At 40.9% G+C, this 281,235-nt stretch overlaps 4 protein-coding genes across 8 annotated transcripts; 2 read left to right on the top strand and 2 right to left on the bottom strand.

Annotated features, from left to right (window-relative positions):
- Positions 1 to 8,239: 8,239 nt before the first annotated feature.
- On the bottom strand, positions 8,240 to 102,905 carry micu1 (mitochondrial calcium uptake 1). Of its 4 annotated transcripts, XM_052041310.1 has the most exons (16): positions 102,474 to 102,905; positions 100,920 to 100,992; positions 99,425 to 99,529; positions 84,220 to 84,298; positions 78,265 to 78,429; positions 57,025 to 57,178; positions 52,886 to 53,048; positions 50,464 to 50,507; positions 41,249 to 41,363; positions 35,146 to 35,228; positions 32,473 to 32,670; positions 25,564 to 25,701; positions 19,075 to 19,183; positions 15,132 to 15,221; positions 10,185 to 10,341; positions 8,240 to 8,594 (listed from the first exon to the last, which is right to left on the bottom strand). In XM_052041310.1, the coding sequence occupies exons 3-16, from the start codon at positions 99,438 to 99,440 to the stop codon at positions 8,579 to 8,581; spliced, it is 1,527 nt and encodes a 508-aa protein (XP_051897270.1). In that variant the 5' UTR covers positions 99,441 to 99,529; positions 100,920 to 100,992; positions 102,474 to 102,905; the 3' UTR covers positions 8,240 to 8,578. The 4 variants fall into 4 exon arrangements, with proteins under 4 accessions (XP_051897270.1, XP_051897269.1, XP_051897271.1 ...); XM_052041309.1 differs by lacking the exon at positions 99,425 to 99,529; XM_052041311.1 differs by lacking the exons at positions 99,425 to 99,529; positions 100,920 to 100,992; positions 102,474 to 102,905 and adding an exon at positions 89,375 to 89,479.
- mcu (mitochondrial calcium uniporter) lies at positions 101,778 to 237,054 on the top strand. The gene is made up of 8 exons (XM_052041313.1): positions 101,778 to 101,971; positions 208,551 to 208,623; positions 217,094 to 217,264; positions 220,990 to 221,094; positions 225,530 to 225,690; positions 228,656 to 228,859; positions 231,643 to 231,759; positions 234,277 to 237,054. Exons 1-8 carry the CDS (start codon positions 101,855 to 101,857, stop codon positions 234,352 to 234,354), a joined length of 1,026 nt encoding a protein of 341 aa, XP_051897273.1. The 5' UTR covers positions 101,778 to 101,854; the 3' UTR covers positions 234,355 to 237,054.
- Positions 237,055 to 241,001: 3,947 nt separating this feature from the next.
- Positions 241,002 to 256,840, top strand: oit3 (oncoprotein induced transcript 3). Its single transcript, XM_052041308.1, has 9 exons — positions 241,002 to 241,128; positions 243,490 to 243,867; positions 244,500 to 244,610; positions 247,971 to 248,093; positions 250,328 to 250,450; positions 252,256 to 252,416; positions 253,038 to 253,453; positions 254,811 to 254,910; positions 256,435 to 256,840. The coding sequence occupies exons 1-9, from the start codon at positions 241,065 to 241,067 to the stop codon at positions 256,600 to 256,602; spliced, it is 1,644 nt and encodes a 547-aa protein (XP_051897268.1). The 5' UTR covers positions 241,002 to 241,064; the 3' UTR covers positions 256,603 to 256,840.
- A 182-nt stretch (positions 256,841 to 257,022) lies between these two features.
- pla2g12b (phospholipase A2, group XIIB) lies at positions 257,023 to 265,990 on the bottom strand. 2 transcript variants are annotated; one of them, XM_052041316.1, is made up of 4 exons: positions 265,688 to 265,990; positions 261,897 to 261,973; positions 260,548 to 260,713; positions 257,023 to 259,506 (listed from the first exon to the last, which is right to left on the bottom strand). In XM_052041316.1, exons 1-4 carry the CDS (start codon positions 265,908 to 265,910, stop codon positions 259,388 to 259,390), a joined length of 585 nt encoding a protein of 194 aa, XP_051897276.1. In that variant the 5' UTR covers positions 265,911 to 265,990; the 3' UTR covers positions 257,023 to 259,387. The 2 variants fall into 2 exon arrangements, with proteins under 2 accessions (XP_051897276.1, XP_051897274.1); XM_052041314.1 differs by having other exon boundaries at positions 261,885 to 261,973.
- Positions 265,991 to 281,235: the final 15,245 nt, after the last annotated feature.

Here is a 281,235-nt window from a genome sequence, read left to right on the forward strand (position 1 = left end):
TATGTGGGAGGGAAGGGTTAGATAGATCTTAGAGCAGGATAACATGTTGGCACAACATTGTGGGCCGAAGGGCCTGTACTGTGCTGTAATGCTCTATGTTCTATCAGTCCACCTGATTGGTTGCACTGAGGAAATGTAAAATGTCACATTTCTTGTCATTTCAAAATTAAGAGTGCTGGTCTCTGAGATCACAGATTGTTAACGTTTAGTAGGGAACTAAATATGGTACATGGATTGGAAACGTTCAGAAGGTTATGGGCCAAACGCTGGCAAATGGGACTAGTTTGATGAGGTATCTTGGTCGGCATGGATGAGCTGGGCTGAAGGGCCTGCTTCCGTGCTGTATACTGTAACTCTATGACTCTATAACTACTGGAGTATCAAGTTCCGACTAAGATTCACTCCCTCCACCAATTCCTCCCCTGATCTTGCCCATTTCGTTTGCTCTTGCCTTTAGGGTCTGGTTCTCCCTCTTCATCACATATTCACCTGTTGACTGACAACCTCCCACTATGTAGAGGCTGTGTGAAAGTGTAGGGGCTGGAGACTATTTTCATTAGTTTACTCTTTCACAGTACAATGCTAATCCAGATAGCTGAACCAGGGTGCAATTTCTAAAATGTTACTTTCATTGGATTTCCTTTAAGGCAGGAAATAAACTGATTCAGAACTGAAAGTGGAAGGGTCCTTGGAATTCACTCAGTGAACCCACTCAAGAAAAGGGATAAGGACCCATTGAGTTGGGCTGTACATGGAATAATGTGTCTAATTAAGAACATATGCATCTCTATCATCCTTTTCAGGACATCCTAAAGCACTTTACAGCCAATGAAATTCTTCTGAAGTGTGAAATAGAACAGAAAATGTTGGAACACTCAGCAGGTTAGGCAGCATCTGGGGAAATAGAAACAGTTAATGTTTCAGGTCTGAGATCCTTCGTCAGAACTGGTTCTGCCTGGCCTGCTAGGTGTTTCCAGCATTTTCTGTTTTTATTTCAGATTTCCAGCACTGGGAGTTTTGATTTTGCTTTACTCTTGAAGTGTAGTCGCTTTGTAATTCAAGAAAGGAAGAGCCAATATGCATGTAGCAAGCTCCCAGAAACAGCAAATGTGATAATGACTATAATTTGTTTTAATGATAATGGTTGAACGATAAGTATTGGCCAGGTCACCAGAATAATTCCTGCCCCCTCTGTTTATTCAAAATAATGCCTTATATTCTCTTACATCTACTTCCAAGTATGGGATCTTAACAGCTCATCAGAAGGGTGGTAGGTCCAACTGTGTTGCGCTCCCTTTCTTACTGCACTGAAGAGATGGTCCAGTTTTGTGCTGAAGACTCTGGAGGGTGATTTGAACCCACAACCTTCCACAGAGTTGAGAGTGCTACTAACAAGTGTCAGAAATAGCTTCACATGACAGGGGTGGTGGAGAAACTTTACTGTTGAGACCCACTGTTAGTCTTACCATTTACTCACTGCGGGTATGAGGAGGGGAATTAACAACATTGAAAAGATTATTGGAAGCTACATGGACAGGAAAGGTTTAGAGGGATATGGGCCAAATGCAGGCAAATAGGACTAGTTTAGATGGGAATCTTGGTCGGCATGGATCAGTTGGGCTGAAGGGCCTGTTTCTATGCTGTATGATTTTAATTCACTGAGAAATTCATGTGCATGCAATTATTTAGTTCCTCAATAAAGTCAATGTTAGCAAACTTTATAAAGTGTATGAGGATATTAGTGTTCCAGAGCAGCTATGAATGTATTTTTAATGAGTATCTTTGTGCGTGTTTGCCTAGTTAGAAGGAGCCCATCAATATTAATTTCAGGGTGATCCAGGAGGGTGGGGAGGGACAAACACCATTCTTCCTGTCACCTGCCTCCACTTATGGCTGATGCTTTTGGCTTGGGTGACATTAAGCTTTAGAAAAGTGTGCTGAGGTAGGCCAGTAAATTATTTTGGCGAATCTTATTATCAAGCTAGGCTAAAAATAAGCAAAGAATCATCAGATCAGAGAAGTATAAATTTAAGGATGCCTTTGGAGTAATGAAGTGAGTCAGATGTGTTTCAATGGACAGCTTGCTTTAAATAAATAGGTTGAGTATTAGATACCGCTGTTTTACACAAGGCCAGATCTAGGTCATGGAGCATAGAAACAAGCTGTTCAGTCCATCAAGTCCGTGCCAACTATCAAGTACTCATTTGCACTAATCAACACTAAACCAGTTTTATTTCTCCACATTCCCATCAGCTCTCCCCAGATTCTACAACCCACCTACACTTCAGGGGTTATTTGCTGTAGCCAAATACCCTGCCAGTCAACATGTCTTTTGGGATGTGGGAGGAAACCCGGGCACCCAGAGGAAACCCACATGGTCGCAGGGAGAACGTGCAGACTCCACACAGACAGCACCAGAGGTCAGGATTGAACCCGGTTCGATGGAGCTGTGAGGCAGCGGCTCTTCTAGCCGCACCACTGTGCCATCCAGGATCCCTGGGTTCTGGAGAGGTCCTATTGCGTAACAAAACTGCAAATGTAATGCTACCATTCAAAAAAGGAGGGAGACAGAAAGGAACCCATAGACCAATTGGTCCAACATCTGCCATCGGGAAAAATGGTGGAATCCATTAGGGAGGTGAAAGCAAGGCATTTAGAAAATTGTAAGACAATCAAGTAGAGTTGGACCTATATTTGGCTAAGGCAAAGACCATCTTGGGTACAAGAGACACTGCAATGCATTAACAAAGGGCAGAATGATCTCACTCACCAGGTTCAATCACACAACAGGGTGAGAGAGGAACTTCCCAGAGTTCTTACCCTAAAATCCCAGCCACAAATTGACCAGGGTTGTTGTTTGCAACTCCCAGGACATCTCATGGGTTTGAATGGGTGGGATGGGAGGCTGAATATATTGCACACATTGCATTGTGTTGGACGAGCTGGATGTGTCATTGGACCTTTCTCCTGCCCATCAGTAAAACAACAGGGAACAGAATTCTCCACAACCTTGCAGCCAACGGTAAGGAAATACTAAATTCTTTGGGCTTCACAGTCAGCCACCAGGTGGCAGATTCCTACAGCTTTCAACACTCAGCATCACATTCACAGCAACACACACAGTACATGGACAAACAGCTTAACACTCACCATTGATTCGCTGTCAGCCAACTTTGCAAAGCATACACATTTCATGTCAGCACCCATTTATCTTCCTTCAAATTTTGTCACTTATTTTAATTTCTCCTCTTTGGATCAGGCCTCCAACATAGCCAAAAGATGCCACTCTCAGGAAAGGTGTCCTCCACACCAGACATATAATTTTTAGACCTCAGTTGAGGGTCTAGGGCGCATGTAAAGTTCCATTAATGCTTCCATTAATTTCCACGTTATGGCCACCTGATGCCAATAACATTGGTACTCTTATTTAGGATTCTGGAAAGATTCCAGAGGATTAGAAAACCACAAATGTAATAGCACCATTCAACAGAGGAGATACATGATAAGCAGGGAACTATAGGCCCATCTGTCACTTGGGAAATGATGGATCCACTACAGTAGGACAGTCAAAAACATCAAAAGACAATCAAGAAGGGTGAATGTGGTTTTATGAAAAGGAAATAGTGTTTGACAAATTTGATAGAGTTCTCTGAGATGTAACAGAGTAGATAAAGAACAACCAGTAGTGTATTTGGATCTCCAATGCCACGTTATAAAGTTACTGCACAATATATAAGGTTGCATAGGGTTGGGGTAATATATTGGTATGGATAGAGGATTAGCTAACAGAAAATAAGTCAGGAAAATGGGTCATTTTTGGATTGACAATGAGTAAATATAATGGGCGTTACAGGGATCAGTGCTGGGACCTCAACTATGTTTAATCTATTATTAATCACTTGGATGAAGGGACCATGTCATATACGCAGATAATAAAGGTGAGTTAAGTAATTGTTGAGAGGACACAAAGAGTCTGCAGAGGGATGGAAACAGATTAAATGAGTGGCAGGGATTTGGCAGATGCGGTGTAATGTGGAAGAATGTTAGGTTGTTAATTTTGAAATGAAGAAGGACAAAGCAAATTATTATTTAAATAGAGTTAGACTACAGAATGTTGAAGTACAAAGGGATCTGGTGGTCTTAGTACATGAAATACAAAAAGGTAGATTGTAGCTAAAGCAAATAATTGGGTAAGTTTATATATTATTCTTTATTGCACAGGGATGCTACAAGACACAACCTGCATCTCAAAAGACCTGGCTGTTTATTCACTTCTTGCTAAGGCAGACTGGGTTGATGTAACGTATCTGTTAACCAGAGAGACCTGAACTTGAGTGCAAGCCACACATCGGGACAGAAAATCCCCACCTGACAAGGATTTAGGAGCAGGTTAATTTGAGCACATCTCCTTTGACTCTAGGACACAAGTATGAATTCAACCTAGGCAAGATGAAGGAAATGTGTCCTCCACATAACATGGACTTAGTGGTGCATTTTGAGAGTGCAGCAAAGCACTGCACCATCAACAAATACCAACACATTCACATTAGCACCGTCACCTGCCAAGAAGACAGATCAGCACAGATAACTGGATACTAAAGCGAGGACTACTGTATTACTTCTAAAATATAACAGTAAGGTAGAAGCAATCAAATTGTACATTTAGCATTTATAAAAAAGGCGGCTGTAAATGTGTTTTTTTTGGCAAATTATTGTACTGTTTTATGGTCTCTCTTTTTATTTCAACTCTTATTAAATGAAGGAATAGTTACACAGATAAACTGGGTAAGCCAGCATTGTTCTCCTTAGAGATGTGACTGAGGTGTTTAAATTCATGAATGTTGAACTGGACAAGGAGCTGTTTTCAGAGGTTGTTTAATGACCCGAGGAACATATTTGAGGTGAGTGGAAAAGAACCAGGGAAAAATCTTTCCAAGGTGTATTCATAATTTAGATTGACTTGGCAGTGGGATAATCAGCTTTCAGAAAGGAACTGAATTAAAATAAAAATCGAGCGATATGGGGAAAAAGTAGAGGGAGGGGAAACAAATTAGGTGATGCAGACTTGATCTATGTTATAACATTTAATGACTGGAGATTTTGTAATACAGCAGCCAATGCTCATGAGCCATAGCCAAATATGTAAAATAATGGAAGGTATTATAGAACAACCTCCATACCTCATTGAAACTAATGATCTAAATGAAATTGATCCCAAATACATAGCTCACTACATCAGTATAGCCTAGTGGCAGTCAAAACCTGTAATCAGAAGAGTTAAAAGTTCATTGTGTACATCTACTGGTGATTTACCCAAAATGTTTGTTGTTTATGACATAGATTTTCACAAATACAGCAATGGTAAAAGTTCAGTGGGTGATACAGCAAGTTAACAGATTGGCCTTTCAGCTCTAAGACTCTGGATTTCAAGCCAGTTTCCAATGAGTCATTTTTACTGGGCACAGAAACACTACACATGCGATGTGCTAAGCAAGTATTCTGACCCAAAATTCTGGTGGCTTTGAGCTTACTGCACCAGATTGCCTTTATTGACCATCAAATGGTAATCTCAATCACTACAAGACAGCTGATGTGGATGAGGGAAAATGTAATGAAGGTTTACATCCAGAGTGTAACCAGAAGAGAGTTCCGTGGAACAGCTAAATATCCAAAAGGACAGAACTAATGATAAAATATACTTCTACAAAGCTTCCCTATTGGTTATTATCTCTCTAATGAGACCTTGGCACAACTCCTACTTGTGTAGCAGCAAATGAGGGTAAAGCTTGGAAGTGTTCACTGTTGTGTCTGAAGACCTTTCATAACACAAAAGAATATAGCATACTCTCTCTAGCACACAAAAGATAACTATTACTCTTAATGCTCAGGGCGATGAGATACAAACTGACTAATGCCCACGGTCTGGTGCCACTTTCCTCTGCTCTCCAGGTCAATCCAGAGATTAGAAACAGTGAAGAGGCAGTGAGGGAGTGGTTGGACCAGGAATGTTAAGTCATGAAGTGCAGTCAGCTGCTTAAGGAATTGGACCAAAGTTGTTCCAACTGGGTAAACAGCTGAACATTTTTCAGCAACTGACACAAACAAAATAGTTTACTCAGACTGGGAAATCCATAAGCGACTGGATCTCCATTTTCAGGGATGGAATGGAGCTTGGGTCATTTCTATTGAGAACTGCATTAGCAACAATTAGATCATCAGGAATGAACACCACAAACTTGCATTTGTGCATCTTTGATATTGCCAAAATCCCAAAGCACTTGGGACTTTAATATTGCAGTTCCAAAAGCGATGTATGTATATGGACATTAACAACCAAAATACTCTCACGAGTATTAGAATTGAGTTTCACTTTAGTAATTTAATAGTCTAGTGCAGTACTTTGTCAGAGGCTAATTTTCTTCAGATAGGATATTCAGATGTGACCCCCTTTTGCCCACTGTCTAATTCAGATGGATGTTAACAATTCCATGGCACTAGTCGATGAATAACATTACCACTTCTGGTGTCCAAGCCAACAATCCTGTCTGGTTGTAAAAGATACTGGTGAGGCTACACCTGGAGTAACGTGTACAGTTTTAGTCAGCCTGCTATAGGAAAGGCATCATTAAGCTGGAAAGAGTGCAAAGAAGAGATACGAGAATGATGCCAGGACTCAAGGACCCAAATTATAGGGAGAGGTTGGGTAGGAGAGGATTTTATTCCTTGAAGCATAGGAGACTGAGGGGTGACATTATAGAGGTGTATAAAATCATGAGGAAATAGATAGGGTGAATAGACAGTCTTTTTCCTAGGGAAAGGGAACCAGAAACTAGAAGGCATAGGTTTAACATGAAAGGGGACAGATTTAAAAGGGATCTGAGTGGCAACTTCTTCATGCAGAGGGTGAGTATAAGGAATAAAGTGCCGGTGGAAGTGGTTGAGACAAGTACACTAACAACTTTTAAGAGACATTTGAACAGGTACGTGGGTAGGAAAGGTTTAGAGGGATCTGGGCTAAGCAGGACTGGCTTAGATGAGCACCTTGGTCAGTATGGACGAGTTGGGCCAAAGGGCCTGTTTCTGTGCTGTAAGACTAATCCTCTCTCAACCAACACCACAAAAACTCATCTCACTGCTGGGTATGGAAATCTTGCTGTGGCAAAATGTCACATTTTCTTTAACAAAATCTTTTTCAGAATCTGGGCATCACCAGCAAGGCCAGTATTTATTGTCCAATTTAACTGCCCCAGTGCTGAAGGTTGACAGTTCCAGCTTTAGACCCAGCAATGATGAAGGGTCAGCAATATATTTCCAAGTCAGGACAGTGTGCACATTGGAGGGTGACCTGCCCCCTTCTTGGTGATAGGTCTTGGGTTTGGGAGGTGATATCCTAGAAGGTAGAACAGGCCCTTTGCCCCACGGCATCTGTGCCTAACATGGTGCCAAATTAAACTAATACCTTCTGCCTGCATATTCATATGTCTGTTTGAAACTCCCTTAAACACCACTCTCATATCTGCTTCCATTACCACCCCTTGCAGCACATTTCAGGCACCTTCCACTCTGTGTACAAAATACTTGCCCCACACATCTCCTGTAAACTTTACCCCTCTCATTTTAAAGCTATGCCCTCTAGTATTTGACATTTCTACCCTAGGAAAAAGATTCTGACTGTCTACCTTTATATATGCCTCTCATAATTTTATAAACTTCTGTCAGGTCTCTGACACTCCAGAGAAAACAATGTCACAGTAACCTTGTTGAGCCATTGCAATTCATTTTGTAAATGGTACACACTGTATGCCAGCACTGGAGTGAATGAAAGTTTAGAGTGGTTGATGGGGTGCTAATCATCCTGCTTTCTCCTGGATGGTGTTCTGCTCCTTAACATCACTGCAATTTGACATAATTCACTGTAAAACTAGCTGAAGTGTTTGCATTGAGCAACAGGGCTCTCAAATGATGCAAGCTCATGAGTTAGAAGTGTAATACCCGGCCTCCCTATTACAGTGCTTAAAATTTGCAGTCACTTGATTAAGGCATTTGTGTGGATTTGGGCAAGTGGTTGAACATTTTTTGAGCAACATTTTTATTTCATTTCAGCAAACAAATATATACGGAGGATAGTAAAATGCCCACATTTCAGTTAGCTGAGGGCTGGTAAAAGTCAAATCAGTAAATCATGGTGAATGAGACACAAAAGAATACATACCTTAAAATAAAGGGACAGTAACAGACTTTAATTTTTTGTTTTGACATTTTGTATTTATTGAAGAACTACCTGAAAAAAGACTCCCTTCTCAATTGATGAGTAAATATTGAAACGACACAGGCTACTCTGCCTATAAAATACATGTCAACACAGTGAGTAAAATGGCATACACTGGAGTTCATACAAATGCATTAAAGGTTTGCCAGCTGACTTTGCCAGTAATTTATAGACTTCTATATTGGTAGCAGCAGCAAGAACTGCTTGAGCAGTAACGGCAAACACAAATCCATAACATTAAAACTGGAATGAGAAATTCTAGCCTCTGGCTCCGAGGGACTGAGGGAAGAGATGTTGATGAAATGCTCGTCAGCAGAGGTCAGACCTACAATTAAATGAAACGAAAGTGTAGTTTCAAATAATTTCTGAAGATTTAAAACATTATACTTTATTTTATATCAATGCCTTAAAGGAGCAGCCTTATAAGTCAGGAATTCATTAGCCAATGTACTACTCTTGGGGGGTGGGGGGGGAGGATGCAGAAAATCATTGCACAGAAGCTCCTATCTACAATAATCACAACAAAATTCCTGATCACTCTTGCATTATCACATTTCAGAAAAATGATCTAATAGTTGACATGATCCAAGTCAGTGAAGAAAAGTGCATCAAGCAGAGATTCAGTGAGCACTAAAACCACACAACTCCTCAGTATCAAAAGCAAAGATCATTCAGTACTGGGTACAAAGAATCTGCCTAGTGACTGTTTGCCTTGCCAGTACCGGTCAACTCTGATTTCAAGCCCCACTTCGAGTACTGAGTCTACAATTCCAGACCAGGTGTTCTCGGCTGAGTACCTTTGGTTACAAAAGGTCTATCTAAAATACATTATTTCATTTAACACCTCTGGGCCACACCCTGGACAGATGGATTGTTTATCAACTGATCTGGACCTCCAAACCTGATCCCTAACCCCACTGCCTTTCTATTTTTCCTAAGTTTACAACGCTTGTGCAGTGACATTAGTAATCTGCTCTGCCCAACTCAATCTCTTCCTTTTGCTGCCAGCTTTCATTCTTATTCTATTCCCACAATCTCCTTTGGACCTTCCACCACTGATATGGATTTACAAACCCAAATCCTTACTGGATACAACGTTCAAGTGCATTTGTGTGCATAAACCAAGCATGCAAAATGTGAACTGACAGCATAAACTACATGTTTGTTTGGGCGAGGGGTTGTTGGGGATGCAAGGAGCAAAAATGTTGAGAATCTCTGATCTTAGCTTTCTAAACTTACAATGGAGGTGGTCAATTGGCACATTGCAACCAGCTTTTAAACTGGATGAAGATCTCAAAACCCTCTTTTTACACTTTTTGGTTCCCCATGTAATGTGGCCAGTAGATCTATATGGTGGGGATAAGGGCAAGATGGTGGTTCTACTCCCAGTATACACACCCTACATTGAGAAGACCAGTGGCATCATTTTGAGGAGTCTGATGGTACATGTTCTGTGAGAGTAAGATGCAGCACAGTCAGGAATGCCTTGAATCTAACAAGTCCTGCAGCACACTGCATGTGTTTGCATTAGAGACCCCACGTGACCAGAAGCTATGTAATGGGGTTACTTTCATTACTTTGATGGATTGTGAGCATCATAGTAATTGAGCCCATTTAAAGTAACTGCCAACATTGGCCCGAGCATGTTGACTGCAGACAGCTCAAAACAAATAGATTTCTTTAGTCTATCAACATTTTGGAGTAAATTACTCCTTTGTGTCTACTGGACAACATTTAGTACCTGACATGCAAACATCCCACATTTTAAAAGAAAAAGACATCTGAATTGGAAAATAAAATCTCAAACATTCCATCAGTTAAGACATCAGTACATCTCAGTTCAGTCCTCAGGAGATTAGATGCCAAAGATGCCCAGGGCTGATTTGTAACCGAGTCATTTCTATTTTCTCTTTACTTGGATAGATAAGGCAAGTCCCAGGCAGTCTCCTGAGTGCATTTCCACATTGCGCGCATAAGCCGTGTGAAGCCTGTGTCCTTGGGTTTCTCCAAACCACGCATTAGCCGTTGCTTCATAATGGAGATAAATTCTTTGTTGCTTAACTCACCATTACCTGAAAGACAGTTTCAAACCTCTATCAATAACCTGAACCATTAGCCACACATCCTTGCACTGACTGAATACATTCAACAAGGAAATCAGAATGTCCTTTATTTGCTGTGAAAATGTTCAGAAACATTGTGAGTGGAACTGGAAGATTATCTTTTGCACTTTTACAGGCTGGCAGGATGCAATATGCAATCTGATCCAAGGGACTGGATGAGTTTAGTGAAAAGTGGAGTTAGCAGAAATTTTCTGAACACTGATTGGAGTGCAAACACCGATAGAATCTACATTAATTCCTATTATCGAGCACACGGCTTCTCCCAAGTTTTAGTTTGCCTCACTGGCAGTGCTGTCGATTCTGAGATCAAGCCCAATCCAGGTAGTGAGTGTATAATCGAGAGCAACAATTCAGTTCAGTGCTTTGGGATTCCTGGATTAGCATATTGCAGCTTGAGTTAAAACGCTCTGGGAAAGCTATTTTCTCTTTAGATTTTGCTGCCCTGTGATGAGTCTACCTGATCTGTCAGATGTTTTTATATTACAGGATCGCAGCAACTGAGCAGTGACACAGGATGCATTTGCTCCTTGTTCTGGGGAACAGCGGCAACATACACTCTACAAATCTGATTACTGGAGAATCTTACGGTGCAATGAATAAGCAGTCAATGGTTCTTCTAATCTCTTGTAGCTCTCACCGTTATAGTTAATTGCTTTGGAATTTATTTACATCGACCGCTTCACTGGCATTTCCATGCAACTTCTTCCACAAATCCATTACACAAAATAGTTCTACGAATTCCCATCTTACTCTTAAATTCCTAATTCATAGCTCATGTCCTCTAGCATTTTACAGTGAATAGAGTTGCTATACATGTCTCTTCCATAGCCACCGAGTCATGTTTTGAACATCTATTTTAGATCAAGCGACAATAATTGAGTGTTGGTGCACCTGGCTTGGTTACTCAACCCCTGTTAGCAGCACTGGTTTAAGGCAACATCTAATAAACATACGGGGCTCACAGAACTAATTTACTCTCCTGTTACAGCTGCCTGTGTTACTAACCAAACATTCTTACTGATGTGAGCTCAGGGGTTTCTCACAGAACTTCCAGCTGGCTCATCAAGTCACCATTTAGCTTTCTACAGAGAATTTCTCCTTTATCATTATTCCTTTCAGGTACTCTATAATGCTCAGAAGCAGCCCTGCATAGAATAAACACTGGGACGACCTTCCCAGACTTTCTCATATTTCATGGACTGAGAAAGGAGAGACAGATTTAAGAACTAGTGGTCGTGACAGCATTTAATTTATTTAATCAAGACTTAATGGTCAATGCTTTTCATTATATTGCAAATTTTAAATGGTGTTTTAACCACTCTATCGTTTTGGTTCTAGTGATGAAGACATTTAAACACTGACTGTAAAAGTGAGCCAAACGAATTCATACTGGAATGGTCTGACATGATTCCACAACGGTCTGAAGCAATAAGAAAATAAAATGGGACTAAGAGCAAACTGGGAAAGCAGCCAGGTGAAAATCATGAACATTCTCTAAAAAGGGCAGACTTTATGCAAGCTCTATGAAACACTGACTCATAAAGTGAGTATGACATAATTGTGGATTGGTAACCAGTTAAGGGAAAAGAAGCAGAGAATTGTTCTGACAGCAGTTGCCAAATGGTCCAAGCTGGAATATCCCCGTTTCTAATACAGAGGGAAGTTACTACTGACAGAGAGAAGCCAAGGTCACAGGGAAGCAGCAGGATTTGCACTTGGGCTGATTATAGAGACGACACATGGCACTGGATGTTAGTGGAAGCCTAGATCAGGATCAGGCAGTACACCAATGTTCTAGATCTCTCATTTAGTTTAAGGTAGCGAGGAATCCTGGGGAGCAGACACTCCTGAGTTTGTACGAGTGAATGCTCTTGACTGATTTTTTTTTGAGAATTAATTAAAGAAATAGTTCTAGATGCTGAACAGAGTGGACCCAGGCTCTAAAAGTTAAACAGTGACAAGAAACCGATCTGATCCACATTTTAGACAGATCACAAACAAATTGACGAGCTGGCCTCTTCAATTTCTAAAAGAGAAGTACAGATACAAAACAAGACTGATAAAGGAACCATGAAACAATACACTGAGATACAACAGGGCAGCAGGATGAGAGGGCGCCAGTTCAAGGCTGTGAAAGGCAAGTTTAGAATAAAGGACTGCAATCAGTCAGGAAGGCTGGCTGAAGGCAATGGATGCAAATCAGACAGCTCCCAGGTTAAAAGGCCAATGTTGCAACCTACAACACCATCCAGACTCTAGAGTTTTTAAAATAACTACTAATAACATTACACACTTTAAAAACATCATACCGTACCACCAGAGCATCTATAATTCTGCAGAACTTCAGTCCAAATTATGCAGGTATAGGATATCTCAATGTGTTAAAATATTAAGATGTACTCTCTGCACAATTCATTATTTAAAATAGTGCATAAAAGATACATTTTAGAAATATCATGCAGAAAGCATTGAAGTTTCTTGTGCTAGGATTGGATTTTCACTGCTGGTTCTGCAAACCCTACCCTCCCAATTGACTACTAAGCTTCCGAAGTCACAAAGGCAGGTGCTGCCCGGTAGCTCAACAGATGTACAAAGTGCTGCAGTTTGGAACAATGTACTTCCTAATGTAAAACAGAAAATTCTGGTCAGGCAGCATCTGTAGAAAGGGAAAGAGAGCAGATGTTTCAGTTCAGATGCAAGGTCATCGGCCTGAAAAATGAACTCTTTTTTTGGGCTACCTTGTCACCAAGTGATTCCAGCATGTTCTATTTTTAATTTCATTTTTATAACGTCTACAGCAATAAAGCCACATAGAATTAGAGTTCAAAAGGATGATTTTATATTTCCTCATGTTTGATGTGACTGCAAACTCTGTCTGTTGCTGCTAGATATAGTAATCATCTGGTGTTAATTTCAATGTGCTCTGAGACTATGGGAGATTAAGATACCTACTGCTGGAACAGAAAGGAAGACAAGGCTATGGTAACCAAAGAGATGAAGTGTAATGATTGTTATAATTAGAACATTTAGATGGGTTTATCGTAGGATCAGGGCCCAAAGAGTTTCTATAAAACTCACTGAAGGAGCCAAGAACAATGGGGTTATATAAATATCACATGTCAGGGTCTTTATGTAGAAGGAGTCCATCAGATAAACAGTTTTCTAAAGATTATCAATTTATAATGGGTAAACTTGACTGGTTTAAACTGGTGATTCAGCAAAACTCTGGTAGCAGGACCAAGGTTTAAAGAGTTTAACAAATAGAGTACATGAAAGGTGTGAAACTCACAGGACCTAATGGGGATTATGGTCATGTTAACAGCTGGGCTCAGAACACCAGGTGTTTTTACTGATACACCAGGAACTGGCCCTAATACATTTAGAAGAGTGGAATATGATTTAGGCAAGAGGGAAGTGTATATCTTGATACACAAGAGCCCAGAATTTCCTGGCCACAGCTGGCTGGCAACACTTGCCACTTCCCTACCTGTGGAGTCTGTGCAACTTCAAGTGGCAACTTCCTGAAAGAAGCCAGCTCCAACCCTGTTGGTGAGGCCCTGGAAGTACAGGGCCTTCTGGATGTAGTGTTATAATGTGGCTGGGTCTAAACAAGCCAAACTCACGGAAATGCTTTTTCAATTGTTTCAGTTATACCTCAGTCATAACTGATTGTCAAAGTTTCCGTGTTTCCTTACAACATCTGGCTCTACATTGGCTTTAGGAACAGTGCCATCAATTCTACTTCCCCACTTATCTCCCTGCAACCTATTGTCTTATACATGTCCATTAACACCTCCTGATTCTCCCAACTAAACTACACCAACACTAGGGGCAATTTACAGTAGCTAATTAACCTATCAACTGCACATCTTTTGGACGTGGGAGGAAACCAGAGCATCCAGAGGAACTCAGGCTGTCAAAAGGGAGAACGTGCAAACTCCAAACGCAGCACTGGAGATCAGAATCGAAGCCGGACCACTGGAGCTGTGAGAGAGCTCTGCTACCTGCAGTATTACGGTGTTGTCCACAAACAACTTGAATGTTTGTGAATGTCTGACATGCAGAAATTTCAAAAATTAATCTTCCATTAAAATTATATTTTCTTTAAATTAAGTTTTCCTGGCTGATTTAAAAAAATCTAAATTATTTGAAACTTGTCAATCTTTCACTGAAATAAATGAAAATTCTGATTCTCTGCCAGATGCAGCTTGGGAAAGTTGGCATTCAGTTGCCGGATGCCAAGAAGCTTTCAATATTGAAAGAGAGTCAGAAAATCACCGGCAAACACCCCTGGGAAGTTTGGGCTTCGTACATTTGCACACAGTTGTACAGGAGTCCCAAGTTTCCTGAAATTTAATTAATGGAATGTAGGCAGCTCCATTGGGAACTGCTAGCCACTTAATACAGACTATTGACATATATTGAGCACACACAGTGCTGGATGAATATTCTCACAAGCTTGATGACAGGAGCATGCACACAGAGCAGGAAATAGGAGTGAGATTTGAAGCACTGAGGGAAGGAACAAGTAAAGAGTTAAAAATACATTTTAAAGAGGTTTTTAAAGTTTGGAAGAGGGCAGGGGCGGGGTTGGGGAAGCAAAGAGATAGAGAACCAGAGGGGTTTAGCAATAGAAATTTAGAATGCTATCTCTCCAAACTAGTATCAGAAGAGAGGCAACTGAAAGCTGGGAACTAGGGTATATTAAAGTATTTAGGACTTTTTTTGGATTCACTCACCATCAGAATCAAACAAAGCAAAGACGACATCACAAACGTGATCAGAAAGCTCCACCTTTGCCACTGTCCTGGCAACCTGCTTCATGGTCGCTGTTGAGCAAAAAGGTTAAAATTCTTGACATGTACTCAGACTGTATGACTATAACTTTAAGCTGCTAATGGCTCCTTTCAAAGCTCAGGCATTGAATCCTCAAAATAAAATCTGTTCAGAACCTGCTTAAACATAAAATACAACAACAGGAAAGTACCCTGTTTTCTCCCCATTTCCCATGATCTCTTTGGTCTTTAGAACTCTAACTCTTCATTGAAGACTTAATGAGTTGGCCTCAACTGCACTCTGTGGTAGAGCACTGCACAAGTTCACCACTTTTGGTGAAGAAATTTCTCCTCAGAGTCCTATGAGTCTTAGCCTATATCCCAAGCCTGTGATCCCTAGTTCTGGACCTGCCCACCATCAGGAATATCCTTTCTGCATCTAGTTTATCCTCTCCCATGAGATTTTTACAATATTCAAGCAGGTTCCCCCCTCTTCATCTAAACACTTGTGAATAGATGTCCAATTGTCCTAATTTCCCTTCATAGCCTGCCATTCCAGGTGAATCTTTACTGCACTCCCTGCAGAGTAAGATAGGAGACCAAAACTGCACAGAATACTTAAGGAGTGGCATTACCAAGGCCCTGTACAATTGCAGTAAGATATCCCTGCTCTTTCTCAAATCCTTGCAACATGAAGCCCAACATACTATTTGTCTTCTTAACCATTTACTGCACTAAAATAATTATTTCATTGAATGATGTAGAAGGATACCCAGGTGACATTGCAACTCTCCCTTCCCGAATCTGTTGCCATTCAGATTTTAGCAACCAGCATGGGTAACCTCACATTTATCCACATTATAGTGCATCTGCCTTTTATTTGCCCACTGATTCAACTTGACCAAATCACACTGGAGCCTCCCTGCATCCTCCTCCAAGCTCATACAGCCATCCAGCTTTGTGTTGTCTGCAACGTTTAATTCTCCCAACTTAATGGTTAATAGCTGTGGTCCAAGTACTGAACCCTGTGATGCCTCGCTAGTCACTGTCTGTCACTCAAAAGAACCTGTTTATTCTTACTCTACGTTTCCCATCTGCCAACCACTTTTCTATCCATGTCAGTACATTACTCCCAATCCCACGTGCTTTAACTTTACACATTAATCTCTTATGTGGGACCTTATCAAAAGCCTTCTGGTTCTCCCTCATCCATTCTACAAGTTAGCCTAAAAAAAAAATCATCAAGCACAATTTCCCTTTTGTAAATCCACGGCAATTTTGACTAATCCTCTGAGTGTTTTCCAAATACTCTGCTATTACATCTTTGATAAAGGACTCTAGAATTTTCCACACTACTGATATCAGGTTAACTGGTTCCGTTTTCCATCTCCCTCCTTTTTTTTTAAATAGTGGTGTTACATTAACTACCCTCCAATCCACTGGAACTGATTCAGAGTCTAAAGAATGTTGGAAAATCATCACTCTTACATCCACTATTTCTAGGGCTACAAGTATTCAAGGGATATAGACTAATGCACCTCTGGGATTTATCAGGCTTCAGCCCCATCAATTTCCCCAGTACGACTCCCCTACTAATATGGATCTCCTCCTTCTCTCTCTCAACCCCAGGTTTCCTAACATTTTTGGAAGGTTATTTGAAGATAGAACTAAAGTGTTTGCTCAGTAAGTTTACCATTTTGTTCCTCATTATAAATTTCTGACTGCTTCTTTTTCTCTTCACAATCTACAGAAGCTTTTAGTCACCTTTTATGTTCCCTGCAAGCTTACTCTCATACACCATTTTCCTTTTCTTAATTATTCTCTTGGTCCTCCTTTGCTAAGTTCGAAACTATTCTCAGTCCTTAGGTTTGTGGCGTTCTTGGACCAATTCATACATCTTCTCTTTGGATCTGATACTCTCTGATTTCCTGTTATCCACAGTTATGAACAACAGAAGTCAAAATTCTATTTGAGGCCGGTTACATTAATTTTTGAATCGCAGAGGGGCGAAGCTAATTGCAATCCAGGTCCTTAATTTCTAATAAAGACCCCTTTAAAGTTTCAGTACACCTCTGATAGCCATCAAATCACAATATGCATTTACTTGGCAATTTAAGATGTACATCCACAGCTTGGCCTCTAATGTTCTACCCAGACATCCAGTCATGTTTCTTGCTTCTTAATATGAATCATCAATTTGCCTTTTGTCTTTCTGAACTGTGTCCCCATATCCTACTCCTGCTATTCAAAATAACTTTCTGCGCAGTTCAGAATCTTGTACACATCCTGCTTCTTATTCAGGGTTTAACAATCCAAGCTTCTTCAGTCCTGCCTCATAAAACAAACCCCTGACATGAGGGATGATACACTTTGCCTATTGCATAAGAACTGTAACCAGAAGAGGATGCAGTACCCCGTTTTATCACAGTGCTCCACAACTTAATTGAGAGTTCAATATTCTATTGGCTTTGCCAATAGATGGTCTACATTTTTGGCCTTAATGATGGCCAGAGACTTTACATTGTAGTAATTAGTAAAGGCATGAACATGTTTAAAGAAATTGTAACTGTTGATATCGTGGTTTAAAAACACAGATAAACGCAAATTGCTTATACAGGATGGCAAATCAGAAATGGAGGTAGCTTTTAAGTTATGTTTCATAGAAATTGAAGTACAAAGAACTTTGTAGTAAAATTCAGAATCCTGGAAATACTTGGATGTTGCCCACCTTGTTGTGTATGACCAGCATTTACTGTTTTTGTTTTATATTTTCAGTATTTACTTTTGTGACAAAATTTCTTTATGCTTTTTTTTAAAAAATCAATCAGTATTTCTACTTATTGGAATAAACAAGATCACAAGAAAATGGGAGCAGCAGTAGATCACCAGGCCCCTCGAGCCTGCCCTGCCATTTCAGTATGATCATGGCTGATCTATGCTGGTCTCAACTCCTCATCTTTGCCAGCTCGCCATAACCCCAAATTCCGCAATCCTTCAAATGTTTATCCATCTCCTCTTAAATAGATCTCCACCACCCTCGGGGGCGGAGAGTTCCAGAGATTCACTGAGAGAAGAAATTTCTACATATTCTCAGTTTTAAATGACCAGTATCTTATTTTGCAGCTATGTCCCCTTGTTTACAACTCCCCCACTGGTGAAACATCTCAACATTTAGCCTATTAAGGCCCCTCAGGATCTTGTATGTCTGAACTATTACACTACAAAAACACATCGACCATCCACGTTTCCCTGAACCATTGAGCTGTTTAATTCATAGTAAATACAGGATCAATGTCTGTGCTGACCATGATGCCAAATTAAAGCGATGCCATCTGCCTGCACATTGTCTATACCCCTCCATCCCCTGCCTGTTCACGTGTCTGCCTAAATGCCACTTAAATGTTACTATCGTATCTGCTTCGACCACCTCCCCTGGCTGCATGTTCCAGGAACCCACCACTCTCTGTGTAAAAGAAAAACTTGCTTCACAAATCTTTAAACCAACCCCCCACTTTCATTAGACCTATGCCCTCTAGTACTTAACTTTTCACCCTGGAAAAAAATTTACTCTATTAATACCTCTCACAATTTTATATACTTCCTTCAGGTCACCCCTCAGCCTCCGACGCTCCAGAGGAAACAATCCAAGTTTGTCCAACCCCTCCTTATAGCTAATACTCTCTAATCCAGGCAACATCCTGGTGAACCTCTCCCACACCCTCTCCAAAGCCTCCATATCCTTCCTGTAGTGTGGCAAAGTACAGGGAGTCCAGGAGGAAAAGGACAGAGACTTATATTAGTAATTAGAAACAAACTCTAGCAACCAATGCAAGAATAAAGCAGTATTAAATCTCTATCAGCGTTACTATATTTTCACAAACTCAAATATCCAATTAGCATATTGTACCTTTATCAATGGAAGCCCCTGCCATGTGATAGAAACTTAATGCTGTGTCCACATCATTGATGTTCTTCAAGAAAGTGAAGAAATTTTCAACCTCTTCAAAGGTAATGCCCTGCAGAGAGAAAAAACTTGTATTGAAATGAGGGAATTCTATTGTCTTCAGTGGGTAAAAAGCCATTTGATCCATCAAACCCACTAAATTACTATTATGATAATTTTAATCATGAGCCTTCCATCTTTCTCTTCTGAACATCTGGTTTAAATATGGTTTTCTTTTCAAAAACACAAAATCTGTTGTCAGTGTCTATAATCCCCGATGCTATTCAACAGAAATCAATTTCTCTCCAGCTCCTTTGAAAATAAATCAATTAAGCCCCCATTCCCATCTTCATGTTCTGCATCCTTTCAGGCAACTTTTTGCCTCATCTCCAAATTGGAGTAAAGAGTGTCATGTTTTGTGCTGTGTAATCCTTGCACCATTGTGCACAGCAGACACTCCACATGTAGAGCTATTATCAGTTTTAATACCCACAATCAATAGTACAGTTTGTAACCTTGTGTATTCAGAAAGGCACAGCATTTGCAGGACCTTTCCATCTTTTGATTTCACGATCAACTCTGCACTCATGATATTGGCATTAGCAGCTACAAGCCTATGCTCTAAATTTCCCTCTTCTGTTCCAATCCCCTCATCTTCCGAATATCCTCCAAACAACCTAACTTTTGACTAAGCTTTTGGTTGTTTCTCCCCACATCTTTATTTCAGAATGGATTTTTCTTCTGTGCCTTTCTGAAGAATCTCTGTCAAAGCCAATAAATTCAATGCACTTAATTGTACATCTCTGTCCATTTAATGGTAGTGGCGTACAAGTTGTTTACTGAACCCCTGGGTTTGCAGTAGGAAAACAGTGAGATGGCCTGCTGGCAATTACCATCAAAACTTCAGTGCTAAGATCCTAGAGGCTAATGTTTTTCAAGAGGAGAAGAGAAAAAAAATGTGATAGGGAAGGTAGCTGTTTCTGAGAAGGTGACAGAGATGCCACTGAACATTTTATATTGGAAGCTCCCAAAGAGAATCTCTGTGCAATGAGGTAGTCAATCATGAAGGGTATTAGAGAAGAGATTCTCAGGAGATAATGCCACGTCAGTAGTTTTAGTGACAGAAATTCAGATAAAATTGAAACATTGTCTATTGAACTACAAATAAAAAATTTCATTCAGTGCCTGACTGACATTCCATATAAACTATCCATAACTAATATATTAAATTTGGTATCAGTTGTCATCAGTTGCTTTAGATGTAAACAATGGCTAGACTGTGCTCGGTCTGACTTGCTACCTGTGCTTGATGAGCACCCAACCCCACCCCTACTCACAGTGCTACCACTACGATGGTACTGAACAATTGCAGCCAAGCAGCAGCCAATGATCTTGATGCTCAGTTCCACAGTAAGTTCAGGTGTGGATGGACTGCGAATACTAACCAGGGCTCTAAATGATGCATCTCAGGGACCTGCCCCCAGAACTGCTCTTACAATCTACGAGAGTTTGTGCTGTCAAAGGCAGCAAGCATTCAGTGACTTGTTCAGTCTTTCAATATTTCCGATAATGAAAGACATTCAAAAACAGTTGAAAATTATTTAAATTAAGTAATGAATAAAATTTCAAAAGTCCCTTATGGAACCTTTGAGACATTTGGATCAGTACATAGATAGGAAAGGTTTACAGGAATATGGGCCAAACACAGGCAAATGGGACTAGCTCAGGTGACCGCCTTAGTTGGGCTGAAGGGCCTGTTTTCTTGCTGCATTACTCCACGACTCTGTAACTGCCAGTTCACTATTAGCTTGCTGTGCCCCAAGATCAGGATAAGGATGTGATTAAGCCAGAAAGGGTGCAGGGAAGGTTCACAAGATTGTTGCCAGGACTGGAGGGTTTGAGAGGAGACATGGGATAGGCTGGGACTGTTTTCCCTGGAGCAAAGGAGGCTAAGGGGTGACCTTATAGAAGTTTATAAGATTATAAAGGACATCGATAAGTGGATGGTCACTGCCTTTTTCTCAGGGTAGGGGAGTCTAAAACTAGAGGTAATAGGTTGAAGGTGAGAGGGGAAAGATTTAAAGAGGACCTCAGAGGCAACTTTTTTCACACAGGGTGGTGGATACATGGAATGAGCTGCCGGGGAAGTGGTAGAGGTGGGTACAATTACAATGTTTGAAAGGCAGGTATATAGAAAGGAAAAGTTTAGAGGAATATGGGCCAAGTGCAGGCAAGTGGAACCAGCTCAGGAAGGCAACTTGGTTGGCATGGATGAGTTGGGCCGAAGGGCCTGCTTCCATGTTGTGTAACTCTGACTCCATGACACCAAGCATTAGTGGAGTGCGGCCCGAAACTGTCATTGTCTCATTAAGCCTTGGGTCAGTTGAATATACTTGTTTGATAAGAGGACCCGACAGACTTGAACCAAAGCTCCATCACTGCAAAATAATATTTTCTTTTACATGATGTAACTTTATTATCCATAATTCAATGTACTACTTGACGCTTTACCACAGGAGGTTTACAGTAATGAAATGAAAGGAATTTGCCAGAAACGGAACACTGGTACTTAGTGATTTATGGCTCTGTCCAAATTTTACATTTTACCTTCCTGCCTCTGTGTTAATATTGCTAATTGTTTTTAAACAGGATGCTATGAATCTCTAATGAGGCAATGGAGAGCTAGGATCTGCGCATCTGTACATTCTGTGTGAAGAAATTTCTGAAGTAATTATGGAAAATGGGACATCAACCAAAACTTTTCAAGTCAAGAAAATTGCATTCTAGCTCCAAAGGGCTGCACTGAAAATGATAATCCCCTTTTATTATTGAACATTCCTCCACACATACAACCATCCATTCCCCAACAATTTATTTTACAAGGGAATGAATTCCTATCAGATGGGTGGCATAATCTGAAAATCCATGTAGCCCAAGTTTGTCGTCTTTCTCTTCACCCATCTTTATTGTGAAATGGAGAACCAAGTGTCAATACACAGCAAAGGCTAAAGTCAAAATGGCAGTTCATGCATTGTCAAGAAACTGGGTCAATAGATTGCTGTATGTATTGGGTCCTAAAATAGTTCCATTTTGCATTAAATAAATATTTAAAAAATGATAGTCACAAGCACGGAGAAAGGACATTTTAGAAGCACAGAATAGCAAGAAAAAGCAACAGAGTGTCTAGTATTGCTGCCACACTGCTCCAACATGGGTTTGTATCCTCGCATCAGATGCTGTCTGTGTGGAGTTTGCATGTTCTCCTTGTAATCACATGGGTTTCTCCAGAGTTCCTCCTACATTCCCAAGGATATGCTGGTTAGTAGGTTAATTTGTAGGCAAATGGCAGGGAAAAAAAAAATCAGCACAGAATTGATGGGAAAGAGGTTACAGGGAAACGCTGGTGAATGGGGGTGACGCAGAGACTCGGTGGAGCAAATGGCCTTCCATGTCATAGCAAAATCTGAGCTGAAATATAAAAAAAAACATGGAGAGCAAGTTTCAGTTAACCTACCTGGAATTTCAGATTCTGTGCTGTTTTCTCCCTGGATCTGAGTGTTTTTGTTTGGGGAAGGGGGAGTTTACTGAATAAATGTAGATTTTCACAAAATTCATGTCAATGAATCATTAATCTTCTTTCTTCAATGAAAGTAGGCAAGTTCAAACAAAAGCAGGAAGCAGTGATAGAGTGCTTCTCAGTTGCTTAAGTACAGCATAAATTGGGTAGTAAAATGCCTCATGTAATCACAGTGGTTCTCTTGCTACTTCAGACTATTATAATTCTAGGTACTGTACCAAGTTAATTCTCTTGGCAGGTCAAAATACACACACATAAACTCAAATTTAGCCTATAAAATTGAAATGGTGCAAGCTGCCAAAATTTACAAGGGCCCATATTTCATCAAGTGTTGGGAGAGATACTGGCCTGTAATGGATGCTAAATAGTGCTGTACAATTTGGTACAATGCACAAAATGCTGGAGGAACTCAGGAGGTCAGGCAGCATCCATGGAAGGAAATGGACAGTTGATGTTTCCAGTTGAGACCTTTTCAGATTATGCTACCCATCTGATAGGAAAGATGAAGGGTCTCGACCACAAACGTTGACTATTTCCCTCCAATAGATGCTGCCTGATTTGCTGAGTTCCTCCAGTTTTTTGTGTGTTGCTCCAGATTCCGGATCTGCAATCTCATTTGTCTCTCTGTACAATTTGGTCCCTATGCTTGGTGAAAAATGGGGAATAATACAGCTCCATCTACTTTTATAAGCAGAAATATGTAATTTTTCTGAAGATCACATTAACCTTTTCTTTGGAATAACTGCTGAATCACTACTCTGTTGCATACATAACTTATAAGCCTGTTAACTAACGGTTTGTCATGTTACTGGGAAACAATGTAGCGGTCTATATATGGTATGATAATACATATCCAAGCTCTTAGCTTGCCTCGTTCTCTGCTCAATCCAGAGTGTCCTGAAAGGGTATCCCACTTTGGAAAACTAAACAAACATTTTTGTTGGGCTAGCTCTGAAGATACTGGAATCCAGTTGGAATTGATGAATAACTAGCTGCGACAAAGCCTGCAGATTTCTTCATTTACCACATTTGGTGTACTTTGTTGCCCAAGTACAACAAAAAGTGCCAGTTGCAGAGAAAATGTCAATTCTGAGCGATAAATAGTTTTCCTATTTGTAAAGGAAAGATTCAGGGTTACGACCCAAAACACCTACAATTGCTCTCCCCCCACAGATGCTGCTTGACCTGCTGAGTTCCTCCAGCAGACTGTATGTTGTTCCCCATTTATAAACCCTGGAAAAAACCTGCTAAATGTTTCAGCAATGATAACTTAATAATCTGAAGTTTAGAGGTGTATGGCACTGTACTTCTGGAGGTAATCTGTTTTTAAGCCAGCCATAAAAGGGATACAAATGAGTTAAGTGAGTGGGCAAAGATCTGACAAATGGAGTATTAGTGGAAACACGTGAAGGTGCCCATTTTGAAAAGAAATATAGAAAAAGCATGAGCTAAATGGAGAGGGATTGTAGAGCTTCAAGATGCAGAGGTTTCAGGATGTCCTACTGCATAATTCACAAAAGGCTAGTGTGCACATCTAGCAGATGATTTGGAAAGAAAACAGAAAGTTATCATTTAATAACTGGAAAACAGAACAAGAAAATAGTAAAGGTATGCTTCAGTTATATCAGGCATTTCTGAGACCATATCGGATATTTTGCTTACAGTATTGGTCTCCTTATTTAAGGAAGGATATAAATGCATTGGAAGCAGTTCAGAGGAGATTTATTATGCTAAGATCAGGAATGAGTGGATTACCTCATGAGGTATGGTTGCTTGGGTTAGCTCTGTATCTGCCAGAGGTTAAGAGAGTTAGAGAGGACTTGATTAAAATATACAAGATCCTGAGGGATCTTCACATGGTGAATGTGGTAAGCATGTTTCCTCTTGTGACAGAATCTAGAACTAAGATCACTGTTCAAAAATAAGGTATTGCTCATTTTAGAGCAAGATGAGACAATATTTTCTTCTCTCAGAGGGTCACGGTCTTTGGAGCCATCCTCCTCAAACAGCAGTGGAAGCATGCAGATTTTTTAAGACAGAGCCAGATATTTTCTTGATAAACAAGAGGATGAAAGGTTACCAAGGGAAAGCAGGAACTCAGAGTTGAGGTTAAATTAGATCAGCCACTCTTGTAGAATGGTGCAGTGGGCTTGTATGGCCAAGTGATCTATTCCTGTTCCTAACTTGTATATTTGTATAATAGTCAGAATTCTTAACTTGAATTCTGCATTTTAATTCACAAATACTGTTGCAGAAAATTGAATGTTCTTTAAAACCTGGGCAGTTTAATGTAAGGTAAACTGAATGAAAGGTAAACTTAACCTCTTAGTAGGTCTGAATGGATCAGATTTAATTTAGACATAACTGCTCTCAGAATATCTGATACTGCACCATCTGAACCTCTATATTTCTTTAGAGCTACACATCAACAATCTCACTTCATTGATACTTTACTGGTAAACTATTTGGAGTTGAAAATTTAATCCTCTGACTTTGGCAGCACCAGCACCTTAGGCAGAATTCAATTGAAAAATAACTTACATTTCTATGCAATTTTTTTCAATGTGGTTGATGCACCTGTCCAAGACAGCATCTCTGTCAATAAATTGGAGCACCAACCATGCCTGAACACTCAATTTCTGAAACTGTACAAGATCCCACAACTTCTGACTCAGAGATGAAAGTGCTGCCAACTGTAGCATGCCAATATTTAACTACTGTAAAAGAAACCCACAGCACTTTCAGTTTTGTTTAAAACCCAAAGTGGGGATATACTGTAGGTGTAACCTTAGCACAAGAAAGTAAGCAATCAGTATCTTTGCTGGTGGTTCTGCTCTACTGCATCAGCACGCAGGTCAGTAATGCCAGGTCCTTACCTCTGCATCCTTGAATTGTTTTTTGATGCTCTTCAACATTGCTTTAAGTTTCTTGGACTGGACACCACTATATGCCAAAAGCATTCGTCCAAACTGACGCTCAGTGATCCTTCCATTTACAGGGTCCTGTCTCTCAAACTGGGGAAAGATGGGAAAAGTGAGGTTACAAGAAAGTTTTCTGATGTTTTCATTTATCTGTTAAGCTATTACAATGACACCAATAAATGCTAATGTCACCTTCCTGACTCTTATTCCTATCCCACCAAGCCAAACTAAACCTTGAGAGTGTATTGCTTTGCAATGGGATCTTGAACATATGATGTTCAGTAGCTACTTTACATCTAGGCTGTTCCTTAAAGACCCAATGAGGATATGTTCCAAGCAGGAAAATGCTGATGTCAGTTAGAAGGTAATTATGTTAAATGAATTTATGACAGTTCCTTCCAGATCCATGGCGCTTGATTTGGGTTGTGTGGACTTGGGGGAGACAGCTCATGGAAAAGAAGAGAAACCAAATGATTAATTTCCCAAGCAGCAGCAGAAAATTATGAGGCCATCTGACTTACCACTGTTGCTACATTCAGACAGCAAGGGGGAACTAAAAAGATAGGTAAAGAGAAATCATTACTGCTAATCAAACCATAGAGGACTGGGCGTCTTCATGAGGGATCAAATTAGAAAACACTGCTTCATAGAGAGAATGGTCGAAATTTGGAACTCTGCCACATGTGGCAGATGATGCTGGGTCAATCGTTAATTTTAAATCTGAGATTGATGTATTTTTGTTATCAAACAGATTAAAAAGGGGAAATGTGGATATTTGGAGTGAGGTCATGGATGTCCACAATCTCAATGAATAGCAGAATTGCTTAATAGACTAAATAGTCTATCAATTATCATTTATTAGTTTGAAGCCATCTGCCAGTTTAAAATTTCCTTTTCTATTTGTAGTATGCGGACAAGATTTCACAAGGTAATTAGGGAAATAAAAAAATTATAATGTACTTCCAGGAACCATCTTTAAGGTCCCACAAAGCAAAAGTATAAATAAAGGTTTAAAGTAGATTTCTAATCTCAATCTACAGTGTACAATCCAGTCACCAGGTCTTACAATAAACTGAAATTGAGACATGCGAATAACATACAGTTCAGGCATCTTATAAAAAAGGATTCAAATGGCAATATTAACCACATTTTCATAACTTGCGTTTAGGCCTTAATGAATGACTCTGACTCCCGAAATGATGAGGGAAGAATGCAAATATGAATGTCAGCCTTGATTAATTGGGACTGAAGAGAAATGGGCACTTGAAGATATGAATGAAAAATTCAAAGACTCATGAAAGATGATAGATTGAAAACTCCTCTCCAACATTGATGAATATGTGAGGTGTCCAAGCAAGAGCCAAAAGATCATTGGCCTGAAACATCAACTGCTTCTTGCTCAGTCCTGATGCAGGGTCTCGACCCGAAACATCGACCATCCCTTTGCCTCCACAGATGCTGCTCGACCGCTGAGTTCTACCAGCAAGACTATTTTTGATCTCTCTCTGCAGTTGTTCTCTGATCCATTGTGCATTTATAACATATTCTGTTTTTAATTCCAGAAAATGCTTTTTAATTATCTATTTATTTCAATGGCATGTTCTAAATACTAGTATAATTAAACACAAGCTGAAATAATAATTTAAACAAATTATTGGTAACAAATCATCAGGAACAGATTCAAAATGTACAAGGTCAAGAATCTTGACATGAGCCGCAATTTATTTCCCACATTCCAAAGTCTTGTCTGTATTTTATATTGAATTCCAAAAACATTAAGTGAAAGCTTGCAATTAAACTGATTGTGTTCTCAAAGCAAGTCATCATTATTTGTAACTCTGCCACATACTGCTTACTCAGTCTCCAGATTAGTTTCCATGTGAATCAGACACATACCCATAAATGGAATGGAATCATGCCAGGATGAAGCCGATCATCTTTTGATGCTTTGCCTATTCCTTCCCTCACTGAGCATTTCTCACGCAAAAACTTAATGGGTGCCGTTCTTTGAAAGAACTTTAGATGGGATCCAGCCTTTGGAGATCCTGGGCCCCAGCTTCTTTCCCTCCACCATCAGATTTCTGAATGATCCATGAACACTACCTCGTTATTCCTTTTTTATTGCACAATTTATTTTTGTACTTTATAGTAATTTTATATCTGTACTGATGCAGCAAAACAACAAATTTCACATCATACAAGTCAGTGATAATAAATCTGATTCTGATCCAAGGCATCCAGGTGGTAGGAGGAGGACTGGGGAAATTGAGGAAAGCTGGAATACAAAATCATTTCGTTTAAAACTACCACTGGATGTACTGTGTGATGGACTCAGAAATGCTCATTATTACCAAATGGTCACACAAGGGAATTTTTCAGCAGGAGGCGAGTGCTGTCGTTTGTCCAAAAGCACATTATTGTTCCAAGGATGATCAGCTTAACTGAGTAATCCTGAAACATAACTTGTTGATATTGGCACGGAGATTTCCTCAAACATTTCAGACAGAAACATATGATTTTGAAATAATTTTTCTCCTTAAAAACATCAAAAATCATAAAAGCAGAAGAAACACCAGGTTCTGCCTCTGTGCTGTCTCTGAGATCAGATATTAAACTGCACACGTGAACACTGTTTCCCTTCTCTGATTAAATAATACTCAGTTAAGTAGCTGCAGATTAAAGGCAACGTAACTAGCACAGTGAAAAGGCTGCCAAAACAACAAAAAGGGAAGTTCAAAAGACATTATTTTAAACTTTTAAGCCTTTTAGAAAAACTGCTTACACTTTCAAAGCAAAACATCAATACCAGCAACGTGAATGACATGAAAAGTGGGTATGCTGATACCAAAATAAAAACAAAGACTTGGCACATAGGCTTAAATAGAAATCCAATTTTCACACTTCACAGGCATACGAGGGTGTTTTTCTTCTCCTTTCCTCACCACCAAATCATATTCCTTAAAGTATTAAAAACTTCAATTTCCATCCTCTCCCAAGAGTGGACCTAACTCATGTAGTGGCTAATTCCTGCCAGCAGTAAATTGGAGCTAACATTTCATCACTGAGACTGCATGGTGTAATAAAATCCATGCTTTTTGGTGCAAAGCCAAAAGGATGCAAGTCTGAATTTGCCTTCCTATATATTATAAACTGCGGCAGGGACAGAAGAGTGGGGAGAGAGAGAAATGAATAATTAAATGGTTTTATAGTATGGCTACATACCGCGTAGCTCTAACTAACTCTAAAATTTATGTTTACGTATTTTCAAAGTTTCAAGAGACTTACAAGCTCTAGCACAAAAGCATAGCCAGCAGTTAATACAAACGCAAATTAAAAGGTAGTTTTTTAAAAAATTTATGCAGTGCCGCATCACTTGGAAGAAGTCCCATTTCACATACAATATATTACGTTAAATGCAGTAAACATTACAGAGACAATTTTCCACAGAAAAACGTTGATAATTAATCCACTTTCTGCAGAAATCCTGACTGCTCAGCATCTGGGTGCTGATGCCTGCAATCCCCTCAATGTACCAGGGCCCAGGTTCCCACACTTCCATTAAACTCAGGGCCCCCACTTCCTACACTGAAAAATCAACAGAGCACCCTTTTCATGCTTTATCGAAACTCATGGAGTTCTGTTTCCTGCGCTTCCTTTAAACTTAGTGCCAGAAGCGTGGCAACACTTGCGGGCTGCCCCCAGAACGCTACGCAAAAAGATGTATTTCACTGTGTTTTTCGGTGTACATGTGACTAAGATATCTTATAAAATTTATTAAACTACTGTATAACATGTAAAGAAAAAACAACAGTAGTAATGTTGGAGTATTAATTGGGATAACATTCAATAGTCCGGAAAATCTGCTTGTTTGGAATCACCAAAGTCCAGAGCTTGCCAGAGTACAGGGCCTTACCGTACATTCGCCCAGTCTAAACCATCTGATATTAGGATCTACAGTTCTGATCTCTGTTAAAACTAACTCAATTGCAGGAAGGAACAGGATCAGACACTGAGCAGGCAAGGTTACTCACTAAATATTCACTTCCCCCTGTGAAGCTGAGAACCAAGTAAAATAAAATGCAAGTTTGAAAATTTACCCTCAAGCAGAGGTCAGCCCTTAACCCTTGAAGTTACTTTTGTGTTTGGAGGTTTTAAAAAAATCCTTTCCACATCTATCCCTTTAGTTTTAACAAATAAACATCAATTTGTTGAAACAATCTTGATATTTGTACTGCTGATCCACAAATCAGGAAGGAATGTTTTATTTCTCTGGTACAGGCAGGGGGTTACAGGGATTTGCTTTCCTAGAAAACTGTCTGTATCACGATCTTTTATAACCCAAAGCCGCATCATCCGTGCATGCTTCCAAGAAATGGGAATTGAAAAAGAATATTGTAGTGACTCACCATCTGAGCAAGCAAACCGGCTTGGCGGTCAGGTCGTGCGTCGTTGGAGCGGCGAGGCCCAAGATGGTGTTGGGCCTTCGTCTTCCCCGAGTGACGGGGAGAACCCGCACGCGGGAAAAGTTTGATGACGTAGCGCATACGTCATTTCCATTTTCGGTGGGTGGGAACTGTTCCTCTTAAAAGGCCCATGCAAGGCGGGAAAATAAATCAGTTTTTGTTCTGCAGCCCACCAACTAGTGTCTTGCTTTCACATCGCGGTAGCGGCCGCCACAATATTTTCTTTTCCCCCCACATAAATACCATGAGGGCAAATTTACTCTCCCTCTCAAATTTTTGTGTAGTGATTTGTGAATTTCTGTTACTCAAATAGCCGTAATGCAGGGGTCACCTGTAACTTGTTATCAATTCTCTTCCTCGCTGAGTTTTTCAACCATCCTGTATTCAGTACCTTGCACCTTGGTGCTGCCGAAGTAACTTATTTTTCAATTTTAAGGGGGTGGGGTCTAAGCTAAAAACATGTGAGCATTGTACATTCACAGCTTGAGATTACTTTTGCACACTTGCGTCAGGCACTTCAACAAACTTATTCGACAAATTTTGACTTAAGCCACGGTCTAGAGCATCTTACCACTTTCCAAAGCTGCAGAAAATATCTATTGTACATGAACTATTTATCAAACCCTGGAGCATTCTTTTCCTATTGGGTGCCTGAACTCTACAGATTACCCAATAGTTAAACAATTAAAGTGCACCTTTGGTGTTAGAGAAAAGGGTTTTCCCATGAATGATGTCAAATATTTGAAACTGTGTAAAATTTTTGAAATCATAATACTAAGTTTTTATAGAGATGTATAAAATCACGAGGAGCATAGATAGGGTGAACACACACACAGTCTTCTTTCCCCAGGATTGGGGAATCAAGAACTACAGGGCATGGGTTTAAAGTGAGAGGGGACAGATTTAATAGGAACCTGAGGGGCAAATTTTTCCAGAGGGTGCTACGTATACGGAACGAGCTGCCAGAGGAAGTGGTTGAGGCAGATATAATAACAATTTTTAAAAGATATTTAGAGAGCTACATGGATAGGAAAGGATTAGAGGGATGTGTGTCAAATGTGGGCTAATAGCTTAGATGGGCATCTTGGTCAGCATGGACGAGTTGCGCTGAAGGGCCTGTTTAGTGCTGTATTACTCTATGAATCTATGCCTCTACGAAGGTAAGTGATTGTATTGGGACAACAGACGATATATATGCTAACATCCTTCCTCGATACCCATTCCAACTTCAAAATGGACTAGTGGCATGAGAGATAACAAATACTGCAAATGAAAAAAAGTAACTTGACATGGTAGGCCAGATCCTACTGGCCTAGTTTCCTGCCTGTGGTTCCCTTCACACTCACACTTACCAAGTCAGGACACAGAGAGCTTATCTTGCTGGACAAATGATGGTGAGGCCGTCAATAAGACAGCAAAGTGGACCCACCCTCAAAGCCCCCTATAAACTTTGGGAGCTGCAAAACTCCTGCTGCAACTTTGTTGGCTATTTCAGTTATGAATGATTTTAAGTGCCTGTTGAAACTTAGATAAATAATTAAAACTGTCAACTAAGAACATTAAATTGAAGCCAAATAATTATAAAACAATTCATCTCCTCTTTTGCCTAATTGACTGCCCTACAATTGGCACTAAAATCAATGGGCCTTGGATCCTGCAGCAGACCTGGTTCTGCTACTAGACTCTGTTTAACAGTTGTTTCAATGGCTAAATATTGACTGTTCTATTCAAAACTATCCCCATTAACCAACAAGATCTGATCCCATCACATGGATGTAATCCAAGAGCACCATATCTCTAGGATTTCTGCATTTCATTCGAGTAACACAGAAAGCAGCTGTAATGTCATATAAGGAGCAAAAGGAAACTACATAGATTGTTCACATGTTGCATACCGTTTGCTGACTAGAGCATGGATCAGAAATGGGCAGAGATGTATACAGTTCACTGTACTCCTGATTTTTTCAGGGAAAAGCAAAAGTGTCCATTTCAAATGCCAAATAACTGCTCTTCCTGATCCTTTAAATCTGTGTTCTTGTCAAGTGAGCTTCTATCTTAGAAGCAGTGCATCACATTTTCTAATAAATACCCACTTCTGGATTTCAGCAGATTGGCAGTTCAGAGGCAGAGGTTGAATGAAGATATGCCAGCATGGAATAAAGATCAATCTTAATTCTCAATCTTGGCACAGCCTTTATTTGACACAATCAAAAAAAATGGCCATTCCCACTTTCTCCAAAGTATATTGTGGTACGGTCCAATTTACTGTAATTGCAATCCACCCCCATCACAGCCACCTCCCTTGCCTCAACAACCAGATTCGTATATAATATTCAGTCTGTATAATAGCAAATTACACTTAAAGCCATATCCAATAGAAAAGACAGCGTGTAATTCTTACCTCCAATTTAAGAACATCCTGTTGCAACTTGCGCTGAAACTCCAGGAAGTGTTTGATAGTCAGTTTTCCCTTTAGGTCAGCACCAAAGAAGTAAGTGGTGAGCGCAGAGCTAACACCAGATTTCAGGGTGTTACCCGTTGTGGTGCGATCTCGGTGACGCATGCCCATACTGGTCTGTGATCGAATAATACTTTGAACCTGTGAAGTAAAAAGAGAAGTCAGGCTTAAAAATCCTTTTGGTAACTTGGGGAAGACCAAAGCTTTTTTTCTGGGGGGCGGGGGTTGGTGGGGGTGGTGGTGGTGGTGGACACTGTTTCTTGGTTACGCTGGCCATCAGCAGAATAGTAGTACTGAACTCTTCTATATCACATAAGAGAGCTTCAATATCTGATATCCTTCTGTTTGTATTGTTGGAGCCTTTGAAAATATTATCCAACAGATTGGACAAGAACCTGAGAATTCAAATGCTTCTCCGCAAGAGTCAAATTGGTGTATCATCATCATTTTGGCACATCCAATTGTGATCGTGTCAATACCACCAGGTTTCTCTTTGCTCTTGCATTGTAAAGTCTGAATTCCTGAGAGAAAAGGAATAGAATAGATCATGAACTGTCAGATCTGTTGCATGCTTTGCTGGTAGATCAATTGCAAGGTATATCGCAAGACTTCTTCAATGAACTCAGGACACTGACTGATACCAGAGGTATGGTAATTTGAAGGAAAGAGGACTCTGCTTAGTAGCACCTCCTGACGAGGTAGAGTTGCCCCGTATAACAACTTCTGTTATTTTAGCCAAAACATGTTGATGTAATTATAGAGGAAAATACAACAGTTATCACTTTCCCCGTTATAACACATGTTTCAATTGACTCCAGTGTTTTGGTTGCAATCACACTATATCTGCTCTTAGCAACCTTTAAATGACAGCACATCGAACTAACAGGGAAATCAATGTAACATGGATAGCTATCATCAGGAATTCTAGTTATGAGTTGAAGAGTAAGGATCGTTTATTCTGGAGAGGAATTAGGGGAGTTGCCTTTCAAAAAAATTAAATAATTAACAGAATAAGCTGAACCCTTGTATTAAAATACAGAAAAACTATGTCAGTGGTACCTTTCAGGATGCTACTGTTGAACATGGTCACTGTTGAAGGAAATGCTGCACAATTTGCATACAGTGTGCTCCCAAAGACAGTCATGCAACTTTAATAGTTAATAATTTTTGAGGTTTTAGTAAAAGACAAATATTAACCAAGATATCTTCCTCACTCTTCTTCAAAAATTGTGGATACTAATCCATAATTCCATTGGTATCCAAAAGGATACCAATGTTCTTGATAAAGTAAATAATTTTTGGGTTCAGTAATGCATCATGTAGGCACACTCATCATATACATCAAATTCCATGAACAAACCACCTCAGTTTGGCAACACTGGTTCAAAAATATTTTACATTCATCTGAGAGAACTGACAGAATCTTGCTTTAATGTTGCTCTCACAACTGCAAGGCTAGATTTTTTGTGCTTGCATCTATAGTGAGAGGTACAAAATCCAAATTCTTTTGAATCAGGAGGCAAGAGCTTGAGGGAAAGGATCCTTGTGACTGTTGAGAGGGAAAGGATCTTTGTGTCTGTCACAAACTCAAAAACTGGGTTGACACAGATGCACGGATGAAGGTTTTTTGGGGGGTGGGGGGGGGGGAGTGCACTGAAAACTTGGTTTTAACTATCTTACACAGACTGTGGTGAACATGTATAACAGAAAGCCATGAGAGCATAAAGCTGCATGGTGTGTAAAAATTCAAAGACGACGTGGAACACTGGGAGTTACATCAACCAGATGGACTATGCCAGCATTTTTCTGGTTCCGTGCCTTACTGTCCTAATTGTTTTTCCTAGAGTTACAATAACCTTATCTGTTATAAACACATTGGATTTGGAGGGCACACCCACAGTGGAATTAAATACTTACAGAATTTGGTTTTTTCCGTAGATGATATAAACACTAAAAACAACAGAAATCTGATCTGTTTGAAGACAAGGTCTTCCATGCATCATGCAAATCCTACTGTAAATTGGACAGAAATCCTGGCAAAGTAGCATAAACAGCTGTGCACATCCTTTCTCTGAGGTATCCAAAGCTCTTCCATCCAAGGTAGTGTCAGATCTGGTTATTTTCGAATCCACAGGTTCTTTCAGGAATCCAGGAGTGAGTTCAAAACAACTTGGTGCTTCACAAAGTTTTATTGGAAAAGTTTAAAACAAAGAAACAGTCACAGAACACATGGCACTAGCTTTGATGAGCCGAGACAAAGGAACAAAAGATGTTCAGGGGGCAGGAAGAGCAAGAGAGAGATTAACAAAAACCGACACCTTTTATACCTGAGATAAGAGATACTCTTTAGCTAACAATAGTCCCATCAGGAAACCTATTAGATACTTGTGGCCAAACCAACCAATGAAAAAACCATATTCACCTGATGGATGAACCAATAAGCTAGTAAGCGGCCATTCCTTGTGCAACCACTTGAAGTGTATTAAACACTACACATGTTAAAAAAACTAATTAAAACAGTCAAATCCAACAGTACGAAATTGTGAGAGAAGTTAAAAATCTAGGCCTTTTTTTAATACCACTGCTGTCAGAGTCATTCTACATGTTAATAATTACCTGTTCAAACTCCTCCAGATCAACTTCGCCATCACCATTCAAGTCAAACATTTTAAAGGCAATTTCAAAATTCCTATGTGGAGCTAATTAGAGAAAAAGATAATTAATTCTACAGTCACATCAGCTTTCAACATAGCAGTTTTGTATGAACTGCAGCCTTCATAATAGCGCAGATTGTCTCCGACTTCGGGAAGGTACGTGCAGCAGCAGTAATAAGACATAAATATCAGTAACACATTTGTGATTCTCTTGTTGCCATTGCAAAAAAATGTTTTCAAACACAAGATTGTTACAAAATTCTTAAATGTCTACCTTATGCCAAAGCCTGAATATCTTTCAATGTACTGAACATTTAAACTGTATTTATGTTTGCAGAAAGTTAGACAAATCTTGAATTTTTATTACACTTTAGTCAATCTTGGAAGGATACCAATGCTCTTGATAAAGTAAATAACTTTTGGGTTCAGTAATGCATCATGTAGTCACACACATCATATACATCAAATTCCATGAACAAACCTTCTCAGTTTGGCAACACTGGTTAAAAAGGGAATACTAGTCAACTCATGGCCCAGTCTGAAGGTGATAGACAAGACTGCAGATTTGCATCCTGTCTGAAGGATATTACTTTCAACAACGCAGCACATCCTCCGTAATGTGAAGGAACATCACAGTCTCGAGATTTGATTCCAGCAGTAGGATGCTAGGACATTGCATAATGAGCCTGAAGGGTTGTGCTTGTATCTTACAGCCAGTGCTCACTCATGCAAGTGTTGGATTCCTGCATGTCCTTTACTATAACCCAAGCCACACAACCAGACCTTCCATAAGATTCATAATACAAAAAGCTGCTCACATTTTTGTTTTAAAAAAAAACGATGATTTTTCCATTAGCAAGTTATATACACATATTCTCAGTTCACAGTAAAATACAGACCAAACCACAGGACTCAGTAGTTCATTATAAAAAGTGAAAGTCAAATATCCTATATTATCCTGCATTTCTTGGACAAGGTTATCTATCACAGGGAAGTAATTTTTTCCTCAGGGGACTCTGATCACAGGGACAACTGCTATATAGTGAGATTAAATAGAATTGTTGTGCTCCATTGTGATGCCCTCATTATTACATTCTCTCATACACAAGTGATTCTGATTCACTGATTTCCCTCATTAAACAACCCATGAATTGCACTGTTCAATTTTAATCTTCACAGCCTATAAAACAAAAATCAAATATCTGCAAGTCCATTCTGCAGAAATGAATACATTTTAATTGAACTATGCTTGATTCACATTGTTTCTATTCGTGAGCAATGAAAGGTTCCAACAACACATAATATCTAATATTACCTTTTATTTTAATAATATTAAAGACCTCTTTGTACCCTATCAACAACCAGAGATTGGAATGGTAATCTGCACTCTACTCTTTACAATCATAAATTTGAAATTAACCACAGAAGCTGCATGAAAATGGGCTGATCTGATTTCCCCCAGCTCTTTCCTCTCCTCTGGTGGTGGGGGGGAGAGCAGGGGAAAGATTTGGCCTATCCCTTCACAGGAGTAGGAGCTCACTGCAGGAGATCATGAGTATAGATCAGCATCCTCCTGACGAAGTCCTTCGTGCTGTAACCATTTTGTAATAAAAAGTTAATTTTGCAGGGTACTGCAATGTGGAATAGATTAGAGAAGTCTCTTGTATTATAAAATTATTATTATTATGTATTATTATCTCTTCTATTGTTAGCCACAGGTAGATGCTGGAAGAATGGAGTGTGGCTAATGCCTGTGCCTTTATTAAGAAGGGCTGCAAGGACAAACTGGGGACTACAGGCCAGTGAGCCCAACACAAGTGGTGGGAAAGTTACTGGGAGACAGGATCTACCTGCATTTGGAAAAGCAAGGACTGATTAGGGATGGCTTTGTGTGTGGGAAATCATGTCTCACAAATTTAATTGAGTTTTTTTTTGAAGAGGAGACCAAGAGGATTGATGAGGGCAGGGCAGTAGACATTGTCTACGTGGATGTTAGCAAGGCTTTTGACAAGGTCCTGCATGGTAGACTGATCCAGAAAGTTAGGTCAAATGGGATCCAGGGTGAGCTAGCCAATTGGATACAAAATTGGCTGGGTGGAAGGTGTCAGAGAGTGATAGTGGTGGGTATGTGGAACAAGCTCCCAGAGGAAGTGGTAGAGGCAAGTACAATTACAACGTTTAAGACATTTGGACATGTACACGGACAGGAAAGATTTAGAGGAATATGAGCCAAACGAGGGCAAATGGGACTGGCTCAGGTAACCAATGAGGTCAGCATGGCTGAGTTGGACCGAAGGGCCTGATTCCGTGCTGTATTATTCCATAAGTAAGCACCCAAACAATTGCTAGACAAAGGGCGTTTTCTGCACCAGCAAAACTATCGAGCCACATAGACTGTTCACACATTAGTCATTTACAGGCAGATATCTCTAACTTACTTTGTTACAAGTACCTGCTTCATTGTGGAAAGTAAGAGACTGGTACAATAATTTGGCATGGATAGCTAAACAGATGGAAATGACGAAGCTAAACTGGAAACAAACTTCTCTGGATAACAAGCCTTGGCTTACGTTGTGTACAATCCAAAATCTAATACAATCTGCATTATCTATATTGATGGAATTCAAATCCCACCACAAACAGCTGGCAGCTCTCTGGTTGCCAAAATGGAAATTGTATTTGATTGCTGAAAATTCAAGACTTCCTTAAAGAATGATTAACTTATAGGTTTTTAATTTGTAGCAATTTACTGTGATTGGGATATTTTGGACAGGGAAGAAAATGAACCACAGAAACCTTATAATGTTTAAGAGTTTATGAACCAGGGAAACCTGGGTCTATAGAACATCCAAAAATCTCCCTCTCCCACCTTCAGGGAGACACTGGACTTGCCCAATTCCCCAGAGTTTAGGCCTGTGGTAAAGCCAAAGTTATGGAGTCCCAAGTACATTATATGCTTGCTTCCAACTGTCTTACCTTTTAACACAGAACACAAGCAAGTTTCCTGGTATAATACTAGAAATGGCCAGTGTAACATTTTAATCATTTCTGATGCTGAATGTGAAGAATCCCAGCCCAGTGGAAGGTGTAACCCTACAAGTTCCAACAGTAAGCAATCTGGGTTGTCAAGCAAGAAGACTGGAACATCGCTGATCAGCCTTGCTGTCAGGTTATCACTTCTGCAATGATTACTGCAAACTTCAATTGCTGGGATATCATCTTGGAACTATTGTGATCCTAAAGAGTCTAACACTAATCTCTTGGAAGATTATTTCTGGCAGACTGTTGGACAACTGACAGAGGCAAGCTTCAGCTCATTGTAGATTACAGTGGATTCAAAGGATTCAAAAGGAAAATACTGTGGAATTGAACTTCTGAAATAAAAACAAAGTGCTGTACATACTCAGCAGTCATCTGCAAAAGAAACAGTTAACATTTTGGGTCAGTGACCTTTGATGAAAGCTCTATGTTCTAATGAAAGGTCATCAATATGAAACATTAACTTATTTTTATCATTCCATAGATTCTACCTGATCAGAGTACAGCATTTTGTATTTTCATTTTGGGTACCAGAAATTCATCATGAGCAACGATGAGCATCACAACTCACAAATGTGCATGCACAGCATAGACACATATCCTGCGGCTTTACATTAATCTTGGAGTTGGGATAAAATCCAAAACTTGCCCATATAATCCTATAACATTGGTTTTTCTATTAAGGTCACACAAGGTGCCAGTTGAAAGTACCTTATGAAAATTGAAGGCCATGTTGACTTCCCCTATTACTTCTGTTGACAGCTGTTTGACCTCAAAAATTACTTTGTGCATAAGTGCTGACTGTTTCCAGCATTTTTTGTTTTATTCCCCTACTTTACAGTGCTCTGCAATCTTCAATAACTTTAAATATAATTAATAAATTAATATTACATTTAACAAAATAGCTGAAACATCTATTGACGGCACAACATGGTGGGCCGAAGGGCCTGTTTTGTGCTGTATGGTTCTATGGTTTTAATGAAGATAGAAAGTCTATTCTTTTTTGATTCCTCCATGGGGCTCTGAACATACAATATGACAAAACAAACTTAAAGACCAGCAGCAGCAATACAATTCCTTGGCAGTTCCTGGGCTCCTGCAGATTTTGATTAGTCTGAAACCACACAGCAAATAGTAAATGCAGGAAAATCTGGCTATGAAAGATCCCAGGTCATCTAACCGATATCCCCAAACCCAAGAGGACTAACATAGGATTCTCAAAAGATTTAATATTTCCATTGATCTTTCAAATATCTGTTGGTTTACATAGTGTTATCTCTAACAGTATATAAATAAAAAGCAGCATTTAGTTAACATTGATGGTGACAAAGAATCTCCAGAGGATAAAAAAAAATCACAATAACTATTTCTACTAATTAACACAGCTAAAAAGAAGCCACACAACTCATTACACTGGCAACCTGCCCAATTCTGAAGCAGCAAAGAAAAATTTTCATGGAGAACCAATTTTAAAAAGGAGCAAAGATAAAGAATTATGAAAATGCCAATATGATTTATTCATTGTTTGTGAGCAGCGTCCACAATAGCAGATGCTGAATCTAGCCATGAATTAGCATCCTCAATAATTAAATTATCAATAATTGTAGCAAACAGTGGAGAATAAGATTTATTTCAGGAACTCTGCTGTATCTCTGTATTAATTTCCAACTAGTCCTGTGAAATGAGCTAGAAATGGTAATCATTATGATGAATACAAAATTTGCATGACTAATAATATTACATAAATCAAGAACAAACTTTTAAGTCCAAGCCTATGTAAATACAGAGAGTCTATTTGTCTATTTTTATCCTTGTACTTTGGTTAGATTTAAAACATTATTTCAGGATCTGTGATTTCTGTCCCCAGTTATATTTTGTGGTAGAGAATGGCCAAGTCCACCTGAAATATTTGCAGACCACAGCCTGGTAATGCATAGAAAATGGATACAAGAATGCATGCAATACTGGCAGGGATGGTGGAAGCAAGACTGTGACAACACCCCCTACCATCACAATAATCATTTAAGAATAAACCTTCAAATTTTGACGAAGGCTAATGAAATACTAGCTCTTAATCTCTCCACAGGTATTGCATGATAGACAGTATTTTCAGCATTTTGTGGTATCTATTTTAGATCGTCTACAGTGGCTTGTTTTGTATTCTTCTTGGAGAGTTAACTAGAAAGGTATTCCATCTACAAGAAATTCCCAAAGGTTGCAATTTTCTACCTTCCAGAACTAAACACAATTGAAACTTGGACTCTCATTTCATGAGCTGTTAGCTCTCAACCAACAGTGATACATTCAGGAGGTAACATTATTCAGGTGAAGTTACATCTATTTTCTCTTTACTTGGATAGATAAGACAAGTCCTAGGCAGTTTCCTGTGTGCATTTCCACATTGCAGATATGCTAACTCTATAATAAAGATACATGACAGATTGAAAACAAATATTTATGTTGTCATTAACACCAGATAATTTAAGCTTTAAAAATAAGTTACTTCTGTCCTAAAGGCTAGTGAACCTGCAGAGCACCTCCTGATCCTCTCTACACAACGTTATTAATCAAAGCATAAACAGAAATTTTAAGAGGAGGAGCATAGACAGGGATTGGGAGCTGGGAGGGAGGCACACTCAAATATTATTATCCTTAAACATGGATTCTTGAATAAATGAACTTGATCAGTTGGCTGGTTTTTTTGCTTGTCTTAGACTTTTATATTATTGAGATGTGCTGAGTTACAAGGGCAGTAATTAATCCTGGTCTCTTCCTACTTGTACCCCAATAAACCAAAGTACTAGTTAATCATTACACCAATAACTCCAGAACTAACAAAATTCCAATAAATAAAGGAGATCTTATAAAACTGCTGACCATTAATGCAATCATGCAATATTAATCAATAGGTTTTATGAACCATGTTTTGTATTGAAGGTTTGGAATGAAGTATGCTTTAGAGATTCATTTGCTCAACTTATAGATGATCACAGGAGAGTTGTGCATCATGTGGAGTCAATACTTACTGGACAGAACAGTGGTGAGAAAAATGTAATCTGAGAATGAAATCAGTCCACACTCTCCTAGTGTGTAAAATATGCTGTCTTCATCAACAAACTTCTCTCGCCCATGGGTAAGCTTCTGCCAAAAGAAAAAGAAATAGAATGACTATACCTACTGAGAGATTGCTGGGCCATTAAATATAGATATGGTGTCAAACTGAATGAGATGCAAAGCAGAAGCAAAGAAAATAAGAAATGGGAATTAAGTTGATTGCAAAATTGTATACATATCATTATAATTGTGCAGAAGCCAAGATTAGTGAGAATACCATGCAAGAGCCACAGTATCAGACACACAATAAACACAGCAATGTTTAAAATAGGAAAGACTGATGCAGACAGATTTACATACATATATGCTGCAAAAAAATGTCACAGCTAAGTCCCAATGATCATTCTGAAAAGCAGATGAGGTTTCCCCATCAGGAAATTATAACACTGAAGGAGAACAGAAACACTGCTACAAATTAGAATTCAAAGCATTGGGACTTGACTTCCTTGTCCCTGTTCAAGGAATCAGTCAGCTCATGACAAATCCATGCTTCAATATATCTACTTCACTTTCTCCACATTCCTTAATATCCTTATTAAAAAAAACACTGGACTTGAAAATGTCACCTGATTTACACATTCATAGACTTCTGGACACAGGAAGATTTCCACAACTCTTTGCAAGGTAAAGGCACTTCCTGATTTCACTCCTATATGGCCTAGTTCTTTTATCATGTGACTTTGTTCTGGATCATCCTACCAGAAGAAATAGTTTCTGTATCTACTGCACTGAATCAAGTTATCACACTCAACTAAAGAAACCCTTAACCACCAAAACTTGAGCAAATGCAGATTACCCACATAATTTAATCCTTTAGACCAGGAGGATACAACATTTTCTTTAGTTAGCCATTTCACTCCACAATTATCTGTCCCTTTGATTTCTGCCTAATTCCTTCTTCCACAAACACAATCCTTTCCCCAACTCACTTCTTCAGAGATGTTTACTCTCTTCAATAGCAGGAAGAGACAGAGGAAAAGCCTATTCTACCATGCAAGGTGCAACCTTCTTCAAAAAGTACTTCTCTTCATCAAGACCAATCAGAAATTCTTATGGACCATAGTTCGCACATTCCTAGTTTAGATCTTAGTATCATTCTGGTGTCTCTATATTGCATCCTTTCTCTGGTTCAATGCCCTAAAGTGCACACGAAATCCAACAAAGTCTCTGCACGACTGATTTGTAATATTTGCTCCTTCATATATCAACCTTTTTAAAAACCAAATAATCAATCATTTTGATAACTTTGAGTGCAAATGGCAGCAAATAATTCCTGTAAGCAAACTATGTAAAAACAAATTGTTGGGATTAAACATTTATCCCTTGAATGCATGAACAGGGACTTGTACAGGATTCAAATTACACAATTTAGACAATGCTGCAGACTTACTGGAGTTAATAGATAAAGAATAATTTTGTATTCAAACCCAAATTGAACAAAGCACAAAAATGCTAAGCTTATTGCATTTTAAAATATACAAACAATGGAATACCATTTACAATTTCTGTCTTATAGAGTTAAGCATTTACTAACGAAATAATATGGTGTAATAAAAATATAGGCAAGAAATTATGAAAACATCAAGTCAAATAAATCTGCCATCTGTACAGATACAGCAACAAAATTGAGGCAATACCAAAAGTCACTACTTAAATTTTCTTTTAAAAGGAATAAAATTTTCATGTAAACCCAGACATGGCCTGTTCGCAGGTAATTGTGTGCTGATTTGCAGATATCTCAAACACTTTTTTGTAACTTTTAGTATCTACCTTCCTTCTTGTTTTTCACAGCTGTCCTGGCCACCAGGTACTGCTTCCAAGCCTGCCTTTTTGGATTTTAAGTTCTGCGTTGCCCCATGTGCTTTTTTTTGGTAAGTAAAGCTGTAGGCCCTAAAATGTGGTTTTGCATCAGAATCCTTTGTGGACACCTCCCATTATTCCATGTTGTTTTACCATGAACAATGAGCACCACTTATTGTGGATCATCTCATGCACATTGTGTGAAAGTTGGCCTTGCTTAAAACTTAGAAAATGTTACTCATTTGTCTCTTTAAACATTATCACATTATGATCACTAAATCTGGCTCACTACTATAAAATCAGGCAACATCTATGGAAAGAGAAATAGTTAATGTTTCAGGTCAGAGACCTTTATCAGAACATTTGGACCTGAAATGTTAAATGTTTCTCTTTCCAATGAAGCTGCCTAACCTGTTGAGTGTGTTCAACATTTTCTGTTTATATTTCCGATTTCCAGCATCTGCAGTTTTTTGATGCTCATTTTCTGGCTCATTACTAAATCTAATATGTCCCAATCTACACATTTTCTATTTCACAGTAAACCATCAAAGTGAACTAATAAGGATACACGGTTTATTGTTCTTTCTAGTACAAAGTACATGCTTTCACCATTGTTAACTTTGTTAGTGGTTCGTAAATCTCAAAAGCAGTGTATTATTACAGATACAAATCTGAATGATTGAAGACGATAGCCACACAGGTTCATCTCCAATGTACTACAGGTTGGAATGGTTTTGATTCTTGCAAGTTAAATATCTGAGGATGAAGCACAATTCAACCACAAGCAACTCTATTACGGTTATATATCATTGCAGACATCACCCACACTGATGCTATAATATACACCAGCAGAACAATACATCTTCAGTGCACATCATTTACTGAAAGCACTGCAGTTAATCACCTAGGCTATTCAAACAACACCTCCCAACTTCCCAAAGCCACAACTTCTATCACCAAGGACAAAGGCAAAGGGCACTTTAAGAACACCACTACTTGTAGACTCTCCTCACAGACCGTTCTAACCTGGTAAATCAGTACTGGACCCAATCCTGGAACTCATACCCAAAAATCTTGTAGAGGTCCAATCACCTGAAAGACTGCAGTGATTGAAGGTGATAGCTCATCACTTTTTAAAAGGGTAATTAAGATTAGCCAACACATGCTAATCTTTGCCAGCAATGCCCACGTCCCACAAATTAATTGATTCCTGTGCCATTAATCTTTTCAAACTGTGAAATAAAATCTGGTTTGCTACTTCTGCCAACTCCTTCAATGAACCTTCAAATTTTAAACATTCTTCCTTGATTTTCACACATCTCTCTCCAAATTTCCAGGAGCATCTTTACATTGCTTTGTTTTTTATTTCAGACAATATTTCACTGTTTAATTGCACTGATTATACAGGCAGAGGGTTGCCTCCATTATCTAAGAGTACAGCTGCAATGTTTATGCCATTAATAATAATGGAGAAGGTCAGTAACTAAATCCTGATGTTTCAGAAAACATGCAAAGGACTTGAGTTTTACTACTGCAGTCTATGATTTAATACTGGCAGTTTACTAAATTGAAGATAGCATCGGCAGTACATTTACAATTTAGCCTCAAAATCAGACATCCACTGAATTTTGTATCTGAATTACTACCTGGAATTAAGAAAAAAAAGTAGAAGAGATGAGTACTGGATAGTCAGAATGAGCTGAATGGCCTGTTTCGGTAAGGTTCTATGACATTTCTGGATGTGAGCAGTGTGAGATCCCCAAGAGGACTGAACGCTTGCAATCTACAAAGCATGGACTCCAAGATCCTTTCTGTAATTCATGTTCAATCAGCTTTATCAGAGCTTTTTTTACACTTAATCTTCTGAGTGAAAGTTCTGCTTAAATATTCCCTAATACCCAAATCAAACTTAAAAATCAAATCATGCATTTCTACAACTGAACCTAGTCACTGCATCCCCTTTTCTACTCCCAAAAGCAAAAGTACAATAAAATAAAATCTCAGTATGCACATTCTTATCAGCCTTACTTAACCAGATATTTTTGAAGGATTGAACTATCACAGAGGTATACACAATCTTCCAGGGAGAAGCTATTTCAAACTCTGATCTTTCTTACTGCATAACTTACAACAATGAACTGCTCAAGGCTTTTCCAGTAGCTCCTACCAAGAGTTTACGAATTACTTAGAACAAGATCCATGAACAATTTAAAATAAAATCACTTCTGGATGAGACTCTAAATGCTTCTCTCCAAGTCTGGTATTTTGATATATACAAAACAATCAGTAATAAATGGTAAATCCTTCAAAAATATCTGGTTAAGTAAGGGTTGTAAGAATACACATACTGAGATTTCCAAATATTTTATTGTACTTTGTTTTTGGGACGAAGAAGGGGAATGCAGTAATTAGGTTCAGCAGGAGAGAGGAACAGTTTGATTTTCAAGTTTGCTTTGGGTATCGGGGAATACTCAAGCAGAACTTTCCCTCAGAAGAAAAAGTGTAATATTCAAAGGAGGAGACAAATAATATCTGAAATTACAAGGAGAGAGAAGAAGTTACTGCAAATGTGAGATACCAGGCTATTAGTTTCTACTTTTTCTCTCTCCCTCCTGATCATTTCAGATTTCTAGTTGCCTCCTATTTATACATACCCCAGACAAAACATGCGTCATTCACTTGCTGTCATCACCCTCTTTCAGCTGGCATCACCACCTACGTCATTCAACTTCCCCTGGACTCCACCCGATTGTCGTCATGGAATCAGAGTCATACCAGGCCCTTTGGCCCACTGTTGTCTCTGAATGCCCCCAAGAAACGTACACTTCTTTGCAAATTAAAAATACTTAATTATAATTTTTCACAGATCTGATGAATGGGGATCAACCTGAAACATGAACTCTGTTTCAATCTTCACAGATGTTACCAGATTTGCTAAGGTTTTCTCCCCACCATTTAAAAAAATTTCTCCTGCAGTATTTTGCTCTCAGCTTTTCACAGTAATTGGCCTTACTCAAAGAATACATGCAACAAAATCTCTCAGGTTTCTCTGCTTTTCAGAACACAAGTTGCTTGTTAACTGTGAGAAGCAATTCCAGAATTCTCTCAATTCATACTTATCTTCAACTTGAAACAGAAGCCACAGTTCCCCTCATTCACTCTATGCCCAGCAAAAACCAAGTTTGCTGTGAAATCCTTCAGTGAAACTAAGGGCAAATTGAATAAAAAGCTTGACAGATACTCTATAAAACCCAATTACAAAGAGCCTCTAATATCAACCAGAGCAAGAAAATGAAATTCTGGTTATTGCAACACCATTTTTTGCTTCAGGGAATAAAAGAGCTTTGTGGCCATTATACTTAACATGTCAGATACTCCTTCATCGATTTGGAGTTACAACTTACACCTGACCCAGATCAACAATGACTGCTCAATGGCTGAGCCAACAAATTTTGGCTAATCATACTCAGATTAACTGATGTCTTACTTCATTGCTGTTTTGTTGGAGGAGAGGCAAGATGGGGTTAAAATAAAGCGATATTCCCATGTTTAAAAATGACTTCCAGTGATGACCTGCACAAAATAATTCAACGTTTTGGCAGTTTACAAGCAACACGATAAATTTCTAGGTAAATGCAACTTACTTCCAGTCCTCATAATCAGTGTCTTCGATACAATCCTCCAACTGGGAGGAAAAAAAATGCACTAACATTCTCTATTGTGCACATTCATGTTGCTACAGATGGTGGTAATTACTATTCCCACTGAAAGAAAAATTAGGAGCAGCAAAAAAAAAGATTTCAATTTGCAAGATCAGTCTTTCCTGGTGTCTCAGGCACTTGCAACAAAGCATGCTGAGGGAGTCCAGTCAGAGAAACAAGAGATGTCCTGCAGAGGAGAGCACAGCAAAGACTCAGTGCATACTGGTTAATGCACATGCTCACACGCCTCATACCTGCCAGAAATCCTGATGAGGGAGTGTGATGAAGAGGGGGAAAAAATGGGTGCCCAGTTACATCACAATATAGAGTACACTACATCAAATGAATACAAGGAACTGTGCAGGCAGACAATAAGAACAATTAATGGATACATCAACAATAAGCCAATAGCTGCAGTTTGAATGGTTAGGCCTCCAGTCCTGTTAAGTTGACGTTAGCAATGTTAAACTTCAGCAGACCAAATATACAAGGACTTGTGAAATGTCAAAAGCATCACAATACAGCAAAACATCTTCATATTAGAATGCAGACAATAACATTTGCTAAAATAGTTGCAAATTAAAATGAGTTACCTGCAATATTCCTGCACAAAGCCATTTACAATAAAACACACCTGCAGAAATGACGCAGTGACATTGACAGTGTGCTTTATTTTAGATCTATATATTTTAAACAACTCCCTATTAAATGCTGTAGTGTCAAGTGCATTATATCCACAGAGAACTGTAATGTGCCTGCAGTATACCTGTAGATAAGCAACAGCCACATGGAAACTCAAACACCTCTGTACAAGGAAAAACATCCACAGTGAAACCATAAAATACCTGTAGGGAGTAAAATCAGCCATGGTAAAATTAGAGTACATCTGTAGAGAGCAACAATTGCCATAATGAAACTACAATATACCTGCAGTCAGCAAAAAAAGTGAAACTTCAGTATCTGAAGAAATAGAGCCAAGCTACATTAAGACTGGAGTATATAGAAGATAAGAACAAATAATAGTGACACTGCACACACCCAAAGATTAATGAGGTTCCAACACAAATACACAGACTGAATAGAGCCTTAAATGTAGATCACAATTGCCGGTGAGACAGCAAGAATCAATTATAACTGCAACTTTGTTCACAAAATTAATGTTGAATCAAAGTTTTTTTTCCCTCAAAAAAAGCAGGCATCAAGTCAAAATAGTTGAAAAGGAAACAGAAGGTACACCAGGAAGTAACATTCACGTGGCATCTAACTTTAAGAGTTTAAACCTTAAAGAGAACAACTTATGGAGGTATAGTTCCATCGTTTTATGACCCAAAAAAGAACGGATTAGAATTAAGAGTGAGAGCAATGACCTGTAATCTTACCAGCGAGGATGCTCAGTGCAGGAAGAGTATGTTGGATTGGCTATTTGGAGTGGAAAAAAAAGATATTTCCAAGGAGCACTGATAGGTGGGTGAGAAAAATAATTTATACTGGAAAGAAAAAGTGTAGTTGGTGGCGAAAGGGTCAGATTAGAAAGGTTTCTTTTAGCATCTCTGATATTGGGGGGGGGGGGGGAAGCAGGAGCAAGGACAGAGAGTGATACAAGGAGACCTTAGGTATGTTTTTTTCATGATCAGATCAATGTTCGAGTCTTGGACTGTTAAGCTTTATGAGAAGTTGCTGAGGTGAACAGAGTTATTTTGAATGAAGAGAAAACCGAGTTTTTGGACGGCAGTGTTATTAGAGTTAATCTGGAAGTGTTATTTGAAGTTGGTGAGATCAAGAGATGGGTTCTGGGTGCAATCAAATGTAAACATTTTTATTGCTGGGAGTTGTATATAAACTAGACTGGTACAAGTGGTATGCTCCTTGCACACTTCCAATATGCACACTATGCACATATGTGCATGGGAAAACTTTGATGTGTAGTTTCTAACTAATGATGTTCCTCAAAGAATCTTCAATTAACTTTAAACTAAAGTTATCAAAAATGTTTAAAGTTTGCAAAGGAAGTCTCAGAAAACATTAAGTGAACGATGCCAGTCAAAATTCACATGAGGATGTATGAAGTTGCATTTGTTTTTAAATGGAGGAAAAGAATTTCTTTTGCTCAAAATTACAGTAAACAACCAGCAGCTGCACACCAACATTGCAAGAACATTCTGCTTAAAAGAACATTACATATCAGGAAACAGAAGTTTCTCCATTTCTAATAACATGTCATTAGGGAGCAAACAGATATCTCAATGTTTATGCAATGAGCTGACCATATTAAAGGCCCTAAATACCATTCCAAGTCTCTTTTGAATTGACTGGTCTTACTTGGACGGTGTGGATGCTATTGGGGGGGGGGCGGTGAGGGGAAAACGGACTCAAGTCATGATTTATTGAGGATAATCTGTCCAAGGTTTCTGTTCCAGAATCAGTGGTCCCTGCAGGAATGATGGTCATCTTTCAAGAACAGTTCTGATTCTGCCATTGATGTCCCTTTGGTTGAACTGCCTACCCATGTATAAATAATCTGCAGTCAAGAGGGGCACAAATTCAATATTGGCAACAAGAGCTAGAAACCTGCAGCTCTGCAAGTTTCTGTACTACAATATTGACCATTTAGAGCAGGGGTTCACAATTCTTTTTCAGGTGATCCATTTTAACCAAATGATTCATCCACATAACCAGATAAAAACAAGTTTTCCAGTCTGTGGATTGGCATTTATTTAGAGCAGCAAATGTAGTATTCCATCCTTTAAACATCCCATGACCCATTAGAGGTACTTGGAATGCAAATTGCTGCTATTGCTCAGAAAACTACAGTTTTGGCAAAGAGTCCTCAGAAAGGGCAGCGGAATATTGCCGGGAATAGAAACTGGTTTCCTTGGCAGTTTTTTTTTAAATCCTGCCTTGGTGAGTAACAAATCAAGAAATTCATTACATGTAAGGAAAGTCCACAACCTTAGAGTAGAGTTGGATCATTTAATATTTGATTTTAGCACAAAATGATATCCCACCAATCCAGCTATTAACCTGTCATGTGGTCATTGGTTTGGAGACTTAGTCAAATCTCATCAAGTGAAATGATATGTTAGAACTTTTGAGAACTTCAATGTGATTATGGATAATGATGAGAAACAGATTTGAGACATGAGATTATATTGTCCTGCAAATTCATATGCTTTCAGCACTATCAATTGCCTTTTGGCAGTTTCAATTAGTCATGAAGTTGGGGTCCAAGACTTTCTTTTATGCATCTGCCTGAGCATAAAATTTGATATCATGAATGTAGCTGAATGGGGTCCGAGTTATATCAGGGCTACACAATCCAAGTGACATCTGTTACTGAATGGACCGGTTAATATGGAGGAATTTCAACTACTGGGGGAAAAAAAAGTTATTTAAAATGCACAGAAAATGCATTCATATCCTCACCAAGAACTGCAACTGATCACTGGGAGATTTCATCTGGTGTATATTGTACACAGATCTGGCACAACATATGGATTGAACATACAACATAAATTTTCCTTTGTGTTAGGTGGTTAGTATAGTGCCTTTGAAGCTGTTATTTGTTAAAAAATTTTCAGCCAATTACGTAGTAACAACTGCCTTATATACAACGTGACGTGACTTACCTTCCCATCACATCGTTTCACTATGAACTGGTCCAGACCCTGATCTGAAAAGGAGAGACACAATGTTACGATTAAATATCACAACGAAATCCTCTTAGTGCTTGCATTGACTTATTCATTCAAATGCTGGGCTAATCATATTACAGTTAACTTCCTTGGAGATATTTTCATTCTGATTGAAAATGTTTCAGTTTTTACAGAATACTGTCAAAAACAAAAAATTCTGTAACAAATTCCAACTCAGCAGATTTGCCAGGATACAATAAATGTCAGGATGTATAGTGCTAGATCTCATGGGCAGTGTTCATGTCATCTTTGATGATTCATTGCCACGTGCTGCACACTACCAAGGTTCTATTGCGTATTTTGAAACCAAAAAATCCAAATGTTAAAGCAAACTAAAATCCCAAGCTTTACTATTGCTTAAGGGAGCAAAGACAACGGCAGCCCTGTCTCAGAAGAATGGTGTGTGATGAGATGTAGATAGCACAAGTTTCCAAGACAGGATGGAGCAAATCAGAGGAAATTTCAATGTGCTGGTGAAAAGACAGCAAGGAACAGGGTGAGTTACAGACACAAAAGAACAAAAGATTTTCAAAAGTCGGAAATGTTTAATAAAAGCTTGAATACAACTCCACAACCAGAGATGATGTTTTGGTTAGTGCTTTTACAGCAGGCAAATTACACTCGTACAAATGCAATTCCTACATCATCCAGAGAATGAAACGGGTATCAGCTTACTGACATTCCCATTTTGTTTAACTCCTGGTGTAACCCCATTTAGGAAGCTACTGCATAAACCAAAACTAAACACACAATACCCCTTCTATGCCAAAGCATCACTTTCTGTAAAACTGATTTTACTACCAATAGTGCATCAAAAACAAGCACACAGTTCATATCTAACAGTCACAGAAAAATCAGCCTTATCCAATCAATCACAATCACATGTCCATAAAACACATGTTGAAATTGATGAATTGACAATGGTAAACAGTTGCAAAGTATGGCAGTGCAACTCTATATGGAAGCAAGATATAGTGACTGCTCAGTTAATGTCTGACTGCCTATAGGCAGAATTTAAATGAAAAAAGCAGAAATTAACCTATGACAGGAATCAAAGACATGGTAATGATCTGGACTGTTAATGAACAGAATCACCTTTGATCATTATCAGTACACTTGTAAACAAAGTTTACTTTATTTATTATTAGCTGCAAAAAAAAATGGCTACATGTATAATTTTCAATTGTTGGTCTTCTTCCACCGGAATTAAAAGTAGTCTAACAGAGCAATCATATGAACGTCACTTATCTGAAACCGCAGAGTTGTGGACACAGCTCAGCACATCACTGAAATCAGCCTCCCTTTCATGGACTCTGATGATACATCACGCTGCCTTGGTACAGTAACCAGCATAATCAAAGACCCCTCCCACCCCAGACATTCTCTCTTCTCCCCTTTCCATTCAGGCAGAAGATACAAAGTCCTGAAAGCACATACCACCAGACTCAAGGACAGCTTCTATCCCACTGTTATAAGACTATTGAATGGTTCCCTACTATGATAAGATGGACTCATGACCTCATAATCTACGTTGTTATGACCTTGCACCTTAATGTCTACCTGCACTGCACTTTCTCTGTAGATGTGACACTTTACTCTGCATTCTGTATTGTTTTATCTTGTACTACCTCAATGCACTGTGTAATGAATTGGTCCGTATGAACGGTATGCAAGACAAGTTTTTCCACTGTACCTCGGTAGAAGTGACAATGCTGAACCAATTCAATTATCTGCAAACTAACCCTCCAAGTTATTAACATGGAGTAACAGTACATCAGAAAGTCAGATTTTCGATGGCTGAGTGATAATATTTTCTATTTCATTATACCAAATAATTAGAATGTCACTTTCCAATGGCCAAGGGAAAATGTTTGAAAGGGGTCATTTCCAACAGCATGTTGTTGAAATTGGGCAAGTCATTACACTGCAGAAGAAAATATCTCCCCTCTTAAATAGGCCAAAGTAGCAAAAATACAGAGATCACAGACTTAATTCACATTTTTAAAAGTGAATGACAGGAAGAATATTACATTTAACTATTTAGGACGTGCTTAATCTTCTAGTGGGTACACTTGGTGGAGACAATAAGGAGCAAAACAGCCTATTTGGCCACAGATCCAATGCAGAGAGAGATATTTATACCTTTTTCATATCAACAGATAATAGCTCCTCTCTCCCTTCATTCCTATCTTACAGATGACCAAGTCAGCCATTGTTTCTTAAGTTAGCCCAATTATTAGTGTCAAGATTAGAATTTATTCTTGGACATCTTCAGACTGGACTAAAAAAGAAACATTTCCAATCATTTCATGAACTTATTGATCAATGTTAACTGAACTGCTATTTTCCTACTCACTCTCTGGCTGTTTTTCATTTGGTGTTATAGACCGAACAAAATCTTGGGGTGTCATGAACACTTCGGCGTCTCCATTCTCACTGATGATCTTCAGTGTTGCAAAGTATCGGAATATCTTATCTGGAGTAGAGTAAGCCCGAATTCGGTTCTCATATTCCATTACCTGAAAAAGAACAGAAGGTGAATTCTATCATAAATTTACAAAATCACTTATGGGAGGAAACTTTCTCATTTGCACCCAAAAGGTATAGAACTCCAACCAATGATTACAGAATAAATAAATAACTGGCGCTAATGCAGATTCATATAGAAGTTAATGGCCAATGTCTTGAATCTCAAATGACAAAAAAATACTTTGATATTAAATTGAGTAGCTTTTTCACAGCACTGCTGACACAAATATTTGTAACATATTACTTTGTTGGCATAATCAGATATTGATCCATTTATTTTAAAATATATAGATTACACATTGTTTCCCACACCAAAGCAACAGAAAAATCCAGCATTTATATGTGAATCTGATGGGTTAGTCACACTTCAAAATGTCGGAATAAGCAGTCATTTCATGCTGATCTTCTGCAAACATAAGCCTTACGTTTATAACCAGTCTTCCACATGCAAAACTTTTTCATCAGCTGTAATTACCCTATGGTTGAGCTCAAATAATTTAAAGTAAGAGTCTGTGACCACAAAGAACCTGACTGTGTTGAATGCCACCTGAACGACAGAACAATACATTGCACACTGCATTTATATTCTCTGATTTGCAAGCAACAGCATGAGAAATTCATTATAATGTGTCACGTTCCAAGGGAATTCTTTAAATATGCAGCAGATGACTTTGCAATTTGAATACAACTACCTTCTTTCGAAAAGGTAATTTTGAAAAGAAATGTAAAGGAATAATTAGCTACTGTCCCTTTTCCTCCCACAGTGCAACACATTCTGCCATTTGGAATTTGAAGAAACAAAACCATTACTTTTAAAAAGGAGAAATTATGAATGTTTTAACTTTTTTTTAAACCAAGGTTGACTCGGGCACTATTTCCACAAGATCAGAGAGGTCAGATTACCCTTCAGATTAGTTTATTGTCATAGACAGCAGGGTGCAATGAAATACGTTGCTCGCATGAAGTTCACAGAATAAACAGTATACATGTTAATAGTAAATACTGCAATAAATACAGCAACAAGTACAAACCAACAGAATGGTGTTAAGTACAAAAGAACAGTGCAAAGATAGTAGTGTAATCTGAAGTAGTGCAAAAAGAAATGCTAAAGTGACAATAACAGAATAACCAAGAGAGGTAGAATTAAGAGACTGAGAATGTGCCAGCATCACTGGGAAGGGGATGTGAAAGAGGTGATTGGTTCAGAAGCCTGATAGCAGTCTAAGAGAATGAATGGACGTTTATAAAATATTTTGATAGGATGAATAGAGGAAAGCTATCTCCTCTAATCAGCACATCAGTTACAGTAAACAACTTAAAATTGTCACTCAGTTTAAAAGGGAAATACTACTTTCCTTTGTACTGAATGCTTTGCAGTCAGTGGGGACAACTTAAAGAGATGCACTGAAGTTCGGTAATAATTCAGGTTATAAGTTGCTCAAAAATCACACCCAAATGACCCACATTTATTCTTTGATGTATGAGAGTTTTAGTCTTCACATCTGTTCTTCTTAGGCATCCCTTTAAGGTCAAGGATGATTTCCTTGCAGCTCAATTTGTGTTCCGAGGCCAACGTGGGACTGACAGACTCTGGAGAGGAGGTGCTTGTTGGAGCAGGCAGCTATGTAGCTTGGGAGATAGTACATTGATTCTGCATTTATGCTCTGGTTTTGCATGCTAATGAAGGGACGTTGTCCTGAACTTGCCATTCTGAAAGCTCTTTCCCAATTGTGGTCAGAGACCAGAGAGAACGAGTTGGTGGGAACCTTATAATCACTCCAAGGAGGCTTTGAGAAAATTCATGAATTGTTACTACTGTCTACCTAGTGCAACACACAAAAAGCTGGAGGAACTCAGCGGGTCGGGCAGCATCTATGGAGAAAAATGGACAGTCAACGTCTCAGGTCGAGACCCTTCATCAGGACTGGAAAGAAAGAGGGAAGATCGCTAATATAAAAAGGTGGGGGGAAAGGGGAAGAGCAAGATCTGGCAGGTGATGGGTGAATCCAGGTGAGGGGGGGGTGATAGGCAGATTGGGGAGGGGAGAGTGGGAAAGATGCAAGAAGCTGGGAGGTGATAGGTGGAAGTGACAAAGGGCTGTAGAAGATGATCTGACAGGAGAGGACAGTCGACCATGGAATAAAGGGAAGGAGGTGCGGAGGGGAACCAGAAGGAAGGAATGTGTGGGTGATGGGCAGATAGAGAGGCGGGGAGGGGAAAGAGAAGGGGTGATGGGGCTGGTGGGATAAAGGGGAAAAAAGGGGGAGTGGACAGAGGGGAGTGGTTACCAGAAGTTAGAGAAATCAAATGTTCATGCTGTCAGGTTGGAGGCTACCAAGGCAGAATATGAGGTGCTGTTCCTCTAATCTGTGTCTAGCCTCAACTTGGCGATAGACGAGGCCGTGGACAGACATGTCAGTGTGGGAATTGGAATGGAATTAAAATGGCCGGCCACCAGGAGATCCTGGCTGTTACGGTGAACGGAGCGAAGGTACTCGACAAAGCGATCCCCTGATCTGCATCGAGTCTCACTGATGTAGAGGAGACCGCACTGGGAGCACCGGATGCGATAAATGACACTGGTTGATTCACATGTGAAATGCTGCCTCACCTGGAAGGACTGTTTAGGGCCCTCAGTGGTGGTGAGGGAGGTGGTGTGGGGGCAAGTGTAGCACCTAGTGTGGTTGTAGGGATAAGTGCCTGGAGGGAGATTGGTGGGGAGTGATGAGCAGACAAGGGAGTCACGGAGTGAGTGATCCCTGCGGAAAGTGGAGAGGGGAAGTTGTGTCTGGTGGTGGGATCCCGTTGGAGATGGCGGAAGCTGTGGAGAATGGTACGTTGGGTGCATAGGTTTGTGGGGTGGTAGGTGAGGACAAGGGGAACTATCCATGTTATGTCTTGGGGGGGTGGGGGGAGGGTGAAGGCTGTATCGATAGAGTGGGGGGCGGGGTAAAACACATTTCCTGAAAATAAAGAGGACACCTTGGATGTCCTGGAGTGGAAAGCTTCATCGCAAGAACAGATACAGCAGAATGTAAAGCCTCATCATGAGAACAGATGAGGCGGCAGCCACCTAGACTGTCTACTTAGTAATCTCTTGTCATGATGGAGCTTGGAGAAGATTGGCGGTTTTCTGTCAGGAATATAATTGATAAGGACTGCCGATTGAAGCCAAATGGGTACAATGTGATAGTCACTTCATAACGTAATTTGGATCTTAAAAAACTAAGCAGTATTGTCATTAAAGAGGGAACTCAATAATAATTCATTTCTAAAATACAAGCAAAGATATACTAGATCTAATGAATGAATGAGAAGCCCAGTATTAATGACAACTTAAACCAATTTAGAGCATGGTTTTCTTGAAGAAAACAAATATAATATATACATCTTTTCTTCTGAACTATGCTTTCAGATATCAGTAATGATGGCATCAATTCAACACAAGATAGTCAATCCTGACATCTCTGGAGAGTTTGATAGTTTCCTGTTAATATGCAAATAGTGTTATCTTAGAAGTACAAAGCAAAACACCCAAAAGTGAAAACTCTACACTATGAGCCAAATTGTCATGGAAAAAAATTGCCAATGTTCATCACTCCCTGCCCATCATTATAACCAAAGCCACCAAGCATGCAAGCAAGCAAATGAAAGTATGACAGCCTGTGTCTGAGTGGGCAAACAGCCTCAATTCTGATGCTTTTGTATCAGTGACACACTAACCCTGACTGTCTAGACTTGTGTATAAAGAACAACTATCCGGGCCAAGCAAAAAATAACCTGATATCTGTACCAAAACCCAGAAAATAATAGCACCTTCCAAGCTGGAGGATGGAGGAGCATTTGGCCTACTGTGAATTTTCATGTCCCAAGTTTAGAGTGGTGACTACTTCTCATGGCATTTATACCCTGTGTATGTATGCCTATGACAATAAACTTGAATTTGACTGTACCAATTAGATATACCTTCCGATCTCTGAATCCTCTCCGCTTCTTTTTTTCATTTTGCCCATCCTCTTCCTGTGGCTTCACAGCCTCTCCGCCATCTTTTTGCTCTTCTGCCCCAGAGGAGCCAGTTCTGGGAACGTGCTTTACTGAAGCAGCACCTTCTGCGTGAACTCTGAGGAAAAGCAAAAAGAAAATGTTACACTATTGTTCAGCATCCAACTATACTAGTAACTTGTTTTTTTTGGATAGGCAACTATATAAGTACATTAAAAAGTTGTTTCATTTTCAAAGTTTCCTGCGAGCATTTACAATTTTGGGCTTTGTAGCAATTTTTAAAATCAGACAGCAAGGGTATCTTACCGAGGAAAATTCAAACAAAAATGTTAATACAATTTCTTGAACTTCCTTAAACTGACAGCAGTACGAGTTTTTTTTATAATTTGGTTCAGATAAATGCCAGTAAACGTAGAATCAGGTTCTTTGTAATGTTCCAACGTGTTTGTGGGTATACGCAAAACTAGTTCACTCTGCAAATGTAAATTACAGAAGTACACAGTGAACAGCAGACATTTTTTTACATCCTACTAGACCTGCAAATATTCTGAGATATTGCCACTGCTATACTGTAGGAAAAGGGAGAAGCTATTCTGGTGGAGCAATGAGATGAACAATTACTTCTTTTTCTTGCAGAACCGGATAAGAGAGGGGTTTTTTGGAATTGGTAGCATGATGTCTCTGAATTACAATTGTGAGCTTTTGGACTGCTAACACATTGAATTTTCTTTGGCATTTAATGTGAAAAATCCCATTTTATGAATGAAATCTTATCTTCGTTTTTTTTAATTTAAAAAAGACCTATCAACAAAATCTTTTAATTAAGCTAGGAGAAATCCAAAGTAAAATGCCTTCAAGTGAATATTTTTTAGATTTATTATCAAACACAAGAATACCAATGCTGTTTGGGAAATGCATCATCTACTAAAGGAAGATAGAACTATATACAAATGCATTCTACACGTCATGTTTCCTAATGAAAAGACTTCTATCACCTTTCAGTGGATTAGAATTTATAATCTTTCAGTGGACTGGAAGGAATAAATCACAGCAGTGTGGACAAAACAAACAGTAAATGACTCTAGAAAAATTTACTTCCATAACCGATGCCCTATTCCCACTTCCAACATCTATTAGATTAAGGACTTTGCAGTCACACAATAAATATTTGCAAGCCCTTTACCAACAAAATGTAAATTGTACTAGCAGCATCTCTAATTTGGAAAACATTTTTTAGAAAGAAAATGTAGCAACAGAAATAAATTGGATTTGCAACTTTTTTTTGCAGGAAGGTTTTGAGAACAAGCAAAAAGCAAAAGCAGATTGTTGGTGGGGATGAAGTAATTAAGTTGAATCATCCTGGATCTGACCAGCTGCCTAAATTCATCATCTGTGGTGCCAGGCTGCATTAACCAACTCTGGATATAGACTAAGCTGACATGCCATATCCATGGGTCATCCACATCCATGGGTCATCCACGAAGTGGAATGGGCAGCAAGTGAAACTTGGCTTCAGAAATCAAATCCTATTGCTCTACCACAGAATATCAGATTCCTCACCATCCGGGACATGCCCTCTTCTCATTACTACCACAGGAGCAAGACCCAGCCTCAACGATTCAGAAATTGCTTCTGCCATCAGATTCCTGAACGGTCCATGAACCCATAAACACTACCTCATTATTTCTTCTTTTTCTGCACTATTTATTTTGTAACTTGTAGTAGTTTTCTATCTTTTCATTGGACTGCTGCCGCAAAACAACACATTTCACATCTTAAGACAACAATAATAAATCTAATTCTGATCCTTTTGACAAGTCAGTGCTGTCAAAGGCCTTTGAGCTGTTTCAGCTGTCTCTGATGGTCAAATTGTTCAAGGAGAAAACATTTATTGTTAAACAAATTTAAATAAAACCTTGCTGTGTAGAAAATAACAACACTTTTAATATAGGAAAAACAAATCAAATCAAAGTCACCTATCAGCACTTACCTTTTGTTTTATTCACAGTGAGGAAACCCATTCAAATGCAAGGGGTGGGATAATGCTTCTTATTATAGCCATCCCTGGTGTAAAAAAAGGAGGGGTCAAATGCACTTTGCATGTAACGCCTCTCTTCAGTACATCTGTGTTCTGCCATTGGATTCAGTGGAAAACCCAGCAGTGGACCAGGAGGTCAGATGCATCAGCAAGTGACCTACAGCTTCTCTTGTTTCAAAAGCATAGATGTGGAAGTCTTCAGTGAGTGTCAGATGCCAATTCTCTATAAAACCGGTGGCTCAAGTACAAACCAATCCAATATTTACTGGTCTTCTTGTTTCATATTATGAAACAGTATGTTACACTGAAATTGATTCTCAAATAGAGACTAATGTTACAAGATCTGGCAATATAGCCTCAAGATTAATTCTGGGAACATCGTTTATAATGGTCCCCAAGATGCACAAAATCATTTGCAAAAGAAAGAGGATCTAATAATCAATTTTAAAATTAGAAAATTATTTGATGGGGCAGAAATAAGCAAACAGCTTCTACTTACAAGCCATTCAAAGCAAGAGGCTATGAATAAAAGAACACAAGAAAACAATAAAATAGGAGTAGGCCACCCGGCCCCTTAAGTCTGCCCCGCCATTCAATATGATCATGGCTGACCTACACTGGCCTCAACTCATCTTCTGCACCAGTTCCCCATAGTCTCTCAATTCCCCGATCTTTCAAATATGCATCAACCTCCCACAAGCAAGGTACCAGATGACTGGAGGGTGGCAAATGTGGTACCCATTTTCAAGAAGGGCAGCAGGGAAAAAGCCTGGCAATTCCTGACCCATAAGCCTAACATTAGCAGTAGGGAAGCTATCGGAAACAATTCTGAGGGACAGGATTAATGTGGAGAGGCAGGAACTGATCTCAGAGGTAGCCAGTACAGCTCTGTCAAGGGCAGATTTGATTGAATTTTTTGAGGAGGAAACAAAGTGTATGGATGAAGGCAGTGGAGTAAGTGTGGTTTACATGGACTTCATTAAGGCCTTTGACAAGGTCCATATTGGAGACTGGTACAAAAGGTTACAACCCATGGGATCCAGGCCAAGGTGGCAAATTGTATCCAAAATTGGCTTGGCAAATGGCGACAGGGGGTCACAGTAGAGGGCTAGTTTTGTGATTGGATGCCTGTGACTAGAGGCGTTCCATGGGGATCGATGCTGAGTTCCTTGCCGTTTGTAATATACATGAATGATTTGGATGTGGATGTCGGTGGATCAGTAAGTTCGCAGATGACACTAAGGTTGTGGAGTTGTTGACAGTGCGGAGGATGGTCTTAGGCTACAGGGCGAAATTGTTGTGTTGGTGAAATGGGCTGAGATATGGCAGATGGAGTTTAATCCAGATAAATGGGAGGTGATGCATTCTAGGAGAAATAATGAGGCTAGGACTTACATCATGCAAGGTCTCAAGGAGTATCGAGAAACAAAGGGTCCTTGGTATTCAACTCCAAGGTTCCTTGAAGATGGCAGCGCCAGTAGATAACATGGTCAAAGCGGCATATAGGATACTGGCCTTCATTAGTCGAGACACTGAATACAAGAGCAGGAAGGCTGTGCTTCAAATTTACAAAACTTTGCTCAGACCTTGGCTGGAGTAGTGCATGCAGTTCTGGTCACCACAATATAGGAGAGATGTGATAGTGCTGAAGAGGGTGCAGAGGAGATTCACGAGGACTTTGCATGGGATGGAGCATTTCAGTTATGAGGGGAAGCTAGAGTACGGGAGATTAAGACTGGATATGACTGAGGTATGTAAAATTATGAGGGTCATAGAAAGGGTAGACAGCAGGAAACTTTGCCCCATATAAAACATACAGGACAAAGATTTAGAGTAAGGGGTAAGAGATTTAGAGGAGATCTGAGGGAGACCTTTATTACCCAGAGAGTAGCCAGTACATGTAATGCACTGTCAGAGTTCTGGAAGCAGAGTCACTGACAATATTTAACACGAGTCTGGATGAGCACTTAAATTGCCTTGGCATAGAAGGCTAAGGGCCAAGTGCTAAAAGATGAGATTAATACAGATGGTTACCCACTGGTCAGCATTGATGCAGTGGCCCGAATGGCCAATTTCCATGCTGTATGATTCTAAATAGTTCTAATGATCTAATCTCCACAACTCTCCAGGGCAGAGAATACGAGAGACTCACTACCTTCTGCAAGGAATTTCTACAACCTTGGTTTTAAATGACTGGCCCCTTGTCTTTAACCTACGTCCCCTTGTTCAAGACTCTCCCACCAGTGAAAACACCTCAACATCTACACTGTGATGCCCTTTAGGATCTTATGTTTCAATAAGATCACCCCTCATTTTTCTAATCTCCAAATAATACAGACCCAACCTGTTTATCCTCTTGAGAGGACAATCCTCTAATCCCAGAAATAATCTTGGTCAATCTCCTTTGGATTGCATCTAATGTTACCATATTCTTGCTTATGTAAGGGGACCAAAGCTGTGTGCAGTACTCCAGCGGTGGCCTCACTAACACCCTGTACAATTGTAACAAAACTTCAGCATTTTCAAACTCCAACCCCTTTGCAATAATGACCACAATATCCTCATTGCAACTTGCCATTCGACCCATTTTTTTTTACATCAGCAAACTTGGATACCTTTCATTTCACTTCCTTTTCCAAGTTATTAAAATAAATAGTTAATAATCTAAGGCCAAGTACTGATTGCTGGAGTGGTCCACTAGTTACATCCTTCAACCTAAAAGAGACCCATTTATTCCAACTCTAATTTCACTCACTAATAAATCCAAGGGAATTCAAGAGTATTTTATTTTTTGGGTGTTGTGTCTGTGAAACTTGAAATGATTGAGGTAGCTACCACAATAATGAGAGGAGGAGCTAAGTAAATTTTGAAGAACAGAAGATATGTCTAGAAGGCAAAATGACGTGAAATAGAAAGCACCCCCATGTGAAGCATTAACATACACTTGAAATTAAAAAGCTGAATTAGGTAATAACGAATACCTATATACCCAAGAATGAGTCATTAAAAAAAACCATTGACCTTTCACCTTGTTATTGCTACATGTGGATGATCTTCCATCATAACAGGTCTGTTCTGAAAAACTGGAAAGGCTGGTTACTTGAAACTGTTGATTTCAATGTGAAATCCTGAAGGCTGTAATGTTCAAAGTCAAAGGTAAGATGCTGTTCCTCAAGCTTACAGTGTAAAGGCCAAAGATAGAGAGCGCGGAGTGGAAGTGGCGTGGAGAATTAAAGCGACAGGTGGATGGAAGCTCATGGTCATCCTCGCAGACTGAACAAAGCGTTACCCAAATCAGTCACTTAATTGGTGTTTGGTTTCTTAAATGTTTAGGAGAAAACTAACATTGGAGTCACAGAACACAAACTGCTGGACACAATAACATTAAATATCATTGTCAAGAGCATTCAGTTGTTGCATAGCCAAAATTACAATACAGCCAAACTCATTGAACAATAATACCAATTTTCTTGGTGCTATCCATACATATTTCAAAAACTGCACATCACTATTCCAGATATTAATCAATTTCGTGCAGCAAGAACCCCTGCAGTTTCCAAAGCACAAACACAAATTGAGGCCAGAGTGCAGTGGATAAAGTTACAGATCTTTCATCTCTGGTTTCATGACAAGGCTTGAGATATAGGTTGAATCTCCTCTGATGAGCACATGCTAAATTTGCATGTGAACAGCTTGATAAACTCAACTAGTTGAAGTTAGAAAATTACCAAATAAAATGCTTTGATTACACAAGACAATAGAAAAACTAGCCTGAGAAGTAATTTTGCTTTAGAACTTAAGAACATGCCCCAATATTTGAGTGGGTTTACTTCTGCTTTACATACGCAAATATAGTTCAGTAGAATTATAAACTTACAACTTAAGAAGTGGAGGTAATGAACTGGAGAGTGAACAACATCACAATTTAACTTCTTGTGAGAATTGAAGCATGAGTGTGCAATAAAGCCTTCCTGTTTACAGACTGGACAAAGGATTATGAGCTATTAGATATAATGCAAATTGATATATGCTATAAAATTATTGAATTTTACTTTCATTCATATTCTTGCTTCTATTATGTGCACCTAAACTGCATCAAGTTGACATGCTTGTCAGATATATGATACGTGCTTCGAGAGGGTAATGAATATTGTAACTGATATTTCTGTAAGACTGCAAACATCTCAGAACATCAATGTAGCAGCCTTCCAGAAAGATTGAACATGCCACTTGAACAATTATCAATGGTCAAATAAATCAGCTGGTATTTCATGCAGTAAAGCAAATTAAATAGGTGAAGAAATACTTGACTCACTTGTGGGTCTCCTGTGATTTGACATTTTCACAAGCATACAAGGCCATTATACTCTAGAATTCATTGAAAATATGTGCTTATAAAATTCTAAAACATACTTCCTAAACAAAAATTCAGTAGTTCCTGCGCTGGTAACTCTTGTTGACTTTTCGGCCAAGAAAGCACACCAATGCCTCTACTTCCTCAAAAGGCTAAGGAAATTCAGCATGTCCCTGATGACACTTACCAATTTGTACAGATGCACCATTGAAAACATCTTGTCTGGGTGCATCACAGCTTGATATGGCAACTGCTCTGCCCAAGACCACAAGAAATTGTAGAGTTGTGAATGTAGCCCAGTCCATCATGCAAACCAGCCTCCCCTCCACTGACTCCATCTACACTTACTGCTGCCTTGGGAAAACAGTCAACATAATCAAGGACCCCCACCCCAGTCATTTTCTCTTCTCCCTTCTCCAGTCAGGCAGAAGCTACAAAAGCATGAAAGCACGCATCACCTGACTCAAGGACAGCTTCTAACCTGCTGTTACAGACTCTTGAACAGATCTCTCAAACGTTAAATGATTTCTTGATCTCCCAATCTACCCCCATCACAGCAACTTGCACTTTTTGTTTACCTGCACTGCGCTTCCTCTGTAACTTCTACACTATATTCTGCATTTTGTTTTCTTTTTACTACCTCAATATACTTATGTATGGCAATGATTTGTCTGGATAGCAAGCAAAGTTTTTCATTGCATCTCAGCACACATGAAAATAATAATAAATCATACCAATCCAGAAATAATAGGAAAACAAGCCTACATGTAACAGATGTTGATGTCAATGACTTGAACCAAATTAAATACATCCCAATAATTAACTACATGACATTGCTTTATGATGACAGCAACTTTACGAAGCTTAAACCATCATTTACACTTCACACCAATATACCCATGTCACACTGCATCCCTTTTTAAAAACAATGTACAATGTTGTTTACCATCAGTGAATACATTTTCACGAGCTAATACAATTACAGAATTAACTCTGTCTCAGAATTTCTAATTCTGATTCTTGTGATGGTGGATTACCAAAGTCAAGTTTATTGTCATATGCAAAAGTACATGAATGCACAGGTGAAATGAAAAACTTACCTGCAACAGCATCACTGGCATATACCATCAGATACACAATATTCACAAGTAAAACATAAATTATACACAATTTTTACAAGAAACAAAAAAAAAGTCCACTGTAGTGGAAAGTGGTCATGGTGCTGCTATATTGAGGTAGTGATTAGAGTTGTACAGGTTGGTTCTAGGGCCAAATGGTTTAAGGGAAGTAGCTGCTCTTGAACCTGGTGGTGTGGGACTTCAGGCTTCTGTACCTCCTGCCCGACGGTAGCTGCGAGAAGATGGCATAGCCAGGGTAGTGGGGATCTTTGATGTTGCCTCCTTGAGGCAGCGCCTCATATAGATACTATCAATGGTGGGGACAGATGTGCCTGTGATGTGCTGGGCTGAGTCCACTACTCTCTGCAGCTTCTTGTGTTCCTGCACATTCGAATTGCCGTACCAGAACCTGATGCAGCCAGTCAGGATACTTCCAATTGTACATCTGTAGAAGTTTGTTAGAGAGTTCAGTGACATGCCAAACCTCCTTAATCTAAGAAAGTAAAGACGCTGGCATGCCTTCCTTGTAATTGCATCTATGTGCTGGGCCCAGGACAGGTCATCCGATATGTTAATGCCCAGGAATTTAAAGCTGCTGACCCTCTGCACCATCGATCCACTAATGTAGACTGGCACGTTTGCCTTTCTGAAAGTCAGCAGTCATTTTGTTTAGTTTTTCTGACCCTGAGGGCAGATCAAGTTGACTAGACATTTATAGGCCAAGTTGACCACAAGCCTCTGGAGCCCTAGTCACAGAATACATTTACGAAGGAGATGCATAGGCTTCTGGATACAAGAGCCATTAGGGGGTGTGGGGAAGGAGCAGGTAAATGATACTGGCAGAGGATCTGATAACAATCAAAAGGGTCTAATGTACTACTTCTGCTCCTATTCTTCTGAGTTCAGTTCTTCAATGGCACGTCTGCAGGATTGCCCAACATACCTCTGACGATTTTCAGTTCCATCCTCCTCCTCGTCTGGGCCAGACACCATGCAGTCCACAGGAATTTCCCCATATGTGTTGTTGATCCTTACCATAATTCCGACGCTGAACACTTCTCCAATAATTCCAAGACCTCATCTGACTGAATACCCTTACCTAGTCTTCTACCTGGAATCGTTTTCCTGGACCATCCCCTCCAGTTCCTCTTCTTCTCCCCTGCTCTCCACTTCACGTTGGGCTGCACAAGTTTTACCTTGTTCTAAGAGAGCAATGCATTAACAACAATGAGCTGCTCAATGGGAATATCCTGTCATAAAGTGAAGAATGGTGCAAACACGAGAAAGAACAAGGCAATCTGTGACTCAATGAGCGAGTAGATATATTGTTCAACTATAGTGTTTTCAGCATTTCCTTCACTGCACTGACTGAGCATTCAGCTTCATTGTTGGATGCCAGATGATAAAACACATCAAATTCTGCCAAGTGTCACTGAAGGCTGCAAGAAGTGCTGATAGGAACTGTGAGCCAATATCAGAGACCAACTATTCTGACACTAACAATTTTTACAGTGGTTTGCTCTGTGATGGTGAAGGGTCCATTGGTAATACCTTAAGACTTCTATTTTATTTAGCTATCAGAATCTGCGCATCACTAGCAAGGCCAGTTTCTGGTGAAGGAACTCTTAAAATGCTATTGTGAAGAAAGTTCCAGGATTTTGACCTAGAGAGAGAGGAGCAACATCGATATATTTCCAGGTTAGGATGATGTGCTATTTGGAAGGAATCATTCAGGTGATGGCGTTCCCATGCACCTGAAATACCTGTCCTTTGTGTAGCAGTTACGTGATTGGGAAGTGCTATTGAAGTAGCCTAGATGAGTAACTGCAGTGTATTTTGTAGAAAGTACAGGCACCCCATGATACAGCATTCAGGTTACAGAAGTTTGCCCTTACAGAATTCACAAATCACTACCCAAAAGTCCGAGTTACAGAATAAAATTCATTTTTATGGACTTTGTGGTGAAAAATGTATATAAACACAAAATTGAAAGAAACAAATTTTGTCTATTTTTTATTTTTTCAATTCACATTTCTTGATGCATGCACAGATTGTTTTTTTTTTAGCCCGGTAGGCTCATTTTGCTATCTAGCAGATTGCCCCACCAAAGAGCTTTTCATGTATTTACCCACAAGATGAAACAGGGCCTCCTCCCCATTCCAAAGACATATGAGCTAGGAAGTTGTGGGCATGCTATGTTGGCACCAAGAGTGTGGCGACGCTTGCAGGCTGCCCCAAGAACACTCTACGCAAAAGATGCATTTCACTGTGTGTTTCAATGTACGTGTGACTAATAAAGATACAAGTTTAAGTGCAAGTTGTGAACCTAAATGAGCACTGTTATTTGTTGTGCGTTATATCATTAAACTATCTTACCTATATTTGATATGCATTAATGTGTACATCTCCATTCAAACTCAAGGCCAGAAGGCAATAACCATCTGCAGTCACTTGCATCTCCAAACGGCTGCTGGCCACTTAAGAGGTGGCCTTGTCAGTTTCAAAAACAAATGTCTCAAGTGCCACCTCCCACCCCTGCTGTGAACCAGCAGCTACAATACTCGTCATTAAATGTTAAGAGAAGAACATCCTGTAGGAATGCATCTCCACTTATAACATGGGATTCAATGGGAAATAAGATTTCATATGACAGATAATCATAATATGAAACCTTTTCTAGGAACACAGCCCCTCCATAATGCAGGAGTCACTTGTACACTGTGTGGCGGAGATGGAGGGGAAGAATGTTTAGGGTGGTGGATAGGATACCAATCAAAAAAGCAGTTTTATCCTGGATGGTGCAAAGCTTCTTCAGAGTTGGAGGTGTACTCATCCAGGCAAGTAGGAAGTACTGCAACTTGTGCCTTGTAGATGGCAGAAAGGCTTTGGGACATGTTGGCAAATGATTCCTTGCAGGATACCCAGCCTCTGACCTGTTCTTACCTGAAATTCTACCACTCACCTACACAGCAGGGGCAATTTACAGTGGCTAATTGACAGATCAACCTGCACGCCTTTGGGATGTAGGAGGAAACCTATGCAGTTACAGGGAGAATCTGCAAACTCCACAGAGATAGGATTGAACTCAGGCCCCTGGCACCATGAGGCAGAAGTTCCACTAGCTTCGCCACTGTGCCATCCATTGTGTGAATATTATTTGTCTAGGTCTTGCTCCATGCAGGCAAGGACTACTTCGTTTGACGAGTTGCAAATGGACATTGGACAGTTGAATATTGTGCAATCATCAGTAAATCAAGGAGCAGAATTCCAGTGGAGGGAAGAGTGAATGCCAATGACATTAAGACAGCAATTCTGACCTCATAATGGAAGAAAGGCTATTAATGAAGTAGCTAAAGATGGCATGCCTTGGATACTGCCCGAAGGAACCACTGCAATGATGTCCTGTGGCTGGGATAATTGACCTTCAACAACCACAGTCATCTTCCTTTGCACAGGATAGGACTCCAAACATTATAGTTTCTTCCCTGGGCTCTTCCATAAAATGGGCAGACACTCTCAGCTCAACTGTGGAATTTAGCTCTTTAGTTCATATCTGGAACTACGATGAGGTTTCAAACCAAGCGATCTTGTGAATCCCAACTGTGGATTGGTGAGCAAGTTATTGGTGATCAAGGGCTGCATGTCAGCACTGCCAATGGCACTTTTCATCACTTGGCTGAGGATTGAGAATAGACCGAATGTGCTGTAATCAACCAAATTGGATTTATCCTGCTTTTTAGTGAACAAGATATACCTGGGCAATTTTCCACATAATGGAATCGATGCCAGCATTATAATTTTGAGTGGTTATCTCTAAGAATGAGGAAATAATTCAGTCCTAGTTGAAAATACAATCAATATGCAAAATCTAGAACAGCTAAGCCAGCAATCACCATGTCTATGCATTTTCTACACTGTCCTGCAGTCCTGACACATCATGCAGCAGTGATCCGATTAACTAAGTCTTGGTAAATAACAGCTGAAATAAGAAAACCTGAGCCACAATCCTGACAGGTTCCATCCCCATCAGTTGTCAGTGAACTTCGGCAAGAATACACCCCTGGAATGGCTTTCAGAATAACCAACTTTTGGCCCCACTTCAAGCAGCCTTGGACCATTGCTAGTTAACACATTCTCTATAAAGGTTGAATGCCCTCATTGATACCAACCTTTGATTTATTGTAGTCTATTCATAGATCAGACTACCTTGTTGGGTGGACCTGGCGTTGCATCAGCCATAAGCAGGAAATATTAATATTAATCTGCAGTATAAACACATGCCATTCCAGGCGTGAGGTTGCTTTCTTGTGCAGCAGCCACAAGGGGCCAGTAGATGTGGCATTCTATTTAGAGACACTTTAAGGAGTGGAGCCAGGAAGCTGCCAAATGGCTGATTTCTGGCCAAAGATGGGCAGTGGCAGTAACCAGGGTGAAAGATTGTCGGAAAAGCATATATAGAACTGGGTAACCCCAAAACCGATGGCTACGGCCTCCTTTTTATTCTACACTTGTGCTTGCTTGGCTCCACCAAGCACGAGTCATGCTTGATTGGCAGCTCCCATCCTCTGATGAATGCACCTACCACATAGCTGGATTCATTGATGATGATAAAGACAACACCATCGCATTTAGATGAAAAAAAATCAAACATGGTGATCAGCCTTACAATTTTTATATGCAGTCTGCTACAGCCCACTCCAGTTCCAAGGGTTACTGTTTCACAATTTATGCAAGGGGGTTAAAGTGGTGGCAAGACACTGTTTAAAAAAAGCACATTATTTAAACACCAGGAAAGATTACAGCTTATTAATATTATTTGCTTCCCTCATGTTCAATACCATGGCCACAGGTCTCAACCCATCCCTTTCAACCTAAATGCCCAAGCATGTAATTTTGCATTTCATCAAAGTGCATTCATTATTGTGATGACACAGCCTCGAGTAATACTTCCAGTACTTTCAAGTGCTTACGCTTGGTCCTCATTGGAATCAGGATACCAACCTTCTGTGTTCCAACTTGCAGACTGCCCTTTCTAACATGATGTTAATGCAGAACAGTAGTACTGTTACGGACTCAGTGAAAGTCCCTTTAAGATAGAGAGCGTGTGTGTATGTGTGTGTGGGGCGTGCTTACGTCAATAGAAGATAAAGGACGTAATGACGTTGTTGAAGAAGTTAGAAGAAGAAGAAGGAGAGAGAGAGAGAAGGGAGAGAGACACCAGCCTGCTTGTTTTCTCTATCGATGGATGAGAAACAATAACTGTGTTTGCCACTGAAATCCATGTATGGAAGTTGGAAGTAATCCGGTGGAGTTCACTTTGTTGCTGACCTGTAGAAGGAAACAGGTATTTGTGTGTGGACGACCACGATTCGGATGCTTTTCGGGGTGAGGAAGTCACTACTGAGTAAACACTGAAGTGTCGTTTGGGGTTCCATCGTGGAACATTTGGATTTCGTATCTACTCTCCCTATGTTCTCTACATCTACGTCTTATCTTCTGACAACGGTGGTTGTTGAAGAAGCCCTTGCTCATGTTTCACCTTATGGCTTGCGGAACTGAACTTTAAGAACCATTCCGGAACTGGGAGTTTTGGACTTTGTCACACACACACACACACGAAGAGTTTAGTTTTGGGGTTAACGTTCAAAGTTTAACATTTTTGAATTCTAACATACTAACATTTTTACTTTTATTTTACGTATTATCATAAGTAGTGATTAATAAAATAGTTTTTAACACTGAATCATGCTCAGTGTGTTTCTTTTGTTGCTGGTTCGTGACAAAATTGGGGGCTTGTCCGGGATCGTTCCCAAGGTTAACGAGATTCGTCTGGGATCGTACCCCAGATTGACGGGATTCGTTCGGGATTCAATCCAAAGATTTTTGAGGAAGGTCTGATAAATTCTTTTTAATTGGCTTGTGTGTGTGGAAACCAGCAGCAATGGATATTAAGGCATTTTTGGAGTCACCAACCCAAAAGGGATTGGAGGTGGTGAAAAAGGATGATCTGATAAAGATTGCTACAAGGTTAAACCTTACAGAAGTAAAGCAGTCTATAAGAAAGGCAGATATTCAGAGACTGATAGCTGGCCATTATGTGGAAAAGAAGGTGTTGGAGGAGGAAGAATTAAAACAGTTAGAAGAGTTTTCTGGGGGTGAGTCAGAGAGACCTGTTAGACAGGTGCAGATAGCAAAGATGGAGTTAGAACAAACACGACTGAAGGTGGAGTTGGGGCAAAAGAGATTAGAGGCTGAACGAGAGCAAACCCAGTTAAAGATAGAGGCCGAACGAGAGAAATTAGAGGCCGAACAAAAGATAACTCAGATGAAGTTAGAGGCTGAACGGGAACAAGAGCTAACTTGGATGAAGATAGAGGCTGATCTAGCAATGAAGCAGATGGAATTGAGGAGGATGGAGCTGGATAACGAGAAGAAAAAGAGGCAGCATGAGTTACAAATGACACCATGTCTGTCCCTTTACACAGGGTGATTTTAAAGTCAAAGTTCGTAGAAGGACCAGTCGAGATAGGGATAAGACCTAGGTTGCCAGTGGAAGGAGTTTCTTTGTTATTGGGAAATGACCTTGCAGATGGAGAAATTGTTCCTGTGGTACGGTTAACGACCAAACCAAGGATTGATGAGTCTGAGAATGATCCAGATGTTTACCCATCATGTGCGGTGACTCGAGCTAGAGCTAGAGAATTAGCCAAGACAGACAGTATGGTGCAGTCTGATGTGGTTCCTTGTGACAGTCCTAAACAGGAAGAAAGTTATGATGCCTTATCTGAGACTTTTCTGTCTTCACTGGAGGATCAACATCCTTATAGTGAGCCTGAATTTAAAGATTTGTTTTTGTCGAGGAAGGATTTTATGGTGGAACAGACAAAGGACCATGAGTTGACAGAATTGAAAGAAAAAGTACTCTCATGTGAGGAGATTGAGAAAGTGCCGTGGATATTATGTCAAAAATGGAGTGTTAATGAGGAAATGGAGACCTCCCCATGTCCAAAAAAAATTTAAAACTCGGTTGGAAAGAGTCTGCCAGCTAGCGAGAGAGAATTTGAAAACAAGCCAGATAAGAATGAAGACATATTTTGATAGACGTGCTCGGCCTAGGACATTTGCAGTGGGGCAAAAGGTGTTGGTATTTTTCCCTAGCCAAAATAATCCATTGCAATCTCGTTTTTCTGGACCCTATGTTATTGAATCTCGAGTGACTGATTTAACATATATAATCAAAACACCAGATAGATGCAAGAAAACACAACTCTGTCATGTAAACATGCTAAAACCTTATTATGAGAGGGATTCAGTTGCGGCCTTGGTGGATGATGTAAAGGTTGTTTCTAGAATGCCTGACGTTGATGTTGAGGAAGGCCAATTTAGACCAAATATTGTTCCATCGAGACTAAAAAACCAAAATATCCTGGAGAACCTTGAAACGAAGTTGGACTATTTACAAGTTTCACAAAAACAACAGATGAGAGAATTAATTTTAAAATTTAAAAATCTGTTCCCAGATGTTCCAAACAGAACATCGATAATTACCCATGATGTTGATGTTGGGGATGCAAAACCAATCAAACAACACCCATATCGAATGAATGTGGAAAAAAGTAAACTTGTTGATCAGGAAATAAAATACATGTTGGAAAATGATATTATTAGACATTCTACTTCAAATTGGAGTTCGCCCTGTGTTATTGTACCTAAACCTGATGGAACTGTTAGATTTTGCACAGATTACAGGAAAGTGAATGCTGTAACAAAGTCAGATGCTTACCCTATTCCTAGGGTGGATGATTGCATAGATAGAGTGGGAAAGGAAAAATTTCTTACAAAGATTGACCTATTAAAAGGGTACTGGTGTGTTCCATTAACAGATAGAGGAAGGGAGATTTCAGCCTTTGTAACCCCTTCTGGATTGTATGAATACAATGTTTTACCATTTGGAATGAAAAATGCTCCGGCAACATTTCAAAGAATGATTAATTCAGTGATTCATGGGTTAAAACATACAGATGCCTACATTGACGACTTAGTGACTGGGAATGATACTTGGGAAGATCACATCTCTGCGTTAGAAAGGTTGTTTGAAAGACTTTCCAAGGCTAACCTTACAGTTAACTTGGCTAAAAGTGAATTTGGCCGTGCCACTGTGATGTATCTTGGGTATGTTGTAGATCAAGGCAAGCAAGCTCCTGTTCAGGCAAAAGTTCAAGCAATATCTGAGTTCCCTATTCCCACAGGTACGAGGACTGTTAGAAGATTTTTGGGAATGGTTGGATATTATCGAAAATTTTGTAAAAATTTTGCTGATATTGCTCTTCCCCTAACTAATCTTCTGAAGAAGGGAGGAAAGTTTGTTTGGACAGATTCTTGTCAAGAAGCATTTGAGAAGCTGAAAGCCATTATATGCTACCATCCTGTGCTCAAAACACCTGACTTTGAAAAGCCATTTTCATTAGCAGTAGATGCCAGTGATGAAGCTGCAGGAGCTGTGTTGTTGCAGAAGGGTGACCTTGATGATATTGACCATCCTGTAGCTTACTTTTCAAAGAAATTTAATGAGCATCAAAAGAATTATTCCACCATAGAGAAAGAATTACTGTCGCTTGTTTTAGCCTTGCAACATTTCAGTGTATATGTTTGCACCGCTCAGAAACCATTGACTGTATATACAGATCATAACCCACTGGTGTTTCTGAGCCGAGTCAAAAACAAGAACAGAAGGCTGTTAAACTGGAGTTTAATTTTGCAAGAGTTTGATCTCAGGATAACTCACATTAAAGGCAAAGATAATGTGATTGCTGATTGTCTTTCCCGATGTTAAATGGGAAACATGTATCTGTACTAATCTGATAGTCTGTAGTTGTGTAGCATGATAATTATTAACATTACTAACTGTATGCGCGGTTGAATTTTTCTTGGGAAAAATTTTTTTTTTTAGGTGGGAGGTGTTACGGACTCAGTGAAAGTCCCTTTAAGATAGAGAGTGTGTGTGTGTGTATGTGTGTGTGGGGCGTGCTTACGTCAATAGAAGATAAAGGACGTAATGACGTTGTTGAAGAAGTTAGAAGAAGAAGAAGGAGAGAGAGAGAGAAGGGAGAGAGACACCAGCCTGCTTGTTTTCTCTATCGATGGATGAGAAACAATAACTGTGTTTGCCACTGAAATCCATGTATGGAAGTTGGAAGTAATCCGGTGGAGTTCACTTTGTTGCTGACCTGTAGAAGGAAACAGGTATTTGTGTGTGGATGACCACAATTCGGATGCTTTTCGGGGTGAGGAAGTCACTACCGAGTAAACACTGAAGTGTCGTTTGGGGTTCCATCGTGGAACATTTGGATTTCGTATCTACTCTCCCTATGTTCTCTACATCTACGTCTTATCTTCTGACAACGGTGGTTGTTGAAGAAGCCCTTGCTCATGTTTCACCTTATGGCTTGCGGAACTGAACTTTAAGAACCATTCCGGAACTGGGAGTTTTGGACTTTGTCACACACACACACACACGAAGAGTTTAGTTTTGGGGTTAACGTTCAAGGTTTAACATTTTTGAATTCTAACATACTAACATTTTTACTTTTATTTTACGTATTATCATAAGTAGTGATTAATAAAATAGTTTTTAACACTGAATCATGCTCAGTGTGTTTCTTTTGTTGCTGGTTCGTGACAGTACCTTGATGAAGTTCTGCAGAAACGAACCCCATTAATGAGCAATCTACAGCCATGCTCATGATCATTTTTAACTGTCACAAACCAGCAACAAAAGAAACACACTGAGCATGATTCAGTGTTAAAAACTATTTTATTAATTACTACTTATGATAATACGTAAAAGTAAAAATGTTAGTATGTTAGAATTCAAAAATGTTAAACCTCGAACGTTAACCCCAAAACTAAACTCTTCGTGTGTGTGTGTGGCAAAGTCCAAAACTCCCAGTTCCGGAATGGTTCTTAAAGTTCAGTTCCGCTCCGCAAGCCATAAGGTGAAACATGAGCAAGGGCTTCTTCAAACACCACCGTTGTCTGAAGATAAGACGTAGATGTAGAGAACATAGAGAGAGTAGATACGAAATCCAAATGTTCCATGATGGAACCCCAGTGACACTTCAGTGTTTACTCAGTAGTGACTTCCTAACCCCGAAAAGCATCCGAATTGTGGTCGTCCACACACAAATACCTGTTTCCTTTTACAGGTCAGCAACAAAGTGAACTCCACCGGATTACTTCCAACTTCCATACATGGATTTCAGTGGCAAACACAGTTATTGTTTCTCATCCATCGGTAGAGAAAACAAGCAGGCTGGTGTCTCTCTCCCTTCTCTCTGTCCTTCTTCTTCTTCTAACTTCTTCAACAACGTCATTATGTCCTTTATCTTCTATCGATGTAAGCACGCCCCACACACACACTCTCTACCTTAAAGGGACTTTCACTGAGTCCGTAACATAACTCAAAACTGTTTAGGGTGATAGTGGTTTTAAAGTCATTGCAGTATGACACTTGGTCACCTTTGATTGTATAGATGTCATTTTATTATTCACACCTCCTGGTCTAAGTGCCTGCTTGATCTGATAAGGAGGGCGGATTTCAACTTTGCACAAATCTTGGTTTCCCGCCTAAAAGACCACATTCACAAGACTAGGTCTCACTGAAGAAGATGACGTCAACACCATTTGTGACCCACAGTTGTGCACTGACTGAGATTCCATCACGTTCTTCAGTCAAAGTTTTATTCCCAAAACTTTCACTTGAATATACTGGTCAGTAATCCCACACATCAGACCATCAGTCAATATTCAGTCCAAAAGCATTGCAAAGTTACTCTCCCTCTAAAATTCTTGACATAATTGCTGATATGTTCTCTGCTGCTTGATTACATGTACCAAATTTGTAGCTTTGAGAATCAAAATAAGTCTTCACTATCTGGACTGCTCGATCAAACAGGACCTCAACTGCACCACAGGATCACCAAGTTAGTTACTAAGAACATGAGAAACAGAAACAGGAGTAAGCCCCCCCCCCCCATATCTGCTCCACTACTCCACAGGATAACAACTGAGGTTTTACTCAGTGGCACTTCCCTGCATTAACCCCACATCTGTTGATTCCATTAATATTCATTAATCTGGAATTTGTTATAGAGACAGAAACAGATTCTTCAGCCCAACTCGTCCATGCTGATCAAGTTGCCTACCTGACTTAGTCCTGTTTGCCTGAAATTGGCCCATATCACTCTAAACCTTTCCTATCCATGTACTTGTCTAAATGCCTTTGTACTTTATTAAAACCTCATAGCAATAAACAATAACACTGTTCACTTTCCTAATTACTTGCTGGAGTGCAGCAAGAGTTCACCATATTGATATTTTTTCCTGGGGTTGTCATATGTTCAGAGATTAAGCAGACTTACTTAAATATCCTCAGCAACTAAGTCTCCACAACACTGTTGGGTAAAGAATTCCAAAGTTTCTCTAACCTCTCGGTGCACAAATTTCTACTCATCTTAGTCCTGAATGGCCAATCTCCAGTTTTGAGACTGACCCCTGGTTCGAGGCATCTCAGCCAAGTGAAACGTCACGACCACATCCACCCTATCAAAGCCAATAAAAATTTTGTGCATTTCAATAATATCACTTTTCATTCTTTTAGCGAGTAAAAGCCTTGTCAACTTATCCTTTCCCCATTTGAGAAACCCACTATCCTCGGAATCAATCTGGTGAACCTTCACTAAATTTGATTCCTTCATTCAAATCATTGATTTAGATTATGAACAACTGTAACCTCAACATCAATCCTTGGGACACTCACTGGTCATAAGCTCCCAACCCAAAATTGAATCATTTATTCCTCCTTTGTTTTCTGCCTGTTAATCAATCCTCCATCTACAAAAGAGATTGGATTCATATCAGGAAAATCAAAGTAACCAAAAGAAAAGCAGAGCTGTCTCTTACTTTAAACTAACAGCATCATCTTGACAAAAGCAAAAATACTACAAGTACTGAAAACTTGTCAGGTCTGGCAACATGTATGGAGAATCCAAGTTAACATTTCAGTCAATGATCTTTCTTTGGCCTGAAATGTTTTTCTTTCTCCACAAATCCTCGATAGCTCCAGTATTTTCTCTTTCTTTTGCATTATATTTGGCTTAAGTTTCCAACATGAGTCATTTATTTGGAGGAATACTTACCACACCCAAGCAAATCATTGTTGAATGAGCCTTGCATTTTCAGAAGTGATATCTTTTTGGATTAAGCATTGATCCATAGTCCAATCTAGGTGTTTAGGTGAACTGATCAGATAGCATGTCATAACTGAAAGAGCAGGAAATCCTGCATCTTGGACAACTGTCATCGAAGAGTGACATATAAACCAATCATTAGTTCATTTACTGCTTGTGAGCTCTGCATTTTAAAAGGTAATCTATTGTCTACCAAGCACTCAGCAGTCTTTAGCACTCTATTAGTAAGTGGTTCTTGATCATCATTTGCTACCACAAATAACAAATTATTGCTTTGACACTTCAACCATTCAGCTAACATAAGCATAAGATAGCTAACATACACCTGTCCCTATTTGTTGAGCTTTTGCTTTTTGCAAGCTTTGTTAAATATTATGCAAAGTTCCTTTAATTGATTTACTTAAAATGAGGATAAAGTAGGGCTTTTAAAAATATTGGTGAAAACTCAATATATCAACTAACAAGCAACAGTGATGTGTAAAACAATCATAACTTCTGTTTCCGCCCCCCCCCACCAAACCTAGCTCAATTACCAAAAAACTCAACAGCACCAAATGAAACATTTTAAACAGACATATTTTGTTTGTACACTATTAATAGAGAACGATGGTTTCACAACAATGGCAGCCATATAGAATTGGAGCAGCAATTAAATGTAAAAAATATTTTTTTGTTGCAAAATAAACATTATTACATTGCAGTAGCTCAATATCATACCATGAAGACTCTTCAGAGTAATAGATTGCCTAGGGGTGCAAGTCCAGAGGTTAGGTTACAGGACCAGCAATCCTGAGGACTGGCTTGGTGATCCAGAATGTGAATCCAATTTCTATTATGGCAGCCAGGGTACTTAAATTCAGTTAATTAAACAAAAAGCTAGTTTCACCAATGACGATACCATTGAATTGCCATAAAAACCCATCTGGTTCACTAATGTCCTTTAATTAAAAACTTGTCATCCTGACATATTCTCATCTATTTATTACTCCAGACTGATAGCAATCTGCTTAACTGTACTTCAAAATGGCCTAGAAAGCCACTCGGGGACAATCTGGGGCAGGCTTTAAATACTAACATTGCCAAAGGCACTCAGAGATTTTGAATAAATAAAAATAACCAGGTGGTAAGCTGGAAGAAGATTTTCAGTGGTAAAGATTTCCAGTTCAGTTCCTTTAAATGACTATTGTGTGCTGTGGACAGAATGACTTACTATCAGACCTCTATCTGATACTGCAGTACCTACTTATCAGGAATTTTTACAAAATGATGCATGAATTTTTACAGAATGATGCATGATAACAGTGCAATTCCCCCTCTCCCCGCCACCTTCGAAAATTGTCTTCCTCCCAAAGCCAATGAGATTATGTATTGATCACATTTTTTCCAAAGAAATCACATTCCTTCAGTAGTGCTCTGACTACAATCTGCAATATAGATTTCTCTTGCCTTTTCCATAATAAGCCTGCTGTTGCCGAAACAGCTGTTACTCCAGCAAATGTTACCATCATCAATCTGTGCTGACGCTTATTTGTGGTCGATGCTGCTCTGTAGTATTGTCTGGAGAAGTTGCCAAGGACTGCCATCGCAGGCAGAATTCTGAAGTGAAACATTCTGTAAGTAGAACCAGAAAAAAAAATCAGGAACACCCAATATCACATTTACTGGCTGCCTGCCATTTTTTTTACTAGAGTTTATGTACAGTCCTTAGGCTGGGGTTGGGTACTACTTCATTGTAGGTGTCATGTTCCAAATGAAACATTATCCAAAGAATCTTGTATCGATTCATAAGTTAGAGGACGAGGAGTGATAAGAAGTCTGCCAAGTTATCTGTCTGACATTTCTACCTCAACAAATACCAGTAGAAATGAGTGAACTGATTATTTACCACATTTATTCTTCATAGAGCCTTGATATCAGACTAGGTTCTGTGCCCATCCACAGAAAAATAGTGAATGAAATTCAAAACAAATTTAATTGATTGCATAATGATTTGGACCCTTATTGATTGTTATATTTCTTACTATACACATAAATTACCTTTTTCTTTTTTTTATATATACAGAATATTGTAGGATTTACCCAGTAAATTTGTAAGAATATTTCTTTATGTTAGATCAGATATCACAACAATTTACAAGGAAAAAATTTAATCCATACATTGCACAACCTTATTAAGGTGGAGGTGTATCATCTAGATTTTCTATGGGCAAAAAAAGAGCTCAGGTCGGAATTTCATTGCTTCTGTTTGGAAATCATGGAATTTGGAAAATGTCTGCCTGCCTTGTTGGTGGCAGCTTGTTTCAAATCTCCATCACCACCAAATATGAATGAAAGTGAACATTAAGAAATACTAATAAAAATGTGTGAATGCCTGGATTCATAGACTTCAGGTTTTTTTTCCAGACATCACATGCAAAGCATTATTTTCTGAAGCTCAAATTAATGTCAATTCTTCAGCATGGAGAAGTGGAGCAAAACTATGCACCTGCATGAACTTTTGTTACAGCTAAATAATGGAGACATTCTCTTATCAGAAATTACATCCAAGAATCCATACCTTACTTTTCACACAGTGGTATTATCTGACTAGATCCAAAAAGAAATAATTTGAAAATTAATTTTAAGCTTTCACACTAATGATAATAGGTTTTTGATTCCTGTTTCAGTCTGACCAACCCCTCCCCAATTGTGAAGTACCATAGTTTACTAGGTTAAAAATGTTAGAAATATTTTAATTGGTGTGCAATATAATTAAGTATTCATAGCTTCAGTAAAATGATTTAATAACAGAGCTAGTTAAGTAAAAGACTTCTACAGCATGAGGAATTACTAAAAGAGCAATTGTTAATTGAAGTTTGACATCTTTGGAAGTACAATGTTATAATGGGAGAATGTACCACTCACTGAGAAAACAAATTGAATAAGAACACTGATGAGGACTTAATGATCCAACCAATGTAAGCGGCATAGCAGGTCTAAAATTCTGTTAATTAAGTACTTAATTTTGAGGTATTCTGACCTCCCTTTATACTGACTACATTTACAGAGATTAACCACAGAGTATTTTCCTGTGCAGATAGGGGATGAGCTCCAGAAGTCCCTGAAAAAGGTATTAAATATTTTCAGTACATGCAAGCATTTTAATAGACAATATCTAACATGCATTTTGAAAAGAGTAATGTGTTTATTCAAATTAATTCAGAAAACTCAATATTCTATTCTATATTCATATTCTATTCTTCTAAAACTGCAATCATTGACATCCCAAAAATGAAAACCACAGCATATTCTACAGTTTGGACAGAGTTGAATATTGTGGCAATTCGCTTGTGATGCTCAACAGCTTGGAGATCCCAAAACTCTGCAGTACTGTCACAGAGCACAGAATACAGCTCAGTAAACCTCTGTGGAGGATACAACCCAAAGGTGAGATCAATTGAATACACAGATCAAACAACAGTTATCATGTCATGTTCCTAAGGGGCATAGATGTGAAAAGGTACAGCTTCAAGTTCTCTTTTACTGGAGAAAGTAGCATTTGAAAGGCAAGAAGAAAGGCAAGTTCAGAGATAGGAAAAAATAAAAATAAACATTATGACTAAGGACTTCCTATAGTGAAAGACTCCTGGCCAAATTGAATACTAAGTACAGTGCAAGTCATTTCCTGAGATTAACATCTCCTAAACATTCCTACCCACGATAAATTTGCTTGAGTTCTACAATTACATTTTGTTTATCAGCAATCAACATCAATTTCTTGAAGATATATTCTGCTGTTTTGGAAAGAAACTATACAGGGATAATAGATCCAAAATTTCTCAGCACAGTAGGTAATTCCATGAGGATATGTATTTTTAATACCAGAAAGATACTGCCACAACTTATTATATCCACTAATTGTAGTGTTGCATTATGTCTAATAGAAGAGCATAGATAATATTCTTCAAAGTGAGAAAGAATTCAGGCTGTCATTACCATTGTTTATCAAATCTCAATTGCACTAATAGATTTTTACTGAGCAAAGAGAAGTTTTATTTTCCTCACTGTTGTTTAGACATGTGTAATTCCTGATGCAAGAATTGAATTATTAATCATATTTAACAGAGTCCACTTTAACTGAGACACTGTTTAAAACAGAGTGTTCTGCAAAGCTACCAATATATTAATACTCTGTTAAAACTAGGTTCAAGATTAAAATTGTGAATGGAAGTACTATAGCTCAACTTTAGGATAACGCACGCAGAAAATGCATTTTCAATTTAGCTGAACAACTGCTAGACCTAAACAGTATTGCAACACTACAAATTAATATTATAGAATTCATAGTTTAATATTCATCATGAAAATGGATATGCCTAAGATTACATTTGTGCCTTTTTTATTAAATATATTACCTTCTGATTATTATGAGTTTTCAATAACTAACCAACCTATCTATTGTTATGTGTTCCACATATCCAAAGGAACAGAGATTGGCCAATGGCATTCCAACATTGGGAAAACCAGTGCAAACCACAGCTTGCAAAAGAATGATTAAATAATTTTCTTTGATGATTCTACAGCATTTTATAAGTAAAAATAATAGCTGAGAGGACAATGATATCCACTTCAGTAAAGTGGTTTACCTCCTTGCTAATGTCACATAACATTCTTATTCCCTGGGGTGCATTATATTAGATAATCAAGTAACAAGCTAATAGCAGTGCGATCTACAGTTTCTCTAATGATCTTTTATTAAGATTTTGGTACACCCACGTTAGAGGGGTTGTGTTCCTAGGAAACCATCCATTTTGCGATTTCCTGTAATGCAAACCTTTGCAAAAAGATGAATAAAATGTGATTTCTTTCACATTTTGCATGTAGTTATTGTTTTCCTTACAAATTCTGTAAGAGTTAATTTTTATTCCTTATCTCAAATTTTTTGGTAGCAATTTGTGAATTCCATGAGGGTTGTTATGGACTCGGTGAATGTCCCTTTAAGACAGAGTTAGTTGTGTGTGTGTGTGTGTGTGTGTGTGTGTGTGTGTGTGTGTGTGTGTGTGTGTATGTGTGTGTGGCGTGCTTACGTCAACAGAAGATAATGACGTTGTTGAAGAAGTCAGTAAGAGAGAAAGAGACAGAAAGAAAAGGGAGAGAGACACCAGCCTGCTACTTTCTCTATCGATAGATGAGAGACAATAACTGTGTCTGTTACTGCAATCCACGTATGGAAATTGGAAGTAATCCGGTGGAGTTCACTTTGTTGTTGACCTGTAGAAGGAAACAGGTATTTGTGTGGACAGCCACGATTCGGATGCTTTTCGGGGTGAGGAAGTCACTACCGAGTAAACACTGAGGTGTCGTTTGGGTTCCATCGTGGAACATTTGGATTTCGTTATTACTCTCTATGTTCTCTCTACATCTACGTTTTATCTTCAGACAATGGTGGTTGTTGAAGAAGCCTTTGCTCATGTTTCACCTTATGGCTTGCTGAACTGAACTTTAAGAACCATTCCTGGACTTGGAGTTTGGGACTTTGCCACACACACACACACACACACACACACACGAAGAGCTTAGTTTTGGGGTTAATGTTCAAGATTTTGACTTCTAACATACTAACATTTTTACTTTTGTTTTTTTTATTATCATAAGTAGTTACTAATAAAGTAGTTTTTAACACTGAATCATGACTCAGTGTGTTTCTTTTGTTGCAGGTTCGTAACAGGGTGAATTTCCATTACCCAAACTGCCATAATGCAAAGGGTATATTGTGGTTTGAATTATCTCTGGATTCATAGGTACTTATTGTGAAACTAAATTGTAATATCATGCAGTGTACAGAAATAAAATGATACAGTATGAAATTACAGCAAATATATAGCACTTTATAGCTCACAGCAGGTTTCAGTAATGATCTTCTGCACATCGTTAGCACCAAATAACACTGTTCAACACCACTGCACATCTATCACCACAATTAGGAGAGTGCACAAAGTTGTAAGTAATTTCAACAAACCTAAGAAGAAATTCAGCTGTCAAAGAAATGATGAACTACCCAAAAGCTTTAGCAACATGATACAATATTTTAGTTGCAAATAAGCAGCAAGACTGGTATTACACTAGGGTATTCAGGTGACACTATGTGCCACAAAAGTAAATTAGCTTATGAAAGTCAACTTGATCCCAAGATTCCATGGCAATCTCAGTGGTCAAAAATCGAAATTTGAAAATGTATCCTCATTTTTTTTTGCAAAACATTGGGAAGGAAAGGAATAATAAAAGCCCCATAGTCCTATTGACAAAATTGTGATAAAGATCGGAAACTGGGAATATGTTGTTGTTGAAGTCAGTCTTAAAACTGCAGGAACAACAATGATGAAGGCCAGAACCATTTATGTTTTATATAATCAGTTTGTAGTTACACTGTTAGTTAAGAATAAATGAAGGACTTGATTTTTTTTTGCATGATTTCCAGGGATAAGAAAGTGAAATTGCTGCTCATTTCTCTCAAAAAGAAAGCAGTCCCTTTTTTACTATTTGAAGATTAAGATTAAATGAGGTTAAAATATAGATTTAAAATGCAAGTTTCTTGGGGACAGTGGAAGTATGGCAACTTTGGGATTGGCATTCCAATTGAGAGCAGAGGCGAGAATGAAATAAGAGTCTTCATGGTAAGAAAAAAGGCAGTGGAGATGACAAAAGAACAGGGAACATGTAAAGACTTAGATTAGATTTTCAAAAGCCAAATAGTAATTGTATCTTTTAAGAATTCAGAGACTCCATGTTTTTGATGCCTCACAAAAAAAATGTATTGAAGGAACATTGAGCTTTTAGAATAAGACTCAATGAACTGTACAAGTTCATTAACTTGTACAACTCTACAAGATCTAGCAAATATAATTTTGATATCAACATTATAGAATATCACACAATAGTCAGGGTGAAAAATAACATTGAATTATTTTGCACTGAAAAAATCTGCAAGTACATTTAGTTATCAATCACTAAGGTGAGATCCTGAACCAGACTTTTTAAGGTGTAAGTGCATAATGCAGAAGACTTGTGACACAGAAGGTATCACATCATTAATATTCAGCTCTAAATATAAGGTTTGCTTTTACTCCTGTCAGCTTTACATTAATAGTTATATACTAATCTTATAGATTACTTGAATCAGCTGACATGTCACCTTATGCTGACAAAAATAGTGGTTGGTTCACTCAAAAGGTGACAAAAGTAGTGGTTGGTCCACTGGCTAGCCCCAAAATCCAATACCAATGAATCATTCCTTTTTACCAAAATAAGCAAGGTTACTTCTGATTTCATCCACTGAGACCCCCCACCTTCACTACATGAATTTCATGCACACACTAGAACAGATTGACCGAATGCACAGTAAAAGGACAAGACACAACATACCTCCAGCGCCACTGTTTCCCAATAGATGGCAAATTTCTGGTTACTCTTGGAAAGAAGCTACCACCATTCAGATCATAATCTACAAGTAGAAATGAGATAATTTTAACAAAAACTGAAGAAAATTGTAAATGTACAAATAAGTGAAGCCACCATTTCAGGCAAGGCTCTTCTCAGTGTTAAGACTATAGAAATGATTCAAGGCCTCGGGCTGATCAGAAGTTTTGATAAGATTCATCAAATAAAACTGGGAATTGCTAGAAATGCTCCACATGTTGTGCACCATTTTGTGGAGGGTGGGGTGCTCAAAGACTCAGAACACCGGGAAAGGGGAAAGTAAAATATATACAGAGCGCTTCCCAGCTTGAGGTGGGGTGATATAAATAACAAAATTTGATTTGAGTAATAAAAAGCTGAAAAGGAAGAAAGGATTTTCAATATAAAGTACAAAATAATATTTCATTTGAAAAAATAAGTCCACATTCTGTCAGCTTTTGGTACATTTTCTACTAAATGCAATTTGTTGCAGTTTTACAAATGTAATTTAAATCCATTAGTATATTTGGTAACTACTTGATGTATGAAATGTGACTGGCATGGAACATTTGTAAATAGAGTAGCCTGAAAATTAATTAAGCCACAGATTTAGAACATAGAACAGTACAGCACAGGAACAGGTCCTTTGGCCCACAATGTCTGCGTCAAACACAATGTTGAATTAAAACTAATCTCTTCTGCCTGCACATGATTCATCTCCCTCCATTCCCTGCATATTCATGTATCTATCTGACAGCCTCTTAAACACCACTATCGTTTCTGCTTCCACCATCTGTTCCAGGCACCTACCACTCTGTGTAAAAAAAAACTTGCCCCCAACATCTCCTTTAAGTTTCCCCCCCTCACCTTATATTTAAAGTTATAATAATAAAACCTAATTGGCAAAACAATTCCAATGCATCCACTTATACTTTTAATCATTTCTATTCCATATTAAGGCACCGTAAAATGGTTATTTTTCCCCTTCAATTCCTCATAGCAGTATTAATTGTATCAAAGTGCCCTTCCATTACTAAATGACTGCTGTATGTTTGCAGGCATACTCGAAAATATAGTTCTGTTGCAATATTTCAGTAGAATAGAGAAACTTCCTTTCTCTCCCAGTCATACATATAATAATATGTACATATTCACTGATTTTAACAGAGCAAATAGCCCTAATGCACTTGACAGCATTGTTATTTAACCACACCAAGGCACATTAGGAAATATTAGGGTACATGAACAAAGATGGCTGGTGGCAGATTTTAAGGGGCATCTTAAAAGGAGAAGTTGAAAAGTGTGAAAGTGCATGAAAGTCCAAGAGAGTCCCTGTATCTCTTCCCAGACCTTTCTGGCAAAGGTACTTTTGCCGAGATAAACAACGGTCTCATCTCCATTGCAGAGTGGCTGATATGACAATTGCATGTGAAAGATATGATGGGGAGGGCCTTTATCACCAAAGTCTTGGTGCTTGTTTGAAAGCTTTGGTGTTGGCACATTCTGCCACCAGAGGAACCATCCCACTGGACCCACCACCTTTTCCTCTCCTACAGTGTTCTGATAACAGTTTGTGTAGACCACTGCCTAAATGACGTATGTTTAAAGGTGTTCTTCTGGATAAAGTATTCCACACAGGGCAGGTGGTGTGGGATAGTCCAAGACAACATGGCCAGACCCATCTTTGCAACACTGGGGACAGATAGAACCTCAATGCGAAGTGATATTTGATGCTTGCATACCCAGAGTCTGTCCACAGCTTGACGCAACTACACAAAGGTAGCCAACTGACTGAGGGCCATATTGGGTATGTTTTTTCACCCTATTTCTGGAGGCTTATACATCGAGATTCTGCAAATTTGCTCTACTTTTGAGCTCACGATGAAATGACAAGATCTTGTGTAACTGCTACAGTGCAGTAAGGACAGCAACACCAAGAGCATCTCACACAGGTTCTCTACCATGACTGAGAGCATTGGTTGCCCGTATACTCGCTTTCTCTTTACCTTATCTCTACACTCCACCCAGCTCTTGGTGCATGCCCCAGCCCCTCCAAACCATACCCAGCACCTTCAGGTAATTGGACCTGAAAGCAAAGAGAACAAACAAAATCATTAATATTCAGCTCTAAATATAATGTTTGCTGTGGGTTCAGCTGGCTGGGATCATGGCCTCATTTAACAGTGAAGTGGTTCGCCGAATTCTAATTTCCTTCCTCTCTCACATTTGCTTGCAGATGAAAGTGATGATGTCCTTCCTCATGCAATGTGACATTTTGCTAGTTATAGTTCTGTATAAGCATAGTTCTGTATACTGCCAGCAAGTCTGGGCTGATCCAGTTCAATGGATTCAAATATCACTCGACTGGCAAACTGTCACTTTCAGTTCTATTAGCCTCATTGAATGGGCCAATCTTGGTAGCTCACCCAAGGCCAACGATTGGTCCAGACTCTCCAACCTACTGTCATCAAAAACCTCCGAGATAGAGGATGGGAAGTTCTGGGAGGCTGTTTTGTCTTTAGATCACATTGCTCAGCATGGAAGGATTTGCAGACCCTTAATATGTTCCGGGGTATGAGGATATTACTGAGCATCCCTCTTCCTTAATGCTGCTGATCACAAAGTTCCCCGTGAACTTTGGAAGAAGCATGAGCATATCTCATCCTACTCCACAAAACTCTGGATTAGAAGATTGTCTTGGAGAATTCTGAGGCAAAGAGTGAAGCTTGCTCATTCTTTACCTCTTGGAGGTCCTCATCAGCATGCACCCCCATCAAATGCAATAATAGATTCTGAATTCTTTTCTGCAGTTCAGTGGTAATAGGGGATATGGTGATGTGATGGGTATATGGGAGTTATCCATATGAGCCATTATCTATGGCTCATAGAAACGCCATGAATTCTGTGAATGGTGTACCAGGTCAAAAGGGTAATCAGCCTATAGTCTCAAGTAGCAACAGTAAAACTAGCTAATTTTCCCAAGGCTGACCCAAGATTATGTGTATGTTTGATTGCCATAGTAGTGGTCTCCTTAACATTATTAACTTTCCCCGCAGAAAAATCATATCTCTCTCTGGAAGAAAAAAATCTATGAAGCTTAATAGGAAACATTCCAAGTTATTCGGAAAAAGCATTACTCTAAGGTACAGCAATTTGCAAATGACCAATCAACGAAAATAATTAGCCAGTACCTCTCCTTAGACCAAGCATATTCTTGAAAAAATGGTAAAAATAAACTTACTTAAAATTATTTCCACTTACACACCTGCAAGCATCAATATCTAATCAGGTGAATAACTTTGATTTTGGGCATAATTTTCACAGTCTTGAGGACCGGAATGTTATGAATATCAACACTTTATGCTTGCATTGCAGAAAAGGGCAGACTAAACCAAAATAATTTTACTTTTGATTTACTGCAACCATACTATTGGTTAAGTCTTCAAAACCCTATTCTGACATTTATGAACAATCACTTAATTTTGTTCTAAAGTAAATAACATTGACAATAATTCAGAAGCAGCTTAAAGAAGAAGAATGCCTTCACCAAGTGCTTTGTAGTCAATTAAATACATCTTGCAGTCATTGTTGCAATACTAGAAACATGGTAGCAAATGCGCACAGCCAGCTCCCTCAAACAACAAGGCCAATAGTCTGTTGTAAAATGTTGATTGATGATGAATTACTCCCAGGATAATTGAGAGGGGGAGAGATAACTCCTCTTCTCTTCAAAACAATGGTATGGGATCTATTACCTTGATCTTTGCTAGACAATACCATGCTTGAAAAGCAACACCTTTGGCTGCAACACTCAATCAGTAATGCACTGGAGTGTGAACTTTGATAGTGATGTGTACTTTCTCCCACGTTGACCAGGAATTTCATTATTTGAGAAATATTTTCATAGGAGAAAATATGAGAAAATATATCACTCTAATAATTTCATTGAGGTTTACAAATACTTACGTTGCAAACTGTTTGCATCTACAATGTTAATTCTCACAAATTCCAAGAAGAATTATGCAAGTAGAGCTCTTTATATATCACAGCATAAAGACAAACTGGTCTCTTCAAGTTACATTATTTTAAATCTAGAAATGGAAAGGAATATTTGCCCATTTCCAATCTTTTGCCTTAACAAATTATTTGGGAAAGTGAATGTGCAATGTTTCACAGACAGAATCTCAAGCACATCTCTCTTGAAAATACATTATCAACAATTTTTTTATATAATCAAGGAAAAGTTATTCTCACAGCCTTATCATCCCACAGGCAGCTAAACATTGACATTAACCATGTACCAAGAGTAATACTTTACCTCGTTCACATCCAATTTATCTGTGTCATTAATGAACAAAATTGTTTTTACTTAAATTTGAACACCAGTCATTATGTAGTCTCCAATGACAGACAAAGAATATTTTTCATTGTCTTAAGTTGACACTCTTCATAACTGACACAATTTCAGAAAATAGCCTTTGCTGATTATGTTTTCCCCTAGCTTTCTCTAATCCAAGTAGTCCCAGTACCAAATCCCTTATTGAGACAATTTACACTCTACACCCTCCAGATTTACGAAAATAAGTTGCAGCAACAGAAGTCAGTCCTTCCATCAGCAGATCAGAACAATCAGTACAGTTCTGAACACTCAAGTCCTCTAATTTTTTCAAAAACAAATTACCGTCGATGCTGGAAATCTGAAAACAGGAAATATTCAAGAGGCCAAGCAGCACCTTGGCCAGAGGAACAGTTTACCTTTCAGGTCAATGATCTGTTGATATACCCTCTATATTCTTTCTCTACCCCCGCTGGTTTATAATAAACCTTATTTATTTCATGCCTATAGCTCAGTACCCTTTAAAAGTCTTCTTCATTTCTGTGGCTATACTTTCAAGACCAGAATTCTTATTGCACGGTGAACCTCAGTGATACTGGGCAGGTCCGGGGTTACGGGGATAATGTGCACTCCATCCAACCCTTGACATGATTGACAGCTGCCCAGCTCCCCGGACTCCCTCACAACACACAGCAGGAGGCCATGGGATCGACAGCTCCGTCCGACCGCCAGGAGCGACAACCCGCCAGCACCACGAAGCACAGCACCCCCATACCGTTCCCTTACCGTCCACTCAGCGACTCATCCCCTCGCAGCCACCACGGTCACCCCGTCCCACTCTCCGGCTGCCCGACTCGCCGCGCAACGTCACCGACGCCCTGTCCACCTCCGTCATCACGTCGACGTCAGGCTGCGGGAGCGGCGCGCATGCTCCGCCTTTAGGACGCGGGAGAGGGAGAGGCGGGGAAAGGTGTGGTGCCTCAGCTTTGCGACGTGAGCGTTATCCAACACATCTTTAATTATTTATTTTGCATTATTGCGTCATGTTACATTAGTAAAAGTAAGTCATACATAGAGTCACACCTCATGGAAACAGGCTCTTCGGCCCAACTCGTCTCTGCTACCTGAGCAAGTTCCATTTGCCTGCATTTGGCCCATGTCCTTCTAATCCTTCCTATCCAAATGTCTTTGAAATGTTTGGATGTCAGTCACGTCGAGGGTGGGATGGAGTATAAAAGGGAAATAAAGGACTACAAATGCTGGATTCTAGATGAAAAACATGATGATGCTGGAGGAACTCAGCAGGCCACGCGGTCAACATTTCGGGGCAGAACCCTTCTTCAGGACTGAAGATAGGAAAAGGGGAAGCCCAATATATAGGAGGGAAATGCAGAGCGGTGATAGGTGGACAAAGGAGGGGAGATGGGGTGGAGTATACTCTATCCCCATTACGCTGTACCTGCCCAATATCACAGGGGTTCGTTGTGCAATAAGAATTCTTGAAAGTATACCCACAGAAATGGAGAAGACTTTTAAAGAGTTGAGTATAAAACTGCAGAGATGGAACAAATAAGAATTATTATAAAACAGCTGAGGTAGGGAAAGAATTTAGAGGGTATACTCAACAGATCATTGACCTGGTCAAATGTCTTAAACATTGTAACTGTACCCACCTCCACCACTTCTTCTGGCAGCTTGTTCCATATACCCACCACCCTCTGTGAAAAGGTTGTTCCTCGGATCCCCTTTAAATCCTTTCCCTCCATGTAAACTTTAGACTCCCCTACCCTGGGAAAAAGACTGTCACCATCCACCTTATGTATGCCCCTCATGATTTTATATACCTCTATAAGGTCACCCCTCAGCCTCCTTCGCTCCAGAGAAAAAAGCTGCAGCCTATCCTGTCTCTCCTTATAACCCTCCCGACCCAGTAATATCCTTGTGAATCTTTTCTGCAGCCATTTTGGCTTACCCATATAGAAGTACTGTGACCTTGTTTGGTATAGTTTATATCATAGAATTGTAGAGATTTATGGTACACAGGAGGTTATTCATTACATCAAGTCCATGCCTTTCAGTTTAGATGCTGCCTAATCCCACTTCCAACAGTAGCTGTTGAAACAGCTCCAAATAGTAGTCCTTTGCACCAAATCCAAGTATTCATCAAAGAACTATGGTTTCTGTCTACATCACCCCCACTGTCCATTGGATGAGGACCTCTATCTTAACACCCTTCCAATCCTGCCATTTACTTTAAATCCATACCTTAGTTACTTTAAGAAACAGCAAATGGTCATGTGAAATTATTCCATAACCTCTGAGGAGAGGTGGTATATGTTTCTCCCTAGGTGGTCCCTTGGGATTGAGGATTACTTCCAGTCTGGTTCTGAGGTGGCAAATGAGGCTAATGTGGAATTGCAGACTCATCTACACATCATGGCCAATTGGGTGGGTTAGTGTGCACACCATCCGCTACTTGTGCAGAGCCTCTGTGAGCTCCCTATGCATGGATTCAAGGATCTCAATATCATCCTAAATGCTCCTTCTCCACTTTGAGCAGTTATAGCCCAGAGATCCTCAGGAGTCAGTGGGAATGTTGCATTTCCATGAGGAGGCTTTGAGTACATCCTTGAATCTTTTCATCCTCCAGTGACAGAGCTTGGAATGAGTGTCTGCTTTGGGTCCCCAGTATCGGGAATGTGAGCAACAAGGCCAACTGAGTGTTACTGGAATCTCAATACTGAAGATGTTGGCTTGGGAGAGGACAGTGATGTTGGTTTGCTTGTTCTTCCAGTGAATTTGCAGGACTTTACGGAGGCAGCATTGATGGCATTTTTCCAGTGTCTTGAGATCCCCACTGTGAGCAAACTAGGACTCAGAGCATGTAAGAGGACAAGGATACTGATCAACTCATTCCCTGCATTCAAGGAGGTGGTGAATTTCATCTGCCTTAATCGAAATATGGGCAGAGGTCGACATTTCCAGGATCCCACCATGAACCTTTATTGCTAGTAGTGCACTACACTACACTACACAATTGCAGTGAAGAAGTGAGCTAAGAGAAGAGGAGACACAAGAGACCACAGATGCTGGAAATCCGGAGCAACACACAAAGGTGCTGGAGGAACTCAGTGGGTCAGGCAGCATCTGTGGAGGGAAATGGACAGTTGACATTTCGGGTCGAGACCCTTCATCCAGTCCAGCTGAAGGGTCAACTGGATGCAGTGCCTGAAACATCGACTGCCCATTTCCCTCCACAGATGCTGCCTGACCCGCTGAGTTCCTCCAGCACCTTTGTGTGTTGCTTACGTTAAGAGAAGATTATGTTTTTCAACCTTAGGACTTTTGACAAACATGTGGCAAACCCAACTAATTGCAGAAGTGGATAGAATTCCAATGAGTGAAAATACAAACTTTAGACATGAGGTAGCAAAGACAAAACTCCTAAAATTTAGGGACAGATATTCTGATGGGGAGTTGTAAAAAAATACAAAATAGAAGTAGGAGTAGGCTACTTAACATCTTGTGACTGCTCTGCCATTTAATAAGATCAAGGCTTATCTTTTACCTCAGTGCCACTTTCCTGCACTAATCCCATCTCCTTTGATTACCTTAATATCTAAAAATTTATCTATCTCCCTTTTCAGTACACTGAGCAAATGAGTCTCTGTAGTCCTCTTCTGTGGAGAATTTCAAAGATCCACTACCCTTGGTTCTAGACACTCCAGCAATGCATCTACCCTATCAAAGCTCTTAAGAATTCTGTACATTTCATCGGGATCACTTCTCATTCTTCCAAACTCGAGATTGTAGGGGAGGGGAGATTTCAATGTAAATTTCAGTTTTAGGTAACTAATTTTTTCCACAGATGTTACTGTACCATCTTGTTTCACTTTCTAATGTTTCAAATTGTTTTCTTATTACTTGGTTCCAAATGATGGTTTTTAAAGTAATTGATACCTTGACAAATTTGGTCTAAACACTATCACAGACTCTTTACTATTTACTCTGTTGTCAAAATTAAAAAGAACTGCAGATACTGGGAACCTGAAAATAAGAACAGAGAATTCTGGAAACACTCAGCAGGTCAGGCAACCTCTGTGGTAATCAAAGCAGTTCATGTTTCACGTTCGAAATCCTTTGTCAGAATTAGGAAAGGGAGAAAATAAGAGGTGGGTAGAAAAAAGGGAATATCTCTGATAGGGTGAGACCAAATGCCTTAAAGTCACAGTTAGAAGTGCATTATGCTTCTTTGTCTGTGTTGTGTGTTGCCAATAATAAGGCTCTGGGACGTGCCCAGCAGGTCAGACTATACTAATAGAAAGGGAAAAAATAAGCCAAAATGATGGCAGTCAGAAAAGGGCAGTTCTGATACAAACAGAAGGAAAGAGTGAGTTACTAAAGTTGGAGAATTGATTATTGAGTCTGGAAGGCTGCAACCTGCCCAGATAGAAGATGAGGTGTTGTTCCTCAAGCTTGCATTGAGCCTCATTGTAACAGTGCAGAAGGCCATATACAGAAAGGTCAGAATGGAAGTGGGATGGTGAATTAAAATAAGATAACATAAGATATCTTTATTAGTCGCATGTATATTGAAACACACAGTGAAATGCATCTTTTGCGTGGAGTGTTCTGGGGGCAGCCCGCAAGTGTCGCCGTGCTTCTGGCACCAACATAGCATGCCCACAACTTCCTAACCCATACGTCTTTGGAATGTGGGAGGAAACCAGAGCACCCAGAGGAAACCCACGAAGACACATGGGGAGAACATATGAACTCCTTACAGACAGCGGCTGGAATTGAACCCGGGTTGCTGGCAGTGTAATAGCGTTATGCTAACCGCTACACTACTAACTGAAGCTCAGGGCCACTCTAGCTTTACAAAGTGATCACCCAATCTGCATTTGGTTTCTCCGATATAAAGGAGACCACGTTATGAGTATAGTACATTAGACTGGAAGAAGTGCAAATTAATCGCTATCTCACCTGGAAATTTGAGTCCCAGGATGATGGGAAGGGAAGAGTTGAAAGAACAGGTGTTGCATCTCCTGCATTTGCATGGGAAAGTGTCATAAGATGGGGAGTGATTACTTGGGATGGAAGAGCAGACCAGTGAGTTGCAAAGGGAGTGATTCCCTCAAAATGCTTAGAGGGTAGTGGGGGGTAGTGTATTTCTGGTGGTGGGAAGGATGATCAGTTGAATGCAGAGGCTGGTGGGTGAAAAGTGAAGACCAGGGGAACTCTGCTTTTGCTTTGTCCAGGAGTTCAGGAGGAGAGACCAGATGTGCAGAAAATAGATAAGATTCTCTCTATTCTCTCCAGCTTCTCCTCTCTGCAACTTAAAACATTTGTCTTCTCACTTTTCCAGTGTTAATGAAGTGTCCTTGACCTGAAAAGTTGATTTAATTTCTCTCATTGATATTGATGGACCTGCTGAGCACTTACAACATTCACTTTAGATAAATAACTAATTGTAGTACTTTAAGAGCTCTATTTGAATGAGTTGTTCAGGACACATGTAAAGTTCCTTGAAGAGTGTTTTTTTTCTTTTCTCCCACCTGGACAGACAAGGATTTGGTTTAATAATGGTCCTTAAAAATGTAGAATTTGGTCAGTACCACATGGGGCTGTCAGCCTGTTTTCAAGAGCTGACTCACAAATGGTGTAAGCCTTAGCTTGGTGGTAACAAAGACACAGGTTCATTCCAGTGACTTAAATACATAATCTAGGTGGATACATAAACTCATTACTGAAGGGCTATAGGATGTTTGGGATGTAATCATTTGGAAAACATATTAACCTGTGGCCCCAGGTATCCTTGCACGTGGTTGTAATATGCCTCCAAGCGTCGGCTAGAGAAGAGCAATTGCTGTTTACTGGTGTCCTAGCCAACAGTTATTGCTCCATGAACACTAAAGAAAACACAACTAATCTGAGTATTATTTTGTTGCTGATCGTGGGACCTTTCTGTTCAAAAATTAGCCTATGTCACGTGTTGGTTCTAAGTATTAAGGACACCCTACTGAAGAGAAAGTCCTACAATCCAAACCAAATTGACATTTTTCAAGGCATTTCTGGATAAATAAAAAATTATTCCTTTACATCTGGACGTGATATTTGCAATTTGACCCTTACTCTTGTATAGATATTGAAGAAATACTTGCATTTATATAGTAGCTTTTTGATCTCAGTATATTCCAAAATGATCTTTAGCCAATGAACGATGGTCACTCCCAAATATGGGAAATGTAAAAGTCAATTTGTCCACAGCAAGATCCCACAAACAACACTGAGATAATGACCGATTTTAGTGATGTTGATTAAGGTATAAATATTGGTCAGAATATCGGGGATAATAATCTGTTCCATGGCAAAATAGTAGCATATAGTCTTTCACATTTATCTGAAAAAGGCCCTAATTTAATACCTTATTTGAAAAAATTGCACTTAATATTTGCACTTCCCTCTTAATATTGGCATAAATTTTGTATTCGGGCTTCTGAGATCATCGTGTCATTTCCAATCTTCTACCTTACCAACTTTACAATTAGGTGTTTCCACTCTTGGGTTAAATGCCAAAGACTGTTCCTGGAGACCCCCACCCTCAGGTAATAAAGAATATCTTTTGATACATTTAAATGGAAGATTAAATCCATTGGCAGCATTGTTGTCTGTTTGCTGGTGGTTCTGGAGTCAAGGACACTAGAATTTAAATAAAATTCAAAGTGATACACCAGCAAAGTGTAACAGCATTGAGGCATTGTTTGAGGTTCAGTAAGTTTAGCTGAAGTTTCAAAAATATGTATGACTTTTAAATTAATAACAGTATATACCAACAATATCAGCCTACAGTCTTCACCATTCTTAAAAATGTTGTTGCACCAATTCCACATTTCCACCCCTTCTCTTTCCACTCCCCTACCCCCACGAGAAAGCCAGATGCAGATTGGGGGACTGCTTCATCGAGCACCTTTGCTCCGTCCGCCACAACAGGCAGGATCTTCTAGTGGCCAGCCAATTTAATTCCACTTCTCATTCCTGCTCTGATATGTCTGTCCACGGCCTCCTCTGCTGCAACGTTGAGACCAGACGCAGGTTGGAGGAGCAATACCTCATATTCCGAGTTGGTAGTCTCCAACCTGACGGCATCAACATTGATTTCTCTAACTTCCGGTAACCCCTCCCCTTTGTTCCCCCCCTTTGTTTTCCCTCCCGTCTCCTCCCCTTTGTTTTCCCTCCCCCAATTTGTTTACCCTCCCCCCTTTTGTTTTCCCGCCTCCACCCCCTTTGTTTCCTCCCCCCTTTTGTTTTTGTTTTCCATCTCCCCTTTGTCCCCCCGTTTTCCCTCCCCATTTTGTTTTCCCTCCCCCTCTTTTGTTCACCCCTTTTGTTTTCCTGTGGCCCCATCACCCCTTCTCTTTCTCCTCCCCTGCCTTCATGACCTGTCCACCTCCTTCCCTTTATTCCATGGTCCACTGTGCTCTCCTTTCAGATTCCTTCTTCTTCAGCCCTTTGCCTCTTCCACCTATCACCTCCCAGCTTTTCACATCATTCCCTTTCACCCCCCACTCCCCCTCCCACCTACCTTCCCCCCTCAGCTGGACTCACCCATCACCTGCCAACTGGTGCTCCTCCCTCTTCCCCTACCCTTTTATTCTGGCTTCTGCCCTCTTCCTTTGAAAGGTCTGGCCTGAAACGTTGACTGTTCATTTCCCTCCACAGATGCTGCCTGACCTGCTGAGTTCCTCCAGCATTTTGTATTCATTGCTCAAGATTTCCAGCATCTGCAGTCTCTCTTGTGTCTCCACATTGCCAACACCTTGTTTTGTGATGCAAATTATTTCACTGTGCTATGAATAACTGCTTCTTGCTGTTGTGGCATGTCTGTCTTAGGTTGTGTTTGTGCACTGCCTGTGTAGAGGATAGGTGTGTTTTTTGGTTTGCTCACACCCACTCCTGATCACTTACTTCAGTTGGAAGTACCAACTTTCCCACATGGAAGTACATTTAAAAATAAACCATATCCAAGCAATTTGTTTCTTTGCAATTCAGATGCAAGTAGCCTTTTGGCCCTTTAATACATAGTTATGTACTCAGGAAAAATCATTATAATAACTAGATGCAAGACAAGAACTGATCCTTGGAAGTAGTGCAGAGAATGGCTGTACAGCTGACCTCTATCGACAGAAATATGTGGTCAGTTTAGAATAACTTTGCTTTTCAGACTGGATAGAAAACATGTGATAAGAGCTGATAGCAAGAAATTACTTTCATTGTTCAGTAACCAGAGTTCACAGATTTAAGGTAATCAGCCATATATTCTGGAGCGAAGCAACACATTAAAAGCACAGCCTGATAAGGTGCTGAAACTGATTCTATAGTAACTTTCAAGATGAATGAAGAGACACATAAAAAGAGGAACACAGAGAAATTAGGGGATTTGGATTACTTGCTTAGCTACTTCAATAACTAGCACAGACGTGATGGGTGAATGACCTCCTAAAAAACATAAGATTATATTTCTCTTTCCACAGATGTTGGATAACCTGCTGAATATTCCAACATTTTCTGTTTTTATTCCAGATTTCCAGGCTCTGCAGATTTTTATTTTTCAATTATAAAATGTTTCCAGCTTGGTTTGTCAATCAATAACTCAAAGTTAAGCTCAACTCCATCTTCTAATATGATTGGGGGTGGCACGGTAGTGTAGCGGTTAGCGTAATGCTATTACAGCGCCAGCTACCCGGGTTCAATTCCTGCTGCTGTCTATAAGGAGTTTGTACATTCTCTCCGTGTCTGCGTGGGTTTCCTCCGGGTGCTCCCGTTTCCTCCCACATTCCAAAGGCGTACAGGTTAGGAGTTGTGGGCATGCTATGTTGGTGCCAGAAGAGTGGCGACACTTGCGGGCTGCCCCCAGAACACTCTCAGTAACTCAAAAAGACGCATTTCACTGTGTGTTTTGATGTACGTGTGACTAATAAATAAATATCTTATCTTACGATTCCCATAGTCCTTGAAGCCTTTAGTATCCAAAAGTCTATGCTTAATGATAAGAGGAACTTTATATGTGAAATGTAAAAATAGAAAGAAATTAAGCTTGAATATTAATTCAGATTAAATCACAGCAGCACACCAAGAGGACATACTGCCAAAAGAACATACAGAACACAATAAAATGCTTTATTACTTTCAAGATTTGATATATACTAAGTAGTGGCTCCTTATACTGAGAGTAATCAGTACTTGAAATAGATTCAGGGTAGTATATTGAATATAATGATTTCAAGAGAGGTTAGATAATAAATTGGGAGGAAATAGTATTTTTTAGAAGCTTGAGGAAAATAATCAAAATGACCTTTTAAAATTGTCCTTTTTTCCCAATCTTTGTGGCCAAGAAAAAAGAATGAAACAATGGGTTTTGCTCATTCAAAAACTTAACTTCTGGGGGCCATTTCAAATTCATCAATTGTGGAAAAACTCATTAATCTCAAATAATGACTGCTGCCAAATGGGCACCAGCAATTGTTTTAAAGCAAATTAAACACAGAAATTTTTTCAACCAGAAATAGATTAAATGATGAGAAATTATTGTTAGAGCCTTCGCCTGAGTGATGAATTCAGCATAGATTTCACAGCACTGAAAAGCTTATTTAAAATTCATTGAAGTAAACAGAGGAACACCAAGAGAAAACAACATAAATTGACTAAATGTGAGAAATACTTGGTGAAAGACTAAAATTACAACAAAAAATTTTCTAATCCTATTTTTCATATAATTAGCTGTTAACTGATGACATTTGGGCATGAATTGGATGTAGGTTGATCCATGGAACTCAAACTAAAAACAGAAAATTCTGCAGAACGCTTGGCAGATCAGAAAGTGTCCATGGACACAAAAGCAGTGTTAACGTTTCAGACTGATGATCTTTTGACAATTGTAAAGAATTGTTATGTTTTACTCTGTCTTTCTCTCTGCTGATGCTGCCAAAATTTCCTAAGAATTTACAGAATTTTCTGGTTTATATATGCAATTAATACGGCAAGGTTATTCTGGAATGTTTGCCCATTGTGACTGAGAAATGCATGCAATTTTTAGGAGAGCATTAATTACACAATGCTGAGATGATAAAACACAGTTTTAATCCTTCCTCCACTGAAGGATCTGTGGTTTATCATGATTTTAGTGGTGCTAAATTGACGGAAGTACTTAGTAACAACCAATCAGACTTCCTGTTTTTTTTCCTCAATGGCCATTGCTTAAAGTAGACTTCCTGGCTTCATACAGACTTAGGTTTGGTAGTTGCTTTTATTTAATAATCATAATTGAATCCCATATATCATAGATCTAGATAGGCCACAAAAGGTGGGGTTGGCATCCACCATTTCTGTAAGGAATTAAATCTTCATCTGAGTTGGCCAGAGATAAAAAACAACAATGAAATTGTGATGAAGAGCGGAAACTTAAATTGTGAGAGCATCTATTTAGCCTATAGTATTGGTATAAGAATGTCTTGAACACGCTATATGAAGGAAAACTTTCGAAAGGAGATAAATAGAAATGAACAATTAAAGGAAAAGGCAGACGTGAGTGGAGTGGGAAGTGGGGTGAAAGAAAATCATTCCAAAATGAGTTAGGACAAAGAGTTGATGGATAAAGTTGGAAGAGTCGCCAGAAAAGAGGTATTTATAAGTTTCACAAACTCTAGATGCCCCAAATAGAGAATTTAAAAAAAAGTCGGTCTCAGCAAAGATAACCATTAAACTACTGGATTGAACTAGATGCAAACAACATCTCGTTCACTAATGTACTTCAGGGGAGGAAATCTACAGTCTTACCTGGTCTGCTGTACATGTGGCTTCAAACCCATTAGTGTGTCTCTTTGGATTAGGGATAATTAGAATTGAACAATAAATGTCACCATTACCAGTGATGTCCACATCCTAAGAAGGCATGAATATAAAATTAAGTACTTTTGCAGTGTAATTACAGTTATAAAGGAGGAAACAAAAACCTATAAACAGCAATGTAATAATGATCAGGTAATCTTTTCTGCAATGTGATTGGACAGAATAATCCCTAAAAATAGGGCCATGGTACTCTGTCTGATGGCCTTAGAGCAGATACAGGGCTCATGTAGGGAAGATATTTCCCTCGCAGAGGAGTCAAGAACCAGAATGAAGGGTGAGTCATTTAGGGCTGAACAAAGGATAAATTTCTTCTCTCAGATCGGTAAATCTTTGGAATTCTCTCCCCTGAAGGATACGGAGGCTCATTTATTGACTAGATTCAAAACAGAGATTGATAGGTTTCTGGAAATCAAGGGATTTGGGAAAGGGGGAGGAAAACAAAGGTAGAATATCAGCCATGATGTTGATGATCGGTAGAGCAGGTGTGAGGACCAGATTGCTTACTGCTGTTCTTAAATCTTTTGAAGAAAAACACACTGCCTTGGACTTCATTAGAAAAAGAGCCTCCAATGGGAATGGGAATTCCATGATCTGAAATGGAAATTTGGATTCAGTGTAGCCTTTCATATTCCAAAAGTACTTTTTTTCCTCAAAGTATACTTTATTGATGAAATATACCATTATACAATATGGGACATTGCATTGTCTTCATTTACTGTACTAAGCAGATCATTACTTTCACTTACAATATTTATATTATGTCAACTTAGCATTAATTTTCAGTCTCAAAAATTCCATCAGTGATAAGTTTGACAAGTCATTGCCCAGCGCCCAACCCCTCAGTGTCCAATGGCAGAAGAATCCTACACTGTGGTCTTTCTCATAGAACCTTTACAGCAGTGGTACCTAGCTTCAGTGCATACTTCAGTACCTAGTTCTGCATTCTGGAATGTGGCAGTGTGCAGCATTCAGTTGTAGACAACTCCTTCAACTGGAAGACCAGCAAGTTTCAGGCAGGCCAAACTGCATCTTTCACTGGGTTGATGATCTTCCAGCAACAGTTCATGTGAGTCTCTGTGTGTCTCTGGGAACAGCTGTTGAAAGCAGAGTCCTATATTGTGCAGCTACTTGGGATGAATCTTGATGAAGATGACTGCCAACCTTCGCACGCTATGTTGGCAAACACACACTCCAGAAGGAGACGGATGATGGTTTCATCTGCACTGTAGCCACCTCCAGGGCAGCATGCAGTGGGATTGAGACACTGGTTGTGCATGAAGGATCTTATCTGGACAGCCCTTCTCACCACCAGCCAAGCAAGGTCTTGGTGCTTGTTTGAAATTTCCAATGATGAGGCATTGTAGCAGATGACAGTGACACATACAAAAGTACTTGTGTGACAGTTTATTTTTTCTATACTTACGTCTTTGGACAGACATCAGAATCTTCTGATCCACGAGCAAGAATGCTTCCCATTGGACCACAGATGACACAATCTATTTTAAGGACAATAATAAATAACTTGAGCTTTTGACATTATTTTGAATGTTTATCGAATATTGTTGGAACGCATCTCGTGTTTAATAAAGAGGCTTCAGTTTTCCAAAAGTCTCTGCCAAGCCCTTCAGGAAATTTAAAAGCAGACTGGCAATATTGTTGCAGAATTGTTGGTTGCAAAGTTAAGTTTATTATTAAAACTAAATACCCAAGCTCATAGTCCCAACGTTGTTGGTTGGTTACAGTAATTTATGAAACGCATGACTATTTAAAAGTCAGGCAAATGCGTCTCCGATGGTGGATCAAGGTAAAATCTAACACTTGCTTGAAAGAAAGCAAGTCTTAAATTTATACAGCAATTTTCACAAACTTTAAGTCCAAACCCTGTCCAGATATTCAGGTAGAAGTTAACGTTGTTGAAGTGAAATTAATGTTACATTTGCTTTTGGTTTTGCAAGATGTACAAATTCTGGAGTAACAAAAAAAGGGAAAAAGTGAATCGACCTTCACAATTGCAGACAGTAGCCTGTCTTGTTAATACACGACCGTGATTGGTCATCGTATCGTAGGTTCCGCCCTCATGCTACACCAAGCCAATTGAAACTCTCCTTATCTAGATTGATGGGTTCAGACCACGCCGGTTCGAGCCCCTCCTTGCCTTGACTAATGGAGCTTTCGAATGGTGGAGCGTTTGAGCGACAGTTAGAAGCCCCGCCTTCGTGCCCAGAGTCTGATGCCTGATTGGTGCGGAGCTGTGAGTGATGGCGGTGTGGGACCCGCCCCTTCCCAATGCTCCCAACCCTGGCGTGGCCCCCACTGCCGCTGCGGAGCGACTTAGGGTAAATTGGCTGCACTTCAGCGATGGCGATTGCGGCAAGGGCGCTACTCTCGGCCGCTCTGGGGAGCACTAGGGCAGCGGGCGGAGGCGGCGGCTTCAGCGGGCTAGGTATTAGCAGGCAGCGGCAGCCTCAGCGGACGGTGAGTCAGGACAGGGTCCCCCCTCCCTCCCCGGATCCGGAAGACAGCAGCGAGTCCCCCGGGGGAGTGGCAGGGAGTGCGGCTGAGACGGGGAAGAATTCGGGAGTCGTGTGTTTGTGTTGTATGTATGTGTGTTGTAGGTGACAGAGAGAGCCCACAGGACAGGCTGCTCACCTACCCCAGCAGTTGTCCCACTCAATAAAAGCAGGACGTGATGTTCTCTCCAGACGCTCATCTGTAGGGATGGGGAGAAGTTAAGGTTTCAGGTCGGTGACCTTTCATCGCTCCTCTTCCTTGGGGTTGTCCCCACAAGGTGGCTTGACTCCAAGGAGTCACCTGGCCAACCTGCCCAGCACGTCGCCGATCCCGGGCAAGAGGCGGATTAAAAGTTGATGCTGTTTTTCTTCAGAAGGATGATAGGGAACGAAGAGTGTAGGTGAGGGGAGGAGAGCGAAGCTTTAGTAGGAAGCGAGAGGGAATAGATAGGAAAACTGTTACTTACCGCAGGGCCGCGTAACAAGTGACCTGCAAGACGTACGGTGCCAATACATGAGCAGGAATTTGACACGGACCGCGCCCCTTGACACCTCAACTCCTCCACTGATTGCAAAGTAAAATCCAGAACTAGCGCTTTCCTGGGAATGATTGTGAGTCGGGTGTCGAAAAAATTATCTGAATCATCAGAGTGTGTGGACTGAGCCCAACCTGCCGGTAGCAACAGGATTTTACATGCCGCAGTAGTCCGTCTAATGATGTGGAAACGTAATGGTACAGGGTGTGGGTTTAAATTCCCTCCCCGTGAAGCCCCATGCTGAATCCATGTGTGAGTTCACTCCTGTGAGAGTAAATCGTAAACGTGTTTGGTAGCAGTCAGACGCTCTCAGTAGCAATTGGGAAACAGCTTGAATGCTTTGCTGCTTGGTTGACGATGGTGGTAGGGAACAAGAGGGTAAACCTCGACAAACTAATCTCAGAACTGGGCTAAACCTCAACAGACTACTTGACTCTATTGCTTAGTGAATTTAACCTATCAGTGTGTCTGTGGACAGCCGAGAAAGGTGCGGCGATGGAACCTGGATTTGTTGATCAAGGGGGAGGGCTGGTTGGTGTCAGTCAAAGGATTTGTTCAGCTGAGACATCCTTGCTTGCCCCTACTTGTGACACTGTCCCTCAGCATGCAGGCAGTATCAAGGAGGATGGGTGTGAGGTGGAGTCATTTATATTTCCCTTCTCTTATATTGTCAGTGGTAGCTGAATGGGTATCAGTACTACACCCATGATATTGGGAGTGGATTTATGCTGAGTAGGTGAAGATAGTTGCATCCAAACTGAGGATTCTTAAACAAAATTCATGAATGAGTTATAGTTCAGTGTGTCACAGCTATTCAACATCCATCTGTTCATTTCACCCTGAAGTTAGTTTGCTCTCGCTCATCGATGCTGACTGGGTTCTGAGTTGCTCATACCTTTTGCATCCAGAGCTCTCTAAATTGAGGGTTTACATCCACTAAATCATTTCTATTCTTTCATAGGCAGTAATTTGCAAACAGCATTTTGGGGCCTTGCTTCATTTCCAGCACTTAAAGTGCATCACTGTAGATAATCTGCGTGTGTGTATTTTTGTTTTAGTTTACACATTTTCTTTTTTTAAGAATCAGCACAAAGCAATCTTGGGGGTATTCTCTGCTGGTGTCTCATTGCTACAAAACTATGCAAATGTAGCCATAGAGTTTGATAGCCCCACAGACGGGGGAGAATGGAAACCTCCCCTCAACAAAATTATTTGACACAATGTGAAATACAGATGTTTTCTATGAATTTTGCACTCTTCTGTACTTATAATAATTAACACATTCTGAGATGGAGGAGAAGAGGATGCAGGGATCACTGGAATTTTCATTGAACACTATTTGGATGTACTATATTCTGATTACCTTGATGCACCGTGTCTTTTCAAGGTATTGATGTGTAGGGAAAGATAAGACACTTAACTGACAGAGGTTCAACTAATATACTTAAATATTAATGAAGAATTTTAAAACTAATACATAGGGCTGACTATCATGAGACAGCATTTCAAACGTGGTAATAATGTGTTTCAAATATTTATAAAGATAATGAACAAGATTGTGTACTATCCAGAGAGGACAAAGCAAGCAGTTGTTTAAGATACTGGAGGCACTAGAGGTTAGAACGTAATATATATGTTAAATGATCTGTTCACTGAGAATGTGAGTATGACAAATGTGTTCTCAATGGTGTATTCCAACAATGTCAATTCAGCTAAATGGTTACATTTAGTTCATTGTGAAAGAAAGTAAGGCTTGCATTATATAATCCCATTTGTATCCTTGGGGTGTTTCCAAGTGCTTTATAGCCAGTGAAGTATAGTTAGTGTTGTATTATAGAAGCACAGAAGCTAGTTTGTGAACAGCAAGCTCCCCCAACCAGTATTCTGATTAAGACCAGATCATTAATTTATTAAGGTTGATTTGCAGGACAAGTCTTAGTTACTGACCACTTGGGTATAAAAGCCTTTCAAGCAGAGAAATTATCCTAAGAAAGTGGTCAAGGTCTTATTTTGCTATCTTTTGAAAGATGGGGCTTTTGTCAGTACAGCACTTCCTCAGTAATGTGCTGGACCACCAAACTAGATTTTTGTGTTCTGGTCTCAAGGATCACTGGCACAGAGGTGACTGCTAATGACTATGCTACAACAAACAAAATGATAATTTTGGCCTTGTTTACTTTCTGGTGCAGTTCCAGAGGCACAGATGTCCAATGGAGTCTGCAGGTTTAATTCATTCCAGACATTAATGTTTATATCATTGCTTTTCCAAATACTTCTGACTGGTAAGTGTTCTATAGAAATTCAATCTTCCATCAGCGCTCTTCACCTCAGAATGCAATTTATGAAAGGCAGTTTTTAACTGTTAAAGAAAAATATTGTTCCAGAAGATGCATCTATTTCTGTTGTTGAAGAGGGTGGAGAACATGTGTACAAGATAAGAGGCATAGATCGAGTGGACAGTCAGAGACTTTTTTTCCCCCCAGGGTGACAATGGCTAACACGAGGGGACATAATTTTAAGGTGATTGGAGGAAGGTGTAAGGGGGATGTCAGGGGTCAGTTTTTTTTTTACACAGAGAGTGGTGGGTGCGAAGAACACACTGCCAGCATAGGTTGTGGGGGCAGATACATTAGGGACTCTTGGATAGCCACATGAATGATAGAAAAATAGGGGGCTATGTGGGAGGGAAGGGTTAGATAGATCTTAGAGCAGGATAAAATGTCGGCACAACATCATGGGCTGAAGGGCCTGTACGGTGCTATGTTCTAGAATATGTTTATGTGAATTGCACCAGAGCTGAGGGTCTAGGATGCAGAAACTGAAGGCAATCTGTTCCAGTCTTCAACAGTGAAGATACTGGACCAGACCAGATCTACAGTCCACTAATATTAGATGGTCATCAATATATGCAATAATTAAGGTGAAACTTCCTTAACTAGAGGAAAGGTGAGAATGTGGAACTTGCTCCCACAACAAGTACTGTGAAATAAATAGCATGAATGCATTTGAGGGGAAACCAGACAAACCGAGGAAGGAGAAAGTGATAGAGGGAACTTCTCATATCCATCCATCAAATTTGTGTATCTTTCTATTGATGGGTACATTGGAAAAACTTGGCTCTACTTGGGAGGGTTCTTGTCTCTGAGGCAGAAGCACATAAACACAAGCCCAGCTTCAAGGATTGAGTTGATATCATGGTGCATGAAATTTTGTAAGAGTTTGGCCCTTCATATCTGTGTTGAGTCAATGCTGGTATTGAGCCAGTTGCTATCAGAGTACCTCAGCTGTTTTGCAGCTGACCGTTTTCATTTTAAGTTGTTCCCGATTAGCATAATTGTCGTTGACATGAAAGCAAAATACAGCAGATGCAAGAAGTCTGAAATAAAAATAGGAAATAGTGGAAGAACTGCTGGAAATAACAAACAGTTAATGTTTTGGGTCCGTGATAAATTTTCTTGACTCTTGGTAAAAGATCAAAAACCTGAAGTGTTAACATTGATTTTCTCTCTTTTCAGAGGTGCACTGTCCTGAGTATATCCAATGTTTGCTGTTTTAATTTGGTGGTTGTCACCAGTGCTTTGAGTAAAGTGAGGATTACAGTGTGAGCAAAAACTGAGAAATTGGCAACGAAGTAAGATATAGAATGCTGGAGAAGTTATCAATGTGACTGTTCCACTGGAAGCTTTCTCTTCTGAGTCAGATACAAGTTTAACCCTAACTCCGAGAGCTGAGGTGACACTGGTGTTGCGGTGGGTACTGCAGAGCTCTTTTGAGGTTCACGATAGCTTGGCCAATTCTGGTATTGAGACACTTGTTCTTAAGGACCTCGTCTGTCTGTTTTCATGGATGTTATAGATCTAGTTGTGAGGTTGGAGGGTTCTTCTGTTCTAATATTCATTCAATAACAAAAACCAGTTTCGCTGGTTGTCATTTCATTTCCTTTGGCAATGACTAAATAGTGGAGGTTCCCCATCATATTTCAAATATCTGACATGGTGTTGGGGAAGTAAAATATGAGAACTGCGCAGTTACTGAGAGTTCATTGAGGTGTTGTAGGAGAGGGAGATCCCCTGGCTACCTATCAATATCATTCTGCTGGCATTGACTTAAATAGTATCAAATGATCAACATGGAACAGTTTTGAAAAGGAAATATCATCTGGAAAGATTTTTTTAAAATCAATATCTAATTTTGTTTCAACTGAAGGAACAGGCCTTTAGTCAATGTGAGTGTGAATTCTCTATATGAGCTGTCTCCTCCAAACATAAGCAGAAACTTCCCTAAAATGTATCTTCATTTTAAAAGTGCAACATACATCCAGAAGCTTCTTCAGCTTTCTTGTAACAACTATTTTCCTGATTTTATATGTATGTGAATAGCATCAAATAGTTCTGCCGTCAGTTATTTTGTCCCTATAAAATTGTGATGGTACTTGAACAGTGAGTGGCTATACTTCATAAACATGGCATTGGGTCATGAAACATGGTGCCAAATAGTTTGGCCACAGCAGTTCATTATTACAATGCTACAACCCAACTTGACTGCAGTAAATTGAGAGTCTTGGAAGAAATAGTTCATTTGCTTTTCTATGAAGGACAACTATACTTACCTGAGAAAGTGTGGACATGAGTAATGGACAATAAACCTCTGGGTAATAGACTCTAGGATCCTACCCATCATGATACAGCTGTACACTGCATGGCCTATCATCAGTTTAAGATTTTCCCCAAATGTTTTGTCAATTGTTATTCATTCACTTTGACAAATGATGGCATATAAGTTTGAGGGCCAAGTTTGAAATCTGAACATTAAATTTAAAGCTTTTTGTGAGACAAACAATGAAGTTGACATGGAGTTTGGAGATTTTAACATGGGGCTTAATGGGGAACAGTTCTGCATGTGACGAGAAGGAAGGCAATCTGATTTCTCCCAATGACGTTTTGCAAAAAGAGAGGTTACTTAAAGGTTGTATTTACCGGGAGGAGAATGGCTGTACTTTATCAAAGGGAGGCATGCTTTTCAAGCCCATGGGTCATCTTAATGCAGTTCATTCCTAATTTAAGTACCTCTGCAGTGTAATAATTGTTATGATGTGGGAAATAATTTTTGCACAACAATTTCCCATTAACTGCAATGTGGTAGTGATCGGATAATGTATTGGCGCTGACAGAAGGATAATTATCAGTCAACACAGTCTTGTGCTTGTCATTGAAATAATGTGATGTGATCTTCTAAATCCACTTAACACCAAACCTCATCTGAAAAATGTCTCCAACAGTGTAGTTCTCCCTCTGCATTGGAGCTTGAGATCAGGTTTTTGTATTAAAATATCTGGAGCAGGATCTGAACCCAAAACATACTGATTCAGCTGAGCATGTTATCATTTGAGCCACAGTTGAATGCCCAGTTGCAGCCATATAGAGATCCATCTTGTAACTTGTTCAAATGTGAAAAGGGGAGGTTTAGTGATACACGTCATCTTGTGTAGTCCCTGGGGATTGAGGATGACTTGAATCTACTCTAGTTCTGTAGATTCTGAGGTAGCGATTAAGACCATTATGAGATATTGTTGTAGGGCAGGAGATGCATAATTGAGTAGGTGAGTTGTTTGGAGGTTTTACGCTCCTTTTGCTAGTCTTCCATTGAAGAGACTTGAGCTTCTCCATACTTTCCCAGGTGTGTCTTTTCTGTATTGAGTGGGAAGAGCTGGGTGTCGGTGAGGATGTTACATTTTTTTCGAGGTGGCTTGGAGAAAATACTTGAAGGATGTTCTCAGTCCTGGAAATCTCTTCCAGTGACAGAGCTGGCAGTGGAGTTCCTTTTTCAGGATTCTGGTGTACGGATGATATGCCTCATGGAATTGGCATTTGAAGGAAGCTCAGTTGGAGATGCTGACTTGGAAGAGCATATTGACATTAGTTCACTTATCCTGCCAAAGGTTTGGGAGGATTTTGCAATGTCGGTAGTTGGACAACATTTTTGTCGTTAATCCATTTGCCTGATGCAAAAAAAAGGGCGTGGGGCTTATTGCTACACGCCAGACATGAGCCTGCTTTGACTTGCTCTTTGAACGTTTTCTATTGGATGTCGAAATGAAAATGGGTGGTTTTGTCATCAATATCTACCTTTGCTAAGAGGTGACTCCCAAGTTATGCAAGATAATCTAGTTTTTCCATGGTCCCTTTGTGGGTCTTTGTTGTTGGGGTTAACTTGGGCAAAGGAGACAGGTTGTTTGAAGATCTTGTATAGTGTAAGGCCAATTTTCTTGTATGCTGCACATTATGAAGTGGTGTAATCAGATGTACTTGTATAAACTGAGATGTCTAGTAGTATAACAACCCTGGCCTTCACTTTCTATGGCTATTGAGGCTAAAATGTAGTAAAGACCAGGTTTAACACCAAATGTTTTATGTTGGGTGGATTGACCTGAAGTAAACTACAAATTTGGAGGATGCCATTTGGTTTTTGAAAGCTTTGATTGCAGATTTGAGATCAAATCCCTGGGGTGTGGTAGTGCAGTGGATAAATTGGACAACTAATTCAAAGGCTTAAAATATTTTGCAGGCAGGCAAGCAGATCCTGTGGTAGTAGTTGGGAGATTTTAAATTTGGTTAATTAAATACATTTGGAATTAAGTAGCTTGCATTAATAAGGGTGACCTTGAAGCTACTGGATTGTTAAGAAAATCTGTCTTATAGTTGTCTTCTGAATTGGCACAAGAGAGTGGCAGTAAGTTCCTGTAATGCCCATGTCTTGTGAATAATTAAAAAAAAAACACCTTGATGTGTATGATGATGTGTAACACTGCAGACTAGTCTCTGTTTTTTATCCAAGGAAAAGCATTTGGCTTTTTCTGAGGACCTTGGCTAAATGGGTCAGAGGTGATTAGACTCTGGATGATTCACATTAGAATCGTGCTAAGGACTGGCAGCACTCACCTTGGGCGATAATTGGCTTGATACCACAATGGGATTGGAATTGGTAGATTCCATGATTGTAGATGGAACATGGTAAAGGGATTTGTAATATGACTATTGTTCAGTTTTCAACATGCATTTTAAGCAAAACACCAAAGGAAAATACAAAAAGAAGTCAAAGTTTTAATGAATTATTGATGAAAAGTAGGAAAAATTATTACTTGAGAAAATTCTACCCTTGGGATTTGCTTGCCTGTCAAAAATAGGGTTTGTTATTTGATATTGGCTCCTAAAATTGTACAATTGGGAAGAAAGATAATGCAAACCCAATGTTGTTGTATTTCCTAAATATCTTATTTCAGACAGCTTTTTGATTTGACTTGGAAATTTCCATTGCTCCTGTTGCTTCATACATGAAGAGCAGTTTCACCATAGCTCTACCAGTTATTTTAATTATAGAATTCGAGCACATGCAATTTTTTTTTGCTTTTCAAACCAATTCCCAGGGTCTGCCAATAAGTTATAAATCCTCATTCAGCACATGAGCTGTTCAGATGAAGTTCCCACCACTCCTTAACACAACATCCATCAATCCATTAGTTGTTGTATTTGTGATGCAGCCACTCAGTGAAGAGTTGACATCCTCTAAAATGCCACCTTCACTTGTCAAACACATTTATGGCGTCATGGTTGCAACTTGATGATCAATTGATCAGTACTTTCTTGCAAATTCATTTTCCACTTGTCTCACTCCAGTGTTTAACCAAATGGGTTTTAATATCTTTCACCTTTAGTTTCATGCTATGCTAATTTAAATCGCTAAGGCACTGTTTAATGAAGTGTAGGACACAAGTTAACGAGTTTCTGCTCTGCTAAAGTGACCACAAGGAGGAGAGCATAATCATGTTAAATCACTCATCTACTTGGGAATCTCCTTTGAGAACATTCCTATCATAAAATTGCATTTGATTTCAGCAAATAGCCATCCATTGGTCTTTGTCATTTGTAATTCAGTATGGTTTATTGCCTGCTGTCTGAAATGTGTATGTACCTTTTAACAATTAAATGATACGATGATTTGGATTAAAATATTTAGCACGTCTGGTTGATAACAGCTTCAATTCAACAACTTACTTTTAGCAGCTGATATTTGTCAGCACTTTAGTACATGTGTTTAATTGGAGAGAATCTCAAGAATGTCACTGGAGAGAGTCATCTGGATGTTCTTGCACATGAAGGACAAAGTTATCTTGTGGGTACAACAAGTAATTAGGAACAAGGGTAGAATGTTGGCCTTCATTCCAAAGGGAAAAGAGTGTAAGAGTAGGAAAGCCTGGCTACAACTAGATATGGCATTAAGAGCATGCCTAGAGTACTTTGACGAGTTTTGTTTTCATTATTTAAGGAAGGATATAATTGCAGTGGAAGCAGTTCATAAAATGTTCACTTGGTGATTTTCAGGATAAAGGGATTGTCTTGGTAGAAAATACTGGACGTGCTTGGAGTATGAGAAAATAACAGGTGATCTCACTGAAACAAATAAAATTTTGAGGGAACTTGACAGGAGAATCGCTGAGAGGATATTGTCCATGTTGGGGGATACCTAGAATTAGGTTATGTGCTTTCAGAATAAAAGTCTCTCCTGTTTTTAAAAAGAATGGATCAGGGGAATTTCTTCTTGCAAGTACTTTTGGAATTCTCTACCTTGGAGAGCTGTGGAAGCCAAGTCACTGAATGCAATCAAGGGGTGATATATTTTTGGTCTAAAAAATTCAAAGATTATGGGGAAAGGCAGAAAGTAGAGTTAAGGCCAATGTCAGATTGGCCATGGTCTTACTGAATGGCAGAGCAGGCAATATGATGTACATCTATTTCTTTAGCTGGAGTGATGGGATTTCTGGTAAAGTTTTGTCAGTAGTTCCTGCACCCATTATCTTCTGTATAAATCTAACAAAAAATAGAGGCCGGGAGAATGATGATGAAGTGGGCAGATAAAATGTGTGCAGATCAGCACACAATGAAAATTTCATCTGATTGTGAATTTCATGTTACTGTCAATTCCTGGTTGTTGGTTGAGAGTGGCTCCTTCTCTTGCAAGGGAAGGCAGGATGGGCAGGTATATACCTATTTGGGCTTTACCTGGGTGTGTGGTCTTCAGAATGGTCAGGCTGCTGAAGACTTGCTGGGTGCAGTGAACAGAGGACGTTTGAGTGTTGCCCATGGTCACCATGGATGGGCTGTTCTGGTTACTAAGGTTCAGAATCTGCTTTATTATCACTGACTTGGATGATGTGAAACTTTTTGTGGCAGCAGTACAGTGCAAAGACATAAAATTACTATAAATTACAAAAATGACAAATACTGCACAAAAAAAAGGAATAACAAAGTTGTGTTCATGGACCATTCAGAAATCTAATGGCGGAGGGGAAGATGCTGTTCCTAAATCATTGAGTGTGGGTCTTCAGGCTCCTGTACCTCCTCCCCGATGGTAATAACAAGAAGAGGGTATGTCTTGGATGGCGAGGGCTGTTAGTGATGGATGCTGCCTTCCTGAGGCACCGTAACTTGATGTTCTCAATGGTGGGGAGGGTTATGCTCGTGATGGAGCTGGCTGAGTCTACAACCCTCTGCAGCCTCTTACAGTCCTGTGCATTTTCAGTGTTTTTTTTTAACAATATCCATGGAGCTGCTCTCCTCCATTACCTTGGTATTTGAGAGTCATCTGCTGGTGTAATGCGGAGGCTCTACCATCCTACGACATAGTCTATTTACCATAAAGGAACAAAGGGCAGTTAAGATTTGACCACATTGATGGTCTGGGGTTGTAATGGTCACAATTTCATTCCCTGAACCAGATGAGTTTTTTTTTTGCAATAACCCTAGTGGTTTAATGGTTACCTTTTTCTTTTAATGACGTGAGGGTTTTTTTTTTAGCCTGGCAGCATGCCTCTTGTCAATGGTCCAGATTTCTGACTGTTGATTTTGTGATTTTAACCAATAGTATTTCATCCCTTTCAAAGGCAGTGTATTCATTGCCCTTCTAAGGGGTTGTTTGCTAAGCCATAGTTAGGGGGGTAATAAAGAGTCAAGCTCTGTAGGTTTGGAATCCCATAAAGGAGGGACTGAGTATTACAACTTTGCTTCACTGAATGGCTTTTTAGCTACCAGGGCATTTAAAGTAGTCCATTAGTTTCATGGTCACCATTGGGCATGTTAACATTTTTTTTATTCCACATTTTTTTGGTTCACTGATAAAACCTCAGATGTTGTGGTGGCGTTTGAACTCAGTCAGATCTTGAATCAGGGTATATATTATTACTCTAACACTTAACCATCTTGTTATCATAAAATGATTAGATTGAGCTGCTTTGACTCACTGAACAAATTCTAAACAATCTGCTTCCATTCCAAAGGACACACCTTGCACAGTTACATTAAAATGCATGCCACTGAACCATACTGCAATCAAATAGTAGATGCTTTCAGAAAGATGTGTTGTAACCTGTAATCTCTGGTAAAGATGGAGAACCACAATCTTCACATGCCAAAGCCTGCATTATCTGTGAGTCAGTGCAATTCTTGCCTATTGCCCATTCTTGCCTTTCCTTCATGATTGGCTGCCATGCTTTCAAAAGGCTGGGATCTTACTTTCTGGAATTATCCCCTCCAGACCTCTGGTACTCATTCACCCCTTCCAGATACTCATTGATGCCTATCTTTTTGACCAAATATTTATCATCTGATCACATCCCTGTTATTCCACAACAAAATTCTGTTTGATAACAATCCTTTAAAGTTCCCTGGTAAATTTTGCTTTGTTAGCTGTGCCAAATAAATATAACATGTATAGACAGATTAAGAAGCACAACCATTGAAGTAGTTCTGCTGTTTCTGCCTCCCCAGCAATCAAGATGGATGTGGCAATAAAATCTGGGAACATTGATGCCTGTATTATACCAACAAGGTGAAGAGCAGTTCATCTCTCCAGTAGAATTTTTCTGTTGGTCAACATGAAAATTCAGTGTAGTACAACCAATGTGTTTGAACTTCATTGCTGGGCAACTTAAGTTATTGTTTAATTAGCTGGTTTCTTTCTCAGTCTCCTGTTCAGTCAAGTGAATGGAATGGGGAGCTGCTCAGTGTTAACTCATACTTTAAGTAGGTGAACTGCTCCCCTATTTACAGTGGCCTGCATGATATGACATTTCATTTCTGAAGTTGCTTTCTCATTGCAAAACATCTGTTCTGTGGATTTCTTGTAAAACAATTGATGCTGATCTATGCAAGGAGGTATTAGGGCAAATGGTTGAAAGCTGGGTAAAGGAGATGGGTTTTAAGAAATATAAAAGGGGAAATAAAGGTAGGTAGAAGGAGAAGTTTGAATTCTAATGCTTCATCTTGCAGCTGTAGGTGCAGCTGCCCGTGAGGGTCAAGTTGGAGATGATCAAGATTCCAGGACTGGGGAAGGGTTATGTGAGGGCAAGGGTTGATAGGAGCAGACTAGAGATGTGAAATCAAGGTTGTGCATTTTAAAATCGAGGCTTTTTTCAACCAGTAGTCAGGAAGGATGGGCTGATGGGAATTGATGGAAGTTGAGACATGCACAGCAGTGTTTGAGGTCACCACATATTTGGTGGAAAGAGGGAACCCACCAAGGAATACACTGGAACCCTAAGTTACAGGAAACAAAGGTATGAATGGTTTATGAATCAGTTGAACTAAGGCAGTGCCATTGGAAATGGGCAAAGGCATGAATGTAAGGCCGGCAGCCTATCCCTTGGTCAAATGTGTTGCTATGTCTCGTTCAGTTTTGGATCGTTGCAAGGAAAAAAGATGAAGTTGAGACAATGAAATGGTTTGTAACAGGGACTACGGATAATGGCTTGCTTTTCATCGTGTCTAGTTGGAGAAAGCATCAACTCATTCATTGTTGGATGTTGGACAAACAGTCTGCTGGTTTGAATAATGGAGAGCCAGAAGAAGTGGCGGTGAGCTAGAACTAGGCATCAGAGTGCAGGTGGAAAGGGATGTTGTTTTCTGATGGTCTTCCAAATGAGAAATGACACTGAGCTGCATAGTACCAGAGAGTGAATCTGGAACTGTGTAATTCATCAACATAACTGGATCTGATTTATATGTAAGGGTTTGGTGACTAGTTTTGTGATTCAGTAGAATTGGAAGCAAAGTCTTTTGCTTCCTTATCACCTGCCACATCCCATCTGCAAAAGAGTATTTCTGAATAACAATTCTTGAATATTTCCATCAGCTTTGAAGATATTAGAGTAAATAAGTAATGTATTTTGTGCTTTATAAATACATTGGTTTCAAGCTGTGGTACCAGTTGACTCATCAAAATGCTTTAAAAATACTTCTGCTTTCTCAGGAGACATTTCAGGTGCAAACAGTAGACTGGTAACTTGGAACCTTTTGTGTGCATCTTAAATTAAGTTCTCATTCTTTCCCCCAGTACAATTAATAGTGATGTCAAGGTGTTTTTGCTGACATGCTTAAGGCTGTTCTATTATTGTAAATTGGTGTTGAATTCCAACTATTCACAATTTGTAGTAATGACTTAATTTATATCCACCTTTTTATCCTAAATTTATCTGTTTGGTGAATGCAAAGAATTTGGAAGGCCCCTAACCCAAAATAATTTCCAAATTTTTTTTCTACAGATAGCAACTGTGTATATGTTCAGTATGTGGCCTTGTATAAACAAAGATTTAAATTTCTGCATGTCCCTCTGTCAGAAAGGTGCACAGGCTGATTGAACAAGTGGCCATGAAGATGGTGGATAGTGTAATATGGGGAAATGAGGTTTTCCACTTTGGTAGGAAGAATAGCACAGCAGAATGAATAGAATCTTGGTATTGGTTCAAGAAATGCAGAAAGGTTGACCTGCATCTGAAATGAAAACAAAAATTGCTGGAAAGTTATCAGATCAGGATATGGGTGTAGAGTTATCACTTGGGGTTGAAGACCCTTCTTCAGAAGTGGTAAAGAGAAAACAGGTTAATTTCATTGCCAGAGTATGTTGAGCTGCCACTACTATACAGCACATTTAATGCAGATGATCAGGAAAGGATCTCCCAGCAAGCAAATATTGCTGCAACTTTGAAAGCATACCTGAGAATACTGGTATGCAATTTATTTCTCTATAATTATTTCTCTATAATTATTTAAGAAGCACTGCAGTGTAGTTTCATGAGATTGAATTCCAGTGTGAGGGTATCCTTTAAAGTACGAGTAAGATTGATGTATACTCGCAGTAGTTTAGAAGGTAATCTCATTGAAACAGACAAGATTCTGAGAGAGGTTAACAAGGCTTGTCTTTGAGAGGCTGGAGAGTCCAGGGGTTCAGCTTTTTTAGAACTGAGATGACATTTCATAAATGCTCTTTAGAAATAACACCACTGAATCTTTTATGTTCACCCCAAGATATCAGAGTGCATTTGGGTTTAATATTGCGTCTGAAGGACAGCATCTCCAAAAGCACAGCGTTCCTTTAATACTGCACTGGAGCATCAGCCTATTTTATAAATAAAATGAGATTAACGTTTTAAATCTGGACGTGGGAATCAAATGATAATTATTTGAAGGATTAGAACTAAGGAACAGTTTGTATCTTTCACATCGGAGTGAATGTATCCTTGTCATGAAAGCCATTATACAGACTGAGTATTGCAACAATTATTTTCTGTCTGTAATGCAGTGAGATGTTGAATTGGATCATGAGCAGTTGGTGCGGACCAATTCATTCTCTTAGCACCAATACAAATAACCAGTTTTATTATGGCAGGAGCTATTTGCCTGGAAATCTTAACAGTCGAAAACATTTTAATATTTTACAGAATAAGTGTATGTCCCAGGCTAGACTGACTGAGCTCAAACAGACAGTTAACCTTTCCAAACAACCTTGGCAGATGTCATTAATTTTTCTGTGTAGAAATGAGGAAAGCCTTTGCTTCTGTAAGTTCTTGACATCTGACACTTTCCCTTGGCTTGCCTGCAAGCTTTACCTACTATAACTTGCACCTTTAAAATCAAAATGCCCAAAGTGTTTCAAACTAAATGAAATGAAATTCCACAGCATTAAAATTAACAATTTTATTTATTAACATGGCAGTTCTCCATCTTGAGGACAAATGCATGTTAACATCCTGATGTTAAGTTGTGGAAGAAACTGAGCAGCCACAAAATTGTATCACAGCATGTGCTCACTTGGAATTGAGAAGTTTCTAAAGTAAATTGTTGCAGCTCTGAAGTTCAAATTAGACATTCTTCGAGGGCAACATGATGTATTCATGAAACAAAAACGGGGAAAAAGCTGGAAATTCTCAGCAGATCAGGTTGTACCTTTGGGAAGAGAAGCAGTCAATGTTTCAGGTCAGAGACCCTTTGTCAGATTTGATTAGTTTCAAAATTAAATTCATTATTTAAGTATACAACTTAAATGTTTTGTTGCCATGGTTCCAAGTGATTGATTGATTCATCAGCTGGGAATAAATGTTTCACCAAGGTTCACATTTATTCTCAATCCCACCCACTGGGCAGATACACTTTTTTAAAATTTAGCCTGCTGCTTCTGAGACAAAATTTAATTCCCAAGTAGTTTTTTTTGTTAACAAGATTATAAATGCGTATCAGACTTGTAATTCCATTGCAACCTTGCTTTGCGATTTCCATTGCTGCTCCTACTGATGTTAATCATAATGCTTGAATTTGCTGCTCCCAACCTTCAGCTTGTCATTTGAACGATATTGTCCTTGTGGCTTATTCTGTACATATTGTAAGTTTGGTAAAGTTGGCATCAATCTCTCTCCCTTCCTCCTTCATGCACACCTTTTAATTGAGTTTTATTCATAAATCCAATTCTGGCTTGTTGAGTGTCATTGATTTTATTTGCTCTACCATTGCTTGCTCTGTCAACTGCTTAGGTCAGTCCTTTGGTCATGGGTGATAATTTTTGTTTGATCTATTAAAAACAATATTTGAATACAAATGGTTCTGTTGTCGAACTCCTCTCCAAGACACTTTTTTTGCACAGTGGTACGTAATAGTCCAGTGACCAGTTGCAGTGTTGCCTCCTTGTACATATTCTTCCAATATGTTAAGACTCACACCAGTTTAATATCATTGAAAATATGCCTCTACACATTTGAAAGTTGTGTCCTGACCAACTTTTATCTTAATCTAATTGTATATTTGTTTCATTTTGTTTCTGTTTGTTGCAGCTAGCTTTGTTCAAAGTGCCTTCCCCCTTTGCCTGTGTAACATCTCTTTCTCAAATTTTAAAATGGTGTTTGAAATGATATGGGGTACCGTATAAATTTGTTTCTGTGAAAGCTATTTGTTGGACCTTGAGTAGAAGGGATTTCCATCATGTAGCAGAGAGAGGTAGCTTTAATGATGAACACAGCTGCAAGATTACACAACCATTGCACACCATACCAAATTCCTAGGAGTGAATATCACCAATAGCTTGTCCTGGTCCAACCACGTAGACGCCACAGCCAAGAAAGCTCACCAGTGCCTCTACTTTCTCAGTAGGCTAAAGAAAGTTGGCATGTCCCCTTTGACACTCACCAACTTTTATTGATGCACCATAGAAAGCATCCTATCTGGATGTATCACAGCTTTGTATGGCAACTGCTCTGCCCGGGACTGCAGAGAGTTGTGGACGCAGCTCAGCACATTATGAAAGCCAGCCTCCCCTCCATGGACTCTGTCTCTACTTTGTGCTGTCTCGATAAAGCAGCCAGCATAATCAAATACCCCACCCACCCTGGGCAGAAGATGCAAAACCCTGAAAGCATGTACCACCAGGTTCAAGGACAGCTTCTATCCTGCTGTTACAAGACTATTGAACAGTTCCCTAGTATGATAAGATGGACCTCACAATCTGCCTCATTATGACCTTGCACCTTATTGTTTACCTGCACTGCACTTTCTCTGTAGCTGTGACACTTTACTCTGCATTCTGTATGGTTTTAACTTGTACTAGCTCAATGCACTGTGTAATGAATTGATCTGTATGCAAGACAAATTTTTCACTGTATCACAGAACAAATGACAATAATATTGCAATTCCATTGCAACATCTGTAATGGGTATACAGAGAGGACTCTGGTCCCTGAATTGTTGCATTCTTGTAATACTGTTGTTTTTAGGTATCATAACATGAGAGGTGAGGCTAATGTTTGGTTGTCTTCAGTTGTGCCTTAGCAGTTATAAAATATTTTAGAGCTGGTACCCACACTCGTGGAGATCTAGTATTGCTTTGAATTAGTACTCTGATCATTGCAATTGCAAAGTGGAACCAAAAAATATAAAAGCAAACTTGCATTGTGACCAAAGGACACTGATTTGTACTGTGATTGGGTTTAATTTCTACTGTATTAAAAGTGCCTTGTTTGTCATTGCCACTGTCCTCTAACATCAAGGGTTCCCTAATATCTCCCTTGAGCAATCCCTCAGCTTTCAGGATAACTTTGTCAGTCCAGCTTTGTGGATTCTGAAGTGGCTGGTGAGGCCAGTGTGGCACTTGCAGACTCTGTCACAGATTGCATGAGGGTAGTTTGGAAGGTAGTGCACTTTTTTATGCTGTCTTGTGTGCTCCTGCCAAAGCAATTTGAGGTTCCAAGTGCCATCCCAAATCCTGCTCCATCTTGAACAGTCACTAACCAGGGTTTTCATCAACTGATGGAGATATTGCACCTTTTTAAGGAGCCCTAAAGAATCCTAAGAATGTAAGAAATAGGAGCAGGAGTTGGCCATCTGGCCTGTCGAGCCTGCTCCGCCATTCAATAAGATCATGGCTGATCTGGTCGTGGACTCAGCTCCACCTACCTGCCTTTTTCCCCATAACCCTTCATTCTCCTACTATGCAAAAATCTATCTGTGTATTTAAATATATGTAATGAGGTACCTCTGCTGCTTCCCTGGACAGAGAATTCCAGAGTCTTGACTTTCTAGGAAAAGCAGTTTCTCCTCATCTTAGTCCTAAATCTATTTCCTCAAATCTTGAGGCTATTTCCCTTGGTTCTAGTCTCTCCTACTAATGGAAACAACTTTCCTGCCTGTATCTTGTCTATCCCTTTCTAATTTTGTTTCTATAAGATTCCCTCTTATTCTCCTGAATTCTAGCGAGTATAGTCCCAGGTGACTTTATCTTTCTTCATGGCCTAACTCCCTCATCTCAAGACTTAACCTCCTCTGCACTGCTTCCAAAGCCAGTATATCTTTCCTCAAGTAAGGAGACCAGAACTGCACGCAGTACTCCAGGTGCGGCCTCACCAGTACCCTGTACAGTTGCAGCATAACCTCCCTGCTCTTAAATTCAATCCCTCTAATGATGAAGGCCCATATTCCATTTGCCACCTTGACAACCTGAAATCTTGTTGAACTGTTTCCTTTCTCCACCTGGTAGTATCTTGTGTTGGAGATTGGAATGGAGATCCTGTTTTGGGAGTCTGCTGTCCCTCATGTGAGTGATTGTAGCCTGCCTGTTGGAGCTGACAATGTAATTAGAGCCTCAATGCTGAGGATGTTGTCCTGAGATGCTGGCATTGAAGCACACCTGCCAGTTCATTTGGAGCATTTTGCTTTGTCCTTCTAGGTAGCTGCAGGAGAGAAAGGATCACTATGCCTGGTGAGCCATAAGCTTTGTGCTGGGTTTGAGGTTTTCATCTTCACATGGTCTTCAAATGTCCAGAGGCTGTGCTGGTATGCTGAAGATGATGGTGAATTTCATCATTGGTGTGCCTTTATTTGGAATGTTGCTCCTGAAATATGGGAAGTGGTCCACTTCACTTCTAAAGCCCAACTTGTGAATCCCACAAGTGGAGTGGAGCTGTGCAATCACATCTAATACATTAGAGATTGGAAATGCACACAGAGCTTGTCAAATAATTGTGGATTTTTTGGATTGACTAGTGTCTGCTATGATGTTTTTCTCTTTGAAGGTTTTTAAAACATCTTTTCATTGATTTGGACAGAAATACAATTGCTTCTGAAGTCCCATTCAGTAGATTTGCACCAGGAATTGGTGTTCTTTCTGTTCCTTCACCTTGTAACATTTATTTTGCTCAATTCTTTTGAGAAATCTCAAAGATATGGAATATTACATTACCTTGATCCCACAGAGGTATGATGGTTTCAGTTAATGCATCCCAACTTCTTTATGCCAAAGAGAAACTTAAATTCAGGTGAGCTGCTTTCAGTCTGAAATTTTGCCCTGTAAATTGGATGTTGAAGTGGATAAAGGTGCAAGTAATCTACAAAGGGAACATAATTACACTGACTGGTAAATCTGCAGAGCAGAGATGACAATAGATTTTTGATTTATTCATGCTCTGATGCTATTTACAAGGCTAGCATTTATTCCTCATCCAGCATTGACCTTTGAACTGACTTGCTTGCTTAGCCATTTTCAAGGTTGGTTAGAAGTCAGCCATCTTGATGTGCAGCTGCAGTCTGCTCTTGGCCAGACTGGGAAAAGAATAGTATATGTTCTTCCCTGTTGGAAGTTAGTTAGTCATGTTGATTTGTATGCAAATCCAATAGTTTCATTACTGGTAATACCTTTTTTAGTCCCAGGTTGTTTTAGGTTTCCCAGCTACTGTAGTGGGATTTAAACTTGATTCTCTCTCTCCCCTTGATGGACTGCCTGTAGTTGGTTCCTAAAGCTCTCCACTGCTGAAGCTTTTCTTGTAGTGGTCTGTTGTAAACATTTTGGTGCAGCTCAAATGGAATTGAGATTATTATTGTTGTATCAAACGTCGGGCAGTAGGTAGCAAACTAATTTTGGATGCACACAGCCCTCCAGGTGAATTGTGTAATACTTTGAGATCTTTGTAATAGATGAAAGCAAAATATTGTGATGTTGGAAATCTGAAACAAATCAGAAATTGCTGGAATGGTTTGGCAAGTAAATGGGAATGTCTTTTACCTTACTATTATTACTTTCTGTGTGTCCTAGTTAACTTGGGAAAAGTGTGAGGTGTTGCATTTTAGTAAGTTAAACCAGAGCAGGACTTGCACAGCATATGGTAGGGCCTTGGAGAGTGCTATAGAACAGAGAGACCCAGTGGTACAGTTCCTTTAAAAGTAGTGATATGTAGATTGGTGGTGAAGGAGGCATTTGGCATGCTTGCCTTCAGTCAGGGCATTGAGTACAGGAATTGGGGTGACATGTTTCCACTGTACAACATGGTGAGACCACACTTGAAGTATTTTGTGCAGTTTTGGTCACCCTGCTACAGGATGTTATTAAGCTGGAAAGACTACAGAAAAGATTAACAAGGATGTAACCAGGGTGGTTGGTGGGGGGCGGGGGGGGGGGGGGCTGTGGTGGGTGGGCAGGCTTGAGTTATGAAGATAGGCTGGGGCTTTTTTCCCTGGAGCGTCAGAGGCTGCGGGGTGACCTTGTAAAAGGGTCATGAGGGATGTAGGTAAGGTGAATGGTCAGTTTTTTTCCAGGGTAAGGGAGTCTAAAACTCGGACATAGATTTAAGATGAGAGGGGAAAGATTTAAAATGGACCTGAGGGGCAACTTTTTCTACACAGGGGGTGGTGGGTATATGGAATGAGGAATTGGTAGAGGTGGGTACAATGACAACATTAAAAGGACATTTGGACAGACATGGATGAAACAGGTTAAGAGGGATATGGGCCAAATGCAGGCAAATGGGACTAAACATCTTGGTTGGCACGGACGAGTGGGGCCGAAGGGCCTGTTTCCGTAGAGTATGATTCTGACTCTACTCTGGATAAAAGATTATTTTCACTTGTATATTTAAAACAAAAGTGATAGTGACAGAAGCTGAGCAGATCGGGCATCGTTGATAAATGGAAATAGTTAATCTTTCAAATCTCCAGAACTCTTGCGCACCCTCTATATCCATCTTTTATCTATTCTAATAACACTCTCTTCACCTAGCCTTTGCATCCTCCTTTTTTTCTGTTTAATCTCTCATGTTGCAGATCTTCTTCCCTCTTCTGTTCTTCTTCCTCTCTCCCCTTCCCTGATCTTAAAACTATTTCCAGTTCTGATGGAAGGTCATTGACCTGACAGGTTTAATCTGTTTCTGTCTTAATGGATGATGCCTGACACCACTGCTGACCATTTCCAACTCTTTATTGTTCTGTAACAGATCTCCCCAAGAAGCTTTACAATCTCATAATGGGAGAGATTCTTGGCTGTTTGCCTTGTTCAGCTGAGGATGTCTGCAAAATCAACCTGAAACAGCAGGCCATACTCATGAAGTGATACTGGAGAGTGATACTTTACACACATTGTGCTCTGTTCCTGGGTGAATGCTCCCATCAATTGTAAGGGGAAGCCACTGCCATTTGAGCTCTGAATAATGAGGCATGAACCCACGGGAAGAACCTGAATGCTGGAAATGTAAAATAGTGGCAGCTTGCTGTATGTTTCTAACACTTACTTTTTATGTCCTCTGAAGAACTATATCGATTTGAGCAAGGTATCACCAGTTGCACTGTTTTCTTCTTTTAAGGTGATATTTAGATTTTTGACAGCAGAGATGAAGAACTTGCCAATCTCTCCTGCGAGGCTTGCAAAAAATGTGATTAGGAGCTGGAGTTAGCACAGCTTTGTTGCAACAGGAAAAGTAAATTATCTAATTGTTTAAACAGCATGGCGGCTTTCCTGTTTAAATTGGACATTGTATGGGGTTTGCTTGTCAGAATTTTGTATCAGTGGTTTGTCATTTTCTGTACACCTGATAAGACCATCAGTAGCCTCAGCAAAATGGTAGGCACGGTAGTGTAGCGGCTAGCATAACGCTTTACAGCGCCAGCGACCCGGGTTCAAATCCAGCCACTGTCTGTAAGGAGTTTGTACATTCTCCCCATGTCTGCGTGGGTTTCCTCCGGGTGCTCTGGTTTCCTCCCACATCCCAAAGACATACAGGTTAGGAAATTGTGGGTGTGTATGTTGGTGCCCGAAGCGTAGTGACACTTGCGGGCTGCCCCCGGAACACTATGCAAAAAGATATATTTCACTGTGTTTCGATGTACATGTGACTAATAAAGATATCTTGTAGAATGTGCATTGGACAGGAGAATGTCTTCAGTTCGTCACCCTTTGTGGTAGCAACATTTCCTTTGATGGTTTGATTGGCTGGATGAATGGGTGAGGCTACATTCTCTCAGTTTCCAATGCTGGACGCCGCTGATAGCGATAAGCTAGGTACAGTGAAGGAGGAGGAAATGTCTTTTAAAATCAAATTTTTTTTAGTGGGGAGATGGTGGGGGAAGTTTACTGGAGGTTAAACAATGTGCAATTACCTGTACTAAAATTGGCATGTCAGATGGCCTTGTAGTGCAGAAAGGAAGGTACAATTGTTTGCATTTGGGTAGGAGTTCCTGATTGGGAGTGGTTTTTGGAAAGTAGTCTTAGCCTACTCCTTAACCTATAAACCTAATTGATATTCCAGTGTATCTGGTGGGGGAAGTTTACTGGCGGTTAAACAACGTGCAATTACTTGTACTAAAATTGGCATGTCAGATGGCCTTGTAGTGCAGAAAGGAAGGTGCAATTATTTGCATTTGGGTAGGAGTTCGTGATTGGGAGTGGTTTTTGGAAAGTAGTCTTAGCCTACTCCTTAACCTATAAACCTAATTGATATTCCAGTGTAGCACTGAGGGAAATGCCACAATGTTGGGGGTGCCATCATTTAGATTGTATGAAACTGAGACTACTTCAAAACTGTCATGCAGAAGCAAAAGATTCTGCAGCACTATTTCAGAGGGGAGATATCCTCTGTATTCTGGTTAATCTTTTATTCCTAAATCTGTATTTGTCAAGAAAAATATTTATTTGGGCATATTGTTATTTGTGGGAGCATGTGCACAAATTGGCTGGTGAACTTTTTGTGTTACAACAGTAACTGTACTTTAGTATTTTGGCCGTAAAACTCTTTGGGATTTCCTGAAAGGGAAGTAAAGGTTGCTATAGAAATGAATGCCTTTACTTGGCTGGTTTTGTTTGATCCTTCTATGGTCTTCAAAGCATGAAATGTTTCAGAATGAAGTTGGGGTTTGCATTGCACACAGGGCTGAGAGGGGAGCACAATAGCACCATGAAATGGTTTGTCCATTTTCCTTCTGGGTGTGATTTGTGTTTAGTTGACTCCACCCTGAAACATTTGTAATGTGGAAGTATTTAGAATGAAATAAGGACTTGCATTTCAAGGCACAGACTATTTGTTTCTTTCGGTTCCATATTTTGGGAATTGTATTTAATGTTTGTGCTGAAATGTAGCCATTAACAAATTGGAAAGAGGAAACAGAATTGTTAATCCTGTTTCTTTGGCCCACAGATGTTGTTTGACCTGCTGAGCATTTGGAACATTTTCTAATTTTATTTAATTTTTCTACCATCCGTAGTCATTTGCTTCTACCATCATTTTTCTTTTCCCTTCGTACACCTGCTTTTCCAATGATCTCACTAAATAAGGAGAGGAGTGGTGTGTGATTTGTCTTGCACTGGGGATATGTTTCTGCCCCATTTCTAGGTTATCACTAACATTCTGTGCATTTGCTTGGATCTGTTGAGCACATTGTGCTTTCACACCTTGCAAATAATTATGTGGTTGCAGCACCAGTGACCTATTACAGCAGAGTTGCAGAATTTAGCTGATTGTAGATGGAACTGTCATTGTGTGCTGCGGATAAGTTGCTGGCTGTTGAAGTAAAACCACCTGAGGGTTTGTGGCCCCTTGTTCCTCAACTGATATATTTAGCTTCTTACTGTTTAGGTACTTTTTTTTAAATTTTTCAACAATTCTTTAGTAAGATGTTGCTGATACTTCTGCAAAGAAAAATGTTGTGTTTGGCAGATAGCTGGAGCCTGTTGCTGCCTTTCCCATTTACCAAAATTCTTCAGCTGTATGTCCATAATTAACACGAAGGTGAGCTGTGACTTTGATCGAACTTCATGCTGTCATCCTTGTCTCCAACCAAATTCAGAGTGGCTCTTGCTACAAGTTTCCCCCACCTCTGCAGCTAAGTTTAAACTTAAGATTTAGATTAGTTATTGAAAATGATTACCAGGTAGATGCAGCAATGATGTTTCCTCTGCTTGGCATGTCATTCAGGACTAAGATGAGAGGTTTCATTACCCAATTTGTGGGAATTTTCTACCCAAGTGGGCTGTGGAGGTCTAGGAGCTCTGTTTTTTCAAAATGGACATGACTTTTTTGAATATCAAAGTAATCGAGAGATGGAATTGGTACAAGAAAGTAGTCCTGTGATAAGAGATCAGCCACAAAGTTGTTCAATGATGGGCTCAGCACAAGTACCCCAAAATGCACATCCCTGCCTCTGGCTTCTGTTTCTTATGTTCTTTGAACTTTGTGTATGTGTCAACAAAAGAGCTGGTCATTGACTTCAGGAAAGGGGGCGGTGTACATGCACCTGTCTACATCAATGGTACTGAGGTTGAGAGCTTCAAGTTCCTGGCAGTGAACATCACTAACAGCCTGTCCTAGTCAAATCATGTAGATGCCACGGCCAAGAAAGCTCACCAGCGCCTCTATTTCCTCAGGAGGCTAAAGAAATTTGGTTTGTCCCCTTTGACTCTCACCAACTTCTACCGATGCACGATAGAAAGCATCCTTTCTGGATGTATCATGGCTTGGTACGGCAACTGCTCTGCCCAGGACTGCAAGAAACTGCAGAGTGTGTGGACACAGCCCAGCACATCACGGACACCAGCCTCCCCTCCTTGGACTCTTTACCTCTCGTTGTCTTGGTGAAGCAGCCAGCATAATCAAAGATGCCACCCATCCGGGACATTCTCTCTTCTCTCATCTTCCATCGGGTAGAAGATACAGGAGCCTGAGGGCACATACCACCAGACTTAAGGACAGCTTCTACCCCGCTGTGATAAGACTATTGAACAGTTCCGTTATACAATGAGATGGACTATGACTTCACAATCTACCTTGTTGTGACCTTGCACCTTATTGCATTGCACTTTCTCTGTAGCTGTGACACTTTACTCTGTACTGTTATTGTTTTTACCTGTACTACATCAATGCACTCTGTACTGACTCAATGTAACTGCACTGTGTACTGAATTGACCTGTATGATCGGTTTGCAAGACAAGTTTTTCACTGTACCTCGGTAGAAGTGACAATAAACCAATACCAAAAAGGAGATCTTCAATTTATGTGGAGGCTTTACGTACCCCAGGGACTCTGCAACCTGGCTGAATATGGTCATTATCATGTAACAACTGGCAGGCAATTATGCACAGCAAAATTCTGCTGATGAATGAAAGATGAGTTGCATTTATTTTCTTTGTTGGCATGGTAGGGGTGGTGCTCGGTAATGTTGATCAGGACACTAAAATGACTTGCTGCTTCCCTTAATTCCAGCTCCAAGATCTGGGCAGGGAGCTGTGATTTGGCTTCATATTATACTTGTAGGATAGCAATTCTAACAATGCAGCTGTTCCTCACCACTAATCTGGGGAGTCGATCTTGATATTGTGCTCAAAAGTCTCTGGCTCAGATGCCAAAATGCTGTTTGCTGAACCATCTTGACATCTATTACAAGGATTAACTGTTATGAGGACTTAATTGCTACAGTTTTTTAAACCTGCATAGTTATTAACACAGGCAGTCTGTCATTGGTGTACCTTGGAGAATTGTTTGATACTTCGAATATCAATCCCAACGTACGGCAAACCAAGAGTGGGGAGAGATTTCTCAAGATAATCACCCAGTAAGCAACTAATCGCCCAGTAAAACTAAATCTATTTTGAACTTTAGTTCTAGCTTAGAAGTCATAAGTTTTTATTCTTTCTCTCCACCAAATCACTTCACACTTGATGTTCGGTTGCCATTCATTGACATTGGTTATGGCCAACATCCATATTTAGCAACATGAGTTTTGGTAGTCTATGTAGTCTATGACTAGCAGCCAGTAGTTCAAATCCTATGATGGAAACAGGAAATTTAAATTTCACTAATTAAGTAAATGTATAATGATTTAAAAAAAAAGTCTCCATAATGTTGTTATGAGACTATAGGAAAAAAAATCAGAAAATGCTGGAAGTACTCAGCAGGTCAAACAGCATCTGCCAAGAGAGAAACAGTCTGTTTTGGGTCAAGGACTCTTCCTTGGGACTGGAAAAGTGAGGAAAAACAAGTGTGTGTTAAGTTGCAGAGAGGGTGAGGGTGGAGGGAACGGATGGATGTCAAGATCACCGTAACTTTACGTTCCACCGTTTGCAGACAAAGGAAAGAAGCGGAGGGAGAAATCGAAACCAAAATGATATCCAGTAACATCTGTAGAGAGACAAAAGTTGCTTACGTAAAATTATTGAATGCAGTATTGAGTCTCAAGGGATACAATGTGCCCAGACAGAAGATGTGAAGCTATGCCTTGAACTTTGCGCATCATTGGAATATTGTAAGAGGCCAAAGACAGTGAGATGGGGAATGCGGTTAAAGTGAAATGGAAACTCAGGGTTACCCTTGAGGACTAAAAGGTGCGATTTCTAGGTTCACTCTTCCATCTCTACCAATCACTCCCTTCTACCTGCACTTCCTCGTGTAATACCTGCACATTTACCTCCTCCTTTCCCACTATATAAGGACTTGAACAGTTCTTCCAGGTGAAGCAGCAATGCACTCGCACTTCTAATCTGGTGTAGTACATTCAGTGCTCACAATGTAGTCTGTGCATGGAGAAGCCAAATACAGATTGGGTGAATGCTTTGTGAAGCACCTCCATTCAGTCCACAAGGGCAATACTGAACTTCCAACTTGCATCCTGACCTCTGTCTGTGATCCCTCATACTATTCTAATGTTAGCTTGAGGAACATCACCATCTGAATATGTTGCAGCCTTCAAAATTTTATGCAGAATTCGACCATTTTAGGGGACCATTTCTCTTTGCAGCTGTTGCTAGTTGTTTTGTTTTTTTTGTTTGCTTTTTCCTTCTGTCTTTTACTGTTGGTATTTATTCAGTTCCCTTGACAGTCTTGGTCTGCATCCTATCACACACGTTCTCTCTGCTGTCTACATCCCTCCCTCTCTCTGCACATTTAAAATGTGCTTATTTTCTCACTTTTCAGGAAGGGTTTTTGATCTGAAGCATTGATTCTTACCCCCTCTCCACTGATGCTCCCGAAGTACCCTCAGCATCATCTTCTGTTCTGAGTTTTCAGCATCTGCAATTGTTTCCTCCATGAAAGTACCATTTTATTCTTTAAACTCCCATTTGGTTCAGTTGTGTGCTTCAGGGAAGGAAATCTGCCATCATTACTTGGTCTGACCTACATGGGAGTTCAGACACTGAGTTGATTCTCTGTTCTGGGGCAATTGAAGGTGGATAATAAATGTCACCATTTGCCAGCAATGCCTGCAACCTGTGAATAAATCAATTTAAAAAAAGTCTTAAAACCAGCCTGATTTTATTTTGCTTTTTTTTTCCCCACAGATTCGATCTATGGTGTTGTAGCTTAATTGTTTTTATTTTTGTGTGGAGAGAAGGTAGTTGACAAGTAGATTTCAGTCAAAAGTAAGTGTGATGGTAGAAAACGTTGTCTGTGTGGATTTGAAAACCCTGTGTTACGCCTGAAAAAACCTGATTTGAATGTGTTGAAGAGGTGACTGATGTGGTAGAGAGGAGGAATACATATCAATGTCATTTCTCTAGAAGGGACGAATAAAATCCTCAGGAAGAGGTCTGTTCACTCAAGCTGAGATTGGCAAATTATTGACTTGTTTGAGAAACTGAATGAGTGACGGGAAGCAGAAGACTGCAATAACGGGCCAAGGCTCAATTAGCAGGATGCATCTCTTGGTATCCTGCAAGGATCTGTGTTGTGATCAATATTCAACATTTATGGAATTAATGAACATTTTTGATTGGCAGGGTGGCATTGTGGTTAGAGTAAGTGTCTCACAGCTCCAGTGATCTGGGTTCAACTCTGACCTCCGGTGTTGTCTCTGTGGAGTTTGCACATTCTCCTTGTGACTGTGTGAGTTTTGGAATGAAATGCAGAAGAGGTGTTGAATATTAATGCCTGACTATATTGTATTTTAAAACAGTTCATACAAATTGCCAAAATATTAATCATACTTTGGAGCTAGGAAAACAATGCTTCCATTTTCCGTCATAAAACAAATTATTTAAATAACTCCCTATTTAACAAAGGTAATACAAGAAGGCGAGAAATTTGCACTATAGCTAGAAAAAATTTTGTAATTGTACTTTTTTTTAAAAACACTGCTTAATGCTTCAATGCAGTGTCAGGTTAATTGATATATAAATCTACAAACACAAGCTGCTAATAAAAAAAACATCGCTCAACATTTTTGAGGAGACACCATTCAGTGCATGTTTTAGTGAGGCTACGGGAATAAATAATAGCATTCAGAGCTCCAAATCCTTTCTAATCACCAGTTCAAGCTAATACAATTTATCAAATTGGAATCGGGCATGGTTGTTGCAGTGGTTTAACTGAATGCTCAATAACCCCTACTCTAATTTAGAAATGCTCAATACCCCAATTAACCCCAAATATTTTAATTTTTGTTCAGTTTGAACTGTTTTGTTTCTGTCTCATTATAGAAGTTGGTTTCACAAAAAGGGCTGAACCCACACAAAAAGTGGCTTAATATTCATCATTGCTTTCTGTCTTCACCCTTTCTCCTTCTGTGAAACCAAGTGTGACTATATCCTGCAGGCATCAATGAGGAAACAGGTGGACTCCTAGCCCTAAAACATACAGCAATTATTTGCAGACCTTTTGCCTAAATAACCAAAATTAAATGAGTTTGAGTATGTTGAAGAAAATCCTTTTCTAAATATCAGGTTTTATTTTGCAACCCAGTTTATGTTTGTTCCAGGATTCCAGGGATCCACAGTGTTAGTAATATCTGCTCATGTGCTTATTGGTACACAGTGTTGGTATGCAGTGACTTTGGTTCAGCTTTGCTAATTATAACAGTATTTCTTAAATTTGTTTGGAGTGGGTGCTAATTACTGTAACTAGAGGACTTTTCAAAATGGTGTAAAGTTAAATTCAAGAAATTTGGGGGTGGGATAGGGGTCAGGTGGTGAAAAAAAGGAACAAAATGAACACTGTGCTGAATTAATTATTGTCTGGATGCTTTGAATTAGCTATTCATTTACTGTAGACATTGCCTACACTCTGTAGAAGACCTCAAACTTTCAAATGGATTTGGATCACAAGCTCACCTTTGGGAGAAGCATATATTTTAATGAGTGAGAAGAGGGCTTTCATTCAGAGCTTGGGAGCTCTGGTCTAGTGTACATAAGTACAAGGGAATAGAGTTAAGCTCCACACATTCTGGTTGGATACCTGTAGTCCTGTAACCATTGCACATGAGGAATGGTATATTGATCTTGGAGAGATTTACTTGAGTGATATTGGGACTCCAAGGGTTATATCTCCTTGGGAGGAGCACAAATTATGATTTTATGCCCTACTTTTAGGGCTCATTTGATTGATGCTTTAAAATATTAAGAAGTGCTGAGGATAGTGAGACTGATTGGGAAGTCTGGTACTAAGAGGCATAGCCTCAAAATTAAAGAAGAGCTCCCTGGAAGTGATGTTAGTTAAGATTTCTAGATGAAAAATGTGGTTACAATTTTGGAATAATCTTCAAATGGTTATTGTTATTAAGTTGATATTTAATTTAAAATCTCAAAATGATAAACTTTTTCCTTACCAAGGTTAATAAGGAATATAGTGGTTATGTAGAGTTATGTCACCGAGCAGCTGTGATGTTCCTGAATGACAAAATAGTTGAGGGTTAAATGGGCCACTCTTGTTCTTGTGTTCCATGATTTCCCATTGCAGGATGAGCAGAAGTTTATTTAGTTGCACTTGAATATTCTGACGTGTTTTAAATATCACCGGTCTGAGCACGTCATTGGTATAATAAGGACGTTGTGCATTTAATATACGTGCACATGTTACTAATGAAAAGAAAATTGGGAATGTAAAATAGTGGTTTGAATATGGAACTTGTCACCACAAGGAGTTGTTGAGGCAACCAGCAAGGAGAAGAAGCATGAGGAAGAAAGAAATTTGTGTTGAGGTTTGATCAACCAGGATGGGAAGAGATCACATGACCGTAAAAAGCAGTAAGGACATGTTTAGTCAAATTACCTGTTTCAAGTTGTGATTATTATGGAGCATGTTGTCCCTGATCCTCAGATTATGTTCCAATCTCATATTGCTTGCAGCAGTGATTCCGCCTGAACCAGTGCAACCATTGACACCCCACTAATATTCACTATCCTAACTAATTTTACTTTGGTTCCTGTCAAAGGAAGTAGACAAATCAATATGTTATTTTTTTTAAATCTATGCACTCGCTCTGTCATCTCATTTAGAATGGAAATTCACTATGTAAACTTTGTTTTGTATTCACACCCCTGTAGTGTGAAAGGTCATGGCTGTCATGTGACACCATTGAGTACTGGTCGAAAGCGACACCACTGTCAATCAAGGTCTGGCTTTACTCACTCATTAATGCACACTCTTGACCATTGGTCCCCGTGCACACCTTTTGTACCTGGCCATGACCTATTGGACCTGTTGAATTACCTGAGCTAGCTCCACCCAGCTCCCCAGCACTATAAAGAATGCCACATGTGCGTGGCTCTTCCTCTTTTGATTGCTGCAGGAGTCGAAACCATGACGAGGGACCACTGGTAAGAGTGTGCACTCCCACAGGGGTTTAGGAGTGTCCTAAGTAGATTCCCAGTAGCGTAGAGCTGATGCTTGTCCAGAGTCAGGGGGTTCAGGCACCGTATTGCATTTTCCATGATCGTTTGTAACTAGTTCGCTCTGTGTGTGTGTGTGTGTGCACGCGCGCATGCACTTGACCCCCATTGTGACCCTCCTCACGTTTCGCAATCACCCGTGTGCGAGTGTGCATCCATTCCCATTCATTCTGTTCCCACATTTGTCTTTGTGAATAAATACTTTTTTAAAATCCAAAGACTGTGTCCAGGGTCCTCTACCTTTGAGACCTCAAAGAACCTTTTCCCACAACAACCCCTTCCTCCATTGGAGGTGCTGCAGTGTTACCACTGCTAGGATGTGCTTTTACATGTGGACCAAATTCCACGATAAGTAAGTATTTTTCTCTCTCATTGGATGTAATTGTTCTTTCCACTGTCAGCAGGTACTGCCCATCCTTAATAATCCTTAACATTGGTGATGGCCTGCTATTGACTTGAACTTCTGGAGTCCCCTTGGTTAGTGTCATCCTGCAGTGCTGTTGCATAGGGAGTTGCAGTACTTTAGTATGGGGCAGTAAAGGGGCAACTACTTTGAAATGAGTCATACATATGACAAATTTCAGCAGGTTTTATCCCGTAAGAAACATTAATGGATCAGATAGGTGCTTGATATCAGTCTGGTAATTTAATGATCATTGTTAATTAACTAGCTTTTTAATTAACTGAATTTACATTAATCAACTGTTTTGGGAGGATTTTAAACTTGTGTGTCTGAATTTTTAGTCTAAATCTCTGTTACCACTCCACTATTGTAACCTCTATGTCAGTGTTCCTGTTAAAATAGAAATATAAATCTGATGATATCTGAGTGCCTGAGTTCAAGTCTTTCAACCTTAGCCCTGCTTCGCCTGAAGATACTGGGTTTTGAGTCCCCATGTAGGACAGCATGAGAGTTAGGGGTGGGTGTGGAGAACATGCAGCCAGTATTAGAGCTGCCATTTTCTTGTAGCCTGAGCCACAGCCAGCTCCTATTGGCATAAGTCTGGTGATTTGTTTTTTTGCCACCTCTCCACTCAAATGCACTCGATGAATTCCTGTTAAAGTATCTATATGTGGCTTTTATGCTAACTATTTTCCTTTTTTTCACTTTTTAGACAATGTTTTTCCTTTTCGAGAGTGTCTGACATTGCTGTCACAATGACTGCATTAGCTTGAATTGTGCCAGTGGATTTCTGATTACTGAGGAATGTTTCCCTTCCACTAATACAGGGAGAGCCTGTGAGAGAGAGAGAGAGAGAAGCCAGTTTTGCTTATGTAAAAGGAATATTGAAAAGCCTTGAGAGAATTGGCATGACAAAATTCTGCTGCCTGTATCCACACATCAATGTCCATTCACTCATCACTCCTGTGCTCACTGACCTAAAATAGTTTCTGGTTAATCTGCCCTTCAGTTTGGAAATTCTCATTCCTGTTTTCAGATCCTCAAGCCCTGTCCTCCCTGTTGCTTATTGCCTCCCAGCCTTGCAATCCTCAGATCCTGAGCTCGTTATCAACCTTGTATCATCCATTGCTTTAGGGTGAAAATAATCAAGGCACAGCAGATTTATCAAGGAATAGTCCCTCCATGAACTGCCTCTTGATATCCCCTTTACCCTTGTAGATATTCTTAATCTACCTTATTGACATCTTTTTGTCATCTACCTTTTGTGGCTTAGTGTCTAAAAATTATTAAATCTCAATACATGTGACTTGGAATGTTTGTTAAAAGATGCTGTATAATTTAAATTTATTGAATAATTTGTTCAGCTCTTCACATTAGCTGATAAACCAGTTGACATCTGATGTTTAAATTGCAGTTTACTAATAATTGTGTGGGTGCTTTAACTCAAATCATTAAAACTGGCACTGCAGGTCTGTCATTGTAGATGAAGTGTAAGAAATGGAATAAGTAATTAAATTAAATTAATACCTCATTGATCTGTATTTTAAAAGACTTGGTAATATCTTAATTTGAGTTATAATTGAGCCTTGATGATTGAAATGATCCTGTCTGCTTTTTCACAAAATTGTAAACACTAACTGCATGAGATTTTCTGCAATTGTGTAAGATTAAAAACTTTTTTTTACTTTTGATGAGTGAGCAATAGGGCAAGGAATATAACTGGGTTTGTAATAAGCAGCAAACAAGTCACTAACAAAAAAAAAGTAGAGGACATAGAACTTGGGGAAGAAACCACAGCAGCTCCCAATTCAAGGCAAAAAATGCAGTGAGTAGAAGTTAATCCATCCTGACATTATGCATTAAATCCATCTCAATGGCAATGAGGCTACCAGGCTTGATTGATAGAATGAAGATGATTGGGTAATTTCACTCCTGGAATGGAACGTGGGCTACCTGATTAGAGGCTGACGGGACTCGCCTATTTTTATTAGGGTTGGGTTGGGGATATACTCAGATTTAAAACATTCTGGATTAGGTTCAAGTTCAGTATTTCATCCAGGTCAGAATGATTTGTATAATATTACCACACTTAGTTTCTTGTTCAAGCTTTGGTGTTTCACTAATCAACGGAACATTTAAGCTTGTTACATCTACGGTGGTGCAAGAGTTGGGCAGAATAAGGAAAAAAACATTCCAAGTACTCAAGCAGACTTCTCCTTGGAATAAGCTTGTTATTATATGTGATCATAAAAATTATGATGAACAGAATCATCTGGAGGTGGTGAAGGATCTTGAAAGGAAAAGGGATATGTATTTATCTCTAAATATGTTTAACTTGCTGAGAGACTTGATGTGGAAAAATTGCAGTCATAAATTTTCAGAAGTTTTTTTTTACTATTCTTGGTACGTTTGACAATACTTTTACATAACAATAGGACTTGTTCCTTCCACAACTTGATATTCCAAATGCTTCACAACCATTGAAATACCTTTTGAAGTGTTGCTCATGGTGAAATCTAGCAATATGGTAATAACCAGCATGCAACAAGATCCCAAAGCACCAATGTGCTATTGTCCAGATAATCTATCTTGGTGATGTTGGTTGAGGGATAACAAGTCTGCTCCTCCTTGCAGGAGTTCTGTGGGATCATTATGTCCACTTGAGAGTATGGATGGAGCCTCTGAGAACCTTGTCCAAGAAGTGGCACTTCTGACAAAGCAGCATTCCTTCAGCAAATGAAAATCATTAAAAAAAAACTGCAGGCGCTGGAAATCTGAAATAAAACCGGACAATGCTGGAAACACTTAGCAGGTCAGCATCTGTGGAAAGAGACTATTAATGTTTCTGGTCCGAGACCCTTCATCGGAATTGGTTCTCTTTCTATAGGTGCTGCCTGACTTCCTGATTGTTTCTAGCATTTTTCTGTTTCTATTTCAGCACTGCATTGGGAGAGTTGGCCTAGATTTTTGTCTCGGGAACATAACTTGAACTCTCAATCTTACAACTGAACCAAAGATCTTGTCAGTTGAGCCACTGCTGACATTCAATTGCCCATCCTCTGTTTTTCTGAAAACTTTTGGAGTTGTCCACCATATGACTCTGACTCTATGTACAAGACTGAGCTTTCTTTCCTTAAAGGACATGTGATTAAATTGACTTTTTTAAAATCGAGCAAACTTAAAGGCTTTATTTGAAGTCTGATTCCAGATCAGATTCCACAGTGATCAGTATCTGATACCTAATAGTTCTCCCATTTATTGGGTGAGGGCAGTCTCATCCACAATGGCTGGATATGTGAGTGCATTTGTGGGACAACCAAGAGCCTAACCCCATTTTTAAGTAGTTTAATGAATAACCTAATATCTTTGCTGCACTGTCAAACCTTGTGCTTTAACTCACACTATATCTGATCTTTATTTAACCAAAGAAAATTCTAAACTTTGCTTATGTTGAGGCTTTTAAGAAAGAAAACTTTGGTTGCATCGGTCTCGATGCTCTTGTTAGATAGTGTGGTGTTTTGTTCATGCCAGTCTTTTGATTGATGCTTGGTGATGTCGTCCAGTGGTAAGAAGTTATTGAGTCCTTTCGGAATGGTTTGCTCACGTGAGTATTAAATGTCAATATTGATGGCTTCTGCCAGGGCTATCGTTTCAGTGTTGGAAATGTGTACTGAAAGGAGCTGCTGTTTGACTATTCTGTTTGTTTATGAGAATGTAATGAAAGGTGGCCATGTATGCCTTCAGTCCTGCACAGTCATTCAATGAGATGATAGATGAGCATTTGCTTCACTTCTCCTTTCCTGTCCTATCTCAATATCTCGTTTCTTTTAATCCAAAACTCTGCCAGACTCGATCTTGGATGTGCCTCTTGGCTGTGGAGCAGAGAACTCCAAAGGTTTACAGCCGTTGAAGGGAAGGGTTTAGCACCATTGTAAATTGCCTTTTGTGTGACTGTTACTACAAAATTGTCTATCATATTGGCTCAAGGTAGGAGGTTAATTTAGAACTTTGCTGCAAAAATAGTTAAGTGCTTGAATAAAAATGTCAGTCCATCTCTCTCTTTCAAGTTGTTGGTTAGTTCCAGGGCATACAGACATGCCAATTATACACTAGTGTATTCTCCTGCTCAGGTGGACACTATACATGACCTGAGTCAGTTGTGGATAGATTGTTAGCAATTTCTGAGTCACAGGTTGTTGGTTCAAGTACCTTTCTGGAGACTTAGAACAAAAATATTCATGGGGCCAAATGACCACAGGACTTTGAGGCATCATCTTTCAGCTGGATGTGACTGATCCCATTGTGTGTTATTTTTCTTTTTGAAGAGCTGAGTAGTGTCCTAGACTATATGTATTCCTCAGTCAATATTTCGACTGGTTGTTATTATGTTGTGTACAAATTGGCTGCGGTGTTTCCAACATTATAACTGTGTTTACAATTTTAAAATTCTTTAATGGCTGTAAAAAGCTTTGGGATGTGAAAGGCAAGTCTTTTCTCATTCCGCCAACTGAGGTTGGCTGATTCAATAACCTGCCTGATGTGCAGGTTTATAGGGAACTTCCTTTGTGGGTGGTTTCAGGCAGTACCCAATGCTTTATCACTGAGATCAATTGGGGAAGATGGGGCTATAGCACCAGCTTAATGGATAATGTGAATCAGCAGCTCTACTGTTGAGGATTGGAGTAGAGATCCAACTCTGCCCTTTTTGTTTCTGGTAGCAGCAGTGGACATTACCTCAGCCATCTGCAATTCTTGCAGTTTATGGCAGTTATTTTTGGTGGCTTTAATTGACATTGGAATTCCTGGTATGGATTGATCATGTTGTTTTTGGTTTTAGTTACTGCAGCTTGCTAAATAGAACTGAACATTCTGCTGTGGGGTTGTAAAGATAATGAGGCTTGAGGCTGTCAGGCTGAGACTAGGGTGTGGATGCTGAAAGATTTGGCACTTTTCTACTCTTAGAACTTGCTGTGGGTCTCGAGCATTCCCAAGTCAGTTATAGCATCAGCCTTGGCTCGGTGAGTGCAAAATCACACAAAAGTAGGAGCATGAGTCGGCAACCACCTGGGCCCATGACCCTGCACCATCATCAATCATTGTGCTTGATCTGCCCAAGGCCTCAACTCCTCTTTAGTGGCAGTTCCATAAAGCCCTGCGTTCCCAGATCTTTCAAAAGTTTATATCGACCTCTTTTGTTTTTTTTTTAAGCCTTCCATGATCAAGCCTCCACAACCCTCTCTAGGTTAGAGAATTCCAAAGATTCACTGGGTAGCCACTTGCTTCCAAGATGGAAAGTTGTTGGTTTAAGTTCCTCTCCAGAAAGTGAACACAATATAGGTCAAGGCTTCATGGTAATACCGATAAAGTGCTGCGCCATCATGGGTGACACTAAACTAATGCTCTGCCTGCCCTCTTACCTGGATAAACAAAAATCCCTCAGACCTTGTGCCAAAGAAAAGCAGAGGGATTATCCTCTCTGATAGGCAGCATCTAAGCCACAGCCAAAGTCAGGGATCATGGCAGCTTGTGCACAAATGAACTGTCTCATTTCCTGTATGTATTGTAATACTTGGTAACCTCACTGTTGGGTGCTTTGATGTATACTTGTGTTGTGACAAGTTTTGTGAAAATGGAACTTCGTTCATCTTTTGCAATTTAAATTCTATGGCACAGAGCCATTTGACTGGAGATTGCAAACTCATTTGAAATGTGGAACTTAGAAATAAGTACTCCACTTTTAGGAGTGCAACATTCGTTCACAAAGGAAGTATCTGAGTTGAGAAATATGAGTCTTTACAAGTTTGGATTGCTAAGGTAACGAAGGTTAATGAAGTTATGTACTGCACTAAACTAATATGTGTAACTCCATTACTATTTCAAATTCTTGTTTAATTAACAAGATTGTGTGAATTGCCCAATGGCAGTTGACTCATTCTTGTGGTTTCCATGTGATCAGTACAGTGATGGCCCTCCCAGTCTCATTGAGTCCAGCAATGGGTATGGTGTTCACTCTTCCTAGTGTCTTTGTACAACTGAGGTTTCCTTGCTGGCTCTTGATCTAGATTGCTTTCAATCATTTCTACTTGTTCAGTAAGAAGAATAAACTAATGCATAACCAACCTATTGCAGAACACCCAGAGGGGAAAGGGCAATGGCAGTGTTTGTTACAGAGGAATAATGCATTGCTTTAATTGCAATTGTGCAGTGAAAAAATGAGGTTTGCAGCAGGTTGAGCCATCATAAATCCCTGCTGCACTGCACTCTTAGATTTGAGGAGTTAGGCAGGCGATTGTGTTCCCATGAATCTGCAATACTGTTCTATGTAAATCTGCTGGGAAATCAGAAATTGGGCTGATTTTCATCCAGTTTACTGCATTCTCCCTCCCTGGGCAATTTGTCGTGGATGAACCACCTTAACTCAGGAACTTGAGCAATGTAGGTTTTTCTGCTGATGTCTGAAGGAAAGCAGAAGTCTATGATGTGATTTGGATTTCTGAGAGTTGAATTTTCTGTTCCTAACATGGATCTTACAAGGTTCTAGTGTTTGTATTTGGCTATTAGTGCTGTGGCCTTGAACAATTTGGATTGAGGGTTCCTTTGCAACCCTATGTTATACAAAGTTTTGAACCTTTAGTCCACCAAGTGTCTGGAGGACCTAGAACCTCTGTCCACCTACACTGTTTAGAGATCCTTAAATATCTGTTCATCTACAGTGTCCAGAGGTCCTCAAACCTCTGTGTACCTGCCACAATTCTATGGGTTGTCTTGCTGTGATTAAGATTCTGCCTTCATTCCCAATGTTCCAGAGGAAAGCAGCTGCTACTACAATCGTTTGATGGGATTTAGGCTTTTTTATTTTTTACCACATTATTTTTTTTATCTGCTGTATACGCTGATTAATTGATTTAACTGGGTGACTTACAATTATTAATTATAATAGTTCCAATTGATCACCTGGATCACAAAGAAAAAATAACTTGCATTTCTGTAACACCTTCTCAGAGCATCCTAAAGGTCTTAACATCTAGTGATCATCTAGCAGTCACTGTTATAATGTAGCAAGCACATAATCTACAGTAAACCCCCATAAGCAGTATTGTGCCATTGACCAGATGCTATGAATTTTAAGATACTAACTGAGAGAAGATGTTTGATAGGACACTCAGAAAGCCCCTGATGTTAAAGTTGTACCAATAGATTGCTTGCATCTACCTGAATGTAGACAGGGGTTTGATTTTAAGATCTCTTTCTAAAAACAGATGCCCAATAATGACATTGAGGCCATTCCACAAAGATGCTCATTTATTTGAGAAAAGAAGCAGACAAGACACTTTACCAACCTGTTCTTGTTGGTGTTGATGTTCCATATTTGACTTCTCTCTACCCTTTCCATATAATTTGCTTAACTTGCAATTAAAAAGAACAATGACGTGCAGCAGTAATGAGTTAAAATTGGATAGCTTAACCAGAAATGTCTGAAGAATTCTCAGAAACTCATTGCCTATGTCGCTATGAGCTACCAGTCACTTTAATAAACATTGCTGCTTTGCATATGATGTTAACCTCCCAGAACTGAAATGCAGTGGGATTATTTAAGAGGTTGAAGAAAGTTATAATTAGGGAGCTCTGGGGTGTTTCCTGGTGGCCAATTAAGAAGAGCCAGATGGTCTTCCTCATGATTGAGAACATGAAGTCCCATGGGCTGGCTGCTGCCATATCTTGAGTGGGTGGAGGGCTGTATTGTGCTGAGGTTTTTGCATTACTCTGATCTTTAACTTTGGGATTTTGAATCCTCATCATCAATAAGTCAGACAATTAACACAAGTACTTCTCATTTAATGTGAGAATTATAAAACCCAAAAGGTAGGTCATAATATTGAACTCAAGCACTGTGACTTTAGTGCTATTAGTATTTGATGTTGATATATTGGCATTGCTCATTTTAAGGGTGACTGTCTTGTAAGATTGCCTTGCTATCAGTAAAGGGCTTGACATTTCTTCCCTTCCATTTGAAACTACCTCTCCATCACTATCATAACACCAAACCAAAAATACGCTTGATATAAATAGGCTGGCAAATGCAAAATGCTGAAAGGAACCAAGATTCTTGGTTACCTGCTCTGCCCCAAGTGCAACTGAAAGTGGGACTGTAACCACACAAGGCCTGTGAACGCAAAGGAGGGAAGAAGATAATGTAAGGGCATCACTTATAAGACATTTACCGAAAAATCAATCGGGAATGCAGAAGAAACTTTAATCAAAGAATGATGAACTTGCTACCATAGACAGTGTTGGTGAATAGTATAGATATCGTTAAGTAGAGGTTGGACAAGCATACTAGAGAGAAGGGAATCGTCAGGTCTGCTCATGGATTTGGATGAGGAAAGCTGAACATTGAATTGACTGGTGGGGCTGAATGGCCTGTTTTTGTATTGTATATCCTGTATAATTCACTTAGAAAAAGTTGGATACAGCTAGTGAGGAAGGATCTCATTCCAGATGCTAACCATTTTCCATGCCTCATGAGGCACCTCTCAGTGAAGGCACATGTGAATGATGAAATTCATCATTGAAGATCAAGACCTCAAATCCAGCACATGTCTCAATGCACTGGAGAGCAGTGATTCCAATCATCTTGCAGACTTTTGAGAAGTGGTCTCCTTACCATAGGCACCTTACAACATGGAGAAGTCTATCAATGTTGACTCCGTAAAAATCCTCCAAGTACACGGGTGCAATAAGCGAACCGATGCTAGCATCCTCTCAAGACCAGCAATTGAGGCTGAAATTGCATGCAGCTGGCTTTGATAGGCAGGCCACATCATTTGCATGGCTGATAACGCACACTCAGAACATACATTCTTATCTGAGTTCTGTCATATGAGATTAGGAGAAGCTCAAGTAATTAAAATGTTCTTAAAAGCATTGTTGAGAAAGACCATAAGATATAGGAGCAGAATTAGGCCACTCGGCCCATCAAGTCTGCTCTGCCATTCAATCATGGCTGATTTTTTTTTCAACCCCATTCTCCTGCCTTCTTCCTGTAACCCTTAACCTCTTTACCAATCAAGAACCTATCAATCTCTGCCTTAAATACACCCAATGACCTGACCTCCACAGCCCTCTGTGGCAACGAATTCCACAGATTCACTACCCTCTGGCTGAAGAAATCCCCATAGCATTAGAGACTCACAAGAAAAACCTAAATTGAACATAAATTGTACATAAATTATACAAGAAAGAACACAATTAGTGCAAAAAATAAAGTCCATTGTAGTGAAGAGTGGTCACAGTGCTGCTATACTGAGGCAGTGATTAGGGTTATGCAAGTTCATTCAAGAACCAAATGGTTGAAGGGAAGTAGCTCTTCTTGAACCTGGTGGTGTGGGGCTTCAGGCTTCTGTACCTCCTGCCCGATGGTTGCTGCAAGAAGATGGCACGGCCCGGATGGTGGGGATCTTTGATGATAGATGTTGCCTTTTTGAGCTAGCGCCTCTTGTGGATATTTTGGTGGGGAGGGATGTGCCTGTGATGTATTGGGCTGAGTCACCTTGAGTCCCTTAAGTAATATGCACAAACCTAGCAAATAAGGTGGATGGAGGGTGCCGCCCCCACCCCAAGCTTCTCACCCACCTGACTCCGTGGTACAGCCTGTAGGGCCCATGTCAGCCTCGGAATCCACAGAGCTGGAGTGGATGCAAGTACCAGGGTCTGACTAAGAAGACTTGTATTTCAAACTTCCTGCTTATGTTTCCAACGTTTAATTTTTATTGTGCTATGCCTTTTGAAAAGTTGCAAGGCCAGTGGTCAATGAGGAAAAGTTGTCAGGATTAAGGAGGAAGTTGGTGGTGTGGGCAGAACCTGGTGTGGTATAATGTAGCTTATGGGCTGACATTTAATCATTGTTAATGTCTCTTATAGAAACTCTGAGAACAAGTTCTATATGAAGGGCACAAAGAAAAGATTAAAAAGTTGAGGCATTTGTTGGTGACTATGCACAGCTCAGTGATATCACATTCAAGTATCTTTGTCTCTAATTTCGATCTGCATTATCCTTCCCACAATATTTAAAGATATGAAAAGGACTACAAACTTGAGTTACTTTAAGCTCATTGAAGCTCCAAATGGCATTGACCCCAACTTGTTTTGCCCAAATGCACGCCGCAGGCTTGTGTACACCGCAGATCCAGGAATGAACGAATTCTGTTCCTTGAGCTATGATCAGCTCTCTTTTTGACACTTATTCCCAGTGGTGACAGTCACCTCTCAGCAGATGCTCCCAGGATGCAAGAATATCATTGGCATAGACTCGTCTCTAAGGTCCCATGTGCCTCATTGCAGATTTGTATCTCCAGTTAATTTCAATGTTTACTTCATTGTTGTAAGTTAAATATTAATAAACTTGCTGCATTTTGTTGTGGATTGTCCAGTGTCTCTCACTCTGGCTTTACCCCATTCCTGCTAATTACTATAAAATTAATTAAAACAGACCTTGAGAACATCAAAGGAATGGTTTCATCTCACTGGTGAGTGGAGATGAAATAGAGCGAAAACTATTGGGATTGTTTTCTCAATTATCCTGGAGAAGTATGTGTGACAGAGACTATTTTATGAAGGCTTCTATTAAGAGGTTTTGTACAAATAAATCTTGGTAAATTAGTGGCACAGCAGATATTGCAAAAATTCCTTTCTGTCTGCTATAAACTGAGGATTCCAGATAGATATGTTGATTTGCACTTTTAAGATTCAGAATGTTTTTCATTATTTTACTTACCATAGTCTTAAAACATAATTCTTGTGATGTTTTCAATTGTGGCATCACAGTAGATTGAATGAGGGGCACCAGTGTAACTCTGTCCCCACAACAGTGAAGGAAAAAATTTGGGGTGTGCATCATTCATTCATTCATTCATTTCTGAAGATACAGCTCCTGGCCAGAGAAATGGACTTGCTGGTTGTGTAGTGTTTTTTTGGCGGAGAACAGTGCCAGTTCGGGAACTACTGAACTCTCTTCCTGTCTCTCAGGGCATCATCTTGTTATTAGGTTTACAGCCCCTTCTGCTCTGTCTGCTTCTGGGCTGCTCAAACTTGCATACCTGCCACACCTTTTGCAGTGTTGGGAATGACCAAATGGAAAGCCTACGAGTTGTGATGAAAGATTATCATCCAACTGTGACGTTGGCTCTTGTTTTTCTCTCCCTGCCTGATGCGGTGAGTTTTCCAGCATTTTATTTTACTTCAGGTTGCTAGCATCAGCAGCAATTGATTTCAAGACAATTTTCCAGGGTCCTTTTAGAAGTGTAGTTACTCTTGCAAAGTGAGGATTACAGCAACCAGCTAGATCACACAAACATTAGTGTGAAAAAGATTAGATCATCTGTTAAGGTGACATTAGATGAGTGATTTAAAATCGGTGTCAGGATCTGTGGATAAATTTACTCCCCTTCCATGAAGTAGTCCAATGGAATCTTTTACATCTTTGAGAGGATAGCCAGAAGCAGGTTGAAATTGACTGGAAAACAACGTTCAGACAGTGCAGCACTCCCTCGGTACAATGCTGGAGATCTAGCTGAGGGGTTTGTGCTCCATTTTGGAGTGTGACTGAAAATAACTGCATCTTTACCATGTCTGCTGTTCCTCTTACTCCATGGCAACACAATTATCTGTATGCTCTCCCTTTCTCTGGCTTGGAGGCAAGATTACATTAATAAACATAACACAGCACAGAGCGAGGGATAGGAGAGTCTAGAACTAGAGGGCATGGGTCTAGGCTGAGCAGGAAAAGATTTAAAAGGGACCTGAGGAACAAGCTTTACGCGCACAAGGTAGTGGGTATGTGGAACGAGCTGCTAGAGGAAGTGGTGGGGGGTACAATTACAACATTTAAAAGACATTTGGACAGGTGCATTGATAGGGAAGCTAAGAGGGATAAGGACCAAATGCAGGCAAATGGGACTAACTCTGGTAGACAGCTTGGTCGGCATGGGCACGTTGGGCCAAAGGGTCTGTTTCCATGCTGTATAACTATGATTCTATGTAAAGGAGGCAAAAGTCTGATTTGGTGGAAAATCAACCATTTAGTTAATACTAACATCTGTCGTGCAAACAGATTAATACTAAAGCTGGTATTTTATGAGGATTCTTGAAATGAACTGGTATTTAAATCAGTTCTAGTAACTCTCGGTTGCGTGATCTCTTGGTGTGATTAATGTTAGGGTCTGTTCCAATTACCATGATTTCTGGCAAGCACGATTGCTGCCATTATGCGGAGCCTTCACTTCAGCATTTGCAAGTTTCAAAGTAATTCTGAGCCTGGAGTGAAAGGTTCTGTTCAACACGGCCTCTGCCATAGCATGTTCTGTTTGTTGGTCTATTCATGCAAGTACTCCTTCTGCCACTCCTGCCCTCTCTCCGTGAACTTCAACAGTTGGTCACATTCTCGCTTCCGAGACGCTAGGTTGTAGATTCAAGTCTCACAGGAGACAATGTTCGGGATGGCACAGAGAACCTTCTGTTTATGTGCCAACCGAAGAGCCCATCACCTCAAGTTGCCCACTCACCTGTCCAGTCAGGTACCTTCCTGCTGCATGTGTGGTAAGAGTCTGAGGGTCCCACACCAGCCTCGTTACTCACTCCAGAACCGAAGTGGAAGCAAGTCATTCTTCATCCCGAAGGACCACCTGAGAAGTACTAAGAAGTGAAGACTTGGGCAGAAAAATTTCTTCATCTGCTTCACTGCAGCATACAAGGGAATGCTGCACTGATAAAGATAGATCTGTTCAGATACAAAACCAAAACCCAACCCAACTAGACCACAGACAGTGGGAGCCTGAGGTTTTTTTTGATGCTTATCCATTGCTGTCCAGAGTCTCGTCTCAAACATCCCTAGCATTTCAGGTCCCTCATAGTTGCTGCTAACATAAATGTGTACACATGCGCAAAACTGCAGACCATTAGTTCATTAATTTATAAAGAGCTGGCGTGATCTGACCAAGACCAAGGACTTAATTTTTTTCAAACCCAACGTAAGGCTCATCAGTCAGAATATTGAGTACAAGAATTGGGATGTCATGTTATGGCTGTACAAGACATTAGTAGGACCACATTTGGAGTACTGTGTACAGATCTAGTCATCCTGCTTTAGGAAGGATGTCATTAAACTGCAAAAAAAGATTTATAGGGATATTACTAGGACTGGAGGGCTTGGCTGATAAGGAGAGAATGAATAGGCTTAGGACTTTACTCTCTGGAGTGTAGGAGGCTTAAGGCTGATCTAATAGAGGTTTATAAAGTCATGAGGGGCGCAGATAAGGTGAATAGGTGAAGTCTTTTCCCCAAGGTACTGGTTTTGGACACTGATTCTACTAATTAGAGGGAATTGGTTTAAAGTGAGAGTGGAAAGATATAAAAGGGACCTGAGGGGCAACCTTTTCACACAGGGTGGTGAGTATATTGGAATGAGCTGCCGGAGGTTGAGGTGGGTACAGTTATAACATTTAAAAGGTATTTGGACAGTTAGATGGATAGGGAAGGTTTAGAGGGACATGGGCCAAGTGCAGGCAAATGGGATTGGCTCAGTTAAGTGTCACGAACCAGCAACAAAAGAAACACACTGAGCATGATTCAGTGTTAAAAACTATTTTATTAATCACTACTTATGATAATACGTAAAATAAAAGTAAAAATGTTAGTATGTTAGAATTCAAAAATGTTAAACCTCGAACGTTAACCCCAAAACTAAACTCTTCGTGTGTGTGTGTGTGTGTGTGTGTGTGACAAAGTCCAAAACTCCCAGTTCCTGAATGGTTCTTAAAGTTCAGTTCCGCAAGCCATAAGGTGAAACATGAGCAAGGGCTTCTTCAACAACCACCGTTGTCAGAAGATAAGATGTAGACGTAGAGAAATATAGAGAGAGTAAATACGAAATCCAAATGTTCCACGATGGAACCCAAACGACACTCCAGTGTTTACTCGGTAGTGACTTCCTCACCCCGAAAAGCATCCAAATCGTGGTCGTCCACACACAAATACCTGTTTCCTTCTCCAGGTCAGCAACAAAGTGAACTCCACCGGATTACTTCCAATTTCCATACATGGATTTCTATGGCAAACACAGTTATTGTTTCTCATCCATCGGTAGAGAAAACAAGCAGGCTGGTGTCTCTCTCCCTTCTCTCTCTCTCTCTCTTTCTTCTTCTGACTTCTTCAACAACGTCATTACGTCCTTTATCTTCTATTGACGTAAGCACGCCCCACACACACATACACACACACACTCTATCTTAAAGGGACTTTCACTGAGTCCGTAACATAAGAAACTTAGTCGGCATGGACGAATTGGGCTGAAGGGCCTGTTTCCGTGCCGGATAGCTCTATGACTCTAAGAACCGAAATGGCCGTATGTAGTCGGGCTCAAGTTAGGTAGCCGGGCCACTGTCAATGGACTGCCTTTCATGAAGCAGAAGGCCCATCTTCGCTTGTGGATTTGAGAGATCTGATGTATTATGTCAAAGAAGAGTGGGAGAGTTGCTCTTGATGTCCTGGCAAATATTTATCTTTCAAATGACATTGTTTTTTTAAAAAAACCTGATCATCATTAGGCTTTTTTTGTGTGTTGTCTTGATGTGTGCAAATTTCCTACTTCATTTCATTGATTGTAAAGTTGTTTGAGACTGCCTGAAATGGAAATAAGAGGAACTATTTAAATACAAATCTTTCTTTTATAGCTGTGTTTTCTTTTTAAGAAACTTCTGGTGATGTGGTGTTTTTGCATTGAAACCTCCGAGAGTAAATTACTTCCTGGTGAAGTGTCTGCCCTGCAAATGAATGAGAGAATTGTTCTGTCTCATCAGCAACAAGAAAGTAAAGACTTTCACTTTACTGGTGCCTTTCAAGACGTCAGCCTGCCCCTTTACAGCCAATCAAGTATTCGCTGGTATAGTGTAGGAAGTGCAGCAGTGCATCTACACAGCAAGCTCCTAAGGGCGGAAATGTGATAATGCACAGATCATTAGTTTGCTTGAAAAATAAATATTGATCACAGGACACCCAGAAACACTTTCTGATCTTTGGAAATAATACCATGGAATATCAAAGTCGAGTTTATTGTCCTATGCATAAGTACATGTTATGCACAGGTGCAATGAAAAACTTACTTGCAGCAGCATCAAAGGCACATAGCATCATATAAGCAGCATTCACAAGAAAAACAAACATAATTTTCACAAGAAAGAACACAATTAAAAGCAAAAGAAAACAGTCAATTTTAGTGCAAAGTGATCAAAGTGGTCATAGTGTTGTTAAACTTAGTGATTAGGGTTATGCCAGTTGGTTCAAGAACTGAATGAAGGGAAGTAGCTGTTCTTGAGCCGGGTGGTGTGGGACTTCAGGCTTCTGTACCTGCTGCCCAATGGTATCTGCGAGAAGATGGCATGGCTCGGGTGGTGGGGGTCTTTGATATGTTGCCTTCTTGAGGAAGCACCTCCTGTAGATACTACCGATGGAGGTATTAAACCTATTAGAAAGTAAACGGATCCTCTATTTTTCCAACTGTTGGAAAGGATGACAGTGGAGCCTGTCCACCTGATGTGAACCCAGTGTGCTAGGTTAGGGTCCATGTGCATTCTCATCAAAACATTTAAGTTTTGGTTTGGCTGTGCTGCAGCAACCGACTTCAATACTTCATCCAGGTCACGATAATTCACTTTGTATTACCACGTGAATAGCATGCCTGAGATTGTTATATTTAGGGTGGTGGTGGGAAAGGTTATAAGCAGGTAGGCTCGGGCTGGGTTCTCACTGACTACGGTCAGGTTCAGTTTTGCTTTTGTATCCAAAGAGATCCTGAAAGTGAACTCAGTTTTGTAATCCTCTTGGTCATAGAGGAGCATTACTAAACCTCTTGATCCTTGACTAGGGCCATGGAGCTTTCCTGTTCTCAGGATAGGGTTACATGGTTTCATGTTACTGCATGATATAATCCAGCAGAGTTTTAGTCCCTTGGAGAAAATCAAATGTGCTGTCACTTTTTTTTTCACAGAAACTTATAATCTGAAGGGAAAGAAGTTCACGGAAATGAAAATATTGAACTTGTAAAATGCGGTTGAATGAAAACAGCCTGAACACATAATTTTGTTTCCAGCCACTAAATTCAAAAATTCTCTCCTGTTTTGACTTTTCATTTTGAAGAACTGCAACTTAAACTGACCCCAAATTGCAGGAATGCTGCAACAATAGAAATTTTCCCAAATATGGATTTGATTTTACAAGTCCTGGGGAGATGGAATTTTTTTAAAAAATACTCTGACGTATCTCTAAGTTGTTTGAACTGTGGTATGTCTGATTGGTGGGCAGATGGGTGAAATGTAGGCTGCTGGCTGAAAGCTTTTGTATGGTCATGCTTGTTTTGAACCACCTGCAACTATGAGAGTTTGAACGTGTTACAAATTTAGTCCTCAATTATAGAGCAAAGTGTTAAGGGCACAGTCTGAATCTTATCCCTTTTTTATTTGTGTGGATGTGCTGCTGTGAGCCAAATTGTGTAATATTAAATTTTCAAGTGCAGTTGGAAAATGATCAATGTTTTCCAGGAGGAAACTCCCACAAATAAAACATCCAGGATTGTGTGACGGTATGTAAATAGAGATCTGACTGCAAGCAAAGTTTCTCAATCCCACAGAATGAAAATTAATTTTGACCACGAGAGCCACCATAACTCAGTGGGCCTGACAAGACGGAAGAGCAGTGGCTTTAATTGGTCTTGAATTAATTATGGAGGAATGACTTTATTCAATTCCTTTGTGTTGACACAGATAAGATGGTGCTTGCGACAGACTTGGCCTTGGTTGTTTTAATATGTGGGTGTGTGTTTATTTGCATTACAATTCTGTTTGGTGATACCAAGGCAACTTGAGCCTTTTGAGCAAAAAGAAAATAGATCATGGTAACGAGCTCATCCAATTGTCCACATTCCCAAAAATCTGGCAACAACTGTTAATGGTGTGATTTGCTGACCACGAGATATAGCACTGATTAAGTATGTGTCAGAGCTCATTATTCATCACCCAAAATAATTTTTTGGCATGGGAGCCGGCCATTTGGCCCTTTTATACATACATACTGGTGGGGGAAAAAAGTGCTCTCCAGCCGAATACTCTTCCTAGCTCTCAGCTGAAAACATTGTAGGTTATGGCCCAGCAGTGCTGAACCGGGTACTGCATAAATGTGATGAGTGTTTCTGCTCTACCAGCTTTCAGGCAGTGATCTCCATACCATCACTGTGAGAAAAGATTGCCACCATTTTTTTAAATCCTTCCAATAATTACCTTAAATTTTTCTTTCTCACATTGACCTCTACTAAGGGAAATAAGTCCTTTCTGTCAGTCGCATAATTTTGTACATCTTAATTAAATCTCACGTGAGCTTCCTCAGTTCTGTTCTCCTGCAATCTTTTTCTCCTAAGTTTCTCCTAAGTTTCTCCAGCCATGGCAACATCTGTGGACCTGCTCTATTGCAAACACATCCTTCCCATGGTCTTGGGCAGTCCCTCCAGGAGAGGGAGATGATTTGCTTCCACTCCAGTTCTGAGGAGTGAAAGTTGTCTCTGCATGAATTCCTTTAATGTGGCATGGCTGTTGTACACCAGCTCCCGTAAGGACTTTACAAAGTGAGGTCTTAGTCAAAGATTGGCAAATAAGCTCTGCTGCACAAATTTAGTGCCCACATATGTGGACACACAAATGCACTCATGGAAACAAATAAATGATCTTGCCCAAACAGTCTTCATTGCATTTACCCCATCCTGATCCACTCCTTCCGTCACCCTTCCCTTATCGTGCCTTGCTCAGTCTCTCCCTCCATCTCAGCTCCCTTCTCCTTCATCTGCTTCCCCCATCCCTTCACCCCTCCTACCTCTAGCCCAGCCTCTCCAGCTGCCGGTCAAACCCAGCGCTTTAGTTAAACCACTGGTGTTGTACACAGTTGTAGTATGACTACATGCTCTTGGCCAATAAAGCCACGTATCCTCTGCCTTCATTATCATTTTATTCCTTCAGGGATCTGCAGGTCTTTAGTTCCACTATCCATCTACCATTTATTGTATGTTTGCTTTCCCCAAGCAGATGGAGCCTCAGCTTAATTCATCAATTCTTTGTATAAAAGATTGCCCCTCCAAAATTAAACCCACCTTGCATGCTCTCCCAGGTGCCCATAAAAGATTGCAGGGCACTGCTTTGAACAAGAACTCTCTCATGCCCTTTTACTGAAGCAAAAATTGTCTGGTCATTACCATGCAACTGTTGGCTTTTTAATTTGCCACTTGAAACATAACTATAATAGAATAAAAGTATTTCATTGACTGTGAAGCTGTGTGATATCATGAGCTTCACTTCATCTATGCAGAAGGACTGTGTTGGCATCACACTGCTTTCAGAAGGTTGCCTGTTGAGGAATGGGGATTAAATCCTTTTTTCTTTCTGGATTGCTGAGCTGCATTGGTCAGTAGTCGCATCCTTCCTGCTCTGCTGCTGTGTCCTGCTTTCCTTCTCTTTATCCCCTGGGGTTTCCCTTTCCTTTTTCCAAAGCAGAAACTGAGTTGTCAGTTTGACCCGGTTGGCTGCGTCTGATGAAGGGTCTCTGACCTGAAACGTTAACAGTTGCGGCCTGACCTGCTGAGTAATTCCAGCACTTTCTGTTTCTTTTCCCCCAGCATCTGCAGTTTTTTTTTATTTCTAACTCCGTCATCATTGTGCTCTTAATTCAGGAGGCTCTGGGTTCAAAGCAGACTCCAAGACATGAACATATCATCTAGCCTGTCTCTGAGGCAGTACTTGAATACCAGGCTGTATGAAGAGAGCTCTATCTGATGGGTGGCACATTAAATTTGGAGTATGGAGAGTGAAGGAATGGAGGGTTCCATCTGAAATGAACTTCCAGAAGATTTGGGGTTGTGGAGTTGCTGGAGAAAAGCTTTTCTGCTGTCTTTACAAATATTCTCTTTCGAAGGAAATGGCCAAACTGATTTATGCTGTGGTTGATCTTGGAATACTTCATTAATAGTTCCTTTACTGCAATACAAGCATTTGCATACTGATCAGAGTAATGATCAAATAATCTGTATTAACGTTTAAGGGCAAATATTGACCGGAGCACATGAGAGAACTCTGTGCTCTTCGTGTCATTGGTTCTTCTGCTGCATCTACCGAGTGGTTGATTTGGCTGTCTCAGCTGAAAGTTGACTGCCCACAGAAACACTCTGTTATATCCTGGATTATTAAGATTAAGTCAAGCTCGCATGGAATTCACGTGAGAGGAGGATTATAGAATTGCACGTTTTACCTAAAAACAAAACTGCAAATAGACAATCATTTACTTGCAATGAAACCTGCTGGGAGTATCACCAGTACAGATTCCAAAACCTTCCCATTTCTGACTCTAGCTGTCTGAACGTTTGTATGCAAAGGATCAGTTACTGTGGCTACTGTTGTGTAGGTTTGCTTCTGTTGTTTGGCTTTGTGTTCATGTTGCCTAGATATCTGTGATGCATTTCAAAGAGGTTCCCTGCACTTGCACTACCCTGGTTCTTTTTTGAGATAAAGTGAATGAGAAGACTTTATCAGAGCTTGGGAGAGGAGTGGTGATAGAGTGTACTGTTCCTGTCTAGTAGTGAGCCTTAACAGTATGATTGGCAGCAGTGAAATCCCCACACAGATTTCTCCATCAACTGCATTATTTATCAAACTGTTGAGGATCTGTAAATTTAACCTCCCTTTGTCGCCCTTGACGACCACAGATGACTGATTCTATTTCAGGACTCCAAAAGATCTGTACTGATCCTGAAAGTGACCTTGTAATGCTTACTATCATGCTAACTACAATTGAACTGAAGCCTTTTTAATATTTCTGCAGAGCGACTTGAATTAAGTAGTTCCATATTTGGAATAAAGAGGTGAGGTGTAGGGTTGTTCATGAACAAGAGTTTGGGATGTTCACTAGAGAAAATAAAGCTGATGGTGTAGAAACAGGTTCTGTTGCTTTGTATGATTTCATTTTATCAGCTATAAATTAATGGAGCTTGACTATGTGCCAAGTAGAATATTAAGATGTTAGAGCAGGTGACCAAAGGCTCGGGGATGAAGTGATGGGCTTTAAGGAGAGTCTTAGAGATAGTAGTGAGGTTTAAAAAATGTTTCCCAGAGCTTTATCTTTGACAGCTGAAGGCATGCCCCAAAGGATAAGAGCTAAGGAAATCAGAAGATGGATGAACACAGATCAAAGGGTTTAAGATGGAGGGCCCATGGAGGATTTTTGAAATTGGATGTTGTGTGACATTGTAAAATAGGGAGTCAACACTCAAGGTAAAATGGAGGGAGGACTTGCAAAGAAGTTAAGAACAGAAATGGGCTATTTGTCCAGTGGGGCTGCATGCAGTTTGGCTCGAATGATGGTGCGTGCATGATGTTGAATACTGGCAGCTTTTGGGTGCATCTGAAGACACTGGTGCCGACTGGCAAGCCATGGGCTCTTGGATCAATGGTCAGGAGTTCAAAAAAAAATCCCATCACACAGTAACAGGAATTTTAAATTTGACTGATTAAATAATAAGAGCCCATGGTTGAAGTGATGAAGTTGGCAGCAGGCCAGAAATCTGAGAGAATATCAGTGGCAGTTTGATAAACCAACCTGTTTGGAAATTGTCCTTTAAATCTTCCAATATTGTCTGTTCCCAGCTGGGTCTAAATGACTGGAGTGTGCTCTCCAGTTTGCAGAGTGTTGAAGTAGGGGACATAGTGTTTCAAGTAGCAAACAATATCTCTCGATATAAGAGGCCAATTCAATGCCACTGCCTACTCTGATCTGGTGCCATGTGCTATGTAGATGATGTAGTAGTGTTGACTAAGGTCACGTACTTAGCATGGAGTTGTTAGTCTATACCATATGTGGAAGTGCTACATCTTTTATTTACTGCAGCCCACCTTCTCCCCAGTTGTAATGTTCATTAATGCAGTGAATTTTTAAAATTTTTGTTTCTGCCCATCTTGTCAAGTCATGTCATGTAAAGAATCTTGTTGAGAAATTTAGTTTTAGTAGATAATGTTGATGTAATGGGATAGTTTTCAATGATGTAAAAACAAATGACTGGGGAAAGTCAGCAGGTCAGACCGCATCTGTAGAGAGAACGAGAGAATTTTGAGTTTGTAACTCTTTATTAAAACTTGTTATTCCAGATTTCCAACATCTACAAGTTTTTGCTTTTTGATTGCCTTTCAATAACATTGGCTGATGTGCTATAAAAGGTCTTCTGTTTGGGACGAAAGAAATGGACGGGTATGCAACCAGAGTGGAAGGAAAGGCTGGGTGGCACAGTAGCATAGCGGGGGGGCGGCACGGTAGCGTAGCGGTTAGCGTGACACTATTACAGCGCCAGCGATTGGGGTTTGATTCCCGTCATTGTCTGTAAGGAGTTTGTACGTTCTCCCGTGTCTGCATGGGTTTCCTCCCACATTCTAAAGACGTATGGGTAGGTTAATATGGGGATTTAAAATGGGCAGCGTGGACTCGTTGGGCCGAAAGGGCCTGTTACCATGCTGAAAATAAAAAAAAAAAATTTTTTTAGATTAACTTTACTGTGGAACCACACCCCACACATCAGTGGGCCTGATCAGCCTGTTTCTGTAGATTACTTTTTGGAGACCTTGCAGTTACACAATTGGTTTGAGATGCAATTAAGGGATGTGGCAGCATTGTGATTGTCATTGGATTGGTTGACCGGAACCTAAAATTAGGAGTTCAAGTCACACACAGCAGCTGGAGAATGCAAGGCCAGTTAATTAAATAAATCTATAATAAAAAGCTTGTCTCAGTAATGGTGACCATAAAATTACAGCATTGTCATGAAAACCCGATTGATGGATTGATTGATTACCATTTTACCCAGTCTGACTCCAGCTTCATGGTTGACTCTGAGCCAGAAAGCCACTCAGTTCAGGAATGGCATTGAATGCTGGCATTGCCAGTGATGTCCACATGCCTTAAAATAAACCATAGTCATATTTGCAAAGGAAATGACAGCTTTAGAATGCTAGGGGATTGCTGTATTGTATGGCACATTTATAAATGTCTTTTTTTAGGTATTAGCATCACTTTTGCCATGGATGGTTTCAAATGGCAAGGGGTCTGATATTTCCACCATGCCCCCCCCCCCCCCCCCACCAACCCCTTTTAATGTCAAGCTATAACCATAGAAGAACCATACAGCACAAAACCAGCCCTTCAGCCCACCATGTTGTGCTGTCCATCAAACCACCCTCACACTACCTAGCCCCTTCCTCCCGCATATCCCGCCATCCCACACTCCTCCATATGCCTATCCAACAAGCTCTTGAACCTGTTCAATGTATCTGCCTCCACCACCACCCCAGGCAGTGACCATATAGTTCAAGAGCTGGTTCAGTTTTGGAACACCAAACTTCGTAACTGCTCCTGGAATCTAACCATGGCTCCAGCAGCAGTCTGGCTCAAATTGATTGCATTTGTTTTTAATGGGTGAGCACGATTAACAACAAACTGTAGGTCTGCCACAGTTTCGGCTTTGAAGTCCATTTTAGCACTGTTTAATCTAAAATTAGGAGGCTAGAGGAGAAAGAACATTCAGTTTCATTAAGAATTGATGTCTGAATATTAATGAGTTCCTACTCTAAGCTACTGCTGAAATTATTTAATTCTGCAATAAAAATTCTGCCTGCAAACTTTATGACCTTGTATGAGCAGCAAGTTTCTTAGTACCTACCTATGTGCTATGTGTACAGGGCAGCAAAAAAAATTGATGTCTTTGGGCTAGGTTTAATCCAGAGCTGCTGCCAACATTCTCGACACAGAGAGATGGTTTGCACTTGGCGCTGTCCCCAAAACCATGAAAGGCAGTTGTTGGAGCCTTCATGATCCCTGGAGACTCAAACCCAGATTGTTCTTGCTGGGCATCATAATCATATAAAGCCTATAAGACACATGTCTGATCTTTGATGAAAACCATGCAAGATTCATCTATCACTAGCAGTATGTTCAACACAGTTCTTTTACTCACCTTGGTGCTGTTTTAGCTTGACTTCAGTAATTAAGACATTCATGGAAATCACAGGCACAGTTTGATGTTACTGAGCTTTAATAGAAACCTGACATTTTTGTGTGTGGAAATCCTAGGTAACATTATAGTCTTTCAAAACTTCTTGGAATCTCTACCGTTGACACAGTTTCTTTCCGCTTTATGGTTTGGTTCCAAGCATAACATTACAATGTGAGGAAGTGAGCACAGGCAGGAATTTCTAGTTGCAATCAATATTCCTGTTTTTGTACCTTTGGTGCAATGTTTAACTGAAGTTAATTTTGAAATTGTGTCATTTCAAAGTTGCAGCTTGCTGAAACCATCAGTGATGTATTTGGAAATGATTTGAATGCCTTCATCCAAAGTAGTAAGCCTCCTAAAACTGATCTGTATCATGAATTTTATTTATGTACGTAGGTGTATGTGAGCAACTTCCACTCTTCAATATGAAGTTCCAGACTGGAACAGGTCGAAGATTCTTCATCAGAGCTTTGTCAGAAGGGTTTCCAAGCAGAGATGTTAACTCTCTTTTTCCACAGATGTTGACACTTTCTGCTTTTACATAAGATTTCCAGCATCTGCAGTTTTTTTTTCATTAGAAGAGCATTGTTAGTGCAGGAGAACTGACTCTGGTATCACCTGTCTTCCTACCCATCCATATTAATTCCATTCTCTATTCCTCCTGACCTCATTTGCCCCCTCCTCCACTCTATCATATTTGGAATCCCTCAAGCTGCCCAGGGCTGAATCTATAGCAGCACTCACATTGCTTCAAAAATCCTTTCCAGATTTATTTTCAGCTGCCCAAGTCACATGGGGATATCCTGAAAGCCTTTATCTATTTTGACATTTCCTTTTTGGATAAGTTTCAATGCCCCAAAATAATGTGTGGCTTTTAATCATGGGGCCAGACCTTACTCAGATTAGTTGACACGTGTGCAGGGTACAATAAATATGCAGTTTGACTTTATGTATTGCATTTTAGATTTACCAGCTGTTCACCTACCTCTATCAATATGCATTCAGATTTTAACTCCTTAATAACAATCGGCATCTATCTGATCAGCTTTCCCAATTCACCACCACATTTTCCTCCCCTCTTTAAACCCCCCCCCAACAGTCTATGCTTATAGCCTTATGATTTCACCGGCTGATGATTGGCGTCCCCATGAACGCACATGCCACAATTTGGAAACCTGTGGTATGTGCAATACGTATCTTCAATTATGGCTGAGCAGGTTAAATAATTTTTAACAAGAGGTGATAGCAGGTTTATGTAAGATTTTACAATTTGGAAAGAGGTCATTCAGCAAATAACACCGACATTAGTCATTTATTGTCCAATTAATCGCAATCACCAGCTCTCTTCCCACAACCCTGCATATTATTCTTCCTCAACAACATAGCCAATTGTCCTTTGTAGCTTAGCATGCAATTCAAATTCACTATCTGCTAATAAAAGCCCTAGATTATCAAAAATTCCTTAAGTTGCAATTTTTTTTCAATGGCACAGTATTGTCTTTATCAGAATGCTTCTTTCCAAAATGGTGACTTCACTTCAAACGTCCTGCATGACTTAGGTTTAGCAGGGAAACAAAGATAACATGTTTATCTTCCTTAAACAAAAAACACCCTTTTTCTTTCTGCGCACTCACTGCCTGCTCCCCTCCTAGATTGCATAATACCTGTGATAAATTTTCACTTAATCTCAGTGAGCACAAAGTAATCACTCGGGGTATGTTGATTTTTCTTTGATCACAAGCAGAACTGAAGCTTGTTACAAAGAGCAGGGATTCCCAAGGACAGAACAGTCATTGCTGAGGCTGCATTGAAATTATTACCTAATTAGAAAGAACCAGTGTAAGATTTTGAATCCTTCAGGCAATCACGTTTCAGTGAAAACCAGTGAAACGCAACTCTTGTGCTGAATAAGGGGTTTCCTCACCCGTCTTTTCCGCATTGTAATCAATTACACAGTAAAATGATTTTTATAGTGGGGGATGCAGGCATTACCCATGCTGCCGAGTTCTGCAGACGCTAATGCCACAATCAGTCACTGCAGCCTGCAAATGTGCTGATGCCTCCTTATTTCAGACCAGAGCTCCAATCAATTCCCAGTCTTTATAGTTAAAGAAGGTGAATCCTTGTGTGAAGCACCATCAGGAGGTGTAATCTTTGGCTGTCTAGCTTGCCAGAAAGGCTTGGACATGAAGTATTCTAATGCAGCTGATCAAAACTGAGTCAATTAAATTGAAATTCTCTTCTTGTTAATCAGCTTCTTCAGGATACTAAGATCTGTCCTTGGGTGAGAAAATTACACAGAATGAATATGATTTTTCCATTTGGTTTGTTTCTCCTTCAGTTCATGGTAAAGGAGGATTTGCATCAATACTGTGTTTTTTTTTTGTGCACATCGCTTATTTCAAAGTGCTTTTGATTCAATCAAATATTTTTGACTTGTAGTCACAGAGGAAATATGGTAGCCAATACGACAAGATAAACAGCTTTTAATGATATTAGGCAAGGAATAAATATTTGCCGGGCCACTCTCAGAACTCCTGCTCCATTTATAATATCACGGGATCTTCTGCATCCACCCGAGAGAACTAACAGGGTCTCAGTTTAATGTTTTATCCAAGTATCCAGTGCAGAACGCCCTCAGTCCTCCAGATTTTATGCTTATTGCTGGAGTTGGACTGACTGAGTATATTTGATTTCCCTTTCAGAAGCAATGTGGCTGTCTGTATCCAGTTGATAAGTTGGTAGCAAGTTCCTTCCCTGCTTGATTTTACCACTTCAACCCACACAATTTCCCCCTCCCCTCCCAGTGTAGAGCCTCTTGTCCATTGTTAGAAGGCAGCATTAAGCCAATTTCACAATTTTGAGCCTGTCCACTTATGTTCTGCACCAAACTACCAAGCTGGATTATGAGCTTGGGGCTTGAACCCAAAACATTCTGTCTCAGCAATCCACCATGTGACCTCTTCCTTAAACCATAGATTTCTAATAACTAACTGTACCAAAGAATAGAGGAATAGGGATGGAGGAAGGGGTATACTGAGATATGGAGTTAGATCATCAACCGGCCAGAATCTCATTAAGTGGTAGGACAGTCTGGAGGGTTGAATTATCTTCTGTTGCTTTCCACTGTTGAACCCAGATGATATCTGAAAGTCCAGATAAGTCTCTGGAAGAAGCAGCCAGGCCTGGTAAGTTTAGTGCAAAAGATAAACTGCTGGAAGAACTCAGCAGACCGAGCAGCATCTGTGGAGGCAAAGGGGTGGTTAGTGTTTCAGGTTGAGACCCTGTATCAGGACTGTACATGTGCAGGGTCTAAACCTGAAATATTGACCATCCCTTTGCCTCCACTGATGTTGCTTGACCCATTGAGTTCTTCCAGTAGTTTAATTTTTGCTCCAGATTCCAGCATCTGCAATCTGTTGTGCCCTGGAAAGGTTTAGTTTCTAGTAAAGTTTCTCTATTTTTCTGGTCACTTTTCCCCCAGTGTCTATCTGGGTGTTCTTTTGAAGCCCTTCTTCCTATCCTTGCATTGTGAGAACTGTTCTCAACCTCTGTACTTTATCTTGCCCAATAGATCCTCCTCCCTTCTGTTTTCTCCCTATCTAACTTCTTGTTCAGCATCCACCAATCTCTTCAACCTCTGTAACTTGGTATTAACTCAAAGCCAGTTGTCTCCAATCAAAATCCACTTCATTGTTATCTATTTCCGATGAAACAGTCCCCACTGTTTCTAAAACTGTCTGAGATTTGGTGGATGAAAGGATAATCTTGATTTTTTTTTTCTTTCTCTTTTCAATCTTCAGAGTTGTATTCCTCTAAAGCAGGTTTCAGAAGCTGGCCAACACCCAGTGTAACTACAGCCATGATCACGAGTTGTGCAATTTGTTCTGTGTATTTCTGGCGCATGTCTCTGAAGACAGCTGGTTGAGTTGAGCTGCTATGTTTAACTTGTGGAATTGAGGTTTCAGCACAACAGTTTTCCTGTATCTGGTTAATCATTGTATAAAAATCTATATCAACACTTGCTAGTTATTTTCATTTATATTTAACCCTTTAATCTATTAAGAACACCCCCGAGGTGTTTCACAGGAGCTGTGTATGTGAGGAAAAATTCTCATATATTCATGTAATGGGACTGAGGAAAGTTTTGGGGTCTGCTAAAGAAGAAAAATGGAGTTGAGAGGTGCAAAGGTTTAAGGAGGGAATTCTAGAGCTCAGGCCAACTGAAAGTTCCTAATGGTGGAGTATTTCAATTCAGCCTTGAAAAAGAGGCCACAAAAGTTAGAGGATGCATGAACTTGGGTTGTTTTCTCTGGAGCAGCAGAGGCTGAGGGGAGACCTGATAGAAGTTTATAAAATTATGAGAGGCATAGATAGAGTAGGCAGCCAGTATCTTTTTCCCAGGGTAGAATTATCTAACACTGGATGCCATATATTTAAGGTGAGAGGGGTAAGTTCAAAGGAGATGAAGTTTTTTTTTACCAGTGGTGTGTACCTGGAATGTGCTGCCAGAGGTGGTGGTGGAGGCAGAGGCATAGATGACAGAGGTATTTAAGACACTCTTAGATGGGCATATGCAGAGAGTGGAGGAATATGGACCACATGCAGGCAGAAGGGATTTGTTTAATTAGGCAGCATTAGCTTAATTAGTTCAGCACAACGACAAAGGGCCTGTTCCTGTGCTGTACTGTTCTATGTTCTATTTTCTTAACTGAAGAAACACAAATTTGTCAGCAGGTTACAGCCTGTAATAGATTTGTGTAGCTTTTTTTTTTGCTTTTCAGCCCCTGTTTGCTTTTTTCCCTACCTGTGTAACTAGAGCACACTTGGAATAGTGTGGACTGTTCTGGGCAACACACTTGAGGATTGGAGAGGGTGTGCGCAGTGTAGGTTTACCAGGATGACAGCGGACTCCAAGAGTTAAACTAAGGGAAGAGGCTACACAAGCTAGGGTTGCTTTCACTGGAATTTAAAAGGTTAAAGTTTGATTGTACTGAATGCTTTTAAGATCTTAAAGACATCTGATACAGTGAATCCAGAGCCTTTCACCTGTGCAGTTGGGGAAACTATTCTATTTGCAGGGAGGGATAGAAATTTGAAGATGACTTGTGTAAATGGCTTTTTTTTATGCTCTGTTAAATATTAATTTTAGATTTGTTAACCAAAAGTATTGTAGGATTCGAGGGGAAAAAGTAGGTATGTGGAGTTGCATCACGTTACTTGTCATCTCATCAAACAGTAGAATGGGTTTGAGGGGCTAAATGTCCTCCTGTTGCTGGGTGAGGGTTGTTTAGAAGTAGGAGCCATGATGTCAAGGATTGCATTGCTGCTACTTGTTTATAGCCTCATGTTAGCTTATACAAAATTTGAAAGGGAACTCCATTTAAAAGTGGATTTTTACCAGGAGCTTGGGCTTACAAACATGTCTGTTGTCAGTCGACCATGATCCAAGCCTTTTGGCTCCCAATTGCTCTAATCCTGTTAAATAAAACAAGATTAAAGAGCAAATGACATGGAGAAACCATTCCTTTCAGGTTTTCAATTTGCCTAGTTTATTCTAGTAATCCAATATAAAACCTCTAGAGCCAGCTGCCTTTTAGAACAGTTTAGAAAAGCTAAATCAATGTGTTGTTGATGTTGCTGCTGCTTACTGAAGACAAAGCATCTGAGTTGAAGCCTGTTTACACTAGGGAATGTGATGGCTGCAGTCATTTTTCAGGGATTCATGTTCTTGAGTTGTGAAGCTGGATAGTACAGCTCAGGCATACTGCATAGATTTATTATGGAAGGAAACATTCTACATCGTTGTGGCTGGAAAAGGTTGGCTGCTTTGACCTCTTGAAGAATTTGGGAATCTGACCCAAATTATTGTTAGACCTCAGTCTATCTTTCAGTTTTCAGTACAGACCCAAGTATTATCTTGAGCAAGGGGACACATCATTAAAACTAGAACCTTTACACAAAAAGGCTAGTGGATAATCAAGATTATTTCTGCATTATGTTCTTGATAGATGCCAGAGCCAAATGTGATTATAGTGTTACTTTAACAAAATAGATGAAATAAGATGATGGGTTAGATATGCTGAGAGTTTGCCAGGAGGTAGAGCTGTACTGATTTATTGAAATTAATATGCCAAGTTGAGAGAGATGCAAGCAGTTTTAACAGCAACTGAATTCTGATCATCCAGGGCAACAAACGTCAATATGTTCCAGTACAGCATTTTTAACATTTAAACTTTGAATTATGAATATTAAAATGTTTTTTTAAATCCTAGGACACCACACATCGTGGTCCTTTGAAAATGCAGATAACTAAACTTTGCAATATGTCGACTATAGTTGTTCATCAGATGTGATAGCACCGGCAACACCAGTGCTTTATTGCCCATCCATTTTCCCTTTCAAGGTTAATGAGCTCGTGCAGTGCTATGGTGAAGATACTCCCACAGTGTTGTTGGGTCGAATATGCTGCTATTTTGACTCTGCAGCAATAAAGTGATGGTGATTAATTTCCAAGTTGGGATGATGTGCATGTTGCAACTGGTGGTGTTGAGTGCCTGCTGCTTCTCTTTCTAGATGGTGTAGGTTGCTGGCTTGGGAAATGCTGTCAAAGAAGCCTTGGAAAGTAAGTGCAGTACATTTTATAGATGGCATTACAATAACCAAGTAGACCAGTGGTGGAAAGAGTGAGTTTTTGGGCTGCCTTGTCATGGAAGATATTGAACTTCCTTATGAGTTCTGCTCATCCAGACAAGTGGAGAGTATTTTGTCATGATCCTGACTTGTACCCCATGAATGTTGGCAAGGCTTTCGGGTGTCAGCAGGTGAGTGTTTGACTAAAGGAGCCTCTGATCTGCTGTTGGTGCCACAATATTTATGCGATTTGGGTTTCTGGTCAGTTATGAATTCAGTGTGTTGATGGTCGGGCATTCAGTTCTGGTAATGCCATTAAATGTTAAGGGAAAATTGTTTGATTCTATTATTGAAGATGGTCATTATGTTCCATTGATGTTACCTTTTAATATATTTATCAATCTATGCCTGAATGTTATCAGATTCTGCTGCATGCAACAGCTGCCTTGCACCTGAAAACATTGTAGTGGGTTTGCCAGCTCTGATTGGATGTATCAGCTGATGTAACCCAATTAGTGACCTGAATTACTTTTGGAAAAACTAATTTGCTCCAAGGCAAAGAGTGAATCGTACAGCAGAATTGCTATGATCTAACAGAGCTCCTAAACAGAATTCACACAGGCCAAATGTAAACTGGAAGATTTTACAACCAGAAAATTGTATTGTGCAGGAAGGTGGTCATTTGGCCCACTGTGCCTGGCTTGACTGGAAGAGAGACTTTATCCTCTTAGTCCCTTAAGTCTGACTCTTCGCATTATCCAAAATTGTTCTGCTTAATATTTATGCATTCCCCTTTCTACAATAAACTATTGTAGAGTTAAGTTCTTAACCAAAACTGCATTGTCACTGCAGGAGTCTATAGATTTAAGAGGTGTCTTGCGGAGCTCGATTGTAACGTTGACTGAAGTTACTCTCTGAGCAGCAAGTGGATCCAAGGAAACGGTTGTGTTTGGAAATGATTTAGTAATGTGTTTTCAAGTTCAAATGCAGAAGCAATTGACTGGGAGTACAGAAGGGGAATATTCCTCGATGGTAAATATAATTTTGAATTTAAATACAGTAATATTTTAACAAAAGCTACCATTAAGTTCAGGATGGTAGCTTGAGTTATTTTCTTCAAAAAAAATCCAACTGGTGAAACTGCTCTGAATTTAAAGTCTCATCTTTGGTTTCACGTCTCAACTCATCACATGACCTTGTCTCTCTAATGTCCACATGCCTCCCAAAATTGGGCTCTTGGAATTCTTTATTCCACCATTTGGTGACCATACCTCAAGCTGTTTAAGACCTTAAGTTCAGAGTTGCTAAATCTCTTTATCTCTTCCTTAAAATACTCTTTAAGACGTGGTGTTTCACTTGCAGTAACAACCTCTGTCGTGGATTGAGCAAGTTTCTGAGAATGACTTAGGCTGTCTTATTATTTTAAAATATAACATTAGTGCAAGTTGTTACTGTTGCTGTTCAATGCATGGAAATTAAGATGACACCCTGCAGGCACAAATGTTAACAGGGAATTATGGAGCATCAGAATGACAGTTGAATGTGATCGACAGTGCCACATGACCTTAAAGTTGAGCATCCAATCACACTTTTGGTCCCACACTTTTCCATTGCACACCTCACTCTTAATCAACCTGCATTGTAGGTTCCTTGATACAAAGTTTGGAACTAATCTGTTTGTGGGGTGTGGGTGTTGCTGGCAAGTCCAACATTTATTGCCTATCACTGGTTATTGTTTAAACTGAGTGGTTTTCCTGTAACATTTCAACAAGGAGGTTAAGAGTAAGTCTAGAATCATGAAGGGCAAACCAGGAAAAGACAGCAGATTCACTTCCTTGATTTGCATTAAATGATCTGTCACCATTAATGATGCTGGCTATTTAATTCCAGCTTTCTGATTATATACACATCTTTAAGACACTGTGGCTCATTATTCCAGGTCTCTGGATTGCTAATCTGGCTATCCTCTACTGGACTAATTCTCAAACATCACCTACGTGCTTCCTTTCAACTCACACACCATCCTGACATAGACATCACTGTTTCATCATTGCTACATCTATTTTCTGGACCTCCCTACCAAACCAAACTGCGGGAGTACCATTATCAGGAGGACTGATTCAAAGGTTCAGAAAAGTAGTTCACCACCACCTTCTCAAGGAGCCATTGGAGATGCCCACGTCCCATAAACTAAGAATGTTTCATTATCTTGGAAGAATCCAATGGACAAGAAAGATGGTTTTTTGAAAATGTCGGGAACAAACAGCTGAGTGCCGATTATTTCTCACAGCACTATAATAATGAGACAAAAGCTTGTAGTCTGCCTCATTAAATAATTTGGAGTAAATCCACAGATGCCAATAGCAGAAAGTGAGAGGAAAAAGTAGTCTGTTTTCAGTAATGAACAATTGTGCATCTGATATCTTGCTGGTCATGTTGCTGTGTTCAGCAACAGCCTGTGTCACTTTAAGATTTAGATTTTTGTACGTGAACAAAGTTTGCATCAGTCAATTGTACAAATGAGGTATTCAAAAAAAGGATCATCAGGAAATCAACTGTACCAGGCTGCAGAATTAACGGATGAGATGTTCACACAACTAACGTGTCTGTGTTTCAGGGAACTCATTTAAAAGCTCTTTGAGAATTCATTTTATTTTCATATATTGTTTGTATGATGCAGCAATCAAATGCAGCTAGGCATCAAATTGAGAGTGGGAGATGGGTTTGAGGTCTGTTTCTCCAAGTTCCCGAACTTGAGGCAGCGTGCAGAAGGATTATTTGGGGGCAGAGGGGAAGGTGGGAGGTGGAAGGAAGTAAAATAGAAACTCATTTATTCCTGATCTTCCTTGCACACTTCTTAACAGGTCAATAGTTCCAGCAGGAGTCCTCCCTAGTGTACTCTTCAGAGAAGAACTAATGAAATGCCAAGGAAAAAAGAGAATGACCTTTTATATATCCAAAGCTTAAAAATAACTTTGTAAAATATTTATAACTAATGTGTATTGTTGGTCCATTGTTGGATTGCTTTGTATGTCTTTTCATACCCATTGAAAGGGGATATTGGAACCAAGTTGTAACAGACAGATTCATTGGCCAGGGATGAGAGAACTTCATTATAATGAAGGTTTTTATTCCTTGGAGCAGAGGTTAAGGAGATTGGGGGGGGGGGGAGGGTGGGGTGCTGGGGGGAAATACTGAACTATTTGAAAGTTTCAATGGAGAAGGATAATAGATAACAAGAGTCAGAAGCATTTTTGGAGGAACAGAGAGAGAAGAGAAAAATGTTCTTTAGAGTCTGTTTTGAAAGCTCTGCAACAAATCACGACCAAAGCCAAGTTAGTTTTGACATTTAAGAGGAGGTAGGGTAAACATTTGAAGAGGGATGAGAGGCCACGGAGAAGGCAGTCAAGCAGAGAATTTATGCAGGTGCAGTGGACATGCTACCCATGCTAAACTAACAAAACATTAAAATTGTTAATAATATTGTCTTATAATATTTAATAGTACTTGCATCAGGAATATAATTTATGTTTTAAGCACATATTAAAGTACAAGATTATTGTGGTTTCAGAATTATCTTTTTAAACTAAGAACATTGTTAAGGTACTTTTCATGTTTTTCCCTTTTGAATTCTTTAATGGTTGATTAGAAATTTGCTCCTTTTTGAAAGGCTGTTTTTGATTTTAAAATATTGTTGTGCTGGTCTCAACATTTCCATTTGATTTTTGTGGTTCATATTAGCATTCAAGCAGAGTAACATGTCCTCCACCCTCCCAACATATTGCAGTCTCATTCTGCAGCACACCGCAGGTGATTCAAGCTCAGTGTTCAGGGAATCATCTCTGGTCAGAGTTCTAGCACTTTAGATGAAGAGCCCGAGCAGGTGCTGTGTAAGTACACAAACTCCAATTGCCTGAGTAAAAGGCAAAGCTGAACATAACCATTTATCAATGAGGTGTCCTTGGGTCAACTTAGTGGGAAGGAGTTCATATTTAAATGGTGTGTTTTTTTTCAGATTTGGAACTCTGAAACATTTTAGCAAATGTAGGAAATGCAGCAAACGGTTTGTGTGTAGCAAGATCCAACAGACAGCAATGTGGTGATGGTCAGATAAGGAGAGATGAAGTTTGGCCATCCTGCTAAAGAAAATGTCCTTGCTGCTCCTCAGCCAGTGCTGTGAGAACTTTTAGTATCAACTTGAGGAGCAGACGTGGACTTAATTTACTGCAGTGGGAAAGTAGTCTCCTCTCAGAGTGTTGGTGTGTGAGTGTCAGTTTGGCTTGTTTTTTGTGACTCCAAGGTGACTGTTACTCTGGGTAACATGGAGAGAAGTACATAAGGTGCTAAGGGATTGTATAAAATGCAAAGCCTAGACAATTGCTGCCACTTGAAATGAAGAGCCAATGTTGAGTTGATCCTTAGTTGGTATATGTGGGACAGGCTTCTATGCCTAATTCGGGTTCCATTTATGCAAGAGAGCAGGCACAATCTTCAACCCAAATCTGTTGTCTGGCCCTGAATGTAGTCACAAAGATCACACTTTAATTCTATTGCTGAAAGTGAGCCAAGGGTTACAGCAGAACTTTGTAGAGACTAAAGTCAGTGCAGAGCTATATTGTGGTTGGCAAGATATTGTGGGATGCACACTTAATGATGGATGCATCTGTGAATGTTTGGTTAGGTTCTTGTGGAGATCCTATGGTCTGACTAGCAATAACTGGGCGATTTTGGAATGGGATGACTTCCACAATGTCGCGCGCAATCTATAACTCTGTTCCCAAGGCAGAGCTGTATTTGAGCTTTGCAGATATGCCTTTTACTGTCATTACTGTAATAAGCTTTGCAACCATTTGGATTTTGAGGAACTTTTGAAAATTGCCTATGCTTAAATTAGTACTGAGTAGGCCTCTAATTTTGGATGCGCTAATAGTAGACTTTACAGAATGGTGAACTATTGATTTCTTTCTGCACAGATGCTTGTTAATAATTGTTTCGCAATGATTTCAATTGGTTAATTGCAGACCTTTCAAACTTTGTGCTTCGGGAATTCAAAATATGACAAATGATTCCCAATTATGCCATTTGAGAATTCAGACTGAAGAATGATGAGGAATAAAATATGATCAGCAAATTCTTTTTTTAAATATCTGTTGGTTGTTCTGTTTTTCCATAGGGGAAATTGTGAACAAGAGGACAAAAACAGTACTTAATTGGGCTAAAATGTAATTTAGTCCCTATTGCAGTCTAGTACTCTGATCTTCAGGCTGATGGATCAGGCATTACATTGCTAGTTGATACCGAGTTCAGCCTGCTGTATTAATATCCACTTCGGGGCTGGTAATCCTGGTCTGACATGCTCCAGTAGTTTTCAATAAACAAACTTGTGGTTTTAATCATGTGTATGTTCTGTTCCGTTGACCTTTTTGTTTTGTTGTTTTCCCCAAGCCATTGTCACTTTTTAATTTGCAAGTCCTTTATGGACATACTGTAGTTCCTTATTGATGAGGGGTCATTGTCCATGCAATTTTTCTGTTCCATGCCATGACAGGAGTGAATAATACTTGAAGCGATTTTGCTGATGGCTGCATGCAAACTCAATGGGTTGGAACAACGTTTGACAATTCTTTACTCAAGAAATAATCTAGCTGGGAATCCAGGCCATCTCTGGCAGAGAAATGCATGCCACCTTGGTTGAGGGATTGTAGTGTTCTATGAACTTGCTGCAATATGCATTGATATAGACCTGATTAGAAGATGACAGACTTTATTATAAGCAGTTATTGAGGCACCAACCATTCCATATTTTAAAAGGGAATTAGATAAGTATTTGAAAGCAAGTTTGAGAAGGGAAAGGGTAAAGGAGGTACATTGCTGCCAGTGTTAAAATCTGAAGTTAGAAAAGATCATTTGACCCATTTAGGCCTTCGCTGTCCAACGGTAGGTGCAGTATAATAATTTTAATCATGCCCACTTGTGACTTTTAACTATCTCCTGCTGTTCCCATCACTGTCTGTTGATTCCATACTTTTAAGAAAGGTATAATTCATTCCTTTGCCAGCAAACCATGACTCTTAACACCTAGTTCATTCTGTCACAGTTACCAGCTCCCGATAGAGATGCTATCTCTAACCGAACCCACTTCCTTAGGAGACTGTTTCATGGGCTGTAAATTACTTAGAGATTGGGGGTGGGTGGTGGTTGTAAGTGTAGTAAAGTTACTGGATTGGTGTCCAGAGGGTTAAGCTGATGATCTGCTAATTTGAGTTCAAATCTCAAATTGGCGGTAGTGGAATTTTACATTCAAGTAATTAAGTTGCAGTGATGAATATGTTCACAACAGACATTTGCCTATAAAACTACTATGTGGCTGTAGAAATCTAACAGGAAAGGAAATCTATCATCCATACTTGGTCTAGTCCATAAGTGGCTTTAGACCAGCTTTACAGCCTGCTAAAATAGTCCAGTGAATGTTCATTTCAAGGACAATTAGGGATGGGCAATAAACACCTACATTCTGAGAGTATGTGGGAAAAATATGCCTTGATGTAAAATAAGATTTTACACCTCCAGAAGGAAAGATTTGTAATTGAACATGACTCCATCCCACCTTGGGATATCACAGTCACTGTGAGGTCAGCAGTGGTACAGCTGTCATTGAACAGCTAGCACCTGCAAACAGAAAATGAGCGAGAGCAGTTCCCTGTTCATCAAATAGTATTGTGTGATCGTTTGCAGGTTCTGGGGAGGTCACACGCTATCTCTGCTTAACATCTGTTTCAAATCACTGCACAAACAATGGAAGGATTTGAACCCACGACCCTTTGAGAGTTTGCCTACAGTGTATTGAATTGTGGAATCTTTGGGTGGGTCGTAACTTGACGTAAACGTGATAATTATCCATGATATCAGCTGATTGATGTTACCAACTTGGTCAAATTAGGTAACAAGATAAGAAAGACATAGTGTCTGAGGACATGGGGTCTAATGATTTTGTGCAGTATGGCTGGAACATCTCTTGCTATTGCTAAACACACTGTGTTTACTTGCTGGTTACTAGTTGGCAGTCATTATCAGACTATCTGTCTGTAAAGACATCCTGCTCAGAATCAGCCTGTCTGTTCTGGACTGTCCTGAATCAAAAATAAGCATCACTCCTGAGTCTGCTTTTGTTTCTCATCTGCATCCTGCTGTTTAGTAACATCTTGTAAAAACACAGCATCATGTTCTACGTGTACCTGAGCAACCCAGCTCTACCTCATCTCCACCTCTCAGCCTCTGCAGTCTCTGAATTATCAGACTTCTTGTCTAACTTCCATTAAAAGGTCTTCCAACCAAACCAAATAAAGTCATTGTCTTTTGGTCCATGTAACAACCTCAAAATACTAACGATCCTATCCATGACCTGATTCCATCTCCTTCAGTGGTCACTGCCTGAAATGGAAAAAGTCACATTGATCCTGAGATGAGCTTTGGACCACCAAGGTGGTCTTGGTGATAACATCGTTAATCTCCACCTTTGTTACACCACCTGACTGTGCTCTTTTCTTGGTCCACCTATTGCTGGGACTTTCATCTGTGCCTTTGTTATCTCCAGACAATGCATTCCTGAGCTTCCTTCATTTTATTTTGCATAAACTTCCAAAACTGTGGTGCTAGTGTCCTAATTTGATCTATGCCTAATTCACTCATTACTCTGTGCTCACAGATCCACTCTGACTCCTGTTTAGCCAATGCCTCGTTGTTTTCTAAATTTCTGCTTGTTTTCAAACACTTCCATGGCCTTGCCTTCCTTTCATCCAGGCCTACACCTCTCTGAGAAATCTTTATTCTGGTCAGTACAGTAAAACTCGAATAATCCGGCACCCTTGAGACTTTGGTAGTGTCAGACTAACAGATTTTCTGGACTGCTGGATGTTACTCCTATTAATACACAAACACACTTGTATTTCTTTTTGCATGTTACCCAGTAGTATAATAAATATTCCAGTGAATCCAGTGAGTTTAGAGGGTATGGGAAATATACAAACCTACTTGCGTTCCTGACTTCTGGCCATAACCCCAGTTTGGGCTGAATAGCCCACTTTCTGATTGATGGCTGATTCAGATGCTGGGCCTGCAAGTTGTCTGAACAATTGGATGATGGATTATCAGAGTTTTACTGTGTTTAATCTCTGCCCAGCTTCATGCTCGTTCCTCCACGTTTGCCGCGGGAACTGCTACCTTCCAACTTGTGCCCTTTGCTCAGTGGCAACTAGCAGAGGCTTGTTGGGCTGAACGTACATCAAGTCATGAATTTAGACTCTCTTCCTCGCCTTCGTGGCCTTCTCAATGAGAAATTGTGTGATTGGTGTTCAGCTTCACACTTTGCAAGATTAAACAGGACCAGCAAAGATGAAATTAGGATTCATTTAAGAGGGAAAAACGTGCATGTGTTCCTCCATTTCAGTTGATTCTATTTAACCCGTGATTAGTTAGTAGGTTGAGAGTTCCTCACATCCAAGTTGCCTGCGGAAGCTATGGGTTTGAAGAGTTGAGTTTGCAGAGAGGGAGTGCAGCTATAGTTTCCATTTTCATTCTCATATGATATAGGCCATTCAGCCCATTTGAGTCTATGCTGGCTTTGAGTATTCCCATCCATGCCATTCCCCCCTGCCCCCACTTATTACTCTATAACCTATTCTCTCCGAACCAACTCTACTCAATTCTCCTGTTGCCCAGGAGTAACTTAAGTAGCCAATTAACCTGTTACCTGGCATGTCTTTGGAATGTGGAAAGAAACCAGAGCACCCAGTGAAACCCACATAGGGAGAATGTGCACAATCCAAAGCAATCAGCACCAGAATTCTGGGTCACTACAGCTATAAGGCAGACACACAAACTCTCCTGCCTCTGGGTTGCTCGATGAACAGATCTTGAAGTTTATTTGGGGTCAATGGTTCTGTAAAGTGGTTCTGTGGCCAGTCATTCTGAGGGACAGATCTAATATTACAGTTAAGAATTGCATGCCCACTGAGAATTAGGGATAAAGTGGCCTTTGTGGTGGGAGCTGATGGAAGAACTACCAATGGCAAATGGCCAGGAGCTGGAATCCTTAACTATTGTCCATTCTGCTAATTGGAAGGAAACCTGCAGGTTAGAGGAAAGCTTTTAAATCATGGCACGAAGGAGCAGAAGGTTCCTGGAAGCCACAGTGACAGCTTGTTTTCTCTGCCATACTGTGAAAGTTTCGTAGCTGTTTATTTTTGCTTGTGACTAACATATGACTGCAGTTCTATGGTATTACAGACAGTGTTATCATTGAAACAAATTGTCCAGTACTGATGTGTAGTAACCCATAGCCTTGAGCTCCTGGCTTCAAACCAAATTATCCATGGAATACATTTGAAAGATGATGAGTAAAAGCAGCCATTATTTAGAAGGGCTCTTCACACTTTAAAGCTCTTTTGTGTGTAGTAAATTACTTTTTGCATGAAGCAAATTATGTCTCAGGCACCAGGAGTGAACTTATTCTCTAGAATCATGACAACTCACCTGAGTTATAGAGTCATACAGCATGGAAACAGGCCTCTCAGCCCAACTCGTCCATGCCAACCAAGATACCTATCTAAGCTAGTCCCATTTGCTTGCGTTTGGCCCATATCCCTCTCAACCTTTCCTCTCTATGTACCGGTCCAAATGTCTTTTAACTGTTGTTATTGTACTTGTCTCAAGCACTTCCTTCGGCAGCTCATTCCATATACATACCACCCTCTATGTGGAAAAAGTTGCCCCTTGGGTTCCTACTAAATCTTTCCCCTCTCATCTTGAACCTGTGCCCTCTAGTTCTTGATTCCACAACCTTGGGGGGGGAAAAAGACTGTGTGCATTCACCCTATCGATGTCCCTCATGATTTTATACACCTCACTAAGATCACCCCCTCAGTCTCCTATGCTCAAAGGAACAAAGACCAAGCCTGGCCAACCTCTCCTGATAACACAGGCCCTCTAGTCCTGGCAACATCCTCGTAAATCTTTTCTGCACTCTTTCCAACTCAATGGCAGGATGACCAAAACTAAACACAATACTCCAGGTGTGGTCTTACCAACATCTTGTACAACTAAGTATTAGTGTTTTTAGAATAGACAAGTAGGATCCCAGTTTAACTTAAAAGATGGGCACCTTTTACGTCAGGGCTTCACAGACTTTTATTGCTGTGCTTCATTTCTGAGAGTATTCTGAGTGCTTCTTTCTCACTGCCCAATCCTGCCCTTCTCCACTCAAATCATAGACATTGAATAAAAACTCTTTTTGTAACTGTGCATCATCAAACTTTTAACATTCCCCACCCCAATCCTAATTGAAAACCTCGGCCTTCAGCACTACGTACATTTAAATAAACCAGCAAAGTACTGAAGTGCAGCACAGTCAGCTGTCTCTTCAAGTGAGATATTAAGCCAAGGTGATGCCTCCCATCCCATTGCTTTGAAATAGAGTGAGGGAGTTGTCCGAGCCCCAGCTCAAGTTTATCCCTCAATTCTTGATTAAACAAATATTGTCAGGTTTCACGTTACTGTTTGTGGCACCTTGCTGTGAGGAACTTGACTTGAAAACAGTCTGGAGCTCAGAGTTCATGAAAGTGGCTATACGGGTGCGAGTTTATTTTTAATAGGGGTAGACCCTAACACAGCAGTGCCAGCTTTGGAAACTTGTAATTAAGAGAACTGAATATTGCATAGAGGGAGCATTCCAGTAGGTTTGGTGTGGCAGTACGCCATGCAGTCCTCTGCAGAGAGCAGGCTGTCATTACAATTGACAGCTGTCTTCCTTTTAACATGTGCAAAAAATGACCTGCAGAAATATTGGCAGCTGCAGCCACAGAGTGATGAATAGTGGAACAGCTGCCGGCATAATCACTATTGCAACAGGCAGAAGGCAAAGGACTCTCTTGACTTGAGTTCTTCCCTGAACAGAGATCATTGGGAATTCCAAATTTATCTTCACTAATCCTGGTATCTGGTGAAACACTAGCTTTTCATCTTGTTGAAATTTCATTGCCTCTTTCCGATTGGACTGAATGCTGTCTGCCTATTTTAATTTTGTTTCTACTGCAGTAATAACCTGACAACCTCTCTCAAAAGCATCCTCGATTCACTTGCACAATTATCACTGCACATGAGCAAATTTATTTTATGTGGAATAGGTTGAGACATTGTGGTGTCAATTTAGGAATAGCTTCTTCCCCTCGGCCATCATAAAATGGTTCATGAACGCTTGAACACTACTTCATTATTCCTATTTTTTGCACTGTTTATTTACTTTGTAACTTACAGTAATGTTATGTCTTTGCACTGTACTGCTGCCGCAGAACAACAAAGTTTATGACGTAAGTCAGTGAGGATAAACCTGATTCTGAAATAAGTTGATAGTCTTTGCTCTGCACAGATGTGTGAATGAAAATGATTATCAGTATTTAGAGTTGAAAAAAGTGGTGGGCTTTCCAACTGGCACAGCTCCTGCAGACTTTTCACAGCACTCTCACTGACCCAGCCGCCTTGGTTTCATAGCGAAACAAAGGACTGCAGATGCTGGAATCTAGATGAAAAACACGATGATGCTGGAGGAACTCAGCAGGTCAGGCAGCATCTGTGGAGAAAAGCAGGCGGTCAACGTTTTGGGTCAGGACCCTTCAGGACTGAAGATAGGAAAAGGGGAAGCCCAATATATAGGAGGAAAAAGCAGAGCAGTGATAGGTGGACAAAAGAGGGGAGGTGGAGTGGGCACAAGGTGGTGATAAGTAGATGCAGGTAAGAGATAGTGATAGGCAGGTGCGGGGGAGGAGGGGAGAGCAGATCCACCGGGGGATGGGTCAAAGCTAAGGAGAGAAAGGGGGGAGAAAAGGTAAGAAAAAAGAGGCTAGGAAAGGGAAGAAGAGAAGAAGCATGGTGGTGGGGAGGTGGTTGTGGGGATTACCTAAAGTGGGAGAATTCAATGTTCATGCTGTTAGGCTGCGAGGTTCCAAGAAGGAAAATGAGGTGCTGTTCCTCCAGTTTACGCTTGGAATTCTCCTGGCAGTGGAGGAGGCCGAGAACTGACATATCAGTGATGGTGTGGGAGGGGGAGATGCAGATCACGGTTGCGGACAGAGTGCAGGTGTTCTGCAAAACAGTCACCTGGACTTGGTTTCATTGTCATCAACTGAGCACTAAGTGTTATACAGAATATTGTAGAATTGACACACACAGGCCATTCAGCCCAGCTGCTTCATGTCTGTGCCTACACTCCACGTGAACAGCTTCTTGCACCTCTTTCATCATTTCAACATGTTCAGTGCAACACTGAGAGGGTGCTGCACTGTCAGAGATACCATCTTTGCATAGCTTGTTCCTTGGTGTGATGCACTTGGAATACTGTGTGCAGTTCTGGTCACCTGGTTGTAGGAAGGTTGTCACTAAGTTACTAAGGGTGCAGAAAAGATTCACGAGGAAGTTACCAGGAATGGAGGGCTTGGATAGGCTGAGACTTTTTCCCTAGAGCATAGGAGGCAGAGGAGTGACCTTTTAGAGGTTTATAAAATCATGAGGGGCATAGATAAGGTGAATGGTCACAGTCTTTTTCCCAGGCTAGGGGAGTCTAAAAGTAGACGGCATAGGTTTAAGATGAGAGGGGAAAGATTTGACAGGGGTCTGAGGGGCAAGTTGTTCCACACAGAGGGTAGTGGGCATATGGAACAAGCTGCCAGAGGAAGTGATAGAGGCAGATCCAGTTACAATGTTTAAAAGACATTTAGACAGGTACCTAGATAGGAATGGTTTAGAGAGATATGGGCCAAATGCAGGGAAATGGGACTAGCTCAAGTAGACAACTTGTTCGGCATGGACTAGTTGGGCCGAAGGGCCTGTTTCCATTCTGTATAACTCTACATGAGCCCTTGGCTCATTCAGCTGGACACGAAAGATTTGCATGGTGCCATTTCAACAATCAAAAGAATTCTCCATCATTATCACAATGACAAATATTCAGTCAAAATTGCCACATTGCTGTTTGTGTGACTTTACTGTGTGTGAATTGGCAGACACAGTACAATGCTCCGTTGGCCATAAAATACTTAGGAACATCTGAGATAGTTGCAAAAGAAGTCATAGTAATACATGTCTTTCTTTCTCCTTCCTAATATTAAAACTTAACATAAAGATTGGTCAGGTGGAGGGTGGACTGGGCTGACACCCCACTGACTAGGTAATAACTTCAGACCATTTGCGCCATGTCTGCTCCTTCATCTTGGTTATTGTGATTGGCCTCCTTAGTATCAAGAGTGAGCATTCACTTTGATCCATTGATTGATAAAGAAATAAAAGTTCCATTATCTTTAGGGTAGGTTTGCAAGCCTTGTCATTTAGAGACTGACACTACTGGCTGGGGGAGCATTTGCCTGAAACCACAAAGGCAATTCATCTTTTATATGACTCCAGTTGTTCTGAGGCCTGAGAGTGCCCATTCTACCTTTTAATTAACTTGCCTGATTTTACTGAGCAAGTGCTGGAGATTCTAGAATCTCCAACACAGGAAGATATCCCATAAACGTGGCCTGGGTATCTCAAGTCCTAAGTTAATATTGACTGATATTTTTGATTAAGGATGCTGCTTGTTGTTGGAGACATCTACGTTTAGTAGAAGGCAACATTGCAAATAATACAGCTGGGTGTGTTGTATATTAACTTTGGTCACCATTACGTGATTAAAGATTCACTATAGTCAAGTTATTCTAAGTTTTTAATCATTTTAACAAAACCATGCAAAAGGTTTCAAGTACACATGGATGTGCCATGGAAATATGTTGTCGCAATGACACATTGAACAATGGTGCCTGTTACACATGTTTTGCATCATAGTGGTGCCAGTGCAATGGAGGTGGATGGGGTCCATGTTTGGGCTTTCGGCAGTCTGTTGTGAAGCAACCAAATTGAAGAGAATGTTTAATAAGTGGCAGAAATCGAATTTATGACTGAAACTACAGCAATTTCTAATAAAATGGTAATTTCTTAAGGAAATTGCAATGAGTGAAGACTGAATTATGTGCGGAAAATTAATTTCAGTTACTTCAGTGCAGTCACCAAGCCTGATAGGAGAATTATCCAGTTGTGCTAGTCTGATTGGAAATAGTATTATTATGTAGGATTTTTTCTATTTACCAATCAAAAATGAAGTTGTCAATATCTGGATTCTCATTGTGACTTGTATTGGGTCAGATCTCCTAAAATATGGGTTGGTGGCAGTTGTTTAAATGCTGAAGGCTGCAACAGGCAATTCAAGAGCTAGTTTGTCAAAACCAGCTGGTGCTGCTAAATGTCATCAGTTGCTGCCATAACTTCTGGCGATGGGTCAGGCAATGGAGAGCTTTTGTTTTCTTAGACTGATCCATTACCATTTCCTTTATCCTTGTGTTCCTGACCTTCTCTGTCTCTGTGTTTGCTTAAAACATGACACATCTGTGATATTTACCAGTTCTGACATTGGGTGAGTGAAGAGAAATTCTGGGCTGGATTTTGTGACTGTGATTTACCAGTGTTCATTGCCATTACTTTGCAAAATCGGTTACATCTTCGCATGGAATTTTCTTCAAGGTTGGCAGTGAATGTAATGGCTTCACTGATAAATTTGGACTGTTACCGCTGTTCCTTCTCTACAGAGTGCATGATATGCTGTTTCCAGTGTAAAAGCAAATTTATTAATTAAATGAAGTGAGGCTACGAAATATTGCAGTGCAAAGGGATCTGGGAGTCCCAGTACATGAAAAGCAAAAGGTTAGCATGTAGGTACAGCAAGCATTTAGGAGGATTAACATAATGTCAGAGTTTTGCGAGGGGTGTGAAGATTTGCTGCACCTTTTCTTGGGGTTGAGGTTGTGGGGAGAGAAATGGGGAAACTGTACATGCAGTACTGTGTAATGTTTGGGTCTGCATATTTAAGGAAGAATTGTGCTTGCATCGGAGGCAGCACAGAGAAGGTTCACTCAGTTGATTCCTGGAATGAAAGTGTTGGCATGTGAAGAAAGGTTGGGCTTGAACATTGGAGTATAGCGGAATGAGGGATAATCTTGCTGAAAGAAATAAGATTTCTAGAGTGCTTAAAAGTGCACAGAGGCCCAAGATAGATAGAAATAAAATAGTTTTAAAAACCACACACACTAATCTGCTCAATCTAAAGGAGAAACATCACTTGTATTCATTTCCCACCATGAGTGCATGTGTGTGAGGTGACCGGACAGCAAGTAGGTGATTAGTGGGTATTTTTCTTTTCCCTGTCTGTTCTGATCGGTCAAGTGTTTCAAATTGGGGTACATCAGTGTGCAGAAGTTCTGAAGGTTTAATGTGAAATCTAATACAAACTAATTAAACTAATAAATACAACTAACTAATTAGAATGGATGGCTGGGCAGGCATGTGGGAACTGTTGGACCTCATTGTGGTAAATGGTGACCATATCTGCAGTAAGTATTGGCTGCTCGAGGAACATTGACTAGAGGTTGATGAGCTAGAGTCTGAGTTTCAAATGCTTCGACACATAAGGAAGGGGAAGAATTACCTGGACACAGTATTCCAGGAGGCCTCTAGAATATGATCCAGTGAAGGAAATGAAAGTGGTGGCACAGGATAGTGACAAAGTGTGACAGACGGGGCAGGGGTGGGGTAAATGTGCAGCGCAGAGCAAATCCAAATTTAATAAAAACAAAGTAAAATCAAAACTTAGTGGTCTGAATATGAATACATGTAGAATTTGCAATAAGATGGACAAGTCGGTTGCAACATGTGAGGAATGATCTTACAGCTATTATGGAGATATGGTTATACATTACATGATTTTCCAAAGCAACAGGCCAAAGGGGAAAGCAGGTGGGGTGGGGTTAATCAAGGAAAATATCAGCAGTTCTTAGCCCACAATTGTTTACTATTTATATTAATGATCTGGAGGAGGGAATGAAATGTAAGGATTCTAAGTTTTCCTTTGATATGAACGTAGGTAGAAGGGCATATTGTGATGAGAACCTTGTGATTCTGTAATGAGATATAGATAAGTTGAGTGATTGGGTGAAATCCTGGCAAACGGAGTTCATTGTGGGGAAGTGTGAGGTCCTGCACTTCAGTAAGAGGAATCAAAAGGTGAATTATTAGGTAAATAGAGCAATACTGCAAGCGAGTGAATCTCTAAGGGATCTAGATGCTCTAGTGAATGAATACGGTAGGTCCAACAAGCAATTATGAAGACTGCATGTTGGCCTTGATTGCAAAAGTTATAATTTAAGAGTAGGGAGGCTTTATTATAGTTGAGTCAACACCTGGAATACTGTGCACAGTTTTAGTCCTCTTAAAGGATATAGTAGCATTGCAAACAGTCCAAAGGAGATTCACTAGGCTGATTCCTGGAATGAGCAGGTTGTCCTATCAAGAGATGCTAGATAGCTTAAGCCTGTATTGGAGTTTAGAAGAATGAGTGTGACGTTATTCACATGTACAAGATTCTAAGGGGGCTTGACAGGGTAAATGTTGAGATGTTTTCATGAATGGGAGAGTCACAGAAAAGGGGACATAACTACAAAGTAAAGGGCTGATCATTTAAAATTGATTGAGATGCTTAGAAATTCCTTCTCTGGTATTAACTTTCTAGAATTCTCTGCCCCAGAGTATAGTGGAGGCCAGCTCATTAGATATATTTCAGGTGAGATGGATAGGTTGCAAGATCGAGGAATTGAGGGTTATGTGGGACTGGCATAGAAGAGGGTTTGAGGCCAGCATAGATCAACCATGATCATATTGAGGGACGTGATGGTCTACTCCTGCTCCTATTGTGCTCTCGAGGGGAATTAAGAGGATGGATGCTTCCCATAGTGGAGATATCTAGAACTAGTTTATTTAGAATAAGCGGTTTCCCCCTCTAGACAGAGATGAGGAGGAATTTATTGAGGGTGATGAATCTTTGGAATTCTCTCCCCCAGAGAGCTGTGGAGGCAGTGAAACTGAATACATAAAGGTGGAGATTGAGAGTCAGTTGAACTGCAGGGATGTAGGGGTTTGGGGAAAAAGTAGAAAAGTGGTATTGGTATTAAGAGGTTATGGCTTATTCAGTTGAATGGAGGAGCTGATTGACCCACTCTTGTTTCTCATGTTCTCACGCATTTTTAGCTTGCTTCCTTTAGATAAGGGATACAGACAAGTCTTGTGGTCAGAGAGAGGATTATTTCTAGAGTGAAAGCTAACAAGTTCCTTCCTTGTTTTCTCAACTCTGGCGTTTGCTCAATCAGCAAACTATTACAGGAGTTACCCGGTTTAACAGAAAGATGCCGAGTTATGATTTTGTTTTTGGTGATTAATGTGAAGTGTAATATCCAGTGTGTGACAGATGCTTCTAATGCTCATTGAAGCAAAAGAGAAACCAGACAACATTGCATAACTCTATGAAAAGGTGAGACTGGCTTCTGTTTGGGTTGTTTTGGGGTCCATTTTAAACTAAATTAACCATCCAGAAGTGGATGAGAGGCGTGGATAGCAGTAGCAGTGTTAACCTTTGCATCCTTCTTGGTTATTTTCTATTGAAATCAGTAGCTGTACAATTGGATCCCACCCAATCCTGCAGAAACCCCAGCCCATAAATTGGGTTTAAAGTTGCACACATACTGTTTGTAGTTCTGACACAGGAGCTGCTTCCTTCTCTTTTTGCCTTTATCGGTTTTGTTTTGCTTCTGGTAGGAATCTCTCTGCAGTAGAATCTCTCGCCGCAGTATTTTTCCAGCACTTGAAGGGTTATCTAACTTTTTGCTTTGTACGATGCTCTTGATTCTTTGCACGTACCTCAGACAAATTGCTGCACTCAGCCGATTGCAGAGAGCGAGTGAAGTGTCAGTCCTACGCATACTTTAGCAGTGGATCCTGCCTCTCCAGGGAGCAGGGATTCCGAGTTGGTGCTTTTCCCCCTACTTAGCATTCAGCAGCAGTACTAACCACAGGTAATGGAAGAAATAGCTAGCATCAATGGGCATTCACCCCCCCCCCCCCAGTCATGTTACTATGGCAATATTCTCAAGGCTACTTGCAGACTTGTGGCTACAATCTGCTGTATTGATTAAACAGCCCTGAATATTGGAAGAGCTGATTTTTTTTCGACTGCTGGCCTGCATTCCTTTGTGCATTATTGAGCAATAAGTTGTTCTTTATTTCTCCTTCCAGTTTGAATTTAACCCAATTAAGAGTTGTGACAGCATGCCTGCACTATTTAAAAACTGTGTCTTACAGATCTCTCTACGGTGCAGCTCGAGTGTATTGCGAGCCATATGTCCCCACAGATTCAGCTTCTTTGTTTAAATAGCCACAGTCTAAGAGCTGGACATCTCGGATTGAGATGAGATGAAATGCCTTCGCTCAAAGTGTTGCAAATCTTTTGAATTCTCTTCCCTACAGGGCTGTGGACATTTGGTCACAGTATAATGAAGGATGAGTTAATATTGTTTAGACAAAGGAAAGCTGAGAACAGTAAGGGGTGGGGAAAGTTGATTTTGTACAGGATCAGCCATGATTTTGTGCCAGAGCAGGCACGAGGGACTATGTGTCAACTCCCTCTTCTATTTCTTCTGTTCCTAAACGCCAGTGCTCTACCTCTCACCACTACCTTCAGTAACCTAGAATGCAGTTGTGCTCACTTCGCCCAATGTGCTTGCTATTTGTTCCGCCTGCTTGTAAACTTGCAGAATAGTGGTGCTGTGGTGAACTTGCCAGGCTAGTAATCCAGAGGCCTGAACTAACAATCCAGGGACCAGAGCTCAAATCTCACCATGGCAATTGGGGAGTTTAAATTCAGTTAATTAAAAGCAATAAGAAACTAGTCTCTAACTGTGCCCATGAAACTGTTGTATTATCTGAAAAACCTACCTGGTTCGCTAACATAGGTAACCTTAACCCAGTCTGACTCCAGACCCACAGGAATATGGTTGACTTTTACTTGCCCTCTGAAGTGGCCTAGCAAGCCACTCAATTGTATCCAAACCTCCAGACTGAAATGCAGTGATACCCAGAGGTGCTTCCCTGTTTGAAGATGTGCAGAAGCTGTTAGTTGCTGATGGATGGCGAGTGTGAAAATTTGGGTGGAGGTCTATTTCTGGTATAAAATTAAAGCCAACCTGAACCCAGCTGGAGCCTGAGACCTCGCTATGTTTTTCCATACCTGACCTGAGCCAGAGACATTTGCAGAAAGGGGAAGGAGAAAAAGACTTGCATTGCTGCATGTGCATGATTACACAGAGCAGTACAGCACAGGAACAGGCCCTTCGGCCCACAGTGTCTGTGCCAAACACGATGCCAAATTAAACTTATTCTCTTCTGCCTGTACCTGGTCCGTATCCCTCCATTCCCTACATATTCATGTGTCTATCTAGCAGCCTCTTAAATGCCACTATAGTATCTGCTTCCACCACTCACCCCGGCAGTTCGTTCTAGCTCACTTACTTTCTGTGAGTTTATATATAAAAAATAAAACTTACCCCGCATGTCCCCTTTAAATTTCCCCCCTCACCTTAATTGCATGTCCTCTGGTACTTGACATTTCTATCCTTGGAAAAAGATTTTGACTGTCTACCCTATCTATGCCTCTCAATCTTATAAACTTCTATCAGGTCTCCCCTCAGTCTCTGCTCCAGAGAAAACAACCCAAGTTTGTCCAACTTCTTATAGCTCATACCCTCTAATCCAGTCAGCATCCTGGTAAACCTCATTTGCCCCTCTTCCTCAGCCTCCACATCCTTCCTGTAATGGGGTGACCAGAATTGCACACAATTCTCCAACTGCAGCCTAACCAAAGTTTTCAATAGCTGCAACGTGATTTCCTGACTCTTGTACTCCATGCCTCAACCAATGAAGGCAAGCACGCATATGCCTTTTTTTAAACCACCCTATCTACTTGTGTGGCCACTTTCAGTGAGCTATGGACTTGGACCCCAAGATCCCTCTTGTACATCATTAATGATCAAAAATAAAGACACATGCAGTAATACCAGGCAAATCATTCCTGACCTGTAGAATATACTGAGCTGGGCTGCCACAGCATGGACCAATTCAACTCTAACTCGACACATAGTCCTATCAGGCTGGGATAGGGTTCAGATAGTCGGGCTCTAATTCAGAACAAAAATGATGTTGTTAAGTGCATCCTGTGTAACAAAATGTTTTTGCGCAACCTGCTTCTAAGCTTGTGGGAATTGAATAGTTGGAGTTGGCACCTGATGTTTGCCTCTGTGCTTCCCTTCTAACAGTGCTTAAGATCAAACAGAACAGAACCATTAGAGGCAAAGCCATTTTTCATTTTTGACATTTGTTATAAAAAACCACTAAGAGGAGCAGATTGATGCCCAAACTGTTCACTTCAGTGCGATTTAAGTTTCTGCTTCAGTGATCCAGCATTACATCTAACAAGTTTAACCATTGTTTGGCCGAAATTTGGAGGCAGGAGAGCGAGGGTGCAGTGGGTGATGGTTCCTTGAGTTCTTCATCCACTATTCCAGGGAAAGGAAAAACTGCTTCAAAATCAACAGGTAAAATACTTCTGAGAGAATTTTAGTTCTAATGCACCTTCTCAGGACATCCCAAAGTGCTTTACTGTTCGTGAATTATTACTTTAACATGCTTTCAGTTGTAATGTAGACAATTTGTGAACACCAATCCCCCACAATCATAGTAATGGTTAATCATAGAGCTGTTTCAACACAGCATGCCAGACAGCCCATTGAGTCAATGTTGGTTCCTGATAGAGGAGTTCCATCAGTCACGTTCCCCTGCAAGTTATCCTCTCTTGTGCCTCTTCAGTTACTTTGTGAAGGCCCAGATTCTATTTTGACCACACTTAAATGCAGTGAATTCAAGATCATAACCGTGCTTGATGTCTTCTCGAAAGAAAATGAAAAGTCCTTATCCTCATGTATCTTTTGCCCAAAATTTAAAATCTGTTTCCTCTGGTCATTGGGAAGAGGTTCCTTCTGTCAATCCTTTGTAAGCTAGTCATGATATTATACATAATTATCAAATCTGCTCTTGCCTTATTTGCACCAGGGAGAGCATCTCCAGATTCTCCTGTACTTCACCATAGGGTTCATTCTAGTAGGTGGTTTATACACCCTCTCGGACCTTCATGTTCTTCCCAGTGTGGTGAACAGAACTCAATGCAGTACTCTGGTTGTGGTATGGTTCTGGTTTTGTACAGGTTCAACATAACTTCCATTTTATACTTTATGCCTCTGAGATGTTGGTTAAGAAATAACTATTGAAGGACCAACTTGGATTTTGATATGCTTGCCATGTTGAGATGACCTTGCTTCAGAAGAGAAAATGGGAGAGGGGAAGCTGTCAAAGGCAGGATTAGAGGTGATAACTAAAAGGCCTGGATAGAGTGGACGTGGAGAGGATGTTTCCATTAGTAGGAGAGTCTAGGATCTGAGGGCACAGCCTCAGGATAGAGGGATGTCCCTTTAGAACTGAGATGAGGAGGAATGTCTTCAGCCAGAGGGTGGTGAATCTGTGAAATTCGTTGCCACGGAGGGCTGTGGAGGCCAAGTCATTGGGCAAATTTAAGGCAGAGATTGATGGGCTCTTGATTTGCAAGAGGGTTAAGGGAAACGGCAGGCGAATGGGGTTTAAACAAAAAATCAGCCATGATTGAATGGCAGAGCAGGCTTGATGGGCTGAATGGCCTAATCCTGCTCCTATATCTTATGGTCCAATCATGTGGAGGGATTATATGAGAGGCAGAAGATCATAAGTGAAACATCTGTCAATAATGCAAGGAATGAGGAGTCTTGTAACTGGAAAAATGTATGGTGAGCTGATGTACGTTGAGTTAAGGGTGATGCTGGTGAAGGTGAGAATCAATTTTTAAATTTATTACTGTGGTGTTCAGATCACTGAGGATTTTGTGTAACTGAGCAGAGTGCTTATGACATGCTGAATAATGTTATGAAATTAGATCCAAGATCTGTCTCATCTCTGGGGGATGTAACAGTGCATGATCTAGCAATTGTGAAGATAGTTGCATTGATAGTTATGACGAGGTTTAACATCGATTTTCTTGAATGGTTTTCCATCACACTGTAAACTGTGAATCAAAAGTAGCCTGAGAAATTGGGGCACACTGTAAACCATGAATCAAAATTAGCCTGAGAAACGGCGGCTTGTAGTGAGCTGACAAGCCAGATTCAAGAAAATTCAGTCGTGGAGGTGAGTATCCCAGAGCTAATCGCATGTTGAACTGGAGGAAAAGTGAACCAAGGTTTTGGAATGTCACTTAGAGTAAGATTGATTCTGGCTTGGGAAAGGTGCCAAAAAATTGTCAAAAGGATAGATTGCTACCTCTGATTCTGGCTGAGTTAGGCTAAAATTTTGCTTTGGTGTCAAGTGCTTTTGCTTGAATACCAAAACAAAAGTGACAATGTGGAGTTTGAGATGACCAGTCACATGGCCTTCATCTAAGTTGCACTAAGTTCAGGACACTGGACATCAGTCAGTAGTAACACTGCTGGTTGACTGGGCATAACTGACATTCCATAACCTTGGTTCACTTTTCCTCCAGTTCAACATGGGATTAGCTCTGGGATACTCACCTCCACGATTGAATTTTCTTGAATCTGGCTTGTCAGCTTACTACAAGCCCCACTTTCTCAGGCTACCTTTGATTCATGGTTTACGGTGTGCCCTGGTTTCTCAGGCTACTTTTGATTCACAGTTTACACAATCTAAATATTATTTTGTGACATCTATTCTACAAAATATCATTGGTCTTCCTGTTTCACCACTCATGACACTACCGTATATTGGATGGAAGTCTTGTACAATAATGTCCCTTTGCAGCTCCTCAGCCCCTCCTGGTCTTCCCCCTTTATTATAATCTCACTATTTAAATACAAATTGTCTGTAAAATGTAATTAAAAAAGCATTACAAGCAACTTTTCCTGAGCACAGTGCAGTATAATGTAATGGCATTAGATTGTAATTAATATTGTATTGTCAGTACACTTGCAATAAAATTAACCTAAAAAAGCAGCTTGGGTATGCATAATATTTCACATCCTCACAAAGGTCTCAAACTCCTTCACAGTTAATGAGGTGCTTTGGAAGCACAGCCATTGTTATTTTGAGAAGCTTTGCGGCCAACTTGCACATAACAAGATTCCACGAGCAGCAAATGGTTCTAAGGGACAGGCCAAGTAATTTAGTGGTGATGGCTAAGGGAGGCATGATGACCAGGACACTGGGAGAACTCTCCATGCACAGTGCAATGAATGGTGGTGTAATTATGTTACTGTCCAATAAAACAGAAATTATCCAGAAACTTCAGTTCAAATTCCTTCTTGGAAGCTGGGCTGTTTAAACTCAGCTAATTCAGTGAATGTGAAATAAGTATCCTTAACTGAAAAATACCGAATTCATTTTAAAAACACATGTGATTCACAAAACCTCATTAGGGAAGGACATCTGTAGCATTTAACTGGTCTGGCCTTCATGTGACTCCAGACCCAGACCAGTGTGGTTGACTTTTAACTGCCCTCTGAAATGGCCCAGTGGGGCATTCATTGCAAGGGGAATTGAGTATTGGCAACAAGTACTGGCTTTGCTGGTTTTTCTTACATTCTGTGGAAAAAGTACTACAAAACAAAAAGTCACAATCCTGCGAAGGTTTCGGAGCAGGAGTAGGCCATCTAGCCCCTGGTGTCTGCTCCTCCATTCATCAAGATCAAGGCCCATCTTCTACCTAAAGCACCATTTTCCTGTATTATCCCCATATCACTTGTTCCCGTCACAGAGTTATGCTGCACAACAACAGGCCCTTTGGCACAGCAGGTCCATATCGACCAACATGCCCCATCCAAGCTAGTCCCACTTGCCAGTGTTTGGTCCATAACCCTCTAAGCCTTCCCTATCCATGTATCTGTCCAACTGTCTTTTAAAAGTTGTTATTGTAATTTGAGTCATAGAGCAAAATAGCATGGATACAGGCCCTTCGGCCCAATCAGTCCATGCTGACCGCAGTGCCCACCTAGCTGGTCCCAATTTCCTTTGTTACCTATTCAAGTGCTTCTTAAATGATACAATTGTACTTGAACAGCCAGAAGGGACCTTGATTTAAAGTCTTCAATAAACTAGAAAGTTAACTGAAAGCCTTGATTGGGCAGCTAATTGACTCGGCCATCAAAGAGTACAATGAAGCAACTTAACTCCATATCTGAGAAGGAGCAATGCAATGTTTGTCCAAAACAAAATTCTGCAGATGCTGGAAATCTGAAATAAAGCAGGTGTTGGAAATCCTCAGCAGGTCAGGCAGTATCTGTAGGGAGTGATACAGCTAGTGTTTTTCATGACATTTCAGAAGAACTATAATTTCTGGTTTCTTATAGAAATGCACTTTAGAAAGATTTAGGAGAAATACACCTGTGATGTGGGGTAGGGCCCTCTCATCCTCCTCTTCCTATACCCAGTGGTTTCTCTTTTATTTCACTGAGAAGAACACCACGCAGTGTGTTAATGTGGTGGAATATTTAACACAGAATTGCAACAGCCAAATCAATTAAACTGTGCTTGAAAATTTTGTATCAGCAATGCTTGCGTCTGCATCTCATTCTCATGGAGCTCTAGAAAACTACTTAGGGCAGAGTTATGCCAGCCTTAACTAGGTTTTCTGCAAGAGAGAGTGGACAAAATAAAATCTAGTCTGGAGATCTCACCTCAACTGAATATCAACTGGATAAATTCCCCTTGGAGCTAGATAACAATATTAGATGAGCATTGTGTACTGATTCGTGTGATGAGTGCACTGACAGGTGTACAAATGAGCACCATGCAAGATTACATTCAGAGAGCCCCAATGTAGTAGTTCAGTGATGAAATGGTTAATTTGAGTGGGGATTTAGAGCTTCCTCCCATGTTTCGATTCCCATGCGGTGAATGTGATGAGGCAAGCTGTACGAGGGAGGTCACCCACCTTATGTCTTGCGTGCTGTGTGGGACATGTGTCCTGCACTTGTCATTTGCGGTGCTGAATCTGCAGTGCAGTGTAGTAAAGCTTCATTACTGTATTCTGGATACTATACAGCCTAAGCACTAGTTTGCAACTATTTCTTTATTTTTGCACTTATTTACAAATAAGCTTGTGTTTTTGTGGTTTTGTTAATTTTATTTCAAATCAATGCAAAAAGAAAAAAAAAATCCCAATCTGTTCAAGAGAAAAGAGAATGCACAATAGGGTTCCTGCTCACCTTCCAATAAAATTTGCTCTTGAAAATTTTCTTTCTTGAGCAATGTCGGGCTTCCAAGGAATGTGGGGTGTGAGTCTTGTTTAATTAGTCTCATTGGAACACTGCATGTTAATTTGACTGTAAATGTCCGTCACTTCAACAGTAGAGTGCCAACCTCGGGTATTTACATTCGGCTAAGTGGCTTGCTGGGACATTTAGATAGCATTTAATATTCAGCCACAATGGTAGTTCTGTAGTCATGCATATATGCCTCACCTGATGGACTGTAGTGCACCAGATGGGTTTTTACACCAATTCAGTAGTTCACTGTAATCATGCCCAAATTTTATTCCTGATTTCTATTCAATTTGTTGAATTTTAATTCCTCAGCAGCTCTGGGATTCAAACTCGAGTCTCTGGATCAACAGTATAGTGACCACAATGCACTGTTTGTATGTGAAATGAAAGGTAGTGCCACATCTAAATGGTCCAAAAATTTAACCACTGCAGATATTGGAAATCTGAAGTAATCAAAAATACTGGAAAATGGCAGCAGGCGAGGTGATATCTGTGGAGAGAGCGAAATAGGCTTGCTGTTTCTGAGGGAGTGTAGTGATAGTCTGGTTCCATTTTGCCTTCCTGAACGACTGCAAGTGAGGTTGACTTGTTTCCATTAGGTAGTTATTGACTAGCATTGCTGCCCTCGGTGTAAATGACATAATGTTCAGTTGGTAGAGTGATGCACTTCAATTAACAGCTTTTCATCAAGTCAAAGGTCTTAATCTGAAAGATGGGGTTGCTTGCAATGGGACCGGAATTCTTAATACCCTTTTGGCACCCTGTATTTGTGGCTTACAATGTAATGTCAGTGGTGGATAGTATGTGATGGGTACCTTTTGTGTTCTTACAATTGAAAACCATGGATGATTGAATTACAAACATTCAAAAGGAACTGGATCCAACAGTGTGCTGAGGAACGGTTTCCCTTTCGCTTGAGTACCACAGCCAGAACATATTGTGGCATGATCCATCTGCTTGTATTTATTTGAAACCATCTTGCCAAGATGCTGGGAATGCATTCATTGTAATCTATTGTTAATTGAAGAGAATATCACATAACTGTTGTACGATACACAAAAGCGTAGTCATGGAGAAAGTCTGGAATTTTATCTTTTTGGCTTAGGTATTTTTTAAATGGAGCCTTCAGTTGAACTTCCATGTACCTTGTCATGGAGGCATGCGGTTTTATTGCCTGTGAGTGGGGAATATCTGCATAGTCAGAATCGGGTTTATTATCACTGATGCATGTCATGAAATTCGTTGTTTTGCGGCAGCAGTACAGTGCATGACGTGAGAATTACTATAGTTACAAAAATCAATAAACAGTGCAAAAGAGGAATAATGAGGTCGTGTTTATGGGTTCATGGACTGTTCAGAAATCTAATGGCAGAGGGAAAGAAGCTGTTCCTGAAACATTGAATGCGGGTCTTCAGGCTCCTGTACCTCCTCCCCAATGGTAGTAACGTGAAGAGAGTCTACAACCTTCTGCGGCCTATTTCGATCCTGTGCGTTGGACTCTCCATACCAGGCAGTGATGCAGCCAGTCAGAATGCTTTCCACTGTACATCTGTAGAAATTTGCAAGAGACTTTGGTGACATACCAAATCTCCTCAAACTCCTAATGAAGTAGAGCTGCTGGTGTGCTGCCTTCATGGTTGCGTCGATGTGTTGGGCCCAAGATAGATCCTCTGAGATGTTGATTCCCAGGAACTTGATGCTGCTCACTCTTTCCACTGCTGACCCCCTCAATGAAGACTGGTGTGTGTTCTCCCAACTTCCCCTTCCTGAAGTTACAAGGTTTTCTTGTAGGCATCAACAAACAATCTGCTGGAGGAACTCAGTGGGTAAAGCGGCATCCGTGGGAGGAAAGGAATTGTCGACGTTTCGGGTCAAAACCCTGCATCAGGACTGATGCAGGGTTTCAACCTGAAACATCAATTCCTTTCCTCCCACAGATGCTGCTTGACCCACTGAGTTCTTCCAGCAGATTGTTTGTTGCTCCAGATTCCAGCATCTGCAGTCTCTTGTGTCTTTCTTTCAGGCATGTAGTTTCCAATAAAATTGGGATGTGAGAGGAAACTGAGCACCTGGAGGAAACTCATGTGGCCACAGGGAGGATGTGTAAACTCCACACAGCACCGGATATCAGGACTGAACCTGTGTTGCTGGAGCTATGAGACAGCAACTGTACTAGTTGTGCCATTGTGCCCATCTGTTGGTGACAACCTGAAAGGTGATGATGGCCAAAATTGATTATAATTGTAACATGGGAACAAGAATGGTGCTGCCACAGCTAACTGGTCCCATCAGTAAGGTGGCGCGCACAGAGACCAACTTTATGCTCTACAGCATTAGCCCTTGTTAAATCATTCAGCAAGAGCAGGGATGTTATGGGTTATCAAGAGGAAGCTCTTAATCTGAAAGATGGGGGTTGCTAGCAATGGGGCTGAAAGTTTCCTGCAGATGTCTGGTTTCCTCCCACAGTGCCAAAATTGTGCAGATTGATAGGTTAATTGGCAACAGTAAATTCCCCCCCCCCCCCAGTGTATGTAGATGAGCAGTAGATTCCTGAAAGGATTGGTGGCTTGGGGGGGAGTGGTTAATGGGAGTGGGTAGAATAAAACAAGGTAGGGTCAGATTGTTGTAAAAATGGTGGTTAATAGTCAAAGTAGACTCGGTGGACCAAAGGGCTTGTTTCCGTGCTACATCACTCCATAACAATGACCTTGTAGAGTGTGATCAAGCTACCCTGGGGAGGGAGAGTTATATGAAGTTTACATTGAGGCTAGTAGGGCCAACATTTCTGGTCAATATCTACCTAACGGAAGCATACTTCCTGTCAGACTTGCTTGCAGTGTTTGAGGGAGGTGAAGGGAACAAGACTCACCACATCCTCTTGAGAACAGTAAGCCTGTTTTGCTCTATCCAAATACTCCACATGACCTGTTGCTCGTTTCCATCGATGTTTTACTGGAATTCTCCTCATGCTCTCGTTCTCTTGATCTCCTTACAATCTAAATCTTTGTCTGAGGTTGTATTCACTCCTACCCAATAGCTACTTGTATGGTATGAACGCCATTTTAGTCTGATTTATGTTCTTTTGAATTTCTTGTGTATTCGCTTTTGGGATCTGGTCATCGCTGACAAGGCCATCACTTATTGTCCAATCCCTGTCTGCCCTTGAGAAGGTGCTGCTGAATTCTCCTCTCAAGTCACTCCAGTTCTTTTGGTGAAGAACAGTTGGATGGGAAGTTTCATGATTTTGACCCAGCAGTACTGAAAGACTGGCAATATATTTCGAAGACATGATATACGACTTTGTAGGGTGTTTTCCTAGACCAAAAGCTCTATAGAAATGCACACTGTGTGCAGGAGGAGAGTGGTGTCTGACTGAATGTACGCTGAGGTATTTCGGGCATCTGACATGGAAACCACAGCTACACCATCAGCTTTCATTCTTTAAATAGAACTATTCACAGCAAATGAAGAGGGGGGTGGGGTTGGAGGTGGGGGAGGGGGTGGAACCAATTTCTGGTAGGATTCCTTCGTGGTTTGGTTTGTAGAGGGTTTCCTAATGGCAAGAATTTTCCACTGAGCTCTGCTGGGAGCGGTTCAAATTCTGGTTACTTGTCAATCAGGTCATTTTTCCATAATGAGTCACAGGGGTTCCCTAGTGATAACTAATCTTTGTACTAGCAACAGTGCCTGTATTTGACTGGGGTATCCTAGCAACATTCTGAAGTTTTGCGTTGTGGTTTGTTTGTGTGGTTGGAGCTAGTTCTAAACTGTTTACTTTGTTGTTGTGCCCAATTTTCTATCTCCCCCATGTGTTTTAAATGAGAGCTGTAATTTAAATCATTTGTTTTATGATATTTGTGATTCTCATTGCATGTAGAGAATGCTATTTTTATAAAGATGAAGGTTGTACACAGCCATTGGGTCTGTTTTCCCAGCAAACATACAAGCTTTTCTTTTAAAATAAGAAAAGGGGTCATTGATCCTATGATGCAAACAAATGAGCAATGATAGCCAGCTAAAGACTCCCTGGTCTCTGGATGATAAAGGTACCCTGCTTAAATCACTGCACATCCTTCATCCCACCCACAAATTGAGACAGGCAAAAAAAAACATTTTGGGTAAAATAAAATTACAAAACTCTTCTCTGATCTAGATACAGAATTGAGAGTTAAAGGAAGCAAAATGATTAACTCTTTAAATGCCCTCTTAATAGGTCTAGGAAGCTATTCAGTTGTGGCAAACCATCACATGAAAGAAGAGGGAATAAGACCAGAGCATCTACTTGGTATCGACCTAGGAGGCACTGAATTCAGACAAGGCAAAGTCCTTCTTAGCGCAGTTAAATTTGTAAAGTCCTCCTTGCAAATATCTAGGGTCTGGTGTTGAAACCGGGCAAGATGTCCCACAGAGAAACACAGGACTGCAGACGCTGGAATCTAGATGTCCCACAGACTGGTCAAGCAATGACCTGGCACAGTTGTCCTCATAGAAACATATCTGCAGACAATGTGGCAGACTCTTTTATCACAATTCCTGGGTCTCTCCTGTCCCATCAGCAGAACAGATGCACGACGTTGTACAGATGGGAGTGAGTAGCCTTGGGAGCCCTCAACTTTTTAGACTCCAACTCGCTGATAGTTCATGGCATCAGGTAAATCGTGAGCAAGAAAGCGTCTCTGATTATTACCTTCTACCCTCCTCTCAAGTGATGAATCAGTGCTTCTCCTCATTGAACATAATTTGGATGAAACATTGAAAGTAGCAAGGGTATAGAAAATGCACTGGGGGAGGGACTTCGATGTCCATCACACAAAAAGTAGCTTTATGGTACCACCACTGACTAAGCTACCTGATTCCTAATAACTAGCTGCGAGGCTAGGTTTAGCATAAGTAGTGAGCAAACCAGCACAAGGGTTAAACCCATGGACCTTGTTCTTATAACATTACCTATGCATCTCTCCATAACTGCTTTGGCAGAAGTGACCATTGCGCAGGCCTTGTGGAGCGAAGGTATTGAATTGGGCTGAAGGGCACATTTCTGTGCTGTAGAACTCTATGGCTCTTCACACTGAGGTCACTGTCAATTGTGCAGCGTGACCCTAAAATCGTAAACTGACTGCTAACTCAAAATTGGACATCTACAAGACCCATGGATCTTCAGCAGCAGTGAGTGTGCACCACCACAATCGGTGATATAGTGGCCCACCACATCCCTCACTCATCCACTGCTGTCAAGCTAGGGTATTAACACAGGTTCAATGAGGGGGTGCCAAGAGCTGCACCAGGTATATCTGAAATATGAAATGAAGGCACAACATAGGACTACGTCTTTATTTTCATTTCTCATCATATTTAAGTTAGTTGGCTGCTCTGTAGATCTGTTTAAGGAATGCATGAGCACACTGTCATTATAGGGGATGGTGTTTGGCAGATAAGAGACGTGATCCATATTGGGCTATGTTTGCTGGGCTGTATGGCCTTGTCTCTTTCAGTTCTTATGCTCTATTCTTATGACTGATGGCAGGGAGAGTACTTCCACTTGCATTTACTCTCAGCTCTTGATTAATTTACCTTGCTAGCTGGGAGGAATTATTGAAGCAACTCAAGTAGGACGGCTTTTGTTGTGGAAAGGATAAAGGCTGAGCAGAGATGATAAATTGTTTAATTTGCAGGATAGCAGGAAGAAGCAGTCAGTACTTTCATGGCCTTCGAATGTCTCAAAGCGTTTAAACAGCTAATTAATAACTTTGGAAGTGTTGTTTTGTTCACGTCAACAAAATGGTCATATTGTATACAGTAAGACCCCACCAGAGGAAAACATTGGTTAATGTGTGGATTGAGGGATGAGTGCAGACCTGGAATTACTGTGTTGTGGGGTTCTCCCAATCAGAAGGTTCCCTTGAGCCTTTTTAACATCTACCTGAGAAATGATCTTGTTTTAACAACTCTTCTGAAAGATACCCCCTCTGACGTTTACCATACCCTCTCAGTCATCTGCTGAAGTGTCAGTGAATTCTGCACTCGTGTTGGTCCTACCCCTTAGAGGTCCTTTCAGAAATTTGTTGCAGGTTTGAAGTTAGAACAAAGGACCTTCTGTTGCCTATGCTATGGCCCTGGTGAATGACCCACAGAGTATGTGTTATGCCTGTTACAGGATTACATGTGTTTCATTTATCCTTCCCCGATCACCATGAAATTCATTAGTGCAATACTGAATAGGTTGAGTGAGCTAGGGCTTTTCTCCTTGGAGAGAAGGAGAATGAGAGGTGACTTGTTAGAGGTGTACAAGATGATAAGAGGCATAGATCGAGTGGACAGTCAGAGACTTTTTCCCAGGGTGACAATGGCTAACACAAGGGGGCATAACTTTAAGGTGATTGGAGGAAGATATAAGGGGGATGTCAGGGGTAAGTTTTTTTTTACACGGAGAGTGGTGGGTGTGTGGAATGCACTGCTAGCAGAGGTTGTGAGGGCAGATACATTAGGGACATGTAAGAAACTCTTAGATACATGAATGATAGAAAAATAGGGGGCTATGTGGGAGGGAAGGGTTAGATAGATCTTAGAGCAGGATAAAATGTCGGCACAACATTGTGGGCTGAAGGGCCTGTACTGTGCTGTTATGTTCTATGTATGTAATGTGATTAGGACAGAAGTCTGATCCTTGGGTACTGTACTTAAAAAAAAAGATCAGTGCATTGTCCTTGATAGCAGCATCACTGAAGCCTTGGAGTCAGTCTAGTGGCAAGTATGAGCCGGTCCCGAGCATAAAGGCAGACTAGGGGAAAAATGAAATAAGCTAATTTCAAAACAAATGAGGAGACCTTGGACATGTATGCAGTGAATCTTGAACAGTGTCCTCAATCTAAATTATGACAGCAGAAAAATGAGGAGAGAGACGCAGCTATCTGTAGTGCTTGTCGGGCTTCAGGATGTCTCGAAGCAATTGGCAGCTAGTCTTAAAATCATAAAAGCACAGAAGGAATCACGGTGATCCCTTGGAGGAATTTACTCCGTTCCATTCCTCCTTTTAGCTGCTGAAAATTACTTTCCTATAAATACTCATCCAATTCCCCTTTTTGAAAGACTGATCAGCCTAGTTCCAGATAATAACTGTGCTGAACTTGGTCCTTCCTCACATCTGTCTTATTTTTAGAGTTCACTTTTGAAAGTGGTCCCTACCCCACGAACTACCAGCTGATGCAAACAGTATCTGTATCCCATCTAAACCAATCATGATCGTGTACCACTCTGTTAAATGTCTTCTCTGAGGAGAACAAACCTCTCTTTGTTCTTTCCTGGAGCTATTCCAGTGTATTTCTGCACATTTGCTTGGACTGCATCCTCTCAGGAGGATGGATAATTTTGCAGGACACATGGGAGCCAGTTTGTGTAGCAGAAGCTCCCACAAACTGCAGTGGAATCAAAGGCAAATTGCTACAGGAACTGGATATCTGAAATGGAAAATAAAATGCTGTAAATACTCAACGGGTTAGGTGGTATCTGTGGAGAGAGAATCTAGGTTTCAGGTCTGCATCAGGACAGCAGGCGAATTTACCTGGTTGTCCAGTGGCCTTTAAACTGAATTTTATTTCCCAAGGTCCTTTCTGCATAAACTTTGGATTACCGGGATAGAAGTGGAGCTTTGTTCCATGAAGATTCCAGTGGTGGTGTTTTGCCTTGCTAGATCAGATTTGGTACTAAATGTTAATTCAAAGGGACCACACACAGTGATGTTGTCTCTTTGTCTTTCAAAGCATCTGCTACAATCCCTGAGAGCTTCAGAAAGTCTTCATTTTGTTTCACTTAACTCTGTAATCAGTTCTGTATAAAATTGTGACAATCTCATCAGGTTTGAGCTCAAGATTTCCTTTAAGTTACCTCTTAGTGCAGTTTAACAGGATTGCTTGCTGTGCACACACTGCTTATCGTGACCTTAATCCGCACAGGTTGAGGCTGATAAATATGAAGGCTTTCTCAAATGCTAAGTAAGTCTGTTTCGTTAATGATATGAAGGAAGTGGTTGTGTTTACAGGACTGGTGCAGAGACGCTGCCATTTGCAAAATGTTTATTATAAAACTATTTGATTAATTCCGATAGAATGACACATGCTTGAGTTTTCTTTATGACTGAACAAACTGCTACTACTGAATGTTTGTTAACTTCTGAATGGCAGGGTAAAAAATACTAAACAGATTCATGATGTCATACAATTAATGATATTGGACACCATATGCGCAGGGAATAGGCAGGAAAGTGAGTTATGTAGAAGTCCAACCTCAATTGTATTGAATGGAGAAGAAAAATCTTAAGGCTGGATATGCTCTGACTCTTTCTAATGTCTCCAAGATTCCATTTGAGAAGTAATTTTCTTCATCTTTATGAAGAGAGGCTTTTAACCCGTTTTAGAAATGTCTTTTTAGGACTCTGTAGAAGTTTCAGATTGGTGTGATTTGCTAAAGGAAATGCCACTGTAGGTTCTTGAGCTCCCTTGTTGTGAAACAGCCATCTCTTGTCCTGTTTGTTAATAGATCAGCACAAGAAGATTGGCACAGTCAATGAGGGGTTCATGACAATTCCTCAGCATCTTTTGTAAAATGAGTAAGAGGGAGTGGGGCTGGATTGTATTGATCAGCGGGCCATTGTACAATCAGTATGAACTGAAGACCATCAGACAAAACATTTCTAAACCCCAGTTACAACATTGCTTGCTTTGGATATTTAAGTTTGATTTTGTATATAGTAATTGTGTTTCTGCACAAGCACCAAGTTATTATATGGCCTGCCTTGAAGGGAGTGGGTCAGGACTGAAAAGTGTTATGATAAAAGACTGAAAATTTACAACTGCTGTGACAAATTTCTTGGCTCTGAGGATGGTGAATTTTTGAAATTCTCTGTCCCAGAAGGCTCTGGATGCTCAATCTTTGAGAAAAGTCAAGAAGGTGACTGAGAGATTTTTGGAAAGTAATGGAATTGGGTAGGGGGCATCTGACAGGGAAGTGGAGTTGAGCTCAAAGATTAACCTCAAACTTGCATGAATATTGAGAGGCCTGGATAGAGTGGATGTGGAGAGGACATCTCCATTAGTAGGAGAGTCTAGGTTCCAGGGGCACAGCCTCAGAATAAAGAGACATCCCTTTAAAACTGAAATGAGGAGGAATTTCTTCAACCGGGGGTGGGGGGGTGTGAATCTGTGGAATTCATTGCCACAGGGGGCTATGGAGGCCAAGTCATTGAATGTATTTAAGGCAGAGGTTGATGGGTTCTTGAATGGTAAAGGGGTTAAGGGTTACAGGGAGAGGGCGGGAGAATGGAGTTGAAAAAAAAATCAGCCATAACTGAATGGTGGAGCAGACTCGATGGGCCAAATGGCCCAATTCTGCTCCTATATCTTATGTTCTTATTGGTTGGCAGAGCTGCTTGAGGGGATGACTGCTTCTCTTTCTTATTTTTAACACAATGTAATTCACAAACAATTCCTTAAACTGAGCTGGCTGAGATGAGTGCACTTGTTGTAAGCATTCTACCAATCAGTGAGTGATGTGACAGCCCACTGATGTATATTGGTGATAGGGTTGTGATTGGCTCTAAATTTGGCCAAAGATTTTGTGCTGGGTTAATCAACTAGCTATTGAGAAGTGATCAAGATGCATTTTTTGGCTGTTTTGGGGGTGATAGTCACAAATGGGGAGCAATTTGGAACTTGTTACCAAATAACAAGGGTGTTCTACCAATTGGTTGGGTTTCTGAAGGACTAGGATCCAAAATCTGACTGGCTATTATATTGTCTGAGTTTTCCTAAAATACAGTCAGCTGTATTGACAATGTGTCACGTCAAACTGATCTACATGAGATTCCAATCCTACAGCACTTTGATTTTTAAAGATTCATGTCCTTGCTTTCCTTTGAGACATGAGACAGATGAGAAAGAGATTTCCTGTACTATTGCACCTTTTATGTCCCTTTCAGAACATCTCAATGTGATTGAGAGCCAGTACAGTGAAACCATCCCCCCCACCCCCCAAAAAATTGCAGATACTGGAAATCTGAAATAAAACAGAAAATTCTGGAAAAACTCAGCAGGCTGGGCAATATCTTAGAAACTGTTAACGGTTAAATACCTTTCACAGGTATTGCTATGGTAATGTAAATTATAGGGGGAATATGTGAGCACGGTTATATTGTGAATCAAATGATCTTTGTTATTCTTATCCTGCTCTAGTTATTCTCTCTGGGGCTATGATTTCCTCACTCGTCCCATTCTCAAATCCCAATTGAAGGAGTGAAATTAAAGAGTTCAGCAGTATGTTTGCTTCTCTTGGAGGTGGTAGGGAGGGAGGGAACATTCAAGTATGAGCAGCAATGCACTCTACTCTGGGAGGCCATCCTACAAGGAGATGTGGTTGTTCCATGAAGGAGTTGGCTCTGCCATTTAAAAGAAAAAGCCATGACAATATGGAGGTTGTAAGCATAATTGTTGACACTCCACACACAATGGTGAAGGAGCTCATCAGGTCAGGTAGCGTCTATGGAGGGAAATAAACAGTCGATGTTTCGGGTCGAGACCCTTCATCAGGACTGGAAAAGAAGAGTGCGGAAGCCAGAATAAGGAGGTCGGGAAGGGGAGGAGCACAGGCTGCCAGGTGAGAGGGGGCAGGTAGGTAGGTGGGTGGGGGAGGGGGGATGAAAGGGAGTGATGTAAGAAGCTGAGAGGTGATCGGTAGAAGAGGCAAAGGGCTGAAGGAGGAGGAATCCGGTGGGAGACGACAGTAGACCATGGAATAAAGGGAAGGAGGTGGGGAATAGATGGACGTGTCATGAGGGCGGGGAGGGGAAAGAAGGGGTGAGGGTGCCACAGGAATGAGGGAAAACAAAGTGGGGGGGGGGGGGGAAGAGGACGGGTTACTGAAAGTTAGAGAAATCGATGTTGAGGCCGTCAGGTTAGAGACTACCAAGGCGGAATATGAGGTGTTGTTTCTCCAACCTGTGTCCGGCCACAACATGGCAGTAGATGAGGCCGTGGATAGACATGTCAGTATGGGAGTGGGATGTGGAATTGAAGTGGCTGGTCACCGGGAGATCCTGGCTTTGGCGGTGGACGGAGTGAAGGTGCTCGATGAAGCGGTCACCCAATCTCGTCAGGCCTCACCGATTGTAGAGGAGGCCGCACCAGATGCAATAAATGCTACCCTTGGATTCACAGATGGTGCGCTGCCTCACCTGCAAGGACTGTCTGTGGCCTTGAATGATAGTGAGAGAGGAGGTGTAGGGACAGGTGTAGTACTACTTATGGTTGCAGGGATATGTGACACAACAGGTCCAACATATCATTCTCCGCAGCTTCCGCCACCTCCAACGGGATCACACCACCAGTCACATCTTCCCCTTCCCCCCCCCCCACCCCGCTTTCCGCAGGGATTACTCTCTCCGCAACTCCCTTGTCCACTTGTCCTTCCCCACTGATGACCCTCCCAGCACTTATCCCTGCAATCATACAAGGAGAGTCCGTGCAACCCTCCCTCACCACCATTTGGGGTCCCAGACAGTCCGTCCAGGTGAGGCACGCTTCACCTGTGAATCCAAAGGTGTCATTTATTGCATCCGGTGTGACCTCCTCTACATCGGTGAGACCCGACGCTGATTGGGTGACCGCTTCATTGAGCACCTTTGCTCCATCCACCACAAAAGCAAGGATCTCCCGGTGGCCACCCACTTCAATTCCGCATCCCACCCCCACACTGACATGTCTATCCACGGCCTCCTCTACTGCCACTTTGTGGCCGGACACAGGTTGGAGAAACAACACCTCATATTCTGTCTTGGGAGTCTCCAACCTGACGGCATCAACATCGATCTCTCTAACTTCCAGTAATCCCTCCCCTCTTTCCCCCCCCCCCCCCTTTTGTTTTCCCTCACTTCTTTGGCCCCCTTACCCCTTTTCTTTCCACTCCCCTACCCTCATGATGTGTCCATCTATTCCCCACCTCCTTCCCTTTATTCCATGATCTACTATCCTCTCCTATCGGATTCCTCCTCCTTCAGCCCTTTGCCTCTTCCACCTATCACCTCCTAGCTTCTTGCATCTCTCCCTTTCATCCCCCCCTCCCCCACCCACCTACCTTTACCCCTCACCTGGAGTCACCTATCGCCTGCCAACTTGTGCTCCTCCCCTGACCTCCTTATTCTGGTTTCTGCCCACTTCTTTTCCAGTCCTGTTGAAGGGTCTCGACCCGAAATGCCGACTGTTTATTTCCCTCCATCGATGCTGCCCGACCTGCTGAATTCCTCCAGTGTTTTGTGTGTTACTCCAGATTCCAGCATCTGCAGAATCTCTTGTGTCATTGTTGAAGTTCCATTTCCTTTATTAATCGTGAAGCCCTGGGGAAGATGGTGAAAGCAGTCTGCAGAATTTCCATTACTTTTGTCCTGGTGCTGTGATTTTATTTTTAATGAGCTATCCACAGATCCTTTCTATATTGTTTTAAGATTCATTGTTGTGATGTGGGTGTTGTTGGCTGAGCCAGTAATTGATTTCAACTCTCTGGATGCCCTTTTGGACTTGATCTATCTTAGTAATCTGCTGCTGTTTGTGTGCTGAAATTATTGCCATGGCGCTGTTAGGGAGGGAGTTCCAGGATTTTGAGCCAGTGCTGATGAAGGAAGGGCGACTTATTTTCAAATCCAAGTGGGGTGAGACTTGGTGGCGGGAGTGTCCTGATTCATCTGCAGTCCTTGCCCAGCTAGGTGACATAGTTGCAGTTTTGAGAGTTGTTGCCAAAGAATTTGTTATACTGCCCATCTCCCCTCTAGATGAAGTCCAGGTGAAGGGTCTTGACCCAAAGCATTGACTGTCCATTTCCCTCCATAGATGCTGCCTGACCTGCTGAGTTACTCCAGCGCTTTGTGTGCTGCACCATACCCAAAATGTCTTTCAACCCCTGGTGATCATGGAGAGACTGGGCACTGGGCTTGTCCCTGGACTCCATGGCTTTAGATTTCAGGAAAAACTGACAGTATTTGAATATTTAGACCTTTTAGGAGGCAACTAGAAGTGCATATTAAGTGTAGAAAGTAATTAAGAGGACAATATTGGGACTAATATTGCAAAGTATATTTATATGTGCAGAATGATTAACCAACTGACCTTCCTCCTCCTCAACCACATTTCTTGTGGCATTGCTTAATGATGATGGACTCCTACGGTGACGTATTTATAGAAGTAATTGAGAACAGCTCACAGATTTTAAAAGATGATTCAGTTGCTGCTTGTAAACAGATGAAAGCCAGCCTCTTGTTTAATTTTTTTTTATGGATTCTACCAAGCCTCTGTCCCTCTTGGTTACAGTTTGGATGGGGTCCTTGCGTGATTCCCATTGGTAGGGAACACAACCTTACATCTATAGTGTCCACGTTTTATAACTTGATTTTTTTAAATTTGGATTTGACCTCATGATTTAAAAAAAAATGAGCAGCTGTTTGCCAGCTGGGGTATACATCTTATGATGTTCTTAACTATAATTTTGCAGTGTTACGTTGACTGAGAGGTGTTTTGGAATGCCATGTGATCATGTATCTACCTTCACATGATTTTAATAAAATGTCGGTCAGTTTAACAGGGTCTCCTGAAATGTTAAATAATGAATACCTTCATTTATAATAGCTATAACCTAATAGCTTCATTTATATATTTTAAAAAAATAGAGATAAGCCAATAGCAAGTAGTCTCCCAGCATGTTGGAGTTTATTACCAGGGTAAAGTTTTATCACTTTGATGCATATTGCAATGCCAAAGCATTTTCTGAATCTTATTCCAGTTAATAGTCTTTAATTTGCAGTATTATGGTGTGGAGTCCTGCCCTTCAGGATTAAGATTTAGACTGGCAAAATTAACCTTGTGTAAGTGTCAAAAAAATTGCCTTGATTTGCATTTTTGCTTCTCATCTTTATTAAATGATCTCAGCAATTACTCCTCAAACAGCTCTAACAGATTTTATACCCAGTAATTTTCTTGGTTTATGGAGCTTGCTGTGCACTAATTGGCTGCCTGTTTCCTGCATTAGAAAGCAAGAAATAGGAGCAGGCTGTTCAGTCCCTCGTGCCTGCTCTGAACTTCAGTAAGATCATGGTTGATCTTCTAATCATTTATATTAGCAGCATATCCCTTCATTCCTTTAATATCTAAGTCTATTGATCTCAGTCTTGATTATACCGAACCTGCATTACACTCTGGGGTAGTGAACCTTGCCCCCTGGCCAACCACTGATGTGCCCAATTTTCTGAAAGGGATGAAAACTTTACTCAATGTGCTTGTTTTCTGTTCTTTGACCCTTGGTGGTGGTGTGAAATAGCATTGATGCTTCTTTGACAATGTATTATTTTTCATTGGTACCAAATGACATTCACACAAGTTTCAGACCCATGGTGACTTAGTACATACCTGTCACATTACCCATGTTCATCCCAGGTCAGCACAGATAGGGGGAGAGAACAAGTCCTGAGCTGTGTCAAAGCCGTGCAAGGCCACAAGGATTTATGGTCGCAGCCCTCTCCCACCAGAAGAGGTTGAAGGGAGGACCTATTTATTGCACCATGGCTCATAAGCAACTCATTCAGAGATTGAGGACTTGCATCCTAATGGAGGGGTGTAATGGATTGCAGTCTCGGAACTAAGAGGGATATTTCCGACAACAAAAGATGGTGGGAGTTCACATCATTCGAGTCTAATGGGGAAGTAGCTGGAATGATTAGCTGGAAATATCGGGCTTTGTTCTCTTTTTAAATAACATAAATAGCTCAGAACCAGGCAACTTGGCCCAACAGAACTGTCACAGCTCATACACAACTCTTCTTCCACATTTGTTCAATGCATTTTAATAACATTTTCTTCTATTTCTCTTGTACTTATTCAACTGCCCTCTAATCTTTAGATTATAAAGATCACCATTGTCCTTGGAACAGATGTTTACTTCCAACTTGTATACTGGTATTGAACAATTTCTCTCTTGGTAACTGCTAAGATTCTTGGGTGTGGTGTGATCAGTATTCAATAGTAATGTTCTGGGATCAAATTCACAGCACCAGAGGACTGAATATTAGTTAAATTTCACACTAAGTTGGTATTGAGGTTAGTTAAAATTTCAACATGCATTTTAGAGCAATAAAATTACCTAATAAATTACAGCCTCTAGTTTTCATGTTTGTTTTCAGAATTTGTGTACTATTCTATTTTCTTTCTTTCACTCTCTTTGAACTCTTGTCTCTGGCACCTTGTTTGTTCATTTTTGGGTTCTCGTTGTTCGCTAGGCCAGTGTTTATTTCCCATCTGTAATTACCCTGAGAAGGTGGTGTTTAGCCACCATCTTGAACTGTTACAATCGTTGTGATAGGTGGGACTATGGGGGAGTTCCAGCATTTGGACCCAGTGATGACAGAGAACCAGCAATGTTTTCCCAAGTCAGGAAGATGTGGACTTGGAACTTAACAGGAGGTGGTGTTCCCATGCCCCCACTTCCCTTGCCTCTCTCTGGTAGACATTGAGAGCTTAGGAGTAGCACAGCTGAACAACTGCAGTGCATTTTGTAGATGTGACAAGCTGGAACCACTGGTGGTGAAGGGAATGAATATTTCGAATGGCTGAGATGCTGTTCAAGCAGGCTGCTTTGGTGAGTATCTCAAGAGTTGGAGCTGTTTTTCATTTGGGCAAGTAGAGAGTATTCCATCATGCTGCCTTGTAGATATTGTTTGGGCTTTAGGGTGTCAGGAGGTGAGTCATTTGCTGCATAGTACCCAGCTTCTGACATGCTCTTGTGGCTGTAGTATGCAAGTTGTTGCTCCAGTTGAGTTTCTAGTTGCTAAATGGTGGAGACTCATGGTAATGCCATTGAATGTCTTCTGGACAGCTTCTTTTAAAGGATTGACTCTTCAGATATTTTTTCTTGAAGTCTGTGTCTGAGATGACAATCTTACATCTTAAGTCACCTTCAAGCCAAATGCTCTTGCTGGGATATTGCCTGTCATGATTATTTAATAGATTCCAATCATTCTGTGGTAGGGAGAACGACAAGTTCTTATCCTTTTAGTTCAGGTTAATATTCATTCAGGACAAAAATGTTTCCAGCTGCAATCTGTCAATAACTGCACCATTGCCAGGTGGTGACAAGGTTGGAAGCTTGTCATTTTTGTAGTGGGTGTTTGAAAAACTGAGTATTGAGAGCCTGTAATATGTGGGACTGTTTGGTGGTAACTCATTGTGCCACTGCTGTCAGACACACACTTGCACCTGAGATAATTGAAATCAGTGCCGGGGTATGGGTTTGTTGAATCATCCCTAAGGGATAAACTGCATTTTATTTGACTCTGCTTCTTACCATCTCTATCACCATCTCCGATACTCTTTTCCAAATCTTTCTGTAATGCCATTAAGCATTGGATGTATCATGGCACAGAGTTTGTGGGAGGTGATCATTCCGATGCCTCCTTGATTGACGTTCTAAATGTAGCTGTGCTTTAAACTTGAGGTTTCTGCTCTGATGTGTTTGATTTATTAAAGATACGCATTTACCTCTAATGTGCTTGATAACAAAGACCTAAATCATTTGGTGAATACACATAACTAAGTTAACCAATGAGGGGCAGCACGGTGACACAGCTGGAAGCTGCCTCACCACTCCAGTGACCTGGGTTCAATGTAGACTTCCAATGCCGTCTCTCTGGGGTTAGTCATTCTGCCTGTTGTTTCCTCAGTGGGTCTTTGTGACCCCTTGTTTAACAGTCATGGTTGATGCTGAAATGACATTTGCCTTTGCTGACGGGAAAAGTTGGTCTTTTGCATCTTTTTCATGCTTTTTCCAAAGTGCTTTGCAGCCAGTGAAGTACTTTCAAAGTGCAGTGGCTGTTATATTGTGGAGAATTGGGCAACCAATTCATGCACGGCTAGATTTCACAAACAGCTAAGAAATAATGACCAAAAGTAATGTTGATAAATATTGACAGGAATTGAAGGATTGCTCCCTGGCTTCTCTTGGGGGGAGGGGGATGGGGGGAAGAATGACCTGATCTTTTATACCCACCTGAGAGGGAAACACAAACTTCGCTGTGGTTAAAAGATATTGTACCAGGTCTGCAAATGTCATTTAAGGACATACACATTTCTGTACAAAGGTTGCCATCTCTTAAAATGCAGCACACCATGGCTGCTCCATTGTATCGACCTTGAATTTTTTTGATCTCTAGTCTGGAATGGGTCTTCACCCTGTAATCGCTGAACTCTGAAACAAGGGTCCCACCAGCTGTTTTATCTTGTTGAAAGGCTGTTCTCTAGTGCATCTTTCTCTAGTGGTCTCAGCAGGCACATAGATCTTTTTGTTTAATGGTTATTGATTAATGATTAATCTGAAAGCATTTGCATTGGGATAGCAAGGTAGATTAAATGCTCGAGTCTTTGGAGGAAGATTTGGACCCACAACCTTCTGGCTCAGGGAATGCAACTGATGAGCCAAACTGATTTGTGAATTACTCCTTAAGTAATGTTGTGGCCTGAGTGGATATTGTGATGATATAAAGAGTGGTGCAGTTCTGAAATTCCTTTGAGTTATAATCAAAGACTCTTGCTACTATTGATGACTCAAGTTTCTGGTGACTTCTTTGCTTCAAAGTTGAATGTGAAACATTTTTGATGCACACTTTAAACTGGGCTCATTAACCCCAGACTCGCTCAACTTCTCACTTCTGACAACACATTAGTAAATGATGCGTAATCAGCAATATCCAGAGCAGGTTGATGATGCTCGAAGGAATACTGGCCGAGCTCTTTAGCTGCTCACCTAAAGTTGTTCTTTAATGTTTTTCCATAGCTGGGAATGTTTTAATCTTACGGATTTCTTTGCTGGATTAAAACCAAAATGTGCTGGAAATACTCAATAGGCCAGGCAGCATCTGTGGGGAAAAAAAGATGAGAAATATAAACAGAAGTAGCCAAATAGCCCTCGTACCTTCTCCAAGATTATGGTTGATTTTTCACTTTAGTGCCACTTTCCTGAATTAACCCCATTTCCTTTGATTCCCTTTAATATTGAAAGGGTTTCAATCTCTGTCTTGATGTATTGAATGACTAAGTCTCCACACCCCTCTTAGGTGGTGGATTTCAAAGATTAATTCACCTCTATGTGAAGAAATATCTTCTGTCAATAGCTGACCCTCTTCTATTTGAGGTGGCGACCTTTGCTTCTAGAGGGCTGTACATAATTGGAAGATGTGTTCTGGTACTCAAAATCTCTTGCAATTAAGGCCAATAAATTGTTTGCCATATTGTATGTTAATTTTCAGTGATTTGTGCACAAGAAGACCCAGCTGCCTCTGAACACTAACACTGTTTAATCTCTCTCCGTTTAATTCCTTTCTATTCTTTCTTCTACCAACCGCAATATTCCATCTGTTGTGTCCTTGTTAATGTTGTTGTGCATCTCCTTGAAATCTCTGTTTCCTCCTCAGAGACTCAACTCCTAACTTTGTATCAACAGTAAACTTGGATATAGTACACTTGTTCCCTTCATCTAGTTAGGAACAGCTGAGGCCCCTACACTGATTCCTGCAACACCTCACTGGTCATGCCCCCCACCCCCCCAACCCAGAAATGATTTTTTTATTTCCTAATGTTTTCTGTCCAGTCAACAATCGTCAATCCCCACCATGATATTACTCCAATTAGTGTGCTCTAATTTTATTTAATCAGTTATTGCATGGCATTTTATTGAAGACCTTTTAGAAGTTCAAATTCACTGGTTTCCCCACATCTATTTGGCTAGTTAGAAACTCAAAAACATTCCAATAGTTTTATCAAACGTAATTTCCCTTTTCCTTACTCAACCCAATCATTTTATTACTTCCCATGTGCCCAATGACCACTTCCTTTATAATAGATTCCAGTGTTTTCCCTAGCACTGATATCAGTTTAACAAGTTGATCATTTTGTTTTCTCATTCCCTCTTTTATTAAATAGTGTGGTTACATGTATTACCTTCCATCTGTGGTAACTGTTCTAGAACCTGTGCAGTTTTGCAAGATGGCAACCAGTGCATCCACTATCTTCAGAGTCACCTCTTACAAAGCCCTGGGATGCAGGTCACCAGATCCTGGGGATTTATCTGCTTCCCATCCAGTTAATTTCTCCAGCGCTAGTTTTTTTTGTATGAACGCTAATTTCTTTGAGCTTCTCATTTAGTCTAGAATTTTTGTTCTCACTCATTTTTCAGGAGATTTTGTGTCTTCCATGAAGTCAGATACTAAAAATTTAATTTCTCTATAGTTTTTGTACCCCAGTACAATTTCTCCAGACATTCTATGTAAGGGATCCATATTAATTTTAAGTAATCTTTCCTGTTTTCATGTTTGTAGAAACTCTTAAAATCAGTTTTTGTTTCTTGCTAACCATTCTCACATTGTTTTTCCTTAAAATTTCCTTGTTCCCTCTTTGTTGATTTCGTCAGCATGACCTCCTTTGTTCTACTTATGCCATTTGTTCCCATCTGGACAGTAACAACTAGATCTTTCCTCCAGCCCCCAAGGAGATGTCCTTAATCTTGTCTGTGGGCAGACAAGATGGCCTTCAGGATTCGTGTTCAACGTTGCAGAGAATAGTGCCTACCCCTTCGTTGTACTGCCCCTTGTGAAGAGCAGACTCAATGGGCCAAATGGCCTAAATCTACTCCTATGTCTTATGGTTACCAATTTGTTCCTTTCCACTCCCCCAATTTGTCCTAACTTCTGTAGTGCAGTGGTCTATTTACTCATCTTCCCTGCAGTCTCTGCTTTTAACCATGCACGTTGCAAGAATCTAATACCTGGTGAACAAGTAAGGCCCAAAGCTCTGCCACCATCACCATGCCTGCCTCACTCTTATTCATGTCTCCCTGTCTTCCTTCATTGACCAGTTCAGCAGTACTTCATCCAGATATGTGATCATCTCATGGACCAAAGTGAAGAGATAATGCTCCCTCTCCCCAGTGCATTGCAGTTTTGGAATCCCAAACTCCACCTCATCAATTCTTGAGCCAAGTTTCCTCCAGCTGCAGACAATCTGCAGCTGTGGTTGCCATGGTTCCCATCAGCTCCCACCTACTCCAGTGACATGTCACCTGCCTTGCCTGTCTCTGAATATTTATTCAATTTAATCAATTTATTTTAATTCCATCACCATATCCCTAACCTCACTCAAATACCTCAATCACTGGAGTCTACATTCTCGATATGCTGCACTCAAAGAGTGCTGTGTTTAAAAATAAAGAAACCATTAACTTTTCAGGTTGATAATCTTTAATGAGAATTGGAATAAAATTGAAGCTTTAAAAAAAGATAAAAATGGAGAGTGAGGGGGGGGGGGGGGAATAAAAGGGAAGGTGTATAAAGTAGTGGAAAGCAGAAAAGGTTAAATGAATCCATAACTGGCTGCAGCACAAACCTTTCCAAACAAAACTTGGTTTGTCCTCAAGACCCCCTTGCAATGGGACTGGGGTTATTTACTATAAATTGTGGGTTATATTTTTAAGGGTTTTAAATTAACTCTCCTGGTCTGCTGAGTCGAGAATTGGATATTTGGCAGCCCTACCCTGGATCACAAGTTACAGCACTCGCTGTATATGATGGCTATAATTTTTGTTTGACCAAGTACTTGACCCATACAGTTGGGAGGTCTGCATTATGGGTCCAATGTTGTTGCAGTTAGTGTTTGTTCCTTTTCTATAGGGGAGTGTGAGGGGTTATAGTGTGTTCAATGCATATAATTCCTATCACACTAAAACCTCTTTCCTTGCTTTGCAGGTATGCCAGAGGTTTCCAGTGTGGAACAGTCAGCGGGTGTTGTACTGCTCGGGTACCTCTGTGCCCTCTAATGGTGAGTAGCACCAGTTCCCTGGTACAGCTGGGCCAAGAGCTTCATTCTTGAAAGGTCCCATGAGATTGTTCATGTGACTTGAGCAAATACAGAATAGAGCCACACTGCCAAATGCTTGTGCAGGAACCTGCACAGACAGATCAACAAAACACAATTACACAGCACCTTTCATGCAGGAAGACATCCCAAGGAGCGTGACAAGAGCAGGGCAAGTAATGGTGCCACAGTCAATGTAGAGTTGTTAGAAATAGTGAACCCTGGAGCATGAAGCATTGTTCTCAATCCTGGGTCAAGGAAAGTGTGGGATGCACAAGAGGCTGAAGTTAAGGATCAGCTGTCTCGGAGTAGTAGGCATGCAGAAAGTCACAGAAATGGGAAGGGACAAGACTGGAGGATTTGATCAATGACCCTCACTTTGCAGCTCTCGCTATCTTTGTTGGCTTGATACGCAGACTGTCACTCCCCATTATTTAACCTTGGGCTCGGTGTGTTTCGTCTCTTCAATTGGGAAGTTTAATCACATTATCTAGGGAGAGATTTCAGTGCTGCACTGTTGGAGGTGCCTCTTTTTAGGTGGTTCATTAGAGTGAGGCTTGCTCTCTCTGGTGGGTGTAAAAGATCCTATGGCACTATTTTGAAGAAGGGCAGGAGTGTTATCCTTGTTGCACTGGCCAATAGTTATCCCTCAGACAACATTACCAAAGATTATCTGGTCACTACATTGTTGTTTGTGGAGCTTGCTGTTCAAAAATGGATATTTATAAGATCTCTATTCGTCACATGTACATCGAAACACACAGTGAAATGCATCTTTTGTGTAGTGTTCTGAGGCCAGCCCACAAGTGTCACCATGCTTCCGGTGCCAACATAGCATGCCCACAACTTCCTAACCCATACGTCTTTGGAACGTGGGAGGAAACCAGAGCACCCGGAGGAAACCCACGCAGACACAGGGAGAACGTACAAACTCCTTACAGACAGTGGCCGGAATTGAACCCGGGTCACTGGCACTGTAAAGCATTACGCTACCCTCCTGCATTACAGCAGTGATTGCACTTTGACTCTGAGCATGATTTGATTTGCATATACTGTCAACCACCTCAGCAGGTAGACTAGTGCCGTTTACATTTCACTCCTATAAAGTGGGTGATACCAGATTAGCCATCTAATTATGTACACTCAGCAGCCAATCAGAAATTTCCCTCTTGCATCAACACTGAAGGATCAATTTAACATAAGGGAGCCCAAGCTAAACATTACATTGCATTTGGCCCATCATATACATGCTAGCTTCCAGCAGGGCCACTCCATTCCTCCTTACCTTATTCCTGTGCAGCCTTGAAATTTGTTCTTAAATGCCCATCAGCTCCCCATTGATTTGTCTGCCACTTATCTAAACCAGAGATAATTTACAGTAGCCAGTTAACCCACCATGGGTCCTTGAATGCAGGAGGAAACCAAATTACGTGGTGGAAACCCACATAGTCAGAGCATGAACCAGCAAACTCCACACAAATAGCAGCTGAGGTTAGGATTGAACTTGGGTCACTGGAGCTGTCACACAGCAGCACTAACCATGGCATCACCATGCCTCAGTGGTGTTAGAAGATGATTGCAGCTGGGAGTACTGATGTAATTTAAAGATGTACCATGAAAATTTTTAAATGGTTTAATGTAAGTTGCTATATGCATATTTATATTGTGAACTGATGCAAGGTAATTGCCACCTCCCACCATTAGTAGCGCAGCACCTCCAGTGGTGGGAGGGCTTAATTACAGGGGCAGCTTCCTCTTTTTTAAAAAAAAGATGCAGCTGCTGTAATAAATGTTGACGTTAAGAAACCTGGGAGTAAATGCAAAAGAAAAAAATGTAATTGCTCCTAAAATCTCCATCTCAAAGTGCCATTAATACCTGAAATTGAGACATTGTTTAACTGAATTTGAATCTAAATTTCTTGAGCCATCCTTATTGATTTTAGCCAGTAGTGATAATGAGACTTGTCCTGAAGGTATCTGGAATAGTATTTTCAAATTGGTTTCTCCAAAATGCAGCCCATGAGTTGTATATTATAGAAAGTGAAAATGCTGGAAACACTCAGCAGGTCAGGCAGCATCTGTGGAAAGAGAAACAGTTGAAGTTTTGGATCCAAGACCTTGCAAAGGGTTTCAGACCTCAAACGTTAATCATTTCTCTTTCCACAGATGCTACCTGATCTGCTGAGTATTTCCAGTATTTTCTATTTTTATTTCAGATTTACAGCATCTTCAGTTTTTATTTTCATTTTAAGATGACTTGTATAAACCCTTACAATTTCTCTCACTTGTTAACTCTATTGATTTGCCGTCTCGACTTTCATGGACCTAGAAGCTCTGAGGAAAGATTGCTCTGCAGTCCTCTCTGTGAAAGAAACATTCCAACTCTGACAATAAGATTCTGCTCCTGTCTTGACCTATCCCTGAAGTAATTTCTAGCCCAATAACCAGTTGTGATATCTATGCTTAAATAATTCTGGTTTCTTGAACCTTCCCCATGCCCATCACTCAACCACCTTCAGCTACCTTTGTCTCAGCTCTGGAATTCCCTCTCCTTTTTATTAAGGCGCTCTTTAAACCCTGTATGTTTGACTATATTTGGTCATCCGCACTAATATTTTGCATTGTGAGGTCAAAGTCAATTTGTTAATGTTTCTGTCAAACACCATGGTATTTTTTATTTTGCTAAAGGTGTAATATAAAGTTTGTACCTGCTGGCTCCAACCTGCAGTAGAAATTCTGGATGAGATGTAATAAGGAACCAGGTAATTCCCCTTGAAGTGAAAATGGCGTAGGGAAGAGGTTTGCGTAGCATTTTCCTGGCAGTTCTTTCACATCAATTTGTCAGGTGTATGTACAGAAGGAGTTGAAAGTAATTAGCTTCCCGCTTTAGAAGTTGCGTTCGGGGGACTGAGGAAATATTTATTTTACTCCTGACTCGTCAGTTTTATGTTGCCTTCAAAGGGGACTGATATCCATTCAAAACTGAGCTTATTTAGTCACCATCTGTCATTTGCCATCAAAGCTGTGATATTTACATTGAACTGTACCCGCCTTCTATTGCAACTTTTCTGTTTGCAGTTGCTGGTTTGTTTTAGTGATCTAAAACTATCAGCAGCAGTCCCAAAGGGACTTGGGGGTTTGTGTGTAGGTCACTAAAATCTCACAGACTAGCACAGGAACGAATCCACATGCCTCTCTTCACATCCAGTGTACTGGAGTATGAAAGGCACAGCATTACAAAACCCTATTTTGGCCATATCTGGAGTACAGTGAGAAGTTCTGCTCATCATACCGTAGCAAGGATCTATTGTCCTTGGAGGAAATGGGGTACAGATTTACCAGAATGTTACTGGACTCCAAGTGTTAACTAATCTAATAAATTCAGAAATTAAGATTGTATTTGTCAAATTTGGAAGGCTAAGGAAGAATCTGATTCATCTTCATGATGTCAAGGGACATGTATGGTAGATGGAGAGAAACAATTCCCATTGTTTAGAGGTCTAAGACCAGGTGGCATAGTCAAAGCTAGGGCTTTCAAGACTGAAGTTAGGAAGCACTTGTGAGAAGGGGTAGAAGTTTGGTTGGACCAGGGCAGGCCATTGGTGATGTTCACTCCATGGAACTTGAAGCTCTCAACCCTCTTGACCTCAGCGCCATTGATGTAAATAGGAGCGTGTGCACCGCCCCCCTTCCCGTCATCAATGACCAGTTCTTTTGTTTTGCTGACATTGAGGGTAAGCCTGTTGCCATGACACCATGTCACTTGGCTCTCTATCTCCTTCCTATACTCCAACTCATTATTTGAAAAGGTGGTAGGGATTTGGAAAACTCTTCCATAGTTGATTCCAGTCAATTGTTTAATTTTGAACACGAGATTTGATAGAATTTTATTAACCAAAGTTATTAAGATAATTGGGTAAAAGGCAGGAAATTGGAGTTGGATCAAAACCATCCTTGTTTTCATTGGCAGAATAGTCTTGAGAGGCTGAATGGCCTCCATTCTGTGCTACCTGTATTCTTGAGCATATTCAGAGCTGTTCACTTTCATTCTGGCAGCAAAACACAATTACACTGTTTGACTTTGCCACGGGAAGTATGTTTTTAAATGGTGTCTGAGCTGAAGGCAGAAATGGGAATTGGAAAGTTCTGGAGTTATTGAAGCTCTGATCAAGGGGGAAAGTTTCACAAAGAAGAATTATTTTCCTCTGTATTTTAAATGATTTTGTGGCCAAGAAATCTGGTGTAAAATTTGGAGCTTGAAATCTGATCGGTTTGTGCATTGAACCATAACTTCTATGCCTTTCATACTCCTGTCTCATGAGGATAGGAAGAGATGAATTTATGATCAATCCCAAACACTCAGCAAGTCAGCCATGAATATATTGGTTTAGGTGAAGAGATGTTCATTGATCTGCTGTTCAATCATGAATAATAGAAATAAGATGACGATATTGAAATTTGCTTAAAATCAGTGGGTAAATTGGTTTATTATTGTCACATGTACCGAGGTACAGTGAAAAACTTTTTGTTTTGCATGCCATCCATACAGATCATTTCATCGCATCAGTATGTTGAGGTAGTACAAGGGAAAAGTAATAACAGAATGCAGAATAAAGTGTTATGGTTACAGAGAAAGTGCAGGCAGACAATAAAGTGCAAGGCCATAATGAGGTAGATTATGAGGTCAAGAGTCCATTTTATCATACTAGGGGACCATTCAATAGTCTTATAACAACAGGATAGAAGCTGTCCTTGAGCTTGGTGGCATCTGCTTTCAGACTTCTGTATCTTCTGCCCAATGGGACAAGAGAGAATGTCCAGGGTGGGTGGGGTCTTTGATTATGTTGGCTGCTTTACTAAGGCAGCGAGAAGTGTAGACGAGAGTCCATGGAGGGGAGGCAGTTTCTGTGACGTGCTGGGCTGTGTCCACAACTCTCTGCTATTTCTTGCTGTCTCGGGCAGTGCTGTTGCCAGACCAAGCCATGATGCATCTGGATAAGATGCTTTCTGTGGTGCATCTATAAAAATTGGTGAGTGTCAAAGGGGACATGCCAAATTTGTTTAGCTTCCTGAGGAAGTTGAGGTGCTGGTTTGCTTTCTTGGCCATGGCATCTACATGGTTGGACCGGGACAGGCTATTGGTGATGGTCACTCCTCACAACTTGAAGCTCTCAACCCTCTTGACCTCAGCACCATTGACGTAGACAGGAGCATGTGCACTGCCCCCGTTCCCGTAGTCAATGACCAACTCTTTTGTTTTGCTGACATTGAGGGAAAGGTTGTTGTCATGACACCATGTCAATAGGTTCCCTATCTCCTTCCTGTACTCTGACTCATTGTTATTTAAGATTCAGCCTACTACAATTGTCATCTGCAAAGTTGTAGATGGAGTTAGAGCTGAATCTGGCCATGGCAGTCGTGAGTGTATAGGGAGTAGAGTAGCAGGCTGAAGACACGGCCTTGTGGAGCACCAGTCCTGAGGATAATTGTAAAAGACACTGTACTGCAAAGTTTTGTGAGACCCGTGACCTGGGTGCAGATAGTCGAGCTGCTTCACAGCATCAGCAACCCTTCCCCGGATGCTGCAGCTTCCTCCCACATCCAATAACGTGCAGGTTGGTGGGTTTATTGGGCACTGTAAATTGCCTCTAGTGTGTAAGGTAAGTGGTAGAATCTGGAGAGAGTTAATGGAAATGGGGAAGAATAAAATGGGACTTGAGTAAATGGATGCTTGTTAGTTGGATTCGGTGGGCTGGAGGGTCCTTTTTCTATTGTACGAATCTGCAACTTTACAGGGATTAGGGTTATACTGCAAGTTTAGCAACTAAAAGAGGACTGCCCCCTCCACCCCCTTACCCCACCTCCCACCACCTAATGCCAAGGCAGGATGGACAAGTCAGCTGGAGCCTCACTGAGCCCACTAACTCCAGTTCAAGAGCTGCACTGGCGGGTCACCCATGTTATACCACGGCAGCTTTCCCAGGTCAATCCCATCCTTCATGACACCAAAGGTGAAACACAACTTTGAATGCTGGGTTGCCAATGAAGCTGAAACTTAGTCTGAGGCAGTTTTGACTAAGTAGCCCCTCAACACTGTATATTTGTCATAAGATTGATGTTGGCAGTGACCTGATCACACACACGGGGCTTTCATTATTTTCCTTTTCATTGTCTGTTTCTTCTCTCTCTGCCCACTCTTGTTCACCCCTTTTTCCTCTGTCATTACTACCTTTCCCCACACACACACACACACACACACACACACACACACACACACACACACACACACACACACACACACACACACACACATCTTGCTGCCTGTCTTATTTTGCCACTTTCATTCTCTCTGTTCCTCTGGCTCCTTTTCCCTCGTTGGTGTAAATCTGCGAACTGTATTACGTTCCACCATGAGCAGGGAAAAGTATTCTCGTGTGGCCTTGACTTTTAGCTGCTGCTTGATGCAGGGCCAGGATGCTGTCGGGTGTTTATTTTATCTGAGGTACTTAATACTTGTGAAGTGGGAGATGAGTCAAGAAGCTCAGTTCGACCAGCTTCCTGTCAGGAGAAGGGAGGCTTTGCACAGGACCTGTACCTGAGGGCTATCGGGCACCACCTGCGTAACTGTGCCGATGTGGAGATTAGCGTGCACTCTGTCCTCGGGAAATGGCTTTGAGTGAATAGGCATCTTTGACGTGCTTGACCAGTTTGGGCCGTGGAGCTGCCATCTGTCTCTGCTGAGCATAAATGTGAAGAGTTGCTCCAACTGGCTGTGTCTCGGCCACTTGCTGAGAGATCAGAGGAAAGGTTACACTTTGTATTGTTTTAGTATGCAATTTATTGTAATTTACTTACAAACCCAGACACTGCTGTCCTCTACAACAGCAGTAAGTTCCAGTTATCAGTTATTTTCAATAAAGCAAAAAAAATGTTCTAATCCGGCAACACTAAGCCACCTCGGGTAGTATTAGGGCAGGTCATCAAAAGTTTGTTCAAAAAGAGACCACCTTAGAGTGGTCTTGGCAGGTTGGGGAGCACTACTAATTGTGGAGCGATTGAAGTGCAGTAACCCACTGGTTAAGTTGGTGGACTAGTATACAGATATCTGATCCATTGATTTGGAGACTCGTGTTCAGATCCCACCTTGGCTGCCAGAAGATTCAATTAGAAGTAATTAAATAATTCTGGGGAGAAAACTGTTTGTATAGAAACTGGTAATCATAAAATTATTGGATTGCTGTAAAATCCTTTGTAGTCTAGTGAAGTAAATCAGCCTTCCTTACCCAGTCTGGGTGTATGTGACCCTAGCCCAACCGACAGAGTTGACGCTTGACATCTGTCTTGGGTTGACAGGCTGTGACTAGTGGGATGGACAGGAATGGGTTCATGGTCCGTTTCAACAGTGTGGCTGAGGAGACCAAATGTAACATTTGCTGATGACTTGAATGTAAGTAAGAATGTGAGTAAGGATGACATGGCAAGTATGAGGTTGTACACAGGATGAGTGGGCAGCAATCTGGCTGATGGAATAAGTGTGGAATAATTGCAAGGTTTGGTAGAAAAATGCAGAAACTGAGTTTTATTTTTAAAAGGGTGAGAGATTTAGAAATGTTGATATTCAAAGGATCCTGGGTGGTGGTGTACACAAGTCACTGAAAACTAGCATACAGGTCCAGCAAGCAGCGAAGGAGATGCACGATATAGTGGCCTTTATTGCTGGAGGATTTGAGTACAAGAATAAAGATGTATCATCACAATTATCTCGTGCCTTGCCTAACATGGCATGTTGTGTACAATTCTGGAGTCCCGTCCATCTCTGTTTTGAATGCAATCGATGACGGAGCTTCTACAACCCTTCCTGGGTAGAGAATTCCGAATATCTGCCCCTGTCCCCACACCCCCTTTGAGTGAAGGAATGTTTCCTCAGTCCTAAAAAAGGATATACTTGCAAAGTTGAAACATAGTGAAGATTCAGGTCTGTCATATGAGGAGAGATTGAGTCAGCTAGAGGCCTCTATTCTGCAGAGATCAGAGGAATGAGAGGTGACATAGATAGGAACAATATTCTTAAAGTGCTCAATAGGGTAGAGGCAGGACAGCTGTTTCACCTGACCAGGGATCATTGCCTTATAATAAGAAGTAAGCCACTTAGGAGTGAGATGAGGAAACCTTTCACTCAAAGGGTGGTGAATGTTTGGAATTCTTTACCCAGGAAGGGCTGTGGAGGCTCACCCACTGATTGCATTGAAAATAAGTTGATGGGTTTCTGCATATTAGAGGAACCAAAGGATTTGGAGAACGGGCAGGAAAGTGATGTTGAGTGAGAAGATCATGTAGAAAGTGGTGCAGGCATAAGGGGAACAAAGTACCTGCTTCTATTGAAGTTCTTCATTGCAGCCAGTTCTCACCATTCTCCTTTCCTCTCTCTTCACAGATGTAACTGTCATATACCAGAACGGGCTACCCGTTCTCTCCCTCAATCTACCATCGCGGCGAGAGCGTTGCCAGTTCACCCTCCGACCCATCTCGGACTCTGTCGGGGTTTTCCTGAAGCAGCTGCAGGCAGAGGATAAAGGCATCGACCGAGTCGCCATCTACACTCCAGGTACCTCAGCAGTCTGGGAGCCGAACCTGCAGTCTGCGAATGGGGATGGTTACTGAATGAAAGAAAATATTGGATCTTTCACACTGGGCTAAAATTGGAACTAAGCATCTCACTCAGAGCTAGTGGTTGAAAAATCAGTGCCCTCACTTAAGTTTACAGCAAAAATGTAAGTTGAAGTATAAAGTGAAGTTTAGTATGGAAGTGCACGAGTCTCTATTTCCCTTATTAATTATCTTGCAGCAATCCCTTGACCCCGCCAGCGGGAGAGTTGTGGAAAAGCCAGCATGTCTCTAATTTGGGAAATGTCGCAAGACTAGAAATGAAAAATAGACAATAGGTGGAATGTTTGGGGAGGGAAAAAAAAAGGTTTCAAAATTGGTAATAAAAGAAGTTCAGTTGATAATCTTAGTAAAAATTTCTTACAAAAGTTATCAGTTGTTAGAATCTTAAAGCTTAAGGTGAGGTTTAAGAACAAAGCAAGGTGTGATTTCTCTGAGCTTGCTGTTCAAGCTGCTGTGAAATGTGAACAAGGATGTTCATGCTGGAGTATCGATTGATTCTTTCTTGCTCTCTCTCACACACACAGTAAAGCCGTCAAAGGTTATGGGAAGATGGCAGGAGAATGGGGTTTAGAAGGGAAAAAAATCAGCCATGATTGAATGACAGAGCAGAGTCGATGGGCCAAATGGCCTAATTCTGTTTCTATGTCTTATGGATTGGTACACTTCGCCAAATCCAGAGGCCATTATGGAAAATACAGTAATTCTGGTGGTGAGACCTGAAGTTAATCTGATTAAAATTGTTAGTTTGAGTTCCTGGTTCTTTTTGCTCTCCTTCAGGAACCCAGTCCCACAATACAAAATAAATTCCAAAGATGCTCAAAATTTAAACAAAGTGCTGGTAATTCTCAGCGGGTTGGATAGCATCTGAGGAGAAAGAAATGGTGAATGTTAACAAGAGACACAAGAGACTGCAGATGCTGGAATCTGGAGCAAAAAACAAACTGCTGGAGGAACTCAGCAGGTCAGACAGTATCTGTGGAGATAAAAGGCAAGACCTTGCATCAGGGCTGCATTAAGAGTGAATGTTTGATTACAAACTGGTGTTTCTCTGTCCACAGATACTGCCTGATCTGTTGAGACTTTCTCTTGTTAACCCCTTTTCGCAGTTGTTGTGCAACTTCATGGGGCCATAAACAAGCATTTGGGGATGAAGTTACATCCCTTGAGCAGGTTTTCACATGTTGTAAGAGGTGGTTTACAAGATGTTTACAAAGTGTGGAGCAGGCATGTGGTGGGATTTGTAGTTCCTTGTTGCTTGGGATATGGATAAGATTGGCATTCATTGACCATAAGTAGTGGTGAGCTGGTTTTTTGGGTGGCATGTTGGAGGACAGGAAAGAGTTAAGCCCACTGCTGTGGGGTTGTAGTCACAAGAAGGCCAAACCAGGTAAGGATGGCAGATTCCATTCCCTAAAATGGCATTAGGGCATTCATGACCCAGTTGGATTTATCAAACAATTAAGCAGCTTTTATGATTGCCATTTGTATATACAGTATGTGTGCACTAGATGATTCTGTTGGTTCAATTTAAATTTCTTGGTTTAATACCTTAGAGACCAAAGGGGTAATCTATGAGCCAGGTGATGTAGGTGAGGTCCTAAATAATACCTCTCATCTGTATTCACCAAGGAGAAGGGCATGGAAGACGGTGAGTTCAGGGAGAGGTACATGGATAACCTGGGTCAGATCAGTATTAAGAAGGAGGAGGTGTTAAATGTCATGGGATGCATAAGGGTTGATAACCCTCCAGAGCTGTATAAGATCTATCCCAGTTTGCTGTGGGTGGGGGGGTGGGGGGGGGAGGGGAAGATTTTTGCATCTTTGTTAGCCACAGTGAGGTGTCAGAAGACTTGAAGATAGCTAATGTTCCCTTATTTAAGAAGGGCAGCAGGGATGAGCCAAGTAACTACAGGCTAGTGAGCCTTGAATCAATGGTAGGGAGATCATTGGAGAAGATCCAAGGGACAGAATTTACTTTCATTTGGAAAGCATGGGCTGATCAGCGATGATCAGCTTGGCTTTGTGTAGGGGAAAGCCTGTCTCACTAATTTGGTTGAGTTTTTGAGGAGGTAAGTAAGAAGATTGATGAAGACAGGCCAGTAGATGTTGTCCATGTTGACTTTAGTGAGGCATTTGACAAGGACATGGGATACAAGGAGAGCTGGCTAATTGGATCCAACGTTGACTTGGTAATGAGAAACAGAGGGTAGTGTCGGAAGGATGCTTTCCTGTAAACAGTGGATTCGCAGAGATCAGTGCTAGGACCTGTGTTTGTGATGTATATTAACGACTTGGATGTGACTGTATGAGGTATGATTGGTAAATTTGAGGATGACATAAAAGTTGGTGGTGTTGTGGTCAGCGAGGAAGGTTGTCCACGGCTACAGCAGTATATAGATCGGATGGAGAATTTGGCAGACCATTGGCAAATGGAATTTAATCATGACAAATGTGAAGTGCTGCATTTTGAGAAGCCAAATAGGGGTAGGATATGCGTTAAATGATGGGGGGCTAAGGGATGTTGATGAACAGAGGGACTTTGGGGTTCAAGTCCATAATTCTGTGAAAGTAGCAATGCGGGTAGATAGGGTTGTGGCATGCTTCCCTTCATAGGTCTGGGCATAAAATATAAAAGTCAGGACTTTATCTTGCAACTTTACAAAATGCTGGTTAGACTGTACATGGAGTATTTTGTACAGTTCTGGTCACTACACTATAGGAAGAGGTGGTGGCACTGAGAAAATGGAGAAGCGATTCACCAGGATGTTGCCTAGTTTGGAGGACTTCAGTTCTGGGGAGAGATTGGAGAGGCTGGGCGTGTTTTTTCCTGAAGCGAAGGAGGCTGAGGGGTGACCTGATAGAGTGTATAAAAATTATGATGGGTGTAAATAGGGTGGATGGTCAGAAACTTTTTCCCATGGTAAGAGTATCAAAAACAAGAGGTTTAAGGTGGGAGGAATGAATTTTAAAGGTGGAGGGGGGGGAGCGGTTTGAGGAGAAAGTTATTTATACACAGAGTCGTTGCTATCTGGAATTTGCTATGAGAGGAGGCGGTGGAGTTGGATACAATCACTATTCAAGAGGCATTTATATTGGGCAGAGCACAGAAGGATACAGACCTAATGCAGGCAAATGAAATTAGTGTAATTGGGCAAAAAGATCAGCATTGATGTAGTGGCTGGCAAGGCCTGTTTCTGTGCTGTACAACTTTGATTCTATGACTCTACTCAGGAGAACAGAACAGGGCATGCATTTAAGGTGAGAGGGGGTAGGTTCAGAACAGACGTGAGGGGTATGTTTTTTTTTACTGAGAGAGTGGTGGATGCCTGGAATGCGTTACCTGAAAGGGTGGTGGAGGCAAATTCGTTGGGGGCTCTTAAGAGGGGCTTGGATGGGCACCTGAACAAGAGGAAAATAGAGGGATATGGGCATTCTGTAGGTAGGAGGGAATAGCTATGTCGGCACAACATTGTGGGCCAAAGGGCCTGTTCTGTACTGCTCTATGTTCTATATCATAGGTACAGTAGTATAACTATTTTGCTGCCATGGCCCCTGTCTCTTGTGCTAGGATTGTGATAGTGAGGGTGAAAGGTCTGTCTCTAATGGTTATTGCACTACCACATCAGACTGCTCTAATGGGTCCATATCTGTTCTCTCCTGCAGATGGAAATCGAATAGCTGCATCAACGGGAATCGATATCCTACTTCTTGATGACTTCAAGTTAGTGATAAATGATGTAGCTCACTATGTGCAACCACCAAAGAGAGGTATGAGAACTGTCAAGGCTCATTATGGTTGACTTAATTCACCTCACCACTGGCATTAATCTACATTTAACTCCACAGTCATCAACATTAATTCCTGGAGAACTTCTAGCTAATGTCTCAGTTTAAGCAATAATAACTTGGAATATTATAACATCTTTTTACATTGAAAATTATCTCAAGCTACTTCATAGGAGTAATAACAAACAAAATTTGACAATGAGCTACATAAGCAGATACTGGGGGCAAAGAAGACACAAGCCTGGTTAAAGAGGTAGGCCTTAAAGGAGCATCCTGATAGGCATGAAGGAATGGAGGAAAAGTTTGGTTTGGAGGGGATGAGGGGTAGATACTGAATTTGATGATACAGTGGGGACTCTGCAAGGGTCAAGTGAGCAGAAGTCAAGTCCAACCTTCTATTCAGTGTTGTGTCCAGATAGGAAATTCAGGCTTGGATGAGTACGTGTGATTGATAGAGTGGGCTGGCGATACTGCTTGCCCAATATAACTGTAACTAGGATTTGCTCAGCACCTGTCACCTAACAGACGATACTGGAAACACTGAGCAGATTGGGCAGCATCTGTGGAAAGAGAAACGGGTATCTTTTGGGTTGAAGATGTAGTGCCTTCAACATGAAATGTTAACTTCGTTTCTCTTTCCACAGATGTTGCTCAACCTGCTGAGTGTTTCCAGCATTTTCTGGTTTGATTTCAGATTTCCAGAATCTGCAGGTTTTTTAAATTTCCACCTAATGGGATTTTAATTGATAGCACTGGGTCCGCTGCTATTAATTAAATGTGGAAGTTGCAAAATGCAGAGCAGGAGGACAAGCCCAGCAGGTCAGACTGGGCACGTCCTCCATGCCCAGAGAGGAAAAAAGGATTTAAAAAAAAACAAGCCGAGCTAATGTCACAGATGGATAAGATATAAGATATCTTTATTAGTCACATGTACATCGAAACACACATGGAATGCATCCTTTGCGTGGAGTGTTCTGGGGCAGCCCACTAGTATCGCCACACTTACAGCACCAACATAGCATACCTATAACTTCCTAACCCGTACGTCTTTGGAATGTGGGAGGAAACCGGAGCACCCGGAGGAAACCCACGCAGTCATGGGGAGAACGTACAAACTCCTTACAGACAGTGGCTGGAATTGAACCCGAGTCGCTGGCGCTGTAATAGTGTTACACTAGCTGCTACACTACCGCACAGACAGAGAAATCAAGTTACCTGAAGTTGTAGAATTCAGTACCGAGTCCAGAAGGCTGCAGTGTGCTCTAACAGAAGATAAGCACTGTTACCCATTGGCTGCTCCCCATCCCACTCCCACTCTCACTCTGATATACTGGTCTGTGACCTCCTGTCCTGTTACACCAAGGCCCAATGCAAGCTTGAGGAACAGCACCTTCTGCATTACCCAGAGAGTCATATCTCCACAATATTGCTGGAAGGTACACCTAGAAAAAAATCAAGGCACATGAGCGAAGAATGTTTGTCAGAGACTTTCGTGCAATATGGAGAAAAATCTTGTGCTCCCTCATAGATTATTTGGTTGACTGTAAAATCATTCATTTCATAGTTTCACAGAAGGATACAGCACACAAACAGGCCCTTCAGCACATGGAATCCACACAGCCGTCAACTGCCCATTTGCACTAATCCTACATGAATCCTGTTCTCCCTTCATTCCTATCAACTCCCCCAAGATTCAACCGATCACCTCCAAACTAGGGGCAACCTACTAACCTGAGTGTCTTTGGGATGTGGGAGGAACCCAGAGGAAACCTACAGTCACAGGGAGAACATACAAACTCCATATAAACAGCACCCAGGTCAGGATTGAACCTGGGTCTTTGCTGTGAGGCAGTGGCCATACCAGCTGCGCCACTGTGCTGCTCAAATGAAGAGCCTTTAATGGTTAACGAAGAGCCTTTTTGTTTACTCTTTGGCCAGAGAAAGAAAAGGAATTGTAGTGAATTAATTAGGTGGTCTGTGGGGACAGAGCACTTCAAATAGGGCTCTGTGATGACTCCACCAGGAATACATTCAGTCCTAAATTGGCAGCTTTCACCCAGTGCATCAAAATCAGGTTTATTATCACTGATATATGTTGTGAAATTTGTTGTTTTGTGGCAGCAGTACAGTGCAAGACAAAAAAGTTACTATAAGTTACAAAAAATAAATAAATAGTGCAAAAGAGGAATTGTGAAGTAGTGTTCGTGGGTTCATGGACTGTTCAGAAATCTGATGGTGGAGGGGAAGAAGCTGTTCCTGAAATGTTAAGTGTGGGTCTTCAGGCTCCTGTACCACCTCCCCGATGGTAGTCATGAGAAGAGGGCATGTCCCGGATGGATGCTGTGCTACTTTGGGTACTCAAGGAGGCTGTTTCTCTGTCAGAGGTCCACCAAGACATGGCTGAGCATAATCTTATTTTCTGGAGAGCTGCCATGTGAGGGTGAGATCTTGGCACAATGCAGGTCAGTGGTTAAACTCACCAGTGGAGCAGTTGTTGCAACTTCTCTATGCCAGGAGAAATCTTTAGGCTACTGCTCTGCTGTCACCTAGTGGTGGACACTGCACATTGTAGGCAAGGATCTGAATGCATTTCACTGCCTCTCTTTTAACTCTCATCCATTCTAGCCTGCCCTTGCGATATCTATTTTTTCAATTTTTATCTTAGGTTTGAAATCCCTTCATGTTCTCACCCCTCCCCTTAGGATTCTCCTACAGCCCTGCCGACCGCTGTACTCCTCCAGTTCTGAAACATTCCTGAATTTAATTGCTCTGCCATCCGCGACTCTCCCTCTTGCTTTTCCTTCAAAACATTCTTTAAATCTGCCCTGACATCTGGCTGGGTGAATATATCTCTTTTAATGTTCCTGTGAAGCACCACAAGACATGTTTTGCTATATTGAGTTGGATATATGAACATCATTATTTCCTGCTGTCTTGATAACTTGCACTTAGTGATAATATTCTTGTGTTCAGTACTAGAACAAAGGAAATTGTTCTTGTCTCCCTCTTGCAGTAGTTCATTGTGACACTGTTCATTTTCTCCTATTTCATATTTTCTTTTGATGCAGGGAAGGCTGTTCAGCCTGTCAAACCTCCGGCTTTCAGAACAATCCCATTAGTTGGCCACCCCGACCATTCCCCCACATTGCCCTACAACCTATTTTCTCTCTCACGTGCCCATTCATTCCCTCTCATCCACCTGCCACCCACCTACACTAGTGTCAATTAACAGTGGCCAATTAACCCACTGGCAAGTCTCTTGGATGTGGGGGGAAACACAGTCACAGGGAGAGCATGCAAACTCCACACAGACAGCACCTGAGGTCAGGATTGACCTTGAGTTGCTGTGAGACAGCAGCACTGCTTGTGCCTGACTGTGCCATTCATGTTGCTTCAAGAGTCATTCCTTTTTTCTGCGCAGAGCATGGCTGACCATGTGCTGAACCTCAAATTAATTTGTTTTGTGTGATGTGATTTTTGAGAAGGCAACAAGCAGTCATACAACACGGAGACAGGCCCATCGGCCCAACTCATCCATGCAGACCAAAATGTCTGTTTGAGCTAGTCCCACTTGCCTGCATCTGGCCCACATCCCTTTAGGCATTTTCTATCCTTGTATCTGTCCAAATGTCTTTTAAACATTTGTAATTGTATCTGCCTCTACTACTTCCTCTGGCAGCTCATTCCATATACCCACCACCCTCTGTGTGGAAAAAGTTGCCCCTCAGGTCCTCTTTAAATCTTTCCCCTCTCACCTTAAGTCTATCCCCTCTAGTTTTAGACTCCCCTACCCTGGAATAAAGACTGCGACCATTCACCTTATCTATGCCCCTCATGATTTCATACACCGCCATAAGCTCGCCCCTCAACTTCCTATGCTCCAGGAGAAAAAAGGGTCCCAGCCTACCCAACCTCTCCTTCGAACTCAAGCCCTCCAATCCCGATAACATCCTTATGAATCTTTTCTGCACTTTTTCCAGCTTAATGACATCCTCCCTGTAGCTGGGCAAATGGAACTACACACAATGCTTCAAGTGTGGTCTCCCCAATGACTTGCACAATATAACATTCTCTCTTAATTGGGCATCCCTTGAGGAGTCGATACTGTTGGACTAGTCAGAGGTGACTCTGGAGGGGTGTCAGGTCACAGCAGAAAGGTCATGCTAGAGGGGAGGGAATCAGAGACCATTTATTCGTATTGGTTTATTATTGTCACTTGTACCGAGGTACAGTGGAAAAACTTGACTTGCATACCGATCGTACAGGTCAACTCATTGCACAGTGCAGTTACATTGGGTTAGTACATGGTTGAAGGAGGAGTTGATTGTTGGAAAACTTGCTCTTGGGGTAATTTTCTAGACAGTTCACCCCAACCCCAGGCGATCAGTAAACCTGCATTGATCTTTAAATTTTACAGAGAAGCTGGCTCATGAAGATGCAACGTCAATGAACGACGTTAAAATCCTCGTCCAGCAGCTCTTCACCACTTTGCGCATCGAGGAGCACCAGCTGAACAAGGAGCGGGAACTGAAGAGGCGAGTGGAGGAGCTCAATGCTCAGATCGAACCACTTGAGAAAGTGAGTGACCTCGTGCATCATCCATGGGCCACCAACCATGCAACCCCCCCCCCCCCACAGTTAGACATGAGGCTCTGCCTGTGGGGTCAGGGTGGGTGTCAAAATCAGATAATTAGAGCTATGTAGAACAGGGCTAATACAGTAATCATGGGAAACTCTAACCTGGAAGAATCAAATTTACTGTAATTAAGTAGAAGAGGAATTTGCTTTTCCAGATCAATATGTTGAGGAACCAAGGGTAAAAGCTATTTTGGATTTCATCTTGTGTAATGAGAAAGGGTTAATTCTGTTGTCAAGAGGCCTTTAGAAAGTGGATTCATAATGAGACCGAATTTGACATGCCGTGTGAAAGTCAAAGTTGAGTTTATTGTCACCTGCACATGTACACACAGGTGCAATGAAAAACTTATCTGCACAGCATCACAAGCACATAGCACCATATAAGCAGCGGTCACAGGAAAATCATAAATTAAACATAAATTGTACACAATTTTGACAAGAAAGAACACAAAAGCAAAAAACTAACAAAATCCATTGTAGTGTAAAGTGATCAAAGTGGTCATAGCGTTGCTAAACTGTAGTGACTAGGGTTTTGCTGGTTGGTTCAAGAACCAAATGGTTGAAGGAGCTGTTCTTGAACCTGGTGATGTGGGACTTCAGGCTTCTGTACCTCCTGCCCCATGGTAGCTGCCAGCAAAATCAGGGTCTTAAATATAAACGAAGGAAACTATAAAGGCATGAGTGGACAGTTAACTGTGGTTGTTTGAGGGAATACGTTAAAAGGAATGACAGGACAGGCGATGATTAGCTTTTAAAAAAAAAAATTCATTGTTACAGAAAATCCTTTTAACGTGCAAAATTCCAACAGGAAAAAGTCATTTGCCTTTGAGGACAAAAGGAGTTAAAGATGGTGTTAAGGCTTAAGGATAAGGCTTACAAAGTAGCCAGAAGTAGCAGTAGGCCTGAGGATTGGGAGCATTTTAGAACTCTGAGGGCTACCAAGAAATTGATAATGAATAAGAGTTGATTAAAAATAGACATAAAAAGGAAAAAGCTAGCGAGGGCAAGTGTGCGCCCCTTAGAGAGAGACGAGAAAAGTTGTAGTTGTGATTAAGGAAATGGCAGAGGAATTAAGCGATTACTTTTCATCTGTCTTCATGGCAGACACAGAAAACCTGCCAGATATATCAGAGAATCAAAGGTCTACTGAGAATGAGGAAATGAGAGAACTAAGCAGTGGTCAAAAAATAGTTGGTGGGCTTGAAAAGTGATAAATCCCAAGGACCCAATGAGCTACATTTCCAGAGTTTTGCAAGAGCTGGCTTTTGAGGTAGTGGATGCTCTAATTATCATCATCCTAAATTATTTATATTCTGGAATTATTTCAATTGATTGGACGGTGCCAAATATGATAGCAATATTTAAGAAAGGAGGGAGAGAGAAAACGGGGAACTGCTAACTTGTTTGCCTATTATCAGTGGTAGGGAAAGTGCTGGCATCAATAATTGAAGGAGGTAATGACAAAACACCTTGAAAATAATAAGAGCCAATAAGAAAGGAAAGTCACGTAGGACTGCTTTGCTGGAGTTCTGTAAGGAGGTGACTAGTAGAAAAGAAAAGTGGGATGTGGTGTATTTGGATTTTTGGAAGATCCAGCTCAAGAGATTAGTCAACAAGGTTAGAGCACATGGAATTGGAGGTAATAAACTGGGGTGGGTTGAGAATTGGTTAATGGCCAGAAAGTGAAGAGTGGCAGGCTGTGACTAGTGGGCTGCTACAGGGGTCGGTGCCTGGGACCCAGGCAGGTTGTAGATACAGATTGAGAGAAGCCGAGGACACCAAACGTCAGACTTGCAATTTCGCTGTTGATACCAATCTAGGTGGAGTAGGGACACTCGCATCCATTCTAAACCCTTTCCTCCTCACCCTAAAGCTATTCTCTCCAGTTTCTGACATTTTATAGTGAAAAGATTTGAATGGAAGTCTCATTGCAATTTATATAGGGCCTTGGTGAGACTGCACTTGGAATATTGTGCGCAGTTCTGGCCTCCTTACCCAAGAGGATGGAGGGAGTGCAGCAAAGATTCACCAGACAGTTCCAGAAATGGCAGGATTAACATGCGAGGAGGGATTGAGTAGACTTGATGTATTCTCTTGAGTTTAGAAGACTAATTGATGATCTCATTAAAATTCATTATTCTTGTACAGCTTGACAGAACAGATACTGGGCTAGAGACTTCCCATGGCTGAGGAATTTAGGACAGTGGGTACAATTTCAGAATAAAGGGAAGGTCATTGAAGACTGAGATGAGGAGAAATGTCTTCACTCAGAGGATGATGAATTTTGGAACTCCCGAGCACTGAGGGGGCTTGATTGTTGTGTTCATTCAAAAGAGAAATCAGTAGATTTCTGGATGTTAAGGAATTTGAGGAGTGTGGGGATGGAGTGCTGGATAATGGTGCTGAGGTAGAAGACAAGCAATGATCCTAATGAATGGAAAAGCAGGGAAGTGACCTCTTCCTGTTCCTATTCCTTGTGTTCTCGTGTTTTGCAAGCCAACCTGACGCTGGGTCAGGGTGGGTGTACCAGCCCTACTTGACCCTGGGTGGGGATAATCTGGATTGGTTGGAGGGAGTCAGGTGGAGCCTCAAGCCTCACTGTGGGTTCAGTGTGGATTTCAACCCTTATGATGGGACACAGTAAGCATCAGGTCTGACTGTGGGAGTCAGAATGAACATAGAACGTAGAACACTACACTGCAGCACAGTACAGGCCCTTCGGCCCACAATGTTGTGCCAACATAACCTGGACTTATGTTGAATTTCTTTTCCTCTGTATAATTATTTGATTAGATACAAGTCCTATTGCCTGATTTTCAGTAGATAGGATCACTCACCAAAGTCCCCTCTGAAAGGCTGATTCACCCTTGCACACTGTAGCTCTCATCTCTGGTTTCTCCTGCAGGTCAAGTTGGAATTGGACAGGAAGGCAGAGAAGCGATCGACCTGGGTGCTCTGGGGTGGGATGGCCTTCATGGCGACGCAGTTTGGAATCCTGGCTCGCCTCACCTGGTGGGAATATTCCTGGGATATAATGGAGCCCGTCACCTATTTTATCACCTACGGCAGTGCAATGGCGATGTATGCCTATTTTGTCATCACACGGCAGGTAAGCCCAAGCGTCGTGGGTCATCTTCGATCTTGCACTTCGTCAGAAGTTGGCTTAACCTCGTACAAAAAAATAATTCCAATATCCTTCTGGAACGTGGTGAGGAATCTTGCGTCAAGATGCAGACAATTTGACTCATCTGCCTCATGTCTCCTGCCAACTTGCTTCCTCTGCAAACTTGATTGGAGAATTTCTCAGGGGGATGGAGGTGAAAATGTTCATTGCCCCATGCTGCTTCTCTAGGTCAGTTCCTGCTTGGACTGGCCTTGGCTCATGTGATCTCTCCATCATTGTAGCTGAGGTATGAGGGGCAGCAGAGCAACCAAAAACATTGAGGTTTACTGTGGAGTGATGGTGGGCAGTTATATTTCAATAAACTTCAATCCATTAGAAAAAAGTACTCTGAATACTGTGTTCAAAATGTTTACATGTCTTTGCATATGATATTAAAATTATTTATTGTACCACAAACAGCAAATAAATGTAATGCCATTTGCAAATGAAAACCTTATTACATTACCTTACACAGTTTAGATATTTCAGATTTAACTATTAAACTTTCAAATCCCATAATTTCAAAAGATTTTTCCTGTTACAGCAAACGTTAATCCGCCACACTCAGGACTTTGGTGATGGAATGTCAGATTTTTTGGATTGTTGGTTATTTATAGCACAGTAGCATAGCGGTTAGCGCGATGCTATTACAGATCCAGTGATCAGGGTTCGATTCCCATCGCTGTCTGTAAGGAGTTTGTACATTCTCCCATGTCTGTGTGGGTTTCCTTCGGGTGCTCCGGTTTCCTCCCACATTGCAAAGATGTACGGGTGGGTTAATTTGGGTTTAAAATGGGTGGTGCGGACTCGTTGGGCCAGAAGGGCCTGTTACCACGCTGTAAATAAAATTTATAAAAATTTTTAAAATTATTCCTATTAATATTCCCATATACTTTAAATTTTTTTTTAAGGTGACACACACATTTTCCACTAAATCTGATGAGTTTAAAGGGAGCATGGGAACCAGGGCCCCAATGAGTTGAAAGGGAGTGTGGAATCATCTCCGGGTGAGCCAGAAGTCAAACCATCGGGGTTTCTGAGTAATCAGGGTTTTAATGTATTACATTTCAGAACAGTTTTCCTCCTTTTCTGGTGAAATGTTTGTTGAGCTATGATTTGACACATGGGTACCCTTTGACATCTGTGAGGAAGACGGAGGGCACCTGAGGATCACTTGTGGACTTGAGCAGCTAACCTCAGCCAGCATTTCAGTGGGTGTAACATTGTCAGAAGAGCTATCCTTGAGGTATTAAACCAGGCTTTTTGTTTCCCAGTTGTTGCTCGTCTCTCATGAACCTTATGCAAAAACTACTTTCCAGAGGCTGCTGGAATTAGTGAGGAATCTTACAATGGAGAGCTGAAATCTGCCCTTGGTGTATAATGGGTGGGTCCCTGTTCCCTGATGTTAATGACTGCCCCTAACAGCAGGTATTGAGTGTTTAAGATTGTGTGGTTTAAATACTTCATCCACTTTTCTCTCCTTCGCAGTCTGTACTGGATTTTTGTTCCTTCTCCCCTCACTGATATCTCCCCTCACTGATATCTCCCTGGAATATCTGGAGTTGAGAAGAGAAAGGGTGTTGGCACACAAATTATTGATGTACAAAGAACCATTCCAATAACCAGAGGAATCTGGTGTTGTCCTTTTGAGGAGATAGGCAGCATCTAAGCTTAAAACAAAGCATCTGTTGACAACATTGGTCAACCATTGAGTTGGATGTGGGGTAGACAATGTTTCTTGGAAATAGTCTATCATACAGACAAAGTAAGTTTTCTCAGATACCAATCCATTTAATGAATGGTAAGAACAGAAACTCCTCCCAATAAAAGCAGGGTAATTTCTTTAAAAAAAATGCAGTGTGAAATATAATTACATTTAAATTATGTTCATGAAATTAACCACATAATATGCAAGTAACAGATTATCAGGCTAGATTGACAGGGGAATTACCCAATCATTGCACACACTGGCTATTGTATTGTCACCATGTGCAGCCATCTTAATGTAGTGATCCATTACCCTGAGATGACCTGAAAACTTAATAGGTGCTACACAAATGCAAATTAATTTTTGATACGTGGATAATGGTTGAACTAGTTGAAGCAATGTGCTGAGCTCTACATGATTAATACTCAGAGATTTACCCCTGCAACACCCCCACACTCCCACTTTCCCCACCTATTGTATTCCCACGGGATTTGTATAATATTCTGGGATTCAAGTCAATTTGAGATGTGATGGGATTAGGAGGAACATGTTTTTTGCTGGGATTTTCCTCAACCAATGTCCATGAGTACTGTAGACAGTACAAGAGCCACATGTATGTCTTATCATGGAACACTGAAGTTATATAATGCAAACTAGTTGGTCATTATCTAATAACTGGACTTCTGTAAGAAGGTGGCCATTTGGCCCATTGTGTTAATGCCTGCCTTTGGCGCTATTCCCCACAACCCTGTAACTTCTTTCCTGTAGGTGTTTGTTCAGCAACTTTTTGAAAGTTGTTATTGAATCTGCTTCCATTGCCCTTTCGAGCTTCCAGATCACAACAACTGTGTTTTACACAAAATGCTTCCGCATTTTGCCTTTCATTCTTCAGGCAATTAACTCGGTGTATTCTGTTTACCTGATACTATAAAGTTGTAATCCTACCTGCCACAATGAAGTTATTGATTTAATGAGTGATACTCTATGCCCTGACTGACACGCTGTACCTTTCTCTCCACAGGAGTACATTTACCCTGATGCCAGAGACAGACAATACCTGCATTTCTTCCACAAAGGAGCCAAAAAGACAAAATTTGATATCGAAAAATACAACAGGCTCAAGGATGCGATTGCTCAGGTAAAGTCCAGATTACTGCAGAAACCAGTCTTCAGTTCAGTTATGTGGCATGTTTCTGCTATGTGCACAGCAGTGGAAGGAGCAGCCACCTCACAGACTGCCTTTCTGCCCCATCTGTGGAACAGTATGTGGTTCCCACATTGACCGTATTAGCCACCTTAGAACAGGAGTGGAAGTAAGTTCTCATTCCCATGGGGCTGCCTAAGAAAAAAAGGATGCATAGTAGTGTGCTGTGTTGGAGCCCTGGAGATCTGCAGAGCTGCATCCAGTGGGATGATTCACTACTGGGGACAAATGGAATATCTCATGGTGTTGGCTGGAGAGTGTCCTGTATACATTCTCTGTAATATGCAGGGTGAGGTTGAGATAGCTGTACAGAGCACACGCAAGGAAAGGGTGTTGGGTAAAGAGAATCCACAAAGAATTCTCTGTGGATTGTTTTCTATATCATAATGTTAACTACACTTCATTGAGCAATGCCAAACAGGGCCTTCAGCCCACCAACTTCATGCTAACCTATCAGTTCTAATCCCACTTACCAGCACTTGGTGAATAGCCTTCTATGGCTTGACAATTCAGCTGCTCAGCAGATCTTCAGCAGAACATTATTGACTGTAAGGCACTGTGGTTTGCCCTGTTATAAATGGTGCTATATAAATGTATGTTTGCCTGTATTTCTCCCTCAAGTTTACCTCAGCACACTGCATCCAAAGCCAGTTGAAGATTAGAGAGTCATTGAGTTGTAAGTGCAGAAATGGGACCTTCAGCCTACCATGTCCATGCTGATCTTGTTGCCTACCTACACCACCTATGGCTTGCCTGTTTAAGTGTCTGTCTAAATGCTTCTTAAACATAATAATTGTATCTAATTCCACTGCCTCTTCCGACAGCATGTTCCAAATATCAACCACTCCCCGTGTAACAATGGTTGGGGTATCAAAAGTAGGTTCATCATTCAGAATTATTAATTCTTATTTCTCTCTCCACAGATGCTGCCTAAACATCTGAGTATTTTTAGCACTTGGTTTTTATTTCAGGTTTCCCACGTAGGCAATGTTTTGATTTTCAACAATAACATTCTGTTAGTCAATTACATGCTTTACTTGCAAACTAGCCTTTTGCAAATCATGCATTAGGACACATAATCCCTCTGTGCCCTAGTGCTCTGAATATCTTACCATGTAGATAATGTTTTTTTTATTTTTCCTGCCAAGGTGGGCAATTCCCCATTTTCCTCACGTTACAAATCCATTTGGTGGATCTTTGCCTTCCCACTTAATCTGTCAATATCCTTCTCATAGATTCCTTTTGTCTTCACATCTCTCCTTCCTACTTAATCTTAGTGTCATCAGCAAATTTAGCAATTATGTCGTTGGTGCCTTCATCCTAGGCATTTATGCAAATTGTAAACAGTTGAGGTCCCAGCACACCACACCAACCAGAAAAGGACCCATTTATTCCCCCCCCCCCCCCCCCCCCCCCCACCTGGACTTGCCTATCTCCTGATCTCACCTATCCCCTGCCTGCGTGTGCTCCTCCCCACCTTCTTATTCTGGCTTCTGCCTCTTCCTTTCCAGTCCTGATGAAGGGTCTCGGCCCAAAACATCGACTGTTTATTTCCCTCCTCAGATGCTGCCTGGCCCGCTGAGTTCCTCCAGCAGTTTTATTAGAGAAACAAAGGACTGCAGATGCTGGAATCTATAGATGAAAAATACGATGATGCTGGAGGAACTCAGCAGGCCAGGCAGCATCCATGGAGAAAAGCAGGCGCTCAACATTTTGAGTCAGGACCCTTCCTCAGAACTGAAGATAGGAAAAGGGCCTGCTGAGTTCATCCAGCATCATCGTGTTTTCCTCCGGCAGCTTGTTTTTTTTTTGGGAAATGTAGAGGAGTTTTAATGAAACAGAACCATGATTCTATGGATTACGAACAGTTTTGGACAGTAACCAGAGACTGGGATACAGCTGCTGGCTGGGGAACAGAGTTTGTGATGGCAATCAACAATGATGTGTTCAGTCTTCCTAATATTGAGTTGGAAGGAATTTCACTTTATCCAGAATGTGTGCCGAGTAGTGTGAAGAGTTACAGTAAAGGGATTGAGGAAAAACCTGTGCGCGGCTCTGGCACATCCAGCATTGTAAAAGGGATGACTGGATGCCCCTGTGTTACAGTCATTAGAGTAACGGAAATTCCCCCTATATGGAATTCATAAATCACAACCATAAAATTTACTCTCATAACTTTGAAAAGAAAAATTATGTTTATTTACTTTTAATGTGCACAGATGACACTGTTTCACGTTACAGAAAATCCTGGTGCAGACTGGTTTCTTGAATCTGAACCAACTCCCTGCTCCCCTATAATGTGGAGATCACCTGCACATGTTCTTTCTTTTAGTGGCATTGATTTGATTTACAAAGCAGCAGGGAAGGGTATTGGTTCGTAAGGAATGGCTTTGACAAAGAACTTTGGGATATCTGAATATCCAGTAACACCTGGTGAATTTTGCATTTCAGGCCGAGTTGGACTTGAAACGTCTTCGGGATCCACTCCAGCTCCATCTCCCCATTCAGCCTGTCAGTGACCAAGAGTGAAGAATGCCAGAGGTGACACCACCATCCCCCCTGCCCCTACCAACCCGTGGAATGTCTGGAAACGCTGAGACCGTGGCACTCTTTACCTTATCAAAACCAAACCCCTGCGGGTCCTCGAGGTCATCCTGGCAGTGGGGAAGGGGTTTGAAATCACATTGAGGTGTCAGGCGCATTGCGGAATCCGATTATGCGGAAAGAACGGTGCCGCTTTTCCAACTGATGACGTGTGGCTGGATTGGGATGCACGTTTCCTCTGCTTTTTTTTAAAAAAAATTATTTACACCATTTATTTTACTGTTTTATTCTGTTTTTGTGCAGATTTTACAAACTATCAATTCATCTGACATTGCTGCACTCAAAACTTTAAAAAAAAAATGACTATAATTAAGAAGGGCATTGTTTGTGAAAATGTTGTATGAAAGAACAATGTAATTCTGACAATAAATAACTACCACAACTGTTTTGGAGCTTATTGGCTGTTGCCTTTGGTCCCTGGGTGAAATGGTTTGTTTTTCTGGTTTAATACACTATTGGTACAGAAAGGTGCAGTTTACCTGAGTTTGTCTGCTCTTGCTGCCATTTCTTGAGGTGCAGCATCAATTTATTTCCAAATAAGCTGTTTTAAATCATTAGGGAAAGATTCTTGTGTCTGACCTTTGCCCAAAGAGGTGAAAGGCTTGTAGCTGTTTTGGCACAGTGAGTAAATATCTCCTGGAGATAATCTTGTGCTCAGTGAACCTGGAACCAATGCTTTACTCTGAATGGAATGAATCTTATTAAACTTGGCAAGCTTGTTTCACTCCCCTTTCCAAATCTCTGCATCTCAGCAAGTTGTGCCTCCCACCCTCAAGGTACATGTCTGTTTAATTTGACCTGGTGGATGTGGGTAGCAGGAAAAAGTCATCTTGGTGTACAACCTTGGCCTTGTTAATCAGTGGCCAGCTAACCAAGGCAGAAAGAATGGTGCAGAAATCAATATAAGCTGCAGCCACACCTCTGTATCCATTTCCCATCTCAAAACATTGCTTGGGTAAAATGCATTCATTTTTAAAGCAATTAAAGGGACACTTTTAAAGACCCCTTTAAGGATACCTCTTAAAGACCCCTTTAAGAGGTATTTGTTGTCTGCTGTCTTATTTTTCCACACATGAAGAATTGAAGATGTCACTTCACAATACTTTTATTAATATGCATCAGAAGCTCCCCTTAGGGAGTTTGTACATTAAAGTGCTAGGTCTTCTAACTGGGATCTAGATCGACTAGGCAGCCATTAGTGATTGAAGAATGATCCATATCGAATGCATGTTGCATTACTGTTACTGTGGAAGTTGCATCATGAAAGTCGTTGCATGGTTTTCCTGTTAGACAGGGATTCAAATACCTCTGAGCTGTATTGTGACGTCCAATTTGCAAGTCACAATTGCATGTTCCCTTTATATTGTTCGTACAGACAGGAATAACCTGTCAATCACTGTGACTTAAAAGGTTGTTACCAAAATGGGAACATAAAAACCCAAGTTGTATACAATATTACAGTACATTATATGGGTATTCATCCTGGGGTGGGCCCACTAGATAGTGCTAGGTAATTTGATCTCAGTATAGAATAACTGGCATGATTTTTCAGGCAAATTACACTGGTGGTAAATGCTTTTTGCAGACTTAAGTAACTTAGTACTCATGATCTCTGTGCAAGAATATTGAAGTGAGAAAGTTTTGAAGGAGCATTGCAGATGTGAGTTGTGTGTTGGTTTAATGCAGTACCCATTCATGTCCCTGGTAACAAGAACAGCAATACAAAAGCAAAATCCTGCAGTCGATGAAAATCTGGAAAATAAATGTTCTGCAGCTCGGGGAGAAACAGAGTTAACAAGAGTTAACCAGCTAAAAAGGCATTGCCAGAACACTTACAGCCAGTTTTCATTGTCCCCTCTCCCTGAGAATAGAATGTGTACCTAGGTCTCCAGGGGTGAAGGGCAGTGATCAAGACGAGTGCCTTAGCTTCGCCACCCAGCCTGAGGAATCCAGAGGGAATGTGATGCACTGATTGTATCCAATGCATGAACCAGGTCCTGGGAAACCATAGTAATGTGCATGGGAATAAAACCCTTTTGAGAGCTTAATTACAGAACCCAAAGGACTCTTGGGGTCTTACTGTTTGTTTTTAAGAGTACAGTAGGTTGAAGGTATCACAGATGTTCATTTAACATGGCTGTATGCATTTTATATAATATATAGAAGAGGAATGATAAGTGAAATGTAACAGCACAGATGGTGTGTTATGCATATAGGTGTCCTTTGAAGTCTGTGCTACATATTGCCATGTGTAGCAAGATATGAAATCATTGGATCTCTGCCCTTACTGAGCACTGTAAGGTATCAGGGATGTTCACACAAGTGGTACAAGAATCTATTTATTCCTGCGGCACAGGAAAATTTGGCTGAATTCCCACTACTTTCAACACCATACTTGAATTTCCAGTCCCTTATAGGAGTTCAGTTTAACTCCTTGAGTGCTGAAACTTGTTTGTAGCTTTCAGAATACTCCTGTGTTTTCTATCATGTAACACTTGCAGAGATGCTCTTGTGTAAATTTCTAATGCTGAATATTATGAAGCAAAATCTGAGGAATGTATCAAACCACAGACCATTTCTTAATTGACACTGTTTACTGAATAAATTGCAAAAAGAAAACCACTCAATTTTGCAGTGTTACTTTCTTTGAAGCCTGAATAGCAATCCCTCAAAGGGTTAATCGAGACCTAAGCAATGTTAGCACACTGCCTCTAGGATTACAGATGTTCCAGGGTTATCCTGAACATTGCAAGATTTGAAAAGTAATCTCATTCAGCAATCAAGGTGATAAATTATAATGGAAATTTCAGAATTATTTTTATTGCTTTTTTAATTAGATGGGGCTCTTGGAGGCATGAACCATGAGATGAAAGCTCCAGATCTTAAGGAGCAGGGTGAACCAGTGATACCAACCGTAATTACAACTTGAAAATGCATGAACTCATTTATCCTGACCCCAAATTCCAGCCGCCTTGCTATAGAGAGTTGTGCTTCACAAAGTCCAATGCTACGACATTAGTGGTGAGGTCCCCACCGTTCTATCTTTTGCTGCAATCCCTATTTCACGTCTTGGAAAAACATTAACTAAATCTGAGAAGACCTTGGGAATTTTTCTGAATCCCTTGTGTGATCTTTCAAAGCTTGAAGAAACCACAGCAGCTCCCAAGTGGTTCAGAAAGCAGCTTAACCTACTGCTCACCTTTGAAGCTAAAAATCATTGGCTCCCTTTGAAAATGGTAGGGAATCTATACTCATTGTGCATTTGTGATTTGACCCTCCATAAGAATATACTTTCTAACATCTAAAGCAACCTTCTGCCAACATGATTTATAAACTCCTTAGATACACTAGTTATAATCTCAAATACTATGTTCAAAAGGATAAGCTCTCAGCTCTTCCAAAACTAAATGAACATCAAATGCATTACATCAAGGATAATTTGGCATTAGTATTGGTTTATTATTGTCACTTGTAACGAGGTACAGAGAAAAACTTGTCTTGCATACCGATCGTGCAGATCAATTCATTACACACTGCATTGAGGTAGTACAGGGTAAAAACAATAACAGAATACAGAGTAAAGTGTCATAGCTACAGGGAAGTGCCTTGCAGGTAGACAACAAGGTGCAAGGTCAAACAAAGTAGATTATGAGGTCAAGAGTTTAGGACGTTGGTGTTAAACTGACAGATTTTTTTGGACTTTTAAATTTTAATCCTATTCATAGCCCAACCCACTTTTAAGTTTTTAAGTTTTTTTTTATTAACAGGCCCTTCCGGCCCAATGAGTCTGCGCCGCCCATTTTAAACCCAAATTAACCTACCCGTATGTCATTGGAATGTGGGAGGAAACCGGAGCACCTGGAGGAAACCCACGCAGACACGGGAGAATGTACAAACTCCTTACAGACAGCGATGGGAATCGAACCCCAATTGCTGATGCTGTAATAGCATCGTGCTAACCACTACGCTACCGTGCCGCCCTTTTTTTAATGCACTTTTTTTGAATGTTAGACAGTAATTATAATAAATATTGCAGTGAACTGGCTGTTTAAAGTGAGTGTGGCTCTGGTGAGTTTAAAGGGAGTGAGAGAAACAAGGCCCTGGCGTGTTTAAAGAATGAGAGTTTCAAGGGAGCACGGAAAACGTCGCCAAGCGAGCCATCAGGATTTCCAACTAGATAGTGGGTTATCTGAGTTTTACTGTACTGCCATACAGCATCCCTGCATTGTGCTTCCTTCTCCAGTTGCTATGTCCCATTGCTGTGCAATTTATGATTTATTAATAAACTAAAAAAGTTTCTCACTTTGTATGAACATTTTTCACAAACTCAGAACACTGCAAAGACTACTGCTGATGAAGTAATTAAAGTGTTGTCACTGTTGTGAAGTAGGAACTGTGACAGCCACAATCAGTATTTATAATTGACAGGAAGTCTGCTTTTGTGATGTTGATAAGATAAATATTGGGCAATGCATTGGGAGAAATCTCTGCTCTTCAAAATGGTGCCATGGGATGTTTTGCAACAAGGTAAACTGAGCTTCACCTTGATGTTTTATCAAAAGTACAGTGTGATGTGTGTGAAAACTCTGCAGCAGAATATCAAAGCATTTACTAAGGAGAGAACTTTTGTTATTTGCTAAAATTCAATGAATGTCCAGGTTAACATTTTGTTCAACAGCTTCCGATTTAATCAGCGTTCCCATCACTTTAAAGGCTTCAATGCTATTTCTGGAGTTCTGCTTCACTGTTCCAAGATGGGATTCTTCCTGGTTCACACTTTGATAAACACGTCCTTGGGAATAAAAAATCAAAAAAATGCAGATGCTGGAAATCGGAAATAAAAACACAAAATCTGGAAGCATTCAGTCAGTTGGGCAGCTGTTGCAGAGAGAGAAATAGTTAATGTCAAAAATGATGGGTCTTGCTTCCCGATTTATTGAGCGTTTCAGAATCTGATTTATTATCACTGACTTATAGGACATGAAATCTGTTGTTCTGCAGCAGCAGTGCAGTGGAAAGACAAAATTATTTCACAAGCATAAACACTGCAAGCAAAAAAGAATAACGAGGTAGTGTTCATGGGTTCCAATATGTCCTTGGGAAACTTTTTGTGCATTTTCATTTCTGGCTTTAACCATCTATTTCACTATCAGGATCAATTCTACAGTTGTGTAGAATTGTACCAAGGAGATGCTCATGAAAAAAGTGACCCATACGCAGAGCCATCTGGACCATTGCTCTGTGGGACTTGAGGGCAATGGAACAAGTCCAATCCCTGCCACTCAGGAGGGAAGTGAGAAAATACCTCCTCAAGCAGCGAGTGGTACAACTCATCCTCCACAATTGGGCAGTAGGTGCACGCCCAATTAATCATGCACATGTCGAGAAGGAATCATCTCCACATTTGCTAAAAGGGACAGGTATAACTAATTCTGAGTTTCAGAGGATGTTGATTTGAACAGAAAAAAATTTAAGTAATCCAAAATGAATTTAATTAGTAACACCCAGTGCATGTTGTTACTTAAGCTATTTGTATTTCTTTATGACATAGGAGGAGCCATTTGGCCTATCAGGTAAGTCCATGCCTGCCCTCAGAACAATTAATCCCTTTCCCCCATTTATTTCCCTATATTCAATCCTTTCTCACATGCCCATCGTCTCTATCCACCCCAGGGGGAATTTACAGTGGCCAATTGACTCATCAAACAGCATGTTTTTGGGATGTGGGAGGAAACTAGAGGACCTGGGGTAAAACCATCGTGCCTCAGGGAGAATCCTACACAGACAGCACCAGGGGTCAGGATGGAACCTGAGTCGTTGGAGCTATGAAGCAGCAGCATTGCCAGCGGCACTATTGTATTTAATGCAACATCTATCTTCTCACTAACTCCCATGTTTATACCGCTTCTCAAAGGCTGTAAAACACTTTGAGAAGTCCTGAAAGGCATATGAAATATAATACGTAAATGTGCATTTTTACTGATTTCGTGTTATTCCAAAAATTTCTTCAGGTAGGAAAGTTCCATCCTAATATTTTGTTGTAATGTTTCATTTCATGTTGTGTCCACTGAGTATCATTGTCACTTGTAACAGCAAAATGTGAAAAACAAAGTGCAAGATCAAAGGGAATTCAAGATAATTTTCAGAAACAACATTCCTACCAATTGCAGTTGGGCTTATCCATGTTTGGCAGGTCACAACCTGCGTTAAAATGGAACAAGATGCTGCCTGGACACATTAAGGCATCACAATGTTTTCTGCAAGACTTTCCGGTTTTTGGGAGAATGACAGGAAGTGTGTTGACCATGAGTAAGTTGAAAAACAGGAATGAGGCCATGGTTGAAGCCTGCTATCTTGTTCTCTGTGGGTTAAGATAGCTGGTGATTTAGGTGCAAAAAAACACTGAAAACAATAGGAGGATGAGTGGAAATAGCTCCCCTATCAGAACAGGCTTATTGGTCCCTCGTCTCCATCAGCAACCCAGGTCAAGGTTGAAGTCACACATCCAGTCCCCCTTCCCTGGAGCCAGATAAAGAATCTACCCAAGAGATAAAACCACCCAGAGTATAGAAGGAACAGTCACTTAAGAACCTGAAGGGGAAACTAGTGTTAACTCAGCGATAGAACCGAGGATCATGTTATCCCTGATGCTGCTGAGTTTGGCTCTCTCTGCTGAGCTTCAACCCTCACTTTCATTAGGTAAGTCTGTGGTAAAGGCAACTTCACTAGTGTCTATTTTAACAAGCAGAGTGTAAAGGTATCTAATACAATGGGGAAGAAAAAATAGTGTCAAAAGCTAAGTGTGAATGAGTCTTAATCAGGAAAGATCATTCCACCTGATAATGTAATGACTCTAAACCGTCCAAGGGTCTGTTACTTGGGCTCCAGTTTTCTTTCCTTGAATAGACAAGGATTTATTTTGTAACGTGCTGCCTACTAACCATTAAGGCCTCTGAGTCAAAAAGATTAGTATTGATCTGAACTTCTCCCTATTCATTCAGACCCACTGCTCTACAGTAACTGAATGGGGAGAGTATTTCTGGCACACTGGACATGTATATTGGAAAACAGCCAGTGCTTTCCAATGTTACCACTGCGATAGGTTGGCTTGCAATCTTACCTTTGGAGGTGGAAGCTCATGAGTTCAAGTCCCACTCCAGAGACTGGAACACAAAAACATGGGCTTCCTTGAGTGCAGTGCTGAGGAAGGGCTTTTTTGTTCAACTGCAATATTAAATTGAGGATCAATCTACCTGCTGAAGCAAACAGCTGACGATTAGAGAAATTTTCTTGGTATTCTAAGCAATATTTATTCTTCAATCAATATCACCAATGGAAAGGGTGTTTAGTCATATGCTGCATTAATATTTGTGGGATCTTGCTGTGCACAACTAGCAGTAGAGTTCTCTGGAAACTCCCCAAGGTCATGAAAAGTGCTATTTACTGAATATGTTTTCCTTTTACCTATACTTTGAGCAACTCCAAGTACCTCATTGGCTACACTTTATTGGTTATTGGAATATCCCCAAAGTTGCTTTGAATAAGTAAGTTCTACCCTTAAGCCTGGTCTCAATTAGTTTTTATTTTCATTGATGTCTTACTTTCCTGTCCTAATAATTTATAGCTTTATTGAAATTCCTCTCACCTTCCATCCATCTCACTTGGGCTGGACATCTTAAATGGTTACCTCAGAAATGTCTTTCCTCAGAGCTCCACTTAGCTGTGGAGTTAGTCTTGCTCATTGCTCCATCCTCACCAATGTTTTATAATCAATATTGCTTTGGTAATAGAGCCTTAACACGTTCAATGATAAGTTTCTCCTGCTTTGTTGTTTGAACCTGTTGAAAAATTTGGAAGCACTTTCTCTGTTATGATATGGCAACTTTGGACGCTCTGTGCTCTGTGCAACTGCAGAGAGTTGGTCAGATGTTGAAAGGCATATCTTGTACATTGATTGTTAGGTTGGCAGTCATGGCTTCCCTCTCATTTCTGGATAGCTGTGAGTTCAAGTCCTGTTCTTAGAATAAGGACAATATCCAGTGACACTTTAGTACTGTGTAGTGACAGTTTAGTACTGAGGGAACACTATATTGTTAGAGACATTATTTGCTTGAGAATTTGAATTGATGTTTGTATGGGTAGATATAAAAGATTCCAAAAGATGTTTATCAAATACCAGCTATATCTGATCGCTTGGGCAATTGTTGCTGTCAACCTATACAACCAAAACCCATTAGCAGGTGAATCAACTCGTGGTTGTTTGTTGGACATTGTATGAAAATTTGTTACTGAACTTACATGAAGGAAAGTAATTTTCTTTAGAATTCCCCTTAGAGATTAAAAGTTCTGCCTAAGATGCATACCCTTCGTTAATGCCCAGCTCAATCCTTCCACCTTAATGCACAAATGGACAACAGAATGAGTCATGTTTATTGCCTATGTTCAATAGTTCTCCCAAGGGTAGTTAAACAGTGTTTGTATGTCCTGAAAAACATCCTCATTGCATGTGAGCCATTCAACAAAAGGCATCACACTGGATGGCACCACAGTTAACTCTTTGGACTCTCTCCAGCTTCTTATTGCACACTTTTCCTTGTTGCTCATGGTCTTTCACTCCCCTCTCTCTGTCTCCCAGCCTCCTCTTCCTCTTTCTCAAGCTCCTGCGCTCCAGACTCCACAAGTTTTCTGTTCCGTCCCTGTCTCTATCTCTTTCTCTCTCTTGTTTGCCTGTTCCTTTCTTGGTATCCCTTCCTCCTGCTCTACACTGGCACTAGCACAAAAATTATAGAGAGAGTTTGAGTACCTGCATTGTTCAGTTTGGGGTTACAATTTGAATTGATGCTTGTATGGGTAGATATAAAAGATTCCTAAAGATGTTTCTCAAAGACCAGGTACATCTGATCGCTTGGGCAATTGTTGCTGTCAACCTATACAACCAAAACTGATTAACAGGTGAATCAACTTGTGGTTGTTTGTTGGACATTGTATGAAAACTTGTTGCTGAACTTAATTGCTTGTGTGTCTATTGAGTGCCATGGACTGACTTTGATTCTCCTGCAGTGATGTTTGATCCCTGCTCAGCGTATATCAGCCTGAACGAGCCTTGGAGAAACACAGAGCATCACATTAATGTCTCGCACGGCACACCCATGTGTGACAACCACATGGACGGAGAATGGTACCGCTTCACCGGCATGGCAGGAGATGCCATGCCCACCTTCTGCATCCAGGAGAACCTCTGCGGCACTCACGCTCCCATCTGGCTGAATGGTAGTCACCCTTTTCAGTCTGATGGCATTGTATCGGTGCAGGCTTGTGCCAGCTTCAATGACAACTGTTGCCTGTGGAGCACCACGGTGGATATGAAGGCTTGCCCAGGAGGTTACTACGTCTACCGACTGCCAAAGCCCACTGTCTGTTTCCACGTGTACTGTGGACGTAAGTACCCAACTCTCTCATCTCTCCCGCATGTGGGGGTGTTGGCAAGGGTTTGTCGAGGAGTTTGATAAGGCTGTGGGATGTTAGGATTAGGTATAGGGCTGTGGGTGGTGGTAAATTTTGGAGTTGGCTAGGATTGTGGGATGTTAGGGTTAGGTAAAGGGCTGGGGGTGGTGGTGAATTTTGGAAATTGTGATTGTGGAGTGTTTTTGTATTGTGTGCAGTTCTGGTCACCCCATTACAGGAAGGATGTGGAGGCTTTGGAAGGGATACAGAGAAGGTTAACCAGGATGCTGCCTGGATTAGAGAGTATTATCTATGATTTTATAGAGCTTGATATTATAAAAAGGCCATTTGGCCCAACTGGCCCATGCTAGTATTTATGCTCCAGTTAAGTATCCTCTCATGCTTTATAGCCCTCCTCCTACTTTAGGGTTGTGCAGAGTATGACTGACAACTCAGGCCATTTGGGCTGAACGCTCTTGTGCTAGCCACTGGGACCTGTTCAAGTCATCTTTTCATGGCCTCCCACTGATACTGTGGTGCAGCTCAACCAGTCATGTCCCACACCAAAAAACCTGGCCCTTTATACACGCTGCCTCCCACTGACCCTGTCCTTTTGTCTTTTGCAGATTTCTATGATATATGCGATCAAGTGGAATGTGTGGGGCAATGTGTGGGTGAGAGCGAATGTCGGTGCACCCCAGGCACTGTCCTCGGACCAGACGGCCAGACTTGCCTAGGTAAAGACTTCAAAAGGAGGGAAATGGGAGAATAAGCTTGAAATACTCGTCAGTTCTCATATGAATTATCTGAAGGTGGGATAATTGCTTAAAAACCTTTGGAAGATTCCTTGGTGACAGGTTTTAAATGTCATGAAGCCTGCTATTGAAAGATGGTGAGTTTCTGAAGGTGGTGATGTTGAGGTTGGACTATTCACAGAACTGTTATAGGCTGTTCCCATGTAAAGAACAGGTTCTGCTTTTACAGATATCCTTAAGTCAATTTTGTCTATTAGTTAGAGAATACACAAAAGTCACTCGATGGTAACCATATCTCCAGAGTGTTGTAATAAATGGCATCAAAAGTACTTAAGACTGATAAGAAAGAACAAGTACTAAAAGTGGAGAGAGAGAGGAAACTAGTTCTGGTGTTCATAGGAGGGAACGTATGTAATGTATGTCAGACTCTTGAATGTAATAATATTATGGGAGCTCATTAGTATGTACAGGTACCTGTAAATCAGGCATTCGTAAGCTGGGAACTGCCTATACAAAGAAGCAGCACAATATTCCTAAAAGGTCCACACTTACTCTCCATGAGTCTTCCCCCACCCCTCTTCCTCTAACCCCAACTATCTATGATTTTGTTTCTTTCTCTCTCCTGTGGTTATCCAGTTTCCTATAAAGTCCATCTGAGCTACCTGTGGGATCTTGCTGTGCACCTGTTGGAAGCTGCATTAACCAGTGGCTATAAGCATTTCTTTAGTTGTAAGATGGCTTTGAGCTCCCTGCGCTCATAAATAAATGATCGTGCTTCTTCACCCACACAACATATACAGATATTATCACCTTCTAATATTCCAAACCATTTTTAGGAAGACTGAGCTAGGTGGGCTAAATGGCCTTCTTCAGCTGTCCAAACACTGGAATTCTTTATTAGCATTGAATGGTTTGAATAAGAAAAAGTGGCTTAACCTTTTTTAGAAGATGACAATATCTGGGCTCGTCATGAACTTAAAGAATGAATGCATTCGATTATCACATGTTCATTACCTCAGGAGGTGCTGAGATAATGAAAGGGATGTCAGACAGTGTTAGTGAGAGGTAAAAGGACCTGAAAGGACCAGCAAGATGCCACAAACAGCAGTTTGAGAACAATTAGGCTGCCTGCTTTAGCACCAGACAGAACCTCTGCTCTTTTCCCTAGGGTGGAACTCTCAAACACCAGAGGACATGCTTTTAAGGTTAGAGGGGGAAAGTTTAAAGGCGACATGAGAGGCAAGCTTTTTACACAGAGAGTGGAAGATGCCTGGAATAGGTTACCAGGGGTAGTGGTAGAAGCAGGCAGTTTGGCAGAGTTTTAAGAGGCTTTTAGATAGACACATGAATATGAAGGGAATGGAAGGATATGGATGGTACACAGGAGGAGGGCATTTGGTATAAGTTGGCATCAAGATCAGCACAACATCATGGGCCAAATGGCTTGTCCAGTGCTGTACTCTTCTATGTTCTGTGTTCTTTCATCAAAGAGTGTCCCGTGATCTTTTAGCTCCACCTCAAGAATTGGACAGAGCCTCAATTTATCTTCCAAACGGCCGCACCTCAGCCTTCCCTCTGGCCCACAGCAGAATGTTAGCCCAGAATTTGTCCTCGCGTGTCTGGATTTGAACTCCTTTCAGGGGCAAGAATATTACCAACTAAATCTCAGCTGATTAACAAACATTTTGATTTAGGATACTCTATATTGTACAATATGTTCACAGTGGATTCATTCCGTTTTGGTTTCATTCTGGAAAAAAATTTAAAAATAAAGTCACAGGAGGCCATTTGGCCCTTCACCCTGCTTTGCTATCCAAAGTCATGACTGATCGTCCACTTAATCTGTCTACATCCCTTTGCTTCCTCCTTGTGGAATATTTTCCAAACTAGCACTGCATCAACAGCATTATACTCGGTGCCTTCATCTAAGTCATTGGTATAGATTTTGTGAACATGCAGTGTTGCTCACGCAAAGAATTATCATGTACAGCAAGTTCAGGTAAGGTGATGCATCGATTATGTATCTGAGCTCAGAGAAGGGGTTAGGAACTAAAGAAATAGCAGTTGAAGTGTTCTGTATTCTGTAGGCAGTCAGCTGTCTGACAGAATGTTTGGCAGAATCACAAGCTCTCCACAGGAGTCAGGACTGGAATACAGCAGAGGGGGAGTAGACAGCAACTCACAAAGGTGCTGGAGGAACTCAGTGGGTCAGGCAGCATCCATGGAGGGGAATGGACAGTCAATGTTCTGGGCCAAGACCCTTCATCAGGACTGGAAAGAAAGAGTGGAGATAGCCAGTACAAAATGGTGGGGGAAGGGGCTTGAAAGGTGGCCTTAGCTTCTTTAAACCAGAAAGTGTCTGAGAAGGCAGTGACACTGGTGGTGTCAGCATATTAAAGAGGAACTGATGTCTGATGAAGTAGAGGGGATGGGATGAATGAATGATTTTGACTTTGATCAATCTCTTGCAGTTTTGTACCTTGCCAGATCCTTATTATTTTTTGCAACAATTAATAAAGGCGGTTGTGACGATTTTCAGTGACTGGTTGATGAGGTGTGAAATGTGCATTAATTAATCTCTAATATATACAAACTGTACTGTGTACAGTTTTTGTCACCCTGTTATAGGAAAGACGTGGTTAAACTGGAAAGAGTGCAGAAAAGATTTACAAGGATGTTGCCAGGACCAGAGGGCCTGAGTTATAGGGAAAAGTTGGCCAGGCTGGGTCTTTATTCCTTGGGATGTAGGAGAATGAGGGGTGATCTTATAGAAGTGTTTAAAATTATGAGAGGTGGATGGTAACAGTCTTTTCCCCAGGGTAGGGGAGTCCAAAGCTAGGGGGCATAGGCTTAGGGTGAGAGGGGAAAGATTTAAAAGGGACCTGAGGGCCAATTTTTTCACGCAGAGGGTGGTGAGCATATGGAACGAGCTGCCAGAGGAAGTGGTTGAGGCAGGTACAACAGTATCATTTAAGAAGCAACACACACAAAATTCTGGAGGAACTCAGCAGGCCAGGCAGCATCCATGGAGGGAAATAAAAGTCAACACAGATGCTGCCTGACCTGCTGAATTCCTCCAACATTTTGTGTGCGTTGCTCCAGATTCCAGCATTTTCAGAATCTCTTGTGTCATCATGTAAGAAGCACTTGGATAGGTAAATGGAGGGGAGGGGCTTGGAGGGATATGGGCTGAAGGTGGGAAATTGAGACTAGCTGGGTGGGCACCATTATCGGCATGGACTGGTTGGGCTGAAGGGCCTGTATCTGTGCTGTATTGCTCTATGACTCAATGTAACCCACGATTCAACCCTCCCTCTTCCCCTGCACCATCCACCCACGCAGATGTCAATGAATGTGCGGTCAATAATGGGGGTTGCAGTGAAGACTGCATCAACCTGCAGGGCTCCTTCCGTTGCGAGTGTGGGATTGGAAGAGCACTGGGCAAGAACGCAGCGGCCTGCGAAGGTGAGTGAAAGCTCCCGAGAGGGAACAACTCCGGTGGTTGGAGGTAAAAACAGGAAATGTTGGTTCTTATGAGGAGTCTCCAACCTGAAACATTAACTACATTTCTCTTTCCAGAGCAACAATCTGCAGGTCGAGCAACATCTGTGGGAGGAAAGGAAATGTCAACATTTTGGGTCAAAACCCTGCAGTTGAAAGATGCTGCTCGACCCGCTGAGTTCCTCCAGCAGATGGTGTGTGGCTCCAGATTCCAGCATCCGCAGTCTCTTATTTCCATTTCTCTTTCCATGGATGCTCCACTGAGTGTTTCTAGCATTTTATATTTTTACTTCAGACATTTTTTATTTTCATTTACTGATAATCAACTTACTCTGCTTGGGAATGGTATGAGATTGGAGAGCAATAGGCCCTACCTTGATCTAATTGCTGTTCCCTGTCACTCCAGGGATATTCTGTACTCATAGATTAGGCACCTTCCCATTATTATTAAGAATTCCTGATTTGTCCCAAGTTTTGAAATTCCACTGTCAACAATGATCAGCAATCTAAAGAGATCAAAGGCACCATTGACTATTAGACAACAGGGGGAAAATGACTCTTTCAGGTACCCAAGGCGCTTTACAACCCATGAGTTAATTTTGAAGGATAGCCATATTTGTAGTAATTCTAGCAGCCAATTTATGTGCAGTAAACTCCCAAATTAACAACTATATAACGACCAGGTAATCTGTTTTAGAGAACTGTTTAATTGAGGGATGAATGTTTGCCAGGACACCAGGAATAACTCCTCTGCTCTGCTTTAGAAGATTGACCTATCTCATTTCAAAGGAAGATGGAATCTCTGCCAGTAAAACACACCCTCAGTACTGCGCTAGATTGTCAGCCTGGATTTCAGAGTCAGAGGAAATTTTTGATGTGGATGGGGGTCACCTTCTATCACAAGGTCCATAGCCCTGCACATCACTGCTCTTCAAATGCGCTTCCTTGTACTGGTCAAATGTGACCAGGGCTTCTACCTCCACCTCCCTTACAGGCAGTGAGTTCCAGACCCTTGCCACCCTCTGAGTGAACACGTATTTCCTCATCTCACCTCCTTGCCGTCTGTCAAACCATCTCCTAGTTTTTGATTTCTCTACAAAGCAAAGTAGGCCTTTAATTTTTATGCTATCCAGGCCTTGCATAATTTTATATACCTCAATTAAGTTCCCCTTCAAAAGAAAACAGTTGTAACCTATCCAATCTTTTCTCACAGCTACTATTTTCCAGTCCTGGCAATGTGCTCATACACCTCCTCTGGTGCAATCACATCTCCCTTGTAATATGGTGACCAGAATGGTACACAGTGCTGAAGCTGTAGTCTAACTAACATAACCTCCCTGCTCTTATTCCATGCTTCAGCCAACAAAGGGAAGCACACCGTTTACCCTTTCAACCAGCTGTTGACCAGTCCTGCGACAATTTTAGGATCTACGGATGTTCACTCTTTCTGTTTCTCCACTCAAAACCCTCCCATTTGTTGGCTATTCCCTTGCCTTGTTTCTCTCCCCACGTATATTATCTCACACTTCTCTAAATTAAATTCCATTTGCCATTTTCTGTGCAACTAACTAAACCTTCTCACAGTCTTCCTCCTCATTCTTAACCATATGTTTCTTCTGCAAACTTCCTTATCATGCCCTCATATTTATACCTAGATCAATGAAACAAAAAGCAATGGACTAAGTCCACTGGAACCCCACTGTGGGGTCTACCAATCTCAAAAGCACTTGTCAATATTCATATTTGGTTTCCAACCACTGAACCAATTTCAGTTACGATATGTTACACCCCCTTAGTGTCCATGAGCTTTTACTCACATATCATTGCTCTCTGGAGAGGAGATATCAGGGCTCATTTTATACTGACTTTGGGCAGTATACATCAATGCGCTCTGTACTAACTCAATGTAACGGCACTGTGTAATGAATTGACCTGTACGATCAGTATGCAAGACAAGTTTTTCACTGTACCTCGGTACAAGTGACAATAATAAACCAATACCAATGTAGTAGGAGATTTATTGAGATTTTCTTCAGAGAGGGTGCAGCATTGAGATCACAGTCAAGAGCTGCAGATGAAAAACGTGTGCGGGGCAATGTACATCTTTAATATAAACCAGCAGATGATTATTTTCATCGAATGACGTTAATTTTGTTTGTATTCCTCCACTTGGTGCAATGTTATTATTGATTCTGCAGATATTGAAGGCTGCCACAGTGATAATGGAGGCTGCAGCCACAACTGTGTTTCGATGGAGGGAGGCTATCACTGTGAGTGTCCTCGTGGACTCATGTTATCAGAGGACAATCACACCTGCCAAGGTAAATCCTGCCTGCCTCATGTTACTTTGCTCTTAACCAGAGAGAACCCAATACACTGTAACCTTGCTGCAAACCCTACTGGATTTTTAGTGTTCAGAACAATGCAAAGGTTGTGTTTATCCTATCTGGCTAATGCTTTGAGTTGCCTAATCTCAATCCTGTCATGCAAGGCTGAAGATATTTTCCTTGAGAGGCTGTTGAGAATCCTTAGCAAGATTTTCTTTTACACCCAAACCTTTCATGCTCAAACATTCCTTAGAACCTCCGTGTCTCACTTTCAGGAAGTTACTCGCACTTTCATAGAGTGGAACGCTCCTTGGTATGGTACTGATGAGTAAAATAATTATAGAATAGAATCCCTGCACGAGGAGGCCATTCACCCCACTGAGACCATGGTGGCTCCCAGTAGAGCAATCCACCGTTCCATTCCCTCACTCCTTCCCTATAATCTGGCAAAATATTTTCTCTCAAGCTCCATGCTTTAGTTATGAAGTGCTTTATCATGCTGTCAGGGACTCTAAGATGCTTCATAATGTTGGGGAAAAGCCAATAAAAATTCCCTTTGAAATATTGCTCTGAGCTATTACCAGGGGCTCTGGGATAATGTCTCATCTGAATGGTAAGACCTCAACAATGGAGCATCCCTGAGCAGTGTGGTGAGATGCCAATTTAGATTATATAATCATCCTTGGAGCTATTTAATGTGTTGGAAATTATGATATGTAGCAGTATTTATGAAATAGCGTTTATTAGACAGTATTTATAAAACACTGGCAAAATTAGTAGATCTGCTGCTTCACAGCTCCAGCAACCTGGGTTCAGTCCTGACTGCCGTGCTCTTTGTGTGAAGTTTGCATGTTCTCCCCGTGACTGGGTGCTCCAGTTACCTCCTGTCTCAAATATGTGCAGCTTTGTAGGTTAATTGGCCACTGCAAATTGTCCCCAGTTTGTAGGTGAGTGGTTGAATCTGGAGGGGAGGGGGGTAGTTGATAGGAATGCAGGGAGTATAAAGTGGGCCTAACGTAGGATTAGGATTACTAGTGGGTACGATGATCGACATGGACTCAATGGGTTGAAGGGTCTGATTCCCTGCTGTATGATTCTATAATCCCATAAAATATGGTGGGGTTATTTGATGGGGTAATAATGATGTGGGCCAAAGTTTTGGGTTTCATATTTCCTATCCACTGGTCTTAAATGGAAGAGACGGTCCCATCCTATGAAATAACAGAGTCAAGGTTCTCCATCGTCGAACAGGGACCTCTAACCATCTCAGGTCGTAAACAGGAGGGAGGGAGAAACATGGCCCCCATGCAAATATTAAACACTATCAGCTCTAAACCCTGGATTCAAACCAAGTGAATAGATGCATAATGGAATAACCTAAAACAATCTATACTTAAACTTTTAAGTGGCTCGTTCAAATCTCTACTATGTCCTCTTTGTTTTAAAGGGAATTTCCCGTTTCTCTGCCCTACCTGCCCAACCATATATCAAGCCGGCTCCTAGTAAGGAAACCCTCGTTACTCTCCTTTTTAATTTGAATCCAGGCTTCAGAACTGGCAGGCACATCCTCTAATTCTTGCAGTTAGAGGAGACCATGCTTCTCCTCTTTTCAACATGAACCATTTTGAGGATCCCATTCAGAGGTGGAGATCTTCTCTCCATTTCCTCACTTAGAATCGAGCTAACCTTATGAAATGGATTCCGAGTGCTGCCACCCTGAATATTTTGTTTTACCTCAGTCCTTGTACCGTACACCTTGCTCTAGTGACCTTGCATCTTGTGGTCTCTTTCTGTGCTAGTGCCTGTGCAGTGCAAGTCAGATTCGATTGAAGTGGCTGTACCCAAGGATTTGGTTGGTGGTTTGGAACTGTATCTCCTGAATGCATCATGCAAAGCACTTTCCAATGGGACTCACATCAACATTAACTTCAATCTCAAAAGCTGTGGCACAGCTGTTGAGGTAATAATGCAAAATCAATCGACATTGCAGGAACGTTTGGGGATAATCAGAGAGCCCCATGCTGTTTTCTTTTTAAATCTGTACCTCACTTATTTCTCCACTAATTCCATATTAAACCAGTGTTCCAAATCCCAGACTATGATCACTGCCGTGGGAGATCAATTTAGACGGAATCATTTTCTTCATGAAAGTTGGACTGGCTGCATAGATAGAAAAGGCTCAGTGAAGCAACAGGTCGAAGTGCTGCCTCACAGCTTCAGCGGTCAGGGTTCAATCCTGACCTCTGCTGCTGTCTGTGTGGAGTTTTGCACATTCTCCATGTGACCGCCTGGCTTTCCTCCAGGTGCTCCAGTTTCCTCCCACATCCCAAAGACGTGCAGGCTGGTAGATTAGCTGGCCACTGTGAATTGCTCCCAGCGTGTAGGCGAGTGGTGGAATCTCAGGGAAGTTCATGAGAATGTGGGGAGAATAAAATGGAATTAGCATAGGATTCATGTCAATGGCTGCTTGCTGGTTGGCACAGAATCAATGGGCTGAAGGTCCTGTTTCCGTGCTATATGACTCTATGATTCTAAAAGTATCATCTAATCTTTCTGTTTATATTTCTACCCACCTGACTAGGTCGTGAATGATAAGATAATTGCAAGAAACACGCTAACTGGCATTCCCAAGCAGACACCAGGCAGTAATGGGGATATTATCATCCGGACCAGTAAACTAGTGATTCCCATCACCTGTGAGTTCCCCCGCCAGTACATGGTGTCTGAAGGATATGTGCCCAACCCGGCGAATTCTCCACTGCAGATTATAGGCAGAAACCACGGGATCTTCCCCTTCGCTCTGGAGATCTTTAAATCCAAGGATTTTGATGAGATTTACAAAGATACACCTCCTGTTCTCAAACTCCGAGACTCCCTGTACTTCGGGATTGAACCTCTCATGCACGTGGATGGGCTTGAAGCACTGGTTGAGAACTGCTTTGCCACTCCCTCTCCCAGTAGTGATGATATTATGAGGTACTACCTGATAAAGGATGGGTGAGTACTGGACATATTGCCATTATTTTAAACTTTGGTTGTGGGTTGTGGATAATGTTGGCAAGATCAGTATTTTAGTTCATTGTCCATCCCCAATTGCCCCCACAAGGCCATTTCAGAGGGCAGTTCAGAGTGAAGTCACACATAGGCCAGACCAGGTTCGGATGGCAAACTTTCTTCATAGAGGCAGACTCATTGAGAGAAACAGGCCCTTTGGCCCATCGAGTTTGTGCCAACCAACAAGCACTAATCCTACCCTAACCCATTTTATTCTCCCATATTCCCATCAACTGCTCCTCCCCACCCCACCCAGATCCTACCACTTAGCCACATACGAGGGGCAATTTACAGTGGCCAATTAACTTAACAACTTGCATGGTTTTGGAATGTGGGAGGAAACCAGAGCGCTCTGAGGAAATTCATGCGGTCACAGGGAGAACGTGCAAACTCCACACGGACAGCAGCAGAGTTCCAGATTAAACCTGGGTTGTTAGAGCTGTGAGACAGAAAATGCTGGAAACTCTCAGTAGGTCAGGCAACATCGGTGGAAAGAGAAAGAGTTAACATTGCAGGTTGGAGATCCTTCTAGCAAAGTTCTGATGAAGGTTCTTCAACCCAAAACATTAACTCTGCTTTTCTCTTCCCACAGGCACTGCCTGACCTGTTGAGTGTTTCCAGCACCTTCTGTTTTTGTTTCACATTTCCAGCAGTTTTGTTTTGATTTTCACAAAAAAATATTGGATCTGGAATTGAGAAAACCAAGGATAAGAACTTGTCCGTGGAGATTCAACAGATGGAGCAGAATCTGCAGTGGTGCAGAAGGTTTTTAAATGAACAATGACACAAACCATGTCGATCAGATGATTGTTTTTCCAAGTTTTTATTTTGTCTGAACCATACATTTCTTTCAATCTGTGGGAAAGTAGTGCGCTTAACATCTGCGGCAGCAAAACGGATGCTTATTTTGGTAAAACTTGAGATTTTGATAACTCCAAATTGCCCAAAGTGTGAACTAAGTTTCTTTGATTCTCTTCATTACTTTGTTCTCTTAGCAAAACAAAGCAATACACTTTCATTTCTGATAAATAAGTATTTTTGATAGGTATTTTACTTCCTCCAACACAAAGGCTATAGCTAATCTGTGAGCACATAAAGTATCAACTCCATATATTTATTCGCCAGAGTCCATTTTAACCCAACTGGATGTTCCATAAGGTATACACCACCTGTTAAGATCATAACTCTGCGACCAACCTGGGAATGAGGATTGTGCATCTAATTGTAATACTTAACAAGAGCTGTATGTTATTCTGGTACACCAGGGTCCAAATAGATTCCTTGTTTTTTGTTTTCATAGCTGCATCAATGATGAAACAGTCAAGCAAGAGACGTCCAATGACCATCTTGCAAAGCATTTCTATGTCCCTGTCTTTAAGTTTGTGGGAAGAGATAATAAGGTAAGGAGTTCCCCTCGGGAAGTGCAAAGGTTCAAGGTGCAACATGTTTGGACAGATGGTAGACAGTACCCGGTCTATTCAGCTGTGGATTCTCTGACACTCACTCATATTCACTCAATCAGTGGAGGGAAGTGTGGAGACTGTGACAGTCTCCTGCCGTCAATTAAGGGGTAATATAGTTTGACTTAATTCTTTCTTTTTAGGACTGTTGCTGGGATAAAGATGTGAATTGCGACTTAGATCGTGATGGGATTTAGATTGTGTTTGGAGTCTGTTCCAAGTTGTGGACATAGCTCAGCACATCATGGAAACCAACCTCCCGTCCATGGACTCTGTCTATTGTTCTCGTTACCTCAGTAAAACATGCAACATAATCAAAGACCCCTCCCACCTCAGTCACCCTCTCTTCTCCCCCCTCCCATCAGGCAGAAGATACAGAAGCCTGAAAGCACGTACAACCAGGCTCAAGGGCAGCATCTATCCCATTGTTATAAAACTATTAAACAGTCCCCTTGTATGACAAGATGGCCTCTTGACCTCACAATTTACCTTGTCATGGCCTTGCACCTTATTGTCTGCCTGCACTGCACTTTCTCTGTAACTGTAACACTTTATTCTGCATTCTGTTATTGCTTTTCCCTTGTACTACCTCAATGTACAGAGGTGGTGAAACGATCTGTATGGACGGCATGCAAAACAAAGTTTTTCACTGTACCTTGGTACATGTGACAATAATAAATCAATTTACCAATTCTATTTTTGATTGGAATTATGAACTGGATTGTGCCTTTGGGTGGTTCAGCTCTGACTCTTACTTCATGGGAAGACAAATAGGCAGAGAATTCTTGGCCAAATTACAATGATCCCAATTGTTGATAATTAAATTAGTCATCAGAAAATTGATGGTTTTCCCTCTCTGAGGGTGTTGTGAGCAATTCTGGCACCACAGTTTAGGAAAATGTTGAGCGCCTAATTAAAGTGAAGAAGAGATTTATTCAAATGATGCTGGATATGAAGTACCCCAGTCATGGGCAGAGACTAGAGAATGGACTTCCAGCTGTTTGCCTCAGAGCAGAGGAGGTTAGAAACAAATTGATAGAGATGGTCAAGCTCATGGACAGTCCTGATAGAATAACTGAGGGGAAACTGCTTTCAGGAGCAAGACGGCTGAGAACCAATGAACACAGATTTAAGAGGCAATTTAGGAAAACATCGAACTGCGATATCAGATGCACTCACTGAGAGTGGAGTGAAATCAGAAGTAGTAATAGTTTTCAAAAGAGACTTGAAGGGGAAATTTAGAGGGCTACAGGGAAGACGGACTAATTGGATAGCATTACCAAAGACATGATGGGTTGAATGGCCATTCTATCACATCACACCATTCTATGATCCCGTGAAATTAGGCACCCAGTTTGACTTTCCAATCAGCCGCCCCACTGATCGATGCTTTGTATTACCTTGTGAAATCCTCTCCCAAGATCAAGCGATGGTGCACTGACACTTGTTGTTCTCCCTCTGTAGAAAGTGTACCTGCACTGCCGGGTTCTGGTGTGTGGGGCCCTGGATACCAAGTCACGATGTTCACAGGGCTGCCGCAAACGGATGCGGAGATCAGCAGAGGCTGACGATTCAGGTCACCTGAGAGACCATCTCCTCAGCGGAGGTCCAATAGTGATTGACACTGAGTAACAAGGCTCACGGCATCCAGAACGTTCCACCGAACAGCTTTAAATTTGTGCATTAATACACAAGTCTCAAAAATGTATCATTGCTTTTGCTCATGAATAATATCTGGTTTGACTTCTGATCAATAAACTAAAATAACATAGTAGTAGGACACTAACTGAGTGGCTTGCACGGTAGCATGATCTATTTTGAATATAATATCTTAATGATAGACCTCTAGAATTATCACATTTTAATAAAGATGCTCATTACTTTAATCTGTTATTCTCTCGTGGTTTATTTGGAATCAAATTCATTGTCACAGTACTGTCCAAGGCTGGATTCTCATCTCCCTGCTCCAGAAAGTTTTGACTGCCTGCTCTTTCCAAACTGTTGCCTCTCACACAACTTTCTTTCCCGTCCCCCATACTGTTGTCACTCAGCACTCTCCTGTAATGACTTATGTTCCTTCCTCGGCGCCACAGAATCTAGGGGGAGTTGATGGGAATGTGGGGAGAATAAAATGGGATTAGTGTAGGATTAGTGTGATGGTCAGCAATGATTTGATTCGCCAAGGGGCCTGTTTCCGTGCTGTCATGACTCTATGATAACTCGAGAACCCTTGGTGCCCTCCTGTAACTCATCTCCATGCAACTGCCCAACAGCGTTATCCAAATGCATGATATCCATTTCCAATATTTTTTGATGACACCGCGCTCAAACTCACCATTTCTTTCAACCTTTCCACTCTCTGTGTGAGCAGTCAGACTGTTTGTCTGACATCCAGTCTCGGAAAAGCAAATATTTTCCCCTTTTAAACATTGTTAAGACGAAAATAATTGTCTTCAGTCTCCACCAAAAATCCCTTTACCTACCTACTTATTCTGTATCCATTCCTGCCTGCTGTATTGGGCTAACCAGACTTTTCAACAAGGGCCTCTTACTTAGCTCAGGCCTAGGGTGTTAAACCCATATCTCCTCCAGTACTAAGATAACTACGTTCTCTCCATAACAACAGCATTTTTTTTCTTTTACTTGTAATAATTATCATCACCTTGTTCAAATCCCTAACCAAGGTCAAGACCCTCTCTATACCATTGAACACAAGCATGGAGCTTCACTCATCTTTTAACCAATGCTTCATGGTGATGATGGTCAGGACTTGGCCGCATTAGTTAGGATGTATCATGGTAAGAAAATGTTGATCTTGTGATTTATGCATAACACAATGGTTATAGAGCAATGACGTACAGTCATTGAGATCGACAGGCACAAATACACTTACACAAACACATACAGATGCACAAGTACATAGAAACTCACCCCCAACACCAGTGCTGGGTTGCTGTGGACTAGGGAATGTAGTGAAACGGAATGGTTTCAGTGTTGTGTATTTATTCCTGTCACAGCACACTGCACTCAGCCACATTTTCAAAGATTTATTTTAAAAAAAACAGATTGATCCAATTTTGTTCATTCTCAACAGAAAAGATTTTCCCCACCGTTCAATAATTAAAATGTGGTTGTTTTCGTGCTACAAAACCAAATAAATCCAATTCCCATGCAGCGGAGAGAGCAGCTGAAATGGAGTAGAGTAACCAGTCAACTGCGCAGTCAACAGGGAAGATGATTTGTGTTGCTCAGTGTCTGGGATTCTGTGGCTGAAGAGCTTGCTTTCTGTATCTTAATGTCTCAGATGGGAAGAGATCTACTGCAGACTGACTCCAAGACACCGGACACCAAAGATGCAGGGTCTGTTTTCCCTGGAGTGGAGGAGCTTAAGCGGAGACGTGATTGAGGTATATAAAATTATGAGGAGTATGGTTAGGGTAGACTGCAAGAAACTATTCCCCATGTCAGAGGTAGATAAAACTAGAGGACATAGATTTAGCATAAGGTGTAAGAGGGGATTTGAAGGGGACCTTTCCTGAGGGGATTTGAGGGGGACCTTTTTTACCCGGAGAGTGGTGAGCACCTGGAATACACTGTCTAAGAGACTGGCAGAAGAGAGTTACTAAGAGAGTTACTAATGGTATTCAAGAAGTGTCTAGTCAGGCACTTGATTTGCCTTGGCATAGGAGGTCATGGACCAAGTGCTGGGAGATGGGATTAATATGGATGGATGTCCTCTGGTCAGCATGAATCTAGTGGGCTGAATGGACTGTTTCCATACTGTGTGTCTCTATGACTCTATTAACTGGGGTGCACAAGGTCAGATTACTGAAGCCAGGCCATAAGCAGCAAGAATTCTGCCTTCTACTATATATTTTTCAGCACTTAATGTGTGTTGTGGACTGTACAACACTTTGGTGTACAACACTTTGGTGTACAACACCTGTTGGTGGTAAGCAGTGTTCCTCAGAAATTAGGACAAGTTCTTCCCAGCATACATTTATACCACATTCTCGAAGCTAAAGATATTGCTTAACATAGAAAGACACAGAATAATATTGGAAGGGGAAGAACATTTTGCAAGTAAAGATCCTTTATCGATCATGTGAAGCACCCAAACCTGCTCCAAGATATTTTGGGAAAAAGTAGTAAATGTCTCCCGTAAATTGACATGAAATCTTTATAAACTATAGAGCCATCAAAGATATGATGGGTAAATGGCCTTGTTCTGTATCATTCCATGAAAAGACCAGGAAATAAATAAGTCAACAGGTAGTTCCAGTGTTGTATATACAGGCACCAATAGGGAGACTTACTGCTTACGTACATGGAAAGTCATGTGCTGTATATAGTCACAGAGGGGAGAGCCACATTGTACATACAAATGCGCACACGTGCAGTATTACAGTCTTCGTTATCAAAGCTCATCTCTTTCCTCCTCAGCGCACGTACATGCTGACCTCTGACTGTTCATGAAAGGCCGGCATCCCAGGGTCCAGACCGCATTGAACATGGTGTCCGCCACTGATTCACAAGCTAGAAAGAAAGAAAGACCTTAGATTTACGTCGCTCCTTTCTTGTCCCTTTCAAGTCATTCCAAACTCTTTTGACCACTAAAGAATTACTCTTGAAGTGTGGTCACTGTGTACAGTCAGGAAGGCTGGCAGCCTAGATATGCACAAGATCCCATAAACAGAAATTGATATTGATAAATAGTCTGGTTTTATTGAGAGTTGTTGGTTAGGAGTAAATATTGGCCAGAACTCTGCAGCACAGTGGCACAGCTGGGAGAGCAGCTGCCTTACAGCGCCAGAGACCCGGGTTCAATCCTGACCCTGGGTGCTGTCTGTGTGGAGTTTGCATGTTCTCCCTGTGACTTGGGGGGCGGGGGGTCTCATCTGGGTGCTGCAGTTTCCTCCCATGTCCCAAAAGCATGCAGGTTGGTAGGTTAATTGGCCACTGTAAATTGCCCCCGGTGTGTAGGTGAGTGGGAGAGTCTGCAGGGAGTTGATGGGAATGTAGGTGGAATAAAGAAATGGGATTAATGCAGGATAAGTGTAAATGGGTGGTTGATGGTCGGCATGGACTCAATGGGCTGAAGGGCCTGTTTCTATGCTGTCTCTCTCTAAGACTCTAGGACACACTTCTTTACATAATGTCACTGGGTCTTTTCTGACAGCAGATGGTACCTGGTTTGAACATCAAATACAAAAGACGACACCTCAGGGAGTGCAGCACTCCCTTGGTACTGCATTGGTATATCACTTTAGATTTTTGCGCTCAGTTCTCTGGGTGGGACTTGGTTCCATGGTTAACCAACTGGGAGGTTAGCAACTTAGCCAGATTCACAGAAACAAAAACATAAAAGACGGAATTCTGAAATAGAAACAGAGATGTCTACAACATTTTCAACTGCTGTTTCAATTCATTGTGCATTTCTGGTATTTTTCACGAGTATTTTCTTTCCAATTTGCAAGCCAGCTCCATCCTTCGATCTCCAACACTTCCTCAGGACAGAATTTTATCTCTAATATCTGAAACATCTTCAGCTGATATCTTTCCAATTAAAATATTTACCTTCAACCTTAGACACAAAGCCCAAACTTTTTTTGAGGTCAGAGCAAATTCCATAGAGGCACCAACGGAACTTGGCATCGCACCGGTACTTGTTGGCTCCACAAGTGTCGTAACAAAGATCGAGTTGATTGCAACACTTGGTCATGGCTGGGATTCCCAAATCAAACTGAAAGCAAAAGGAAAAAAATTAAGAGGGGCAACTTCAGAGTCTGGAACCAAATTCGACTTGGATTCCCTGTAGGATACAGCCTTCCTGAAAGCACTTATAAGATAAGACAAGATATCTTTATTAGTCACATGTACATCGAAACACACAGTGAAATTCATCTTTAGAGTGTTCTGGGGGCAGCCCACAAGTGTCGCCACGCTTCTGGTGACAACATAGCGCGCCCACAACTTCCTAACCCGTACGTCTTTGGAATGTGGGAGGAAACTGGAGCATCTGGAGGAAATCCACGCAGACACGGGGAGAACATACACACAGCGGCTGGAATTGAACCCGGGTCACTGGCGCTGTAATAGCGTTATGCTAACGGCTACACTACCGTGCCTGTCCAGCTGCAATTAACAAACCTTCACTACCTTCTCTCAGCTGATCCTCCTGAACTACTTGTGTCAGTCTCTCTCGATCTCCACCCTATCACAGACATTCCCTTTTGTCCGCCCTTTGCTCTTCTATACAATTTAAAACATGCTTAACTTATAACTTTTCCTAATTCTAAACTTTAATTCTCTTCCCTCTCCATAGGTGCTGCCTGACCTGCTGAGTATTTCCAGTATTTTCTCATTTTATACAGGTCCTTTCAGGACACCCCAAGGAGATTTACAGCTGACACTGTATTCTTAAAGTGTAGCTGCACTGAGGAAACGCGGCAGCCAATCTCCTATCGTAAATTTCCACCGACACAATGCAACAAGGATTGAATAGTCTGTTCAGTAATGTTTACTGAGGGGTAAATATTGTCCAGGACATCAGCCAGAACACCATGCTCCTCTTTGAAATTGTGGCACAGGATCTTAGAGAGCAGAGTTGTTAACATCCCATCTAAAAGGTGGCACCTTTGACAGTGCAACACAAAGTTAATCCAATAATTTGACCATGACCTTATCCCACTAACAGGCAGGAATAGAAAACAACCAGTCCAATGAGTCTACTCCGAGGGCTGCACCGGGAGGTGGTCAAGTTAGATTACTGCACTCAGGAGTGGGATATGAATCCACAGCCTTTTGAATTATTGGAACTGAGGTGTCAGGTTGGATTATGTAGCATTTCAGAGTTATGAACAGTTATTGCAAGATGATTAATATAAAATGAAAGTTGTATTTTTAGTACATACTGTGTCTGGTACCTTGAGTCCAAGGAAACTTGAGCTACAGCCATTTGGCTCAGGTGTTTTATAATCTGGCCTCGGTAGAGGTGCCTTCCCTGGGTAGTGAGAGAACAGTGTGAATTATTCTGGTTATACATCAAATTAATCTTTTTATTTTTGTATCTCAGTCCTAAACTCTCAGAGACTATTTTGCCTTCTGCCACCTTCAACTACAACAACTTTTAGGTATAAACATCTTTAAGTAATAACACATTGCAAGACACCTTATATGGTCATTATCAAAAACAAGATTTTTATGTCTTTATGTCTTGCACTGTACTGTTGCCAGAAAACAACAAATTTCACGACATATGTCAGTGATAATAAACCTGATTCTGAAATAGAACAGAGAAACAGAGAGTTAACATTTCAAGGTTTGATACTGAGAAGTGTTGGGGCCAAATGTTGGACTATGTGGTTCTGGTCAAAGCAATAGACTTCTTAATGGAGGAGAGACAGAGGGGAGGTTTCAGGAAGGAACTCCAGAGTTTAAGGTCTTGGCAGCTCAAAGCATGGTCCTTATTGGGTGGAGATTAAAATCAGGAATGTGTAGGATGCTGGGGATACTACAGATAGAAATCTCAGAGTTTAGGGTTGTAGAAGGTTGTGGAGATGGGACACGCTGAGTGATTTTGAAATAATTCCTTCTTTTATTTTATTCATGATTTTGTAATACAGTTTAGAGCAGTTTAAGATGCTGCTTTTGCCACACAAAGACCCAGTGTAGGTGACTGAGCACAGGGGTGATGAATCCAGCAAGTCTCTGTCGTTGATCCAACAGTTTTCTCAATCACCACCTTGCCTACATAAAGTTTCCAGCTGAAATGGAGTTAATCTAAGGACAGGAAAAAAAACAGATGAAGTTTCAATGTTGGCACTCCAAAACCAAGGTCACCCCACACTCCGTCTTCAACTTGCAAGATGCAGTATGTGCTTGTATATGTGGGCATTTAGTAACTGAGCTCCAAGTCATTGCTGCCTCTTTCACTGAAGCATAAGAAAGGATGGGCTTCAGATAACACATCCGAGAGACAATGGTTCTTTAGTGCCTACCCCACCACACAACACTGTCCCCTGACAATCAAGTTCAACCATGAGACCCTGAAAATGTGCTTCACTGCATCTTTCACTTCATCTTAGGGGACCTCTCACTGAAGGTGGACAGTAATGATGAAATTCACCATGACCTGGTACGCCAGCTCAACCTTTGACTGAACGAGGAAAAGGGCATTTGAAGGCCAAGGTCTCAAATCTGGCACTAAGCTCATGGTCTACCAAGTGGCAAAGTTCTTTCTGCTCTTATACTCTTCAAACTCATGGACAACTTACAGTAGACACTTCAAAACACTGACAGGATTCACCAAAGCCCTCTCCAACAAATCAATTGGAAAGGTAGATGATGTGGGCATCCTCTCCCAGGCTAACACTCCCTGTGTCAAGGCTCAGCTACCTCTTTTGGGTTAGCCACATCATTCCCATGTCCGGCACCAGATCCTGAGATAAGTATTTTATCACAGGAAGAGATCTTCAGGAGGACGGAGAAATTGATTCAAGGATATTTTCAAAGCCTTCTTGAAAAGATATGACATCCTCACCAACTCATGGGGAGTCCCTGACTCACAACTGCTCAAAATGCAGAAAGAGCATCCGGAAAGGCGCTGAACTTTGAGTCTCAATGATGGGAGCACACAGACCATCCATCAACAACAGAAGGAGCTCGCGACATTCCGAACCACCCTTCCGCTCTGCCAGACTCCGTGGGCAGAGTCTGCGATCTCACAAAGGATTCTTCATCCACCTCAGAACCCACAGAGCTGGTGTGGAAGCGACACATCCTCAATCCCATCTGGTGAAGATGAAGAAGAATATGGGTGAACAAGTTAGGAGAAGGGATTTTTGGATAAGAAGTTTATGGAGGTTGGAAGCTAGAGGCCGGCAAGGGAACAGAGGACTTGCTCTCTAAATGTAAAATAGAATAATAAAGAAAGAATTCCATTACATGCCAGCTTTATCACATCAAAGCACTTTATATATATATATATATATATATATATACAAATACATGTGTGTGTGTGTGTATTTATATAGATATATATATATATATATATATATATATATATATATATATACACACACACTAACTGGTCAGCAATATCAGAACCATTTTGCATTTGGCAAGATTTGCAAACTAATTTGTTTTTGATTGAGGAAGGAATGTCAGTCAGGATACTACAAGATCTCCCTTCTTTTCTGGGAGGGATCTTGGTTTAGCTTCGTCTGAAGAACCAATACCAAAAAATTCATGCTGACTTGTAGCACTAAAGGTGCTTCAGGACCTTACAATCTGCCCCCAAAATTCCATTGAAATGGAACCAAATGGAGTATTGTCCTCTCATCTAAGAAAAGATATACTAGTGTTGGAGGTAGTCCAAAAGAGATTCACTGCACAAACTTCTGAGATAAAAGAATTGTCCTAACATGAGCGGCAAAAGAAGTTGGATCTGTGAAGCTTAGAAGAATGAGGGATGATCTTATTGAAACATAAAAGGTCCTAAGGGGGAATGACAGGGTAGATATTGAGATGGTTCTACCAATAGGAGATTCTCAAACAAGGGGACGTAATTTCAAGATAAGGAGGTGGTCGTTTAAAAGTGAGGTGTGTAAGAATTTCTTCTTGAAGAGGGTGGTGGATCTCCACAACTCTCTACCCTGGAGGGTTGTGGAGTTGAGATCACTGGAGGTATTTAAAGAGGAGATAAATAAATTTTGGAAGATCAGGGAATTGAGGGCTGTGGAGGAGTTGAGGCCAGTGTAGATCAGCCATGATCATGCAGAATGGCAGAGCAGGCTTGAGGGGCCAGATGGCCGACTCCTGGTCCTATTTTCTTGTGTTCTTGTAAATTTCTGAAGTATGTACATGGCACAGTTGCTTCTAAGCACAGTTCTAGGCAACTGCCTCTAAAAGTCAAACCAATCCTTCATGCTGCACAGAATATGAACTGATAGACACACATAAATTAAACACACATACACAGACAATATACTCTTTTTGGGGGTGCCGTCAAGGTTGAGAACGATTTGTTTCCATTCCAGTTTCTGTGCAGAATTCACAGTCTATGCCACAGGTGGGGCAGGAGGTGCATGACGGTGCATGCGGGTGTGTTATTTTGGAGCTTCTCTTTTCACACAATGCACAGAAGCGTCTACACATTCAAAGTTGCAACATGAATGGATGAAAACACACAGAACTGATAAATCCACATACTGCTCCCCTGTAAACCTGTGAACTCACACAACAAACACACACATACATGCAGCCTCTACCCCTTTCAGTGTGACAGTGGTGCATTCTATCTTCTATAACCACATTTTGTGGATGATTTGTAACATTTTCCAACTCTTGTTGTCAACTCATCCCACCCGAACGTTCACTAACCCTCTAACCCAAATGAAATCCCTCTGAGTACAGTAAATGATTAATCAAACAATCACAGTTGCAAACAAAAAGAAATCTCAAACCATAGCATGAGTGTAGAGACCACACAGAGGGAGCACACTTATTGTTATCTAGCTTTTCTGTAAACTAGTCAGTTCCATATCTGTACAAATCATTTTGTGGCTCTCTTTGGTTGACAGCTGTTTTCCTTCTTTTGTTTCTGTACTGTGTCTTATGTGGGTATAGTTCGATTTCCCATTTCTGTTCCTGTTCTACTTACTTTGAAATCCTCTTTCACCCCCTGCTCACTCCTTCTCACCAGTTTTGCACTTACCATATCGGCACTTGTATTGACACACTCCATTCCTGCCACCGAGGAGCTCTAGAAATGAGTCAAAGTATCCATTGACGGTCTCAAAGCCATCTCGGATGGATCCAATGCCCCAGTCTGAACTGGTGGTTGAGTTGTCCTGGGCTGTGGTGGTGGTCTTATTTTCTTCCTCAGAGTGTGCCACAGCGAAGGCCAGCCACAGTACAATTACAACCTCTCCTCTCATGGTTACTCCAGAGTTCTGAAGTGAAAATAATGCAAAGCCCAGGTCAATTAAATTATGTCCACACCAGAGCACACACTCCTTTTCAGTCACTCTCTAAGCTGGACTTTTAACCTTCATCTTTTTATCTGGAATGAGCTCACTGCTACAATAGTCTAAAGGTCAGATTGAGTGTAAGTTTGGTTGGAGTTTGGTCTCAATTCAGACACCTTGACTTGCTTATAATCATCTGTGCACTTTAAACATAGGCAAGTCCCTATCTCATAATGCATCCAAATGTCTAAATATTAATTACTTTGAGGCTGACGTGTTGCAACATGAGACAAAGTTACTTCACAATTCCAAAGTATCAAACCCAATTGCCTAAAAGTTCATCCTAGGATCAGTTAACAGTAGAGCAGCATCTGTATCATGTTCTCATTTTCTGAGATTTTGTTCCATTGACTTCAGTAGAAGTGAATTTTGGGACAACACACGGGTTGATCCATTGATGAATTTCTTCTCCGATGGGTCAGATGTACGATGCAAAAAGAGGAGGCTTGTATCAGGGAGTTTCAGTTACACTTCGGTGGTGTCTCAAAATCAAACACAGAAGCATAGAGTCACAGAGCATGGAAACAGGCCCTTCGGTCCAACTCAGCCGTGCCAACCAAGGTGCCCATCTAAACTAGTCCCAATTGCTTGTGTTTGGCCCATATCACTCTGAACCTTTCCTGTCCATGTACTTATCCAAATGTCCTTTAAATGTTGTTATTGTACCTGCCTCAACCACTTTCTCCGGCAGCTTGTGTGAAGAAGTTGCCTCTCAGGTTCCTTTTAAATCTTTTCTCCCCTCATCTTCAACCTATGGCCTCTAGCTTTTGATTCCCTTTCCCTGGGAAAAAGATTGCGACTATTCATCCTATCTATGGCCCTCATGATTTTATACATCCCGGTCCAATCAGCCCAAATATCCCATCGTTACCTGTTTAATCTCCATTGGAGACCCCCTCCGTCGTTCTTCATATTGTTGCTGCACCTGTGACAGTAATGGCTCAATGGTTAGCACCCTCACTCATATTTCAGAAGCTTCTGGCTTCAGGCTCACCCCAAAGATTCAAACACAAACATCGAGGCTGAGACTTCAGTGCACCGTTAGTGAAGTAAGAGGAATAGATAGTGGACAGCCAGTGCCCCTTTCCCAGGGCACCAATGCACAATACAAGAGGGCATGGCTTTAAAGTAATGGGTGGGAAGTTCAAGGGAGATATCAGAGGAAGGATTTTTACCCAGAGAGTGGTTGGGGCATGGAATGCGCTGCCTGGGGTGGTGGTGGAGGCAGGTACATTGGTCAAATTCAAGAAATTACTAGATAAGCATATGGAGGAATTTAAAATAGAGGGATATGTGGGAGGAAGGGGTTAGATAGACTTAGGTGAGGTTTACAGGTCAGCCCAACATTGTGGGCCGAAGGGCCTGTAGGTGCTGTACTGTTCTATGTCTATGTGTCAGAGATCCTATTTTCCAGACGAGATGTTAAACCAAGCCCTCCCAGCTCTCCTGAGTAGATATACAAGATTCATTAATACAGTTTTTCAAATAGGACAAATGGTGTTATCCCTGATGTTTGGAGAATGTTTATCTCTTAACCTACATCACTAAACTTATCTTGTTAGTAGCACAGTGCTGTTTGTGGGAGCTTGCCACATGCAAAAAGGCTGCTATGTTTCCTACATTACACCACTAAGTTTATTTTTAAAAAATCATCCATTTGGGACATTGGGGTCATCAAAGATGCTATATAATGCAGGTTTTTTTCTTACTTGCTTGTTCATGCTGTAATTAAGAAGAACTGACTGCAGACAGACAAAGTACAAAGGGGTGAGGGAAGTGCTGAGACTACAGTTTTAAAGAGAAATCAAATCAGCAGTGTTGATTAAAATCCTTGAACAAATAGTAGTCAGATTTAGATGGCAATCGATTATATTGTGCTCACAGAAGTCCTGAAGACTTCGAAGGGATTTATTTCATTTTCATTCCCACAGCCTCTCCTTCCCATGCAGTCGAGCTGAAGTTCTTCTCTCTTACTTCAACACTGAACTAATATCAGATTTTGTGCCATTTATTTCTATGTTCACTGCTACAGGTTTCCATCTATGGAGTCTGCAATGATATTTTCCCAGCATGGCTGGTTGCTGTTTCTCAACACAAGGCACTGCATAATGACAACTTACAGTAACAGGCCATTCCAGCATAATGAATGGATTCCGTTTTTACAGGTGTCCTTAAGTTGATTTTGTCCATAAGTCAGAAAGTACACAAAAATTATTTGATGTGGTAACTGTACCTCCACAGTGTTGTAATGAATGGCGTCAAAAACACATAAGACTGAAAATAAGGAACAAATACTAAAAGTGGAGAGAGAGAGGAAACTAGTTCTTCCATTCGTAGGGACAAACATACTGTATGTACATACGTTGGCTGTTGAATTTAATAATATTATGGGAGCTCATTTGTATGTAGGGGTGTCTGTAAATCAGGCATTCGTAACCAGAAGATGGCCTGTACTCATTTGTTTAACTGCAGTGGCACAGCTAGAAGAGTTGCTGACTCACACCTCCAGTGTCCTGGTTCAATCATGACCTCTGGTGCTATAGGTCTAGCATTTTCATGTTCTCCCTTTGACTGTGTGGGTTTCCTCTTGGCGTTCTGGTTTCCTCCCAAATCGCAGAGATGTGCAGGTTGGTAGGTTAATTGGCTGCTGTAAGTTGTCCCTAGTTTTTCAGTAGTTGGTAGAATTTGGGTGGGGGGAGTTGATAGGAATGTGGGGAAAATAAAATAGTTTAGTGTAAATGGGTGCTCAATAGTGTGGATTTAGTGGGCTGAAGGGTCTGTTTCCCTTCTCTATGATTCTGTGACTCTCTAACATTTGAAGAATTGCATCCTACTATTCAATAATGCCCATTAACAATAAATTACAATTAAGAATGTGTTCTCAGGATATGGGCGTTGGTTAAATTGTCCTTGAAAACTTGATACTGATTCACCTTCCTGAACCTCTGTGGACATTTGATGCAAGTACTCCCACAGTGCGGCTGGGAGGGAGTGCCAGGACTTTAACCCAGTGATATAGAGGGAATACCTAATACATGTCCAAATCAGAACAGCATGTGAATTGGAGTTTGGTGGTTTCCCCTTGTACCCTGCTTCTCTTGTCCTTCAGATTGGTGGAGGAGATCCTGAATTTGGTCGGTGTCATCCAAGAAGGCTTAGCAAGTTGAGAGTTTTGAAAATGTTTGCCTAAGATGTCACATGCCTCCCCAGGAAAAATGTAATCAAGGCGTTACTATTTTAGAAGCATCCTGGTACGCTGTTGGCTTCGTGATACCCCACGGGGTGATCTTGGTTCTGGAGCCTGAACACAAAGGTACGTACTCTTGTACTTTAGAACAGGCACACACTCCCTCCATTGGTGCCCCTACAGCAATGAAATGGTGGTTTTATTCCTACATTGGTAACTTGGTAAATTGGTTTACTATTGTCACATGTACCGAGGTACGGTGAAAATCTTGTCTTGCATACCGTTCATGCAGATCCATCCATTACAACAGTGTATTGAGGTCGTACAAGGTAGAACAATAACAGAGTGCAGAATAAAATGTTACAGTTACAGAGGTTAATGGCAGGACTCTTAGCAGTGTGGAGGAACAGAAGGATCTTGGGGTCCACGTCCATAGATCCCTCAAAGTTTCCTCGCAAGTTGACAGAGTGGTTAAGAAGTGTGCTGGCCTCCATTAGTTGGGGGATTGATTTCAAGAGCCATGAGGTGATGTTGTAGCTCTATAGAACTCTAGTCAGACCACACTTGGAGTATTGTGTTCAGTGCTGGTTGCCTCATTATAGGAAGGATGTGGAAGATTTAGAGAGGGTACAGAGGAGATTTACCAGGATGTTGCCTGGACTGGAGAGCATGTCTTATGAGGATAGGTTTGAGATATGAGTGAGCTAGGGCTTTTCTCTTTGGAGAGGAGGAGGGTGAGAGGTGACTTGATAGAGGTGTATAAGAGGCATAGATCGAGTGGACAGTCAGAGACTTCTTCCCATTGCGACAATGGCTAACACGAGGGGACATAATTTTAAGGTGATTGGAGGAAGGTATAAGGGGGATGTCAGGGGTAAGTTTTTTTACACAGAGAGTGGTGGGTGCGTGGAACGCACTGCCTGAAGAGGTTGTGGGGGCAGATACATTAGGGACATTTAAGAGACTCTTAGATAGCCACATGAACGATAGAACAATAGGGGGCTATGTGGGAGGGAAGGGTTAGATGGATCTTAGAGCAGGATAAGAGAGGCTTAGACACTCCAATGTGCAGGATCACAAGATGCTGCAGAGGGTTGAAGACTCAGCCAGCTCCATCATGGGCACAACCGTCCCCACCATCGAGGACGTCTTCAAGAGGTGGTGCCTCAAGAAGGTAGCATCCATCACTAAGGACCCTCACCATCTGGGACATGGCCTCTTCTCGTTACTACCATCAGGGAGGAGGTACAGGAGCCTGAAGACCCACACTCAGCATTTTAGGAACAGCTCCTTCCCCTCTGCCATCAGATTTCTGAATGGTCCCTGAACCCATGAACACTACCTCTTTATTTTTTTCCCGCTATTTATTTATTTTTGTAACTTATAGTCATTTTTATGTCTTGCACTGTACTGCTGCCGCAAAACAACAAATTTCATGACATACGCCAGTGATAATAAACCTGATTCTGATTCTCTTTGTTTGGCTGCACAGTTCTCCCAAGCCTGAAGGTTGCTCTCTTGTACGAAGCTCAATGATGGTCACTGGCTGTGGTGTTTGAAACCATGAAGAGATCTCTGGGCTGGGGAGAGCTGGACACTGAACAAACACAGCAGCTTTCATCACTTCTATCACTGAGGTGATGAGGGGACAGTGGGATCTGGATGGTCTCCCCTACACGTGGACCAGGTGCTGCCATGAGCCAGCTATGGCCCAGACTCACAGTGCAGGTCAGGTTGCAACCTGAGCTCCATATCTCAGTGCCGAATGACAGCTCCGCTCACCCTAGCCCTCCCAACACCCGTCCTCACAGGTGGCTATTTGCACTTTGTCTCCGTGGTTCACTCCACACCGAGCCATACGGCGATGAGACCACTTTCATTGCTGTGGGAGCACCAACCGTGGGCTGAGCCCTTAATCAGGTTCTCAGCAGTGCTATCAGTGACACATCTCTCTCTCTTATCACAACATTATAATGACTCCTTTTATCACCGATTCCACTGGTATTTTCATTCCAAAGTTGACTTAAAGTCAGTTTATTGCCACAGGTACTTCCACTTATGCACAGGTGCAATGAAAAACTTACTTGCAGCAGCATCATAGGCACAGAGCATCAGATACACAACATTCACAAGAAAAACATAAATTACACACAAAAAATGAGGTACCTCTGTACCTAATACAGTCCTCGATACCCAATGAACCAACAGTGTCTCCTGACAGTACGGGTCAGAAGCGTTTGATGTCTAGTCAGACCTTTCAAATATTTACTGGAATTTACACTCTTTTCAGCAAAACGAGCTTTCACAGAGAGCACATGCACCATAAAACGGGAGAAAAAGCATCTTTGGAACTGAGCAGGGAGTTATTTGGCCAACTGTGTGAAATTGGACCTGGATTATCCAGTAATTTATGGACATTACCAAGGTTCTGGGAATCACTCAGTGAACTCTGCTTTTAGGGTCCCAGTCACTTTCCTGTTACTTATTTTTGTCTCACATGCAGAAAAGCTCAAGGAAGTAGATTAGGGCAGTGATTGGTGCAGAGCCTGGTTTTACAGGCAGTGCATTGGCCATTACTCAGTGAGGACCCAGAACATGTGGGAAGCAGGAAGTTACTGACCAGGTTCCAAGTAAGTGGTAAGTCTGGAAATTATTGTGATTTAGTAAATATTTCTGTGTTTTCCTTGTCTAATTGCACAAAATAGATACTATATTTTATTACTTTCTCAAAAACAGGATGGCAACATTTATTGCACCTTCCTACTTGCCTCTGAATGGAGAGGGCAGTAAGGAGTTAATCACAATGGTGTATCAAGGAGTTACAAGTAAAGGTGGCAGAATTTCTTCCCTGAAGGACATTAACCAAGCAAATGTGTTTTTACAACAATCTGGGTGTTTTATGGGCACCATGACTGATGGCAGTTTTTGTTCTGGATTTATTTAGCTAGTTGAATTTCAGTTCCCCAGTTACCAAGGTGGAATTCATTATCTCCGGATCAACAGCCTGCACCCCTGAGTGCTAATCTGGTCACATTTATGGTGTTACTGAACCCTCATTTATGGTTATATAACAAAATCATTTATTTAAGCCCATGCTTTATGTGACAATGCTTAAGAGCACAAAAGTGGAAAATGCATTGAATTCATTGAAGCTGAACGTCAAGGCAGAGCCAGGTTTCTTCCCTGTTACCTTGGCTGTAAAGCTTTCAACACAGCAGAGACTTTGAGGGAACACAGGGGTCAGCAGCTTTCCTGGGAAGGTGTGAAATCACAGCTTCAGAAGCTGAAAGGGAAACGACATTTTCTGTGCAGTGAATGTGTCAGGTCCAACTCAAACGATATTGCTCAGAATTGGCAGGTATGCATAGAATCTTTTTCCTTCTCTGTCTGCTATAATTTATGCATGGCTCATGTTCTGTGTGTTGTCTGAATCTATGTGCCTGTAATACAGCTGTAAGCAAGTTTTTCATTGCACCCCTACCTCACAGTGCTTGTGCACATGACAATACACTCAACTTGAATTGTATAGCAAGGAAATAGGCCATTCAGCCCAACTTGTCTGCTTTGACCAGTGGGCACCCTTAAATGCAAACTCTCTCTGTTCATGAACACCAGCATATAAATGGACACTTGTTATTGTAACTGGAGTCTGTGTCCTTAACGATATTGGGGTCAGGGACATTGAGAAGTTCTCATTAACCATAGAACAGTACAGCACAATACATTCCCTTCGGCCCACCATGTTGTAAACAGTTGTCTACAAAGTATTGTGGCTGATGAAGCAAAAAAAACAGTTTGCATTCTGGTTTTTACATACACAGCCACTGGATAGAAGTACTGAGCAGTGATGTTTACGTACAAGTCAACAGTCAGGCACTATATAAAGATGATATCTATGTGGTTTATGATGTGTTTGAAAAAAACAAGATTGTAATCGCTGAACAGAGAGAATTAGGGAGAAAAGTTGATGAGAACAGAAACGTCCAGGCTTTTAAAATGGTAAATAAACTCAGAATTAGTCTTGAAAGCACAATTAAGGAGCTCAAAGACTTATCCACTGAGTTACAATTCTATATTAAAGCCTAGTCAATTAGATGAAGTGTCCTTGCTGCTAAGCTGAATGGTGTAATGATGGGGGGGTGGGGTTGTGAACAAACAGGAGCTGTCTTTCATCACTCTGCTGCATTTATCGTTGTAAATAACTGCTAGGGTTGCTACATCTGACAGCGAGGTCGAATTCTAAAACGAAATCTGTATAGGTTCAGCATGATGTTGTCAGTCTTTCTGGATTATGAAAGTCTCTAAGAATCCCCAGAGCAATGCTGCTGGCAGGTCAGGGCCAAAGTGCAGCTTTGTGCCAGAGTACTTCTTATCAATGAATCACTCGTGGAACAGTACAGCACAGGAGGTCATTGCAATCTTCAAGTCATTCAAGAAGTATTAAAGTTAGTTCTACATGCATGCTCTTTCCCAACATCCATTCCTTTATCTTCCTTTGGATAATATCCAATTTGCTTTCAAAATCACCTATTTAATGTGTAGCTCAGGCAATACATCCCAATCCGAACCATATATTGCGTAAAAAAAGAAGTTGCATGTTGCCCATTCTAGCCTTGGTTAGATTTGCATCCTCTTCTTCACCTGCCTACTCATGACTTTGTTGTTGCACACCACTTACAACATGGGAACAGCTGATTCAGCCCAACCTGTCAAAGCCAACATTTATTTATTCATTTCTGAGGGATCTGGGCATTGCTGGCAAGACCTGCATTTATTGTCCCTTATTACCCTTGAGAAGATGAAAAGGCACTTTCTTGATACACTGCAGTCCTTCTGGTGAAGGTGCTGCCACAGTGCTGTTGGGGAAGGAATGCCAGGATTTAGATGCAGCGATTGTATTTTCAAGCCAGGATGGTGTTTGACTTAGAGACACAAGAGATTCTGTAGATGCTGGAGTCTGGAGAAACACACACAAAATACTGGAGGAACTCATCAGGTCAGGCAGCATCTATGGAGGGAAATAAACAGTCAACGTTTCGGGCCGAGACCCTTCATCGGGACTAGAAAGGAAGAGGGCAGAAGCCAAAATAAGAAAGTTGGGGGAAGGGAAGGAGTGCAGGCTGGCAGGTGATAGGTGAGTCCAGGTGAGGGGGGAAGGTAGGTGGGTGGGGAGGAGGGGTGAAAGGGAGTGATGCGAGAAGCTGAGAGGTGACGGGTATAAGAGGCAAAGGGCTGAAGAAGAAGGAATCCGGTAGGAGAGGGCAGTGGACCATGGAATAAAGGGGGTGGGGAAGAGATGGGCAGGTCATGAGGGTGGGGGAGGGGAAAGAGGGGGTGAGTGGGCTGCAGGAATAAGGGGAAACAAAGGTGGGGGGGGGAAGGGGAGGGGTTACCGTAAGTTAGAGAAATCGATGTTGAGGCTGTCAGGTTGGAGACTACCAAGGCAGAATATGAGGTGTTGCTCCTCCAACCTGAATCTGGCCTCAACGTGGCAGTAGAGGAGGCCATGGATAGACACGTTAATATGGGAGTGGGATGTGGAATTAAAGCGGCTGGCCACCCAGTGATCCTTGCTTTTGCGGAGGATGGGGTGAAGATACTCGACAAAGCAGTCACCCAGTAGTGTAGCGGTTAGCGTAACGCTATTACAGCGCCGACGACCTGGGTTTGATTCCAGCCGCTGTCTGTAAGGAGTTTGTACCTTCTCCCCGTGTCTGCGTGTGTTTCCTCCCACATTCCAAAGACGTGTGGGTTAGGAAGTTGTGGGCATGCTGTGTTGGCACCAGAAGTGCGGTGACACTGCGGGCTGTCCCCAGAACACTCCACGCAAAGATGCATTTCACTGTGTGTTTTGATGTACGTGTGACTAATAAAGATATCTTATCTAACAGTACTGGGAGACCTGGACAGAGTTCTGGAACACAGGTCTTCAGTACTACAGCTGGGATGTTGACTAGCCCCTGAGTGTTGTATCCAGGGCTCTCCACTGTTTCTTGTTATCACATGGAGTTATGGAATTGGCTGAACACTGGCTTCAGTGACAGACAGGATCTCAGAAGGAAGCCAAGATCAATCATATATTTGGTGCTTTCTGGCTGAACATGTTTGTGAATGCTTCAGCCCTATCTTCAGCATTCACATGCTGCACGCCACTGGCATTGAGGATGGGGATCTTCTTAGAGCCTTCTCTTTCTGTTACCTGTGTAATTGTCCACCACTACTCCTGACTAGATGTTGTAGCACTGCAGAGTTTCAGTCTGATCCATTGGTATGAGATCAGTTAGCTCTGTTTATCGTGTGGTATTTCACATGCATCTTCACCAGTTGACGCCTCATTTTTAGATAAGCCTGGTGCTGCTTGCAGAATGTCCTTGTGCATTCCTTAGGGTTGAAATTCTAGAAGGACACATTGGATAAATGTAAGAGACCTTAGGAGTGTTGATGTACAGAGGGAAACTTGGGGTGCAAATCCGTAACTTGCAGAAAGTGGTGACACAGATGGATTGGGTAGTGAAGAAGGCATTTGGTATGCTTGCCTTCATAGGCTGAGGTATTGAGTATAAGAGCTGGAATATCATGTTGCAACAGTGCAAACTTTGGTTAGACCGCACTTGGAGTATTGTGTGCAGTTCTGGTTGGCACACTACAGGAAGGATGCGGTGTCAATAGAGAAAGTGCTGAAGAGATTTGCCAGGATGTTGCCTGGAATGGAGGACTGTAGTTAGGAGAGATCGGATAGGCTGGGTTTATTCTTACTGGAACAGGAGAAGACTGAGGGGTGACCTTAGAGAGGTTTATAAAATTATGAGCGGCATAGATAGGATAAATAGTCCCTTTCCCAGGGCAGATCAGTCTAGAATTAGAGGATACAGGTTTAAGGTGAGAGGGGAGAAACTTAAGAGAGATCTGAGAGGTAGGTTTTTCACACAGAGGGTGGTGGATATCTGGAATTCAGAGGAGGTGGTAGAGGCAGATATAACTACAATCTTTAAAAGGCATTTGGATGGGTACTTGGAAAGGAAAGATGTGGAGGGATACGGGCCTAATACAGGCAGATAGGATTAGCATAGCTAGGCATCAGTGGTGGTATGGACGAGGTGGGCTGAAAGGACCCATTTCTGCTGTGTGATTCTATGATATTGTGTCTTGTTCTTAATGTTGGAGTGAGGGAAATGACAAGCCATGAGGGTACAGACTGTGGTGGTGTGCATTTCTGTTGCTGCTGATGGTCCATTGCACCTCATGAATGACCAGTTTTAAGCTGTCTCATTGCAGGCTCTTCCCATCCTTTTTTGCATCCCTACTTCCTTGTGCTCATCTAGCCTCTTCTTAGTGCATCTATGTCATTCAGCTCAAACGTTCCCTGTGGTATAAGTCTGGGTATAAAACCAAAACCTGACCCAACACGAGCAGACCAATCCAGTTCCAACCTGAGCCTGAGGACATAGTTTTTTTTGATTCCCAACACAAACCTAATACAGAGTTAGGTCCCATTGGGCTTGGGTTGGGAGGACAATCTTCCCATTTCACCACTCTCTGGGTAAAAGATTATGCCTCTCTAATTCCTGCCTCTTGGTAATCCCTACATTCAACTGCTTCACCATTGGTGCCCTATGGCTTAAGATCAACAAATTCCTCTCTACCTCTCCCCTCTTTTAACAGATTCCTAAAATATACCTCTTTAACCAAGGTCATCTACCTAATGACTTGGCATTGTTTTTGTTTAACAATTGTCAAATAGTGTAATAGGTCTTGAAATGTTACAAGTGCTATAGAAATGGAAGTGTTTGTAAACATGCTGCTTCTGAGTTCTCGATTTGATTTTTATCAGAACTCTGCACAGTAACAGATGGCACAAAATCAACTGGCAAAGCAGCTCAACTTCAGGGGAACCATTGCGACAATATTTGCAACCTGTGGACATGTCCCACGATCGGATGTCATGTGCTTAGATATCTTGCAATCAACCCTTCTGGGTTACATTCTATGAGAGTTAGCAACCTTAATCTAGCGAGCTTATAATTTTTCAATCTTTCTTTCAATTACAGAGGACAACCACCATGTATTCTTTATCAGACAAGGAAGGCTGCACATTGATACTAATCCACCCAGAGATAGTATCCTACGGTATTGGCTATTGCATGAAATGATCCCAGATAATGTCATAGTAATGACTATGACAAAGTACTGTTTGAAGTCAACACAAATCTTCATGCACATGGGAAGCATTGGAGACCAGAGTCTTGGTGGCAGTGGATGAGGAACAGGAGAGATGCAAAATGGAGGAATTACATTGATCTCACTGGTGTAACATAATGCTTTCACATGCCTCTGCATGTCCCAAAGCAGCTTGCAGCAAATGAAATGCAATGTTGGAGATGTGCAGCTAATTTGCACATTGCAAGCTCCCATAATCACAATGTGACAATGATTGATTATCCTGTTTTAGTGATTTTTTTTTATTAAAGGTTAAATAGTAGGCAGGATATCAAAAATAATGCCTTGCATTTCAAAGAATTGCTGTGGAATTATTTTTGACAACTATCTGAGGATGTAGTTGAAGCCTGGCTATAATGTTTCATATGAAAGATAGCATCTTCAGCAGTGCGGCACTTTTCTTGGTACTGCACTGGGCCAGCCTAGATTTCCTAAATGGAATTTGAACCCATAAGCTTCTGACTCAGAGGCAGGCTGCTGCTCACTGTACTATGACTTAGTGTGACAATTTGATATGGAAAATTTCCATAACAAATACGGAAGTTGCAAAGTATAACGGGACAAAGCTCTCCTATGCTTTGTGGCAAGGATGCAGATGTAAGAATTTCAATGTGTGTACATTATTTCCCACTCTCACTAAGCATTTATTGTGAACATCTCCTATAAGGCAATTGTGCTGACTGTTTGTCACAGTCATTACCAAGGCATCATTGGTAACATGAGGCATGTCAACTATTTTGGGCAGGCTTTCATACACTGTTAACTCCTGTACAATATTTATTGACCAGAATTGTTTATTTGTTTCCCTCAGCAATGACTATGGTAAAAGTCAGAGGGTGTAGTTAGAGCTGTGCACTGGCTCATTGCTGGCAGACTCTGTGGCACTTCTTGAGGCCAGTTCCAGGAACAAAGCAGAAACTGTATCTGACACCTATTGATGTTTTCAGATCTTGCAGTGATCTGCTTTATTGTTCTCTGTGTATGGAGGCTAACGTGCTTTAACATCACCATGTCCCTTATTGACAATGCATTCGGACAGTATTATGTTCTTGTCAATGTGCCCAAGATTACTGAATGACCTACAGAAATTATGTCAATTGTTAATTCAGATGAAATTGTTCTGTATATTAACTAAGACTTTGAAATTGGCAACAGCAAACAGACATTTAATTCATTGATAAACCCTTGATTTCAAATAGGTTAAATTGCTATTGCATTCACAAAATGTTTTAATATGGTAAGAATTCTCCTACAATGCAAGCACAATTACTATTCCTTTGTGAAAGTATCTGTTTACAGCAGATAAGGCCACTAACAAAAAACTCTTCTCTCAGCAGAGATTATAGTGTGATTATACCAAATCAAGAGAGACTTCAAAGCAGTAATCTCAATATGGGGTTTAAAACAACATTAATTATCATAAATGCTGTGACCTCTAGATTCCTTCCAGATCTCTGCAATCCTCCAATCAATTCTGCCTATTACACATCCCTGATTTTCATCCCTGCTCTAATGCCGGCTATGCCTTGACCATGAAAACTTGTTAAGAAGGAATATCTAAAAAGTGGACACACAGAGGGTTGGTGGGGCAGGAGCAGTTGGGGCATGATCACCATTGGAGTAGTAATTGGGAACATTCAACATCTAGAATTTAAGCAGTGCAGGATCTAGAGACCAGAGTGATCACAGAGAGTTTATGACAACTATTTTTCATTTAAAGTTCAAGGTCACAATACCACTGTGAAATCTCTCATGGCATGGTATACTGCAGTATAATCCCTATTGGGAAAATGTTTATTTAATCTAATTTCAATCAGTATTATTTAATTTAGAGGGGAACAAAGTGGTGGAAGAATATGTCTGGAAACAAATTTAACATAAAGGCAATTGTTATTATCTCAACGGTACGAATCACTTTAATAGTTGTGTAAAGTTGCCCTGACTGTCCATGTTAACAAAACTTTGTTCACACTGGCAACAGGCCGGTGTTACTCCCTACTTGCCTTAACCTTCCCATCCCTTGTAAATGCAACTGGCCGCCACTTGATGGCAGAGTTGAGTTCGAAACTTTATTGTGATGAATGCACTTTATAACAGTGAGCACAATTTTTTAAAAATTCAGTGGTTGTAAAGTACTTGTAGACATTATAAGATTATATATAAAAAAACACAACAGAAATGAAAGTTCTTCAGTGGTTTTGAAAAATTAATTTTCAGTAATTTATCAAAGAAAGCATGCATTGCTTGAATTAGATATAAGTGGTGCTTTGCATCTTATATACCCTAATGAAAATTGCAGATGCATGCTGGACATTAGAGGATTAGAAAAAGTGTTTTAATGCATGGTGTATACAAATCTTTAGGAAGAATAAAAATTCACTATTGTGATCGGAGCCATGTGAACTGAAGACTGTATTGCTGACGTAGTGCAGATAATGTCAAGAAAAGTGGAAGTGCAGTTGTAGGGGGGCAGGGAGGGGAGAAAAGGCACAAAGATTAGAGGGTGCTGGGTTAAGGATTTTCCTACTAAGACAAACGGTAACTGATGGGGATTGAGATCTTGTTTTTGTGCAGTAAGCAACTGAAATTTTGCACTGGTTCTCTTTAAAACAGAGGGAAACCCCATTTTCAAAATGGTAATTATAAAATCTTGGCCACGATACCAGCTCTGTTTTGAAGTGCACAGAGCTTTGAGGATGGCAAGCTTCCTTTGGTAGGGGGTGTGTGGTGGTTAGAAATGAAATATTTTAGCATACACCCAAATATGGAATGATGCAAAAGATTTTGTTTGTGGTAGACTTAAGAGAGAGCTACAGCCCTTTTGTATCCTCTTGGATTTTACATTGACCCTTGTGGCCATTTGACTCAGTTGTCAGTACTCTTGCCCTGTGTCAGTTTTTAAATCAAAAACTCATCTCAAACTATTGGATCCAGGCTGCTGTAGGAATTCTGCATTGTTCAGAACTGCAACACTTTGGATATGTAATTGAGGCCTAGCTGGTTCAAGTAGATATTGGAAAGCATGGTCCAGGAAAAAATTACCATGAACATTTTGGAACATTGCCAATTGCATAGTGCCTGCCATTTTTGCCAATGTTAGCCGCCATTTTCAAACTAGGGACAAACTGGTGCTTGCATAATTTTCACATCCTCTGGACTCCCCAAAGTGCTTCACACACAGCCAAAGATTTCCTTTTGAATAACAGTCCTCTAGCAGATGTGCAGGCAATTTATGCAGAGCAGAACCTCCAATGTGAATGACCAGCTAATCTGTTTAAGGATAAATGTAGTCAAAGGCACTGGATGAAATCCCGCCCTGGGATATTTTCCCTTCACCTGACAAAGTCCTGGTTTAAAATTTTGTCTGAATGGAGGTGGGGAACATGATTTAAATGTTTCACATATGTAATATTTTGCTATAATCATGCAAGGATTTCTTTAGATCTGCTTAACACATTATGTCAGATTGCCTGGCTGGTTTAGATGGTCCAGTTATATTAGACCTCAAGAACTGACCACTCTAATTATGTTCCACTCTATTTAATTAATTCTGTTGCATTGTTGACTGCTGGCCCATCACATCTACACTTGCTGACATACACTGACTTAAGGTTAAGAAACTACTCAATTTGAAAATTTTTATTTTCAAATCCCTCCAGAATTTCGCCCTTCCATAGGTACATGGAGCTGAGAAAAATAGAAGGCTATGGGTAAGCCTAGTAATTTCTAAGGTAGGGACATGTTCGGCACAGCTTTGTGGGCCTAAGGGCCTGAATTGTGCTGTAGGTTTTCTACGTTTTTATATTTTCCCCTTTAATAACTTCCAGCCCC

The sequence above is a fragment of the Pristis pectinata genome, chromosome 30 (genome assembly GCF_009764475.1).
Source record: "Pristis pectinata isolate sPriPec2 chromosome 30, sPriPec2.1.pri, whole genome shotgun sequence".
NCBI lineage: Eukaryota > Metazoa > Chordata > Chondrichthyes > Rhinopristiformes > Pristidae > Pristis > Pristis pectinata.

What these genes read in the sequence shown, in the direction of transcription:
- micu1 (XM_052041309.1), bottom strand. An exon ending in TGAAACGATGTGATGGGAAG is followed by an intron (nt 41,364 to 50,463) that starts GTAAGTCACGTC and finishes TTCTTTTGGCAG; the next exon opens with AAGCTTACCCATGGGCGAGA. An exon ending in AGGGGCTTCCATTGATAAAG is followed by an intron (nt 15,222 to 19,074) that starts GTACAATATGCT and finishes TTTGCTCAACAG; the next exon opens with CGACCATGAAGCAGGTTGCC.
- mcu (XM_052041313.1), top strand. Translation starts at nt 101,855, where the DNA reads ATGGCGATTGCGGCAAGGGCGCTACTCTCGGCCGCTCTGGGGAGCACT. An exon ending in TGTGCAACCACCAAAGAGAG is followed by an intron (nt 221,095 to 225,529) that starts GTATGAGAACTG and finishes TAAATTTTACAG; the next exon opens with AGAAGCTGGCTCATGAAGAT. An exon ending in TCAAGGATGCGATTGCTCAG is followed by an intron (nt 231,760 to 234,276) that starts GTAAAGTCCAGA and finishes TTTGCATTTCAG; the next exon opens with GCCGAGTTGGACTTGAAACG.
- oit3 (XM_052041308.1), top strand. Translation starts at nt 241,065, where the DNA reads ATGTTATCCCTGATGCTGCTGAGTTTGGCTCTCTCTGCTGAGCTTCAA. An exon ending in TCAACCCTCACTTTCATTAG is followed by an intron (nt 241,129 to 243,489) that starts GTAAGTCTGTGG and finishes ATTCTCCTGCAG; the next exon opens with TGATGTTTGATCCCTGCTCA. An exon ending in TTGTGGGAAGAGATAATAAG is followed by an intron (nt 254,911 to 256,434) that starts GTAAGGAGTTCC and finishes CTCCCTCTGTAG; the next exon opens with AAAGTGTACCTGCACTGCCG.
- pla2g12b (XM_052041314.1), bottom strand. Translation starts at nt 265,910, where the DNA reads ATGAGAGGAGAGGTTGTAATTGTACTGTGGCTGGCCTTCGCTGTGGCA. An exon ending in TCAATACAAGTGCCGATATG is followed by an intron (nt 261,974 to 265,687) that starts GTAAGTGCAAAA and finishes CTCACTACCCAG; the next exon opens with GGAAGGCACCTCTACCGAGG. An exon ending in GACTCAAGGTACCAGACACA is followed by an intron (nt 260,714 to 261,884) that starts GTATGTACTAAA and finishes TTTTGCTTTCAG; the next exon opens with TTTGATTTGGGAATCCCAGC.